Here is a 288,358-nt window from a genome sequence, read left to right as displayed (position 1 = left end):
CTTGCAAGGAATAGAGCTCACATTAGTCCCTTTAAATACAGCAGTTCTTAGGTACACTTCTGGTATTTCCTGCAAACCTTCCCAGCAAAGGAGACTCTTTGCCATAACAGAAAACTGTGATAAACTAGACCATTTCCCTTTCTGCTTTCCTTGTCCTCAAATAGCAGACTTTTTCATTGATAAGCAAATTTCCCCATAGGCAGGGAGAGGTATAATATCCCTGGAACAGCTGAGCTTTGGAATTACCTCGGCAGCTTTCTTTTTCAACAGGTGGCCAAGCAGGATAACTTGGCTTAATGGTGCTGTTTCAGCATTAACTTATTTGGCAGTCGTTGTAAACATTTTCAAGATAGGAAACAGGTGTTCCAACATGCTTCGTTGGGCAGAATGAAGAACAATTCCCTCCCTGGTGTCATTGTACATGATGTATTCAATGATTGCTACTTTCCGATCAAGAATACGTTCACTCATGTAGTAGAGAGCAATCCATCTGCTTTTGTAGTCCGGAATGAGTTGTTGAAATAGAAAGTCATTACGTTGGTGGGAAGGAGGGGGGTAGTGTCTGGAAATAAGGCTGGCTGAACATGTTTTGATTAACTCTAAAACCAGCTGAACACTTGAAAGGTGGTTAGAATTATTCGAGGGTTTGTTTTTTCATATAGGGGAAGCATATGTAAGTGGGAAGGAAGGAGAAGTTGAAAGATAAAAGGAGAAGAAAGTCCAACTAAAGTGAAAAAAAGAAATCTATGAATGAAATTCTTATTCAGTATAAATCATTGCTCCAGAGGCAATGAAGTTCTGCTGACTATGTCAAGTGAGGATTTAGTTGTGTGATAGAATCATAGAATCACAGAACAGTTTAGGTTGGAAGGGGCATTTAAAGGTCATCTAGTCCAACTCCCCTGCAATGAGCAGGGACATCTTCCACTATACCAGGTTGCTCAGAGCCCCGTCCAACCCCACTTCAAATGTTTCCAGGGATGGGGCATCTACCACCTCCCTGGGTAACCTGTGCCAGTGTTTCACCATGCTCATTGTAAAACATTTCTTCCTTATATCTAGCCTAAATCCACCCTCTTTTGGTTTAAAACCATTACCCCTTGTCATATCACAACAGGCCCTACTGAAAATTTTGTCCCCCTTGTTTAAGTACTGAAAGGCCACAATAAGGTGTTCCCAGAGCCTTCTCTTCTCCAGGCTGAACAACCCCAACTGTCTCAACCTGTTCTCATAGAAGAGGTGTTCTATCCCTCCGATCATTTTTGTGGCCCGCTCCAACAGGTCCATGTCTTTCCTGTACTGAGGACTCCAGAGCTAGACTCAGTTCTCTAGGTAGGGTCTCATGAGAGCAGAACTGAGGGAGATAATCACCTCCCTCAACCTGCTGGCCAAGCTTGTTTTGATGCAGCCCAGGACACGGTTGACTTTCTGGGTTGCAAGCGCATGTTGGAGGCCCACGTCCAGTTTCTCATCCACCAGTACATCCAAGTCCTTCTCAGTAAGGCTGTGTCCTGGTTTCGACCAGGATAGAGTTAAATTTCCTTGGGCTGAGAGGGAGCACAGCTAGAGGGCCAGGTCCGGATTGATCATTGTAGTATTCCATATCATGTGATGTCTTGCTCAGTATATAGGTGGATGCATGCTCTCTCGTGCACCATTATGGTTTCCGGGCTGACGTGGCAGGATTTTCTGGTGTGGTCAGGATAGCTGCTAGGGGTGGGGCGGGCTGCGTACCTGTCGCTGTGTTTGGTAAGCCACTGCTGCGTTTTACCCATTTTGGACTTACTATTGTTATTGTTGTTTTTGTTACTATTAGTAAATTGTTTTTTTTATTCAACCTACAAATTTCTCCTTTTGTCCCTCCCCTATTTCACCTGGAAGGGGGCAGGGTGGGAAGTAAACAACTGGCCACGTGGTGACTGGCTACTGGCCGAGTTCAAACCACGACAGGTTGCTCTCAATCCCTTCATTCCCCAGCCTGTATTGATACCAGGGATAGTCCCAACTCGTGCAGGATCTTGCACTCGGCCTTGTTGAACCTCATGAGGTTCACATGGGCCCACTTCTCGAGCTTGTCCAGGTCGCTCTGGATGGCATCCCATTCCTCGGGCATGTCAACTGCACCACTCAGCTTGATGTTGTCTGCAAGCTTGCTGAGGGTGCACTCGATCCCACAGCCTGTATCATTGATGAACATATTAAACAGTACTGGATATAAAGCCCATTTTAAAAATCCTGTTATCATTAATGCAGCAGTCACACTAAAAATTCTGTATTACCCATAATTGACTAGAAATACACAACTTTCCCTTCTAAATATAGAAAATCATTTCAGCATTTTAACTACTGTCTTGAGACAACTGTTGTCAAACACTGCCTTCCCTTAGGGTGGTCACAATGTACAATGTAACACCTGCATTACCTAGAAAAGCTCAAAATTGGCTTTTAATGAAGAGAAGGGAGAATGATTTTGTGATGAATAACATTTAGCACAATGCCATGGTGGCGGTCATAGGAAAGAGACTCCAGAACGGGAACTAATTTTTGTACCTAAGAAGCACAGAAAATAACTTTCCGGGATATTAATTTTTATTTTCTAGGAGCAGGCCTAACTTTAATGGTATTATGTTCTTTCTTCTAATAAATGGGTAAAAGTGATCATTTACTTATTTTTGCTCAAGAATTATACTAGAAAATCAGTACCTCACCACTGTGAATTCAACCCAGAGGGTAGTGGATCATATGTCACTATGATTCTATTATGATATATAATATATCTTCATGCATCTATGAAATGTACCTTTTTGTACAGCAAATTTGGTATCTCAGACTTAAAAACTCTTTTTGCCTTCTGTTTTTCCATAGTTTTCTTTCATGCAGATAGATAAAGGGGCAAACATACAGGAACTATCGAATACACCTTACAGATGGAGAAAAAATACAAATTAAAGCAACAATGAGTTATAGCAAACTCACTTTAATTGTCTTTTATTCACTGCAGAAGATATTGTTAAGGAAATATGAATATTCTGAGATAAGTGATTTAAAAGGACACAGAGCAGTTTCATGTATTTTCTACTTCAGGGGACTATAGCAAATACTTGAAGAATATAGTCTTAAACTTGCAGCCTGGATCAAAGTTCGAGACTTATAAAATTCAGTGCATGTATTCAAGAAAGTAAAAAGAAAGATAAAAATGGACAAGGGAGATAACATTCATTTTTTTTATCTTAACACATGGGGAAAAAACCCCACTATGCTTATTTACTATTGAAACATGACTACTAGGAATTTGAATTGTCTCATCAACACATCCATAATCTGAGTGCATCTGGGAATTACGCACTCTTACAGATTCAAGGATGATTGGAAAATTGTCAAACTACTTTTGTTGGCATTTTAGAACTACTACTCAGTAAGGGAAAACTGGCTGATGGTAAGTAAATTTGCATGAGGAGAAGGCTGGATGGGTTATCCCATGGTAAAGTTAACAGTTTGACATACCCTCAACAACAGTGAAAAAAAAAACCCAAACCCTACAAAATATGATGCATAGGCTGGCTACCCTTATACCTGTGTTTATAGAGATTACAGAAGCAAATCAGAAGCTGACTCTCTGAAATTCCCACCATAATCATGAATTTTCTGAGACAGGAGTGTGTCCCTTTTGTCTGGCATGGTCTTGAGTAATTGTGGTTTAACCTCAGTCAGCAGTAAAGCACCACACAGTTGCTCACTCACTCCCCTGCAGTAGGATGGGGAAGAGAATTGAAAGGGTAAAAGTGAGAAAACTTGTGAATTGAGTTAAGGACAGTTTAATAGGTAAAGAAAAAGCCAGGTGTGCAAGCAAAACAAAACAAGGAATTCAATCACTACTTCCCATCTGCAGGCAGGTGTTCAGCCATCTCCAGGAAAGCAGAGCTCCATCACACCTAACAGTTACTTGGGAAGTCAAACATTGTAACTCCAAACATTCGACTCTCCTCCTTCCCCCAGCTTTTATTGCTGAGCATGACGTCATATGATATGGAATGTCCCTTTGGTCAGTTGGGGTCAGCTGTCCCGTCTGTGTCCCCTCCCAACTTCTTGTGCACTCCCAGCCTCCTCACTGTGAGTACTCAGTGTGAGAAGCAGAAAAGCCCTTGACCCTGTGTCAGCACTGCTCAACAGTAACTAAAAGATCGATGTGTTATCAACATTGTTTCCCTCACAAATCCAAAACACAGCACTATTCAAACTCCTATGAAGAAAAGTAAATATCCCATCCAAAATCAGTACAATTTCCAACCCTTATTCTACACCATTTACATCATGCTCAGGTCTCACACTATCCAACACCCCCCCTTTAACCACAACTACCCTTCCCATCCTTTGATATCACACACAGATATCATTCCCAAATCAAATAAGTTCAAGGTAGCACACAAAAAAATCCATTAAAGTCAATGGGAAAACTCCCATCAATAAATCAGAATTTCCACATTAGAGAACTGTTTGTAAATTTGAAGATCTTAATATGGCATTCAACAGGCCTGATGCTATGAATGAGTCAATGATAGCACTCAGAGTGCTCCTTTGGCAAATCCATGGTTTGTTGGAGTTACCATTAGCTGGGGTCCTTATTTCTCCGTGCAGGAACAGGAACGACCCAACACCAATGTGATGATCAGATTGTCCATATTTATTTTTCCAGTCCTGGTTACATTTATATCCTACTAAGTTCTGTACACGCACTCATCTATCTTCTAATAGGCTACAGGTTATCTGCACGCGCTGTTCAAGAATTGCATTGGTTAATTGCAATTAGCATGTAAAGCCCAAAACTTGCCAAAACTCCCTTATCTCATACCCTGTTTTGCTCAGACTTGTGTGCTTTTGCTGACCACAGGTGTTTCTCACTTATCTGCTATCTTGTGTGTTTTTGCCAGCCTTATTTTGCTGGCCTTGTCTTCGTCCTTGCATTCTTCTGCCTGCACTAACTTTCCCCCAGCGCGGCCCAGACTCCTACAATGATTAATCCACAACTCAGATACAAATGTGCAGTTTCTGTTCCTTGCATTCGAAAGGTATATTACAAGGGGAAAAGAATCAGGGAAAGCAACAACATGATCAAAGACATGGAAGAGCTTTCTCATGAGAAGTGGTAGCATAACTATTCCTCGAGTAGCCTGAAATTCTTCTGTTTAAAAGTGAGATAATTTAAAGAGGAGAAGACAGAAGTCTACAAAGTCATAAGTGGCTTGGAGCACATGGACGGGGAGGAACTTCTGACTGTCTTCAGTATAAGAACTAGAGGCAATCAAGTGAAGAGACCAGTTCAAAAGGAACAAAGGAGGATTTGGTTCTTCACACAACAGGTGTGAAACTCCTTGAGAAAGGATCTCAGTGGATGCAAGACAGTTTCACTGGTTTAAAGGAAGATTGGACAAATAGAGGAAGGATTTATCAGGGATTACTGATTAGGCTAAATAGAGGCATATGATGGAAGCACCACAATTATTGCTCTGCTCATACTTTCTCCTATGCATCTATTTTCAGCTGCAGTTGAAAATAAAATGGAGGACTAAACGGACAGCTTTCTGAGCCAGTTCAGCCACTCTTTGATGATTTTTCCCACTTAGTTTGGAAGCAACAAGTCTGTTCTTTTAAACCATAATTAATTAATTAATGACTCCTCAGTACATACAGAATAAAATAATTGATGACTCCTTGGTTTTCAATTATCTCCCAGAAATATCAAAGTTTCTTTATTTTTTCCTTCCATTTTTCAGTCAGGTAAACTGCCTTTAGAGGAAGAGAAATATTTCGGTTTATTGTTTAGGATTTTATTGTAGGATTAGTTTGGTTAAGTAGAATACGTTTTGTTACACAGATAATAGGAAAAGACTTGAGATGAAAAATTTCATCAAAGTTGCAGAGAACAGAGATACTCGTGATGTCATTTGCAGCTATATAATTTCTTTCCCATCAGTTTGTCAGCCCATATTAATGCTTGATTTTGTCAGTATGGAAATTGTTAAATATGGCAGGAAATTTGGGAGGGTGATATGTGCTGCAATTTATTCTTATGCCATTGCAGTCTGCAGTCAGAGTGACTTTATCCTTAAGCATCAGATTTTGTTGGGGAAGGAAGATGTTGGGATTTTGTTTTTCCCCGTTAAGTTAATGCAGAAGAATCTAATAAGACTTGCATTGTTCCTTGCAAAACCATAAAAGCATAAATGAGACGTGTCAGACAGATCCCATTGTATATTCATGCAGACATCTACAGCTATTCTGGTGCATTGCTAAAAAAGCCACAACTGCATTGTTTACAGTATTTTTTTATTGATATAAATGAGCAATTGAAGCTAAATTACAGAGACATGTGCTTTCTTCCTATTGCAGTTTGACTCACCCATATGTTCCAAAAAGGAGGTCTTTTCTACTCAGGCCAAAAATCCCACAGAGGAATAATTGATGAGATATGAATCACTTTATTTCTCTGAAAGAAAGGGGATTGTTTTTGTACTCTTGCATCTTTTGGTCCTTCCTCACCTTTAATGACATTCACATGGTGACACCTAGAATTAGTGTCATGAGATACAGGAACAGTTTGAAAAAATCAAAGCTTCTTTTTCAGAAAAATACAGAAACTTAGAAGGAGAAAGCCTATAAACATATGGTGTTTAGACAGGTGTTCTCTAAAATACAACTTTCCTCAGGTGAAGTTACTGTCAATGCTTTTAATCAAAAGACTACAAAAAGAATATTGTTTGTCCTTTTCTCTCCTGTCTCCCTTGTGGGTTTTTTAAATTTTATCGTTATTTTATGAAAAATAAAACTTATGTCCAGCTTTTATGTTTACATGTGTGTGTTTTTCACAAAATAAAGGAAGAAAGAGGACAAGGGGGAAAAAGAAGGATAAATTATCCTAAAAACAGTCTATGAAGTGTAATAAAATTATGAGGACAATGGAGGTACAACTCCTTACCAGGGAAGGGAATACAAATGACATAGTCTTCCATTCACTGACAGCCCCCCAGAGCTCTCATCAGCTTCTCTAAATGTTACTTTTGAGGTGGCTGAGCAGCAGCATGGACTTGCTATGAGCAAACTGTAAGATCTGTTGTATATAATAAGAATGTAGGTTTTGGTTTGGGTTTGCACTTAATGTATATGATATATATATATGTATATACGCAGATCCATCTCACTACAGTGATTTAATTGTCATTACTGGGACACCATTCTCTCCTTCCTTTACTACTAAATTATTACTGATTTCTACCCAATTTATGCCCCAGAAATCCTGCAGGGTGTCTTCTTACTTTCTAAGTTGGACTCTAAGAAGTGTCCCTACAATTTCACTGTATAAATGAGATTTACAGAATGTTGGTTCTCATGAAAAAATCTCTAGGAAACAGACAAAAAGTGAGAGTGCAATTCTTTTCCGGATAGATTCAGCTGAGCTCAGGCTTCTGTATGCAATGTCTACATTTGTGCTAGATGTCCAAGCTCTCATTAGATGTCATAGCAATCTAAGTTCAAATATACATATATGGTACTATCTAAAAATCTGTAGATTATTCAAGGCATCTCCATGCAGTTGTCAACTGCGACAAATTGTGTGCAAAAGACCCAGACCTTTTTGGAAATACAGCCGGAGGTGACGAAGGATAGCTTAAAGCTTGTGAGATGTTCCTGGGCACATACCTGTGCTACTGAATCAAGCCTGTAGTCAATATAGTCAACAGAGCCCAGACTGCAATACAACTTATATAAAGTAAGTGCCAACTGCCTGGTCATCTGAAAGATGGATTCCATTTACTAGGTCTCTATTGACTTTAATGAGAGTGTGCAGTCCTAGATGGAGTATGCAGAATTGTATACATCAGTGCCAAAATTCAGTTGTCTTACTCTGGAAATAGATCCAATTCTAGAGGCACAATTTAGCTGCTGAGATATAAGTGTCTAATGCTATGTGAAACATCCTTGTGCAACCTCATTTGGTGTTAGGTATTGACCCTCCTGTAGGCCAATGTCTCCAGTGTCTATGCACAGGTGCTGGCAGGGGGGTTCTGCAGAGGTGGCCTTTGTGGGAAAAGGCCAGATGTTTTCTCATGCTGGACGTAGTTGGTTCCAGCCAGCTCCAACATCCCCACCACAGGACACAGCTCAGTCCAAAACTATGCTTTCCTTCTAACCAGGATCTAATCGATATCTGGAAACACCCCGCTCTGTTAAAATGTCCAATTTGAACAGTCAGGTTACTCAGAGACTTAAAACCCCACTTCCCCCTGCAGGTGTCTCAATCCTGCTATTTTCCTGTTAAATATGTGATTTAAGAGCTGTCCTCAAAAGAAATATACTCATCTATAGTTTTCTATAAAAATATGACTAACAGCAAGCATAAAATGCATCACAAGCTTCCAATTTATTTGGAAAAAAGGAAGAGGTGATATAGTGTCCTGTGGCAAGATGACATCCTGATGCTTAAAACATTCAGCCAATCTTTTTAGACTGCCGCCTCTCCAGGATAAGATTTGCTTTATTTTTGTTGTGTAATAGCTAACTTATTAGGGTTTCATATCCAGCTGGATCTTTAGCCACTGGTGTTATGCAAGTAATAAACAATTTATTTCTCTCCCCATCCTGATTTTATTTTCCTTTTATTTTCTTTTTACCTTTTTCATTTTTTTCACAGTAGCTGGGTTTTCATTGATATCTGAAATAATTGGCATATAGAAGTCCCGTATTGTTAATCAGTTGTTTTTAAATGTGCATCTTCCTCTGTTTCTTTTTCTTAATTGAGAATTTACCCTCTAACCGAGCTTTCAGCATTTACTCAGAATTTGTTTTGTCTGTCAGAAGCAGAGAGAAGAAAATCTCATCCAATTTTAGACTGTCTCTCAGTGTTTTGAGCAAGTAGAAGGGGGAGCACAGAGCAGTTGATGCTGGCATGCACAGCAGTGCTGGGAGGTTACCAAGCAACGAGACGGAGATGTGTCACAGGGGCAAGGAAGATGGGGAAGATGAACAAAAGTGTGGACAAAAGATTCAAGAAGATGAAGGAAGGCATCATGATTGCTTGACTTCTTCCTTATTTCTTATCTTGAGTTGCAATGGTGTCTGTAAATACAGGTTGTATAAAGCGTCTCAATTTGTTTACACGGTCCCTTCGAGGCAGAAGGGATGGAGAAAGCCTGGCATGCAACCTAATCGTCAAAGGATTATCCTGTCAGTAGTCCACTGCATCAGCAAAAGGGAACAAAGTGTGCATATGAACACAAAAAGCATGTGTTTTTCATTGGGAGAGAGGGAGTCATAGTACAAACAAATCCTGTGCAATATACATAGAGTCAAAAAAATATTAGTCAGACTTGACTTCAAAAAAGCTCACAGTCCATAGACCAGCTTAAATTTGGAAGTTAGATTTTCTTGGGTTTATGAATTGCTTAAAATATGTTCTTGCATCAATTTCCTACACCTTTGTCTCCATACAATAATTTAAATGAAATTTGCTTTCTTAAAAATGAGAGAGATAAGAAAAAGTTAGGATGTAGAATCCTTACCTGCTTACCTTAATGGTTGCAAGGGAATTTATGGCTATTGGCCTTTTTAAACGTATTTATGCATATTCTATTCACTTGTTAGGTTTCCAAGCTTGAATGAACTGGAGTAACAGTAGATGCTTAAGGAACCATACTTGCACTTTGGATAGTAATAAGGCAAGATAAAATGTCAACAGCTGTATTCACCTCTTACTATACTCTTTGAGTCAACTTCAACAATCCCTTGATAAACATAGGAACCTGATTTTACGTTTCCCTGAAAGGAAGTTTCCTTATAAGCATCATAAATATGTAAGAAATAAGGAACAAGTGTAATTCAAGAATTTATTAAAGCAGTTAAAATTCATAGGTTTTAGTCTTCTCTTCTCGGATATGAATTGTCAGTATTTACAGTGTTACTTCTAAAAATTAACCTGAAAAATCTGCTTAAGTATTTTTATTGCCCAATATTGTCGCAAGATATTTGTTCTGGAAATTACAACATATATGTAATGGCAATTGTAAAATATTCTGAAAGACCTTGAACCTTATCTTATATTTCTATCATGTTTTTTATTTCATCCTTTGTCAATAGCTTTCCAGAACACTGTGGAAAATTGAGAACTGATTTTTGAGCCTTTAACAACAATGATCCAGCAACTCATGTGAACAAGTAAATTTTTTTCTAGGTCATTATGACAGAGTGATGTTTGTAGAGCCTGGGGTTCAGGGAAAGATAGCAATTGCTTTCTTCTTGGAAAAATAAATCTGACAAAGGAGAATGAACATTTGAAGGTGCTGTTTTCCTCAGTAGTCCTCTCTTAGTGAAATATAAAAGTTTGAGCAAAGAAACAACTCTAAATGTTGCTAAGTCAGTGTGTGAAACACCACTGACATACAAAGAACAGGATTCCTTGTTATTCAGCTACCATTTCAAAGCATTTCCCCAAGGTTAGCTTGAGGGTGAGCTGCACCAGCAGGAGACCTCATCATGTTGTGGCCTCAGCACTTTTCCGCTATATCTTAGTGGCAATTCATGTCACACATAATTCATTATAGAGCTTGGGGACTCCCAGACCTGCCAATTGAGAGGTGTGTCACCTGCACTTACAAGCTACAGAAACATGGCCTTATCTCTTAGCCCTTATAAACTCAATTTCTGTGCAGTCTTTTATACCCAACAAGCTTCAATGTGATCACCCTCTGTTAAGCTTTCACAAAATTTCCTACAAAGGAGAGCACAAACATGTGTTACTATCTTTTTACATATCTCTCTCGGTGGCTGGTAGGAATTTTACTAAAGTTAAAAATGTGACATCAACCAAATAAAATACATTTTTTTACATGAGAAATTACCCATCAAGATCATTTTCTTTTGCCCTGTTTGCCATCAGAATGCCATTCAGATTGTGAGATGCCCTATTTCAGGCTGTAATGCCTATTCATTTATCAGAATGGATGTCTATACCTCGCACACGTTAGAGCCATGCATATGGCCATCAAGATAATCAGTGTAGAAAGAAAAGTTACAGATTGTATCTGCCAGTGAAACAACCTCCTACCACCCTAATTAAAAAAAAAAAAAAAAAAAATAAAGTAAATCCACGACTCAGTTACCTCTGAGTAAGTCATAGGCTGATATTTGTTCTCAAACAAGATGATCATTAAGGCAATTTATGTTACTTAAGAAAACATATATATTTCTGAGTTGAAATAACAGGAAAACAAACTGATCGAGTAAAACCTGTGGGAGTAAAGGAAAATATTGTAAATTGGGAGACCAGACTGGGCACAGAATGCAGATATCTTGAGAAACTGTGGGTACACCAGGTATTCTTGAAGCTACCTTAGGAAGAGTATTTCTAGGAGAGCAGAGATCCTGAAAGCACTCCTTGTGTTTTATAGAATGTGGATGCAAATTCAAATGCTGTAAGTCATTCAAATTGAATAATGACCCGAATTTAGGACTGGCAGTGAGGAACTACTGTATTATATCCAGAAATGCAACTTTTAGAAAGAGGACACAGCAGTGGATGGAAATGATCCCACATCAGATGATCCCACATCTGCCTGTTGTAGAGCTATTTTTGTAAATGGTGCCAGATTACAGCTCTGATTTTTGTCAGAGATGCAAAAATCTAGCAAAGACTTCTAAATGAAATTGTTCTCCTTGGAATATGCTACTCCACTTTCACAGAATCACTTCATGACAAAATGTGTCAAGAAAAATTTAATCAGAAAATATTTTTTGTGTCCAGGGTAAAACTCCCAGTGAGAAAAAAAACTACTTTATAGTATCCAATATTCTCATGATTAGGCCCTCTGTGATCTCCACATCTGAAGGAAACCTTGATTCTCTGTCCCAGTCTATTATTTTTCCTGTTACCAGTGAATATTTTAACCATGGGCTAACCACATTCTAGTTCCTTACTCCGCAGAGCCGCATATGAAGGATTTCCAAAGATGCTTTTTCCACCCTGAGGTAAAAGAGCAAACACTTCTCCCCAAAATGCTGAACTATTGCCTAGCTAGCTCTTACCACCTGCAAGTCAGCAAGAGAGACTGGGAAATTGCCATTTTCCAGTTTCTGTGTTCCCAAGTCAGCACCAGTCAGTGCCATTCTGGACAACATGTCTTTGCTTTAGCTTCACATGCATAAAATCATGAGCACACAAGGGTAAAACTACCAGATCTTTGAAAAGTGATATGGATGGTGCTTTATTCTTGTCCTCTGGGATATATTCCTTCTCAAATGGGACAGGGTCTGATTTCACAATTAATCTCCACTGATCTTATTAGCCTGCAATAACTATATAACAGCAACAGTCATAACTCCTGCCTTTATTTTGCTCCAGTAATTCAATTACAACGCATGTGGAGCAGCCATGTAACACCAGCGTTGTGTATCTAGGCCACTTGAAATATAAATGGACACTATTAAAGAGTGGAGGCATTTAGATATAAATAACCAAGGAGTGCAATCAGCTTCAGAACACCAGCTTTAAAAAAGCAAGCTTGTCATTTGTTTACAAATGCCTGTTTCCCATTTGCAACATTATTTCTGTAAGCTTGTTCTTCTGTTTTAAAAAACTTCTTTAACCCCAGTTTGAAGTGAAACTTGCTGGTGTCAGCTATTGCTGGGGGGAAGGAGGGGAATCTCATTTCAGGCAAACTGGGTCAGTTCCCTTCTTTGTCATTATGAATAATTTCATTGCTGCACTTTTAAAAAAGTTATGTAAGTTGTCTGGATCTTGGAGATACTCAATTCACATATCAGCAAATGGCTGGAAGGTGTGTGGAGTTTCACCTACTATACAAAATGAGAAAAAAACAATTATTCTTTCTCTGACAATTCAGATTTTTTTTTTTTCTTTTAGACATACTGTTTATAGTAAGTAAATTCAGTTCCACTAACATGGAAGACATTCACACCCTCATCTAAAATGAACTATTCTCACATTTATGTACAAAAAATATGCCCTTTTTCATTGATACAATACTTCATTTTTTTATCCACTGAGTTGATTTTAATTATTGTGACAGTATAATTCCCTAGATAATTCATGTTAAAACAGCATTAAAGATTGTCTAATTTAACACAAACATAAAATTCTGTATTACTTTCCCCATAAGTCTGTTGTGAATCCTGTGACTCAGCATATCACAGATTTTCATTTATATAGTCTTTGAGGGCTCATTTATTTCATTCCCAAGTTCTGGGGTTTTTGGGGGGGGCTTTTGTTCGGGTTTTTTTCCTGAAAATATATTATGTATGATCCAAAAGATGTAGAAAGAGAATGAATAGTGAGACTCAAAAATAACATGAGTTTCTTTTGAACAGTTGTTCCATAAGATTTTAAGATACCAAAACATTTATGCATTATATTTGAGTTCCTAAGTTATCCTACTAAAATCTATTTTCTGTTATGTGGATGCAAGCAAAAGCTCTCCCAAAGAATCTAAAAAATCTTATTTTGAAATACAGTCAATCATCAGAGATTTCAGTCTTATAAAAAACATTTATACTCATCAGATATAGAAAATAGATGTGAGAATTTCTACACATTGGTAAATATTTTCTTCATTAGAAAAAAAAATCATTACCTTTGACTATTGCAATGTGACAGAGGGTTCAGCTTCAGACAAAGAGGAGATAAATTTTGTGAACGTAAGGAACTACATCAGGATTCAAGTGATTCAGATTTATTCTTTGGCACTGATATAGACTTCCAAAGCACCCTTAGCTAATTACTTTCGGCTAAACTGTAGCTCCATTGCTTATATGAATAGGGCTGCACAATATGAATCCTTTCACTTATGTGAATAAGGTTATTTGTGAATTATTCATATCGAGTGTACTGAAACAATTTGTCATTTTCCAAGGAGGAAATTAATACCTTTTTTTTTTTTCTTTTTTTTTTTTTTAATAGGGGGAAACAGTGCCTCATGGTATGATTCAGTTCCTATTCTTTTATCTCTTACATTAGAACAAGGTTCTCATTTTTACTGCTTAGAAATTAAGCTAAAGACCTTACTGAACCATATTTTCTTCTCCCTCATTACTACATCTGTCCTTTTAATATATTATGGAGGGTTATCTCTAGTGTGGTTTGCAAGATGTGGGCTCAAGATGCAATGTTTTTAGCAATTCCTTCAGGAGACCCTGCTGCAGCCTAATGCACTACATTTGTTCTTAGCAACATTTCTTAAACATTGACATATTGCCATCATGCATATAATGTTATGCCAAGTTTAAAATAACACATGGTGGAGCAACCACCTTACTTCCTCTTCCTGGTAGCACATATGTATATGTCAATTTATTACCCTCTTCGTCACTGAAAAGTTTAAAGAATGACTGGCAATTTTTTTTCTTCTTCAGAATAAAGAACTTTAACACCTTCGATTCTTAGGGCAGAAACTACCTAACCTCAATCAACATTCTTATTAACAGTTTCTAGCTTGGGCTAGCTGTGTAACAAAATCTTCCAGACAAGCTTTTTAGTCCAAACCAGATATCAGTTCTTTAACTGTTCCCCTAGATGTCCTCACAGGCTATCCAAAGTCACTTGCAGACCTATGGATGCCCAGTAAACCTTAATTCTTCAGAACACTATAATTTCACTACTACTATACCCTGTCCATTCAGGCATTGTTGCTAAAGCTAACTTTTCACTAAGCCCTACAGACTCCAACCCTGTTATATAAAATGGAAACAGTGTCAAAGACAAAATTTGACCCATTGTACGTGGTCAGGTGATGTGAAAAATTTGGTATCTCACACACAGAAAGACACAGGAAGGTAGTTCAAACCTAACTAAATTAATTGGTGATTGATCTGATGAATAAAATATACATAGCAAGTAGGATCTGTGAAAGAGGAATGAGGGTTCATGTGCTTTATGCAGTGCATTATATTGTCCCAAACACTCAAATGAGCTCATGTAAAGGTAGCTCAGATGTCTCTTCTATACCATACTCTGTACAATGCAGAGTAGTGTACCTGGAATATTAAAAGGTGAGACAGACACTTGCCTCTGTGTCAATAGGAGCTAGCACCTTGAATGAAAGGGTCAAGGTGAAAGATGGGTAATTAAAAAACAGAATGGGTAATGGACTAAAAGAAAATGTTGATAAAGACATTAGGAACTTCTATTTGCAATTAGCTGGAATGAAATCTGCATAATACAAGTCTTTGAATAGGAATGCTCAAGGGGAAAAAGTGGAGGCTGCTCTGCCCCTTCAGAGGATACTCATCAAGAAAAGAAGAGAAATGAGTCCTTGATTATTGTTGGGATCCCTCGGCAATAACAGTCTCTGATGGTATTTCTTAAGTAATAATTTGCCCTTCTGACTTTGAAGTCCCTTTCCACTATGGTGAAGTCCTGTTCTTTTTCAAGTCATAGACCGACTACTTTCTAGAGGAGAAATATTGCACACGTCTTAGGATAATGACTTGAGCTGAAAATATTTTGTTTGTCCGAGTAAGTGTCTCATAAGAAACTGAACCCAGTCCTTTTGATGACCAAATGTCACTAAGTTATATTCTAACATTAAAGTGCACTAAGAAACTTACAGAGAAGTCATAAAGAACTTGCAGCCCACCTTATACTTTGCTACATTTGCATCAACGAAGCATTATAAATAGGTGTCACCAGGACTGACACCCACTGCCCAAACCCTCTATTACTGTACTATCCTACTAGGATCTTTTTATTCATTATCTACAGTTTCATTAGCACACTTGCTGTCCATGGAAACCATTACATCAGGCTGCATCTGAGGATGATCTGCTGGATATATTAAAAGCTGCTTCTGAAATTCTACAGCATTTAACAGTTTTCTCAAAACTAGTACATGGATGATTCATGTTCTATCCCTTGCCTTTAAGGATGATGGACCTAATCCAATTTGGGGGTGGGAAGGAATGAAGCAGACAGCATCATGATGTACAAAAACTCAGGGTTCCTAGACTTATCTAGGGATGTAACTGTCTGAGTTTGGGAAACAGAAAAACAGGAGTAATGAAGTATTATCTCATAGGTAATGCTGTGAGGCTGCAACCACACTAAACTCAGCCTAAGGAATGCATTTTCCATTTTCTAAATCGTCATGTTCCCAAATGGGCTCTTAAAGATGCTTTGCAATCTTTAAAAAAAAAAGATTCATAGGGCTTCAAAGGTCAATTACATTAAAAAATGCTGAATCCTTTTACATTAATGCCCTAATTGTTTTTATTCTAAGAGTTTTCACTCAGATGTCAAATTCAATCTCTCGTTCTCTTCTCCTGGGTCACGGATTCTTAATATTCCTTACTGATGCATAATAAACCCTTCTATTTCTCTTGAATATGTTGCTTCTTTAAAATTAGTCTCTTTAAATTATTAGCTTAATCCATTGTTCAGTGGCTGGATGTCAAGGGGATTTTGTGGGTTTGGGTTTTGGTCTTTTTTATGTTTCCTATTAGGTCTCTGTTATTACCAGTTATTCTTAGGAAGAAATTAGATTGGGCAATAGCACTCAGAGGTCAGCAAGCATCACCAACACAAAAATGTTGGGAAAATGAAATGTCAAAATCACTGATGTGTAGAATTTTTCCCGTCTCTTCTTTTGAGAATCAATTTTCCTTTCTCTAATACAAAATAAGAATCACCAATGCCTATTGAGTGTTTATCTGGAAAAAATATTTTCTTCTTAGTTTTGAGCTGTGGACTACCATATATATTAAACTATCAGAGTGGAAACTGAAGCGTCTAGAGACAGAAGAGATATTCCCAAGTGTTTCGAAGAAGGACTGCGATTCCTGCACTGGTATAGTTTTCTAGCAGTCTCAAGGGGAAAGGCAGCTGTGGTAAATGCAAAAGTGAAAGCATCTGGATAGCTTCAGATCTGAATTCTTTTTCCCTCCCAGATATTTTCTAGTGCTCAGCATTAGCTATTCTCAACCCTCCTCCTTTTTTTTTGCAATCATACACATATCAAAAGATGAAAGCAGCAGGAAAAGAGGACGGAGGAGAGAACTGCAGAGAGAAATGCAATGCTCTGAAAATAATTCCAAAGTCAATGAAATTAGGATAGCTGTATTCACCAATAATGATCACCGTGGACACTTATCCTCTTAGCACCTTTTAATGTCAGTTTTCTCTTTATGTTACGTGGGTCAAGACATCCTCCAGACTCATTTTCAATTAAGCTTTCTCTGCTTTGTACTGGATCCTTAGATCTCATTGCATTCTCCACATTCACCTGGGATGTAAGCAGCTCACCATGTTATTGTACATTTGTTTTTAATGTGAAAACAGAACAGGCTGCTATTCCAAAACCCCCAATTGTTGGAACAGGCAGGTACTATTGATTAAGAGAAAACATCTTGAAAAGCATCAGGCTAGAGTGTCTTAAAATGCCACCTCAAGAGACTCAAAGCGCATCTGTTACCAGCCGAGGGTTGTTTACTGAGCTATGTGGAATAAGCTGCTGGATGTGGTACATGTGGACTCTGTCTGGCTACTCCCAACTGAGTCTTTCATGTCAGATTCAGTAATAGCTTGATTGCCCTGTGAGTGGGAGTTACTGCAGTGCTTTGCCTTTACTTAGCCCAGCTCCCACTGAAATCAGTAGCAAACCTGCTCAAATAGCTGCAGAAATTTGGTCAACATTGATGCACTCTGCAAAATTCTTACCTAAGTCAGAGAAATCCTGTTGCTGGTTTCTCTAGTTCTTATCTTGTTAGCTGTCTCAGTACTGACACTAAGAAAGACGTGAGGTAACCAAAACCCAATAAATTTTGCTCACCTCTTAAACATTATTTCAGTGTTCAAGAAAACTTGTCACTGGGGTAAACAATGAGAATATCTTCAGTAAATAAAGAAGGAATCACTCATAATTTTCAGAGACAGCATTTTCTGTGAATATTGAAGGATTTAAACAGTAAGGAAGAGAAAAAAAAACCCCAAAACAACAACAAACAAACACACACAAATTTGGAAACAAAGAAAATGCTTCCAAATCAGTAAGTTAATACTTTTAGAAAAGATTGTGCATTGTTTTGAAGGTTTGTTGGGCTCATCCAAGTGTGTAGCTTGCTGCAAGTGAGTGAGCACTTGCTACACTGATCACTGGCAATGGTCAATTGTAGAACAATTAGTCTAAGAGAAAACCATGCCACTCATAACCCTATTCTCTACTCCTGTCTCTTGGACTGGATAACATAACCATGGCATGCTGAAAATGGAAGGGGGACCCAGTTTTTGTAGATACAAATGAACAAATTTGCCCTCCAGCAGATTCTTGCTGCATATTCAGCATGTCACATTTTTCAAGAAAATCTCAAGATTGGTGACTATTTGTAGTTAATTCCCATAAAACTTAAGAAATTATTTGCTTGCTCCTTCAGAAAGAAAATATATTTGCTGCAGTGACTTGAAGTTTCTTTGCTCTTCTTTCCTTCATTTACAGTGTGCTTAAGAAGACTATGCATAAAATATTTGAGGGCAAGAAAGCTGGGTATCTTGATATTGGCTGTTTGCAAGATTAACAAAAACATGACACATGATTGAAGAGTGACAGAATTATCTGGAGCCAAGTCTTGTGTGTGCAAGCAGATCCTACCCAGGGTTGGATGTACACATCAGCTAATACACTTGACTGGCCATGCTCCTTCCTTCTCTCTCACAGCCGTCAGCGCAGTAAACTGAGAAAACTGGAGACACTCTACAGACAATGCAATGTTCCACTTTGCAGGTAATGTGAATATTTAGTGTCTTATTTACATAAATTCCCTGCTATTAAATCCTTCATTTCATCACTCTTCCTCCTACCAAATCCGTAACTCTTCTTCTGTAAGTTTACACTCCCTTCAATCTTCTGTCATCTTTAGGAAACATCAAGTCAGTCAGAAGCGTCATGGGGTCAAAAACCTCTACATGGCCCCGGCTGGGCTTGAAATACAGGCACAAGCACAGCTAGCAGGATTGCTCTTCCTCCTTACAGAGTGGCAGGGATCTATCTTAGTGTAAAGACAGAGAACAAGATCCTGCAAAAGCATCAGTACACGGAGCTAGCCATTGTGTTATACTGATTTGTGCAGTAAGATCTGAAGGCAGTACTGTCTATATGACACCTTTAAAAATATTTCAGTAAAAATATTTCAGTATTAAATAGTAAGCTCTACAGATCAGATCCAAAGCCACTAAATAGCACATAGACAGAGAACAAAAAGGCCTTTTAAATGTCTTAGTCCATCACTTTTTCGATACAGAATTTTTCCTTGGATTTTGTCCAGTCTCATCTTAATTGTCCCAGCACTTTCTTTCAGAGGCTGTTCTCCTGCCAAAGACATTCAGGCAGATGGTATTAGCAAGTCAGGAAAAAAGGGAGATTTCCTGTTTTGCGTACCTCCAAAGATACACTGGGGCGCTTTCTTGATATTTAGCCATGATATTTGATTTTTCTGCTGCTAAAATTTAACAAAATTTAGTAAAAACATTCTCAGCTCTCACCCTACACTCCCACCAACTCCTGATCATACATTCACTCGATGGCAATAAGAAAGAGGTATTTTGAAATTATGAAGTCTGCCACAGGATTGTGTTACATGTGTTCCAATATAAATTGTGATATATTATAATCTTTTATAGCTATTATATCATAGAATCATAGAATGGTTTGGTTGGAAGGGACCTTAAAGATCATCTAGCTTTGACTACCCTGCCACAGTCAGGGACACCTTCCACCAGAGCAGGTTGCTCAAAGCCCCGTCCAACCTGGCCTTGAACACTGCCAGGGAGGGGGCATCCACAGCTTCTCTGGGAAACCCATTCCAGTGCCTCACCACCCTCACAGTAAAGAATTTCTTCCTTATTTCTAATCTAAATCTACCCTCTTTCACTTTACAACTGTTACCCCTCCTCATATCCCTACACTCCCTGGGCTGCATCAAGAGAAGTGTGACTAACAGGTCAAGGGAAGTGATTCTCCCCCTCTGCTCTGCTCTCATGAGACCCCACCTGCAGTGCTGGGTTCACCTCTGGGGTCCCCAACATAAGAAGGACATGGACCTGCTTGAGCGGGTCCAGAGGAGGCCACAAAGATGATCATGGGGCTGGAGCACCTCCCCTGTGAGGACAGGATGAGAGAGTTGGGGTTGTTCAGCCTGGAGAAGAGAAGGCTCCAGGGAGACCTTATAGCAGCCTTCCAGTACTTAAAGGGGGCTACAGGAGAGATGGGGAGGGACTCTGCATCAGGGATGTAGGGATAGGGCAAGGGGTAACAGTTGTAAAGTGAAAGAAGGTAGATTTAGATTAGATATAAGGAAGAAATTCTTTACTGTGAGGGTGATGAGACACTGGAATGGGTTGTCCAGAGAGGTTGCAGATGCCCCTTCCCTGGCAGTGTTCAAGGGCAGATTGGACGGGGCTTTGAGCAACCTGGTCTAGTGAAAGGTGCCCCTGCCCATGACAGGGGGGTTGGAAACAGATGATCTTTGAAGTCCCTTCCAACTGAAACAGTTCCATGATTCTTTGTGGTTTTTTTATACACATTGTGAAGTCCATAAAAACCTGTATTCTGAATAGAGAGATAATATTACGATTACTTACATATTTCCCAACTGCACTGTATAGGTATTAGCCCACATGATTTCCCTTATTTTTAAAGACTCATTTCAGTTCCTTTCTAATACGAGCTATTCTTTGTTGTTTTGATTCCTTGATTGTCTTTTGTTAGAGGACAAACTAATTAGTGAAAAAGAAATGGAAGTGTTCATTCTCAAATTCATTGTGTCTGATATATTTAAGATTCCTAATGCACTGATTTTTTCCATGCCCAGCAATAAAATCTAAGCCACAAGACATAAGTTTTCTTTAGGGAAAATTAAAAAAAAACCAAACCAAAACCAGGGAAAGCCTTTTACATGAACAACAAGCTCAAATCTTAATTACCTGTAGACATCCAGAGATAGTTTCAGACATTCATGCAGGTGAAGAGGGGTTGTTCATGTCACCTTCCTGTAATTATATGAAGACAGGAGTGGAAACCATCGACACATTGTGAATGAAACCAAATTGAAGAGGGCACTGTTATAAAGAATCAGTGAAGTATGCACCACTAGGCTTTGACCTTCATGCAGCAGGAGGCAATGAAACAAAATTCTTTGATTTAAGAGAGAGTTAAAAAGAGAATTAGATAGTTTATGAATCACAGAGGGCCAGGATTGCAGCTAGCATTGCATGGGTGCACAAGAAGATAAGAGAAGGTTGTAAGGAGCCCTCCCTCTCCTTGCCTCACTCTTGGTCCTTGGACTTTGTGGATGTGAAGGCTTGAGTACAAATAAAGGACTGGAAACCCCAAGGAGTGTAGAAAAGGGTAATAGTTGTTTCATTTTCTGGGCTAGCTGGAAGAGCAAGGTCAGTGGGGAGACAGCACAGTGGATGGGCAAGAAGAGCATATCACCTTTACTTTAAATGCTGTAACAGAGTATTCTCAGTCCCCATGGAATCCCTAAATTCCTACCCCACCTTAACCCAACCCTAGAATGTCTCCAATGGCATATGTTCAATACTATATCTTAAACTGGACTGCAGCCTTCTGGTGGTCTGTGAACTACAAAAAACAGCTAAGAAAACTAAACCTGCTTTCAATAAGCTTAAATTTTCATGATAGAGTTCAGATAATTTAAAGACTGATGAATCAGGAAAGATTGACAACTAAAATCCTGCCCTAATATTCAGCAGTTCAAAATCTGTAAGATATCTTTTTCTTTTATTCCCTAGCACTTATTCAGTCCTGACTATGTCTCTTGAGCACAATGTTAAGCTGTATTTCAGATTCTCTTTTAGTTCTCTGCTGGCAGTCATCCCACAGAACACCGGTCTCTCCTTCCAAGGTTGTCCCACTACTTGTGAGCAATAGCAAAGCAAGGATAGACTGGAAGTTTCTGACTATAAGTCAGGAACAGAGATTTTCAAGACTGTTGCGGTAGAGTTCTCCATGATTCAAATGTTTATTTGTGGAGAGTTGCAGATCCACAGCAGAGTGGTACTGAGCTTGGATCTGAGCAGAGAGTGAGAGTTGAGTTGGGCAAACAGCCAACCAGGTGAATTACATCAAAGATCATCAGCAGAAATGGTCTTCAGTCTTCTTCTGATTATCAGTCTGGTCTTTAATCTAGAATACACACTTGTTTACATGTCATGACACTGTTCTTAAAACCTTTACTAAACCTGCACTTTGTAGGAGAGAAAGAAGTCTTTGCTAGTCCCAATACAAACAAAGAGTGAATAACAATCAACCCTTATTAACTCATGCCTGATGTGATCATAACAGTGGAAATGCCACACCAAGCCTCACTGTGCTTATCATCAGCTACTGATTTTTGTGCATTGTAAATTTACAGCTAGAAAGGAACATGCCAGGGTGAAACCCTGGGAAGATAACGTGTCACCACGTCACATTTGTATTAACGAAGGATGACCATCTCATTAGCAGTGTCCGTATTTCAGGTAGCATCCCTCTCCCTGGAAGCTGTGTGCCAATCTGTGGCTTTCCTTCCTCTCTTGGCCAATCTAGGTTGATTTACACCCCCATAAAATAACAAACCTCATTCTTTTAGCTGGCATTACATACCATTTTAATGACCTTATATTTGCCTTGCCTTTCAGACATTAGGAACAGTGTTTGACTCTGCGACTTCTCTTACAAATGTTCCACCAATTGACAAATTATTAAATCTTTTACCTCTATGGTACAGGTCAGGCCCTTAGCACCATGTGTAGTTATGTTTGCTTTGGTTATACCCATTTTACTTTCACACTTGACATGGACATCCAGCTACTGAATGTTCCAGCACTTCTTTCCCCACCAGTTCTTAACTACAACAATAAACAACCCAGCACATTCAAAATGCTGCAGTCAGAGAGGAACATATAAATATTTCATCATGTACTGGCTCTTAGAAAAATGTGAACAAATTAAGGCTCTCATGTCTTGCTTGTGAGATCAGTATTTTATCTTCTCTCTATTAAAAAAGTAATAATCAGAGAAATGCTGTAAACTAACATGAGGTCTCCTGAGCAACATGCAGCATGTCATTAGTCTGCTATTTATATCACACACAGAGCCCCAGAAGTCATGGTATAAGGAAAGGGTATGCAATAATTAGTGCCGGAAGAGTACTGAGTTCAACGTGCAAATGAAACAAGTACTAATCATCCAGATGGTGTCATCTCTCTGGAGTTTACTCTGACTGAGGATTATTAATCTTTCTTTTTTTAATATTTTTGTTCTTTTTAATGCAACCCACAGAAAAATAAATGCAGAGGGTTAAGAGGCAATACAATATCATTTATTACTGCTGTTAATTAGTTGTGTGATGATGATGCCTGAAGATATAAGAGAACAGAGAGCAGGTCCCTATAGTGCTGAAGTCTGTACAAATACAGAGAGTTGGTCCCAGCTAAGCATCATGAATAGTATCCCAGGCAAAGTGGCTCAGACATAAAGCGAGGGATATCTGAAGTCCCTGCCACATGATTAACATTTTGTGGCATCCTTTTTAATTTCACCATCATTTTAACTCCTCCTCTGCCTGTCACCACTTCTCACCCTTCTAACTTTTCTTTCTCTTCTGATTTCCTTCTCCAAAGTTCTGCTCCCAGCCTGTGACCTTGGATTTCTCCAAGAATCCTGATTATGTTCCCTTCTCTTTCAAAAGCTCTTTTGAAAACTGCACTTTCCCAACTAATTCCTTCCTGCTTCACAGAATCCACAAGCCCATTAGCAATTTATAGCACTGTATAAGTATATGATCAGAGTCATTTGTGAGGCTAAAATCTGCTTTTAGAAACCAATATTCTGCTTTTGCTGATGTCAGAGAAGTAACATGGTTTTTAATGAGGGCAGAATTCTGATGCACATTCTTTTCTATGTTTTCAGACACTTTAAAGCCAGACTTAGCACCTCCTACAGTGATATACTACCATCAACAAAATGTGGGGTAGAATTTCATTTGCCCTAAATTCTGTGTCAGCTTGAGGCTTATTTGTACCTTACTAAAAGCGAAGATGCTATTAATATTGTTGTTGTTGTTATTATTATTGTTAATATTACTATTAACCATATTCTCCCTGTATTCTACGTTTTGTTAGCAATAGTACTGATTTCTTCAATAGGAGTTACCTGACGCCATGTAAGACCCCAAACTGAATTCTTCAAACAGAACTTCTAATGGGTGTTACTTCTACTGAGACAACATAAAAAAAAAAAAAAAGGTGGTTTTATTGTAGGTGCTGTTCTTGTTCATCCATTTAGAAGATGTAAAAAACTGTGGGCCTGACTTCAGTCACTTGTGACCACATTACCCACTGCCATCAAGATAAACACTTACAGTGATGCAACCAAGTGGATAATCAGCTGCATAAGAGTCATATGCTGGTCAATGAGACCAGAACTTAACTTTCTGCCATGCAGAAGATTTCCTCATGTTTAACAGAAGGGGCCAATGCCCTGGGCTATTAAGATGGGATGCCACAGGGAGCAGGGAAAAGCGGAACTGTCAGATGGATATTTTCTTTCACCAGATGCTTTTGCTGGACTGCTAGACTCCTCAGTCTTCGGAGACTCTGTTTGTCAATTCTTTATCTGCAAAATAAGAATACTTTATTTCAGGACGTGTCGTAGACATAAATAATCAAAGATCATCTGTTGCTGTGACCCTAAAATAGGGAGAGGCTGTAAAAGACTTTCAGAGGAATGCAAGAAGGGCAGCTTCTCAACATTTAAGCCTTAGTAGGCTCTCAGCCAAATTGCCACCCTGAATTAAGCACCTGAACTTCCTGTACAATGACTGGGGAGAAATTAAAAACTGATTTCACAAAGATACCCTCCAAGCTGAGGTAGCAGTAGGAATTTCTGAGGAGACGTCTGTTAAACTCTCTCTTCCCTGGACCTTAAGTGCTTTCAGGTGTCAATCATCCTTAGGTTTCATCAGGCAATTACCTCCTATTGGGGACACAACTGGAGGTGGGCTGGCTGTGAAGCCACAACCATGAGGCTGCAGCTGGTTATGTTCATGTGTCAGTTTTTTCTCAGGAAAGAGAAGAAGAGGTGTTAATTTTTTAAACTCAAAACTTTCAGAAGAGTACCGTGCCTTAATTTGAATACCACTCTTAGTTTGGATGCTTTTCTAATGTGAGAAGGAATTATTACATGGGGGTGTCGGCATATGCCTCTCCCCATTAACTAGGCACTAACCAGGCACTCTACATAATTCTAAAACACCACTTTCCTATGGATATGATGTATGTCATTAGCTACGGGTCTAGGGAATGAATCACAAAATCAGAGAATCACAGAATTGTCTAGGTTGGAAAAGACCTTGAAGATCATCTAGTCCAACCATTCACCTAACACTGACAGTTCCCAACTACGCCATATCCCTCAGCGCTAAGTCGCCTCTACTCTTAAACACCTCCAGGGATGGGGACACCACCACCTCCCTGGGCAGCCCATTCCAACACCTAACTACCCATTCTGTAAAGAAATGCTTTCTAATATCTAGTCTAAACCTTCCCTGGCACAACTTGAGGCCATTACCTTGTGTTCTATCGCTTATTACTTGGTTAAAGAGGCTCATCCCCAGCTCTCTGCAACCTCCTTTCAGGGAGCTGTAGAGGGCGATGAGGTCTCCCCTGAGCCTCTTCTTCTCCAGACTAAACACCCCCAGTTCCCTCAGCCGCTCCTCGTACGACATGTGCTCCAGACCCTGCACCAGCTTCGTTGCCCTTCTCTGGACACACTCAAGTGATTCAATGTCCTTTTTGTAGTGAGGGGCCCAAAACTGAACACAGTAATTGAGGTGTGGCCTCACCAGTGCCGAGTACAGGGGTAAGATTGTTTCCCTGTCCCTGCTGGCCACGTTATTTCTGTATGCCTGATGCTCCTGATTAGAAGTGCAGTGAACTGTTCATCTTGTCAGCAAGCACAGGAGTACAAAAGGCTGGTGAGTTTATTACCATTCACCTGGAGAGATTGGTCTTCTGTGCCAAGCCTCATTGCATCCATTAGGTACATTGCCTTCAGTCATGTGAGGGACGGTACAACCTCTGTTCATCAATGGGGCTGTGGAAGTTGAAGGTTATTTGGAGGTGGGATTTGGAAAGGATGACTTTTCATGGGAATGTGCTGCTTTTACCACCACTTGCATAAAGAAAAGTCTCTCTTAGTTCTCCAGAAATAGATCTGCTTTTCTTTTTCTGCAAAAGAAAGAATGAGAAATTCAATGAGTGATAGCCTGCAATGTGTGGGTCTGAGATGCCTGTCTCTGCTCCAGATAGTGTGGCAGAGGGCCCACCTACATGGGTATGGATCCAAATGCTGGGCTATGGAGCACTTTTTTTTCTTCTTTTGTGAAAAACATACCAGTGTTTCATCACAATGTCTAATGGTGCCAGTACAGCAGGTTGGGGAAATCAGGCTTTACCTCAATCTTGCCAGAACCTCAGAAAACAAGTGCTTCAGAGTGCAAGGGGAACATCAGTATCTACATCTTTATAATAGCTTGTCTTCAGCAAGAGCAGGGGTCAATGGAGTCAGTGAGATGACTTTCGGTAGTGGTAGCAAGAATAAGACAGGGCTACTCCTCACACTTGTTGTAATGCATAGTTTTCTTCCATTGCAGTTCTTCTTAGTAATTTATGACTAGTTCATTCAGGTCCACAAATATCAGTTGTCTGTCTTTCCCTTTCTCACTCCAAGCTGGTATGCTCAGCTTGCATGTTCACAAGAAGCACAATGCTGGCTTTCCTCACCCTGACATCTTAGATCCACTACTTGTAAAATGGGTGTGTTGCTTTTGTTCATCAATGTAGGGTTCTGGGACTGGGAAACAAAACACCCCCACCTGCTATTCCTTTCGCCTTGCAATATAGCCAGAGCAGAACATAAAACTTAAAATTCACAGCATCATGGCTTTCAGGAGAGTCACCCTCAGGTCTATTTATTATGTCATCACTGGAGGAGTCAGCAAGATGGGAGAGTTGTGCTATGCTTGGCCATTACCTCATTTCTGTCTTTTCAAGCATGTGCTGCCTTCAATCTCTTGGAGCTTCATATGTCAAGAGCAGGAAGTAAGTGGGGCGTAGGATTTTCCTTTCAGCATTGTTCAGGCAATGACAGGATGCAGCACAGATGGAATAAGCTTGTTTATACTGAATGCGCTGGAGTTACTGATAACGGACAGCTTCATCCCTCTCTGAACAACACTCTCTTGTCCTGGCATCTTGAACAGGTGCCATGAGCTCCATTCCAAGATTAGCCATAACCTGCAGGCAAACAACTTTCTGAAACATAACCAGTTTTATTCTTTAAGCTATTTTTGCCTTCCCATGTACAACTGAGATAGAAGTGCTGTATCTTGCTGCTGCAGCCATATGTAAAAAAGCTTAGTAGGAGTTTGTGTCTTAGCTATACTACATGTCTCTCAAAATTGGGGTTTTCTTAGAGATGTCCACACCTGAGGAATGTAAGATACACTGTAGAACCCCACTCAATGAGGAACCCCAGCCCTCTCAACCAAAAACCTCTTCTCATGTCCTGGAAGAAGTCTATCTAGTAAGACCTCATAACCCACCCTTCTATGTGGTTTCTGTTACCACTGTCTACTCCTACATATGCCTTTATACAAAAACCTTATGAGAGAGACCTTTTTATTCCTGCACATAGGTTACAAAAACACTGTGTTTTCATAGGATCAGGTTGAACACAGATTCTTCGTATCATGGACTCACTTCCTGAAAATGCCTTCTCAGTGCTCAAGAGCAGACAGAAAGGCAAGTGAAACAGGATCATAGAATCATAGATTCATTTAGGTTGGAAAAGACCTTTAACATCATCGAGTCTAACCGTTAACCTAACCTGCCAAGTCTACCACCAAACCATGTCGCTAAGAGCCACTTCTACATGTCTTTTAAATACCTCCAGAGTTGGTGACTCAACCACTTCCCTGGACAGCCTATTCCAATGCTTAATAACCCTTTCAGTGAAGAAATTTTTACTAATATCCAATTGAAACCTCCTCTGGTGCAACATGAGGAGATTGTTTCTTGTCCTGTTGTTTGTTACTTGGGAGAAGAGACTAACATCCATGAGGAGGAGTTACAGGAAAAGACACAGAGAACAAAGAAGAAAACATCGTCATGATAACCTATAAAATCTTAATACTCCTTTATCTTATATACTGCATGCAATTCTTATCCCTAAATCACGAAAAGGATGTATTAGAACTAGAAGAAATACAAAAAGGGGAAAAAATTACTGAAGAGATGGACCATCTTCTATATGGACAGGTATTAAACAGAAAATGTGTTTGTCTGGAAAAGAGAAGATGGGGGAGATACGATAGCAGAATATAAAAGTTTTGAAAATCCTGCAAGAAAGGAAATAGGCAATGATCATGCATTATTTCTCACAATCTAAGAATAAGGGGGAGTAGGGACACAAGTGAAATTATGAGGCAGGTATTTGGCAAATATCAAAAGGATTTATATTTTCATATAGTGCCCAAGGACATAGTGGAACTCAGTGAAACACAATTTCAGAAATGCCAAAATGTCATTTGACAGATTCTTGGAAACAAAGTCCATCAAAAGCTATTAAACATAAATACACAGATGCAGTGCTCAGATAAAAAACTACCCAAAATGTTGGTTCCTAGGATTTAGGAAGGTGTATCAGGAGAAATGTCACCCTTGCCTTTTCTTGTCTTCTTTCCTTCACCAGCTGTCAGACACAGGTTACTGCTCTAACAGGCGATAGTCTCACTAAGAAGAGTGTTTCTTTGGTGCACAGTGCACTGTAATCACATCAGTCATTACATCAGTATCACTAGATTAATAATGACATTAAAATATAATAGTTAGTGTTACTTGCTTTCAGAGAAGAAATGTTAAAGAAGCAGACATTCAAGAGAGGATCTTTTCCACCCACATCTTTCCATGATAACTGCTTAAGTTACTACATTTTGATTGGGAAATAACTGCACAGACTGAAGTCGAGGAAACACAGAGAGACAGTTATGAGACAAAGCTTTATTTCCTAGAAATGCAAGTTCACATGCTCTCAGCCTTTGCAAGACTTTTATTGTGCAGATATCTGTACTCCTGCTGACTTGTGTCAGGGTTTTGCAATATGCAGCAGTTCTTCCTTCGCTGTCGTTACTTCATCTATCACTATGTTCAGTTTGTTAATTCAGCAAAGGCATGGACAGAGAGGGTTTTTCAAAGCTGCCTGCAATCCACCCTCACTACATGAGTAATATGTAACAAGAATAGTAAAGGCTATGGTTTCACCCCGGTCCTTACCCTGAGACCAATGCATAGTTATATAGACCTAGGGTGGGTCTCCCATCATATCTGCAAAACATATGACAGGCATATGTGCTTGCTCAGAGAGGCCAATTCTAAGCTAATAAACCCTGCTGAGGAGTCCCATAATATTCTGTATCTCTCTAGCACAAATAGAAGAGCTGACTGGTTCCCATAACTAAACTGATTGTAGCCCTTTCCTTTCTGCTGCCAACATGTAAAAAGTTTCAAAAATAAGACTTGGACCATGGCAGTAAGATCAATCTGCCTTCCTCATTGGGATCCTTTCTCATAGGTAGAGAAAAGGCATATGAAAGGGAACAGAAGCTTAGAGGCCCTGGTCAGACATGCTGCTGACACCAGAGGCATGATCTAATAAACAGATAATTCTTCAATACGCTCTACCCTTTGGCCATGGGACCTTTCAGAGCTACAGACAAGTATTTAAACTTCTGTGCCTTTGTTATACTTTGCTTGGAATGTTTTCTGCTTCAGAAGAGGGGACAAAGAGGCACGGAGGTCAACTGACCCAAACAATGTTGCACTTAACAAACCAATAGCAGACTAGTGAAGGGATGAATTCCTGGCAGCACACGTGTTTCCTTCCTCCTACGCAGATCCAGAATGTGCAAAAGTCAATAATATGCTGAAGTCATAGAATCATAGAACCATAGAATCATAGAATGGTTTGGTTGGAAGGGACCTTAAAGATCATCTAGTTCCAACCCCCCTGCCATGGGCAGAGACACCTTCCACTAGATCAGGTTGCTCAAAGCCCCGTCCAACCTGGCCTTCAACACTGCCAGGGAGGGGGCAACCACAACCTCTCTGGGCAACCTCTTCCAGTGTCTCACCACCCTCATAGTAAAGAATTTCTTCCTTATATCTAATCTAAATCTACCTTCTTTCACTTTACAACTGTTACCCCTTGCCCTATCCCTACACTACCTGACAAACTGTTCTTCTCCACCTTTCCTGTAGCCCCCTTTAAGTACTGGAAGGCTGCTATAAGGTCTCCCCAGAGCCTTCTCTTCTCCAGGCTGAACAACCCCAACTCTCTCATCCTGTCCTCACAGGGGAGGTGCTCCAGCTCCATGATCATCTTTGTGGCCTCCTCTGGACCCGCTCAAGCAGGTCCATGTCCTTCTTATGTTGGGGACCCCAGAGGTGATCACAGCACTGCAGGTGGGGTCTCATAAGAGCAGAGCAGAGGGGGAGAAGAATCACCTCCCTCAAACTGCTGGTCATGCTTCTTTTAATATAGCCCAGGATATGGTTGGTTTTCTGGGCTGAAAATGTACATTTCTGCATCATGTTGAGCTTCCAACACCCCCAAGTCCTTCTCCTTAGGGCTGCTCTCAATGCACTCATCGCCCAGCCTGTATTTCTGCTTGGGATTGCCCTGACCCATGTGCAGGACCTTTGTCATGGTTTGAACTTGGCCAGTAGCCAATCACACGTGGTCAGTCATTTACTTTTCCCACCGCCCATCCTGGTAAAATAAGGGAGGGACAAAAGAAAAGAAATTTGTAGGTTGAGTAAAAAAAATTTTTAACAAAACAACTGTAACAATAGTAAGTTCAAACGCGTAATATACAATACAGTTGCTCACCAACTGGCAACCAGTACACAGCCTGCCCCCAGAAGCGATCCTGACCACACCAAAAATCCCACCGCACAGACTGGAACACGGAAATGAGAGAGCACACGTCTCCTTTATATACTGAGAATGCTGTCACATGATATGGAATACTCCAATGACTGATCTGGGCCTGGCCCTCTATCTGTGCTCCCTCTCAGCCCAAGGAAAGTTAAATCTATCCTGGCTGAAACCAGGACAACCTTACACTTGGCCTTTTGAACTTCATGAATTTCATACAGGTCCACCTCTCCAGCCTGTCCAGGTCCCTCTGGATGGCACATCCCTTCCCTCCAACATGTCAACTGCACCACACAGCTTGGTGTCCTCAGCAAACTTGTTGAGGGTGCACTCGATCCCACTGTCCATGTCACTGATAAAGATGTTAAAGAGCACTGGTCCTGATACCAACCGCTGAGGATCTTGTCACTGATTTCCATTTGGACATTGAGCAGTTAACTACAACTCTTTGAGTGTGACCATCCAGCCAATTCCTTATCCACCAAGTGGTTCATCCATCAAATCCATGTCTCTCCAATTCAGAGACAAGGAATTCATGTGGGACAGTGTCAAATGCTTTGCACAAGTCCAGATAGATGATGTCAGTTTCTCTTCCCTTATCCACCAATGCTGTGACCCAGTTGTAGAAGGCCACCAAATTTGTCAGGCACAATTTGCCCTTAGTGAAGTCGATAGAAGTCTTTCCAGTTATTGCCTGTGCTCTGAAGATTTTAATTTTAGTAATTAACATAAGACAAACGTCATTTTTTCTTCCCCATCCTCTTCTCTTGCTGAACAGATTTTTACTACTGCTCACTTTCTTCTGTTCCAACTGCTGGCATCTCTGGAGAACTTCTGCTTTGGATCATTTTTGGGCATAAACACAGGAAGTTGAATCACCTCGGTGAAATGAACATGGTATAACAAAATAACAGTAGTTAGGGGGATCATTGCAAAAGCAATGATCTTATCACATTTTCACTTCTCTCCAGAAGGACCAAGAGATATGAAAACACAATGGAATCCCTTACTAGTGTCACTTGTGCATCTCATGGGTAGTCTGCAGGCTTCAGTGAGTGCCCATTTATTCTGGGATGATTGGAACATAGGATAATTCAGGAAAGGGGACTTGTGAAGATCATCTAGTCCAATTTAAAGGACAACTATGTGGTCAGAACCCATATTCTTTAGATTTTTTTTTTCAAAATATTTGGGGTTTGAAAGGATAGTCAAAACTTTAAAGGTGTCTACATATCTTTGAGTTCTCTGAGTTTATTAAATTAGAGGTTAGATGATGAGGTTTTCAGCAATAGTAGATTTGAGAGAATGAGTCAGAAGAACTATTCCAGATCTAGTCCCTGTGACTTGCAAAAAAGAAACAAGTGACAACTAGTCTTGAAATCCTGCATCTTGAGAAAAACCCAGGGAAGAAATCTGTTGTGCCTAAATGATTATTGTCACCCGGGTCACTTTTATTCTCTTCATTTCCTTTTTTCTCCCATGACAGAGTGATAAAATAGACACCTTAATTACATGGTGCAAATTTCACCCTGAGAAAGGCCTGAGCCTGACAAGTCAGGTTCATAATTCACAGTGATTCTTCCCATGCAAACATGGGATCTAGCATATACAGTCTTTCTGAAGACTACAGCGTGGAGGTGAAGGACGCCCTAAACTGGGAAGGCTAAGAAAAATCCCAAGTCTATTGCCTTAAATACACCAAACAAATTAAATACATTTGCACGTGGGAAAAATAATACAAAACACTTACATGGCCTTAATTGTTTTAAAGAATCTCAGGGTTATAAAACCTAAAACTTGTATGTATAGAGAGGGAATAGAATTACTTTTTCTACTCCCAACCATTTCTCTAAGTTGACATACCAGAGCTCAGGTACTTGGCTAAGCACAGCATCTTACACTAATTGGATAGATACGCTTATTCCATATTTGCATACAATTTTATATAAGGTGGCTGAAAACAGATAACCAACTAACTACTTCCTACTGGAAAAAATATCTTCTTCCCCAATAAAAGACTGCGTATGCTTTATGATTTTCTAGGGCAAAGAAATTCTCCTGGTTTTTGTGAGATGTGTGGGGCCCTGGGGCCCAGTTCAGTGGGAAAGTGTTGTATTTGGTTTATAAGACTGGTACTCCAAATGGAAAAGAGAGATCATTGACAGTAAGCTGAATGTTTTCGGAACAGCTGCCTCCAAATTACTCAATGCATGTTGAATTTGTAGATGTTGAACTCCCTTTTGGATGCAGGTTTACCCTCTGCTGCGGAGACAGCTAAGCAAGAGCGAGCACATATTTAGTTCAGTAAATGGAAGACAAAGGATTCAGCAAAAGGAATGAAGAAGAAGCAAGGACAAATCTCAATCACTAGTACAGGAAATAATGGCAGTCCAATAACATGATGGCATCAAGGGATAGAATTTATATTTATACATTATAATTTTAAATATGTTCCTAAAGCAATGTACTTCTTCCATCTGTATTTGGAGGCACTTAAACTTTACAAATGTGACTATTTTCAGTCCCAAATAGCTCACAAGCCTGCAAGTTCTATCTCTGAGTAAATGAAGGAGCACTTTTTTGGCTGCATAGTTTGTTGAGCAGTTCAACATCTTATTAACAAACAAGCTTCACTGCAATTCAGAAGTTAGGCATTTCTTCCCTCATTTTTATCCTCTGGGAGCTTCTTGTGAAAAGTGTTCTCAGAATATAACCAACATATCAGATGAGAGTGACATTTAAAAAAAAAAATTACAGCTTGAGGAAATTCCACACTGTTGTGAAATCTCCTAATGGTCACATAGTTGCCTAGACCTTGGGAGACTTGTTTCAATTCTTTCATTAGGAGGAGGGGTCTCAAAGCTATAGCCTCCTGGCAAATGCCCTGTCTCCCAGGAGCATAATATGCTCGGTGGAAAGGCGATGAAATTCTGCCACTGTAGAGCAAAAACTAAAATAAAATTTTAAAGATTTTTTTGGCTAAGGAAAAAGCACTAATGGGAATAGGACTGTGCAGCCCAATAGTTAGGGAAGGGAGATAAGTGGCATTTCCCCCTCTCTCCTTCTTCTGATAAGGGAAGAAAGTTAAAATATTTAATCTATTCTGTAACAGTGAAGAAAATTGACAAAGACCTGTTGTCTGGCTACAAAACCATAGTGTAAATCCATGGAACAAGACTTCTCACTTAAGAAAAGGATAGTTCTCATATGTGTTGTCTGCTGAGAGCAGTCACTGGCTTATGCTATTCCCCATGCCATGTCCAGGCCTCATCCAAAAAACTGTTAGATGTATCCATCTTTGTTGGGTTTGTGTGTGGTGGGGTTTTGGTAATGGGGGAGAGGGTTACAGAGGTGACTCATGTGAGAAGATTCTTGAAGCTCCCCCAGCTCCAAGTTAGACCCACTTCTGGCCAAGGCTGAGCCATTTAGCAATAGTGGCCAGGTCTCTGTGATAACATATTTAAGAGGAACCAGAGAGGAGCTGAAGTTGTGAGGGAGACAGCTATGCAAACACCAAGGTCAGTGGAAGAAAGGAGGATGAGGGGGGAGATGAGCCAGAACAGAGACTCCGCTGCAGCTCGTGGTGAGAGTACAGGCTGTCCCGCTGCAGCCCGTGGAGGTCACCGGTAGAGCAGATGCCCACCTGCAGCCTGTGGAGGACCCTATACTGGAGCAGGGGGCTGCACCCAAAGAAGGCCGGGACTCTGAGAGAAGCCTGCACTGGAGCAGTCTGTCACTGGGAGGACTCCAGCTCATGGGAAGGACCCACACTGGAGCAGTTCTGGAAGAGGAAGTTCATAGAGGATCGTCTCCCATGAGAGGGACCCCAAGCTGGATCAGGGGAAGAGTGTGAGGAGTCCTCCCCCTCAAGGGGAAGAAGAGGCAGAGACAACAGGTGATGAACTGACCACAACCCCCATCTCCTGCCCCCATGCACCACTCAGGGAGGTAGAGAAATCGGGAGCAAACCTGAGCCCAGGAAGAAGGGACGGGTAGGCGTAGGTGTTTCTAACATGTGGTTGTATTTCTCACTGTTCTACTCTGATTGGCAAATTAAGTGCTGACGGTGGTCAAATTAAATGTTCTTTTGTTCTTTTTCTTCCCCAGTCGAGTCTGCCTTTTGCCTGTGACCATAATAGGTGAATCATTCCTCTCTATCCTTATCTCAATCTCTGAGCCTTTTGTTTTAATTTCTCCTTCCCATTCCTGAGGGGAAAGGAGTGGCTGCATGGTGCTGAGCTGCCCTCTGGGCTTGAATCACAACACCATCAAAGTTATTCTAGAGAACGTAATAACAGTTAAAAGTTATGGTTAAATGCATACTTGTGCTTGAAAGCATTCCTTGGCCCAGTATAGTTTACCCTTCATTGCTAAAAGAGGCTGACATTCAGGGCATCTTGTTCCCCAAGCATGAGATACCAAAATTTATAAAGCCCAAGAAAGTAAATCATCATTTTTAGGTCATAACAAAGGAAAGCTAAGCTTTCTGGAACAAGGATTTCTTTTATTGGAGGGATGGTATGGGCATGGAGGCACTGGCATTAATTCCTACTTACAATTCTAGCGGTGGCTAGGAAAGAGAACTGTGAGTCAAAAAGAAGGTTCCTCCTTAAAGTTTATTATTTTATTTAGCTCTGTAGCTTTTTCAGCATTAAATCTCATTTGGCAAGGAGAAGTGCCTTCTCGCAGATGTACATTTTATAATAAGCATTTCAAAGATGCAAGGACTAAAGGAAAGCATTTCTGTCTTAAGTACACTCATCTCTCAAATGACCAGTCAGCATATGTAGACAGAATATTCAGTTACTGTAATTTAGTACACTACAGAACATAGAGTACTGAGAAGCAGAAGTCAATAAGAATATTTAATAAACAGGAGCAGAACAGGAAGACTACACTGAATTATCGCCAGCTTGTTATCCTTGCGGGTCCTATTCTATCCAATTTACTCTCCTTAAAAACTAATTTTCCTTTATTTCAGTTAGGCACTCAACCTTCTCCACCATTCACAACAATTGCCTCTTCAGAAAATAGGCAGGGGAAATATAGAAAAACATAGTCAGGCTGAGGAGGAATAATGTAACTGAAGCAAAGACTGCAATTGCAGAAGTGGAGATAGAGCCACTCAGCTTTAGATCAGGGGCTGCTGCTGGAATCTTTCCGGGGCTTGCAGCATTCTGCATTTTGCATAATTTACTGATGGGTTCATAGCAAAGCAGACCGCCCTCCTCCCTTTCTTTTTTTTTTTTTTTTTTTTTTTGTTATAATTGGCCTTTCTCCGTGCAGTGTAATGTTAACCTCTAAGCATATTGTTACTGTGGAAATTGCTTACAGTTGGGAAGGACCAGGAAAAACATTTTTTTTAAAAAAAGGAAATAATAAATTATCCACCCCAAAATAAAGGATAACATTTTGGATCCATCCTGTTAGTTCAGTACCATAATGTCAGCCTTATTAATTTTCTCAGCTACCACATTCTCCCCAGGGAGTCCACGTTCATAACAGATAAGGACAAAGGAACTTACTAATAATTGCACTGGGGGTTTCTGATCTCAATGACAGCATGGGAGGTCATAGAACAGACCTCAGGACCCATCTGTTAAGTCTGGGTTTGCGTTAGGAAAGCAGTCAGAAGTATTGTGAATTCAACAACTCTTCATCTCTTCAATGCCTGACTTGCTTGCCCTGTGGAATTGCTCACCTCAGCCTTTGGAAGGCTGGTCAGACATCTGTGCTGAAAAAAAAAAATGGCCCTGCAAGGTTGAAACACCAGACAGAAACATCAGAGCAGCATTCCTTTGCTCACCTAAAGACCCAGCCAGTAAGGTCATTTCTTCTGTTGCTCTGGAGTGTTCAGTAGATTTAACCACTGACATGTGCTTACCCTCCACAGCACATTATATATATTCACAAAAAAATGTTCTATGCAAAAAGTAAGTCAGCCACATGATTAAAACTAGCTGCTTAAAAATGTATAAATGTAATCTCAGCCACACATTTGCACCCATATTAAGGGACTACATGGATAAATATAAATTTTTACTGACAACTGTCACTGAATTAACGTGAGTTGCTATAAAACCAGAGGCTGAACACATGTGCTAAGGTATTTTTTTGGATTTATATAGACTGGGCTCCCCCTCAAAGCTGACTTCTGGTCACCTTAGAGAGAAAAAAATATCTGGCTATGAAACAGAAGGATCATATTTGACTCCTGTGCATTGGGTAGACATTAGTAAATCCTAATTATGCGGTCCCAAGAAGTCCTCTGAGGACTGCTACCCCACTGTGACAGCACAGAAGTGGTCCCAGCAGTACATTCATGTATCTGTCAACTGTGCTGGTACCTCTGTGGAAACAAGGACCTGGATTTCTGAGTGATTTCTAATTAGAAAATGTGGCCATTAGAGTTCATCTTCTAGGTTTTCTGTCTAGTGAAAAAGTTTTGTATATTCAGGTAAGTACATAAAATGGGGCATTTTGGAAGTTGCAGTCTTTCCCTCTCTCTATCCATTTGTCCCCTGCAGTAGGGAGAAATCCCAGGACTCAGTGGTGAAGAAAGCAAAGACAACTCTCCATTCTGCATTAGTTGACATTACCTGAAACGTCCTGACCAGGGACGTGGGAGTTTCCAGGGAGTGGAAAACCAGCAACAAGGGCATTTTGCAAAGTGAGTTTGAGGACCTTATATACCCTGGACTAAATGTGACCAGAAGACTGTTCTGCATCATGAGACTTCATTTTGCATAGGAGGAGAGGATTTAATTATTCAGAAGTAGCTTTTAAAAAGATCTAGCTCCTTCTGCCTGCAGCAGATAAAGAAGTAGGTCCACAGGCTCAAGAACAGAAGTCATGAACCTCCAAAAGAGACAAATCTCAGGTTTCTAGATGAGCAGTCACTGCTCAAGAAATGTGACATCCTGTGCTATGTAGACAAAGCCTATCCATTTGCCTTTGTGTGTAGGGAGAGATGAGGACTGAGATGAAAAATGTGTGTGATAAGAAGACCCCTACCTTCCCGACTCACCTTGCGCCTCTCCATGCTGAGCTACTCTTGCACAATAAATGTGTTTTCGTATTGGTTTTTTTCTCCCACACTCTCCTTTCTGTGTCTTTCTTATTTTCTTTGCCTTTTTTATGAAACACAGCATTTCCCATTACTTTTCCCTGAGTTGTCACAGAGGTTTTTCTAACCTGTTTCTCTGACTGACCTGAGCTGGAAAGTGAGCTTTGTTATACTTCAGGACACTGACCACTAATGGAGAAGCGAGCGAACCCAGCTCATACCAAATTGCACATACACCCCAAGAGGAAACTTGTCACAGATTATTTTTTTCTTTCTCCAACCTCTGTCTTTTTATTAACTCTGGTCAAAAACCCATCCATGCACAAGTCAGTCCAAGTGCACATCTAACATCGAGGTGCACCTTCTCATATCCAAGATGATTTTGAACTGCAGTTTTGTTAGAAGTGAAACACTCATCTTTTGCGGTTCAAAGCTTTGTTTGGTACCAGTGAAGTCAGCTTCAGAAAAAAAAAGTTAGCCTTATGGATCTGAAACGCATCTTTGCACTGTGATGATCAGCAGCACTGAGAATTTTCTCAATGGTTTGTTGTGCAAATCTGCACTCTAATGATCACATGGTACGGGGAGATAACATCATTTAAATAAATCCAGATGTAATAGTATGAGACAGTTATTGGTTAAATAGCATCTGCTCTCAATACATAACCCTTATTACAGCTAATAGAAAATACACATGCACACACGATTATGGGGAAGATATATCACGCCAGGACCAACAGGTTTCATCTGCTGTTGTCAAGGCCAAAGCTTCTCAAATTTAGCTGTAATAAGACAGAGCTCTCCATGGAGTTAAAAACCAACCAAACTCTTTGTGTCCCAGGATTTTCTTGTTAGAGGATAAGCACAGGGATGCTCAGGCTGTGCCCAGTGGACTCATGGACATTTTTGGGCCAAACAGATCAATAAATGACATATTATCACCCATTCTATCAGTGGAGCAAACTGCAGCTATACTTATCTTTAAAATGAAGAAGGGTCTGTATCTTACAGAGACCTACTCTCCCGCAGCTCATCATCACTACTGTCTTACTAAGGGCAAATCTCAGCTGCTTTATACACAAAAAAAAAAAAAAAAAAAAAAAAAACCACCAAAAAAACCCCAAACAAAAAAAAAAAAAAAGAAGGAAAAAAAGCTACTCACAAGCTACTCTTTAAGGAATACTAGGGCTCCATTCACTGCCAGTGGAATTAATGGAAAAAATTCCATAGGCTTCAGCAGGATTAGGATTTGGTGTGTATTAGAATAATTTAATAAGCAAACAAGAGATTGTTTTACACGTGGGAGAATCCACTTTTAAAGGTCTGCCATGTTTCCACTTGCTGGATGACATTGACTGCACCTCCAGTCTGAGATGTCTGCTGCCACGTCATCTCTGCGGAAGAGTCACTAAGCTTGCACTCGATAGACATACTAATATGTATGGGAGGTTTCTTTTTATGTAAATATTACATTGAGAAGGAGTAAGATCTTCCACAGGTTTGAAACACAGTTCACTTGGCATATACTTTATAGGTAGCAAAGTTGAATGTCTCTGCTAGTTTAGGTTTCAATCTTTCAATTTTTTAATTTATTTTTTCTTTCTGATTAGATCTTTAGAATTTGGGTTTTGTTCTAGAAGAAAACTTATTGTAGAGGATTGTACTGTCACATTCTAGACAACAATGAAATACCTTGAGCTGCTTATGAAAAGGCAAGTTAAATAGCGCTCTGCCTCTGAGAGGAATGACTAACTTTGCTTTGAAAGGCTGACCTAAATTAAAGAACGCAAAAAAGGGAAAGAAATATAGATCAGTGAATATACAGAAACCTGAGCAGTTGTTTATATTGTGATAAAAGTGTCAAAATAATGATTTTGATAATATATACTTTTTTTCCTCATATCGTACTTTTTCATGTTGTTTAGGAGTCAGAGAAAGGCTGTAATTCTGTGGCCTTATTAAAAGCTCTCAAATTTTGTTTTAAACTGCAATGCAGGGAAACTCATTTTTATTAAAAGTCTATTACCAGAGAATGAGGATTACAGCACATTTAATCAATTCTGATATAATCAGACTAGTTTTTTAGCTCTCTTTCCTAGCCCCACAAAAGTCTATTAAAAACTTTTTCAGAGTCAACATGAGGTATACAGCACTCAGGCTATAACAAACAAGAAACTTTATCTCTTAACCTCTCAATGTCTGCATATGTCTAAAAGGAAACAGTTTAGTGGTGTAAGAGCTCTGATGCTGAGTGCCCAAATTTTCTTGGGCAGTTCCCAACACAGTGTTGGTTAATCCAAAGAACTAAAGAACTACAGAGACAGACATACACATACACACGAATGCGTTTTACTTAAAGAGCTGCTTCCAAACCATGATTTAACTATGCACAAGTGGAAATATAAATGGTGTCCTGGCGTAACAGACAATCTGACAGTTTTATATTGGATAGGAGATGAGGTTAGCTCTGCAGAAATACAGCTAGATGCAAACAAATGCTAGCCGACTGTATTGCTATATACTGATACAAATTTGCAAATTCATATACTTTATGAAGCCAAACACAGGATTATTATTACTTCCTTGCAACAGAAAATAATAAATGTCATTACATGTAGGTATATAAAGTATAAACAAATATGCTCTTTGAAGGGTTATATTCTGAATTCCTTCTTATAATCCTCTATTTTAACAATAATTAATGGAGAAAAAAGCTTTATGTTGCATCCAGTCTCTGGCTGTCTCCAGTTCTTATCCAGGTAAAGCTGTCTTGCAAAATTATAAACACCATCTGCAAAAGCATTAAAAGAATAAGTGACTTCAACGCCATTCTCAGAAGTGGTTTGGCCTCCCAGCCTTAACGGTATTAGAGCTAACACATAACCTCCAAGTTGCCAGTCACTTTGAGCTACGTGGGCCCCAGGCTCCCTCTCTGATACTTCATTCCATCAGTCCAAATACTGCCTGTCTCCCTCACATGCAGCATTTTGACACCTAGGTAATATTTGCAAGGCCCTTTGAGGACTGACCATAAATGAGTTTACAAGATCTAGTAAAAAAGCATGGCAAGCCTTTTTCATTGTTCCAAAAAGAAAGCAGTTTTATAAAACCCCCACAATTTTCACACTAGAAGTACTGTTTCTAATTTTATTCTTTTCCCACTGAGAAACTATTTAATAACCCAAATGAGAACATTTTAATTTATAAGAGAGTTCCTTCTTTCCCTTAGGACAAAGACTTTCACTTTTAAGCATTTAGTAGATCAAAAGTGTTTCACTTCTGTATGTGATGTGCTTGTCCCATAAGGAATATGTGGGTTTTAAAATGTGAGATAGCCCTGTCACCTCACTGTTATACATTTCTTCCACTGTGAAAATTGTGGGGTTTTACTCCTGCCAGGGAAAGATTTTTCTTAGAACTGGACAAATGGCAATTCCAGACATCAAAGTAACACTTTCAGATTCAAACAAGCCACACTGACTTGTAAGGTGTTTCCTATGGTGTAGTCCATGGTATAGGGATTGGATTGAAACATCATTTTAAACTCACCTGCTCCTTCCAGAGAAGCAGTGAATCTTGGTTTTCTCAGATACACCCGAAATCACTCAACACCAGACAAGTTTTGAGGTGAAAAGAAGTTTGGGGTTTGGAGTTTTTTTGGTTATGTGGTTTTTGTTCTCCTGGAAAAAGAAAGGATTATGTATTTCTAAAGAATCTTGAACACCTCCCAGGTGTTATTACCCATGTTTACCCTTGATTTCCCCACTATAATAATAATCAGAGAGCAGGTTTGGCATCTGCCTTCTCAAATCCTCACATGCCCATTGTTTTTGTCAGTTATCAGAGACTCCATTTTACCAAGAAGGAAAAGTCATCATGCAACAGTATGTTGGAAATATACCTCAATAATTTTGAAGCCCTGGCACATTAAACTCACTTAATTACACCTAAATGGCACCTCCACTCCAATAGCACTATCTGCATCATGGAGGACAGACTGCCATTATCCCCCGTGCCAAATAACTCTCATGAACCACTTGCTTTTACTGTGACATGTACTAAAAAACCCCCATTTTCTCCCAAGTTTTCATTCGGAATTAAGTGTCCTGCTACATCAAAAAGGCTGAAAGTTGTTCGACTAGATGACCGACCCGGGGGGGGGGGGGGGGGGGGGGGGGGGGGGGGGAGGTGGACTAGATGACCTTTAATGGTACCTTCCAATGCAAACTATTCTATGAATGTTAAAAGAAAAAGAAGTCTTAGGACAGTCTTTAAGTTTTTACCATGCTGTCAGTGGGTCTGTGTGACAGTAGCATGATGTGTTGCTTGGAGTATCCAACAGAATGAGGCAAAATCCATGCAGACGACTGCGCTTTCAATCCCATGCACCCTGATCCAAGCTTTTCGTAAACTCAGGGGTGAAAACCTGATTCAGAAAAGTCAGCTGGAGCTTTGCAATTGAATGCCATAGGGACAGGCTTCTACTCTGAAAATCCCACAAAATGTGTTTTGTTCTAGAGGATAGGAATTAATTTTAGTTTGTGTTATGTCAAAAAGAACAAAATACTCAAATGACCCAACTAGGGCACAAAATTTTCTTGTGGGAAGCACGTGGTGGTGTCTGTGTCCCACGCAGCCTCTCATCTCAAGTGAGAGACAATGAAGAAGAAAAGGTAAGGGTGGCTCAGTGGCCCTTTTCAGAACCTCTCCCACAGCAAGGATAAGGATTTCCCCACTCCAATTGACTGTTCCAGTCCCTTGTGCATATTCTACCTTGCTTATGAGAAGCCCCTCTGAGCAACAACTAGAATTTTAGCTTTGACATTGGAAAGTCCCCAGTCTGCACCATGCCATCTCAGACACACTTGTCTCCAGAGGGTGAGAACGAGCTCCTTGTGGATAAGTCCACAATGGATTAAATTTCACCAGCCCCCGATATAGGCCACGCAACAGTGTAGGGCAGTGATAGGGAAGTATGTAACAAGGACCCCGATGCCACAGCAAAGGATGGCTGGTCACCACGGCCAAGACACCACAACCCTACTATTAGTCAGCTGAGCTGCAGTAATTCAACAGAGGAAAATATTTCCCTGGGCTCTGCTTATCTGTTGGCTGCCTTGCTAAACTCTAAGCTTTGTGTTTAATGAATTTTCAGGTAACACTCTCGGAGAGTGAGCAAAGGTATATGAGCTCCTTCGAAAGAGTGCGCTAGAGGCACTCTTTAATTACTACCCTGTTATTGCTGCTAGCTCACCGTTTCATAAACCGTTATTCCAAGCTCTGCTTTTCCCCCTTACGCACATTTTAAATTAGAGTAAATCCAGTGAATCCAATCAGGTTAGTGCATGCAATTGAGAGAAGAATTTGGTCCTTTTTTATTGCTCTTCTTTTATTTTTTTCCTCTTAATTTTTAATTAGAGTGTAAAAAATGAAACCTGTTTTTTATTAAATCCTTATTTATGAAAATTGCTTCAAACCATGCACAGAAAAGCACTGGGTGATTGTGCATTTTACCATGGTTATAAATATTGGATTAAATTAAATATGACACAGAGAATAGTCAGAAATTTTAAAAAGTGATTTATAAAAAAGGCAGGATAAGCAATTGAGATGATAGAGGAAGCATGTCTATGGGTATGTGTGTGTGAATATATAAACAAAAAAACCCCCAAGAAGTAACACCGAAATAAAAAATTGAACACTTGAAGAACAAAGTCTAAAACTAATATAACGCTCAGAATTTATTTTCTTATACTCTTACATCATAAAACCTCAAAGCAAAACAGAGCTATAGAATCAATAGATACAACACATTGCACATATTCCAAACCAGAAATTTATGAAATGAAATTCTTGTGCAGCTTATTTTTAGGTTTAGAGAGACAGTCTCCTATGTGAAAACTGAAAATCCTTCCTAAGAACAATAAAGCAGGTGGAGGTATATGAGCCAGTGCACTGGCTGTTCCATGCACACTGCTGGCAGACATTTAAAAATCAGCTGTCAAATCTTTGAGGATTTTTCCAGTTAGCTTTTCATTTATGATTCTGCTAGTGCATAGTTTGCTTTGCACTGAAAATTAAATAATAATTGGGGGGGGGGGGGAGGGAGCAAATCTGAAGATGTATATATTAAAAAAGAACCATACTCATAATGCCTCTGTTGGTACTCATTTTGATTTTCCATTCATATGTAAGAGGCCTCCCTTTCCACTCAACACTGCTGACCAAAGCTGAAAGTGACTCATTCAAGCAATTTGCACAATAAATGCTTAATGGCTTGGTTCGTTCTTGACCCAGGTATTAATTTATAATTTTGCTGCCTCTCATGTCAGAAACAAACCCAAACCTCTCTGTTTTCAGTAATTGGACGTTAACTGTGTACTGTGCGGATAAGAGGTACTCATCACGACAGACAAAGGGTTAAGAAATAAGTAACAAAAGACATATGAAACCTTGCAGATAATTAAAGTGAATCATTCTTTGAAAGAAAATAGGAGGATGACTTCGTTTCTGGATGTCACTTGGGAACATAGGGACTGAGTTTGATCTGATATTAACCAACATAGCTAAAAAGACACAGAAAAATAGAAAACTACATGCAAAACAGGCATTCAGGCAGCTCGACTTTGTTACCCACGTTAGTGACAGACTTTATGCATGACCTTAGTAACGCACAGAAAAACACAAGTAATGCACCACTGTTGAGCAGTGTCTTAAGGAAACATTATCCACCAATTTTTGGTGTGTTAGGAAGAGGTGCTTCCCCAGACTACAGTCCTTCTGCCACAAAATTTAGATATACAGGGAAAGTCAAAGCACCTCAGGGTTGTGTCTGATCACCCAGTCCCCTTTGATATTAATGGCCTGGAAATTAAGAATTTTCCTGGTAGTCTTCCCTGTATTTCAGTTCCCTACTCTGTAAAATACAAGTGTTTTCTATCTTACTAAGAGCTGGTGATGCCTGTGAGGTGCTTAGGTGCTACAGAATGGAGATTATACAATAAAATGGCTAGATGAGCTCACTTGCACCCTGAGGCTGGCTTCAAAAGATCAGTACTTGCCACTGACTGTCACTCCAAGAGACCTCACAGTCCTTCACAGGTCCCTCATACACCTTGGTAGTTTTGGAAAAGGAATAGTTTTTCCCTAGGCATATTTAGAGATATCCATATATATAGGCTGTCTTTGCTACATTATCCCTACATCCATGTATGTCTCAGCACAGAATATACCTGTACGTGAATGCCTGTAAATCCTTAAATCCCAGTAAATTCCACAAATGCAAATTCACACTAGAGCTACTTGCAAACCTTGGGCTTGATTCTCCTTTCACTTGCCGTGGTTTCTCCACCCATTAGACTTACTTCTCCCTTACTACTGTGAGATAAAATGAGGCCTTTTTTTTCCAGATCAGATCCTCTAGGTGAGATGCCTACACAGAAATTTTTTTTCCCTGAAGATTCCTATTGCCTGGGGTCATATCAACCAGCAGGTGAGACACCAGTTCAACATAAGATGGACAGCTATAGCTGTTGATAACCAAAGAAACTGGTATGGTTTCACCTACCACAAGGTAACTGAGAAGAGAAAATCCCTGTGATTTGTTTACCAGTGTTGTCATGGTGATGTCACTGCTGCACAAACCATTAGTCATACCCCACGTGATTGTGAGATAATGGGGGAGGCAGGTGAGACACTGTCTTTGCAGCTGCAGTGGCTGCTCCATCAGAATAGCCTGAGTAAGCTGACTCCTGATCTGCTCAGTGTCCTTTCTTCAGAAACAGCACTCAGGAAAAATACCCTTTTTAGAGTCCTGCCCAGGAGATTACTTTGCCCTGGTCAGGGGGCAAACTCCCACAGACAGGCAGAACCTCCTTGTGCAGTTTGAATGTCTTGTGCTGTTATCTCATTGATCTGTTGAGAAGCAGCCAGGATGAATTCAGCTACAGTGTGGTGAGCATTAGGTAGGAAGACATGTAACAGTTTAATCCCCATATGTCAATTGTTGAAGTGTAAGTTGCATAACAAGAACAATTTCAATAAACTGGGAAAAAAAAAAAAAGAAAATTTAAATTCTATCCAGATATGTTTCTCAACTGTGAAGGTATACTGTGTGTATGCCATGAAAAACATGAAGCAAGTTGGCTAACTTTGAAACCTCAAGACTTTTTTGTAGCAATTGAATCATAAAGTGTGTTGTTCACCTGTATTTCTACATGCATGCATATATAGATACATATATATATATATATATGAAGCCTGAATCTGCCGAGTTTTTTTCTTTACTGCTCCTACAAAACATCAGCTATTGCAGAATGTCACTGGTGAAAATACGAGCATATGTATGAAATTGATTTAATGCCAGCTAAAGGAACATTAATCTAGCTGCAAATTTTCACTGCGGGGACATGGTGCAGTAAATTTCTACTAGTCTAACACTGGAGTTGATATTGCATGATATATGACACTTTCATTTGGAAAAGAAAAGAAAACTTTTCTTCAAAACCTTAATTGACTCTCGTATATTTTTGGTTACAAATTGTACTGGATAATAAAGGCAATAAGTACAGCAAGTAAGCCCATATTTTTCAAACTCTCCGAAAGATATACAATTAAGTTACCCAGCTCACTGTATTCTCTTCATTCCCTTTATAATAACTGGGAGTTAACAATCTTAATTCACATTGATTTCCTACATGGATTTTTTGGTTACTAATATACAGACAGGACAAAAAGAAAATGCCTATGATTCCAGGAAATCTTTAAAAGTGAGCCTGAGGATTTGACTGCCTCATAGGATGTTCTGTAGAGATTCCAGGTAAGGAAAGGTCCTGGGACTGCACTATCACTCCTTAGCAAAAGTCCAATCTGGAGTGGTTTTCTTTTACTATGCTTACCTGAAACTAAATAGTCAAAGGAGTAACCACAGTGACTTCATATGCTCCAGATATATACAAGGATAAATGTTTTATATAAAACAGCTCACTAAAAGGAGGTGTTGGTGCCATCCCCATTGCACTACATAAATGTCAGAGCTTTGGATCAGTGGATGGGGACACAGCGCTGCTCTTTCACAGTCAGCAAACCATCAGGCAAGCCTCAGCACGGGAAGGTGGTAGCTCACAGTAGAGATGGTTAAAAACAGCTCAGAGACCGTCTGTTAGCTCTACTCCACTGGCTAGTACATAAATGATTTGGCTGCTCACTTATACAGGGTGAGACATCAAGGGTAAATGCCTTTTTCTGCCTGATTCAGAACAAGGATCATTGATCTGAATTTGAACATTATCTTATGTCATTACGCTATCTGAATGGAAGCACAGCCCTATTTTCTTCGGCAGAGTTATTTTTCTTACTGCAGGAAAGAATCATTCTTTACTGCATAGTTTTCTTTTTCAACAAAGATAGGAAACAAGAAGCATCTGCAGGAGCAGCCACTCATGCTAGAAGGTACTTAACTTAAGAAACAGCACTGACCTTTTGGTCTTAGATTGCTTTAGATCCCAGTGGCAGGGTAGCTAATACCCCTTATACACACTACCTTCCTGATTTCTACCAGTATTTCAGCTATTCCAACATAAATTCTCCTTCTGCCTTTCTCTATGTGTCTGTACAGATACACACGCACACCAGATGCCCAAACATACAGCTTACAGACAGCTGGGCTTGCAACTGGGTTTGCTTTGTTCATCCAAGGAAGTAACACAAAACAGTAAGACAGATCCTGCAGCCTCAGCCCATGCTTCATGAAGCTTCATCAAGCTCAGATCTTCAGCTGGTGCAGCCTGAGGAAGGCAGGTCCTTCTTCCTTTTAGTGACTCGCTGGGTTCCATGAGGGAAGGCTTCTTCCCTCTTCTTTTTTTGTGAAATTCTGGTAGCAAGTCTATGTCAGGACTTGACTGGCTCTTAGGGTGAACACTTGGACTGACTCCAAAGATACCTTAAAGACTGCAAAGGCAGGAGATTTTTGTGAAGTATTCCCAGTCCAATGACCGTCTCTCAAGTCTGACATGTCCTCTACAGTCTTGATATGACTGGATTTTTTTTTGCCCTGTCCCCCCAGATGGAACATCTGGTATGGGGTTTTACAGTACTTCCAGTGGCAGCCATAAAGAGACCCTGATGTCCCTGCACAGGAAGGGAGCACGGTCATGCCAACCATACCAAAAAGAGTAGGTGCTTCGGTGTTCTGTAACAGACATTTTATTGCAAACTGTAAAAGTGATCCCATTTGTACCTACTAAAGGCAGACCTATCTGCAGTCTTTGTTCAGCCATTTCAAGGTAATCTGTCCCATGGATTAGCTGAGGTCCTGCATATGCCACCTCACGAACAAGTGATAGATATTACAAATAGTTGGGCCCAGAGGTTTTTTTAGGACTCTGCTGGGAGCAGTCCATTCTGAAATCTAAACTACCCCAATTGCCATGCAGGGATGAGAAGTATATTTCAGCAAGAACTGAAAAGGAAAAGCTCAGAGGCAGCATAAATAGAATCAGATTGTCCTTAGCTTAATGGAGAAAGGACAATAAAATGTAAACAATAAATGTCCAGTTTCAATCTAAGAGTTAGTCAATAGTCCACACATGCAGAATAAATCAAAAAGTTTGCATAAGAATAAATGATGGTAGAAAGGATGGTTAAAAGGGATACAGTGTTTTTACCTAATATGCATTTTGTACAAAAAATAGCTGAACTTGCTTTGAATGTAACCTTCTCACAGAGGATAAACCTGACAAATTTCACTCTAAGGCTGAAGATTCAGAAGATAATGAATGGCTGCAATCAATAGTGGAACAAAGAGGCAACTTCACCTTTTGGGAATAGGAAAGGGCATGGCTCTACTGGGTGAGTATACACCTCTCTCTACTGGTTCACCCAGTACAACCCTAAAAGTTTTTGGTGATGTCTGCTTCAGAGATTCCTGCAAACACTCTCTAGACAACTAATGTGTGCCAAAGAAAATTTTCTTCTACCTCATAGTATTTACACATTACTTCTGCCATAATGGTTTAGAGGCAGATGGAAAAATGGAACAGAAATAGTTTCTCTCTGAAGACTGAAAAACTGAATTCTAACTCACAGTTCACATTTTAAAATGTAAAAAGTCAAATAATCCCACTTTGATGATTTGGGAAAGAAAAGTGTTCAATTAACTTATTTCTTCATCAACACTGGCTATTTTGAGTTCCCTAAAGTCTTTTATTCTTTCAAAAGGATTAAAAACTTTGTATTTTTGCTTAAGTTTGGTAAATTTTTGTTTCCTTTTGTTGTCCATACATTTGTTAATGGCTACCACTAACTGATCAGTAGCTTTAACCATTTTTCTTTTTAACTTTTCACAAAAGCATAAAATATGTCAGTGGCCAGACTTTTTATTGGATTTCTGGAATAACAATTCTCCCGAACAGAGTCACAGGATAATCAAGGTTGGAAATGATGTCTGGAGGCCACCTGGTCCAATGTCTTGCTCAAAGAAAGGCCAGCTAAAATCATGTTGCTCAACACCTCATCCATGTGATTTTTTTAATTGACCAAGGTGAGATTTCAGAACCTCTTTGGGCCTCTGTTCTAATATTTGAACACCTTCATGGTGAAAAATTTTTTCCTAATAACCAGTCATAACGTGTCATCTGCAGGCTTTTCACTGTACATCCCCAAGAATAACCTGACTCCATATTCTCTATAGCCTCTCATTCAGTAATTTAAGAAGACAGTGAGATGTCCTCTCAACCTTCTTTTCCCAGGCTGAATGTAGCTCCTTCAGCCTTTGGTCACCAGGCAAGTGCTTCAGTCCCAGTCATCTAGGTGGCCCTTCACTGAACTCCCTGTGGTTTGCAATGTCTTTCCTGCAATGGGGAGTCCAGCACTGGACACAGCACTGCAAATGTGATCTCATAAGAAAAGTCCAGGCCTAGCCCATCTGCAGACTGACCATTTTCAACTTGCAGTTCACATAGCAGTAAGTGAAGGTATTCAGTACCTTCCAAGCTCAGCTTTTCACCCTGACTGATCAGGAGTTGTGCATGCGTTTGCTATGACAAGTGACCCTCAGATTTCTGGCAGCAGCAGTTGTCAGCTTTCCAGTACTGTAGTTTTCTAAGTTTTAGGACTATCAGGCTGTCAACACCATGGGCTGTTGACCTAACAGGATTGTCAGCAGATGTCCCCACTGAATGTCTCCCAATTGTTGTGACTTTCTAACACATTTTTCTTTGGCTTCAGGATGCTTAACTAAGCTGCAGAACACTTCCACAAATAACAAGGGTAACAACGACAGTAACAGCAGCAGAAAGAAAAAAGACTCATGCAATCAGTCAGGGAGGAAATTAGGACATTGAAGTTGGGGATTGGGGGTAGGGGTGGATGCTGCAACTGACAGGAAAGTAGATTGAGTTTGAAAAGATTTTTTAGGTGTGTATAAAAGAGGACTCAAGAATATCCCACCTGACACTATCTGTGTGCTCACCTTCCGAGATGGCTTCACCATCAGTGCAAAAGAGTCAATGCTTTTTGAAAACTAAGACAGCTCTTACACAGGAAATCTATAGTTATATGGCCAGGCAGGATCAGGCTAAAAGAAAAAGAGACATATATTTCTTAGACTATCCAAAAGAGTTAAGAAGAGATAAGTGAAGTTCCTTCAATTTAGATGTAAGCCAACACAGTATAGGTACTAAAAATGAGTAAAACTGATGTAGAACTGCACAATGCAGACACAAATAGCCTGATTGGGTAACTATAAGCCAAATTTCAGTTTCTCCAGGAGACAAACCTGTAATCTTTATGTGGCACAGGTGGAAGTATGGGGATTTCTGAAAATGTGATTTGGGGATTTTTTAAAAGTGTTTTCTTTCCAAGTCCTAGCAGCTTGGCCTCTGCCTGAACAAGGAAAGAAAGATGGTGCTGTCAGAAGCTTTTGTTTCACACTGAGATTTGATCTTCCTCTAACAGCATGCTATTGCTATGCATCAACCAGCAAGCAACATGGTCATCTGGAAACAGAAGATCAGAATTATTTTTCTTACTCTGCTATTGACTTGAGTTTAGACCTTGAATAAGTTATTTTATCCCTCTGAGCATGTTCTCTTCTGTTTTGCTGTGTGAGCAACAGACATGTGCTAGCTCCAAGGATTTACGGCAGGTCTTGATCTGAGATGTCTAGATTAGTACAACATAACTGAACCTGAGGATCTGGTTGCTCTAAGTCTGGCACTGCTGTGGTTTTCTTACATACTGTAGTGTTTCTCATGATGGAGAGGTTTCAGCTACACACAAGCACTGAACTTTCCTTCTTCACCCAATATATCTTCATCTTTCAGCAGTCTTTCCCTGTCAGTTAAGGTAAAAATTCTGCGCTAGCTGAAAATAGTTCCTAGTTTTTCACTGTCTATTTATACCCGAGGTGCCTGGTCAGTGCTCAGTAGGTTTCTTCACATTTTAGCAGGGCAGATGAAATTCGAATCATCTGACCCTGATTTGTGCTCCTAATTCCAAACCTGTCTCTTTGGCTTTGCATCCTTAAAACAGTTGTACTATGCCCCATTCTAGGAATGCTGCTGCCTAATTTTGACAGCCATAAAGGATTTCCCCATGAAGGAAAAGAACTTCTGAGCACTTACACCTGGGAGACAAAACACCCTTCAAAAATGACTTGTAATTCTTAATAGCACAACAGATGAATGACCATGGATGTACTTTCCATGGAAATTATGCTCTCAGATCCTCTAGGCATGTCTGAAAAACCCTTGATCTCTCTATGAGATCTGTTCTGTCATAAAATGGAGACTGTCACAGAAAGAACTTTAAGATCTTGAAAGGAAAGCAATATGCAAAAGCAAAATATAATTATTACTGTACAGCATTCAGATTTTTCTTTAAATTCTTGGGATTTTCATAAGAAAAGGTGGTGTGAGGCAGGATCAGCACATAACATAGTACAGAAAAGATTTGCACAGACTCTACATCCATGCTTCTACATGAAGTTTTGCTGATCTATTTACAGAAGCAAGAGAGAAGATCCTGGCCTAGAGAATCAAACTTCAACAACAAAAACCATTTACATGGGGGGAAATTTGCATTTGGTTTTTCACCATTTCTCCCAACCTTTTTCTTAATAAAACTTCAGACAATAAAAGCACAATAAATACAGATGTCACATTAAAAATACTCCCCCATCTCAGAAAATTATGTTCTTAAAGCCGTTCTGGATTCCCACCTGCTTTTATGACGATATGCTGAATGGCTGGATCGTGCCAAATCTATCATACAAACTATTAAAAAGCCCATAAATCCAAATTACATATTAAAATACACATTTAGCCCAGGAATTTAAAACAGACTAAGGGTAAAAATTTTTTTTCTTTCTCTTAAATTATCTTAAAGACTTTACTGACATGCATTTTCTTTTCTCCACTGACTTTACTGACAGCTAATTTTGATAGGTTCTTTTTTACCAGCTTTCAGTATTTCATGACAGTTGGTAAGCAAGTGTTGACATAGTGATAGGATTTGATATGACCACCAATTCTTAAAAGTAAATTTTATTTTGGAAGCAATAGCTGCTATCATTTTAAACAGATATGCAGTCCTGATATATTATACCTATCTTGTATAGGAGCAGAATATGATGATAGGTGAGCCACTGAAATCTTTGGGTTTTTTTTCCCTTGGGTAAAAGTCCCCAGGGGAGGAGATAACTTTTCTCTCCTTCCCATGTATTTATTTATGCATGTCCCCAGTGCTACCAGAGGAATACAGGCATCAGGTATTGCAGCATGGCTGAAAAATGTCACTGAGGTCACAAAGGAAGACATGGAGTGTTGCATACTAGCAGGGGCTCAGGGCAGACAAGGTAGGAGTCATCTGTGAAAAGAAGGACACAAAGATGACCCTTGATAGGATTTGGACAACACAAAAATTCATTCCAAAAATTCAGAGGCTCAGCAGAAGGAGAGGAAAGAAGGGAGAACTTTTTCAGAAATACGCAGCATACTACTACAACTATAGACCATATCTTCTGTCTAATCAAACAATGAAGATTTCTTAAAATCGTAGCATCCTAGAATATCTTGAGTTGGAATGGACCCATAAGGATCATCAAGTCCAAATCCCTGCTCCTCCTACCTAAATCTAAACCATATGACTTATAGTTGTCATTTGCGTTGTCCAGACAATCCTTGAACTCTGAAAGGCTTGGTGCCACGACAACTTCCCTGGGCAGCCTCTTCCAAAGACCAACACCCTCTCAGTGGTGGAGGAACCTTTTTCTAATGTCCCATCTGAACATTCCCTGATGCAGCTTCACTCCATTTCCTCATATGCTGTTGCTGGTCACCAGAGAGAGGAGATCAGCACCTCCTCTTCTGCTGCCCCACTTGAGGAAGTTGTAGAGTGTGATGGGGTCACTCCTCATCCTTCTCTTCTCCAAACTGAACGAACCAAGTGACCTCAGCTGCTCCTCCTAAGTCTTCCCTTGAGGCCTTTCACTATCCTGGTCACTCTCCTCTGGACTCAGTCTAATAGTTTGATGTCCTTCTTATATTGAGGTGCCCAAAACTGCACATAGTACTTGAGCTGCAGTGTATATCTTACACTATGTAACAGATTTTCTACAGGCAGACCACAGGCTGATGTATATTCCTAGGGGTAGCAGTTAGAACCATTTTAGGAGGTCTGTCTTACACTCGGACACTATAGTTCTGTACAGTCCATGGCAATGATGCCAGCAGATAAAAAACTTCTGTCAATTTGATATAAAATATATAAATATATATGTATAACAATTAAAACCAGCATCCTGATATCTAATTCTCCCCTTATGCTCACTCAGTGATATAACGACAAAATTCTTCCACATTCTTCCACTAGACAGACCTACATCAGGGTGTCTCTAAAAAGCTGTGAACAAATAGCTCCTGCCACCTTTGCAGAGGTCTTAACATAGTCTGTTCATATCCTTTAAGTTACTCTAGCACATCAGCTCCAGCAAAACAAGATTTGTAACTTGGAAAACAGGGATCTCTAGAGAAAACATTTAGGCCCATTGTCTTTTAAGAAAGCAAAAGCTGTTCCCAGCAAGCCATTATTTCCTTGTTCCTACTAAATGCAACATTAGGGAGCTGTCTGAATATTAGCCATACAGTTATTCATAATAACTGGATTCCATTTAAGATGATTACACAGCAGAGCTGACAATAATCATGCTATTACGACACATCAGCCCCATCTCTATGGCAATACCTTCTATGTGGGTATCAAAGCTCCCCCTCTTGTTTAATGCATCCTACCTCAGGTCACCTTAACAAAGTAGGGAAAATGCAGTTATGCATATTTTGTACACAGGAGGTGAACACAGAAACACTGCAATGACTTACATGTACAGTCTGTGCCACAGACATGAATTACACTTGAGAATCTAAATTACAGCACTACTGTAGTTTCCTCTCCTCTTCCATTAAACTAAATTTGTTTAGTCCAGTGTAGCAGCAGATCCTCTATACACAAGAGTAGTGTTGCATTAAAGGCTTTCCCTCTTTGCTAGTCACAGACTACTAGAGAAAGGGGAATGGCAGGCAGGCTGACATTGGTGGTGTAAGGACTCAGACAGGTAGGAATCACTTGAGCTCACTTGAGCAATCTGTGCTATAGATGTCTACTATATCTAATCATGACAGTGCCATTTGAGATATCCTGGAGTCCCCCATCTGGCTTCTAGTGGCTGGTCTTGAAGACTGTTAGTCTGTGAAAGTACTGTCTCATTTCGGACTTTCTTGTGCAGTAGTTCAGACATCTCAAGCCATTTCAGGTGGCAACAGAAACCTGTTTGTAGGCAACTGAATCAAGCTCCAGCTTGCATCCAGCCAGCCCCACGGCATTTAGTTGGTGCAGGGTGTCACACAAGAAAACAATGCCTGTCTTTCACACTTGGCTAGTCCTATCTCCTTTAAAGCAGTGTTCACTGCCCACTCTTTGCATGGTCAGCAATCTCCTACTCCAGTAATCTTTTAATGTTCCTCCTTGCATTGCTATAAAAGTGTAATCCCCAGCGAGCTGAAAAACCTCATTTCTATGATTTTATGAGATACCCATTTGAAGGAGGTCAGGAGAAGGGGTTCTGATGTTTATTATTAGTAACTGGAGATTTTATTTTTCAGCTGTTTTACCTCCTTCTGCAGTTCTTGCCTTAAGTTTAAAGCATCTGCTTTGGGAGGTCGTCAGCTGTATGAATTATAACCTGACTTTGAACAGGAGGTTTAAGTACACAATGTGAAACACTTGATTGATGGCCCATTTGATCAACTGTGCAGTCAAGGTCCTTGCTTTGCTGAAAACCTGACTGCACAGCCAATACTACAGCATCCCTGGCTGGCAGGAGGATTCAGGGTCAGTAGCTGTACTATAATAAAATCTGCATCACTCTACAGCTGGCATCTTGCTTATTTCTTCCCCTCAGCTGCCTTTCATTGTTCATGTAAGAGACGCAGGTCTGGGGTCTTTCTTCTGTCCTCCATCCTTTTGCTCAGGCCAGTCTGCCACCCTGTCAGTTGCAAGAATTCTTGTGGTCTTCTCTATCCAGTTGGTTAACCAAGAACAAGATCTCTGTTGCATTGCTCCACTTTCACAGGAGTGGATCTAACCTCAGAAAAAAGCCCTGAGCTTGAACACTGGACATACCGCGAGTGGGAGTTGGTCCACTTTTATTTATTTGGTTGGTTTTCGATGAAAGACATCTGTTTGAAAAATTTGTGTCCTTTCTGGATAGTATTTTGGGTTTTTTTGGAAAGACTAAACCAAAGGCATTTTCTTTTTTCAAATAGTAAACTTCTTGTTCAAAAAAAGTGACACACGAATCATTGGGACAATTCAACAATCAAGGAAACCACAGTGCCTCATGGGAAAGGAAACATAGATGAGGACACCAGCCTGAGGAAGAGAGGAAACCTCTGGACTACTCTTCCCATGAGCTACCACGTCAGCTTACATGGGCACCATTCAATGCCAAATATCTCTGAACTGCAATAATTTGAATCTGTTTGATAAAATTAAATATTTGGATGTGAGGTGGATGGACCTGAAAGGCAGTGTTCCATTTCTACTCTGCAATGTTCACTCAAAAGGTCTGTTCTCTGGCCTCCTAGATCCTTGATCCTACTAGCAGACTTTGTGGGAAAGCATCATTGACCTCTGCAGAGGAAGATGTGGTTAGGGAGCACTTAAGCCAACTGAACATGTTCGAATCCATGGAATCACAAGGTACACAGGGATTACAGGGATCACAGAGTGCTGATGTCATTGCCAAGATACTTATAGTCTTTGGAAGGCCATGTGTGTTGGGGGAGGTTCCAGATGACTAGAAGAATGAAGACATCAGTCCATCTTCAAGGAAAGGCAAGAAAAAGGATTCAGACTACAGTCTGGTCATCCTAACCACAGTCCCTGGAAGGTCATGAAATAAATCCTCCTGGAAGTTATTTCCAGACATATGAAGGACAAGAAAGTAATTAGAAACAGCCACCATGGATTTACCAAAGGTGAATCAGGCCTGACAAAGCAGGTTGCCTTATATGATGAGACAAGCTGTGTGGACAAGTAGAGAAAAGTGGATGTTTGTATGTGGTGTCTGTGCCCAGGCGCTGGCAGGGGGCTGCAGGGTGGCCTCTGTGGGGAGAGGCTGGGGCTGCCCCGTGCTGGACACAGCTGGTCCCAGCCAGTCCCAGCCGGCTCCAACGGCCCCAGCGCAGGACACAGCTGAGCCCCTCAGCCAAGCTGGGGGCGCCCGGGGGAAACCAGGTTTCAGCAAGGGCCAAAGGCGGCCCAGGCAGAGGAGGAGGAAGCCAAGGAGGCAGCAGCAGCAGAGGGACCCCGAGGCCGGAGGACGAGGAGGGCAGGAGGTGCTGCAGGCCCGGAGCAGGGATCCCCTGCAGTGCTGGAGAGACCCCGCGGGAGCAGAGACCCACCCTGCAGCCCGGGGAGGGCCCCACGCAGCAGTGGGGGGATATTTCCTGCAGGAGCTGAGGCCGTGGAGAGCCCAGGCGGGAGCAGGTTGTCCCTGAAGGACTGCAGCCCAGGGAAGGGCCCGGCTGGAGCAGGGAGATGGGGCAGGAGGCAGGAGAAGCCCAGAGGGCTGCGAGGGACCCACCGCAACCCCCAGCCCCAACCCCTGCACCCCTGGGGGAGAGGAGTCGGGAGTGAAGGGATGGAGGTGGGAACAGGGAAAAGGGGGTGGGAGGAAGGTGTTTGCATTTACTTTTTTTCTCACCCATGGATCTATTTTAAATGGCTATATATTAAATTAATTTTCCACAAGTTGAGTCTGTTTACTTGTGATGGTAACTGGTAAGTGATCTCCCTGTCTTTATCTCAGCCCATGAGCTTTTCCATCCTATTTTCTCCCTCTGTCCTGTTAAGGAGGATGAGTGAGTGGTGCCCAGCTGGGTGGGCATCTGGCCACAGTTCAAGATCAACCCCCAGTGATGCAGTATATCTTGAATTAAAATAAAATTATCTTGAGGTAAAGTGGGCAGAAAATTTACAGGACCTTCAGGCAAAACCAGTGATGATTACTGGTACAAAGTCCAACTGGCAGCCAGTTACTACTGGTTTGCCTCAGGGATCAATATAATTAGATTATCTCTTCAAAATCTAATCACTTCTATTCTATTCTATTCTATTCTATTCTATTCTATTCTATTCTATTCTATTCTATTCTATTCTATTCTATTCTATTCTATTCTATGCTATGCTATGCTATGCTATGCTATGCTATGCTATTCTATGCTATGCTATGCTATGCTATGCTATGCTATTTTCTATACAAAGAATTCTCCTTGAAGGTTTGGAATTTCTGTTTAGCAGCAGATCTCAAAGTAAAACTCAGACTAGACATCATAGTATTGTAAAAACCTACAAGACAACTTTAAGATGAATGTCTTGAGCAACAAGAGCTCACAACTTGATGTCCTTCCATTGCTTTCAACTTTATAGCAGCTTCAGGGCTTCTTTAGACCTCTTTTGATCTATTTGCCAGAGATATCCAATGCATTTTGGATTGTCTCTGCTTTCAGTTTCTTTTGGTTTTTTGCTTTTATCTTTATAGCATCGACAGTATTATTTCCGGGTTTATTCTTGACATATACCAAAACAATTAGAGCCATCACTCTATAACACCGTTATGTCTTACCCTAGTGTTTTCCCTGCTGCTTCTTTTTTCTCTGCAGTCTTGAAATTCTCTACATACCTTCAGCCAACTCATTTTCAAGTCAATACCTTTTATTATCAAGTTTTGCTGTTCTCCAGCATTGCTATCCACATACCAATATAACATGCTAGTTAGCCCATATATGCTCATTTCATGGTTATACTTGCAGATATGATGAAGCAGTATTCATAAAAGGAGAAAAGAAATCCCTTGACGCAGTAAATTCTGGAGTGGAAGAGGTTCAAAGTATTGTGGGAGCTTAGTTTCCAAGAACAACAACCTGGGAGCAAGAAACTACATCAGAGGATGCTTTCATATTTTATACAGCAAAAATTTACCATAAAAGAAAAATTGCAAACTAGACTACATCCCTCCCCCTCTCCATTTCCCACAAGTGATTTTTCCACCCCTTTGATGGCAAATGTGGTCTCTACTTACATGCTCCCTGTCTGGTAAAATTACTCTTGAACTCTGTATAGTTGCTCATCTTCAACAGGGGACTGGAATTTGTTACTACCATATATCCTTCTCTGCCCTTCCAACACAGACAGGACAGATCATACCTGGAGACAGAGGCTGGATACTTGAACCCCAGGCTAGGATTTGTTTCACTGATGGATCTTCCAATCACTGGGGTTTTCTTTTAAGGTTTTATATTATATAAAAGATATATTATTATATAAATATTGGGGGGGTTATACAATTACACAGTATCTTTGTTATATACAATTTGTTTTGAATGCTTCATGTATTTTGTTCTATGTATATGATGTATGTTACGTGAAATTCATGGCAATTTATATGCAGACACTACAGAAAATGCTTTTTATAGATATATATAAATGTGTTTATGAAGTTGGCTATTACATAAAACCACCAGCAACAGCTTCTTGAGGAACCCAGTTCTGTCACTCTGTGTTAGGTAAGATCTGAAACACTGTATGGAGCTCCTCAGGAGACATCAGCCTCGTGCTGCCTCATTCCTGCTTCCTGATTACATTTAGACAAGAGGTAGGGGCTCAGAGCGGGCTGTTCTGAGCCCAAGGAAATTTGAAGAGGCAGGAGAGTTCAGATGTCACCAGCCTTGAACAGTGCCTGAAAAACAGTCATGGGAATGTAATTTTGGAGCTAGACACATCAGTCTACTTAGACCTTGCGCTAGTTGTCTGCATCCACGCCCAGATCAAGCCCCCAGGCTGGGAAGCTGACTGATAGTTTTATTCCTAAATTTTTCACTGATATTCTGTTCTCAGGATCAGTCCCATGATTTCTTTCTGGGTTGCACTTTTCCAGCCACTCAAATATTACTTAACAGGCACATTTCAAGTCAAATCTCAGTTAGCAGTTGCTTGTGTAGCCTGATGATGTCACTGGATGAAGTATCTATCTCCAGAAATAAAGTACTATTGTGTTGTACCAAACGTCTTTATAATCACTGGAATCTAATCCACTTGCTAATGCAACACAGGGAGGGCTGAATAACGGGAAAATACTCATAAGAGATTATTGCTCTGTGGGGCAATGTGTCAGAAACAGTTGGGAAGGTTGTGATCCACGTTCACTCCTGCAAGATCACAGCAAGGGAGGGGACAAGAGACAGCAATTTCTGGAATGAGGAGCAGGGAAAGGGTGCAAAGAGCAGGATAAGCAATTCTCAGAAGCTCTTTGGAAAAATATAAACAATCTGGTAAGGGGGAGGAGGTGTGGGAGCTGAGCAGAAGCAAATTAGAAGGATAATTAGAAGAGAAAAAAAAAAATTGAGTAACTGAGTACATTTTAGCTGGTGAAGCCAGGGATTTCAGATGTATTCACAGCAGACAGATGGTAAAAAAAGGGGAAAAAAACAACAACCAACAGCACACCCTATAATCACTTCCTTAGCATGAATATTAGGGGGATTTAGTTAGGGATAGGGAATAAGGAGTTGGCAGCCTTAATACACAATTATTTTGTTTTGTATCTTTGCAACAGTGGAAGAGGGATCAGAACAGCTAGAGACAAAAGCCACAGCCCTGGTCTGTTGTGGGGTGTGAGCTGGAACACCATCCACCTAGACTGATATTTTAACTGAATTTTTCACATTTCACTGTGTAAGTGGTTGGGACTCCCTTTATTCTCCAACACAAATGTCTCTGGGCACCTGGAAGTTTAATTAATGAACATATGGGTTAAATAGATAAGTGATTTTGCCATATCAATAATCAATGCATCCTAAAGAAATGAGTGAAATAAAGAACAAATGAAAAAGAACTCAAACACCCCATTCCCCCATCTCTGATAACATCACATAACAGAAACTGCAATAAGAAAAACAAGAAAGAAGGGAAACCATCTCTCCAATGTGGTGAAGAAGGCACATGTCTTCCCAGTGCAACAGGGAGAAGGACAGAGATTTGCAAAGCAGCTCTGACCGCAGTGCTCCCTCATGGCATGGGGCAGAGACCAATGCAGTGAATTGCTTTGGCTCATCACCACAAATCACTAAGTTTGCAGATGACACCAAGTTGGGTGGGAGTGTTGATCTGCTTGAGGGTAGGGAGGCTCTGCAGAGAGACCTGGACAGGCTGGAGCGATGGGCTAAGGCCAACTGTATGAGGTTCAATAAGGCCAAATGCTGGCCACAACAACCCCCAGCAGCGCTACAGGCTTGGGGAGGAGTGGCTGGAGAGCTGCCAGTCAGAGAGGGACCTGGGGGTGTTGATTGACAGCCGGCTGAACATGAGACAGCAGTGTGCCCAGGTGGCCAAGAAGGCCAATGGCATCCTGGCTTGCATCAGAAATAGCGTGGCCAGCAGGGACAGGGAAGTAATCTTACCCCTGTACTCGGCACTGGTGAGGCTGCACCTCGATGACTGTGTTCAGTTTTGGGCCCCTCACTACAAAAAGGCCATTGAATGACTCGAGCGCGTCCAGAGAAGGGCAACGAAGCTGGTGAAGGGTCCGGAGCACATGTCGTATGAGGAGCGGCTGAGGGAACTGGGGTTGTTTAGTCTGGAGAAGAGGAGGCTCAGGGGAGACCTCATCGCCCTCTACAGCTACCTGAAAGGAGGGTGCAGAGAGCTGGGGATGAGTCTCTTTAACCAAGTAATAAGCAATAGGACAAGAGGTAATGGCCTCAAGTTGTGCCAGGGAAGGTTTAGACTAAATGTCAGGAAGTGTTTATTTACAGAACAGGTTGTTGGGCGTTGGAATGGGCTGCCCAGGGAGGTGGTGGAGTCCCCATCCCTGGAGGTGTTTAAGAGTAGGGTCGACATAGCGCTGAGAGATATGGTGTAGATGGGAACTGGCAGTGTTAGGTTAATGGTTGGACTGGATGATCTTCAAGGTACTTTCCAACCTAGTTGATTCTGTGATTCTGTGATTCTGTGAAATGCTGTTCTCTTGCTCTGGATGCAAAAATGGCCCATACAAACCAGCCTGGAGATCTCCTTACAGTATGCTCGAGAGCCTTGGATCTGTGTCTCAACACTTTGGGGCCAGGTGGGGTGTCCCTGTGACATACTCTTTGGCAGAAATGCTTCAGTTTGGGTTGCTTCTCTTTTTTAGTGGCTACTACTTTAGTGGATACTTATACAGTATCAGCTTTCTTGAGGGACGTACTTCAAGAGATGACTTATTTCACGTGTCTAGTCTAAAGCTGCGCTCAACCTATAGCCAAGATGAAAAGAGTCCTCCTGCAGACTTGGAGATACCCTAAAAATATCAAATATTTCATTAAAAAACCTAATTCCCACTGAAATTACTAGCAGGACTCCCATTGATTCAATTGAGAGAAGAATCACAGTGTTCATAACCCCCAAACCTGCTAATACATATGGACATCTGACTCATGAGGATAGTAACCAGAGGCAAGTTATTCACACACTTTATTATTCATGGAATCATGACGCTGGACAGCATAGATGAGACTAAATTGATTTTAAATAGAGAAGCATTTTTATGGAAGGCCAAAACTTTCAGATAATTTTGCTGATTTAAACAATATTTTAAATTTGCACTGCTTTGTTAATTGGGGAGATTTACAACAGAGGAATTACTAAAAAGGAGTAATGGTTTGGTCTTTTTGATGCTTGCTTTCAAAATGAAATGGAAATTAAATGGGAATGAAAAAATAACCCACAACATTTGTGATTCCTCTAGTGTAGCCTCTCCTATGAAGATGATTTGATTTTGAGGTGTTGCAATATGCACATTATCGGTTCATGTCCTGTTGGAAACACACTGTGTTTTGTGTGGTTTGGTTTCATTTTGTTTGTTGTTGCTGAGGTACTGCAATCTGTATTTAAAAAAAAAAAAAAAAAAAAAAAAAGGATTTTCATAAGTGTGTATGTCACTGATAGGTGAAGGAGAGTTATCCATCTTAAACACAGACCTTCCATATTTCCCCTCACTCCATGTTGTGCTGCTCATGAATTGTGAGTCTCTGGACACCATGATGGCTACAAAGACCACCAGCTCCAGGAGAGGGCTGCAGCTTCCCGGCCCTGGCCAGCTGGTCAAGTACAGACTGGGCAGCCTCTCCCCCCACAGTCTTTGCAGACAAAGTCCATGCTGTGCCACAGCTTTCCCAGACACCCTCAGAGGCAGCTCCCCAGCCTCCCCGCTCACTCCAGGCCAGCAGTACCAGTCATACAATGAGCTGCATTAAACATCATCAGGCTGGGGAATTTTCCTGCAATGGCTCTGATGCAGATCACGTTTCCTCCAAGCCTCTTCCTCTCCCAGCTGATGGAGGCCCCAAGTCCCTTTTTGTGCTGCCTGAAGTAGGGAATAATATGCCCTGGAGGACCTGACACAGAAAGAAATGTCAGAATATGGTGGATAACACTGTATCCATTGGAGGCACAACTTTCCTTTCAGAAGAATTTCTGAAGAATAAAAGCCTCCATTTCCCCCAGCACCAGGCCTGGCTTTGCAAGAGCTATTCCCACATTTCACTTGTTTCATTCTGGAGGCTGTGATTCCTTGATAGATCAGAACTTGCATCACTTCATCTCCCACTTAACTAATTTGATGAGGAAAATGGAACTGCTGTGGTGGCAATTTAAGTGTATTAAAGAAAAAGTTAATGCAAAATTTTGATTCACCAAATTTAAAGTCCATTTCCATTACATTTAATAAGTTCAGCCTCTCTTAGTTCATCTGTACTTATCTTTAAGTCTGCATGGCTGGGTGGCATTAGAAATAAGAAGATTATTCATAGTAGGGTGCTCTGCCTATGAACTTTTTCTTAGCTCTCAGTAGAGATAAAGAATCTTTGTTCAACTGTATATCATTTCATAATCACATGAGTGGTCGGCTTTTCTGTTCTTATAAAATCAAATCTCACACCATCAGCCACAGACCTTTCAAAAAATACCAAAAAGTGTATAATTAATTCAAACAGAGTAATCATTAAAGTATGAGGATAGTCTGACACATGCTTTTTTATTTCCCTCCAAGCATACATGAATTATGAGATCCAAATCACAGCTCTTGCAAGGGAGTAGATCATACATTTCTGTAAGGAGTGGGGAGGGAAATTGCTACATGAATTCTCACCCTTTCACTGTAAATCCATGCACAAACCATTTGGATCTGAAGGTCTGAATTGTGATATAGTACACCCCATCAAGGAAAAGTAGGCAAGGAAGCGAGCCCGAGGAAAAAGCTGTGTAATGATTGACATCAACGTGGTGGGGAGGAAACATGCTAAAAGGCTGCCTCTGGGGTGGCAGTGGGTGCTTAAATTCTGAAGGATTTAAGGAGTGATTGGGGAAAAAAAAAAAAACAAACCAGGCAAGAGAGAAACTTCCACACAATCTTGCAGCAGCAGCAGCTGGTGCTTCCCTGTCTGTGGAGTCAAGGAGAGGGAGCAAAGCCCTCGGAGCCAGCGTGGGAGCAGGTGGGGGAAGGCGCTGCTGTTATTTGCAGCAGACGTTCCTTAGCAACAACCTTGAGCAGATGGGAGCCCGGGTACCGCTGCGCAGAGGCTCCGTCAGCAGCCCCGCGTCCCCCTCAGCCTCTGCCCTGGGCAGAAGGAGGGAAGACAAGACAGCAAAGTCTACCAGAGAGCTTTTCTCCAGCTAAAAAGGGATAAGGAGATCACCTTTGCTTGTGCTAAGTTGAAGCCCAAAGAGACATGAACAAATTTCATTAAACAAGTTTGATAAATACCAACAACATTTCGGTAATTAGATATATAGTAGTGATAAGTAATTATAGAAGTGTTACACATACACATACATACATACAAACATATTCATCTACTATGGCTGAGTAACTTGGATTTCTAGGGATGCTGAGAAATCTTGGAAACTTAAAGAATGTATATGTGACCAAGAGTACCTTAAGGCTACCCTGAACCACGCTTGGGAAAAAAAAAAAGACAAAAAATAAGGAACATAAAAGGTCTTAATCTGCATCTGAAGTAAAATATAAGGTGATGGATGATCCACAGTTAAAAAGGTTATTTGAAAATGGACGGTTCACAGGTGCAGAGGATTTCAGAGAAAGTCTGCATTGACAGATGGATGTATTGCCAAATTAAAGAAAACGGGAACCTTCTGTGGGATAACTAATTAATCTTGCACATGGAGAATGTGGAGAATCATCAAAGTTGAACATAGCTAACAGCAGAGGTGGAGCTGCTGGTAAACAGTGTCCATAAAACTGTAACAAATACCACCAAGGTGCACAGGCACCCTTTTTTTCTTCAAAATCAGGCATGCAGAATTGAGCACTCTGATATCCTGTATTATGTTATTGTATATGTAAATATTATCTTATTACCATTAAAGGAAAAGGAATTCTACTTGCCAGCATTTGATCTGGCAACATGCCCTTGAGACTTGGCTGTAATCTGCATGCAAAAGCAAGGGGGAATAAAAGTACAAAGGCCATAAAACTTGGTCAATAAAGAGCCATAATTGTCTCTAGGGGGAAAGACAAAAGCCTTCTTTTGAGACTTTGTACATAATAAGAAGTGGTGGGATTTCCTGCACCTTCTCAGGGGCAGGATGTTGTCTGAAACATGTCTATAGCCAAATTAGGATTATATCAATCAGATTTGTGCCCTCAATGCCTCTTTTCTATTAATATCACCATTGATGAAAATCTGATAGATTAATTGATTTATCTTCGTTGATTACCTTGATTAATCAGGACCTAGGTGATCATCTTAAAGACTTAGGAAAAGCTCTGTAGCCAGCAAAAGCAGAAAAACACTTGATTATGTATTCTGGTGAGTCAAGCTCACCCATATGGGATCTCATCTCCTGTGTCTCCATTTCCCTTCTGCTAATCTAACCTCTTAGCAACATTTAGCAATTCCTGTGGGTGATACAAGCAGTGAATAGAAATTGGAAAGCTACAGATGAGTCTGAACTTACTTCCATTAAAGCTGATAGATGCTTTATTCCATTAACGTCAAGGATGCTAGTCTGAGTGGTAATGGTATTTAATATTATTTCTTTGGCAATGTCTGGACAAAAGGAGAAGAACTTCTTTTTCTTGCTTCTGCAGAGGTATAGAACAAAAAATAGTGTAACCAGATTAAGGCTGAATTTTTCTTTCATATCAGAATTTGCTGATTAGCCAGAATTGTGAAATTTTGAGATGGTTAGTTTTACAAGCTTCTCATGTGTACCCTAAAAGTTTGCCTATTTCAAACCTTTCAGTTCACTTGCTCGTCTACTAGGTTACGAAAGTTTCTGATGATTCCCCGTTTCCTGACAGCTCACCTGCCAGATACAGCAAGATCAGACCATAGAGCTGCTTCATGGATCCTCGAGAGCCAAACCCTCCTGTCTCCTAGTTAGCAGACCACCGTGCTCTCAGGGTCTCCAGGGTTTCCACAGCTCCTGTTCATCAGCTCCAGAGTCAGCCCTCAATACCTTTTCACAGATCATTTTCAATTGGTTGGGTTTTTTTTTTTTTTTCCTCTGAAAAGCAGTAAAAAAAAAAGAATCAAAATATCAGATCATATGTGAAAGACTTCCCTACCCAGACTCTTTAATCCAAAACCTGGGAGCAGGCTGAACCAATTTTGGCACACAGACAAAGTGATATCATTTTTTTAAGGGCACAGCCAGACAAGTGTCATCTCATGGTCTTAGATGTGGCCATTTCTTAATTTCCAATTACTGCCCTATCAGGTCCATTTCTATAGAATATGAAGTAGACAGGACTAAACCAAGGAGGGGGGGGGTGGTATTTATTTAGTTATTTATTTATTCTGCACTGTAACAGTCAAGGGGGTTTCACAGAATGAATTACACAGCTAAAAGAGTGGCAACCTTTAGCCAAAAGGCACCACCATCTTACACTACTCAGATGTGAGTCCATGTACAGATCTGGCAACACCTGTAAACTGATTGTTCTGAATCCATGTATACCTGCACCAGTTTCTCTACTGTACTGCAAACCAGCAGTGTTAGCATTTCACCAGATACTATTCCTAGCTGCCTTAATGTGAAATGTTTGATTTAAACTGACATAGGAGTGTTCAGGTAGGAATCTGCAATACTTCTGTTATGTTGATTGGTATCACTCCTGCACTTAAATAATAGTCCCCATCCCTGGAGGTGTTCAAGAGGAGGGTTGACATAGCGCTTAAGGATATGGTGTAGCTGGGATCTGTCAGTGTTAGGTTAATGGTTGGACTAGATGATCTTCAGGGTCCTTTCCAACCTAGATGATTCTGTGATTCTGTGCAAGTGGGCAGGTAAGAGTAAGGCAAAAAAGCAATATTATTATCATTGTTGTTGTTATTTTAGCACCAAAAAATTGCGACTGTAATCATTCTCCAATCAGTAGCAGCAATTAAAACTTACCATCTTCTTAGCCATTATCAGTCAACAGTTCTCAGAATGTAGTATGGGGAGGGACTGAGGTTAGCAGGCAATGCTCAAATACAACATCCTTGCCTCCCAGCTGCTGCCAGCATGTCCATTTTCCTTTTGTTTAATTAGGTAATTTAAAATAACTTCTCCTGCCCCTCATCACACCCTCAAAGCAAAAGCCTCTACTGACATTTCCAAGACAAGAATATGTAGTTTTGTATTCTTTATTATTTTATCCTTCATCAGGTTTGATTCTTTTAACTGGTAGGACAGCCAACTTCACGTTTCATAGAATATGCCCTTTTTTATGCAAAGCATTAGCTAGAATGACATTTCAGCACTGATCCTGAGAAAAGGACATTGCAAAGTGTCTTTATGGTGAGATAAATCCAGTGTAGCATGAATAAAAAAATTTCCAGTGCATTTCCATTCTGAGTACATATCTACTTGGAAATCTAGATAGCTTGTTTAAATCATCAATCTACTGGGTTCAATGCCACGGAAATTGCAAAGAAGTTCTGCTTTGCAGGACCTCGTGTACTGTATCTTGTTGAACAAATTTGAATGTGTCTATGTATAGAGCAGAGAAATTTGATTGTGACACTTCTCTGTATGGATTGTGTCACTTTTCATACTAAACTGACTTTTTCAGGCTTCAGTTCAGCAGGTTATGTCACTTGACTCCAGAATAATTATTTTGAGAAGGATTGGTTTTTTCTTTACTTCCATATTAAATCTATTCTGTTTGGTTTTGGTTTGGGTTTTGGGTTTTGGGTTTTTTTTTTTAAGAGTTCATAGGATCCTTTTTATAAATGATCCACATCTTGTATAATTTATTATAGTCTTATTGTGCAAGTATTTTTATTATTTCTATTTTCCACTCATAAAAGTAATAACATGGGAAACAACTCCTCACTTCATTTTGTGAAGATTCATCTTTTTCTAGAAATACCACTATTCTGGCTAATCCCTAAAGATTAAGAGGAAATTTCCCTGCCAGTGATGCATGCACCAAGTAGTAAGTGATGTGTTCCTGGTGCAATCACTGTAATTGTCACCAAGCATACAGGTGGGACAGGGAAAATCTTGGTGCAGATTTCTCCAACCAACCCTTTGGCTCAGAGGTTACTGTGTTTTCAAAGGACTTCAAATATTACACAATGTCACAGTCATTACTGGATACACAGATGCAATGCTGAGGCTGAAGTGAACAACTGAGGAACAAATGTTTACCTTTGATTTAGAGGGAGGAAGAAATATGATCTCAAAACTGCTATTTAAAAAAGGTTTTCAAAGAGAAATAAAACGCAAAATGGAAGAAGTCATTCTTGGATAGATTCTTGGACACTTTTTCTTCCTTTTTGTGGGTTTGTTGTTTGTTTTTTTTTTTTTTTTTTTTTCTGACACTGCATATTTTTTTCATTCCTTTTTGGTTTTGACACTGAAAAATCCCATTATATGAAACTCCCTGTATTTCACTTACCCCTAAGGATACTTAAAAATAGTCTTTCTATATGTCTTCATGGAATTTTTTTTAACATACCTTTTTCCTTATTTTTAAAAGCTGTCTAGTGTTAAATATTTCAGATGTTCTGGCACACTCCTATTTCAAGCCTCCTGGCACTTCTGCAGAACCACCTCCTGCAGGAGTGAGACACAGCGTTCATGCCAGACTACCTTACAACTTCACAGTGATGGCTACCCCTCTTCTTGTTTACCTTTCTGAAATAAATATAATGCCATCTTCATGGTACAGGGGCAGATTAACGGCCGTCTCCTAAATCCTTGTGTAACAGCATCATCTCTTGTGCAAGGTGGAGACAAGGACCACCATAAAGCCAACACACAGGGGGTGGAGGATAAACCACCTTAATCTTTCCAGTCAGCTTGTGGCAAGGCCTGGAAAAAGACTGCACATAAACAAGGACTTCTCAGATCTGGCTTGTCTGGGTACAACCACAGCTGTAGGTCCATTCTGAGCTCTCTTCTGACAATTTACATGTGTAAGAGGAGTCAACCCTCCATATTCTCCACCCAAATATTAGCACACCCTCACTCCCTTTCCTTAGAGCAAAAGTTCATGCCTGTGTCTAAGCCTCCCACCATCTAGGACCCAGAGCTATGTTCTCATGAACATATATGTGCAGCCATCACTTATATCCCAATACTTTCCCCATCTGCACTTGCATCACCAGTTCAATGCTTCCTGCTCCACCCTTACCAGTTGTTTCTCACCAATCCTCTCAGATGTTAATGGTCAAGCAGGTATTTAGACAGAAGTGCATGTGTTCTTACCCCTCAGTTCATATATATATATATCTTTGAAGAAACCACTGGGAGCAGCTGCCTTGTTCCTTTTGCATTTGCCTGTGCATTATCAATGGCATGCACACTGTGCTTGATAAACTCTGAAATAAACTATTCCAGACTCCTGAGCTTGCCTGTCTATCTGTCTCTTCACTAGCAATAAGGTCACTCTTAAAAATAAAGCAATAAAAATTCTTCTAAGTAGAAGGAAATGACCTTTATTTGTTGCATGTTTAAGTAAACTGCATAAAAGTAACATGAAGACTGTGACATGAGATAACCAAAGATGGTAAATTTAGGCTGACACTGTCCTTTACTTGAACTGTTCAACAAGAAAGTATACAGTAAAAACAAATATTTGGTCTTAAATCATATTCTCTTGGGATGTGTCATTGTGCTATATGCTTAATATATTTTCAGGTACTTCCTGAGCTCCCTGTTACATGAGACAGAATCACTGGAAAAGCAGGAATGCTGAAAGACGATTGATCACTGGGGATCGGAGTCCCTTAGGACCAGATGCTATAAAGTTAAATCACAACAACAGAGTCCTTGCCCAGACAACTCAAAAGCTAAATGCCAGAAGGGATACAACGGATGAGACATTCAGACAGACAGGGAGAGGGAAAAGAAGAACAGGCACTGGCTGAATGGATCTGATAACAAAAAGAATGAAGGTCAAATGAAAAAGGTTTGTGAATCTTCACATGGTGATTTCTCACACATGTGGGAGTTATGGTAGGGAAAGCATCAATAAGCTTGAAGAAGAGTTCAAGAGAAACACACGTGGGGCTATCTTCTGTTAGTCATCTAGAACAGTCTGTCTTTATAGTCTATCCAATTTAAACCTAAGTGTTCTGAGATTAAAACCATACAACAAAACACCTTAAAACATAAAATGCAAAACAATACCAAGTTAGACATGGGACACTTGAGGAAAAAATACTCACACTCTGAGAAGTCAGACTGCTTTCCAACCAGGTAGCCAATGTAGGTGTTTGGTTCATATTTGAACCCAGCTGAATCCTTGTTTCATTTCTCTTTATATTTAATGGGTACAAATAGTCTACGAAGTTCAAGTGAAAGAAAAAAAAAGCAAAAACTAAATTAATCCTTCTAAACCTGATCCCCTTCACCTAAGACAAATTTAAGGCGCTAAACTGAGATTAATTTGAGGCCATGTTTTTTATTTATAATCTATGTAAAAACATACTCAAGATACGAATCATGATGTTTTGTTAGCTACAGGGTTGTCCCTTGTAATTGATGCTCCAGTAAGGTGCAGTGCCCTCCAGAAACAGCCTCCCTAGCCCTAATAATTGCACACCTAACTGCTGGCATACTGCTAGCTCCTGGATCATTTGGTTACTGGAACTGTTGCTCTTATTTCTGGCCCTGGGAAACAAATGGAAAACTCACGGATGATTTCTCAAAAGGCAAAGTCTCACCCTGATCACCAGTGAACCAGTCACTTGTCATCTGATAGTTCCCATCCACCTTGGCAGAAGAAGAAGGGATAGAAGTGCCCCATGCAGGCTAAGCCAGCTGTCTTCTTACCTCGGGAACAAATTGTTGTGGGTTAACCCTAGTGGACAGCTCAGAACCACACAGCTGCTCGCTGTGCCGCAGCAGGACAGGGAAAAGAATCAGAAGGGAAAAAGTTAGAAAAGCCCTGGCAAACATCCTCCCCCTCCCCCAGTTTTATTTCTGAGCATGACATAATACAGCAAGGAACATCCCTTCAGTCCGTTGGGGTCAGATGTCCCAGCTGTGTCGACTCCCAGCTTCTTGTGCACCCCCAGCCTACTCGCTGGCAGGGCAGTGTGAGGAGCAGAAAAGGCCTTGATGCTGTGTAAGCACTGCTCAGCAGTAAATAAAACATGCCTGTGCTATCAACACTTTTCATCACAAATCCAAACCATAACATTGTTTGTACAATCTACTATGAAGAAAATTAACTTAATTCCAGACAAAACCAGTACACAAATCAAGACCCACACCTGTGTAGAATTTTAAATCTGCTCTTTAGTCAAGTTTTTGAAATTCAAATATTGATAGCATTACTAGGAATGGAAACTCAAGAGTGGAATGCCAGGAGATAGTATACTCACCAGAGATGGCCTTTCTCACCTAGCAGAAAAAGGCATAGCAGAAAATGTAAACTGGAAAAAAAAAGAATCTGAATTTTAATGTAAGAGGTAGTGAAATGTTAACATATTTTACCAAGTGAAAATTTTCAGTCAAAATGGGAATTTTTTGTTGAAGTTTTGCACCTCAAGATACATCACGTGGATCATGAAAGTGGTTCCTTCTGGCCTCAAAGTATATAAGAAGTCACTGATCCCAGGTGAAAACATGAATAAATTTCAAAACATCTTTTTCTACTTGTTTTCCTGTAATATCTACTTTTCTCAGATACCATCTTTTCTTCACTGCTATCTTTGTTAGTCCTTGGAAACCCTCACCAGAGTGATAGGCCAGTATCCTGTTGTTCCACATACTGCACAGATAGACAACAAAAAGGCATCCTCTACCCCAAAACTGCTCACAGTAGAGCTGAAACTGAACATCTGTGTAGAGGTGGGGAAACCAAGAAAACAAAGGCAAACAGTTAGGCTGCAGAGGGTGTTGCTGCATAATGTTGTTAAGTTTTTTGTAGGGTTCATGATGAGAATGGTCTTTAAGGGTATTTTGGGGGCATAAGGCTATGAATTTTGCCATTTGTTATTGGAAATGTATGGCAGGAAGGGAGAGGGCAACAAGTGGAAGCTGGCAGATCGTGGCTGGAGCAGAGGCAGGAGTTGACATTGTGATACTGATTGAAAGAGGCTGGGTGGATAGTTCAGTTAAGTTCAGTTAGTTCACTTAAGGCAAACAGGTGCTTTGTTTTGGTTTTCTTGTAATAAGAAAAGAGAATCCTGAAGGAAATACAAAAAGATGTCATGAGACAGGCAACATGGTCAAAGTAGCAGCCTGGGAGAGCACTCCTGACAGCAGTGACTTACACAGATATGAGGAGGGCAAGCTTGTATATGATGGGGGAACAGAGAAGTATCTATCTTGCTTATCAGAACAAGAGCTGACCAAAACCTGGTCAGGAATGTCAGAATGGCTGTAAAGCCTTTAGTTTAGGAAGGATGACTTAAATTTGAAGATAGATAAGGACCTGTAAGCCCAACAAAACAGTGGGATTATCTGTAGCAAACCATTTCAGACAATGGTTGTAGACGGTGCCTTTAATAAGAGCAGAAGAGAGACATGGGGCAGAAGTTGAAAAGGCAATTAGGGGTATTTTTCAGGTTGATTTGTCTTTTGTTTTCCTTTTTCTTTTCTTTTTGAAGATATGTGAGATAAAGGAGCAGATAGGTCAAGAAGGAAATGCTTGCAAGATGGAAGAGTCACTGGGACAAGAAGAGAGCAAGTAGAGGAGGGAAGTGGCTGAAATTCTTCTGCCTCTCCAATTGGGGGAAGGAACCTAAATTTAAACTACCAAATTTCTTCATGTTTTGTGGAAATATAAAGGAAGACCTAAGTTAGTGTCCTCCCCAAGGAATGGTGAACTCCAACCTCAACTATAACTTAAGCACCAGAGAATCCACACAGGAGGGGGATGTTATGAATTCTCCATCTAAAGAAACATGTTTATGAGAACAATTATCTTGATGTGAAGTCCACAATAGTGGAGGCTCCACCATGAGTGTTTCACTGCTCACAGCAGCACTTACTAAAACAATAGACTCAATTACTTAAAATATTCCTCAGTTCCATTTTTGTATTAGTAACTTTCTATGTTAAAGCAAAAGAGAGAGGTAACAGAAACAAACGAACAAACAGAAAACCTCTGCAGTCAATGTTTTTAATAGCAGTTCTCTGGGAGGGATGACCAGTGATCATGAGTTATTTTGAGTTTCTGTTGTGCTTCATGACTGCATTACAGTGTCGCTGCTATGTTACTAACTTAATTGTGCTCACTTCCTTCAGCAGAATGAGTCCTGCCTGAAGAGCCAAACATCTCTGGTGAGAATTCATGAAACACATCACAACTTCCTCTCAGCATCAATAAGAAAAAACTAATACTGAAAGGTCTTTTAGAATGACTGACTTTCTTTCTGATTTTATTTGGAACATGGTAGAAAATTTACTATACTGAGTAGATGGCTTATTAAAATAATTTTGGTAAGTAACTTTGTGCATTTTGACAGTGTAAAAAGCTACAATCAGTTTAAATTTATGAGTTAAAACCAAACCATGCACTAGATAAATTCCCTTATGAGTACTAACACATAAAAGCTTATTCATTTTTTATTTTTATTTATTTTTCCATTTTAACAAGAAAGTTTTAACAACATTTTTTCCATCCATTTAGGCCCAGATCCAATTTCAAGGTAAGATGTTGGGAAATATTGTGTCACTGTGTAAAAAATATCAAAACAAAGTGGTAGTTCAGCATGACAAGACAACATATCATTGCCCAGCTGGGATGCCAAGAGAAAAATCAAACCAAGCACTGGTGTTTGTAGGCTCCTGCACATGACAAATGTACATTGTGATCTCAAGAGAAAGGAAGATGAGCTCAGGAAGTGTGTAATGAACGGTGCTCTGTCTTTGAGAGTCAGCAGCACTAGGAGCAACTGTGGTTCCAGTAAAGCTCTGCTACCTAAAACACTTTTATATTGAGCTGTTGCTAATCAATAGCAAGACGAACTCATGTTCCTGTATATTCTACAGGAAAGACTCCACGCAGACCTCCTACAACAGGTTCATGGCTGATGGGGGGCCCTGAAGCCCCTTCTGAGAGCCAGCAAGGAAGGGCAGAACTCACAGGTTGGTATCCATCTTTCCTCACTTGACAAGGAGAAGCTGTATCTTCTGTAGGGTCATGATAAATGATCCCCCATTTCCAGTGTAGAGAGACAAGAGATATTTGGTGAGTGGCTAGTCCCATCCTAAGGTAATTCCTAAGGGAGTTGCTGAGCATGTTGGTGCACTGGTGGGATGTGATTTTGGTTTAAAAGGGAAGGAAGAAGGAAAGGAGAGGGGAGACGGATAGGAATAGGGATAGGGTGGCATGGTTCACTCGTACCCTTTCTCCTGGGCTATGCTGATGCCATGAGGTCCCAGCCTGTCACAGCCTCCCAGTGCAAACAGAGGTAGAGGAACTGTCATGCATTCACTACACTGCCCGGTAAAAATGTCTCTGATACACTCAGAGGAAAACATGTACCATGTTCCTCAGCTGATCACCAAAAGGGAGGGGTGCCTGAGACAGCCAGTGCTGAGATTGACTCTGGAAAGGGGCAAGGGAAGTGGGGAAGGAGGTTGTACCTGGCAGACAGCTGAGTTTCCATCCCCGTTCTGTGCAGTAGGATGACAATATCTCCTGTGATTGAATGGGGGCCTACACATAGATATAAATAAATAAATAAATAAATAAATGAAAATCCCTTGCATAAAGATGAAATCTGAGAGTGTTTAATTCAGGCCTGACTGTTACTTTCTTCTCCGTACCAGGACTGGACCACTGTGAGATATAAAGAATCATTGACTCTATTAGGTTTTAGCTATTTACCGTATTAATCATAATCCAGCTCACCTTTCAAAAAGTAAATAACATCTTTAAGATTATCAGACTCAGTTTCAAGCAACATTTGTCTTATTAAACAAGCACACAGGACTGGGAAAAATCAATAGGACAGTTAGGCTAGCCTCTACGTAGAGGGTGTTTGTTATCACCCGTAAGTCACTGTAAAAAATGACAGACCTACCACATCATGGAGAAAAGTAATTTTACAGGGCTCAGGTGGATTCAAGTTTCCGCCTTCTCCCATCCTGTAATTCAGTGCATCATGTGTTTCCACCAGCTAAATGAATCTGCTAGCCTGCCAGACACAGATGGTCACCACAGTGACAGACCTCGGTGTGCTAATTTCTATTTTATAGGCCATGTTTCCTTCTTTTTTCTCTTTAGCAGTAAAGAAAAGAATTCCAATTCTTCATGGACAGTGCAAGTTGGTGTGATTGGGCGGGTGTAACAGCCTACAGTTGCAGGTGGCTGGCTGACCACATCCATCTGTGGAAAGAAGAGGATTCTCATTTCAGCTGGCAGGAGGAAACTTGAGTGATCTCCACCACATTCATCACCTGGGTGACATGGTCCACCTCCCTCACTGTCCCAGACACCTCAAATAACTGCAAACAGAAATGTAAACTCAGTTAAATTGGTATCGTTCAGACTAAAGTTATCATCTATAAAAAATATTTTAGTTTCTGGATGGTCTGATTTTTCTGTGCAGTCTCATAAATTTGAAACTTTAAAAGTCAATTACTGATGCTAAGTTTTGTGGGGAAGGGTTGTTTTTGTTGTTTGTTTATTTGTTTGTTGTTAAGGCAGAATGTTGTTTTTTACCAGACTGGAAGTTCATCTTAAATTCTTTCTTGGTGTGTAAGAGCTATTACTCATTTGAATTATAATAAGGCATTAGACCTTGCAGCTGTAGTGGAAAGATCAGTTGGAACAAAATGAGGTAAGTAGCCATTCCAGATAAATGTTTCTAATGCAAAGGTAATGTTATAAAAGGAAAAACAGAAGCAGAGAAGGATTAATCAAATTGTCTGTGTTTTTAGACCATCTTTGTGTCAGAGAGAGAATCCTTATATTTGCGCATTGTACATCAATGAAAATAAATATATATGTGTTAGACGTTAAGCATGCTGAGAAAATAATAGCATTAAAAAGAAAATATGTGGATTTGCAGTAGTACCTGTTGCAGTACCAATCTCAGACATGTAAGAAAAATACTACTTTTCTTTCTCCTCCACTCTGTAGCTACTACATGGGTAGAATAAAACTCTGTTCTACTAGTGGCTTTCAAATGGGCGCTAAGCTTCGCAGTTCACTTCTGTTACCTAGATTAATGGGCTATTATTTTCTGTGTTTGTCTTACTACCTTTGTTAATTCTGATTTGAAATGTAGCTACCGATGATCAATAGGGCCTCTAATATGCACATATTTACATTATTAGAAGCAATAAGTCATGCACAGAACACATAGCTGAGAGTTTACTTTGTTAGCTGTGCTCTCCAGACAGTTTCATAACCTTCACTTGTCCTCTGCATATATTTTGATAACTAGTATCGAGTGACTGTCTAAAGTGAATACTGTAACCTGTATCACGAAATTAATCAATAATACTTGCTATCCTTGATATTACATTCTGGGGACATTTAACTGTACACCTCTGGAGCACAAGGTTGTTTTAACAATGATTTAATATTAATAGCTGGTTGAAATGAAAAACAAAAAAATTGTTCCATTTTTAATGATATAAAAATTGGTCCTCATTTGATGTAATAGAACTTTTAATCTAGAAAGAACTACACCTTCCATGAAAACTGAATTATTTGCAGTATCTTCCTAATTTTGAACTGAAATTCTAGGTATTGCTGCAAATTTCCTGCCAGTGCACTGAAACCAGGATAGTTTTCAATCAGATTAAGATCAAGATCATTTTAAGCCAACATCTGCATCTGGTGTCAAGGCCACAATGTCTCTATGAAAGTACAGTTGATGCACACTACAGGCGGGTGGCTTTCACTACCAGCAATCACTATTCAAGGGTGACTCTGTGGTCACGTAGAAAGGAAATATGTGGAGCTGTCAGCATGGGAAGGGGACTGCCTCTCTAGATATTCTGAGAGAAGGAAAGGTGTCTGCATGAAAACATCTGCCATCTGATTAAACAGAAATTCCCACAGGATATCATCTACTTGAATACCCAGAAAATCAATCTAGATAAAGCTATATATGATTCTTTCACAAAGGCATATTTTCTCTCTTTCTCCTTCATATCCTTTCATTAAAGAAGAAAATGAGTCAAGGTTGTCTCTTTGTAGACCAGCCTGAATTTGCCTACAACCTGCAGATACAAGACAACAGGCACTTTTCTGAGGTGTCATAATAACTTAGTAAAAGTTTCCACCTTAGGCTAACCTACTGTCTCTGAGCCTTTTGTGGAGTATCTCCTGGGAGCTCTGCACTGGGTGGAGGGGTAGTATCCAGTTCTTCAGTTCGGTATTCAACCATGATAGGCAAGAAATCCTCCCTTCCCTCTCCCTATTCTCTTTCTTATTCATCATATACCTCCTAACTGCTGCAAGAAGCACATTGTCTATGCAGTGGAGCACTTTCACTACACAGTCCTGATTCATCTGTGGAGCAGGTCCAACATATACATGCAATATGTGCATGTATTTGCATAATCAATAGTTGGAAGGCAATATATATTTATGAACAGCCCCAATTCTGCTGTCGCAAAAATGATAGTTCTAGTGACTCCCAAGCTAATGTGTTACACATGTTAAAAAACAGGTAAGTTTTTTAAGAGCTACACAGTAATGCGGGTTCTTTTTAGGTAAAGAGGAAAAGTGAAACACTGCTTTTGGGTTACAATATGGTTAGCTAGTTATGCTACATGTGTCTGGGATCACTCTTTGGCACAGATTTGCCTATATCTGCACTGTTAAACTCTTCCCAGCCTGTGAAACAGGGTGGGCACATCCAAACTGCTAACTGGGAATTGTCCCTGATCTGTGTTGATTCCCGAACTGTGTCCAGGATGCATCTGGGAGACTGCCAGCTGGCTGGGGCCAAAATCATAACAGAAACCATTTAACAGGACAGGCGAACAAGTTCCCATCCCTGGGAACATTCCCTGGTGCCATTCAATTAGCTAGGATAGATGTAGTCCAAAAGTCTAAACTAATTACCATGAAAAGAGGCAGTAATTCAGTGGTGGTGTTTTATTGCCATATGCTGGCATCTTTGGGGTCTGGGGAGAAAATAAAACCATCTTAAGGAAATCTTTGCCAAAGGAAAGCTGTAAAAGACAATTGCATTAGGGAAGAGATTTCAGGCATCACTTGCAACACTGCAAGCAGAGTGAAGTTGAGCAAGGGAAGAAAAGACGAGCCCATAGGAATTGGGCATGATAAAACAGCACTTCCCTTGCTTTCTTCCAGACTATTTCAATAGAAGGGAAATATGATGAAAAGTTGAAGAAGCTAAATACTCAATTACTTACAAAGATGTGCCGTTTCATTTCAAAAATATCCTTTGAATGCTGTGTTTGCATTACTGGACTACGGAGTTAACCACAGCCTGTTCCATAGGGAGAGCTCAAATCAGATTTCATTTAAACCAGATTTCAAGATCTGGTATTCTGACCCTGCGTCCTGGACACAGTTATTGTGAGGAACATTTATAAGAAACAGAAACACTTTGTCAAGAAATTTTACCAGGAAAAGCAAGTGTGCCATATAGGTGCTAGGGCCTTGTAAAATTCAAACTTTCCCAGTGAAATGGCAACTGTAAATGATAAATCCGCCTTCAGGTTGAACTGAAGATATTGAACAAATATAAATGTACGTGTTTTAGAAAGAAATATCAACTAGTCCTCCCCCTGGCATAAATTTACTGATGGGGTAAACGAGATGAAGTAATCTACTCGCCACTACTATTTGGGGTAGCACATGCACTGGACCATGGGAGAAGGAAAAGATTGTACCGTGACACTTAACTTTACTTAGATCCGTATCTGCCAGACCTCTAGGGCCAGCAAATGTCTGGATCATGGGAAGCCACTGCATCAGGAAGGAGGTAAACAACAGTGCAAAGGCCATTTCTTGAACTATGGCTCTGCACAGTATCAACTACTGGATGTCCCTTGAATAAAGACTGATCTCCAAAGGTGGAGAAGGAGGGTAAATTCCCTCCATGTTTACTGGGACACCAGCTGGGGTATGACAAATGTCTCATCCCACTATTGTTAAATGGAAAATATTTATCTACAGCCTGACAGTGAAAGAGGACTAGTTATAAACACTGTCTCGCTGAATGGAAAATGTACATGTAGGACATGAGGGACACAATAGTAACTTGGTTGCATCTCAACAAGTTTTCCTTTATATGGACAAATACAAAATGTGCTTGAAATGACCACATCTCAGATGTGCCTCACAGCCCACTTGTATCTTGTTTTAAGGAGAAGTTGTCACAATATGATGTATATACCCTGTTAGCTTTTACCAACTTCCATTCACTAAATTGCGGGAGATGGATAAAGGTCAATTGGTGGTTGAGAAAATTGAGTTTAATCACAAGCCACCTAAGTGAGGAAAGACATAGCCATCTGCCATTATATAGTACATTAAACTGATTCTTCTATGATTCTCTGGCCTCTAAAGGTCATTTTACATTGTATGGCAAAGGTTGCACTGTGGAAATGCTAATTGATTTTTAATATTGGCAGCAGGTTTTCCAGTAGAGGGTGTCAAGTGCCTCTTAGGAGTACTTACTGACACTTATTCCCAATTGAGTCATAATTTCCACCCATTACCACCAAAATCAGGTGGATCTTTGAGGTCCAGCCCAGCAAAGCTGGAAAAGGACTAAGGATCCTGGTAATAATCATGACTCTGCCACTGAATCGCTAGACCAAGTTGGGTAATATGATTGCATCTCTCATCTAGAAAGGAAGATAATCCCGTCCTCTTGCCCATGGGATTCAGAGAGGGAAAGGGCAAGTTATTATCTTTCACAGAACTGGTCTGAGCACTTGGTGCTAGGTCCACAGGGTTTTAAGTGGTTAGCTCATATTATATTTCAGCTGGCTTAAATGTGAGTTAAATAGCTCAATACAGAAAATACATCAACTAGAATAAATTCAGTGGAAGCCACTGAGATGATCAGGACTGGAACACCCTGAGGAAAGGCTGGGGGATGAGCATTGTTCAACATGGAGAAGAGGTGGCTTTGGGGGGACTTTACAGCAGCCTCCAGTACCCATGAAAAGGTCATCAAGAAAATGGAGCCAGGCTTTTCACAGTGGTGTATGGTGGGAGGATGAGAGACAACACGCTCAGAGAGTCTCAGGCTGAATATGAGGAAAAGCTTTTTTCCCCCATGAGGACAGCCAGGCAGTAGAGAAGGTTGCCCGCGTACATTGTGCCTTCTTTATCCTTGGAGGTTTTCAAGACCCAAATGGATAAAGCCCTGAGCAATATTATAGGATCCCACAGCTTTGAGAAGGAGGTTGGAATAGAGATCTCCTGAGGTCCCATTTGACCTGAATACCTGAAGACCCTATGAAATGGGTATGTTGGTGCAGCATAGTCCCTTTGTGTGAGCCATCTGGGAGGTTGGACAGATGGGAAGATCTGTCATTCTCCACATCCAGCACACACAGAAATCATGGAGTTAGCTGTATTTCCAGCAGCTTCCTCAAACACCTCTGAAGGGGGATACTAGATGGTGATGCTTTCCTTTCCCTTCTGAAAAGAAGCCAGCTGATAATTTTGTTTGGCATTTGCTTACATGTCCAATAGCCCGCTTCTGATTGTCATCTTCAATGGCATGAAATGCATTTGGATCATATACAGTTACAAAATGTATGCAAAGTCCAAATATTCCCAGTGCCTGTTAGGTAGAGTCAGGTGCATTTCTAGGAAATCCTGAAAGAAAGAAAAGTGTAAGATTTGGAAGGATGTGGTTGAGAGGGCTCTGGTGAGACAGACTGCCTGGCTCACAGATATGGGCTGTAATGACAGAGGAAATCCCTGGCATGGCATTAGCAATTTCTGTGTTCATAATTCCCTCGCCCCAAAATGAATTCTGGAAGACTAATCATCATTTCTATTAGATCACTGGTATGTAGGAATAGCTGCAGTCTGTGACAGTAGGTAGACAGAAGTTAATGACAAAGGCACTTTTTGTTTAAAACAAAACAAAAAAACAACCAAACAAAAAAAACCTCAACGAAAACCCACAACAAAAACCAAACCTTCACTATTTGAGAACTGTGTATTTCTAGAAAAAGACTCTTAGACTTCTTTAAATGGCACTTCCAGTAGTTTAGACAACATTACTATTTATGTTCAACTTGTCACAGCTTTGCACAAATACTCAAAATGAGAAGAAAAAAAAAAAAAAAAAAAAAAAAAAAACCAAAAAGGAGATGAAAAAGCACTACCAGGGCTTAAAAGGAACAGAGGAGAACAAAAGACAACTCATTCCCAGTGTAATCCAAGCTCCTTTTTGTCAGATTTAAAGAATTTAATCCAATTTCCCCATTAATCAGCTGATAAAGTGGACCCACATTCTGACATGAAGCTTAAGATAATGTCAACATTATTTGCAAACTGCTACCTTACAGTGACAGCCTAATGTTTATTACTGTCAAATTACTGTCATTTTATTAAAAGGACCAAAAGAGCTGGCTTTGCTAAGCACAGCTCTCAGTCCCACTAGACTAGTGAAGCTGCTCCCTCTTCCCTGTGCCGTTCTCTGTGATGGTGCACAGTACATCCATTTGTCTGCACAGACAGCTCTGTGAACATGTTAGCTAATGAACAATGCAGGGAATTTTAAGTACCAGGACACCTTTTTATCTGAATCACCCTTTGGTTTTTGATAGGTTTTTTGGTTGATTTTCTTTGTTTGCTTTTTTTTTTTACCCCAAAGCCTTCATATTTATTATCACTACAGTTTGTTCTCCTAACAGCTATTCTCCCTGTAGCATTTGTGCTGTTAGGGTCAGATTCTGCTAGCCTTACTCTGTTTGAAGAAAGCTTTCTTTGCTGTGACAGTTCTGGCACTTGTGGAGTTACATGCTACAGTTTTAAAAAAGATATCGCTGTGACACCTTCTAGATTTGCATCTACTAGTCAAACAGAAAGCAATATTGGCATCACCTATGCTTTTCTAGTGCAAAATGAAAAAACTTGGTAACAGATCTGGGCTAATTTATTTCATAGGCTTGCAGGCAAATCCCCTAAACTTTATTTTGACATTGTTAACAAGGGCATAACAAGAGCTGAAAGTTGGAGACTGCAAAATTCAACCTCAAAATCAGGAACAAATTCCTAGAAATAGTACTGCTAAGAGCTGACACAATGCTTACACAAAGAAAGGGAGGGCAGGCACAGTCTCCTGTGGCCTTTTAAACAAGGTTTGAGATGCCTTTATCCATCTTTGGAAAGAATTGTTGGATTTGCATTTTTTTGAGGGGGAAAGGACATAAGAACCTCCCCTGCTGAATGGCTATGGGCACTAGTAGCAGAAATGGGATTTCTTTTGCTGCCCTCAATGCATTCATAACACTAGTTTAGCTATGGTTTAATTTCTTGCAGTAGAATTTAACATGTCAGATTAACACCTATAAAGGTCAGAATGACTCTTTTTTCCTCAACTACATACATAAAAAATGAAGGAAAAAAGCATCAGAGGTAGATCTACTGTGCTGCACTGGTGTCCACAGAACCACTCTGCTTTGTGTGACCCTTGCCTCCAGTGTTTGCTTTTACAGTTAGTAATGAGCAAACTACAATTAGAGTTGGTCCAAATGAGAGTTAGAATGATCATTTAAACTTTTCAGAAAAAAGAAAATAAACTCAGGAGATGCCTCTCTACACATAGGTGAATACACTGCAGAAATACACACTAAATAGCAAGTCTCACAGCAACACACTTTATATGACAGGTGGGAAATAGAAGTGAGCTGAGGGTTAAAAGCAATTGGCTTTAGTTGTCACTGGGAGATCTATTAAGTATTCCTAGCTAAAATACTCTCACCCCCAGTCCAGCTTAGTGTTCAAACCAGGCACCATTCACCTCATTGTGTTTTAGTAGCCAATTTCCAGATATCAAACTGAGGTTTGTGGAATCAACCATTGCAAACCAGAACCAAAAGAAACTTTGATAGACACCTGCACGTGAGAAACTCATGCCTCCTTTCACCACTTCTTATGGCCTGTTCAACTCTGAATCAGAGGATCTCATATAAAATTTCATGATTTTTAATTAACCTATTTAAATTTATGTCTTTGCTTCATTTGGATTCATTGTTTGATGTCCACCATTTAGGGAAGTACTCCACCTCATCCTCCAAGCCAGTGATGACCTGTTTGTGAGACAACACTTCTCTCAGGTCAGATAACTATTCCACATTGTGGAGATACTTCCAACCCCTGCTTGCAGCAGTTCTTACTTTAAAAAAGTAAAAAAGGCTGAGATGAAGGAGGTTATGGAGATTACAGAGCAGGAAAGAGAATCTCCCATGCACAGAGAACTTTTGTGTGAAGAGCTTTCTTTTAGGTGAGCTGCATGTACACAAAGACCAGTTCTGAGGGTCTGGGAAATTAGCATCCTTGGGGTTTGGAGGAGAATTTTCTAAATTAGCTTGGTCAATACTGAAAACCAGAGACAGCTCATGACTGGATTTTTCTCTGTGACAGGAAGGAGCAACATTGCATACCACACATGGCTAATCCAGAATGAACTATCAGCATCGAGATCACTTCTTCATTGTCCTCATTCTGTGTTATGTGAAAATGCCAAGATGGTGCATCTTCCTTCTTGAAAAAATAGTTATTTCTTGTATGGTTGTGTTTTGTGTTTTGTTTGTTTGTTTTTTAACATCTCATTTGCAATATAGATTGTTTACTCATTATCTAATTTTACCAAAAAACTTAGGTCAGACCTTCTGATATAAACTGTGGAAGTCAGCTGAAAAATTACAGTAGGAATAAAGACAAACTCAAATTAAATATGTCATCCCAAGAACAGGCAAAAGCAGCACATCTGGTAGAATCTTAAGGCTAATTTTTTTTTTTTAATTTCAAATACAAATGACCTCCAGTACACTGAAATTTAATTGCAAACATTTAGTCTGATTTAGTAAGCCTGAAAGTCTGTCTCTTCTAGAAGAGATTATTAAATTATTTTTCTGGGTGGGGGAAGGTGAAAAGAACTAGTCCTCTGCAGGGATATAATAATTTAAGCATGCATCCCTACCAATATCCAAACCATGGCTCTTAAATCTGCAGATGTTTGAAAAAGATTTTAAAGTCAAATAAGGTAGAAGATTAGGAGCTCTTTACTCCCAGAGAATTGCACATGCTTGAAGAACAGCAATTGCTTTGTCTTCTGTTGAAATGCAGCTATCTCTGGGGTAAAAAGAAGCAGCTGTGTAACACCACATAGTGATGCCACACAGGAACTTGACAGGAAAGGAAAAATCACATGTGAAAGCACAGCAGCATCAGGAACTTTGCTAGACAAACTGTGCAGTCATTACCCTTTCAGATTATTGGGACAGAGATGGGAATTAGGCTTCCTGTTCCACAGGGCCTTTAAACACCCCTATGTGGCAAAGCTTGAATTTTGATATCTTATTTGGAGCCTGGCAACCACCACCTCATAGGGCCCTTTGCTCTGATACTGCTGCTGCGAGTGCTGTTCTAGTGTCATAACAGCAGATACATTTTCATTCAGGAGCAACATTTGGTTACAGGCTGAGCTTGCTGGTACTAATAACTTGGGCGGTTTCCAAAAAGGGTGAAAAAAAAAAAGGAAAAAAAAAAAGAAGGAAACCAAAAAAAAAAAAAAAAAAAGGCAGCAACCCAAATATGAATCAAAAACTGCAACCCACAGAGTCAATGGGGACCTGAACTGAGATAATAAATACCCGGCTCTGGATGAAGGTTAGAAGGCTTAGCAATATGGTTCACTTGCTTCTCCAAGGGGGAAGTGCAGGGTGAAAAATTAATGCAGTTGCTGGAAATCTAAGAGATAAATAACCTGCTTTGCCACAGGCTTAGGAGGTGGTGATGGGTTTGCCCGTAAAGGAATTTTGCTGCACCTAATTAAAGCATTAGTGAATGTAAAAAGCATCCAGAGAAGGAATATTGAAGCAGTTCTTATGAGGCTCACAAACTACGGCTATAAACAAGAGGCTGGTGAACTGTTACTACCTTCCATAGGTTTTATGTCAACCAAGAGATGCCTGTTTTGCAGAGCTAGTCTTTGCATGACCTGCTTGGATGGTAGGAGTATCCCACCCTGTCACTAACCCATGGGCCTCTTCAGAAGAGTAAGAGGTGGCCTTCATATGCAAAATTTAGGCTTAAGTGAGGGATTTAAACACAGGTAAAGAGACATTTTTGAGTCCCACAGGAGCCCTGATTTATACCAATAAAAAACCCACCATCTGCAACATCAGACCTGCTTCTCTCATCCACTCTATATGGACCATACAGCGTATATTAGGTCTCGCAGCCCTAAGCACTGAGGCGTTCAAATTAGCCATCTCAAGCTTTGCATGGCAAGTAATGCTTATATATCTTAACCAGACATCAGTACCCGAGATAGGAGCAGGGGACTTATCCAAACAAACCTTGTCTAGAGGTCAATAACCCTTACTTTTTTTTCCAGTTAATTTAATCCCAAAGATATTATCGCACCATAACATTATGCGTTACCATAGCAGTACCGTAACAATACAGTATTGATCCTGAAGCACAGCATGCCGGTAAGTAAAAAGAACTCGTGATCAGAAATAATTTCAGAGAGTTATTGCAGAGGACTGAGAAGTAATACATGGCCCCTGGGGCAGGGCACATGTAGGGCTGGCGGGAGACAGTTACACCACAGGCAGCGGGACTTCTGCTGCTGATTCTTTCTGTCATGTTGGAAACGGACAGATCTTAGCTACCGTAGGTTACAAAATGGAAATCACTGAAAAAGTGTTAATGAAAGATTGAGACGACTATAAATATGTTTAAGATGATGTACAGGGTTTCAATGCCCAGGCGCTGGCAGGGGGCTGCAGGGCAGCCTCTGCGGGGAGAGGCCGGGGCTGCCCCGTGCCGGACACAGCCAGTCCCAGCCGGCTCCAACGGCCCCAGCGCAGGACACAGCTGAGCCCCTCAGCCAAGCTGGGGGTGCCCGGGGGAAACCAGGTTTCAGCAAGGGCCAAAGGCGGCCGAGGCAGAGGAGAAGGAAGCCAAGGAGGGAGCAGCAGCAGAGGGACCCCGAAGCCAGAGGACGAGGAGGGCAGGAGGTGCTGCAGGCCCGTAACAGGGATCCCCTGCAGCCCTGGAGAGACCCCGCGGGAGCAGAGACCCACCCTGCAGCCCGGGGAGGGTCCCACGCCGCAGCGGGGGGATATTTCCTGCAGGAGCTGCGGCCGTGGAGAGCCCAGGGGGGAGCAGGTTGTCCCTGAAGGACTGCAGCCCGGGGAAGGGCCTGGCTGGAGCAGGGAGACGGGGCAGGAGGGAGGAGCGACCCAGAGGGCTGCGAGGGACCCACCGCAACCCCCAGCCCTAAACCCTGCGCCCCTTGGAGGGGAGTCGGGAGTGAAGGGGTGAAACTGGAAACAGGGAAAAGGGGGTGGGAGGAAGGTGTTTGCATTTGTTTTTTTTCTCACCCATAGATCTATTTTAATTGGCTATATATTAAACTTATTTTCTCCAAGTCAAGTCTGGTGTGCCTGTGACAATAATTGGTGAGTGATTGTATTGGGTTTGCATGACAAGGTTTTGGTAGCATGGGTGATGCAGGGGTGGCTTCTGTGAGAAGCTGCTAGAAGCTTCCCCCATGTCTGACAGAGCCAATTCCAGCTGGCTCCAGGATGGACCCATGGCTGACCAAATCTGAATCCATCAGCAACAGTGGTAGCGCCTCTGGGATAATGTAGTTAAGAAGGGGGAAAAACAAAAACTTGTGCAATAGAAACTTAGAAGAGAGGAGTGAGAAGCATGAGAGCAACAACCCTGCAGACACCAAGGTCAGTGAAGGAGGGGGAGGAGGTGCTCCAGGCACCAGAGCAGAGATTCCCCTGCAGCCTGTGGTGCAGCCCATGGTGAGGCAGCTGTGCCCTGCACCCATGGAGGTCCATGGTGGAGCAGATCTCCACCTGCAGCCTGTGGAGGACCCCACCCCAGAGCAGGGGGATGTTCATGGGGTCACAGCTTCCTGCAGAGAAGGACTGTCTCCTGCAGGAGGGAGCCCACGCTGGAGCAGGGGAAGAGTGTGAGGAGTCCTCCCCCTAAGGAGGAAGGAGCAACAAAGATAACATGTGATGAACTGACCACAACCCCCTTTCCCCAAACCCTCGCGCCCCTCAGGGGGAGGATGTAGAGAAATCAGGAGTGAAGTTGAGCCCAGAAAGAAGATGGGGTGAGGGGAAGGTGTTTTTAGATTTATTCTTTTTTCTCATTATCCTACACTGATTTTGATTGGCAATAAATTAAATTAATTTCTTTAGGTAGAGCCTGTTTTGCCCGTGATGGTAATTGCTGAGTCATCTCCCTGTCCTTATCTCGATCCACAAGTCTTTCACCATATTTTCTCCCCTTGTCCAGTTGAAGAGGGGAATGATGGTGCAGTTTGGTGGGCACCTGGTGGCCGCAGTCATCTCCCAGTCTTTATCTCAACCCATAAACTTAAAAGATCTGCTTTTTATTGATAAACATAGCAGGCTTGATTTGCAAATATGACCCTAATGGCAAAAATTTTAACTCTATTTGCTTCAAGACTGGCAACTTGTACTTGGGCGAGTATCTGTCTAAAAGCTATAAATCTTTTAAGGTTTGCTCTGTCCTAATCTAACTATAATATATTATGGCCAGGTACTTAAAATTCTGACTATTGTTCTTTTGAAAGATACAGATGGATCAGAAGGCCTGTCCTAAAATACAGCAGAGGCTTTTTAAATTTTAAAGCCTCTTACATGGAGCTAGTAGGAACAATACATTCACAGATACATGAACTAATACAGTGATGTGTTCTGGCCACTTGATGTGAAATGCTACAGGTGCTCAATAGAAAGTAAATAAATTGCAGTTTGCTAGTTTTTTGTGGAGCTTTTTTTTTAATACCAAGAAATTATTTGAAAAATAAAAGCCTGCATATAATTGAAAATGTTGCCTGCTCTCTAGATGTAGCTGTAGTAGAACAAAAGATCTGCAGGGATGATTAATAAGTAGCACTGTTTCTCAAGCACTATCTGATTAACAGCATTCCTATTTACACAGTCCTCCACTTGAATTAGCAGAACAGGGTGTCATCAGTGAATGACAATAATGGGTCTGGTGGTAGCATAAGGAAGTCAAGTCTTTCCTGCTAACATATGCTGATCATCGGGAACTTATTTATAATCAGCTCACTTACAGTCTGTGTTTGCACAAGAGAGAAGACAGAGGAGGGAGCACAGACTTCATCTTTAGTGTGTTTATTCATTACTAAATTGATTCTATTACTATATTAACAACTGCAATTATTTCAAAAGCCATTCATGTGGGTCAGTAAGAAGGTGTCAGCTAACCTCAGGCAACCAAATGAGGCTTCTAGCATAGGAGAAGAGTGCTCTCATGTTCCTCAGGCTAGCCAGATCATACCTGGCAGTCCTGTCTCTCTTCAGTGGCTATCACAGCTATCTAGAAAGGAACCTAGAACAGCTACAGTCCAGACTTAAGATCACATTATGTGGGTTCAATATACCTGAAATGCGTAAGCCTCAATATACACTGGAGGGATTTACACTTCCTGATGCTGTAAATACCTATGAAAAGCCTGCAGATGCTTACTGCATCCATCAAGACTGCACTGAACAAAACTGTTGTAATGGTCCCAAGGCCATGTGTAAACATCATTCTTTTACCATGATTGACTTGAGAAGAAAAAGTAACAACAAGAAAGCATGTAGTATATTTTTAACCTCCTTTCCATGCATTTTTACAGAAGGGAAAGGAAGAAAGACTTCTATAGGTTTAGGTTCCTCTTAATTACCATCAGTTATGTAAATGTTAACTAACTAGTTGTGGTTTGAGCTCAGAGGGCAACTGAACACTACACAGCCGCTCACTACCCCCTTCCCCCTACAAATGCTAGGAAGGAGAAAATAAAGCAAAAGACTCAAGAATCAAGATAAGGACAGGGAGGGATAATTCATCCATTATAGTCACAGGCAAAAGACAGACTTGTTAGGGGAAAGAAAAAAGAACATAAATTTAATACAGACACCATCAACACCACCACTTAACAGACAGTGTAGGGCTGTGAGAAGCATTACATCTTGAAAACATCTTCCCCCCACCCCTCCCTTCTTCCCAGGCTCAGCTTTGCTCCCAATATCATTACCTCCTACCCCAGGAATGGGGGGTGCGGTCAGTCCTGCTGCTCCTTCCATCTCGGTGACACACACATGACTTCTGGCATTCCTTGCCTGCTCCAGCGCAGTCCCCTCTCACAGGAGACAGTCCTCCACAAACCAACTCCAACATGAGTCACTCCCACAGGTGTGTGGGTCACCCTGCGTATTGCAATCCTCACAGCACCAAACTACAACAGCGGGGCCTTCTTCCCACAGGGTCCCGGCCTTCTTCAGGTGCAGTCACCTGTCCTGGCGTGGGGCCCCCCACAGGCCGCAAATCGGCATCTGCTCCGCCATAGACCCCCATGGATGGTGGGGTGTGGCCCTGCCGTCTCACCATGGGATACACGGGAGTCTCTGCTCTGGTGCACCTCCCCCCCTTCTCCTCCTTTCTTCCATTGACCTCGGTGTTCTCACAGATGTTCTCATTGCAACTTCTCCTCACAACTCCCACAACTCCTTCCAGGTTGTCCTTCTTAAATACATTATCACAGAAGCACAGCTAATTGGCCTGGCCTTGGTGCAAAGGCGGGTCCAACTTGGAGCTGGGGGAGCTTCAAGAAGCTTCTCACAGGGAGTCACTGCTATAGCTCCCTCCCCTGCTACCAAAAACCCCACCACTCACTCAAACCAGGACACTGGTCTAGTGTAGTAGGTAACAAAGAATACAGGAAGATTCATCCCATTTTAATTCTATATATGTCACTGGGGAAAAAAAATACAAAGCAAAAAAATTATGTTCTTGATGCCTGGATGTCATGTGCATCATTGAAAATGATCTGGGGAACTACAGGCTGGCTGGCCTATCCTTTTTCTCTGAGAAGGTTATGTAACAAATCCACCCAGATGCAAACTTCCATGCCCATGAAGGACAAGAAGGTAACTATGAACAGCCAAGATAAATTTACTAAGGGCAAATCATGTTTGACCAACCTGGTTGCCTTCTGTGGTGACTGCCATGGTAGACCCAAAGGAAGTAGTCAATGTCATGTGCTTTGACAAGCATGGCAACCTTGCTGTCAATCTGGAGATACAAACAGTGGTTGGATGGTCTCCATGATGACTAGAAAACTAGGCTGTATTGAAAAAATAGCTGGACAGCTGGACTCCAAGGGTAGTAGTCTCTGTTTTGAAGATTGGGCAGCAGTCAGTTCATCACAGGGATCTATACTGGAGCCAATACAGGATAATGGAACAGAGTGCACCGTATGTACACCTGTAGAGACAGGGGGCAGCAGGAAAGGGGAATGGGGACACAGTTAATACATTGCAGGACAGGGCTTCTATTCTGGTAGACCTCCATCACAGTGGTATCACTATGTTACAGAATCACAGAATGGTTGAGGTTGGAAGGGACATCTTGAGGTCATTTTATCCACTCCCCCTGCTCAAGCAGGGCCACCCAGAGCAGGTTCCCCAGGACTATGCTAACACAGAGAACTACAGTTCTGCATCAGTGTCCTGCTATTCTTGTTTCTACTTTTTTTTTGTTGTTATTTTTTCTCCCAGTTGATTTTCCCATGTCTTTTGAGTGGTCCAGCAATACTAGGCATGTCCTGAAAGTCATGCTTTAAAAATATCTTTTTTTTTAAAAAGTTTTGAAATAATTTATTTTAAAATGAAATAGTAACTCTGTTCCAAATACATTTTCCTGCAAACCAATGTTCTTCTGGGAAAATTTGAGTTCCTGAGGAATATTGCACCGATGATAAATTTCAGGCTTGTTTTAGCTCTTCTTCTGTACAGTGTAAAATGATCTACCTGCATGACCTCTTCCTTAACACAACAGCATTTGAAAGTTAGTGCATTCCTTAAATGTTAAGAACCACAGAAGTATGAAGTCTTAGATTTCCATTAGCAGAAGCACTGCATATTTTCAGGTTCCTAGTTAAAGATTTCCTGCAGATATTCCAAAGGAGAGATAATCTTATTTATAAATCTCTGGATAACTGGATAAGTACACTGTGTAGAATCTAATTATTAGTAGTGGTGGGATACTAGTATTTTAGACACTAGACTGAAAGAGGAAATCTTTTACTTCCTATTGTTCTAAGTATTTATGCATAGAAATTCAACTGCTTTTTCTAGTCTCTAGACTTACCTTCAGCCAATCCCATTTAAAACCTTCCTTTAAGCAGCGACTAACATTTATACTATAACCATAAATTCCCTGTTGTACAAGTCCTCTCAGCCAATATTCAAGCTAATCCTTAGATATAAGATGCTTACAAACAAAAACATACAGCCATGTTTAACAGAAGGCTCTAGAAACAAACACTGAGCATGAAAATGTCCTGATAAATACATATGCTAAGAAGGCTATGTCACAGAAATGTTTGGAGTAGAAGCCATCAAAAGATAGCCTGCTTTTCCCTTCTGCTTACAACAAACAGCGTAAGACTTTTACTGAAGGAAGGATGGATGGAGAGGACAGAGAGCAGGTAACAAACATGGTTATATACATATCCTCTCACCTACTCCTACCTATTTGGAATAGTCCCCTCTATACTGTGTAGCAAACCACATCATCTACCCACATTGCTAGGAGAGCTATCTTCAGTGATTTTCTCTATTTCCAGACCCCATCAATTGCTGCTGTTTTCAAGGTATCAACAAAGCTGGATTTGGAACAGAAATAGGAGTGGGATTCATCAAGCTTTGCTTCAGACATCTAAAGTTTAAACATCCAAATAAGTTTAACCACCCACATGAATCAAGCCAGGTGCTTTCAGAGGTTGAGTGACCTGATCTCAATGTACTTCTGTCTCAAAAAGATGAGTTATCCCTTGAGCCTGTTTCTCTTGGTTGACTATAAGGGGAGCCTGAGCAATTGGTCAAGAGTCTGTCATCCAAGTTGGAGGTACACAAATCACAACTGAAAAATTCAGTCTGTTTCTTTAACAATATTTAGAGACTTCTGCTAACTTAAATAGATGCTGTTTTTCAAAAAGCATAATTTGCCAGTTAACCACAGTAATATACAAGACTTCTAACTGTTGCTTGCATGAGGAACAAGAATTGTGTTGGTATGTTAGCATCAGTATCAACTTACCACTGCTTTCATTGTTTGTAAAGGCAATAAGACATTCATTTTATATATTTAATATATATACAGAAATGGAGAATTCATCCTTGTTAATAGAAGGTATTTTGATCATCTTAACTCTCACAGATTACTCTATTAGCCTGCAAATCGGAAAAAAGCGCTTTCTTGTGATGGGTAGAATTATTATACAAGAATCATTGATCCATGACTTTCAAGTTTAGACGCAGTTATTAGATCATTCAGTCTAGTCTGCTATGTAGGAAAACCAACAGAAGTCCATTCTTCTGTATGTAGTTTGCTGCTGTGGTTAATCACTGTCATTTGAGCCTAATTTCTCATTTAAAACTGCAGGGCTTTTACACTCAGCATTACTTCTTACTTTTTTTCACTACTAGATTAGAGTCATGTAGTACTTGTTATTTTCTCCCTGTGCAAGCAATTATAAACCATAATCAAGCTTTTTAAGTCTCTCACAGTAAGATATCATCTTCCGTCCTTTGAATTATTCTTCTGAAGAGCCCTTACCAAATACGTTAAATTACGTACATGTGCATCTAAATATTACTCAGGAGTACACAAATTGACCTTTCAAAGGGGTATTGATTATGGCATTTACAAAAGTATATGCTTATACCTTTCAAGGGTATCACCAAAAGTTAATGAAGTTATTCCTACTATGTGAGGGACTCCAGTGGCAGACTAGCTAGACACAAGTAGAAAAACAAATGTTAGTTATCACAGACCATGGCTGTGACCTATGTTTCTCTTGCCCCTCTGAACTAGGATGCATCACTTCAACTTCCTAACATCAAATATGTATAAATCAAGAGTGATCTCCAGGAAATAATTGTTGGAATATTCTATGAAAAAAACAAACACCAAAACAGCAAAAAAGACATTTTAAAAATTAGCAGCTATTACACGGTTTCCCAAGCTAGTTTAGGAAGATACGCTCTGGAGTACGGGGGCTTTCCTCTTCCATTCCAGAATCTGAAATCCAAAATGGGTTTTAGTATTTAGATCGCTTTTTAACAGCCTATCTTCCCCATCTCTCATCCAGTTTCCTGTTGTACAATATGCTTATTTTTCCCATTTTCATTTCCTCCAATCTGTAATGAGTGTAAAGAAGTAAATGCAACTCATGATCACCACTGTAAAACATACCACAAAACTTTACCACAATACCTTATACATTTATTCTGCAGATCTTTCAAGAGGACTAAATGCCTGAGGATCATCTCTGATTTCTTGAACTACACTTCCTTAATTCTCTCAGTCTTAAGAGAAACTTTATTTCTGACGTAACATAGTTTTCAAGTGAATAATGAAAAAGACACACACACTTCTCTAATATGCTGTAAGAGAAAATAATCACTGGAATATTTTAAATATCTAAGGAAAATTTCTATGTAAACTATTTCAAGTTAGAGCCTCAAGTGCTGGAAAAAAAGTGAAACTTATACTAAACAGAATAAGGTTAATTTTCACATGTGGATGATTCTGATCATCATTAGTTAGATTATTTCCAATATGCACATAGGCAGCATTCACTATAGTTTATACTTAGTCTTCTCATTTGCTTTCAAGCCTGTAATTAACTATCCTGAAAGGTTTACTGAATTTTTAAAAAAGTATTATTGATATGAGCAATGCAAAATGATTTAGTAAAAGCCCAAAGTCTGTAAATGTATGTTTAGCAGTACAATTCTGTAGCAGTCTTAGTCTCTGAAGCAAAAGCATCTTGATCCATGGATTTCTTTTGCCTTATCAGAAGAATGAACTTAGAGACAAATGTATTTTCCTTTTTTTTTTTTTGATATATGCTTAATAAGAGTAGTGAACACTGTGAGATGGAGTCTGCATATTTCCTCTCAGTAAAAACACACAAGAAACAGCTATCTCCACATTAAGAAACCCCAACTCTCCATAAAAGAGTGAAGAAACAGGGCAATTTATCAAATGAATAAAAAGTGTTTCATCTTTGAGACGTTTAGGGCATCAGGATATTTTACAAACAGATCAACAGCAATAGCACAAGTTACCACTTACTCTTTTGCTGTAGAAGACAATGAACTATTGAGTTCATAGGTTGCTGCTTGAGTAAGCATTTGGTACAATTCACTGTATTTTGCATAAGGACAAAAAAAAATCAGTCTATGGAGATCAGTAAAAAACCCCTTCCCTTTTTCTTCACAAAGGGGCAAGCACTTCAGGTGAAAGCTTTCTTGATTCTAAGTTTCAGTAAGAACATAAAGAAAAGATCATTTAAGATATTTTATGCCAAATGGTTCTAGGCATAAAGAACTGGTTAAGTGTTAACTTTGCAAAAGCAGAAACTCAACTCCAAGGACTGATTTACATTTGATTTCTCTCAGGGTAATAAGATCAGAACCTTGTGTAGTCAGGCATTCTAGCTCAGTAGCTTTCCATCTTGAAAGAGCATGAGTTATTCTGATTACTTGCTAAAGATTCATGAGAAAATTTGTCATAAACCTTTATTAAATCTAAATTATTTTAATTTAATAATTTTCAAGTACATCTTTAACGGAAAAGTGGAAGCTTCCATTAAGTCTGTTTCCTAATTTGCTATTTTTAGGAATGTCGACATTTCATACTTTTTTAATACTTTCCCAATGAGGAACCTAAAAAAGAACTACACAGCAAAGCAGCTTTATTTCTGCCCTTGGCTACAGTTTCTAAGCATTTTTAAAATCCAAGTTTGCTAGAGATGTTCTCTTGACTTGCAATTGTAGAGAAAACCTGCCTGAAGACAAAGGTCAATGCGCTGCAAACTCATTGAAGTATCTGAGGCTGCACAAACATTTATCATCTTCATAATATGTGATTTAACACTAAATACCTTCAATAATTTCCATTACCAAAGGGGTTTTTCTCCCATTAACCAAATGCAGCTGTCTTAGACAATATTGCTGAGATTGTGAAAATAATTCTCATCCCCTTCATCCAATTAATCTTTTTCATCAAGTTAAAGATATTCTGATTCTTATGCATTTATACTCAACTGCAAGAGTGCTGAGGTTCTTGGACATAGGTGACCTGGAAATTCTACTGCCAGTTGGGCGTTTTAGCACACAATTGCAAACCTGCTACAAAATCTAACTATAATACTAAAATAGTAAAAAAAGACTGCAAAGTTCTGTGCGGAGAAATGGAAGCAGAAGCATTGAAGGGCAGATCTGATCCTAGTTATCACCAATCATTATTTATATATTTTAACTTTGCATTTTGTTCTTTAAATTTTCAGTTCCTTTACCCAGAAGGCTGAAGTTCCAACTTTAAAAGTATGCTCTGCAATATCATTTAGAAAAACGCATGACCTCAAGGTTTGTTCTAATACATAGTGATAGAATATTATTTCATACATTATGTACCTAAATGTGATGACACCCCCATATCAGGATAAACACTATTGGAAAGACTGTGATGCAGACTGGATAATTCATCTGAAGCAGCAGGCTCATGTACTTGCTCAAAACCTTTAAGTAAGGCAATGTTCACGTAGAACTTGTATCACAGAAGAGAGCATCAGGACTGTCTCACAGTTTAGGTTAAAGTCAACAACAGCACAGGCAGGATGCATGTATATACGTGGTCTCTTGAAGTGAACAACAGAACTATTTCACTCAAAACACAACCACAATACACAGATCTTAGTGATAATAAAAACCAGCAGAAATGAAATGCAGACTTCAAAGCACAAAACCAGCCAATCCTTAAGTTTTTAGTGAAATCAAGCAAAGTACTTGCAAGACAAACAACTGGTTACTCTGCAAACAACCCCCTTTGGACCCTAACTGTGCCTGTGTTAGGTCACTCAGGACAAGATCTCAGAATAACTACAGGATTTGCTAGATAGCTTTGATAGTCATATTAAAATAAGTCACACTAGCAAAGTATTTTAGTAAGCAATTCTGTTGTTCATAACTCCAGAGTGGAAGGCTTGATACTTCACTCCTGTAATAGTTCATAGCACTCCTCAAATGAGATTGTATTGGTAATCCTGGTGTCCGGTCCAAATTACAGCAAGTGAAATTGCACTCTGCTTATCTGAATTCCCCCCACAGTATCTATATACAATTTTTATACTTGGCTAGCATTTAAAATGTTAGGTGCTGTTCCACACCAGAGGTTCCTGCCTGTCAGTCTGAAGGGAATCATTATGATACATCTCTTGTGCTTATTCAAATGTTTTTGAATTTTTCTTTTACTTAATTACTATTGCTTGCTGTGGAAAACACAGTTGTAGTACAGTGAGAGACAATGGCAGGGAAAATCTTTCCAGATTGTGATATTAACTGATAAAATCTTAAACATTTGAAGGTTAAAAATACAGACTTTTTTACACTGTCAGGGTTTTTTCATCTATTAAAAATGGTATCTTGTTCAAGACACTTTGCCAGGGTTAACAGGAAAATGTAATTTTCTCCACATCCCCATGTATTTCAAAGTCATTCTTCTAATACCATATACTGACTATTGAAGTTATGAATATATGGTGAAGAGGAGGCATTTGGTGTGAAGCTATTAAGTGATATTGCTTATTTTCAAAATAAAACAACGACAGACCCAAATTATGCTTTTCTTGGGATGAATTTGAGATTCAATGAAGAAAAATGCATCTGATGGAATCAGCTGAGGAATGGGACGCTCATACTTTGCAAGCAGTATTTAAGAAAAAACTCAAGAAATTAAATTATCAGAATTTTATTTCTGTTACAAATTACCACAGCCACAATTAATATAAAACAAAGCACTGAGGAAACATGACTGTTAGATACAAGATTTATCAAGGTGTAAAAGCCTCATCCAAGACTACTACTAGAAAACCTGTGACTGTATATTAAGCATTTCTATGCATCAAACACCAAGTGAAAGAGAACAAGTAGCATAGTATAATTGACAGGGATTAAAACACCTTCATGTTATACAAGTTTCGGAAGGAAATGGAAGTTGGAGTATCATTTCTACCCAAGAGTCTTGTTTTGAGTAGACCTGTTTACAATTAGCTATTAAGTAAAGCTTCAGCATAAAACACCAATCTTCTTTTTAACTTATCCATGTTGTTCATACATTAGACAAGCTATTTCCAAAGTCATGAGAATTCACACGCTCTCTTACACTTGCTGAGTAAGGCTAAAAAGAGTCACTACAAACATGAGGTTGCATTATTGCTTTGTAACAGGAACTTAGATGAAAATTCTTTATTGAGATTCAAATAAAACATTGTCGCATCACTAAACAAGAGTTTAAATATACAATTATTTTAAAAAGTGTATACTGTTATACACTTTAAGGCTTTAATACAAGAAATACTGAAAAGGGTTTTCATACTCCGTAGCCTGTCCCGTTGTCTAGGCACACGGATAAGTACAATGCTCTAAGCAGTCCGTAATTAACATGGCAGAAGTTCCTGAAAAAGAGCAAAATATAATTTATTTGTATGCATCCTGAGACTAGTAACTATGAATTCTCTGAAGACTGTCAGATTATAAACAGTGGGACCAGGTAATTATGTATATAATAATGTATGTAGATTAATGGAAACCATTGCAGAAACTGCTATCATTGAAATTCAGTGCTAATGTGATAAAAAGGTTCAATAAAGGCAAATTAATCATATAATTAATTATAACTAACATTACTTATTTGACCAGTAACATACAGCAATTGATCAGCGTCAGAATACAAAACCCTACTAGTTGTGGATAAGCACTTCTAGGTTAGTTTGTCACAATAAAAGAAAGGCTGCCTTCTACATTATTTTTAAAAAAAATTTAGAGACCTTTTTAGATTATTTTTCCCTCTGTTCAAAATCCAATGGAATTCATTTCAGAGATTACTCAAAAAAACAAAAACCCAGAAATGCAATAGCAGAGCACAATGCTAGTGCATGTTATTTCAGGAACTGTCAAGAGAAGTTCTGTACTGCAATTATGTAATTTCTAAGAATATCTAATACCAGCTGTTTGAACTGATGTAGTTTGTTGTACACACATGTATAGGACATAAGATCTGATATAACTTTTTTTTGAAGGGCATGAAAACACATTTTCTTAGGAGAAATAAAATGTATCCATGTGGAACACTGGAAGAACGGAGACAATGGATTTGGGATTCATACCACTATTATGCTCAGTATATACAGACTGTCTTAGATGTTTCAAATTTAGATCTTGCAACTCATTAAAAGAACAAATAAAATTGGACTCAAATGGTTAACTTCTCCATCAAGGTGGGCCACAGCTACTTAATGGGAGCACCATAAGGCCACAGACTACTCCATCTGGTCAGAGGCACATTTGGCACATGACCAGAACAATCACTTCTGACCATAGGATGGCTGTGCTCTCAGTCAGGAGGGGAATTCTCTTTTAATTTACTCATGTGACCAGCAACATCCAGTCCTATGACACCCTGTCACACGATGGCACATCCAAACAGCCTCTGCATGGTTTGACAGGGACACACTTCCCCCCCCCCCCCCACCAAAGTAAGGATGAAACATTTTAAAGTTCCATAGGACTTCAGGGCAGAGTAGCAGAGAAGTGGCACGAATGTATGCCGATACATTCATCCTCCATATAGAAGGCACTAAGAATGGCATGAGGAGTTGGATATTACAGAAGGTTGAATTCACTTCCACTAGCCACCCCTGCTAGTAGATATTTTAGTTTCAACCCATGAAGTTTCATCGTATATGAACATAGAACTTTGTATTTGCTAATGAAAACTTATGACTTACATAACTCATCATATCATGTGATTTAAAATGTCAATAAAAATAGAGCTTTGGCCAATTCTATTATAAATGTTTTTAAAAGATATTTATATACTTCATTTTGCCATAGCAGTTCTAACAGCTGGTATCAAATTTTTGCCCTTTGAGCCCCAGAGGGCAGAAATCTTCCCCAAGCTAACCTTAAAAGGGTCCCTTGCTTTAAGTCTTTAAAATACTCTCAAAAATGCTCTAAAGACATTTTGTATGTAGAAAAAGTGCCTTTAGCTTGTGACAGCAGTCTCTTAAATTCACTGTGATACTCTGAGGCAGTGCAATGCATGCAATATTTTGAAGTATAGAGCTCTAAGTCATGTCAAACTAAAGGCATCGAGATCATGAGGTTAGCAGGAAGAATTATAATTCCAAGTAGGAAATAAAGAAAAAATCTGTTCTATTTAAAATATACACAATCTGAGCACAAATACAGTTAAGTTATTTCTTATTTTATATATTGAGTTCACCAGAAACAGGTGAGTTAGCTATTCTTCAGCTAATGCTTCTCAATGGACTTGTTCTCCTTTGTGTCAAAAACCAGTCTGCTCCTTGTGCTGAAATGCTTGACTTAGAAAATCATTCTACAAAATGCTTTCTTCAGCTTTGCAAAACCATTTTAGGCACATTTGCTGACCAGATTAGTTTTAAATTCCCATTTGAACACTACTAGCATAAAACTACATTCATTTTCTTTCACCTTCCTCTGCCCAGTGAAATACTTAATTGACTGAAATGTTGTCAAAACTATGCATAACCTTCAATAAACAAATAGCCAGAGGACAGTGTCCACACACTGGGACATTTTAATGTTCCATTTAATGATAGTTTAACACTATACCTTTTCCCACCACAACTGAAGAAAGCCAATGACTTTAGCTGGCCTCAACTCAGTAGCAGTAATAATGACATAAATTAAGGCCTTGTGTACAAAGAATTAAGGATCAAAAACTCCATTATTTATCTAATAATTTCACAGATGAGTGAAGATACCTACCAAAGCATCAGATGATTAAGGTTTTTGTTCTCTTGGCTGTCCAAGGAGGTGGGTTTCCTGACAAGAGAAAAAAAATATATTTACTACATTTCAAAGACTTTCAAATAAAAACTAAAGAAAACAATGTAAATCAAGCTATAATTAATAGAAACAATTATTAACAAAAAGCTTTAGATAACATTTGTAATGTTTAAGTTACTAGAATTTATGGAAAAATAATATATTACAAACTATTGGTTATGAGGTTTTACAGTTTTTTAATAGGGAATAGTTTGTCCAAATTTAACTAGCTAAGCTAAGACTTTTTAGATTACTAATACAAATTAAACGTTTTAAAATGAGAATTTAGGTGTCCTCAAAGTCTTTCCTACATTCTAAAATGAAACTTTCTAAGTTGTAGCCTCCCTGGTTTTATTGGTTATATTAAGATAAATTAAGTGAGATTAAAATCTTATTTGATTTATTTACCTTTGCAAATGAAGACCGTTTTAAGGGTTACACATCCTCTGCCTCTGAAGAAAGCGACCTCAATTAGTCAAGTCAGAAAGTCTTTAAAAGCTTTGTGTTTATTGCTTCCAGCACGGAGCGAGGTGGTCATTAACGTACCAAAATTCTCATAAAAATTCCAAAGTTGCACTAGTGAAAAAACGCTCAACAAGATGAAAACTAGTCACATCTTTTTCAGAAAATTCATTAGCTATTTTAAACCATTTTTAACAAAAATATTTTGATTTAATGTGGCACTCAAGCAGATCCATACCATTTGGATACTTTAAACAGCATTTATATCTATTGTGAGTATATATATACATTTAGGTTTATACCATTTTTTTAAAGAAGTTGCGCAATGTTTAATATGAGCCTTTTATGCTGATCATTGTTAAACATTTCTCCCTGTTTACTACTATTTATGAAGTTTTAGTATAAGATAAAGCATAAAATTAATCTCACACACACTGATTTTCTTTCAAAAGTTTATTTAGTATCAAGCAAGGGTAAAACTTTGCTTAACACTACAGAACATTTCAAGACTTGAGTTACAAAATACCACATTATTTGCATTTGTAATTTGCTTCCCTTTTTACGCATGTTTGCAAAGAGAAAAATCTAGCAAATGGCTGAAAATAAAAACTAAAAACTAAATTGTTGAAAACCTTTAAAATAAAAGGTTACGCTTATGTTAAAAGAACGGACTAACATATTTAGTAAACCTATTTTTTGTTTAACACTAGTTAATCAAAGGTTATTTTTTTGATCACCTATTTTTTCAAATACAGTTTGGAAATAACAAAGTTCCTTGTTTTACATATCTTTCTGTCCAGGTTGTTCTTTCAACAAAATATTTTAAGTTCAGTCCATCCGTTCAGATTTTTATGCGCTTTGATTTAATAAAAAGGGATTGTTCATAGAAAAAATTACTTTGAACAGTATACAGGACTGGTGGAGATTGGATATTTCACAACATCAGACAGTACAATCAGTATCTGGCATATGGCTGGTCTCTGTAGACTCCTTTTGTCGTCCTTGCAGAAGGTGCCTTGTGTCGTGAGTTGGTCCATTCTTCTTGCCCTACAAGAAAAGAAAATATAGTTAGATACCTTTCTGTTCTTAGATGCTGTACTTATTTTTTCCTTAAACTGTGAATTAGAGAGTGACATTTTATTTAATGAAACCAAGGTATACAAAGTGAAATCTAACACTTGTACCAAAAAATCTGGGTACAACACATTTATATGAGCTATCCCATAATACTTTTTCAGCACATAACAGCATGGAGTGTTACAGGCTAGTGGCAAAAATATTTAGGGCTCTGACATTCAGCTGGACCTGCCTGTTACAAATACACAGAAGTGTCAGCTATAGTAGCAGACCTACAAATAATTATGCTAGGATGAAATGAATGCAGGATATCAATTACATATAAGCAAATAAGCTACCTTCAGAAATAAATTTCTTTGCATCAGTACCAATTTAGGCTTAATTCAAATATGCAATCCAATAGCAAAAAGCCTCAAGTACCACTAGAAACACCTGTGGGTTCTAAAAAGCTAGGGGCAATACTCAACTTCACTGTAAACACATACTTCCTCTAAAACGCAAGAAACAGAAAGGCAGATTATAAAAAAAAGGGCAAGGGAAATTGTTTTAATTTTTCCAGCAAAAGAAGTTTGTGCAATATTTAATGCTTCATAATCCTACCACATCTTGGTGGTAAGAAATATTATCAAAAAGTAGCAAAGAAGTGTCTTAAATGACCTACTGTGCCAGGTATTTACAAGAAGAGGGAAAACACAGGACCAAATACAGAGTATAATGTAACAATACTCAGGTACACTTTAATCAAGTCAACACAAATCAGAGTACTGTCTCACCTCTGAGAGGAAAAAAACAACAGAAAACAGAAAGCAGACACACCTAAAAACAGTGCATGTGCTCTGTATCTACTTTTGGAGAACTGCCCTGCTCTAAGCAGTCAGGCATCCAAGTGAACCCAATGCAATCCAGAAATTAAGGACAGAATCCAATGTATGGTAACCTAAAATGTAGACATCACTTTGTCTTTCTAGTCCATTAAAAAAAATAAATCAAAGTCAACAGTCAAAGAACCCCATACTTTGAAAGGGAAGGTAACTTGCTCAGACAGTAGATATCTGAAATTAGGTGACAAGAGTCCCCCAAGTCATGGGTCCAATTTCACAATCTCTTCATAGAAGTCTTCTCCTAGCTACTTTATTTTTAAAAATTTAGGTGGTTGCCTGCAGAGCCTAGGTTATATCTAATACCTAGGTGGTCAGAACACTTGCCTAGGAGGTAAGCAGAACAAGTTCAAATTTGGTGTAAGGCTGAAAGAATTAAACTTGTACCTCAGGCAAGTCCTATAGGAATCTGATAACAGAGTAACCTACATGAGAAGCAACCTCTTGTGCTTCTTCATCACACAAAAAGCAAGGCTTATATTAAGCAAGGAAAAGAACCCTAGCCTAACAGTAAAGGCAGCTGGCTGAGGGGTAAGAGTTAAAAATACCTTAGCTTTTAAGCACCATTGCAAGGAACTGTTTAAAAGTAAAAAGCTGTCTTGGTTACAGTTTAAGGGGAATACTTGTTCCTTCTCAAGCAATTGGTCAAATCAGTAGCGTAAAGAGTCACCTTTTTATCAACTTTTCATTTTGGTGCCATTCAGGGCTCCAAATCCTAAAAATACTGATATTCTTCCTACATCCTCTGGATTGGCATCTGAGCTTCTCAGAGGAGGAAAAGTTCAGGTACTTCCTGGGAATCTACGTTTCCTCCTGGCCAGCACTAAGCAAGTATCTGCTCACTATCCAGTCTTACTAATTGTACTTCCAGGCACCCAATGTTCTTTACATATTGTAAGGATGTTTATTATTATCTAACTATGCATTTAAGGATGTCCTTGAGGGACAGCTAGTTAAGGAATAAAGTGTACGACTATTTATTTGTATGTGCAAAAACTGCAGTGGCTGTAACAATCATTCTTCAAGGTATTTATAGTCGTCTTAACTTGAGTAAATACATCCCTTAATATTCTGAGTGGCTGTGCTTTGATAAATAGAAAACCAATTTTAAATGTAAAAGCAATGAAAACCCCATATTTTCAACCTTAAATACTAAAATCGACATTTTTCACCATCAGTCAACTCTATCTACATTAAGCAGTTTCACATTTTTCCTCATCAACTTTGCATTCATGAAATAGTCTTAGAAATATCAGGCTTAAAGGCAAACAGTTTATTTTAACGCTGAAATAAAGATTTAAGCTATATATCTACCAACACCAACTGAAACTGCTGGAGGACAGGGGAATTTCAAGTGACCTCTTCTTTTGATGAACTGACTTTCCCCTTAAGCAAAATAATTAGCTTAAGCAGACAACATTGAACAAACTTCTGTATTAGGTGCATTTATCACAACTTCGTTGAGGTCATTTTAGTTTTCAACAGGAAGCACTTCCAAATGGAGTTCAAGAAATACACCATGGAAAATTTTAAGTAGAGCTCTAAAAAAATCACTGAAGCATCCACTACCAAAAATCACAACTCTTATATTAGTCACTAACAACCCTCAAATGTTTGAGATTTGAGTGATATAGATTATATTTCTCTGAACTCTAGCCAGAGATTTAACATTTATCCCTTAAGTAGAGGTGTCTTAACATGCTTTATGCTTCTAATCCGTAACAGATTTCTTTAATTAAACCTGTCACTACCACACTTCTAGCTTAAAAAAATGTGATCTTTACCACTGGCATATGTTTTTTGCTTCATTACGCATTGTTTTGTCTCCATATGAGAAACCCACTGCCCTCATGTCTATTAGCTACCTAAAGTACTTTCACAACCTTTACATAATGACTCCCTGCTTGATTTCATAAGTCTGATGCATGGAAATGAATACCAAAAGAGCATAAAAATCTAAAATGCACTCCATTAGGCCCCGATTCAGTTGAGAACTGCAGCATATTCTTATTGTTTTACCAAGTTTCAACTCCAGTTGTGCCACACTAGAAGCATTTGCTTTCAGCTGCAAACAGCTCCTGAAAAGAGATCCTACACCCTAATTTGTCTTAAATCTCATTGAATGCAACAAAAAGAGTACTTGCAGCATGATTTAGATTTTATTTTTTTCTTTGATTTCAGTTTCACATGACTATGTTGCTAACAGACCACAGAGACCTCCTTCAGTATTTTTCTCAATAACCAAGAGGAGCTCTGTGATGGTGCAGGAATCCCTGAACAGCTGTTACCCACTGCAGAACTGAAGCTTGCCTTATGGAAGCTGTTCTTTGATTGTATTTTTTCAGGAGTCTAATGCTGTAGTCATTCAGCTCAAAGCTACTCACCATAAGAGTCGTATGTTTCTTCACTTAGTCCGTGGCCATAGTCATAGTAATCTGCTCCACTGTATGGGAGGAGGGAAGTAGAAAGAACAAGAACAAGGAATAAAGAAGTTACATTTTAAGAAGAAATGCTTATCGTTACACATTCTACCTTTTAAAATCACAGAATCACAGAATCATCTAGGTTGGAAAAGACCTTGAAGATCATCCAGTCCAACCATTAACCTAACATTGACAGTTCCTAACTATACCATATCCCTAAGCACTAAGTCGACTCTACTCTTAAGTAGCTTGAAAGAAAAGAGAAAGCTTGAAAGATATAGACATGCCCTGAGGTAAGAAAGGTAATCATTCATGTGACAATGACAACTTAGATCCTGCTTCTTCATTAATTAGAACAGAAAAGAAACCACATTAACTTTCATTTAAGATTTTTTGTCATCAGTGAGCCCCTGGTCTACAGTGTAAATGTGGATGTGGGAATATTATATTTGAAATTATAGTTAGGAAGGTTGAAGATCTTACAAGTGCCAATGAAGAAAAAGTAGGAGGCATAGGTACTGAACCAACTCATCTGTCATACAAACTTCTCATTACCTACTGTTGTCTAGTATTTTGCCTTTGCATCCTTGAATTCACTGATGAAAATGCAAAAAAAGGACAAGCAACTTGCTGATCAGATGGTTATATAGCTGCTATACATGTAAAAGTTTCAATGTCTTCAAAACAAGACAAATGTGCACATATGTAAGTGCTATCATTTTAATAGGCAGACAAGAGGTAACAGTAAGAACTAAGTTAAAGCAGAAATCTGCAGTCATTAGGATTCAGAAGTATGGATGAATAACCATAACCATGGCCTAAAACAGTCTTCCATTTCATAATGGCATTTCTATTTGTATTAAGACCAGTGAGTGGAAACTGAAGAACAAGCTTTATTACATACTACTTTTCCACCACGCTTTCATATTTCATGCAAGTATAGCTATGTATAGTCTTTTACATAGTTGACAGAGCAAAAGTTTATTAGACATGTTTGTAGGACATCAAAAGCAAGTCTCTTAACTGTTTCTTTCCTTTTCTTTCTAACCACAGCCAGAATTTGACAATATATGGAAAATACTCTACAAACTGATGCTACCAGGTCACTACCTTCTGAGTTGAGAAGGAAATCACTAATATATGATCACTAGCAAGTGATTACTAATATTGACAAACTGTTTCTAACATTAGATTGATTGCTAACAAAATAAAAACCAGACAGAAAAAGTAATTATAGCCTTAACATGAATTAGCAGATAAAGCATTTATATAAAACACCACATCACAATCACTTCTAAACTGACACAAGACAAAGGTCATTTGTTGTGCTTGGGTAGCTTGTGGTTTAGTTTGGTGGGTTTTGGTTTTTTTTTTTTAAAGTTTTGGGGTTTTTTGGTCATTGTTGGGTTGTTCTTTTTTTTAAACTAAGAAGTTTTAAATCCCACAAAATAATCCAGGCCAAAAATAATACAGTTCTGGTGTATGCAAATGCGTATCTAAAAAGTGTGGATGAGTACTTATTGCTACTATAAGGCTTCCTAAACAAAAACTTAACCAGAATGCACTATGAAGACCCACAAAAAAGTATCTGTATACAACCTAGATGTTATGTATTTGTCAGTCCTTGCAATGAGGACCCCAGAATAACAAGGGCAAAGTTTGAAGCATAACAAATAACATAATTTTGCCCTGCAGCAGCCAGTGACAAAAGTCTTTTTTCTGACAACCAACTTAAACTGACATTCACTATCCTTCCACACAGTACTCGATTATTTAAAGGCTGTCATCAAGGTTAGTGCCTATAGCAGCTGAGCCCTGTCCCCATATCTGTCAATCCTGTCCAAATGACTTGTGCAGGGTTTCATTTCATAGATCTAAAATATCTATTAAAAAAATGACTAATTTTACAGCATGTAATATAAATGTAATACAGCATGTAATACAAATACAGCATGCAATACAAATAATCATCAGAAAGGAAAAAATCTTCTTGTAAAGATGGGTCATGATACACTTTCAGTATCAGATAAAACCCTTCAAAATTCATAATCTGTCCCAAAAGTACAAGTTATAACAGGAATTCAATACTGTCTACTGACTGCTTTAATTTGTGGTCTATGAACAATGCCAACACTCTCTCAATTTAACTGTATGTTGAACAAATGCAAAACTTTGAATAAGACAACTTAAAGATTATGACCCAAAGAAAAGGGTACAGACATTGTTGTAAGGAATTCTGGGTAAAAAGGAGAACCTTAAAAATATTATTTTTGTTTCATCTGTAACAATTCGAATATCCCATGGAGTTCAGAACTAAGACCAAAGATAACTGAAGTTTTTTTAGAGGAATTACAGAAAAATCTAGTACTGTATATGAAGTTACAGCTTACAGACCTGTATTTTTCTTTTAAAGCAATCACCAGTTAAAAGGAAACCTAGTCAAAAGGAACCCGCAATACCAAACCTCTTCCTAAATTGTACATCTGAACTCATTAACTGAGGTAGTTGAGGTCTATCCTGTTTTGAGAAATTAAGTAGTTATATTAAATAAATTCCTCTGGACAGAAGGTATGACATCTTTTTTGTTTTAAAAGAGCATCCTTGACATTTATACTTTATGTAGGTTCTCTGGCATCTTTGCATCCTGACTGAAGACTATTCAAAAATCTGTATTTCCCTTTAATGGATTTACTCTGCAAGGGAAGCCCTTTTCTTCCCATTTCATTCATTTTTGTCTCACAGAAAGGACCACAAAAACCACAAAACGGGTTCATTTTCTTCTTTACCTCACGTGCCTCCTTCCTTCCAGAAGGAGAAAAGAACATGACATGGATACTTTTTTTTTTAACCCAGCAAGACTAAACTTGGAGACTGCTTTGAGTTCCTATGTTTTCACATGTAAAATGTCTTCTTGAGGCCATTTCTTCAATTTCATTTTCTTAATTTTTCCTTACTTCTCCAGGTGTCTACTTTGTAGATGGATAATTGCATTACATGGTATAGCCAGCTGAGTTTAAGCATCTTCCTAACCATCAAGTAACAGTACAAATGCAAGTACACTCAACATTGGAGTATCAGCTGTGATTCAGATCTTTTACAGATATAGAACCCTTGTGTATATCTCCTCATATTTAACTTTTGTATTCCCATACCAGCACAGTGTCTTTAGGCTGACAAGAGAAAAGACAGAGATGGCAAAGAAAAAAATGCTTTGGTTTTCCATGTCAACAAAAACTTGGAACCACCTAATGGTATGGAAGAATTAACAAACAATAAACTTAGGTATGTCACTTAACTGCTGAGGGCTGGGCATTAAACCTACAATGGTTAGGGAACTGTGAAGTGCAGCTTAACTACTTTAAATAAGGTCAGGGGAAGTGCCTGTTCAAGAAACAGCCTGAGATGGAGAAGAGCACCCTCAGATTTTAGCACTGCATCACTGATGGAAGTAAAGCCTTAGAGGAGCTTTTTATCTAGTAAAACAGAGGACTGGGAAGCTTCCTGACATTTTTCTAGAACCACTGTGCTGTGAAAAGGGTCTTAAAATACTTTAATTTAGAGGTATTCAATGTAAGCCTTCAAAGGTCTTGTGGAATATGACCTGAATTTCTCAGGCTTTTCTGCTAAGCTGATTGTTTCTGAAAATATCTTGATGTAATAGAAGAACAAATCTTTATGAAACAAATAGCAGTAACTGATCTTGACATTGTTTGTCTTAAGGAACTCTTACCTTTTATACTATATCAACTATTAGCTTATATTGTCTAGAGATGTTGGAATATTCTCTTGGGACAGTTAACAGAATGGTAGAGTTTCAACCTAACACTCATGAAGATATCACAATAGGTCATTAGACTATTTTTGGGACAATCCTAGAACAGGCATGTCAACCATACAGTGCAAGTGTTCTGTAGTATTTCCAGAAAATGCATAAAGGTAGTCAAAATATATTGTGATTAATCAATGTGATTGCCATGGCTCTTTAAATTTGATACAGGCATCTTTCGGAATCAGCATTATGCCATTTCTGTGTGTGAAACAAAAGTAGTGTGGCAAGGAGCCTGACTGGTAATGGGAGAGTAAGAGGTCTCTGACCGAAAGCTGCTAGTTTACTGGAAAAGCCCAGACAAGCACTGACAAGCCTGGTTACCTGGTTTAAGCACTGAATAAACAGAAGCTTTCTTCATCTTCAGTGATGAAAAAACAGCCTTCACCACCAGTTCAACTTCTTTTAATGCTTACTAGGGAAAAATTGAAAAAATTTGTTTTCTTTTGCACATTAGTATCACTGAAGGGATTGATTGCTTTAGTCTGAAGCCAAGGCAGTTTCAAAAAGTGACGAAAACCCCCTTCCAAACAAAGTTTCCTTTTGTGCTAAGAGTGGCTCCACAAGCATCACCTTTGTCCTTCTACCTAGAGATCGCACAGAACAGCAAAGTAGGATGAGGATCTCTATCCTGGCTTGTATCAGCAATAGCGTGGCCAGCAGGGACAGGGAAGGGATCTTACCCCTGTACTCGGCACTGGTGAGGCCGCACCTCAATTACTGTGTTCAGTTTTGGGCCCCTCACTACAAAAAGGACATTGAATGACTCGAGCGTGTCCAGGGAAGAGCAACGAAGCTGGTGAAGGGTCTGGAGCACATGTCGTATGAGGAGCGGCTGAGGGAACTGGGGGTGTTTAGTCTGGAGAAGAGGAGGCTGAGGGGAGACCTCATCGCCCTCTACAGCTACCTGAAAGGAGGGTGCAGAGAGGGGGGGATGAGTCTTTTCAACCAAGTAATAAGCAATAAGACAAGAGGTAATGGCCTCAAGTTGCGCCAGGGAAGGTTTAGACTAGATATTAGGAAGCATTTCTTTACAGAACTGGTTGTTGGGTGTTGGAATGGGCTGCCCAGGGAGGTGGTGGAGTCCCCATCCCCGGAGGTGTTTAAGGGTAGGGTCGACATAGCGCTTAGAGATACGGTGTAGTTGGGATCTGTCAGTGCTAGGTTAACGGTTGGACTAGATGATCTTCAAGGTCCTTTCCGACCTAGATGATTCTGTGATTCTGTCTTATGATAAATGCTGACTGATAAGATCACATCTGGACAGAACTCTTACACAAGGACAAGCCTCTTTCTATCATTCCTATCAGGTCTTCATGCTCATCTGCTTCTGACATTAAAAATCATCCATCAACAGTAAGCAGGAAGAAGTGCCCCAAATGTTATTGTCAAGACAACAACCACTTCTCATAACTCCCTAATTGTCATGAGCATTGAGTTGAGTATCTGTTCTTAATGCTTCCGTGGATCACTGAACACCATATTCTGTAATCTAGTTTACAGCAGAATAGCATAAAACTAGGATATCAAGATGAGATCCACATCTTTTCTGGCATCTTGCAGATAGATTTTTATTTAATGCCCAGTTCTGCCACTTCTTAGCAGAAGTTTTAGTACATACTCTCATCCCTACATATCAGTTTGTAAAACAGATAATGATCTCAGAAAGCAACTGAGACCTATATGTGAAAGCATTGTAAAATACAGAAAAATGATGCAATCTTCCTTAAATGATATCCCATTGGACTCTCATATGGATAATACAAATAGCAAAACTATTACCTATAATCCTAAAAGATGACCAGAGTGCCCTCTCAAGGATTCCCTTAGCTATCACTATTTAGAAATTACTTTTTATGGCAGAAATTGTAATAAATTTCACTTCTCAATAGTGAAATGCCCTCAGAGGCATCTGCATTCTGGTGCTACCTACCAGGCACAGAACTATGTCTATCCACATATTTCTGGCAGAACTCTGTGCAGTTCCCTAAAGCTAACAGTTTTGTCATCTGAAATGTCCCTTTACTGCTATCTATGAACTCAGTCTTTCCCACCCCCCGCCCTCCACTCATGACCCATCTCTCAAAACAGGAAAGGTAAATGGCAAGTAGCAGAGGTGACTGTAGCACAGCACAAATAAGGCTTCTCAGGAACAGCAGCAGCAGGGAGCTATAGCTTTACCTTGAAACTATGAATAGAATACAGCAAAAATCCATTACTAAACATGAGGAATGCTAAATAAAATATCAAAAATTCACTAAAAACAAGAAAGCACCAGCAGACAAATTAAAAATTCAGGCTGCGTAATCATCAGTATTTTGGTTTGGCCTTTGAATTAGGACCGAAGCCCAGCCACCCCACGTCACATTTGTATGGTTGGCAGAGCAGTTTGGGGGAAGTGAACTAGACTGCTATCAGAGGAAACTCAAGTGCAAGCCTTAAACTATCCAGGTGTGTAACAAATGTCTTCCAACTGCTAAATGGAGAACAGGGATGCGAACATTAACACTGGCAAAGGATGTGTTTTTTTCCCTTTCCCTCCAAACAGATAAGGCTACTCAGGAGAGTGGAAGCAACAGAAAACAATGAAGCTCTGACATGTATCAGTCAAAATCTTTAGACTATCCATTGCAATATTGGAAAGAGCTGTGGGTATTATTCCATCGAATTCTTTGTTATCCCTCTTGAGTCCTGCATAAGATGTTGCTAGAGATCCAAGATATTACTTGTCATAGATTGGAGTACAAGACCACACTGCCTCTAACATCATCCACAAAAACTGCACGGACTGTGTGCCGCCACTCTGTCTTTAGATATACTACTAAGATACACATCATACCTTCTTGTCTTTCTAACTTACTGAAGGAACTGTACAACTTTAATCAGTTTCCTATAAATGATATCCTTACTCATCAGTTGACATTGAAGAGCATTTGAGGGAAGAAGTATCATTCCATCACAATTTTTACAGGATTGTAATTAAAAAAAAATAAAGTGCCATCAAGGAATGTATTTGGTTAGAGAGAGTATAAAACTGTTTTCAGGGCTGCATAATCATCTGACAGATCTTAAAAGCAGTGTGTTACCATGTTTGTGATCTTCTCAGTGCTTCTCTAATGCCCCTTACACAGGCAGGGTTCAAGCCTTGCCTCTCCAAGCACACTAAGACAGACCTCCTCCTATTGTGTTAAAGATAATTAAATCCACTTGCTAAGACTTGTTTGCTGGGCTTGTGGGTTCTACCACTTTTATCAACACATATGTTTCAAGCACATCGCACCTGACAATTACACCACAATAAACCTTAAATTCTCATGGCTACTAAGCTGCATTTTTCATCATCTGTCAACTGAATGATGCCAAAATTGTGCTTAAAAGTGCAATTCACAGCTCCTAGTATTTTTGCAAAAATAAAATACAAGCAGGAGACAAGTCAGACCGTTTTGAAGCTTTCCTGCAACCATCTCCCTTTTCTCAAGTTGCCCAATTAAATAGATATTTCCTTACCATCAGAAAGAGGTGAGATTTTTCTTCCCTTGAAATCAAACCAACCAATACGGGATACTCTAAGATAAAAACTGCAATTTTCTATTACTGCTAGTAAGCGGAAATGGTATGTTGACTGTCAACCAGCAAAATAATGTCAAATCTTTATCTACAAAAAGGTATTCTGTGACAAAAACATGTTCTGAACTGATGAAGCCTGATTTATCATACCATTCTCATTCAACTAATAGACATTGGCTTCCAAGTGTGAGTTTCCAGTGAAGTTCCTTCTTCACCCTACACCAGGGGAAATAAATCTTCCCTTTATATATTCTTCACTACCTACTGCAAGCATGAATTTATGATGCTGTCTTTTCTCTAGTCATAGAGAGACTATGTTGTTTCTCTTCCTTATCTTGATATCTCTTAATGAAACTGCTAGAAAGTTTATTATGTAAGACATTTGAAAAGTTATTTCTAAATGAATAACAACTTTAATTTGTAAGATTTGGAAGCCTCATTATCCAAGTTCAGTCTCCAAAGACCATATATCTACTGGCACTGCGGTAGCATCCTGCTGAGGCCTGGCAAATGCATACTCTCCTTCTTCTGTTACCTCCATCATCCAAGCTTAAAATACTCTTTTTTTTTTGAAAAATATACTGTAATTAAATTGAAGCAGTCATTTAATTAACATATTTTTAAAGTATGACTAATTCCACAAGCTACCATTAATAACAATACAGCATTTAATATTTAAAAAATATTCACTGTTAATGAGTTTTTCTTCCTAGTAAGGACTTCTTAAGAGATCCTATTTGACCTATCCTTTTCTCATGTTTTCACCTGTGTAATCAGTCAAGGAAAAAAATACTAAATCCTACCAAATACACACCCTCTTTAATTATATTGCGGTAATTCAACCACCCAGTTTAAGATGCCGTAAAATCACCCAAGTAAAATTAAACCAATCACACAAAATGAATAATCTAGTTTTATGAAGTAATTTGTTTCCTCAAATATTTAAAATTTCATGTTACTATTTGTACCACTATAGCACCTTTTTTTTTCCAACAGGTCTCTAAACTTACTTTTAAATGCAGTTTTACTTGTTTTCTATGCATTGAGGCATGTTCATAGTTAAGTTTAATAGCAAAGCCATGAAGAAAACCAAGATTTTTTTGTAACTAAAAAGCATTTTACCAAGCAGAATTAGTACAAATTAAAACTATTCCTAACATTTCTCAAATAGTGAAGTAATCCAATTTCAACATGACAAGGATTCTAAAAACCTTTTCCAATTTTATGAGTGCAGCATGTGATATACTTATGTTAAGATTAATTTTTCCTTTAAGGGTAAGTTTTTTTCCATCATTACACTTAAATTGCCTTAGTCTTATTCATGTTTACTGTTTCAGGCGAGATTTCTGTAAAACAATTTAAAAAATCATGTATGCTAGATTCCAGTTAAAGCTATCTGTGCTATTGACGTATTTCTGAATATTTCATCTTGTCACATTTTAACAGGTAACAAAAAGGAAAGCATCTATCTAAACCTGAAGAACTAGATCTGAAAAACTGCGGAAAATAAATCTCTTCCAGTAATATGAGCATAAAAATTAAGCAGGAAACCACATGGCAGGGATTTTCAGTTAAAAGATACATTAGCTTGTTTATGCTAATGCTTTTGAGGCTTTATTTGTGCAAAATTATAACCTCATACATACCAGGTGTTGATAAGCAACAATTGCAAAATACTTGCCATTTGCGTTATCCCCAGAAATCAAATTGCTGTGGATTGATTAAATTTATAAATCAGAGCATGAAATACAAAAATCTACTAGCATTAAAATCCAAAGAATTACATCTTGAAAAGGTACAGTAGCAGGCACTATTTTGCATATAATACATATTTATACACCCTGGAAATGCATGATTGCTGACAAACTTAACAATGTAAATTTAAAACACTGAGCATCAAACAAAATGTTAGCAATTAACTTTCAAATACCAACAGCAACACCTCCATAAGCTAATTTTCAAATCCATACACTCAGCTCTGAAAATCCTCCTCTTAAACAGCAATGTCATCATCTTTTGTATGACTACTACACATGGTTTCAGAATACACCTGAAAATTTGAGTTCCTAATGGAAAATGGGGAAGACTCTGGGTCTCATCAATAACTATATACTAGCAAACAGCTTCTCTCAAAACTAAGGTGCCTCTGGAGTGGCACAAAATCTGAGATTTAGAGATCTGAAGGATTCAAATCTCTAAATTTGGTTGTATTATTCGGGCATCAGTTGAACAATGGCCTTTGCCCAATTTCAAGGTGGATTTTTTTTCAGTCTTCTTTTTGATCTGACATCCAGATACATTTTTCCCAAGTAACTACCACAAGCTATGAAACACAAACTTCCTCAAATCTTTCAAACCACAGGGTCATTGTAAACAGTTTAACCTACTGTAAAGAAATTTTATGTTTTGAACCAGTCACTGTTGAAACAAGCAGTAAAGAATAAGTCCTCACCACATGGCATTCACAACACTGGACTTTTAACATGCTTAAAAATTACCACATGGGCAGTTATCTTTTTATGCTTTTACATAAATAATTTAAAATAAAGTTGCAGCATGTACTTCTCACTTCCCAACACATTAACCAATAAACAGAGTGAACTAGAGACACTGAAGAGACACACAGGTATACTAAAGAGAATTTGCCAATTCCCTCAATTCAGATTGGCTTGACTAGATGGCTCTAAGGTTTACAGACAACTTACAGCTAGTTGAATGTACCACATTTTGGGTGTGGTAGCAATTACTGTTAGATATGCAAGAGCAGCAACTGAGCAATACTATGTTTAAGCTGATGGTACAATGGATGGTTGTTGCCAAGAGAAATCTATAGCATAGGCAAATAGGAAACCAGAAACCATTGCAGGAAACTGTAGACAAAGCCAGTAATTGCCCTAAGTCCTATCTTTCCCCTTTTATGTCAGTGATTAGATTAAATTCTGCAATGGAGTGAAGGTGAGATCACCTTGACTGGAGATCTAAACCAGCTTTAAATTTATAAGTTATAATTAAACACAAAATGACATTACTACATGAACGACTTATTCTTGCCCCTGAACTGACACAGGCATAAAGTTACACAAATTGTTCATTTTATAGTTGAGACTGCTGATCTCTGTTGTAGGTAAAAACCAAAGCAGCTAGACAAAAGCATATTTTTTTCTAGGAAAAGTATCTAATTTTAAATGCTAGCAGACAAAAAGCCTAAAGAAGTTACTTGAAACTTCTGAGTGCCATGAAGCAGACAGATGGGGTTCTCCACATTTTTTTGTACTACAGTAACTGTGTTAGCCATTCTCTCTTGATAGTAAACTTAAAAGCACACAGTAAACCTTTAATGCTGTTGGAGAGGTAACAAACCCAGCCCCCTTCCTCAGCAACCTTGTCACATAATCTGAATTTTAGCAACAAACCTCATTCTCTGGGATGTTAACTCTCTGCAGCATCTGTCACTGCTATGAATGGTTGATCGTAAGTACCTCTGTAGTCATCTCAATGCTATTAAGCAGATGGCAGCGCTAAATCCGAATGATGTAGTACATCTCCCTGGTGGACTTTGTTTCCATACACTACCATTATTCTACAATTCCTCAGCGATAAATCTTATGTATTCTGGAGAACATTAAACAGTGAACTGACAGTGACAATTGATTTATTAGCATCCATTTCCCTTTGCCCTATTATTGTCTTCGCAAACACTTGTGCAGATCATGTATGGAGCCACTAAGGGACAAAAGCACTTTTGCTCAACTTGAAACATATTTTAGACATTTAAAATATTTTCTTCATGCTAAAAAGGTTTAAACTGATCTACAAATTTAAACGAAGACCCAACTAAATGGTCCCGATTCCTCCACAATATTCTTCTCTGAATTTTCATAGTAAAATTGGTCTAGCATTAACATCAGGTTATTAAAACACCCACTACTTTCTGCAATAAATCCAAGAATTACAGTTCTAGACAGATTTGGGGAAGCCCTTTATGAATTGGCTAGGTTGTGTAAGGATGCATACATGCTGGTGAGGGAAGCTGACAATCTACAGGCATCTGACAAAGGCAAATATCAGCACCAGGAGTCACAAGTATGGTTTTTCACACTTGGAATTCCATTCTAGCACAAGATCCCAAAAAGGTTTTTGGCATACAACCGCACATGTTAAATTACTACGTATGTGTATGGAAGAAATTTTATGAAGGAATTACTAACCGCATAATGTGAAATCTGCCCTGCATGACAGTAACATTTAGCCTAGTCTTGCTGTTCTCCTTAGACAGGCATTGAGGATCAACCGTAACTGATCACAGATTTTGACAGTATGCATTATGCTTTAAGGTAAAACTGTCTCAGCTGCTTCAAGTGTTTACTAGCCTTTGACTGTTAGAAATGGAGAAATATTCTGTTAATTTGAGATTTTTTTTATTTTTTATAACAATACTGAACAGCCCTATTGATTAGCTATCCCAGTTTATACTGGTAAAAATATTATCTAATCATCCTGTGCAAGAAATATACATATAATTTAGTCACACCTCTTCTAAAAATCAGTTAAGATATTTAGTAAAACTCAGTACAGCTCCAAGGGATTTTTTTTATGTCTTTTTGCCCATAAGAAATAATTCAGTTAAACACATCCTGAAGCACTATTTGAGGCTTTGTTGCATGAACAAACAACTTTGTATAAGAAAGTATCTTAAAGGAAAACAATTTTTTATAGCATTACAGCACATTAAGATAGATGAGAACTCTGAGAAAAGTCTGATGTTTCTCTACCTAATAGTGCTGTGACAGGTTTTAACTAAAGCTTCAGATTGCCAAGCACAGCAAGGACACAGTTTCACACAATGTCAAATAAAATGCCATTAAACTTTTAAACACACATGATTTAGTACAAGCAAGCATTTCGGTTATAGAAAGGAATTGTTTGCAGAGGCATGCAAAGTCTCAGCTACCTTAATGCATACAGAAATACACAGTGTGCTATTCTTCACATCTGAACATATCACCCATCCTAGTCAATCTCAGATTTGGCCATTTCTGGGAAATACACTAGAAACATCAAAATTAAAAACAATAAACTGGACTCATACTGTTGTGTAGTGAATGGTCAAATTTTGAGAATGTACTCCCTGCACACATATCAATAATGTGTCATTATGCAACATCTTATACATCTACAACATTTCTAGAGATATTTCTAATTCTATTGCAAGTTTCTATCTCTAACAGAAATCACTAAAAGAAGCAAAAACTTTAAAACAAAACCAACTATTTCAACTGTCTCCACTGGATCACACAGTGTACACTTGACCATTAACTAAGTTTGGCAAGGTACAGGAAAAGAGTTCATATACTAACTACTGCAAATAGTTTATGAGCAAACCCATCTTTTCAGTTTAGTAGCTGTTTCTCAAATTTGCTCTTTAATACATAATATCATTAGTATCACAATCTCCTGAAGAAATTAACATCAGAAGACATACTTGAAATACTATTACTTTAAGATTACTTTTGCAATTTGAAAGAGGAAAAGTTTAGACATGCTAGTCACTAAATGATACAGTTGCACATAGAGGGCATTCACGTATTTAAAATGCATTTTTGTTCCATGCTTTATGAGGCCAAAATATTAAGAATGATATAAGGCTAAGCTATGAAAACAATAGACTTTTCCCTAATTTCCTTCATAGTAAAGGCATTACAATGCACCCAAATACAATAAGTATCTCTTAATAGTTACAAAGTGACATCTTGCAATATGGACCACTATGTGATATTCACATTAAAGATAGGAATGCTGTTCTAGGTAGCTCAGATGGCTGTTTACAGTTATTACTTTTTGCCTGCCAATACAACCCTAAAAATCTTTTTGCCAAGTCAGAAAATATGCCAGAAAATGAGTGTCGATACCCCGTGAGAAACAAAGTGAATCATTTCTTGTTTTCTTTTACCATGCAACACTTAAAATTAGGAGAAAAAAGTGAAACAATCATTCAGAAGATAATGAACTCAAAATGTAGCAGTATATGTATTGTGAAACTACAGTTAAAATATCAAGTAGAGCAATCATTTTATGAAGTATCACCTTCCAGACATGTGTACATATTGTATCTATAAATATTATACATATTCTTATGTGTAAGTCCTATACAAGAGCAATTTCATTTCTTGGGAGATTTGCTTTTTGCTAATTTTAGTTCAAAGGAAAAAAATTTAGTGAAAACTTCATTAACATGGAAAAAAATAAAATCCAAGTAATGTTTAGTTTTGGCTCAGGCAAATGACTTTGTAATGAAGTCCAAATGTTTGTGTGCAATAAACCCATTTACCAGCACTAGAAGCAGTAAAACAGAACAGAATTACCAACATAAAAGTTGAGGACTATTTTGGTAATTTTCTGTTTGGAAAAAAATTCCATTACCAGCAGCTGCTCTCTAAGTGTAACATTCTATAGAGCTTCATAATCTGGAGGTCCTATGCTGCTGATTTCATAAATCATATTTTGTTTTAATCAATTTTCAGTAGCTTACAAGACTCTCTAGGAGTGAAGTATCAGATAAAAGGCAATTTCATTCTGTTAGTTCTCAACAATAATGATGAACTTTCCATTAGGTTTTTTCACATTGACTAAATTGTTGGGCATAGGAAAGCATTCATTTGTACAACAAAATTTAAGCTGGGTGTGTCAACACTACAGCAAAGCGGATGTCAGGTGTAAACAGCTTTGTTTTCAACTTCACTGTGAACAGTTCTTTACTATTTCAGATAAGGCTACAGTGTAAAAAAGTCTTAAATATTTAGCGGAAGGTAAAATAGTCTAAGCAGTATTTTATTTATCAGCGTCACAGTATCCACCAATATCTCCCTTTCCTACTGTCATCTTCCCAGTAGGCAAGGTTTGAAGCTCACATCACCCCAGATAACCAAAGCAGTAATGTAGACCTATAGCATTTTATTTTATTATTTTCTCAACATTCTTGTTTCAACCATTTGAAGTTTATTGCCATAAAAGTTTAACGAAATTGTCAATGTCATTACAAAATCTACTACTGATCAAACCATGAACGCTTGGTCTAAGAAAGAGTGACAATACATGACAACTCAGTGAAAGGTGCACAGAAGTTCCCTTTCCAGACATGCACATTAGAAGTACCTAATAATGGGGACAATCAGCCAAGCTGCTAAGTAATGTGTCAACATGATATTTGCCATTAAGTTCAAACTACCACCTAATACAAGTAGTTTGTACTTCACAGCATTTTTTTCCATCACTGGGACATATTAGTACTCTTTGTAATTCACGGAGTTTCCAAATAGTGAGTCCTCTGAAAAAAGCAAAATTTTATGAAAATACATCAGAAGTGCTTAAAAATACTGCTGAGAATGAAGTGGGGGGAGGAAGATGAGTGGCAAAGATTCAAATTTGTCACAAAGACAATTCCACAAAGAAATAAAACAAACTAAAGAATCTACTTTTTTTTACAGCCAAGTAAAGGTAAAATACTGGCATATAACCATGTTAAAGTAGTAAGAAAATACAATCAGCTCTGTCTCAGATGATTTAATACCTTTTATAAAGTTATTTCTACTCTTCTCCCTTCTCTGCCTCCCTCCCCAAATGAATCTGAATTAAGTTTTCCTGAACTTTTGAAAACTTTGATTTATGATTTGGCATCACTAAAACCCTTTGTTTCAAGCTCCCATTACTGTTTCCTTTCACTTGACTTCTATACTTCTGAGTGTTATTTCTAATAAGACTTGTATAACATTTTTGTTGTTTAAGATGAAATTGAAAAAATCTTTAAGTAAAACTATCTTTCCAACTGTAGAATATTTCAAATATAGTTACAGCAGATTTGGAGACTGACCTTTGTGCTTGAGTGCTATAGCTGTTATCATAGGAATCATAGCTTTGTTCATCATAAGCAGTTCCATAACCATCATCATACTCCTGAAATGACAAAAAAGGTAGGTAACATTAACCGTAAGCACACTCCAGAAACAAAGCAGTAACCTAGTTCTAAATACAAAAGACAATACTCTGTTGAAATGCATATATGACATATGTACACCACAAAATGGCAGAATCTTAATGATATTGGAGACTACATTCATTTAGGAGACTACACATATCTAAGACTAAAATTACTTTAAAGGTATTTTGAACTATTTTGTTTTGAAAAGATTTTTTTAGCTAATACTGGTTTATGCAGAGACAGTACAAAAGCTTCATGTCTCCATGTACTCAAATTTCAGATGAGTGAGCTACTGATCTTCAAGAAAGCGCTGGGAAGCATCTCTGGAATCAAAACATCTGAGTAAGTGTTGTGCAACTGACTTAGGTAGCTTACTTATTTCTGGACAAGAAGTTTAATATTCTACACAGAATATAGATAGGAAAAAAGTCCCTAAAGGAGACTAGTAAGAATGATGATTTTACTTCTTTGAATGCCCTCTGTATACTCTTCAACTTGTGGAAGTTTAGCAGCCATTAAGCTAAAAGTAAGGTTTTCTTACTCCTTCCACATTATCCACATTACTTAAGTATACACTGTAGTAACACTCTTCCCAAAAAATTACTGTATTTAAATACCAAATTGAACAACACACTAACTCCAGCTACAAGCCATACAGAAGTTTAAGATAAAAATCAAGTGACAATGATGCTGTGTTTTCCCAGAGAAGGATGAGAAATCTAAAAGAACTGTAAGCAATTTGTTTTTTCCAGTAATAAACCTAAGCTAAACACATGAAAAGTAGAAATGGCACTTCCTTTGTACTGTTCCTTAGGAAATCCTAATATCCAAATGATATCTAAATATGCTAAAGACCTTGATGGATATTTAGGGTTAACTTCTCCAGTTTTGTCAGATGCAAATGACCTAATGAGAAGACACTTTGAAGATATAGGGATCCAGAAAAATTAAAATCTGGTATTGTCTTATATATGGTATTGTATAAGTGTGTATCAAACCCTGGCAACATAATGATGAAGTCTCATGAAAGAACAAACTCTTTCCCAGGAAAAGGAACCTTTAAGAATCCTTCACCAATAACAAAACAAAACCAACTAGCAGTATCAATCAGGTAGGTATGGCAGATGGATTGTCCAACTCTAGTAGAAAACACCTTCAGTGACAGGAATCTGACAGCTTTCTAGACACTGTAAGGAAAGCTTTCTATAGCAGAATCCAGTGCCATCCTCAAAAACCGATAGGAAACTGAATTTGCTGAGAGTTTTTAGCATTTTTTCCAGTCATTTGAAATTGCTTATATGGAAAACCAGGCAATCTGCCCATCAGTACTGCTTAATCACCACTAGAAGACTGAACATGATTAGTAGAAGGGTGTCTATGAACATTTGCCAGCACAAATGAGTGACAGCCTATGTCTGGAAGAAGAAACAAGGATTCTGTTGCAAAGAGATCCATGGATAAAGAGTCCCAATTGAAAAGGAAATGCATTGTTTTCTCTTTCAGTAATTCACTGTCCTGAAACTAAAAATTAAAAGAGTCTCAGCATTTCTTTGCCCATCTGATATGGATTTTTCTTGATAAACCACACACTAAACCCACAAAACCATTGCCTCCTGGCAGTTATTATGAACAAGCACTTTATTACTTATTGATGCAATACACAGACATCTGTTAACAATACAGACATTGATCAACAGCAGAAGCTGAGACAACTTATTTGCTCTGTTCCAGAACATTTACATGACATTTGGTCTCCTCTTTTAGAATCTCCCAACTGTGAATCAGCCACCCCTAAGAGGGGCTCCTGAACTTCAATCCATGCACACCCAGCAGAGACACCAAATGAAAGCAGAGGACTGAAATTAACCTTTTAGCATGTTAAAGCTTTGCCACTAAGGAATCATTGGAGAATTCTTAAGCAATCAGTCCTATTCTTCACATTTATGTTAACTGCTAAAAAACTGATCATGAAAGAAAAGGGGAAAACAGACTACTCTGAAGTTATGGTGTATCTATGACTTCTTGAATACAAAGAAACAAAGTAAATTTGAAATAGGAGGACCCTTAACAAGATGGCCAGCAGAACAAAAGGAAAATTTTGTGGAGGTCCATGCTGTATCAGACTTAAGTGTTTCTAGTATTAGCAGTTCCCTTCCAGAGAAATTTTACCCAGAACTCATTACTGTTCACCATTTTGTGTGTTAATAAATTGACTACTGCAGAAATTAAGCACTGCATTATTAGATTGTTGAAGGTGGCTCTTATAAGCTTTGAATGGAAAGATATCTGGTTTGTAGTTTGTGGGACTCCTGTCACTTAGCATTAAAAAGATCAACCTGTGCTGTTGCAATTACTATAATCTGCTTAAATAGATCAATTTTTCCTTTTTATTACTGTATTTACATTTATAAAACCAAAAATTTACATTAAAAGCAAGATAAACTTCACATGCAACATGCTGCAAAAATAGAGTATGTTTATAAAGCTGCTCAATGGCTTGTTCTGTTAAGAGATAAGAGATTCAAATTCCAAAACATTTGTTTACTGTGCACTAGTCCCTTGAAGTAGCAATTAGGCTGGGGCAGCTGAAGTATGTTTCAGAGCTTTCCTTGAATTAGGTCTGACAGTATTTTCTTAGCCATGCAGTATTTGAAAACCTTCTTTCAGGAGGTTACAAAGAAGGTTGGCCACGGCAGAATGTTTTACGTTTTAGACTAAATCCACACTACTTGAGTATTTTGACACAGACCTCTTGTGGCTTCAATAAATATTTTCTTTAACTTAATTTAGTATTTAGGTGAAATATCCTTGGCCATCTGGCATGCTTCAGTACAATAATATATCATGCTAAATGAAATAAAAGTGATATTTTCACACATATAATGGAAATGGACAGAGCAGAACTTAAATATGCACAGATATCTTGTAATAAAGTATATCACAGATTCACTGACAGTCATTGCTATACCGATTTATTTCCACATAGTACAGCAAGAATTACACCTTCATAAGAATATTTTAATTGCATTTTTCCTGCTGATTTTTCAGCATGTTTCAGGTATTTATAAAAGCATTCATTTCTGTATGTAAAGCCATTATTCTTCATGTGGATGACAGCATTGGCGTTCCTACTACCCACCAATGCAATGCACTTCCCTCTCAATTCCAGTTAGTAAGTCTATAAATAGCTCTTCCCATAGGTACTCAGTAATCAAGGAGTTTCCAGGTGAAGTCCTATTTCCTCTCCCACTACTAAAAACCAAAAGCCTGAACAAGATCATATTTTCATCCCATGAATGGGAACACTGTTTCTGTTATTATTCTACTTTTCAGGATAACCTAGAAAACTCTCAGATTTACTCTGACCAAAAGGCAAGTATGCTGTACAGTTTGTGCTTATAAGAAAGGTGCTAAAGTCCCCTTAAACCACAGGTATTTTCCACACAACATTTAAAATATCAACTAGGAAGGTATCAAGAGCAATTGTCCTGACTTCTGTTAATTTCAGTCTTAAGAACCTTCCTCCAAAGTAACAGAACTGCTAGAATTATAAGACAGATCTGAAAATAATATGAAATTATTCTGCAAAATCTCAAACCTTATTACTAACTCCTTTATTAAGCCAGCCTATAAACCAGAATCACATTATATTTCCTCTTCAAGAGAGCTTCTGCCTGTAGTTGTCTCAATGACAGCACCTGCAGTTCATATAAATCCAAAGAGCAGCACTGGCAACAGTAATTGTTCAGCGTGAAGTGCAGAAATTTTTCATGAACAGAACCAAAAGCAGTATGTAAAAATACACCTTCGAGTACATTAAATAATAAGTTAGTATCGCAGATCAAAAGATGATAAAAGCAACGAAAGCAATCCTAGCCAAAACCTCTGCACTACCCAAAACATTATAAATCATGCTAAGCCTTGCTCATCAGTGTTTCTTTCTAATAATGAAGTACTCTATAACATACCCTTGTTCATGGGGAATAGGAAATGGTGGCTTTAAATTACAATCTGCTGGCAGTGACAATGACAGACTAGCGTTTGGGTCATCTTCAGGGGAAATTAACAATGTTTCAAAGAGAACAAAACAGAACTAGGAAGAAAAAGAGGGTAAGAAGTTCATTTTAAGAAAAGCCATTTGCAGTGCTGGAAAAAATAATCAAATCAATAAGAGAAAATCATCAAATCAATAAGAAATCAATTTTCCAGCTCTCCCCAAAGGAAATCCATCCAAGGGGAAAAAAAAATTAAAGCTGTTATCACTACAACTAAAGGTTGTTGTTTCTTTTCCTCATCATTCTCTGAAATTAATACTTACATCAGTACTTTATCACAGAATATTGGAGGAATGTCTTAGATAAAAAGTATCATATTAAAAAAAATTGTTTGCGCAGAGATTAACTTGAAGGAGAAAGAACATGAGGCAACTTCAGTGCAGTGCAATAAAGAATTTTTTTGGCAAATTAGAATTGGAAAGGAAAGGAACAGAGACACTGTTACATGGAAATAACATCTCCCCATCATTTAATCAACAGGGAATATGGGGCAATCAAAACAAGTATGTGTAGCTACTACCATCTCAAGACTGAGTGATAACATTAAGGACATTAGCAGCAAACATGCACAGACTGCAAGCTCCTATTTAGTAGATTTTCATCTGTTTTCATCTAGAAGCAGCCTAGTGCATATTCAACCAGAACAAATAAGGTATTCCTGGAATGAAAGATGTACTAGTGGATTGTCTTTCACACACCTCAAAACAAAAAAAGATTTGTTAATGAATATTGGCAGTAAAATTTAAACCAAGTTACTATCAGGCCAAAACAATTCTGTCTTTCAATATATAACAGCAGGGAGCAGTGTCAGAATCAGGAGGACAACTCATACTCATTCAATAATAGCAAATCAAAAAACGGTCAACTTAGATGAGCAGCTTAAAATAAAATACTTTGCAAATAAAATATTTTGCATGCACATTATAGGTGAATTTTCAACTTCAAGACAGGCAGGTGGAAAAGCTTTTCAGCCTCCCCTCTAAAAAATTTCACTGTTTCCATAGCCAAAGTCACCTGAGTTCCTGAGAAAAAGATTTTCTATTCTCTCTCTACCTTATCCTGAAAACCCCAAAGGTAAATGTAAGATTCAAAACCAGAACAGTTGAGGGACATAAATTTCAAATATTTTTTCACTTATTTCTTCTTGCTTGTCCTATCATGAAAGAGAATACTATAATTGGAAAAAAAAAGCCAAGAAATAACAGTCTGATGTTATGAACTTGCTTTCCAGAACTCTTACCTGAATTTACCCTAATAATAGTCTTAGCACTTCTGAAAAACCTGAACTCAGTAAATACATTGCTTAAAAAAGGCATAATACTAAAGTGGAAACTACAACATTATCCAGAGCGGAACAGAGCAGAATGGACAAAAGATCATTTCTCTAGTACTCAGAGAATGAAGCTACCTCAAGTCCTTTTCCAGGTATCCAAACAATAAGCTTCAAACTCAAAATAACTAAACAAATAAAAACATTTGAAATATTGCATGTTATTAGGAAACTGTCAACATTCAGAAGACCAAGGTAAAGTAAAACATGGTTTGACCCTTGCAGTTATATTAAAGTTGTACTTGAACTCTATTCTGGCAGAATTTTAATTCTTTTCAAAGTCTTATGTTATCTGGACTAGCCCTTACTTTGCCTAATATTTTGCCACCTCAACTCCAAGAAGCATTTATTTGTAAATAAAAAGCTTAGGGCTTTTTTAATATGGTATACAAAGTTTTTCCTCTTTTCCTAGAAATCTTTCCTTCAACTATGAACAGCAAGCGAGCAAATGAATGTTAATGAGAAAAAGTCTAAAAACAGTTCACCGTGCAAAATCAGCACTGTTAGTAGCTCCAAGAAACTGCTTCCACATTAATCCTAATTTTCAGTTTTTCAAACTGTAAACTAAATTTGATCTCAGTGAAGAGACAGGGAAATCAAGCTCAATGCTGGATATCAAAACAGAATTTGCACTATCTTTCTAGGGAGGTGCACTAAATAATACTGTAGGTTATTCAGCTGAATTGGCTCTCACCTGTAAATAGTAAGACTTTGCATTCACTCTTTCCAGTAATTGATACATACTTGCATATTTCATAGCAATCACTGGATCAAGAAATGGATTTTATTCTCAGCCATCCAGCCAAATGTTATTTGTGAACAAGTTTCCCTTGAGTCTTCCCACAAATTTGTAAGGATTTCTTGAAAAAAATCAAACAGCCAGAAACCACTCTCCTGACACTGTGTACGCTACAACAGCCAGTATCCTGGTGGTCAGCGCACCATCTCCGCAGAGAACCAAGGGAATACAAATACCTGCAACAGGAATTTGAAGCAAGGGCCTTCCACTACTGGAGGAATACTGAGCTCTCAATTACAAAAAGACATACAGCACCGTATCACCTGCTCATTGTTTTGGATGAGATCTTGTTAGACAGTAGGTTATGGTAATATCTTTTCAGTCTTCCCCATTTCTCATGCGAAACAGTAGGAGCAGCCTCATACTGTTGCAACTTCTATAATATCTATGTACGTTACAGTATATCTAGTGTTAGTTTCATAATACAGATGCAGTGTGAAAATTACAAGCTTAAATCTGAATTAAGTCAAGCACTGCTTTGTCCCATCAGTAAATGCAATGTATTTCTGGAAATATCCAGGAATGTATGCTTTGGGAACTATGAAACTTAAAAACCCAGCCATCCCTAAGCTTTAGGATCTTCTAGAATCAGGCAATAACTAAATGTAGATTTCAAAGTGTAGATTTCTGAAGTTTGTTATCAGTATCTTTTTTGCATCCAAGTGTTCTGTACACACTTCTAAGTACCCTGTATCTGTGTATCTGTATCCTTAAGTTAAAAAATCTTGGCATGTAACTGAAAATAGTTCACAATGTTCTTTTTCAAGTTGCAATTTACTTAACATTAGAAAGGCTCCCTAGGTCTCTTACTGGTAGACATTCTATCTTAATTCAATTTCTTACTACACAAAGCAATCTCATTGAAGCATTTTAATTGAAGCATTAACTGCTAGAAATTATACATGTAGTCACTGCATTAGAAAAATCTGCTGCTGAGATAATCCTTGTCTGAACACAAGAAAACATCAATAAAATTGCCAGAAACAAAACTGAAGCTCTGCCACAACTTTCCCACATGCACACTAGGGAGGAACATGTAGATCTGCTTGCTTTCCAATGTAGTGTTGAAGCAGGTCTTAGCCATAACTTGCTAGACTGACAAGTCTTATTTTTCAGTGCAGACATTCCACACGGCCACAGAAATGGGTTTTAAAAACATGTTTAAAGTCCAGTTCTTAATGCCTACAAATCTGATAAATCTCAGTTTGCATTTAACCCATTTAAGCAGCCAAAACAGGACTTGACATGGCATCATCACAAATACATTCATACAAAGTACATAATTGAAATATTTACACGGTATTTGCAAAATATTTACCTTTGTAAAATGAAAATAGCAGCAAATAAAAACCTAATCTTAAAGCTTCAGTCACATTGCTGTGTTACTAATTCGAAAAAAGCCTCAAGGGTTTGAAGCTGGTAAGAAGAGGACAACAGGAAGAGGCAGAGAGCAGCAACTGTTACTAGACACTGAGACTGAACATCCCTATGTTCTACCCTATGTTGACTGAACATCCACTAAGGAATTGACACTATTAAAGAGCAGTGAATTGCTAGCATACTGTTACTAATTTCCTGGTTATTGAAAAACATGGAAAAGCTTAATGTTTCCAGCTAGTAGTTAAACACAATTTCTATTTCTTAGCTTCATGGAATAAATTGTCCACTTAAAAATACATGTAAATATTTATCTTTTACAGTTTGCTTCAATAAGTAGAGAAAAATTCTCGTGTAATTAAGAGAACGATGACCCTGAAACCATCCATAAGAGCTTCAATGTATCTAGCAATCACCTAGTATGATTTCCCTTATCCAAGGATTATAAAAATAATCCTGGCCATGCTTCACATGTCATACTAGGCTCTCTCCTGATCTGAGCAGTTGAGGACATCAAAAGGGGAGGCATGTTAGCCTTCAGAAGAAGTTTATCACACCAGACAGAGCAGTGAGGTTAGAACAGTAATTATAAAGCTGACTGGCTGTAGAAGCATGAATTTTTCCTATCATGAGCTGATGCTACAGCTATTAAAAAGACAATGTTCACAGAAAATGATAAGCAGCTGTCATTTAATGGCTTCAAAAACTTCATCATGGTACTAACAATACGGTAAGATCCCAGGAGGAATGGGTCCTGGGACAGAGAGATACATAAGTGAGACTGGCAACAGCAGCGTGGGAAAACTAGTTATATTGAACTGGAAAAACATGCAGATACTGCTGCTAGTCTGATACATTGCATGACTTCTCTAGAGAAGGCCAAATCAAGCAGCCCAAATCAGCATTACAAACAGCCCAAAAAGCTGACAGAGATAGTCTACCTCTGTGTAGAGCTTTCCAACAGGTAAGTTTGGGACAACTTCCCTATGGGCTCCAAGCACAGGACAGCAACAGTCACCTAGTTTTGTTTATCTTGAGCCCACATTAAAATGAATCTAAATTCAAATTAATGATTTTTTTGCCTGTGGTATGATTTTCCCCACATGAGATACTGCCTCCAGAATTAACCCTTCCAATTTTTCAGAAAGAAATACATAATCCCCTAGCCATTTTGATAATTGTCTTTTAGAAAAGAACTTCTTAAACAATCAAGAAGAGGAAGGAGAGAGATTAGGCTAGACAGAAGGCAGAACTGAATAAGGTCTTCATGATGTTAAAGACTCATTGGTCTTAAGGACTATGGAAAAAAGTTAACAAAGGGAGTGAAGGAAAAGGGAAGATGTTTGTGACTCAATGATGGCCTCATTTTCTGTCTTTATTATATATGTCTATATTAAGGTATACTTAATAGTATTCTACAGAGGAAATGGGCAACGATTTTATGTACTGAAAGCCCTGCTCATCTTCGAGACATCATCTTTGAGATATATAGTTACACAAGTAAATCGTTGAAGGCTTCCATCCAGAAGATAGTTTGCTTCCTTCTGAACTTGCAGTTTCAGATTAATGAGTAGAAAGCAAAGGCTTGTAAGTGTAAAGAAATGAAAAGATTCATGAATCTTCGCAGACTTTCCAATCTTCAATGGAAAGCCTCTTGTGGTGGGTTGACCCTGGCTAGATGTCAAGTGCCCACCAAACCATATAATTGCCCTCCTCAATGGGACAGGGGAAGAGAAAATATAACAAAAGGCTCATGAGTCAAGATAAGGACAGGGAGAGATCACTCATCAGTTATTGTCACAGGCAAAACAAGACTCAACTTAGGGAAAAATTAACTTATTACCAATCAAATCTGAGTAGGATAATAGAAATAAGAACAAATATTAAAACACCCTTCCCCATCCCTCCCTTCTTCCAGGGCTCAACTTTACTCCTGATTTCTCTACCTCCTGCCCTCCAGCAGCACAGGGGGACAGGGAATGGGGGTTGTGGTCAGTTCATCACACATTGTCTCTGCCACTCCTTCCTCCTCAGGGGGAGGACTCCTCACACTCTTCCCCTGCTCCAGCATGGGGTCCCTCGCACAGGAGACAGTCCTCCATGAACTTCTCCAACATAAGTCCTTCCCTTGGGCTGCAGTTCTTCACAATCTGCTTCAGTGTGGGCCCCTCCCACAGGGTGCAGTCCTTCAGGCACAGACTGTTCCAGTGTGGGTCCCCCACAGGGTCACAAGTCCTGCCAGAAAACCTGCTCCAGTGTGGGCTCCTCTCTCCCCAGGGCCACAGGTCCTGCCAGGAGCCTGCTCCAGCATGGGCTTCCTGGGGCATCACAGCCTCCTCTGGGAATCCACCTGCTCCAGCTTGGGGTCCTCCACGGGCTGCAGGTGGAGATCTGCTCCACCATGGACCTCCATGGGTGCAGGGCACAGCTGCCTCACCATGGGCTGCACCATGGGCTGCAGGGGAGTCTCTGCTCCAGCACCTGGAGCATCTCCTGCCCCTCCTCCTTCACTGACCTTGGTGTCTGCAGAGTTGCAGCTCTTATGCTCTCACTCCTCTCTCCCAGCTGTTGCACAGCAGCTTTTTTCCCCTTCTTAAATATGTTATCCCAGAGGCACTACCACCATTGCTGATGGGCTCAGCCTTAACCAGCAGCAGGTCCATCTTGGAGCTGGTGGGCATTGGCTCTTGGATATGGGGGAAAGCTATCAGCTTCTCACAGAGGCCACCCTGATACCAAAACCTGGCCACACAAACCCAATATACTTCCAAAGGCTCCTCTAACATCTCTGGATATCCCCATCTCCGAAGCTCTGAAACTATATGCTGCTTAAAATAACTTCTTATGACACCCACAATCTTACTGAAGTTCTCATTCTACAGACACTTCTCAGGAAACAGTGACACCTACTCAGATATTCAGCTTGGAAAACCAGTGCTTAATACTAGATATGGCTGAACAGCAACTAGTAAGGAAAGGATAAAAATTCTACTAATGATTTCTACCATGTTACCTTAATATGTAAATGATACAATTAAGGTACTTTGATAATGTACTACAAATGGGCAGGTATAAAAATATAATGCATTAAATTTAACAAAATATTCTAGTGGTTTATGTCCTAGCAGCAAAACTTTTATTCTAATGAATCTCCACTTAAACAAAAGGAGACACAGAAAATATGTTAATTTTAAAATGGACCCATTAGCATTGCTTTATCAATTACAGCTTTAAATATATCTATCCCAGTTAAGATCTCTTGTTTGGAAGACAAGTGATCCAGTTCTAGAGAACATTCTTTTTAGAAATTTAGCACAGCACTACTTTACTTTATAGTGCTGTTTTCTAATTACTCAGAAGTAAAATATACATCACGATACTGATTCAAACAGCTGTTATTTCCATGCCACTTCTATAACACATGCTATAAACAGCAGATACACATGAATATCAAGTTACTTAAAGAGGTTTATTTTTTACCACATCACCATGCATTCTACAGTGTATGCCCTGGAAACGGGGTGTTTAATGAGGACTAATTCCTTTGAAAGCATTGTGAAATAACCACTTATTTGCAGTACTCCCCTTGACTCTTCAAGTCAGTTATAGCCAGGGGACACTTACATATGCTGTTCAAGTACTAGTTCTCAAAATTAATAAACTACATTAAATTCTTCTGAATTGTTCAGGTACATGCATAAATGTTTGTACTGACATTAAACTTTCTGCAAGAAGCTATAAGTGTTATAAGGAAAATTAGGTTTCTGATCAAAAGGACAAAGGTTGAGATTTCATTTAGAGGGTTTTCACAGGGGTGATGAGGAAAGAGGGAGAATATTTATAAAAGTGTTAAGAAAAAAAAATGTTTAAATAGCAAAAGCATTTCCTGGAATTCAGGAACTCCTTTCCTGATAGTCTGAATAATAAAGTCCAGACAGACCTGGCTGTAAAGAAGGCACGCTAAAAGCTTTAAGATATATAAAACATTAAAAGTGTTGTCCTTGAAAATGTTATTTTTCTATAAGACTAAATCCATTTTATGACATTTTTGATTTAATAAGGTTTTTTCTTTATCGCACTGGTCTAAGTTCAATAGAAGTTAAATTTATCCTAAGAATTCATAACTGCCTATAATTATCAGTCATGTACAATATAAAGTATCTTGATATGGTTTTTAATTTTTAATACAATAAAATCAAGACAAATATGTATGGCTTATAGACATACACTGTATATTGTTAACATCTTAGGATTAATTCTGAGGCTTTCATAGAAATACTTTAATTTCTAATCGCTGAACAGTTATATGACCACAAATATAGGTTTAGGAAGAAGAGTAGAGTACTATTCTCAGTTTTAGTTAAGAATTAAAAAATCTACTGACAATAGGATTTTACAGATTTTTGTAAAGCAGAACCCTAATATAATACATTTAAGAGGTACATAACTATTTTGCCAAATGCACAGTAAATGTCTTTATGGTAGTACATATAACCTGAAATTTTATTAATATGAAACAGTTCCAAGTCAGAAAAGGTGACACGAGATGACCACATTTGCCATAGATACTGGGTAAAAGTCTTATTTGGGTACTAATTAAAGAGATTCTTTTGAGTTCTAAAATGATAGTTCAGATCATCCCTCCAAAATTACACACTTTGTGCACGGTATGTCAACAGCTCAACTTACATATTCACCATAGGTCTCCTGTGCTGGAGGTGGTGGAAGGGGGCGGTAGCCTGAAGGTGGAGGTACTCCTCTCGCTCTGGGTGCTAAAAGTCCACGGCTACGACTGACTGGTCCTCTACTGGGAGGCACTCCTCTGGGTGCTGGTGCCCCTCTTGGTACTCCTGCTGGTGGTGGAGGCACTCCTCCACGGCCCCTGTGAATATAGGGATCACTTACCATTAAATACTATACCCTTGGCCTCCCTTTCAACAGCTCCCTCCCTCACATCATGACAATTTTGCTTTGCTACAGCCATAAAAGGTCTAAAAGAGGTTTATAGTCATCATTTTTAGGTACGCTTTAATCCAATTACACACATTATGCAAAAAATGCTGAAAGATACAAACTAGATACGTGGTTCAGTGATGAACTTCTCACTAGCTTGAGACATTCTCACATAGACAGACACCCAAATCAATTTGCTGGAATCAGTCAACTTCACTAGAAATTTGCCTTATAGTATGTGAAAACACAATCATAGAGTAACAGGTTAATTTGAAGCTGTCAGCCTATATCATACTCAAACCCAGCACAGAAATCAGTTGCAACTCCCTTCTGATCCCGTGTAAGCTTCTAAATGCAATCCAAAGATCACACTGCATGTAAGAGATTGAGTTACATTTTCTTCTGGTTCTAAAGAAGACATTTCCAGCTGTTGCAGGAAACATTCAAACATGTAATAAATGTGCAGGGTGATTATGGGATATAACCTGATGTGCTATATATATTTAAGAACAGTAACAGTTTATTTTTAGAGTTCTGAAACAATGATAAGCATTAACTTGCATTCCATTACTTCAACTCTTAACATATAGATGAAAAATCTGAGACCTAAACCAGAACAATTTTCAAACACATTTGATCCATTTAAAGGTGGTGCCCCCCCACCTCCCTATAGTAAAGGGAGAGATTTAGAGGTACAACCTGTGGGAAATTTGCATCATTTATCCTCTTTTAAACAGGATGTCTAAGACATTGCTAATAGACATCTCCTTTTTAAAGGAGATCACCCCATGGACTATAGTTAAGTTTAAACTACTGCTCTGTAGGCGTATAGACTTGTTCCAAGAAAGTCACACCCTTATTGTGTACTGTAACAGATATACAGAAGAAAACAAACACACACAAGCTCTACACTATCTTCCTATCAAGCCATCATCTGATTAATCTCGAGTAGTAATTGAGTGAAAATACTCTGTCCTGATTTCCATAAAAATTTCCAACTTAAACATTATAAAATAAAATCGAGATTTGGCCTATCCCATTTCACATAAATCATATAATTTCTCATTGGTAAGCTTATCAGAAAATATAATCATTTTAGCACAAAATATTTGAAAAACTGCATCACAAAATGAAGAATTCAAAAGCTTAAATAGTTGATACAATCAGGTTAGATTTTATTAATTCTAATTACTGATTAAAACACAGTCACAAAGTATTTTAAACAAGCCTAGAGAGTAAGTGATTTAAAACTGTGCTTATTACTTGGTTTTGGCTAATCTGTAGAATGCCTCCTCAGGACAGGGTACCAGCTGCTTATTTGACTTCATTGTAGTGGGGGCAGGGGTGAGCAGTGAAGTTCCCAGACACAGCCTGCTGAAGTAATATAAAGAAATAGCAAATGTGATACTTTCCAAGTGAAGCCAAAGAAAGGGAAATGAACCTATTGGCATAGACAAAAGTCAATACCAAGTAAAAACGTCAGTAAAAAGACTCAAGAATCACTACACCTAATCTTCATGGCGTCCTTTTAGACAGGGTGCAAGTGAGAGCAGCAGGAAATGGGACATGCTAAAGACATGGAAAAACATTTGAGGGAGGGGGGGAAGAAGTACAGTATTTAGAGCCAGTATAGATTTATTCCTGTAGAGTAATTAGAACACCAGATCCACGTGATGAGAAGGTCTTTTCTGCATTTTAAAAACAGTTAATAAGATTGCAGTGGTGATAGGTGGGAAGTCATATTTCTCTTATATTAGGAGACCATTTACATGCTTTTTAAAAAAGTTACTGTAGGAAGAATAAACAATCTGAGATGTATAGTTCTGTATTACACCACTCAGATGGTTACTGCACCAGGCTGGAGGAGATTAGAAAGGTGCAGGGATGGGAAACCAGTAACAGGAGAGTTCCATTACCACCATGCAGATTTGAGTCATACCAGGGTATTTTTAGAAACTGTAAATTGTTATTTCAGTAAGTTATCAGGGAACTCAAGAAGTTTGATTGACATGAACAATAAACAGAAATTAACTGAAAATATTGAGGAACCACTTTGAATAGGAACCTTTGCCTACCTTTGCCAAAACAGATGAGTTCTGGTATTGCTCAATTTGAAAAAGGGTAGCTATATAAATTGTGTTTAAAAATATTTAAAAGTAATAATGTATATACATAAAATGGGAAGACATTTAGAGAAATCCCAGAGGAAGTCAGAGCACATACACAACAATTGTCAAAAAAGAAAAACTTGAGAAAAGGCAAAAGGAGCTCAGTAAGGCTAGAACAGCAGGGTAAGGAGAGGTATTAAAAGAGGTCACTTGATTCACTTGAAAAACTGAACCCATCTCTGGCATCAGAAGACAAATGCTAGTAAAACAAATACAAAATACTCAGAAAAGCAGGTGAGAACTTAAAGAATTTATAGAAAGCCTAAAAAAAAGTCTTTCAAACATTCTGGAATTCTGAAACCTGCCAGAGTCTGAGGCCAAGTGACCAATGAAGAACAGTAAGGAGATATATATATGTATACATACATTCATTTTGCTACATAATCAAGACTGACCAACAAGGTTCTCATGCTAGTCCTTCCTTATGAGGAATGCACTGGATGGTCATGCCAACTGACTTTAGACAAATTACAGAACAAATAGAGCAATTAAGAGTAATTGCACTATCTTTCTATAAACTACAACAGGAGTTCAGATGTCTATCTCTTTGATATTTAGCTGAATCTCAAACTGAATGGTTAAAGAGCAAAAAGAATTTCAAAGTAGCAAACTACAGGAGGGAACACTCAGGACTTTATATATATACACACAAATTTTTATATCCTAATATTATACAAAGCAATAGGTTCTGAGCTATCACTACCCAAAGAACATTCATAATTAAGATTGGCCCAGTGGTCAGGTCAGCACAGTGAAAAAACAAATCGTGTTTTAGAAAAATAAGAGAATACAGAAAACTTTGTTACCCTACTGCGTGTACTTACAGTCCTGTTGCCTAATTTCAAAAGAACATAGAAGAACTGTATTTGCATTAGAAACTATGTCAAAGATGATCAACAGTATAGAACAGCTTACATATAAGCAACAATTAAGTAGATTAAGGCACTTCATACTAGAAAGAACAATTGAGACTTATACAATAGAACCCAATAGCAACATCAAGGGAACGGAGAAGGCACATCAAGAGTCGTTCTCAGTCTAACAATCAAGGGACATCAACTGGGAGAGATAGAGTATTAAACCAGATTGCCTTAACATCTGAGCCACTATGACTGCTCCTATGAAATGCAATCACTGAAATGACAACGTGGTTGAGGTTGGAAGAGACCACTGGAGGTCATCCAGTCCAACCCCCTGCTGAAGCAGGGACACCTTGAGCCAGTTGCCCAGGACCATGCCCACAATCTCCCTGAGCAACCTGTGCCAGTGCTCAGTCACCCTGAGCAGTCATCCTGATATTCCAAGGGAACCTCCCATGTTTCAGTTTGGGCTCACTGCCTCTGGTCCTGTCACTGGACACTGCTGAGAAGAGCCTTCTCTGCTGTAGGCTGAACTGTCCCAGCTCTGTCAGCCTTTCCTCATTGCAGAGATGCTCCAGACCTCATCTTTGTGGCCCTTTGCCAAACTCTACCTAGTACATCCATGTCCCTCTTGTACCTGGGAGCCCAGAAGTGGACACAGCACTCCAGGTGGAGCCTCACCAGCACTAAATAAATGGAAGGATCACCTCCTTTGTCTTGCAAGCAACACTAATACAGCCCAGGATACCATTAGCCTTCTTTGCATTGCTGGCTCACATTCAACTTGGTGTCCACCCAGGTCCTTTTCAGCGAAGCTGTTTTCCAGGTGGGTGACCTCCAGCATATATTTGTGCATGGGGTTGTTCTTCCCTAGATGCAGGACTCTGCACTTCCTCTAGCGGAGCTTCATGGGGTTCCTGTGAGATCATTTCTCCAGTCTGTCAAGGTCCCTCTGGATGACAGCATAACCCTCTGGATTGAGGTGAGGCTGATGAGTTCACCAGGTCCTTCTTGACATTTTTGAAGGTAGGAGTGACATTTACTTTCCTCCAGTCCTCAGGCACCTCTCCTAATCTCCACAATTGTTCAGAGATTGAGAGTGGCTTCACAACGACATCTGCCAGCTCCCTCAGCACTTGTGGGTGCATCCCATCAGAGCCCATGGACTTGTGTTCAGCTTGCTTAGCTATTCTCTAACCTGACCCTCTTCCACCAAGGGTATGCTTTTCCCCTCATCTTTGGGGCCTTGGATTTCAGGAGACCCCTCTTACTAGTAAAGACTGAGCTGAAGAAGTCATTAGGTACCTTAGTCTTTTTCATGCCCTGTGTCACCAGGGCCCCTGCTCCATTCAGTAGTAGGCCCACATTTTCCCTAGTCTTCCTATTGCTATCTATGTACTCACAGAAGCAATTGTTGACTTTGCCATCCGTTACCAAATTGCTGATGACTCCTGCAAGTCATCTCTACTTGTGTCTACATAGCAGGCATGTCTACCCATTAGGGGCAGAACTGATGGCTCTAGCACAGTTTAGTCTCCACACATCTCTTCTAATTCTCATCTTCCATCTATGCTTTAGCTAATCCTTCCACAGCTCAATTCTGATCCATTTTGCCTACTCTTGTTTTCCATTTAACTCCTTTATAATTTACATGTTACTCCAGGTGTTTAAGGATGAAGTGGTCTTATTTTACTTTTTAAGTAAAAGCTTCACTCACTTGAATGTAACCCACTACTACAATTAAGTTTAGTGAATGTTCAGTAGTGCACAAATATACACAGCATATCAGAAATCACTCCCAGTGGGTATCCAACAACTTTTCAGATCTCCTACAGAGTTTCTCCACATATTCCATGTTGTATTTAGCACTTCTGATCCAATAACATTTTTCCTTTTGGAATCTTGTTCTTTCACTTTCCTGGGCTTTCCTTCCCTCTCCCAGTCAACTGCTTCTGAGGGGGTATCCATTTGCTTCTCAGGTCTCTGAAGAAACTGCACAGAGGGTATTTTCTCTACACTTCTATGACCACCTCACCCATAAATTCAAAAGCCTTGGTGCATCTGCTAACATTTAGATTAAGTCTTCTACTTATTTCATCCAAACCAAAACATCTCAGCTCTGTTTAGCACATTCACAGAGATATCTCACCATCAAATCAAATTCATCATGGCTTCTAGTCTCTCCAAGTCTGTCACTGCTTGCTTCTTTGACCAAGGACATAATTCTGCAGGCCAAATTTCAGCTGCTATCACCAACTCTTGTCTTCGCATACAGCCTACAGATTTTTCTTTTTCTTTATAAAAACTAAAATAGCCTTTCATTTCATACAGCCTACAGATTTTTCTTTTTCTTTATAAAAACTAAAATAGCCTTTCATTTCAAATTACATTAAAAATTATTTGGCATGGAGATTTCAGGTGACAAAACTTTAAGACAATAAAAAGCTCCTCTCAAAATCAGATATTCTTTCATGTTAATTCAGGGTTTCAAAAAGTATATTTAGAAACTGTCTGGAGCATCAGTGATTAGATACCAAATTCCCATTTATTTTAACTAAAATTATGGCATATTTCTTCAAATAACTATGAAGCAGTCATGATCCACAACTTTGGTTCAAGCACATAATTATTTCACTACAAGTAGCACAACTACTGGAAATAACTTTTTCTTTTGATAGAGAAACCTGATGTATTAACCCTCAATCAGAATGCTTCCAAATCTGAAATTTGATCAGTCTTTCAATACATTTCCTTGCCTGATAGCCCTCTTAATCCTTCCACTATTTCTTTGTTACAGAAGATCTTTGTTTCCACTTCTATAGGCCACAAAGCACTATGTCCAAACCTTGAAAGTTTTATGTTATCAAAACTCATTTGTCAGCCCATGTCAGCATGGACTACCTGCTCATATTCTGAAATATGGAAGGGGTCTTTTTGCCTTCATTTTTCCTCCTCACTACCATGCTGCCATCTCATTCCCTTTTAGAAGTTTTTGAAGGTGCTCTTTACCCCAGTGCCCATAAGAACATCTATTACAGTATTGACACTGCCAATATATCCAGACTAATGGTGTATGCAAATGGGCACTGAATCCCCCACATATTCATCTTCAAATTTTTGTATACTTTGCTTGTGTAAGTACTTTGAAACAGAGTTAGGGTGCCTTATTTTCAAGACACCTGAAATAAAAAGGTCCTTGCCTATGATCCCTCAGATTTATGACACTGCATATACACAAGTACTGAAGCATCACAGGAGATGCTAGTGTTTCTTTTTGCTACATTTTTAAGAAGAAAACTCTGCTCTTCTGAATCTTACATCAGGATGCTATCCAGCAGCTCAGATTTCTTTGGACGAGGAAAACTCTACTCCTTAAGTACCTATTAACTGTATTTTATACTAAACACAGACTGTACTAGTTAGACAGTACTTAAACATACTCAGTAAATCCTAGCTTCTGGCCAGATGTTGTTATTACCTCCAGACACGCTTTAACAAAGTGATCGTCTATGTACTCAAGATCATTGAGTCACACTCAGAAAGAAACATTTTGCTGGCCTTAAACAGATTAGTACTGCTATGTGAGAAAATCTGAAACTTCTGTTTTGTCTTTATCAGTCTGGCTGTGATTTTTCTGAATTTATTAATCCAGCAGTGGTGAACCTAGTGAAGGAAGTTAACCCTTTCCCATTAAACACACAAATAAGTGGTTAAATAAAGAATAATTTTACTCAAAACTATGTAATTAACTTACAGGCTCTACAGTGAAAAGGTCTTCTTCAATCTGGGTACCATGCACTAAACAAGATAAAGCAAATCCCAGTAATTCATTTAAGATCTTTTGTTTTCACTACACACTGAACAGTGTGCCAGAATAGCAGGGGGAAATAATCTAATTCAACTCATGTCACAGCATCCCTTGAAGACAACATAATGAAAACTGTTTTAGTTGGAACCTGAAACTTCCCGCATAGCGTTATTTCATTATTTATACTTGCAATTTAGCATGAGAGGAAAAAATAAAAAGTGAAGCACTACATTTCTACAAAGCTATCAAATACACTAAATAATGGGAGAACCAGCCTTTCACAAAAGTGTTAGAATGTGCTAGTGTGATTTCTAAATCCAGTATAGTAATTATAGAATATAATTGTAAGAAAAATCTGAAAAGTGTGCCTCACTGTACAGTTAAAATATTACTGAAGAACTGCATTTTGTAACTGATTCATCCCTGTTTGAACAAAGAGTTTAATATGTGGAAAAACATTCTAAAACTAGTTCTACTCAGCCACATTATACTATGCTAGACTCAGATAATTTATGAAAGTTTAGAAGTAATACACAGGTACTAATGTTTAATTGTCACTAAAATAGTATTTTGCCAACTCATACAACTTGAATACTTCTTCTTCAGCCTTTATTAGCAATCATTTGACATGTCTACTTTACAGTAGTCCCATAGTGTTTTTAGGATTTCTTTCCAGCAAACTAAGTTATTACCCTTGACCACAGCACACAGTGTCAAGCCAAAACTCCCAGATTCCCTCAGCAATAGCTCTACTTTATCTTTTCATTTATCACTTCCTTCTCTAGTATTACACTGATTTTTATATCAAGTTTCTTTTTACTGGATGACTTAGTAAAATTACTTATGAAATCACAGCTAGAGTCAGTTCACAGCTTTCTTTCACTTTGTTTTTTGTGAAAGAAAAATTAAATGGGTTTATGAAGTATGAAGCTCCTTTTCAGTTATCTCCTCTCCAGAAAGGGAAGTAAATTTAAGAATAGCTTCAAAAGAAAAATAATTGAAATTTAGGATCAGTTCCCTACACTGTATTATTCAATGAAGAAACACTTGGAATTCTTTAATTTTAGCATTCATAGTTCCACACATCTGTAAGGATTTAAACTGTTTAGAAGGATGTAACAAATTCTGTTACCAGATGTTAGTATTTCTGCTTCCTTTGAGCAGAGCCAACTACAGTTCATGTTCCTCAAACTAAGTTTTTTTGTTCAGGTTTTATATTAGACATGTGAAAAATAACAGACCTGTTATTTTAAAGTGTCAGCACCAAAACACTGAACACTGATATCCAGATACCACTCAGCTAGGGTTCCTGTCTTAATTTTTTTTATGATGAGTCACCATTGACGTTAACACTCTTACTCAAGTTTCATTTCACATTTTTTATTTGAAAACAGTAATATGTATGTTCATGTTTTAATTTTGTGAAAAATGGGAGATTTATCAGAAGACTAAAGAAACAAAACACACTAAATGTAATACCTGCCTTTGTCCTGGATCCTGAACCGGCTTTGCAAAATATTTTTATGTTACAGAACTTTTTGCAGTCCCACATGTTCTCAACAAGAAGTTATTCTTAAAAAAAGAAACCAGTTGATTCCAGATATATGAAAGGAATGATTTAAGTTTTATCTGGTGACTAACAAAGAACAATTGGAAGTTGTGAACACATTACAGCAGTGATCCACATTGCCTCATATTACCTCTGACACACAAGACAGCAAATTCTAACCTACAACTTCTGTAACAGTTGTATTTGTCCCCAGATAGAGTGACAGTCATTCAACCATTAGGATCCCAGCCATGCATAGAAAGAAATATGAGTGAAATGAATAAATGGGAACAGTAAAAAACCCAACAATATGATGCAACCATAAATCAGAATTTTGCTATTTCTTTAATTAGACTATTCCTACACTTCAGCTCTGTGAGAAATTACTTTTTCCTCCATTCATCTTAGTGAAATCAAAGTATCTGCTTTCAAATACAATTCCTCTCAGTCTGGAGAGTAAACCCAACCACCCTCCCTTACTGTTGCCTTTCAATACTTAAGGGGGGCTGCTTATAAAAAGATGGAGAGAGACTTTTCACAAGGGCCTGTAGTCACAGGACAAGGGGCAATGGTTTTCAACAATTTTAGATTGGACATGAAGAAATTCTTTACAATGAGGGTAGCGAGACACTGGAAAAGGTTTTCCAGAGAAGCTGTGGATGCTCCATTACTGGAAGTGTTCAAGGGCAGGCTGTATGGGGCTTTGAGAAAGCTGATCTAGGGGAATATGTCCCTTCCCATGGTAGGGGGGTTGAACTAGATGATCTCTAAAGATCCCTTCCAACCCAAACCATTCTATGATTCTAACTGATTTCTAGCTCTAAGTGGCATGAACTATGAATTGGTTCCCCCACCCCCAGGTGGCAAAGAAGATTTACCCATATTCTTAGACTTTTATCATCTTATCCTCTAGAATATAACTTTTCTAAAATATCTTAGAAAGAAATGAGTGATCCTTACATTTTTTTTTCTTAGTCTTAAAATAGCAATGTGAAGTTTTACAGAGGAAATGCTACTTTATTTGCAAAATATCCTCAGGGCTATACATAACATGTATGTTACATGTTTATTTTCAGTCTTTAGTTAATCAGAAATCTCAATTTACATTTCAGTAGTAGTATTTGTTCCACTGATTCAAGATAGAAATTCAAATGCATTAAAGACAGTGATTCCAAAGAGATACATCCTCTAGCTACTCATTATAACAGCATCACAGTAATCATTATGGATCCTCAAAGCCTACTAGCACATTAAAAAGTAACCAGTATGATCCTTAATTTTGTATAGTCACCTCCAAAAAAACTGTTTAAGAACAATGTCAGTCTACAATAAAAACGAAAGGAATGAAAACCAGGACTTTCACAAGGGAAAGATTCTCATGTCCCTTCTCTTGTTCCACAGATGAGTCAGGTACTAAAGAGGTTAAATGCTGAGCATAAACACCACAGAAAACAGAAGTACTGTGAATACATCTGAAGGTAACCTTTAACAGTATTAGGATGAAGAAAAAAAATGGGGGCAAGAGGGCAGAAGGAAGCAGCTATGTGCCCAAGATCAGTGATGAGAAGGAAAGCATATTCCTAAAGGGAAAGCTCAAAACACAACACAACTCTTCTACAGCAAATTCCATCCATTCCCAAAATCTTATGTGGCTCGAGTCATAAGAAAATCAGTCAAGAAAATATGGAACAAGCCAGAAATAGAGGAATAAAAGAGTTACCAAACCACAGCCGTTAGGAAATTACTTACCATATATGGAAATACCTGTGCACAGACTACAATTTTGTATGCAAGCACAGACATACTGTTTTCTACAAAGTAAAATTTTGGTATGGAGCTAAACATACATGTAACAAGTCTTCTTAAAAGAAGGCACTTGATAAGATTCATTATCTCCAGTCTCAACATGTCTGATAAGGAGCAAAGAAAGGCATAAATTAGTACACTTTGGTCCTTTTAAGTGAAACTATTCAGGAATAAAGCTTAAAAAAAATAGGAAGTTAAACACACTCAGCTGCTGCATCCTCAACAGGATGTTTCACATATCAAGGCTGGTATCTTAAAAATATTATCTGGATTATAAAGAGAGGTTAGGATCAAGGTTTTAGACTTCATTTTACAAATCTTCAAGCTTTGCTTCAACCTCTCCTGGGTATCTCAAGGATGCTTACTATTAAAACTGTTTTATTTAACACTAAGACAAAGCCTTTAACAAAGCCTTCCTTCAACGGAAGTATTACTCACTGAAATCTATCTGGGCTAAAAAAGACTCAGAGCATTACAACTGAGTTTAAGATCTTTAACTCAATAGCTGTAGTATCTCAGTTGCAATGGCATTACATTTCACTTAAGGAATCTTTTATGCTAACAGCTCTTCAATTTGCAGGGAAAGAGTCTTGGAGTTTGTGAGACAAACGTTAAAGTAAGGACAAGTCAAAGCAATAACCTTTCAGTTCCCCTTAGAACATAAAAAATGAGATAACAAATACAGTTTTCAGCTGTCATCTCCAGATCAAATGCTACTAACATTTACGTTTATACCCTGAAGACACTTCAATAGTTGTAGGCCAATAGTATGAACTACAAAGAATTTTGTGAGCGACGTAACAGCATGTATGTCTTACATAAAATGCATGTTTGAAAAAATAATTTACCAGAGTCCAGAGGATGGAACTAGAGATGTTAGAAATTCAGTACTATGAAAAGTTGATTATGTATGCATGTGCTAGACACTAGTAGTGGAAATTAGGTATGAAACTTTAGTGGTAAGAGCAGACTAAACAGTAACTTCTGCATCAAACTCTAGCTTAAGGACATATGAAAAATGAAGAACACATGAAATAGAACTGAGTGTCTCTGTACTGACAATGTGTAGCAGAGTTGTTACAGGCATCTATGGGAAAGTTAAAAACAAATATTTAAGAACTGAAGAAAAGTTAGCAAAAAACCCATCTCGAAAATAAAACATGATTCTAATTTGCAAGCACTTTTGTATGGCTGATTACAGTGCTAAAGAAGTGAACCTTGGTATATAATTACCACTACTCTGAACGTTAAAATCAAGAAAAGCAGCAGACTAGATATATTACACAATATTACTTAAGAATATAAGAACAAAAATTTCTTTATTTAGAGAAAATTATATACTTACAGGATACAAACAGTATGTGTAAATTCTCTAAATTAAAATTCATTCTGCATTGCATTTGCAATTATTACAGGGTAGACATAACTAAACAGATCTGTATAAATGGAATAATTCCACAGTGCTTTTTCTTCTAACATGCTTAAACTGAGTCAAAACACTTCAGAAAATTTTGAAATTATTTTGAAATCTGAAATTAAGTGTCAAGCTTGCATTAATAAGCACCATAGCCACAACTGAGAGAAAAATAGTTCACTGTAGAAAACTGTTACACTTAACTGCTGCAGCCACAGTCTCTCTACTGTAATAGAAACAGTTATGGACTTTATTTAGTTTTTGTTTTCACACTTTGGGACTCAAAGGAGTTGAAGCTGTCATCTCAGTACTGCAATCAAGATAGGGGATGCTAGAGTAAAAATAGAACACCTCCCATGTCAAAGAAAAATAAAGCAAAAGAAGCAGCAGATTTCCCTATTCCTGAAACAAACAAAAGCCACTTTATGAAAAAAGCACAGGGTAGAGACTAAATCCAAATTCTACCACCAAAACACTTCTGTAACATTATTTTATCAGGACTATAAACTTAGTAATACAGTAAATGGAATGTGTATACCATAAGTTAGAGAAACTGATCTGAAATTCATGTCAATCAAGGCAAGATTTACCAGTTTTTCAAAGCTGTGAGCTCCACAGGACTAACAGACCCTGCACACAGATAAGGAGTAACTGAAAGTTAGAAGTCAAGCAGCACTGAACATCTTTATGATGCACATTGTTTCTCCATTTAGGTACCATTCAAGTTCCATAAGAAATTTCACCACTTAATTCAGTCTAAGTTATTTAGACTATGTTCCACAAATCAAGATTTGTTTCCCCTATCTTTTGCTCTTATTTTGGGGGTCCTTAACATGTTTCACTATTGTACTCTTTTTTTTATTTGAAGGAAGAAGCTTAAATTATAGACATTCAAATTAAATTCCACTGCAGCTGAGATACTTACCTGGACAAAGCAGGAACTGGTACTCCTCTTGCTCGAATAGACGGTTTTCCACGAACTACTGGAACTTCTGCATTTTCTGAACCACCATTTAAATATGTTAATTCTTGAAGCTGTGCCTGTCTGATTTCATCATTGTAGTCCTAAAACAGAGGGCGGAGTGAGAAAAAACACTGTTCAACCACCATACTAAGTTAGTATCAGCAAACACCACTCCTGAAAGTTTTCTCTTAAGAAGTTGAACATTCCATTGGAAAAGTTTAATGTGCAGAACATTATAGGCATATTAAGTCAAAAACTTCTAGAAAAAATCTACGTATTAACTGCAATTTTTGCTTGGCCATGTTTTTCTTTCCCACTGCGTGTTACCTCCACTTAGTTTTACCAACTAAAATGCCACTGTTAAAATGCTGTAGATAAGGGGAAGCAACAAAAGAAATCAAGGTCCCATTCCTGAGCTGAGATCTTGTTTGTAGTTCCAGCTGGAGAACAATAGTCTGAAAAGCAGGAAAAATTGCATTGCCTGGTGTTGCAAAGCAATACAGAATACACTGTAGAGAACAGCCCCTGACAAGTAAGGCATTTATTAGACACGTACACTTTTAAAATCAGGAGTTAAAGTATAAACAATGAAACTAATTCAATATAAACGTTCACTATTATCTAGTAAGAGCTTCAAAAATTTCCATTCTAGAACATGCATGGATAAACAATTTGAAGACACATGGCTTGTTTCTTCTGCACAAATCTTATCTCAAGGTCAATTGAAAAGAAAGCTCGAGTTATTTACATGGAATTAACAGGGTACTTCAAATACGTAAGAGTCTTTTCAGGGACCTTGAGCCAACCTCCAAAACTAGCACATGGCACAGGAATAAAATAGATACAGCAATGAACTCTTGAGCTGTACATATTTTTCTGCCATTTTTCCTCCACTTAAAGTCAACCAAAGAATGCATGTGTAAAGGTGAATCAGAAAGTGATACATACACACTAAGTATCAAAATATTAACAGGTCCTCTAAGAAGAATGAAGTGATACTTCTGATGTAACAGCTCTTATCTCTGCAAATCCTATTTAAAAGAAGGCAGGTTTGTCCAAATACAGTCTGTTTTTACATTTCAGTTGCAAAACAAAGGATCTGTATCTCTTATTGGAAATCTGATTTTAATATATTTATGCACTAGACAGGTACCAGAAGACTGTCAGGCAGCCTTGCATCAGTCAACTCACTGAAACATAACTCCACATTGAAAGGAGATTAAAACATCTATGAACTCAAAGGTCTCCATTATCCTTGAAACATTCCACTTCCCTTATCTTCCACTAACAGGAGTAAGAGTCTTCCTTTATACACCATTGCGGAAGATAGTTACTAGTGTTAAAAAGAGTGGCACTACAAAGGCATTTTTCCAAACTCTTAAATAGACTCTGAAATTTAACTCAGCTGTCCATCTGAGATCATCCTCTATTTAGCAGCAGAAACCAACCAAGCAGGATGAAGAAAAGAGTCTAGAAGACTGAATCAACTGTTTCAAACTGTGTAACTAAAGCTTTTGAGAAACAGATTCTACTCTAAAACAACCTGGAACCAATACACAGACAAACCATCACAGGGAGTAGAATCGAAATGGGCAATTGAACACTGTTCTGGTCACCTAATGTACAGAAACCCACTTTATATTTGTACTTTGCTGCTGGACCAGAACTGGCCAGAACTTCAATCTTGAAACAAAATGCTAAGAAATTGTTAAAACTGTACCACAAACAAGACTTAGGTCTCAAAGTTCTGACATAGCATATAACAGAGATGCCCTTTATAAATTCTCCACAAGACATCCTCCTCAGAATTGGGCTCCTGGAAAAATACCTTTGATTTTATATTCATTTCATTTAATTTCTTAAAGATGTGCTTAGGATCTTTCTTTTCTCCCTGGTGTTTTCTCTTTTCTGTAGCATACTACTAAACATATCAGCAGCCTTAGTCACAGACAAAGGCTCCACTGTGCGAAGGCACAGAACAGAAAAAATGGTCCTTATCACATATCCCAGAGGCAGCAGGAAGGATACAGAGTGAAGGGACATAGAAGGAAGCCATGATAAGCAGCAGTGTTAATCCATTAGACTCCGAAATGGATTCTTCAATTAAAAGTAACAGATGGTCAATTTATGACTACCCACTGCTGGAAAGCAGCACACTTGAAGTCAAATTGAGGAGACAACGATCTCCTCACCTAGAACACAAGACATACACAGAAACCCTTTAGACTGTGCTCTTCCCCTGTACAGTTTAGGCAGAAGCAACACTTGAATTTCAGTCAAATGATGCTGATTAATTTCAAGTGAACAGATGTACTCTCATTTTATGAATATTGCCCATCCTGACTACAGCCTTCTCTGAAGATGGTGAATGTTTTCTTCTGTAGGAATGACTACGTCATCAAGATACACGCGAGAGATTTTCTCCCTACACAGAATTACTTACATGATCCAACTAAGCAACATTGAGATTTTATCTGTGATTTCCACCCAGCCCTGATCAACACACTGGCAGCAGCTCTCCTTAGGATCATCTGTAACTTAAGATCTTATTCAAATTTATCATTCAAACTATTAATGAAAACATTTTTGATTTCATGTTTGGACAGATCCCTGCAAAACCTTACACATTTCTGTAAAACACCCAAGCAGATTCTTATCCTGGCAGTGAGCAATAAATAGTTACCAGGTTTCAAGCCACCTTTCTACACACACCTTAGTTATTCGCCAGCTTGCTTAAAGCTTGTTAGAGTTTCCAAAGCCCACCAAGCTCTTCCAAATGCCATTAAATGCTATTTCATCACCACACCTTAGAAACTGCACATGCAGGAGGCAAGACAGACTACAGGAAAAAAATCGTAAATTCTGCTCACTTTGTAAATTGACTGCAACAGACTGTTCTCTCAAAGATGTTTCTAAACTTTTCTTAAAAGACAAGGAAAACAAGAAACTCGGGTAACCAAGAGCAAAGCATAATTAATGCTGTAGCTGTCAAAAGAAAAATACCTGCCACCACTCAAAAATTAAACTAGACTAAGAGTTCTATTGGCCAAAACTGCAGTAATCACAGTATAATACAGAACCCGGGGAGGAGGTGAGGGTGGAAGTACCTAGCTTTTTGTCCTGACAGAAGTAATTCTGGGATAATTAATATCAAACACAACACCCACCAATCTAACAGTCGAACAGACTGCTGACCAGAGGGTCTGGCCAGAACAGAGGGATTGGCTAATTTAGAGGAGGACAAAAGAAGTCAGAAGCCACAATTCTACCTGCAGAAGATAGGTGAGAGTCAAGTCAACATAAGCACAGCCAAAAAAACCCTCGAGTCAAGGTTTTGTGTCTTGGTTTGAGTTATACCAATAGTTTAAAGGAAGCGTAGTGGCCACTGCAGCTGCTTGAGTCTGACCTTCAATGCAAAGGTGCTTGTTCATGGGTCTAGAGATCCAAGAGAGGCTAAAGCATTTTTGCTATAGTCAGTTGCTACAAGTACTACAAGAATATTTTGTATCCTACCTACATTCTACAATCAATTGTGACTGTATATTCAGGCCCGATCTGCAAGCTGAACAATGATCACATTCATAAATTAGTTTCAGCACCTAAAGTTGTTGGAAAGCATGGTTAACTTACATTATAAGGAGAACACAAATTAAGATCATAGTCATATATACTGATAGCAGGACTTTTCTTGAAATAAAACTGCTAATTTGCAAAGTAAGCCACAACAGACCTTATAGAAAATAAAAATCAAGTTGTATTTGGCAGCAGTTAACCAAAATGGCAGTTCTAGAGAGGACAATGTCACTCCTTATTGCTTCCTGGAGTGCCTGCTGCAAGGGGGGCGAGGCAGAAGAGATTAAGGCATTTAGAACCATTCGGATAAGATTACATTGGAAAAGACAAAGAGAAATTAAGACAGTGTTGGTTTGATCCCATAGTTCAGATAAGATTATGTAGCATCAGTTCAGCTCAGTAAAATAAAGATGCAATGATCAAAAACTGAGATGGAAATGTGTACAATCCATGAATGGAATTGCTTATTATCAGTCTGTAATTCTACTGGCTTAACAGCAGTGAAGTAATGGCTAGGTTTTTATAAACTTACTTTATTATGACACTAGGTGAATCAAGCTTAATGAAGAAAACTGTCTTTAGTGAAGGGGGCAGGGGGACCAGATACATCCTTACTTCCAGTGCATGCAAAAAGCAGTTATCAAAATGAGCATATTTTCATCTAAAAAGCAGATGTTTGCTCACTAGAACACCCAAGAAATTAATTCTGCCTTATCTCTTCACACAATCAAATCATTAATCATGTAAATACAGTAACCTTCAATATTGACATCCCAGCATTCTTACAAATACTCTTTTGAGCACCACCTACCTGATCAATTAGAATGTTTGAACAGTGGTATGTATTTACCTTTTCATATAAATCAAGACTAAAGCCATTTGGAACTTGCAAAGTTATAATGTGGTGCTTGCTTCTTTATAACTTGAGAACATAACGCTCAGACCATTTCTTTGGCTTTACACTGTCTTAAGGTGCATCTACATTGGTGTGTTATTTCAAATCAGGATGTATTCCTAAATGACAATCATCAGGAGATTCACTTATGCTTTGGTTCATGTCATGAAGTAGTATTGGGGCATATGAACTAACTTCCATTCAGACTAAAACATGCCAGAAGAAACATTCCAGGAGCACATAATCAACTCCAGTTACTTGGGAAGGTAGTTTCATGGAACTAGACTAGGATTAGAACAACCCAAAAACTCCCAAATGCATACGGTAGCACTGTCAGGTCATCAGCACCAACTGCTTCACCACAGAGTACAGCTGGCAGTTCTACCCCCAACAGGCTGTAGTGGCCACACAACAGGCATCCCCAACTGGTCCTGAATACAGCTATGCTATACTCACACATTCATGTGCTGCTGTCACTTAGATACACACCTTAGTAAAGTTTCCTGAGCTATGTCTCCCACATTTTCAAGATCTGACATGAATCAAAACTGAACACTTGGGTAACATTTTCAACAGTAAAAGTAAACAGAAGTCGATGCACCTTGAGGATGCTTTGCTTTCTCTATTTATTTAAGAACCAGTTAAAATAGAACGTTCACTAAAGAGCAAATACAGTTAGGAACTTCACATATAGTGCTACCACCTCAAATGCCTCAGCTTCTTGAGAGTTTGGATTGTTCCAAGCACTTTAATATCAAAGCAAATCAAGGTTGGTCCTTACATGAGAAGCAAATACAGGAATCTTCTGTAGAAAGACACTGGAAACCCTACAACACCCTTGTCTATACACATATCCGAAACCTGGAGTGCAAACTTATACTGGAAATCACATTTCATTTTATACATCTGTACATCACAAGTTGAAGTATACACCAGAAGACAAGTACAACCCATGTATCACTAGCTTTGTGAAAAAGTAAAGATACAAGATAAAATTGTATTGTTTCTCATCACTGAACACTAAACCAGGATTATGGGTGGGAGCAATACTGCAATTTTAAATTTATTTATTCTTAGTAGAACAGAACCTTATGCTGATGCTTCAGGTGTACCAAGAACACAGAAAAACCCTACCTTAAGCAAAGAAAGTTATTTTCCCGTTTTTTACAGATTTGTACAATTATTTGTAAACTTAAATACTTTGCATATGACCAGTTAAGCGAGAGTAAGTTGTTCTTACTATAGGTCATATCATAAGACGAAACTGTAGTTGGACAGTTATGCATTCACCCAATAACTGTCTATATCAAAATGAAAAATATTTGTAAATATCACCATTTCTTTCACAGGTGAAGGAAATTAAGCAACATGACCTGACTAATACTGTACAGGAAGTTGGGTTTAGAGACACAATTTCTCACTCAAGACCACCAGAATTCTTATGAAAAAATTCAAATACTAACAGGGATGAGGAACTTCTTGATTTCTTCCAACGCATGTCCCATTCTGGCATATGCTTCCGCCGGTGGAGCAAATACTTCAATTAAAACATGCAGATCATCATTTAGGTGGAAGTACTTTGCCTCTCCACTTTTTCTCAACTCTTCCTCCTAGGAGATAAAAAAGTTGGTTTTTTTCCACCTTCTTATTTTAAACATAATGTAAGTGTGAAAGTTGCTTCAGAGGCATTTGCACATATTGTTTACTCATACTCAGATGTCAACTAAAAAAGTGTAACATCATACCCTTTCCTGATACACTTCAGATCACATTGCTACAGTATCAAAACAGTATCAGTTTCCTTAACAGTAAGTCACTAGTAACACACAAAGTAGGACCCATCTCACCCTTCTGCTCACATACAGAAACTGCAGCACAAGAAAGAATGTTCCCAGGAGTTCTCAAGTGCCCAAGTTTCATGCAGAGGACAGAAACAAAAGTGAACTTGAAGCCTCTTTTCTCAAAAGTAGTCTTTAGAAACAGGTTTGATCTAATATTCCACAAGAGCAAGACTCTTACCAACATTATTTCAATCTTAGTACTATTGCACTGCTCAGATCTTATTTTCTGTTTTCACAGATTTCTACCCCATGAGTACATCCTTCACAGAACCATGCTACTTGGACATGAAACTAACAGCATATGAGATAAGGGAGAAGGACATCTGTTTCAGAAAAGAGTTTCTTTTATTCTGCTTCACTCAACCCACTTCAATAGGACTGAGAAACTACAATTTCAATGTAGTGGAGCAGTGCTCAGTTCTTAAATACTTGCATTCACATGCAAAGTGGCCACAGACCTAAAAGACATCATTTGTTAGACTCAGATAGGCTCCCCTCCTCCCATGTGTATCTGACAGGTGCATTCCAAAAGACTAAACCACCATTAAAAACAATTTCATTGTATTACCAGATATTATATCAATTTCTTAGCAGTTCTGCTATCTAAAAACAAAGCTCCAAGAACTCACCCCTGTTGCTTATTGTATTTAGCAAGAACCAGGTAAGTACTTCACCCTTTAGATTACTAAAATTATAGCTTCAATGATGGTTGAAAGCTCACACACACACCCCTTAATTATGGGATGAGGTTTGTAAGTGACAATCCATTTTTGCTTCTTAAATAACGTTCCTATCATACTTAATGTTTGACTATGAGGATGTTTAAAAAAAATCAGCAGAATCTAGTTAGCCATCAGAGCATCCACAACAAGAATATTAAGAGGCTAGAGACAGCAGGATTAGACTTTGTCAGCAAAACCATTATCAATAACTGATCTTAAAAACAGGAAGTAAAACAATATAAACATTACACTCTTAAACATTTAGTTTTAATAGGAACCGTTTCTTACTTAAATACTTTAAGCACAGTTATTCAAGACATGAACTGTCATCTAGTACTGGAAGCTAGATATTTTCATCAGTGGAGTTCCCCATATATGTATTCTAGTATAGATATGCTATCAAGCATTCCCTGTCTTTTTTTAAAGGGGAAAAGAAAAATCACTGTGCAGTTAGATGCACAGAGAATTGAGAATTAAAAAAATTCATTTCTGTGATTATTAATCAACTTGCCTGGTAATAGCAACAAGCAATAAAAAAGTCAATTTTACATACAATGCCTGGTGAAAGATGATTTAAATCAGTAATTTTAACAAAAGCTAAGAAATTTCAGTGCCAGTTGTTCTAAAACCATTCCATAAGCAAACTTTTAAAGTAATTTTATCCTTTTTTCTTGCTTCACTTGAGAAGTTCACTTTGATTACAACTTTTTTTTTTCCAATTCTGTTACATGAATTGGCAACACACTACTCTCCACAGCTCTTAACACCACCCAAATGAGAATGAGCTCACTGGCGTACATCTCCCAAACCTGGGCACACATTAAGCATTTCAGTTTTTTATTCCCCATGATGACCAACACAAAAGCCACAGCTTGATCCCATTCTAGTATCCCTGCCTGACAGTATTTTTAGCTCCCACAAAATCCTCTGCCTTCCATTACTTGACAGTACATACATTGGTTAGGCTTGCCTAGTGCATGTGGATGATGCTTGGCTGGCCAAAACAGAGAACTTTCCCCCCCTCTACTCTCAAATGGAGATTTGAGAGCTTCTGAAAGGATGAAGCCACACCAGATGTGGAACAAGGGAGCTAAGACAGCAAGGTCACCACTTTTTAAAAAAATCTGTCCTTTGAATCTCCATCTTCTCACACAAATTGTACCACACCAAATGGCTCATGGCTGGGACAATCTGATTAAACTTCATGGTTTCAGTACAGTTTTCAGTGCAGTAATGCACTGCAAGAGCCTTGTGAGAAAGCTTATCCTATTTGCTTTGTACCTTGTGCTCTTGTATTTCATTCCTTTGTGGTCCAGAACAAGGCAGAGTACTAGCACAGCTTATGATGCATGGCAGCACAAGGCATCTGGCAATATGCCTACAAGACAGTTAATCTACTCTGCCCTGTATTCTACCATACTTAGAATTTTTTTGCTTCTCACTGTCCTTGTCAAGCTATCAAGAACCAGATACCAGCCCTACAAGTCTACTGCTTTAAATCAGAAGTTGAGTAGCAGTATTTATCAGAACATGCTCATAGTACTGTCTGTTTTCATCTTCACTACATCACCTTTGATTTAGGTTCTAAATTTCTTCAGGTACTACCTGATATCTATTTTTAATATTAGCTTAAATTTGGCTTCTGTCAGATTTTATAAACCATTCAGAACACTCAAGTTCTTGAAAGGCCTGTACCAGTCTCAAACTATTGGTAACACATGAATAACTAATTGGGGTGGAAAGCTTTAAGGTATTTCTTCAGATTTACAATACAAAATCAATCTTGTCATGGAATAAAGAAATTCTGAAATGGGTCCTTTTTTTCACTCTCCTGTAGACACATGAAAGCCTGAGTAGTCTAGCAAAAGGTATCTCAGCACTGACTAGTGAAAAGTCAGTGATGAAGTGACAGCACAGTTTGAAAAAAACATGTTAATTGAAGAGGAGAATTACTGAATTTAGATATTGTATATCACAAGTAGATAGATGAAATGGTCCTCTGGATGTTGACAAAAGATGGAAGCCTAGACTGATTCTAGAGCTCAGTTTAACAAGGAACAAAAATATGAAAAATAAGACTTCAGAATGTGCTCTTAAACCCAAATCTCTTATTACAAAGCAGATTGGACATTCTAAAAGGGCAATTACAAGTCAGAGCTAGAGAAATACTGTTGCCCAAAATGAATTTCAATTCAGACTGGTTTATCTGTATCTATTACCCTGGTTTATCTAAATGTTTCTCTAGGGAACTTGCAAAAGGTAATGGTGATCTTTGCTACATTTTCTCAACCTTCCACATCAATTAGTTTTCTTCCATGAGCCTTTGAAGCTCTCAAAGTTAAAAAAATAGTGTTTAGAAGTTAAAGTTAGCAAAGTCTATGAAGCTTACTGCCACTTTTCCTCACTTCAGCAAAGTAGTAATAATCATTATTCATTTAAAACTGGTAATACAGCAGGTATGCTAACATGCAAGTGTTTAGAAATACCTAACAATCTGATCCAGAGCTTCCAGCAACTAGTTCATCCCAGAATCTGTGGTCACCATCATTAAGTAGCCATGAGTATAAGCTGTCTCACTTCTAATGACAGCAAAGATGCTGCAGTGAACTTAGTAGAGACAATAGATTAGATCCTCAGCTGTTGTGGTGCAAATTTGGCTTCAGTGTAAGGATTCTAATTTACGTCAGCTGAAGGTTTTTTTGACTTCTGGTAATCCCAAAGATTTTGCTACCTGTAGCAAATTCTAAACACATTAGAGCTTCAAAACTGAAATTAGGGGATTTCCCAGGCATTTTTAAAACTTTAAATTACAGTTCATGCCATTGAACATATTATCACACATATGCACTTTTGACAAGGTTTGCTCCAATTTCCTGTTTACCAGAATATAGCATTGTTCAGATTTCACTTTCATCTGACCCTTAGATAGAATATCAATGAGAACTGGAAGATCCTACATAATGGCAATCATACTTTTTAAATGATTCCTCCTGTCCTACAAGATGCAAAATAGCAGGCTAGAAGCTTGTGGATTTTCTGTTTGGTCAGGTAGACCATTAGAAAACAGGGAGAAGCAAGTATGCTGGAGAAACTATGTGGTAGATAAGTCATGTTTGGAGTCACAGGTGCAATGAATAGTCTCTCCCCTATGTGTCTCTCTAAGCTGGCTCATCACCTTGGTTCACCATTCATCTTCTCTAGACTAGTGCTCTGAGCATTGCCAAGGCAGCAATGAAACTGCTTGGTTTTGTCACCTGGATTACTTGTGAGTAGAAGAGTAATGTAAACTATTGAACTATTGTTCTCCTATAGGAGCATCTCAGACTTCTCTCTGTATTTGAAATATAACCAACAGGGCAAGAGTAGGGCCTGTAGCAATAGTTTTAAACTAAGAGGGTAGACTCAGACTAGATATAAGGAAGAAGTTTTTTACAATGAGCATGGTGAAACACTTGCATAGGTTGCCCAGAGAGGTGGTAGATGTCCCATCCCTGGAAACACTCAGGGTCAGGTTGGATGGGGTTTTGAGCAACTTGATCTAGTTGGACATGTCCCTGCTCATTGCAGGTCTCTTCCAACCCATGATACTAAGAGCAATGTACTTCATTATTTGTCAATACCACACTGACGACTCCACCAGATTTTCCAAGTAATAGAAAAACTGGCTACATGCAAGAATGACAGCTTTTCTGAGCAGCAACGTGTTGACACCGAGTAATTCAATCCTTCAGCAAAGACTACTCCTTTCTCATACAGAAAAAAATTGTATAATTAAGGTTCCCTTATTCAAGAGTTCTCTGGCCAATACAGTAGTTCCAGAAATGCTAAATGGATGTATGAAGATCAAAGCAAAAAGTTACTTGTTAAAGAGATATGGTTGAAACAATTAGTACATAGATAACCTACATGAAACTAGAGAAAATTTCTTATGTTCTCTTGTTTGGTTAAGTTCTCCACATACAGAGCCTCCAGCTTGCTGAGTCGCATCCCCAAAGAACTAGGGATGAGTACAACCTGGTTTAGGTTATTAGCTGATAAGATGCCTTTGTAGCACCAGTACTTTCTTGCACATATCCTCTAGGTTCAGTTAAGTACTGAAAACAGTGTCATTAGTCCGCTTTAATTCTGAAGGATACTTTCTAAGGACTACTCTAAATAGGTACATACAAGTCGTTCTAGCTGTATCATTCCAAAGTATCCAACTGGCTCCTCTCTATTGTACCTTTTAAAAACAGCCAGACCTACAATGACAGAAATCTTACTGTTTCTGAACTCAAAGATTAAATGTATTGAAGTTTTCTCCAAACAATAGCTCAAACAACTTTATTAAACAGTTTTTAAAAAGTTACCTAAGCAGTTTTGGCTAGCATCTCGGTCAAGGAAAAGTCTAATAACAATTTGAACAATTACTTCATTACCAAAGGAAACGAGAACTTCATATTATTTCAATAGAAACCTTTAAAATTTCCCCAAGATTGAGACTCAAGTTAGGATCTGAACTTTTCAGTGTGATCTGCTTTTAATAAAACAAACTTTTTTATACTGCAAAGCCATCAGAAAAACCCAGGGGCCTTACTACTCCATGACACATCACATTTTGATAGAGAAACATGTAATGCAGCAACAGAAGAATGCCAGTTTGACACATTCCACAAGTACTCGGAAAGTTCACCAAGCATCATTTAAAACAATTTGGAGACTTACTTTGTCATCCTGGCTTAGAGCAAGTTTAGTTTATATTCTTCTTTTTTCTGGTTGAATCATCATATTTCCTCTTAAAGTTACTAGCAATGTAGTTTTTCATAACTAGTTGCGAAACACTTAAATCTTAAAGTTGTATTACATAACAGTTCCCATTCAAAAAAAATCCCTCATCTTCAAGCCAATAAAACAATGTGTTTGTACAAACTTGTTATATTTAATAAAAATATCCCCAAGAAGGAATTAAAGGAAGAGTTACCTCTTAAATTGCACAGAACAAAGTAATTATGGGCTCTGATCAAGTTCTTAATACTCTATAAATCACATAACATTTATATTTTGCTGAAGAAATGTGCTAAAACATACAGTTTAGGAAATTCAGTAGCCAGCCCTCCAATTCACTCTTCCATATGCATCTCATTACCAGTCTTTACAGCACACAGTTTTTAAATTTCAGATTACATAAGCACAGAAAGATTTCACTAGAGGACTATAAAACATGGTATGCTACAGGCAAGAAATATGTTCAGTGTTTTAATTTGTATCATTAGGAATGCTCCAATTAAAAAAGTGTAGCTTACCAGACAGCTGACATACCTCCTCACTGATATACACTTAGCCACTACAGATTTAGACAGAGATTTATTTCGGTGAGGAGTGAAACTGATTAGTACAAACACCTAGCAAGCTAAAGGTCTCGTCTGCTGTCTCCTTTGGCTCTTGTAATGGATACATCCAGTATAACCAAATACTTCCCAAAGAAACAACTGCAATTTGTCACCTGCTCAAGCTGCATAAGTCATCCTCAGAGCTGTGTCATTTTTATGGTTGTATTTTATCTCCTTTCATCAGCTGTTTTTCCTCTTTGTCTAGAAGTGTTATTAAATGTTATTAAATTTAAATGTTAAATGTTCTTTTACGTGAAAATGTTTGGATCTATCTAGAAAATCAGGTTCCTTCAAAAGCAAGAACACTGTCATGTTCACTTGGGCATTGCTCATTATAAACTGTAGAAGACCGACCTAGAACATGCCACTGGTAATGCCCTACTCACATCCCCAAGGACCACAGTTTGGGGGGCCCCACTTACAACTCACAATAGCTTCAAAATACTCGGAGAACACACTGCCTGGAAAACAGACGCCATCTGAATCTAACCAATATGAGGATATCCTATGCTATTAGCTCCAATTTTTGTCACAGGGTTCATTCACCTCCCCTGAAATTTTAGGTAACAAAATACAGGTATCAAACACTTCATTAACAGTAACACTCAGTAACACTCACTAACAGTAACACTTACCTTTGTCTTGTCCCTCATAGAACCTTTTCCCAAAATAGACATTTTTGTCAGTGTTTCTTCCTGTAAACGCTTTAGAGAATTGCCACGTGGACCCAAAAGTTTTCCCACAAAATTGAACTGTAAGAAAACAAAAAACATTAAGCTCATTAGATTTTTAAGCATAAACAAACATGCAAAATGGAATATTTTGCTGAAACATTTTTGTTCTAGGTGCAAAAAAGTATTAGATCATGTTACAGTCATTAAGTACAACTGTGTAGAACAGTTAATAGCATGTCCACCAGGTGTCAATAGAAACAGAAGTATCTGAACTCTAGTATAAAAAGAACTTTGTTTATCCCATTCAACACTGCAAACAGATGTACTCAAACTGCAATTCAGTTTTTCAACAATTGTTACCAGGTACATAACCATAAAAACAAAGCTGGCAGCAATCTCCAGATACAATACCAAAGCTCTAAAGAAAAATATCTTATTTGCTTTATCCTCCCTTGAAGATTTATGAAGTAACCCATACAATGTACCCTACACTAACACAGAAACGAGGAACTAAATCCAGAGAACATAAGCACATAAACGCACTCCCAAACCAGAATCTACACTTAAGATCTTCTCAAATGTCACTCAACTCCCATTATCACTGAAGTTTACCAAAGCCAGGTGGAGTTCATAACCATGGCATTACACCACTAGGATGACCAGGGAGAAGTGGTGAGCCACAACTGGGAAGAAAAGGAAAATCCAACTATTTCCATTCACAGAAAATACCCAAACATACAGCTGGTGTTTTCAGCCCAAAGGGTACTTCAGAGGGAAAGCAGGCTAAAGAAAACTGGTCTCAAAAACCCATTCATAAAGGAAAAAAACAAGGGAGAATCTGCCTGTTGTCATTTTAGTGACACAAAAACTGGGCTTCGTAGAGCCAGGAGGTATGAAAGGTCTCATGAGCATTGTCCCATAGGGCATATATTCCCAGTCACACCTACCAGGAGGAAAGCTGTATACATTCAGCAGCCCGCTTTCATATATCGCTGCACTGTGTTTTGGAAGGTATATAAAATTTGAAGGATAGTTACAGAGAAGACTTGAGGATTCACTTAAAGTATGCATACAACTATTTTAGTTGGGGAAAAAAACACCCAAAAAGAGCTGACAAAAACTACACTTGGAAGTTGGTATGGAATGCTGCAAACACTCCCCAAAAGTAATAATTTATTCCTGTATTGGATTTACATGGCAAGGTTTTGGTAGCAGGAGGCTGCAAGGGTGAATTCTGTGAAAAGATGCCAGAAGCTGCTCCCATGTTGGATAGAGCCAGCTCCAAGACAGACCCACCACTGCCCAAAGCTTAGCCCATCAGCCACACAGCACTTATGTGATAAGATATTTAAGAAAGGGTAAAACCACTATAAAGTTGAGACAAGTGAGACAATGTGAGAGAAAACTCTGCAAACATCAAGGTCAATGAAAGAGGGGGATGAGGCGCTCCAGGCACCAGAGCAGAGATTCCCCTGCAGCCTGTGGTGCAGCCCATGGTGAGGCAGCTGTGCCCTGCACCCATGGAGGTCCATGGTGGAGCAGATCTCCACCCGCAGCCTGTGGAGGATCCTACACTGGAGCAGGTGGATGCCTGAAGGAGGCTGTGACCCTGTGGGAAGCCCATGCTGGAGCAGGCTCCTGGCAGGACCTGTGGTCCCATGGAGAGAGGAATCCACGCTGGAGCTGCTTTTCTGGCAGGACTTGTGACCCCGTGGGGGACCCACACTGGAGCAGTCTGTTCCACAGGGTGCAGTCCTTCAGGAAGGGAACTGCACTGGAACAGTTCTTGAACTACAGCCCATGGGAAGGACCCACACTGGAGCAGTTCATGAGCTACTATCCTGGGGGAGGAACCCCAGGCTGGAACAGGAGAAGAGCAGAAAGAAGAAGCAGCAGCAGAGACAGTGTTATGAGCTGACCACAAACCCCGTTCTCCATCCCCCTGTGCCACTCGGGGGAAGAAGGTAGAAGAGTCAGGAGTGAAGTTGAGCCCAGAAAGAGGGGCAGTTGTAGGAAAGGCGGTTTTAAGTTTTAGTTCTCACTATCCTCTTGTTACAATTAATTGGCAATAAATTAATCAGCCAAGTCTGTTTTGTCCATGACTAATTGGTGAGTGATCTCCCTGTCCTTATCTCAACCCACAAGCTTTCCATCTTTCTCCCCTCATCCTGTTGAGGAAGAGGAGTGCTAGAACAGCTTGGTGGGCACCTGGCAGCCAGCAAAGGTCAACCCACCACAAATCCTGACAATACTGCAATAGAGATTTTTTTATAAGGCTACTGTTCAGGAATATTTACTATCCCCTGTAAAACCAGGATGCTCATTGTTGGAACCCAGAGTGACATAATCATGTTAACAAAAAGATAGTTTTAAGCACAAATAAAATACAGTGATGCTAAAAAGTAAACAGGCTTAAATTACTTCGTTTGTAGCCTCAAATTTAACAGCTTTTAAGTTTTCTGATTATTCCCCTACTACTGTGTCACTAAAGGTCCAAGATTGGCTTCTTTCACCTCTGCTCCTCTGGAGAAGTTTGAAAACACTTGACAATGAGGTAGTAGCAGCTCAAAATCCTTTACTGCTACACTGGAAGTGCTGACAGAAAAGAGGCCAGCTGCAGTCAACCTACAGTGCAGAAAGTCTACAGCTCTAGTTCACCCACTTCAGCTTTAGACAAGAAATGCAAGCATTAAAAGCCTATTAAATATGAAAATATTATTTCATTCCCCTTAGTAATTGCAAGATCAACTCCCAATGTAGACCTGAGTTAGAACCAAGATACAATGGAACAAATGGCATATGGATGACTACAGTCCACAGAAGCTATTAAATTTAAGGCCTTGCATGAACTAGTCCTCTGAAATTATCAGGCCAAATCTCAAGAAATCCTCAGGCAATTTGTTTTTTCTTATATTCTAAGATACAGCCAAGGAAGATATTCATGGGAAAGAAACTGCCCAGAAAAACAGTAATCTCCCTTGCTGAGAATATTCAGGACTCAAGGTCACTGACAGGACCCTGTATAATCTGGTTTAGTCATGATTTCAACAGAAGGTTGGACCAAATGTTCTCTAGATATCCCTTCCAACTTGGACTTCTGATTTTATTATTTCTGGAGGTGTAACTGTAAGAAAATCAAACAAATTGAAACAATTCATAACAAGTCTGAACTTCCAAAAGTCAGTAACTCCTTGTGAACAGTTTCCTTAAATAAAGGATCATTACTTATGAACAGGGAGTTCATAGTTAAGCTCAAATGAAAGCTTTCATATAGTGGAATACTACATCAATTTTTCAAGCATTACTTAAGATTACTTATGGTTACTTTAAAATAGCCTTGTAAGTTATTAGGAACAAAAATAAACACTGCATACACTTAAAATGAGAGATTTCCCATTTACAGTAAAGTATGCTGAAATTATTTCAGATTGAGTACCTGCAGTCTGATACAGCCTAAATATCCAGCAGTAATCTTAGTTAAAATATTCAGGTGAAGTTTTGCTCAATTTTTGAATGCAATTTAGGAGTAGGCAAGTATGTATTCAACAACACAATGCATAGCTCTGAACATCTCTTCCTAACTGGAACAAACAACTATCTGACAATTAAAATACAAACTACAAATCATAACAAATGGAAGCTCATATCTGCAACAAAATCAAAATCCACTTTGCATGTAATCAAAATAGCTAAAAGGCTTCGGTGCTCAGAGAATACTGGGGTGTTCCAAAGCATTTTATTTACTGCAGCTGTATTATTTTAATTGAAGCCAAATAGTTTAATATGTTGTGTATATCTAAAAGTTGACCTACAAAACTGTAGCACCACCAGAAGCTGTCACCTTCTCAAAACCAAAAAAACTCTAGCATTGAAGCTGGACATTATGGTAGCTCTACAAGTAGCTGCACAGATGACATGTTCTAGACAACACAGTTAATGAACATGAAAATGTATCAGCTGTATTCTGAGGTCCAATGAACTATTCTTTCCTGTTCATCGAGGCTCTAAATATTAGATTTGACAAGTCTGAAGCATAAGAAACCTGTGCTGCAAGTCTGAAATTCTGCTGATTTGAAAGCACAATACCTCTAGATGTAGCTTAAAAACACAATGAACATTGAAGGTTGCTAAAAAATGGCTTACAACACAGTCCCAAAGCCTTTTTGCTCCCATATAACAAAGTGAAAAAGCTTTTGAACATTTCAGTTAATTATTCCATAAATAAAACCCATTTATGATATTGAATAAATTCTTTCAGTAGAAAACAAATTATTTACTTTGAACAGGTACTGGATTTTGTTCAAACCACTGGTTTATCTCTCTTTTACATCAAATGGGAAACATCTGAGCAGTAAATGTTTATTTTGAAGTATTTCAGAGATACAGAAACACTCAAAAAGATATCAGCCACAAAATTACTATGGTTATTTATACCCTTTATCCCCAGCAATCAAGAAGTAGGAGGACTCAGACCTATAGGTACAAAACCACTACAGTAATACAAGTTTGTTACAAAATTAACAAATCCAGCCTATCTGCTAGTGAAACAGAAATCAGTAAGTCTGGCATATCCAAGTCAGCTCTTACACAAGATAGCTCATGTATAAGTTTCATGGGCCCTTCCCATGTCTCACATTTAGAGTTTATTTGCCCAAGAGCACAAAAATAAAAAAAATCAGGTCTAGTATTGAATTCAAGCTTATAAACTATCTCTGAACTAGAGGCACTGGATAGCAACAAGACATCTAAGCAGCTCTGTACAAGTCGGATCAGTCACATTCACTAGTTCTGGCTCAGAATCAGACATGTCAGACTCCCCTCTTCTCACCCTTCTCTCTAGTACAGCATGGTCACATCCAAACTGCTGTAAATACTCAAAACTGTCCTCTAGTTCACTAGCTTCAGCTTAACTGTATTAAGGCAGTCACACTGCTTTCCAGTACAAGCTGATGTGGAAGCTATTGCCCAATACACAGTTCTACAGGATAACTGAACTCTGAGGAGCCAGCCATGAATGTTATTGAACACCAGATGAATCACTTGTGTTAAATCAAGGATTGTCTCTACATTTAGACAGCTTCTGATGTCTTAGGTAAGACCCAGGATATTATGGATGATGGTACATAAAACAGAAGATAAAGTCCCCAACTCAAAGTTGCTTCTAGACCAGCTCTGAAGGATATGCCACATATGGCACCTCGAACAAAATTACAGCAAAACATTTAAGGCATATTTACAAAAACAGTATCAGGATTCAGATTAACAGACCTGGGAGGACACAGTTTGAAAGAGATGGGAAAAATTGTTACCTCAGCTACAGTTCAAGCCAAATAACATTCCAGTAGTGATAAATAGTACCCTCTGTAGTCTTACATCATTACAAAGTATCACCAGATATACATTAGTTTGAGCAAAAGGATGCAAGATTTAAGGGGTGTTCTTATTCCCTAAAACTTATCACTGAAAGCACATCCTCCTATACCTACACCTCTGGTTTACTCTGTGGGTAAAGATACACCATCAAGTGCTACAGCTCCTTCTCAAATTCCTCAGATATGGGATTCTACCCCCTGGCCATGGTGTCCACTAGCCCAGAAATACTGGTTAACTACACCAATACTGAAAGCATATATGTTTCCCTTTAACAGATTACCTTAAAGTACTGTATAACCAAAAAATCTCCAATTTAAAATACATTTTTAATATAGAAAATTTATTCCAATAGAAACAGAAAAAAATCAATAATCGTGGTTTTGCTTGAAAATTGTTTCCTCTAGACATTCATAAATCTTCATTTTAAGAAGCATTTCTGCAGATAAAATATAATGGAGATTAGAGACATCACTGCTTAACACCCATTTCTTCAGAATCCCCAAATCAAAATATGACTAACAGTCATCTAGAGATTGATTTCCTTATCAGATCACTGCTTGAAACTACTATTCCCTGAAAACAGTTCTGGAAAAAACACAGCTACAAACGGTATACCAGTGAGACATTCTCTCCATAAGCATTTGACCTACTATATGAATTTCAGTAGAAGACAAATTGATGCCAGTGCTACAGCATTTTTAAATGTATATATTACAGAAGGGGGATACAATAGAAAAAGTAATCCTTGTTTATCTCCACCAAGACAAGTGTGCTGAGAATGGTTCATCCAGCTTAAAATACTTAGTGGAAGTATAAATGCTTGACCAAATGCTTTCCTGTAAAGCCCTAAGCAAGCCATTGTCATTAAAGCCATAGAAAGCTTTCTTGGCATATTAGTTTTCTGCAACGGTTCCTCTGTGATAGGGTCACTAGAAAAAAAATCATTAAATTAAGATTCAGAGCACTTTCCCTTACAATGACTTGAAACCAGGAAGACTGCAAAACCACTTCCCCCCCCCCCCCCTCAAGAAAATAAGGTTTCTATAGAAAGGTAAATACTTCAAGCATCTATATTGTACCACAAACTACTCTCTCCTTCACACAACACAGTAATAGGTCTTTAAACATTTATTCACTGAAAGCTTGGTCAATTACTATAAAGTTGCTCAAAAGTTATGATATGACATTTGATGCTTGTTCCCCCATGTCACTTATGGTTATACAACCACATTTTCTCATTTCTAAGAAATCCTTAGAACTAAGCTATTATGAAAAATTGTTTTCTAACTAGTCATGTGATAAAAACATTAAACTCTCCATAACTTTATGGAACAACTGCAGATATATATGACAATGACATTTTAAAATAGATATTTTCACTTTAATGTTGAGCTAAAAAGCTTAAACTGACACCAGTTTCATAAGCCAGTAACTTTTGAGAATATATTTAAAGTACCACTTCATGGAACACAACACAGACCATTTCTTACTGACTTCTGAGATTTACCCAGTATTTAAGTGTAGATCTATGAGCAATTTTTGAAGTGGTAGCCTGTCACAAAAAATAATTGTTCCCATAGTTTTGAATCATTTCATGGAAAACCATCATCATTCCATTTATCATCCATGGAAGCTATTTTTATCTCTGAATTCAGAACACCTGAGTTCAGTAACTGTCAAAGCAAAATCAGATTTCTGAGACTAAACTACCTCACAATGTATATTCATTAAATGTATGGGAGGGGGGATAACACCCTCCTGCCTGATTTGTATGTATCTAAGCTATGAAACACCTCTCATATGCTGGCATTTCATAGCACCGTTAGGGCTGATCCAGAAAGTCCCCTCACCAAGACAACAACATCATGACCTTCCATGGCCAGCTCACTTCTGCCTTGAAGTCTGTGCAAGTTTTAATATTATTTTCAAGCCTGAAATGCAGAAGTACAGGTTTAAGGGTCACATTTTCACACCTGACCTAGAATCAGTTGAGGTACTCGGCTGATCAAATAGTAAGGCATATTAAATCACCCTGAACTCCATTGCCTAAGTTGACAAGATCTTATTCCACTAATGGCAGTTTAGACATCCTGCATCCACATGGACTCGACCTGTAGTAACTTGATTTACAACTGAATCCTACCTCAAAGAGTTGGTCCTTTCCCAATAAGGTCGCATAAGAGCCCTGACCTCTCTAATCCTTGCTTGTAGCACGTCCCAGTTACAACAGGATTGCAGACAGCATGACCAAAGCATATTCATTCCTCACTTAAGTACCTCTGAGTAATTTCCATTTCACAGCAATTCAGACTTCTCAGAAGAATCTGTAGAGCTGCACCAACCTGAAAAATTCATAATATTGTATACAAACAGGTTTTGAGAAGGCTTGACTGGACCTGCAATCTATAGAAGAGTTTCCACAAGTTTTTGTCTTGCTAAGTAAGGCTATCTGTCACCATATCAAGAGATACTAATTCAATTTTTTTTTTTGATGTGTAGAGGAGTCTGAAGAACACAACCGAAGAAATTAATTCAAATGCACAACCAGCCTCAAGCAAAAACTGAATGTAACTTCTGGGACTATCTTACATTATTTCATAAAGCAGACAAAATTGGTTAGTCTATCACCTTCTATCAAGGTCCAGACATGAAAAAACATTTAGGCCAGCTAGCTCTAGCATTAGATATCAAGCCTGTTAACACTGCCAAGCTTCAAGCAAGACAGAAGGTCCCAGCTAAAGGATATACATATATAGCACTGCAGAAGCAACCAAGAGCTGTTAGGTAGGAGGCACGTTAAGCACATCACCACAGACTCAACTGCGCACTAAGCAGAAGACCAACAACTCATACAGTTTTTGCAGGAAGACCGAGACGCCCAAAAAAGTAGAATACCTACTTTTGAATCTGAGGTCTACCAGATTCTTTTCCAATAGGAACCCAGCTGCTCTGAAATTCAGTTGAATAGCTTTCTGCTGCAGTTAACCTGTCACCTTCCAGGGCTGTCAGAGGTAATGAGGCTAAATTTGCACAGGACCTAGCTATGAGCCCGTGAATATATCTGACAGGAAAGGTAATGTGAGCAGGCATTACAATGCCAGGCTGATCAGATCAGAGCTAGGACTGCCTGACCTGTGTTGAGGTTATTATGATTTATTCAAAGAGTCAGAGAAGTTTTAAAGAGGGAAAGGGCAATGAAATACTTAAAGGAAACTTAGTTAACCCTGTGTCAGGTCCAGTAAGCTGTCTGAATGGGGGTAGTGCACTGGTGTGCTGTTTAGGTCCAGAGACCTCATTTATCACAAAACATTGATATTTCATTAATCCTATCTATGCTTGCTAGAGAATCACTGGCAAATATAAACAAAGCAATAGTTCCTGCTAGCAAAACCACTTATATTTGTAGATAGTTTTATTTTCAGACATTAAACCCTGTTAAGGATTTAATAACTTTAATAACTTGCTTTTTTTGATCTTGTTTAAAAGCATGATCATTTATTTGGGGAAGCACTACTTTATTCATAAAGTTGAAACAACCTTAGGTTTTCCTCAACACTTTCTGGATACTCAAGTTTGCCATATTCAAGCCCAACTGGTACACCCCAGTGCTAGTTTGACAGATTGATCAATTATTGTAGTGACTTCATCAGCTTCAAACAGCAGATTCCCAGTTCACTAACACCAAAAACACTACATCTCGTGAAAGACTGGAGGTATTTTTTTATTCAGGATCTGCCACAATAGCTAATAGCATTAGTGTGAACTGCAGGCATACAGAAACAGATGTCAGCTTACTAGGAGAACTGCTAAACTCAATACTCACATGCAGAAGAGCTTTTTGCACAGATTTCATCCATATTTAAGTCTTAAACTCCTTCTGAAGCCATTTGTCACCAATCCTGATCAGTAGGAAGGAAAAAATTGCTCACAAAACAGAAGGAGATCTTTTAACCATTTTTTCTGGGGAACTATCACTTGGCACCTTCTACAAATGACACCGTTGCACTAATACTAACATCTCTTGTAGGCAAAATGGTCTAGGAAACTGTACAAATGCACAGAAAAGAGCAGAGAGGCATAAAGCATTTGCATGAAGCATCGTTTCAGATTTTATAATCGTGTAATACTTTCTGCTTAAGTTCTGCAGAATCTGAATATGTAATGCATGCCCTCTAAACACAGCTCAGTGAAACCAAGATGACTGGAATAATTCCATACCTACCCCAAAAGACTTGACAAAGCATCCCTAATTTATGAGCCCTCCTCTGAACACACCTAACAGGAAGAGGATTAGCATTTAGAGAAAACATTAGGATGTAAAAAGACTTTATACCCCTGTGTACAAGCATTCAAAACTCATATCACTCACTGTAGACTACAGTATGCCAGAATAAGGCTCTCAGTTTGCCATGTCAAAGCTACGTCACTCCATGCAATGCATTTATTAGATCTCAAAAAAACCACAAGCTTGGTTCTAGTAAACAAGTGATACTAAACTGTAGCGACTGCTTGTGGTTTAGGATGGGTGTTTTTCAGGGAAGATCAAGAGTACCTGTTGTAAGTCTGATTTTATACTTACCTCCCAGACTACTCCTATACAGTGAGAATTTTATTTCCTTCTGACTATATGGAATCCTTAACAAGTAAACTTTAATATATTACATATAAATGTATACTTAAAGTGGAAATTTTAAGAAAAATTGAGCCCCCCTATATTGGGGTTAAAATATTCTTAAACAGAAGATACCTAGGATTTTATTGACTCTGACAGAACAGAGATTGGTGTGAGTGGAGGCACCAGTATTCTGCTTTCTGTGGAGCCACAGGAACTGCCATGGTATGTCTATTCTGCACAGCAGTTGTACTCTATACCCCTGCATCCTAGTAGTCTAAAGACAGACATACAGGATTACAAAGCTCTATCTGGATATAAATTCAGGTTTCTTTCCATAGCACATACCAGGCTTTATTCCAGCTCAAAGGCCATCTCCATGATCCAGAGCTACTGAGCACACAGCAGAGCATACCTGACCATTCAAAAGATGGCAAGGGCTTTCCTACTAGCTATCCTAAATAAGAATTTCAGTGTTTAGTCTTTTAAAAGAAAGTTGATGCCACATAAAGAAGCAGAAGCACCTTTCAGAAGGCACTGCTTCCCTTTAATATGCGTTTTGCCTTTCTTTCCCTTGAGCTCAAGTATCTACATCTCAGCATCTAAGAAAAACATCTTGATTGCAAACATGAACCATGTAAGGTTCCCCTATCTATTACCTTCCCATCTTTATGTTTCTGTATGCTTGTATATATCTCTTCAGTCATAAAAGATTACTTTAAGTCAGAGTTCAAGGAGGTTCCCACATATAAATGGTATGTAGTCTTGAATTCACTGAAGCAGTATTTCAAGAAACTTTGAACATCAGTGAAGCAATTCCCACAAGTTACCCAGCATAGTCTGAGAAAAACACTGATAGTATGGAAAAATATTTATAAAGTCTTCCTAAAGAAATGAAGGAATTCCTTTCCTCCATGAGCAGAGTCTTGAAATCGCTAGTAGAAAGAAGCCATTTCAAACAAGAAAAAAATGCTAATCTGATTTTCGTAGCGTTAACCTTAAAATTCAAAAAGGGACCAAACGAATGAAGTTCCACAGCCTATTCAGTGTTGAATAAATGCTTCCAGGTAGCAACATTTCAGTGCAGAATAATACCTGGCAGTAGTATTAAGAATTCATGGTGGTCAAAGATATTAACAAAACAGACCCTACCCCTCCAGTACAGGATACATAATTTAGTAGCATAGATATAACTAACTCAAGACTAATAGTGGCTGAAACTTAGGAGGATGAGAAGAAAAAGTTTACACAGCAAGTTCCTTACTGGTGCATTTTAAGCTGCACTTCTACTTACAATAGGAAAGTTTCAAAGCCTGGCATCAGAGTCAACTTAAATATACTTCATTCCTTTTGATATTTTGAAGATTCTGCTATCCTGAAAATGATTCATTTATCATTTGTTGTCAACGTACTGTTTTGGGTCACCAGCACCCCTTTCCTGCACATTTATTCCAAGAACCAGTCCTACCTTAGAACTTCTATACAACAAACTGCAGAACAGTAACAGTAGAGATTGTTAATAACTTTAAATGTAACAGTTAAAAAAATAGTTAAGGTTAGTGGAGTATCTTTTATAAGCACTTAGATTTATTTATCAGTATGAAACTTGGGCTTACCTTAGGGAATTGTTTTACTGGAATCAAAACTTTTTGTCCCAACTTCATATTTTTATTGATGACCACATCAATATACTTTTCTTCTTCCTTTCCTTCCCCCTTCTGGAATTTTTCAATTTCTGTTAAAGGAAAAAAGTTAGTTATTTTCTCAGTTTAATACAACAATCTAAGAGCTGAGAATCTTCAAAATTACTATAAATTAAAGACTTTAGAACTAATACTGTATGGCATAATACATAAGGCATATTGTGTAACATACATATAACAGGTTATATAGGTCAAGGGAGTAAACCATGTTCTGCTTTTTCAGACTTTAATATTCATGTTCATATCAGCACATTGAATTAGCACTGCAAGCATTTTAAATGTTAACTTTTAACACTTATGATACTGCTTGATCCATATGAAATGTAAATGTAAAAATCTATTCTTACATTATGTTGTAAGCTTTTGAATTTAAAAATGAATAAAGGTATCTAATACTTGACTATTTTATTCCTCTATACTATAAAGTAAACAGTTTTAATGGTGGTTGTCTACAGTGCACTTATGAGCAAGTGTCAAAATAATCTTTCAAAATTTCAGGAATACAGTTGAGGCACATAGATCATACCCAAAAGTCTGAGGTTAGTGTTATACCAATGACAACAATTAGGAAAGATTTAGAAATTCAAACCCAGGCTGCATGACTCTGCTTATTCCGGAGATACATACAAAACTGATTCTTGATTATAATTCTCTCCAAATATTGACTCTCCAGTGTGATAATGAAAAATTGCAGATTTTATTTCATTGATGGGGAAACATGAGTAGCATACAAGGAGACTAAAAATGAAGCATTACTTGAAGTCTTTGCTGGATTGGGTCCAGCATGCTATGGGTTGCAGTGTTAAACATGTTAGCACAGGACATACCAAAATACAACCAATTTCAGAAGTGCAACACATTCTTCTGTGGACATCTAACATTTATCCTCCACAATCCCCTTCAAATATCTTGTTAAGTTTTTCGCAACAAGAAACACCCCTCTACTCTACTTAACAGGTACAAGTTAAAGACATTCATCAAAACTTTGACGTTTTAGTGGGAATACGATCTTATGCCAACAAGTGACAGTAACAAAAACTTTTGAGTGCAAAGAAACCAATCAAAACTAAAGAAAGTATCCTTTAGGTATACTTTAAAAGACAATTTAGTTTCAAATTACTTCCAGTGAAAAACAGAAATAGTACACCCACACATTACTTACTACTGAAAAAACCTATGCATCAACAGCTTTTTAATGAATACCAGTCCATTCCCATTTACCACCAGAAATGAAAACACCAACATCTTTCCCAATAACAAACTCCAGTCTTCTATGCAGGTTTTCACCTCACTAGTGCAGAACAGAAAATTAAGTACAATTGCATTTACTTGAGTTAGTGTTCAGTGACTGAAGAACTAAGAAAGCCAAACTAGCCTCAGACTACCTGAAGGTTTCTTCAAAGAAAGGCCTGCTCCATCTATACTTTCAAGTCTTCTTGGCAAGTCCCTAGGAAGTTTGAGTCATATGGATTATATTAACGTAAACATTCTGGAGGAGCCCTATCAAAGCAACCTTCCTCTGAAGTGTCCTTTATGTTGCAGCATGCTCAGAGAAAACTCCAAAGCCCTCAGCCCACAGGCTGACAACAACTACTGAGGAACATATTTTAACAGCTGAATCCAGATAAAAATGGAATTTGCATGTTCTTTGTATGTGCCACTTTATGGACTAGAGAATTATGGGCAATTAAATAGATGTAAAGTTACACTGAAACTCCTTTCCAGATGAAATTAGGACTGAAATTTTATAGGCATGATATTCACACTCAAAGCAGGTGACTGGTATTGTTCAGAAGTCAAAGTTCCTGAATGTGATACTCAGACGAAAGTGCAGTACTATCACAGCAATCAAATACAAATAAACTACTTTTAACACCCCTACTTCCTGATATAACAAGGGCACTTATGATAAAGCTCTTTGATTTCTCTTGGAAAACAAGACTAGACACTTTGAGGTTTGTATGTTTTACAAGTGGAAAACAGAAATACAAAACATTTCTAATGCTGTTGGCATATACTATTAACAGTATAATTACACAAAGCAAAACAGATTTGATGTGTGGTGTTCTCTAGCAACATTTTACACCAAGGAATAGCAACTATTAAAGTTGTAATACACCCATTTTGTTATGACTGAAGCAAATGCAGTTACAACAGTTTAGTATGACTCCATTTAGTATTGACTTTAAATGTTAGGTCTAGAATTTGTTCCAAAAAAATCAGCAAAGCACAGGTCAACTTCATTCAAGATTAAAAATTAATGCACAGTGCTGTAGTATTTTGGAACACATCAGTGCATTGAAGACTCCTGGTAGTTAGATTGATACAAGATCTTTAAAAGTTTTTAGTAGCTATAATTACTGTTACAGTTATGGACTTTTTCCTGAAATACTCTAAAGGTACCTTATTTTGTAAGTTTAACAAAGCCCACCAAGTTTTTGTGAACTGGTAAAGCTAAAAATTTGTTTTCTCCTGTTAAGTCATATACTATTGTATACAACTGCATAGTATGGCATACAGTGCAATCCCCCTGCCCACCTGAAAATCTAGTGTTCTAAAAATTGTATTTCTAGAAGTAGTAAGAAATTTTAAATTAGAACTACAAGCTTATGAACAAACAGTGGTTTAAGGACCTAAGAGTGAGTTTCATTTCAGGAACATTCAGATGTCTCAGACTTGTCAAGGTTAAAACTTATTTGAAGAGTTAAGAGCAGAATTCTAACAATATCTCCATTACATTCCTCAGATGAGCCAGCTGCATAAGTTACATAAGAGATCACTACACTGTTACTTGTATTTCCTAAGTATTTTAGCTTAAGTTATTTGAATTCAGTACTTGAAGGACTGCAACTCAATGGTAGATACACTCATAATTTCATAGTATTGTGATTTAGTTAATACAAAAAAGTTAAGGTCATTGAAAGAACATTCCCTTCTTCCTTTAGTAATCAGTGAATTTGAAGTAGCCAAAGTAAACATTAAAAGAAACCCATTCATTATTCTGAAGATCAGTCTTCCTACTCCAAATAGCTACATACTTTATTGACCATTTTAAGAACAACCATTTCTTTATTCTTTAACTTTCACTGTTTAATCAACTTTCCATTTCCTTTAAGGAGCTACTGAAACTTATAAAAGGCTGCAAATAACTCAGCAAAATGGATCACAATCTTCCCCATTTGTTTTAAAGTTAAATGACTTGTTTTTCTTCTAATAGCCATAGCACTACAATACAAGGTAAGAAATTATTCCTATTATGGTCCAAAGTTAATCAAACTGACTTTAGACTTGATACATATTCACTGCTATTGTAAGACTTTCATTTTGGATTAACAAAGTCCAGGCCACTGAATTACTGAAAATTTATCTTACATTGAGACCACATTTTATCTCAGATTTTTCTAGTTTTTGTGATTTCTTTACTCAAATCTAAGTTGTATATGAAAAAGTATTAGAATTTTATCCATACCTTAACAGCTCATTCAGTATCCATCAATCACATATATCAAGCTTTAGATAATTAGGGAAAAATCATGCCAGATCACACAGGAAATCCAATCAGATTTTCAAGGTCAAATAGATAGGAAGATTTGCTTTTTCCTAATCCTTAGATTACATTCTGTACTGCTTAGCTGTATGAAGCAATGACATTTCCTAGATCACAAATAGTAAGTAAACATGTCATTAAAGCTTCCCATAATGCTAGAGATTAAAATCCCATGTTCTCAGACCAAGCATGCAGCTAATGCAGCAGTCCAGGAACTTAACTGGATGAAGCAGTAACTGCATGGATTTTTTTCTTTACATTTAATCATAGCAGAGACATCTATCTAAGCAACGATTACTCCTCAGTTAATTCACTGAATAATGTTGCTAGATACATCAGATAATGACAAAGTAGAATTGTTTCACGTTAATCTTTAGGTAGAATTAATCTTCCTGCGGCAGAACTAGAAACCAGGATTCCAGCTCTCCCTGCTAAGCCAATATAAATACTTGTGTTTAACACAAAACAAAGTGATGCTCTGTATTTGTCCGTACTAAAGCATTACAATCAATGTAAGATCAAACATCAGAGTACACAGAAAAGTTTACTGCATTTGTCCTTAGTACTACGTTTCCAAAACAAGAACCAGGTATTCTACATTCTACTATTTTTCCTTAGATTCAGAAGGCTTATCAGACATCTTATAAAATCCAAATCATTTCATACTAATTTTTTCTACTTCAGATGGAAGAACAAGTGAAGAATCCAAGGCTCAAATTCTAGGACATCCAAAATGATCATGGCTTCAGAAAACAGGGGATTGACAGAACTGCACTGCAATTTCACTAGAAATAGTTCCCACATTAATTCTGAAAATGAAAATATTGTAATAACAACATTGTCCTTCAGAAATACTCCTGAATAAGGTCTGACTGAAATACACTGAAGTAGTTTTGCAAATTACTAAGACTATAAAGCAAAATATATTGCTGCTGTTGTATTTGGACAATTCCAATTTTATTGGCTTGTAGCTAAGAAGCATCAAAATTTAGACCAAGTTGATCAAACAAGTTTGTTACACAACTACTGAAGCATGCCCCAATAACAGTACTGCTCAATAAATTCTCAAGATTTCATAGCTGACTTAAACACACCATCTTCAATTCAGAAAGCTCTTCAGTCAAATTGAAGGCTGTGGAAGTATCTTCATATACTTTCCCTGTCCTTCTACTTCCTGGAAAAAGTCACTGCAATTGACCACTGCTGGAGATACAACACTGAGCTAGATGGATATCTGGTCTGACAGTATGATTACCTATGGTTTCACATTAGAAAAAATGAAAATGGCTTACTACTTTACATTTTATAAATATCTCCTTTAAGGAACACACCCAAGCTTTAATAAGAGACAAGCTTGTAGAGAAGGAGGGGGACTCCAAGTCACTGTAGCAGAAATTCAGAACAAAAATAGTTTTTCTTTAATGGAGAAAAAGCCATGGATATTATTGAGTTTCTTCAAACTTTCTACAATCCTTACAGTTCAGAGTATCAGTAAGTACTGCTGAAACAGCCTTTGTGATTACTCATGATATAAAAGTAATGTTTTGAAGTTTTGAGCATTCTACACTGTTTCTTGTTTGAAAATTTTCATTGTGGCAAGATCCATACTTTATCTCAGAAGGCACATTTGAAGCACACCTGTTCTGAAAATATTGGCAGTTAGAACTTTTGCAATGAAGCCAAATCATAGAAAGTCTGCTATGGTGAATGTTGATTTAATGCTCACAGTCCTTCCATGACTCGTTCTGGCAAATCCAAAGTGCAGTAACATACAATGACAAACCCAACAATACTTCTAATTTTGAAGATATTGAGAGCTTAATCTCATCATCATAGTAAAATGGTCTCAACTGTGTTTCAGATTATGTATCTCTTACATTGGACTCCTTTATTCTCTGCCCCCACTAATGGGATGATTAGAAGTTATCTGAAACAGTAGCTCTCCAACAAATGTTTCTTGTTTTTTTCAGCTGAAAATAGTACTGCACGATATAAACTTGAACTAGAATCACACTAAGGCTTTAATACATTTCAAAAGACTTTCTAAAACCACAGATTTCCTGAAAGCAGGCTCTAAGACCTACTTACTGCTCACTCTCCCTGTCCTCTTGATCAGTAGGAAGCTGGACAACCTTCCTAATTTTTGCACTAAACAGAAGAGGTAAACTTACCCTCCTGCTTCTGAGTACTTAAAACATGTCTAGACTAGTCAAGTTAGCTTTAAAGCAGTTTCTCTGTGTATACCTCCACAAAAGATGCAGATTTTCTCAGTTTGAATTGTATGTAGCATCTCAATCCCTGAGAAAAAACACAATTAAGAGCAGCAATGAAACATTTTTTCTGACGTAAGTAAATGCTTGGACAAATACCCCTTTTTTCACCCACAAGGTATTTCCAAAGCAAAATTAGTGTATCTTCATGAAAAAGGCAAATTAGAGCATCAAAGTAATCAAGTAAACAATAGCCTGAAAAATTATTTTAAAATAAGGGAGTGGAATATGTGGAATGGTTACATCTAGATCCATTCTGCATGGGCCTAAAAGACTCAAATCAAAAATGCAATAAATTTTTCAAATTTTAATGCAGCTGCTCTATTACTGCATCCGTCCCCATTCCTCTATGAGCTTCAGAAAACTCCACCTATCCTCTTCAGCCATCATTTTGATACTTTAAAAAAGCCTTTTTAGAACACAAATTTAGCCTCCACAGTAGGTCCTAATTCTGATCTGGCATAAGTAGTAATACATTAGAGCATGAACTGTGCATAAGAAACATAGGAATTTGTTTCAACAAACACACATTATTACAATAGTTGAATTCCAAATAACTCTTTCATATGCCACCTTAATATTGTAGAAGCAACTGACAATGAATCTAATTTGAATTTACAACAGAATGAGTGGTTCATGCTAGAATGATGTCTACAGCATTCAGAATACTCAAATTAATAATATCCCTCTTGCAGGACTCAAACCAATCTTTATTTAAATTGCATTCACAGGCATTGTAAGTTCTATTTTACAGTTTAAGTACTACTGTCTGCACTGATCTGAAAATACATTTCAGTCACCAATATGACAAATATTTTGAATAGGCCTTTTTATTTAAGCAATTCAAAACTAATTGAACACCTATTACCGTCACATCAAAAGTGACTCCACTAAAATCTGTTTAGACTGATTAATATTAGCAATAGAGTAGAAAGTACCACAGTAGAAACTGTCAAAAATAATGTAAGATAGTAACAGATGTTGTCAGTCTTGCTCCAGAAAAAAACAAGATGTAAACACAGGCTTCTGTCCCATATACCCACCCTACTCCACAGAAAATTACTATTTATCTCAGTGAAGAGTTTCTGAACTCATAACAAAGTGCTAAAATTTCTTATATGATTTACCTACTGTTGACAGCTTGCTTTAAACATGAGTGTTTTACATTAGCAAGGGTCAGGAATCCACTGACTGCAAAAAAGTTAACTCATTTGTTCCATAATTTAAAAATAAAAGAATTCCAAAGGCAACTTCAACATACATGTGGAAAAACAGTACCCGATGTCCTACACACAAATACTTCAAACTTGAATGCTACATCCTATCAGGACAAATATACTGGACTAACGTGTTCCTCCCTGCTTCCACAACACCTAATCTTGCTGCCTGAATATTGGCAAGAGCATTGGCTTTTGTCCTTTGAGCAGAAGGCTGGACCTACAGACGTTTCTTAAAGGCTCAGGCACCTTATGATCCTTCCTAGAAGTAGCATGTGTCTGAAAAAGGACCCTTACTGTCTCCTTTTCACCACCTGTATCTACTGCACAATAGCTTGTAGCTAATAAGATTCCCTTTCTGCAAGTACTTTTTTGTGCTTCCATATGACAGTACATGTAGCCCACAAGCCCCAGAGTCAAAGCTCTGGAAGCCCTCTAAACTATTTAGACAGTATGGTAGGAACAAAAAATGGAGGAGTTAGTATTAAGTGATCTTTATCTTTAGAAGACATTGCTTACAGAGTTTTAAACATGAGCCTCAGGGAGTTCCCTCAAAGCAGCATGTGCAAACATGACAATTGGCAGTATAGATATAAAGCTACCTTGGATGCAGATTTCAAATGGAAAGCCATTATGTATTTCAGAAGGGGATTCAACACACAGATCATCTTACACTACTCAGGGCACAGGGCTTAGACAAAATGAGATTAATATTCTGTATCAAGAGCCCTTACAAAAAGCTGTTCCACCTTTTTCATTTATATATATGAACACAATCAGGTTGTCCTTACACAAGATTTAACTTGTCATCTTGGTGCATCATCAAGAAGGGTCTATATCCTTTCTTCCTTATTATGTACATAGCAATACTCAAACCTTCTGCAATTTGTTGGACAACTTACAAAAGAAGGAAAATCATAATTCAGATCTCATTTGAAAAATGGACCTCCAGCTCTTAATATGCGTATAAGATTTTAAACTATTGCCAAGTTGAAACACTAGCCATAGCGCATCCAGTTATTGAACCCTAAAGCAGACAGGCTTGAGCACTATTAAACATCACACTTAAAGCTTCAGGGCACTGACAAAGACAGCATAGTCTAAAAATCTGACAATAGATTCAAACAAACCACATTTAATCTCGAAGATACCTACATTACCAAAACACATCTTAGTAGGGTATATTCCATCCCCCTATTTTATATAATTGATGGTTATACAAATAAGTGTACACTGTTTACCTAGCATTACACAAGATTTATGTAGCCATCAGCAAGACAAAGTGTTATCTTCCCCTACTTCTCTAAATATCATTTTTAACAACTCCAGAGCTTCGCCAGCACCCTTCATCTCAACTGACAGAAGGCCAGGGTACAGCATCACACACTGGCAACTCTTAATTCAGGAATGTGTCATATCCTATTGATAAACACAATTAAAACACAATTCACATCTTCTGTAAGTCACAATTTCCCCAAAATCATCACTAAACCAGAAATTTCAGGAAACATCCACAAGTGCTGACGGAGCTGGCTGATGTCATTGACAGGCCACTCTTTTTGAAAGGTCATGGTCATCAGGAAACATTCTTGATAACTGAAGCAAAGCAAGTATCAGTCCTATCTCTAAGAGCAAGGAGGAGGATCTGGGTAACACCATAATGGTAAGACTCACTTTGATCCCAGTGATGCTGTAAACAGCCCTGGAAAACCATTTCCAAGTATATGAAGTACAAGGTGATTGTGAGTATCTCCATGGATTCATAGCAGGGAAGCCACATCTTACAAAACTGAGAGGCTTCAACAATATGAGCACCTCCACAGATGAGACAAAAGTAGCTGATGTTGTTCATCTCGTCTGTAGTAGGGCTTTTGATACCATCTCCCATACCATCCTCATGTAAACAGATGAGGTAAAGTCTAGAGAAATGGACAGTGAGGTCAACTGAAGACTGACCCGCCTGGCTCAAAGGGTTGTGATTAGTGGCATCACCACCAGTCCAGCTGAGGGCTAGACACTAGTGGTGTGCTCCAAGGGTCAATGCTGTTTAACATCTTCATCAGTGACCTGGATGATGCACAGAGTTCAGCTTCAGCAAGTTTACAGATAATAGAAAATTGAGCAAAGTGATTCTAACACCTGAGGGTTACAATGACACTCAGAAGTACCTTGAAGAGCTGGAGAAATGGGTAGAGCAGTCTTACGAAGTTCAAAGGGAAGTACAAAGTCCTGTACCTGTGGTGGAATAAACCCACGCACGAGAACAGAGTGGCAACCAAACAGCTAGAAAGCAGCTTTGCAGACAAGGACCTGAGCTGAACACTACCCAGAAACATATGCTTGCAAAGGCCACCATCATCCTGAGCCACACTAGAACAGCACTGCCAGCACAGTGAAAGTGGTGATCCTTCCTCTTTTGTCAGCACTGATGCAAGTTTTAACAAGCTGCTTGTTTGATTTCTATTGTTTTGCAGAAGAGTTTTTAAAGGATTTTTTGAAGGAAAGATTTGTTCAATCTTTGGTATTTTTTAAAAAAATACTAGTTCTAGTGAACTCTGCCCCCACTTCAAGACTTCTCATAAAATACTGCAGCCCAGAAAGCCATAATTTATTACCTGAAAGCATGCTAGAAATTAATGTTGCATCATAGGATTATATATGCTCAATAGTCCAGAGGAATAGATTTGGACAGATCCAGCATACAGCAGTCCATTGTTTCCCCTCTCCACCACCCCACCATGACTCTGCTCTGCATGGCTGAAAGCTTACACATTCTTCCAAAGTCACACATCTCTTCCCACTGCTTCCCAGAACACCATGCTGTCTAAAATACATTTTTCTGTCCAATAAAAACTTGTTCTTATTCATATTTCAGTGTTAGGGAAAGGAACAGAGATGAGGCTACCACAAGTACCTGTAATGTGTCTAAATTCTTATGCTGAACTTAGTGAAACTCAGAGTTAGCACCAGACACTGTTGGGGCTTAGAGAACTCATACCCACTGGATCCAACATAACCACGACCAACAAGCATAATCTCACTGCTACTACAAAAACTGAGAAGACCTACACATTCTGTGATACTGTGTTGGTCAAGTGAACTAGGAAAGTGAAAGCTACCACTGCTTTGGAGCCTGGAAAAGATTAACTATTGAAAACAGTATATGCTGGAGTAACCTTCATGAGTATCTGTGGTGATTCAACCTACTGTTCACAATTTTCTCAGCTTGCTGATTCTAACACAAGCTTCCTGGTCCTTTGATGTAAATTGCCCAGATTCCTTTAGTTCTACTAAAGCACAAACTACTGATGTGCAAGCTGTGTGAAAAGGTAAACTTGTACAGAAAGAACATGAAACCACAGGTGAATGTGAAGGGACATAGCATTGTGGATAGGCTGTATTTTAATCCATAAAACAAAACTAGAGCTCAAGAATTTGAAAAATGCTTTCTGAATACTTATGAAAAAGGTAGCAACCCAGAGATCCTGAAGCATCCATGTATTCTGGTCCACAGATGTATAAAACAAACCTATGGAGGTTAGTTAGTGCGTGTAGAAGAAAGGGGACTAATTCCAGCACACCATTCTGGATGACTAACACCTCAACTCCTTCAGAAGGCCATTACTCCCACTGTCAGCAGATAAAAGAGGCAAAACCACTACTTTTGATACAATTATTGTAGGCAGTACTTTATTTTATTATTTATCATCCATTACAGTCCTTGGCTGCAGTAACATAGCTTGGCAGGAAAAAACATACAAAGGCAGCTTGTACTTTTATGCCCTATGGGAAAGTGCAGCTTAAAAAAATTTATGTGGAAATTTTATGTATGAGCTTCAACATAAATTGAGTGTTCAAAACTCTCAGCATCCAAGTTAATTTTTAACTAGCAGAGTGATAACATTAATTACTCTCCCTTCCACATGCTCAATAGCAGGTGGATGCAAATATCTTTTCTGTGTATGAAGATAGATATTACCCAGAACTAAGCATATTGCTATCACATTCAGTTGTTTCCAATTATTATTCTATTCAACTCATTCTCATAACATCAGCTGAATCACTTCATGGAATGTTAGACTAAGATCACACTTCCCTAGAAGTGTGATAAACCTTTGAAGTCCAGCTTATGGACTCATTCCAGTGCAACTCATGAGGGAAGGAACTAACATCTCTGCCAACAAACCAGTTTCTCCAGGAAAGTAGTGAGATCTAAGTCTGCAACAAGCCTGTTCTCTGTAGGATCATGTGCTTATCCACATAGCACCTTCACTGAAGAAAGCATCTTCCAACTTCTGTGGCATCTGTCAGAGAAAGGGATTTTTTAACTAGTGTTTCTAGCATTCACCTAATAGCACATGGCTCATAATTTTGCAGATTTAAAAAATGAAACAGACCTTCATGATTAATACCTGCATAAGTATCTGAAGTAACTACCAACTTACACCAGTGAGCTTTTGCTGAAATATACCTTGTCAAAGAAGTTAAAATACACTACTGTTTTAGGAGCATTTATGGTATGGTTTTCCCTGCTATAGGAAACAGCTCTGAATTATAATTTTTTATGTAAAGACAGTGTCTTTGGCTTAAGTAAAACCATACAGTTCCTTTTACATCATATATTTCAGCTTAGTAAGTTTCTTTATAGAAAAACTTCTTCAGTAAAAAGTATTTTTAAAAGCTCAAGGTCAAGTTTCTTTCCAATAGACATGGTTATGTTACAGCTACAAGAAACAGAATACTGCATGATGTTCAGTGTGACTACTCAGCAGTCAAGATACTGCAAATTCATTTGTCTTACAAATTTGTTTTGAAGACCATTTAAAATTGAGTGCTTATATGGAAGTGGAAAATGTAATACCTCAGTTTTACTGCAGTTTCAGAAATCACATTATCTTGTAGTTGGGATAAATTTTAGGAATGTTACTGTTTTAGTTTTAATCCAGCTAATTTCAAAATCCCAGCTTTCACTGAATACAACTGTTTTCCCAGTGATGACTGTGTGTGCTATGAATTTTCTTATGGGAGGAATTCCTGTACTTAATGGTTTAAATAGCAGATTTCAGTACATTTCTACAGATTTTACACAGAATAACTACTAGGTGTCACATGCACAAGGCAGCTGACATCTTTAAGTGCAGTGGAACAATTCACAGCCAGGGAAGTACAGCTACAGTCCAGGTGAGACAGCAAAACCAAAACTGTACTGTCATATTGATATTAGTAGTGCTGGGAAAATGCAGAAGCTGCTACTAGCCACAGACACCTGCACTGCCTGTCCCCCACTTGCCTTCATAATGCCATATATTCAAGTTACTGCTCCTTCATCACTTCTGTCTGCCAAGAAACAATAAGAGAAGTGTCAACACCAAGAACCTGAGGTGCCATTACTGCTTGGTTCAGTGATGTCAGAATTGCTTCTATATGGGAAAGGAAGTTTCTATGTTTCACTTTCCAGAAGTATAGAAGCAAGTTACTTTCTAGATGTAGCAGAGGGGGATGCATTTAAAAGAGGTAACAAAGGGGATTCATTTAAAAAATGCAGCTGCCTAAGAAATTCAGGGTCTAGGTGCCCAAAGGATGAAGGACATCTGAGACAGCAATAACCACTTAATATGGTCAATTGTTCTATCACTCTTTGCTAATAGAGAGAAGCAAAGCATAGAAGTGCACTTGGGAAGAACAAAAGACCAAAGCAGTCATAATGGGTACTTATTGTCCCATGCATAAGTCCTTCTAAAAAATGGTTCATGTGTATATTAACTTTCAAATCCACTTCCCCTTCTTGATTCATTGATTTTAGAGCAAGTGCAGGAATGATTTACTAGTTACAAACAGAATAACCACCTGAAATGCTGTAATGTGCTACTTTGCATAACCGAAGAAATAAAGGTGCTTAACTGAACTGGAAGATCTGACTGTCCACTAATAATAAATCTGGAAAGAACATTTAACAAGGGAGAAGTTAAACTCTTCCTCAAGCCATCAGGAGAAATACACCTCCACGAAATTTGACATGAGGGTTTAAAGGCTCAACCATCAGTGTTTCAGAACAAGAAAATACCAGAAATGCTAGGATGAATCTTTGTTGAATATAAATTCAACTCCATTCCCAGGATTGCTCTTTTTTGTAGTATCGCTTTCTGAAGCAACACACAACTAATTTAACAGGTTATTACTCCAGTTTACTATATATAGCTGTATCTTAAAAATATGAACACTAAATTATCAGAAAGAGCTGGGAATGAGGAAAAGCTTTTTTCCACTGAATTCATACAGCTTTTATTTTACCCTTGCATAATAACTATTGGCAGTACCTCTTGACAAGAAGCAAGGGATTAACTATGTAGCTGGCCAGGAGCATCTATTCTCTTTAATCTATTTTTCTGAAGGGGCCATCTGCTCTTATTTCTTCATTTCATGGCCTAGCTTGAAATTGCATTTACATGTAACTAATTGAAGTCCTAACAGAATAGTAAAAATTTCTCCCATGTCAGGATATCTGTCTTGAGAATGAACTACTGTCAGGTAAAGGAGAAGGGGTTATTACTAAAAGCTGATTGACTATAATTGATACAGCTCAAATAGCTAATTAGTCATCAGTAAAATAAAGATAAAATAATGCTCTGACATTTGCTTTACTACAACACAGCTTGACATCCATTACTGACAAGCATGCACAGCCATGTTTAAAGGTGCTGAATCTGAATAAAGCAACTATGTTTGCTTTCTGTATTCTCTGCACTCAGCTCTTTTCAGATGACACTGCAGAAAAGCTTCAAATTCCAGCTTTGATAACAGCACCAAAACCTTTCAAATGAGGTGCCCAAAAATACCTCATTCAAATACTGACAAGACGTACCTACATTATTAGCATAATTCACAGATTTACAAATAATGAGTAGTCACTTCTGAAAAATTCACTCACTATAAGATATAGGTTTGAGCTCTAGTCAGGTATTACCCCAACACAATAATATTAAGCAAAGGATTTTGAAAGGACTGTACAGAATGAAACCCATAGTTTTATGTCCTATTTCATCCAAATGTGAAAAAAGTACTTCTGACTCAATTTTTTCTATCCGTTTCACTGTCTTCCCCATCAGAAAGACCAAGCAGGAGGCTATCCAGCAAGCTGAGTATTTTAGTGCCTGGAGTAGCTAATTTCTCAGCATCATCTTCATGCAAGCCACCATAACAGGTAGCCTTCTAGCCTAGACAAGCAGTCATTGAAAGCTTTGGTCATTGCTTTGAGCACATTGACAAAAATAAAGGATCAGTGCCTTGAGGACCTATAAGCTACTCAGAGGTAGAAAATACGTTATGTTAGCACAATGCTCAGCATACACTGAAGTCTAAAGAAACTGATCTACTGGTTAAGAAAGCAAATCACATCCATGTTCCTCTATCAGGGCATTAATTTAGAAAGGATAACTTGTCTAGAGCTTTTCATAGAGCTGATCTCACAGGCAGCTACTTGCCACTTATGTGATAATGAAATATACATCAGCACTTTTAATTAACCTTATATCGAGCTATGTGAACTATTACTTGGTGTTCCAAACAAGGCCTATTATTTCAGGAGATCTGTAAATTCTGTAAGTGCATCTACGAACAAATTATTTATAAATAACATTATGGTAGTTTCCCCACACTCTCCATTTAATCAGCTGATAATAATGTGATATTCTAAAAGAGAAGTTCAGAAGTCTGGCAAAGTATTTCTTTTAAAACTTCATTCAACACTTATGAAATTGGACTGACTGACAGCAGTCTTAATAAAGTATATATCAAGAGAACCACACAGGCCAAAGCTATTTCAGGTCCCATCCATATCTCAATTGTATTTGGAAACCCTGCGTCCAAAGATAAGGCAGTTCCATCACAGCAGCAGCACTCAGTTTGTATTTGAGCCTAAGCTTGTGACCAAGGTATGAGCAGTAAAGACAAACAGCTCCGAGATGGCTGAGCAGAAAGATGCAACCAGTGCTAATTTCAAACAGGTCAGTTACCAATTAAAGTCTTTATACCTTGAGCACCAACTTTTTATATTCACATAGTGAATCTACATAGGAAGTAACATTGACAAAATGAGTTTAAGGGCTGCAGTCTCAGTTAACCAAGTACCAGCTTTCAGGAGGGACCTGTGGTTTTGATGCAGACAGAATCACAGAATCATCTAGGTTGGAAAGGACCTTGAAGATCATCTAGTCCAACTGTTAACCTAGCACTGACAGATCCCAACTACACCATATCCCTTAGCGCTATGTCAACCCTACCCTTAAACACCTCCAGGGATGGGGACTCCACCACCTCCCTGAGCAGCCCATTCTAATGCTTAACAACCAGTTCTGTAAAGAACTACTTCCTAATATCCAGTCTAAACCTTCCCTGGCGCAACTTGAGGCCATTACCTCTTGTTCTATCACTTGTCACTTGGTTAAAGAGACTCATCCCCAGCTCTCTACACCCTCCTTTCAGGTAGCTGTAGAGGGCGATGAGGTCTCCCCTGAGCCTCCTCTTCTCCAGACTAAACAACCCCAGTTCCCTCAGCCGCTCCCCATCAGACCTGTGCTCCAGACCCTTCACCAGTTTTGTTGCCTTTCTTTGGACGCGCTCGAGTCATTCAATGTCCTTTTTGTAGTGAGGGGCCCAAAACTGAACACAGTAATCGAGGTGCGGCCTCACCAGTGCCGAGTACAGGGGCAAGATCCCTTCCCTGTCCCTGCTGGCCACGCTATTGCTGATACAAGCCAGGATGCCATTGGCCTTCTTGGCCACCTGGGCACACTGCTGGCTCATGTTCAGTCGGCTGTCAATCAACACCCCCAGGTCACACGTGGCTGCCTGAGCTCCTGGGCCAAGCCAACACCGAGGGCAGCAGCGCTCATGTGCAGCCCCCGCCGTTCCTTGGGCGGGGGGGGGGGGGGGGCAGCCCTCCCGCCAGCCCCCGCCGTTCCTTGGGGAGCGGGCCGGCAGCCCTGCCGCCAGCCCGTCTGCCCGCGGAGCCCCGGCGGGGCTGGCTGGGGCGCGCCCGCTCCCCCTGGTGACGCCGCGCCCGCACTGCAGGGACGGCGCGGTGCCGTCAGCCTGAAGAGACAGGCTGCGCTCTATCGGAAATAATCCCCCCAAACGGTCTACAAAGCCCTTCAGAAAAAGCTCCACGCAAAAATAAAAGCTGCGTGATGATTTCTAATACTTTGTGATCTGCTGCTAATGCAACAGAGTTTCCCGATACAGAGATAGCATCCAAAAACCTTCCCAGGTGAATTTTATCTTCAAGATTTCAGCATCACTATATTTAAGACGCTCTATGGGTATCCTACAGGAAAGCTCTTTGTGGAACACTTCTGCTCTTTCCATTCTGCTCATATTAATACTTCATAATTATCCCCAAATTCACAGGAAAATATAAGGCTGGAAGAAATCTTAAGCCATTAATTCCCTCACAAGCATTTTGTATGACTACACATATATCATTCCCAACATTTGTTTCACATGGTATTAACAGGCTTCTGTGAAGACTTCAAGTGTCTGCAGAAAAATGTCTGAACAGATACATTAAGCTTTAAAACATAAATCTTCTGTTGTATGCTTTTATACAGTAGGCCAATAAAAACCTAATCATTTTTCCAGACCATGGATGCATGGTATAATAAAAAGGTCAAGGGTATATGATAAGTGAAAAGTATCTTTAAGGCCACTCTGTGTTACACAAGACAAATTGGACCACTGTAGTCCAAGTCTTAAAATCGAGTACTAAAGTGCCACATTTCACCTGGCAGACTAGTCAGCCTAGGATACCATTAGGATATCTCTAGAAGAGCAGTAAGTGTTAACTAAAACTAAAGGTATCACTGCAGCCTATCTGCTGTGAAGCAGACAGTGAAGCAGATTAGCCCTTCCACACACATCAGGATTTAAATGGAGAAACTGAGTCAAATCATGAGTAAGAAACTGATTCACTTTGAGAAACTCCACCTCCCACAGAAGTTTTGGGGAAGCCCTGTAAGGAAGGCAGAACACTCAGCTGTGGCACTACTTTCTTCCTTAAAATTAGGACTTCTTTATACTAAAAAAAGCTGGCTGGAAGTGGTCATGAAACAGATAATTAGTAAAGAAAAATCAACACTAGGTTTCTGAACTTTTATGACTGCACAAATGAACCAAGAACACTATACTCAAACTGTGTGAAGGCAAGTCTAGAAGAGAAAAAATACTGGAAGGGATATATGCTGTATAACAAAAAGCCATAAAAGAACCAGACATGATGGACCACAGTCTTTTTCACTTCTGCAAAAGTGGAATTTATCACATAACATTGGAGGTGGGCAGAAAAGGGTGATTTTTTTACTTTACAGGTTTACCCCATAGAGCTGTATTGCTCAAGTCTGCATACAACAGCGTACATCATTTCTGCTTGGTTGCAGAAAACAACAAAAAGAGGAGATCCTCAGTATCTGAGGGTTAAGAAGCCCAGGGAGCAGAAACTGGGCTGCTGACCAGAGACATATCAGGACTGGTGCTTCACCACCACCTCTAGTTGATTAAGACACAGATCAAAATGAACCAGTAACAAAAACTTTTGTCCATTATCAGTAACTGGAAACACATGAAAGGAGGAATGACTTCATTAAAAGCAGTCCTTCCATTTCTACAGCTTTTAAAAACATCATTATCCCAATGTAGCAGGAAAAACTGGATGAAAATATCTAAAACTTCTTGCTTTCAAACACATCTCTTTTCCAGAGTACTGTTACTGGATAGAGGCTGTAAGAGACTACAAATGCATTTATTCTTCAAGCATTCAGTATCAGAGCAACAGCAACAATTCTGGCTTCCTAGATTTTTCTGTCTGGTCCATGAAAAGGCATCTTCCCCTACTGACTATTCCTTTTGTATAACCCAAACAGATTAAAGTTGATGAAAACCAGTAAATCCTCAAAGGATTTGCAAATTCACATGTTGACTGTCACTACATTATACCAAGATCAGCACAGCAGCATTTGTTTTTACAAATTTTCTTTTGGATTAAGTGCAAGAACAATAGGTCTACTGAAATGATTTCTAATCTTTTAGGTTTCCAATTATTTTGTCAAGAAATTCTTCCTAGAAAATAAAGACCTATAAAAGAACACCTATATAGGCCAAAAAAAGTGAAAGATTTACCAACTACAATTAAACTGACATTTGTTTGCCACCTTGCAACTTTGTTCCTGTTTGAGCTGCTAGCTGAAGCCAGAAGTCTGATAAACACATCAAAATAAGAAATGGAAGGCAGCCAGCAAAAAAGCAACTGGAAATGGAGAATAGGAAGGAAGGAAATCCATTTAACTTTCCAGTTTCTTATTAATTTCACCTTGACAATAAGGCAAAATGATGAAAAATGACAACACAAAAGAACATTAAGTGATAAATATGACAAAGTTGAGTTCAAGCAAAGGAATATTTTAAGATAGGATAAACAGAAAGGATAACACATGCATTGCTCAGCTGTTGAGACACTCAAAAATACAGCTTCTTCAGCTTAAAAATGTTTCTTTATTCCACCTCTCCAGCTGCTGCTCTTTAATTTGCTCCTTGTCATAAGCAGCCAGCCTACATCCACTGTATATACCAAGTCATTGACAGTTCAGTAAAGAGCCTAACAATTTAGTCAAGATCCAGTGTCCAGACATGCATCTAATTTTGAATCAAAGATGTTAAGAGATGCAAAAATCTACCAGTTTTACCATATTTGATTTAGGAGTTAATCATCCATTGCTAAAGCACTGTGCTTTTTTTCATTTGCACTTTTTTGGCCAGGCATTTCATCATCAGTTTAAAGGGCCTCTTAGCACCTTTATTTACCTCTGTGAAGGTAGTAAAGCACTCAAACCACAGGTTAAGGATCACTTTCACAAAGCAATTAGACCAGCAAGAGGCCTACAGACCTTCTCAAGCTTGCAAAGCATTGTGGTTTTTTCCATGATCTTCTCAAAGATTAAGACACATGGACTTCTGCACCTAGAATGTCACAAGAAAATGAAATTCCCTACTCCATATGTCCTTACGGTCTTAGCTTAAGGCCATGAAGATATTAATTTTCTAGCTAGTGTTGTACTTGGGAGTCACAGTCAGCTAGCAATGTGTGGCTCTAAAGTAATTCCCAGAACTACCACCCCCTGCCACGCAGCTCCCACTGTGCAGGTGAGACTTGCCTTCACAGCTCTCAGGGGTAAATAATCCCACTTCATCAAGATACTCCACTTGCCCAGTATAAGCACCCTGTCCTTTATCATTTTCTATTTGAAAAACTGTATTAGTAATGTAAACATTAAGCTTGCAAGATTCCTGCAGAGCTCAGCTAAGAACAGTCAGTTAATTCACCATAAAATATTAGGTGTGTCAGTTACCAGTTAATCCGTTTAAACATGCTTTTTACTGAAACTGCTAAATACTAATTAAAAAGTCATGCAATACCACACTGAATGCTTTACAGAGGCTACTCAACTCTGAACTTTGATACCCAATTCTTTCAAATCAAAGCTCATCCTAAATTCTTAATTATACTTGAAGTCAGAGGGGGTGGAAAAAAAACTCAGAGGGCAGAAAGGTTACATACATAGATTTTTTTAAGTACATGCAAGTTAAAGTCAAACAAGCCACAGGCCAGAAGAGCAGCCATTCAGTGCTGTGACCTTCTTTCTGATTTCTCCAGTAAATAAGTACTCAGAAGGTTACAGTTTTAATTTGCATGGCTGGTGTCGAAAAGGATTGAAAGTGACAAACCATGTCAGTCTAAATTTGAAACCTTTAAATTCGATCTCTCTCATTGACTGCCAAAGTAAGTGTGCAAGTGAATTAGAAGTCAGCTTTAGACTAAATGTGATCATTGGTGGGTGGCTGCAGGCTAGAGTCATGCTTCAGAGCAGATGAGCCTAGGGTGAAGTATGTATGATTATCTTTAGCGGCATTTCACAGCAGCCCTGTTAACATGACTGGAATACCTGATAAATTGCTTCCCCAGCCATTTAAGAGACCAAGACTAGAATCTGATTGTTAATAAATCCTGTGACTTTCCCAATACAGTTTCACTGCAGTAAAAGCAAGGAGCCAACCATTATAAAAACGTGAAATTTTGAAGTGTTACTGAGCAAGGGAGGCTGAGACATGAGGGACGATCTTCTGAAATATGCCTTCTTCACTCCAAGTCTTATTACTTTTCATGCTGTTTTAAGAAAACAGAAATAGAACCAAAGTCAGCCTTCCCTGGTTTTACGGTGCTGCCATCACACCATATCCATTCCTATTACTGTCACTTAAATTTCTCATCACACTGAGCCTGCCAAATAACCAATTCCCGCCGTGCATTTTCATAGACTGTTGTTTTGAAGTCTGATTACTAGAAGACAGAAGAGTTTCTTCCTTCTAGTTAACCTCTAAGACAACTTAGCGACTCGCCATCTAAAAAAATATGTCTGAAGGGCAAATTACAGAACTATTTTATTCAAATTAATAGGATGCCCTGAGTAATCTTAAAACCCAATCAGATTTCAGCTATAATTTGCTTTACAAAACACCTATGCCCTTCATAAAGTGTTTTGCCAGCCTCCAAGAGTAGGACACTTGAAACAAGTGCTGCTCATATGATTGAGACTGCAAGAAATGAAGGAGAGTTTGAGGTTACACAGCAACAGAGTACAGGTAACACCATTAGGCACTGGAAACAAGCAGCACCGTGCATGTCTGTTCCATGCCATGAAATGCCTGTTCTCAGAGGAAAGTGGATGATTCAGTAGCAAACTGATTATTTATATCACAGCATATGTATGTGATACTTACTACATATCATCAAGTATATCTTTTAGGATTGTGAAAAAATAAAATTCTATTTCTGAAAAATTAAAGAAAATCCTTGCTAAGCACCCTGGAGCCCTTGCATATCAAGATAGATTTATTCATAAATCAATAACATCTACAGAACATTAATTTATTAAGTTCCTACTTCAATCATTTTTACAAAGCTACCCCTTAGCTGCTAAATATTAAGACAGTTATCCTCCACAATGCAGAAAGTCAGTATACTTTTCCTCACACTCCATGCTCTCTGCTATTTAGGGAGGTGCTGGTCTATTTTATTATTGAACTCCTACACAAAATTTGACACAAGAACCAGCAAGTCTCTACTGTTCACAACTAGACACACGGCTCAGTAACATCATTTAATATACAGCTAGCACATACAGCCATCTACTGATAGGAAGGCTTGTTATTCCTGTACATCTTGTTGACAGTTTAAAGGAAGCCTTACCAATTTAAGCTATTACCTCACATCTCAAAGCTAAAATGAGCTTGTAAGGAAGAATTCCACTGGTACAACATACAGAGCCGTAAAAGTTCTCTCAGCAATGGCACCGGGACTCATAAGGATTTCAGCTGCCCTAACTTTGATTACAGAGTCCTCTCCACCTACACATTTAACAGTACACAAATCAAACAACTGCCAGGCAACCGTTTTAATGTCTGCCCTGTTACAAAACATGTCTGGTATCAACATGTTTTATTTACAGTCAGCTTCTTCCATCTGCAATTTCACATACTTCACCCAACATTCACAAATACTTTCATAAATCAATACTATGCATAGATGTAAAGAAGACAATGAAGATAAAGCAACTCTTCTCTATACAGATCTTTCAATATTTTTACAGCATCACTCATGAACTTTAATTATGACAATCAACATTACACCTGTACATTTGCCAACATTTACATACAACCTCAAACACAAATAAGGTCAGTCTTCAAAATAAAGGTCTCAAAAAGGTTAAAAAATAAAGCTACTCAGTGCCTTGCAATGATGAACAAGAATCAAGCATCACTTTCACATACGTTTTTCAAATTTTGCATGAAAATTAGCACCTGAGTTGTAAATGGGAAAAATACAAATCCATATGTACTAAACTCTTGCTTCTTCACAGAATGTCATTCTTCCCAAGGTTCTTCAATTACATAAGTTACAATAAGATAATAATTGGACATAATGTTCTAGTTACCATTGTCTGGTACCAGCTGGAAATTAACACTATTAGCATGGTCACCTTACTACCCATGTAAAATAAGTTTAATTCCAATCTATGTAACATATTTAAAGGTTTACAGGAAAAAATATCCTCTTTTTAGGAAAGCTTAATATTCAAATCTTAGAGCAAAGGACACAGTCTAGTCTCCTGCAAGTTTCCTACTGTTCTAAAATTTAAGCAGCAGCTGAATGTTTCAATGACTGTTTAAAGCAAAATTTAAGTAATAGCTCATATTTGTATCCCAAATAGACAAGTCAAATACCTGAGCAGAGTTTTCAGCAAGAAAACTCAGCACTACCATGCAGACACAATAGAGGATACTGACCTTGGATTTTAATGTTTTCAAAATGCTTAAAACAAGGTTCTATTCAGTCAAGAGAAGATGCTGTCACCTCTTAATTCTGAAATATAGATTAATAATACTGCCCACAGAAGTATTCTTGCAGCATCTTAGTTATCTCCACATTGTTTTTTTTAAACTGAAAGGCTACCCTGGAACTCAAAGCATGTCAAGCTCCACTTTTTCCCTGTATCATTTAAAATTATGTAATTTGTACATACCCAAATTACAATTTGTAATTATAAGCATAATATGCAAATGTGTCCACTTCCATTTGAGAACTATAATTAACAGATTTTGCAAGTCTAGACACAGGACTTTTCCCTAGAAACCAAATTTCAACATGGTTAGAAATTTGTTAGCAATTTGGCTCTCGTCTAAGCAGTACACACACTTCAACTCCTTCAGCATCTCAGAAGGATTTACCAATTCAACTACACAATTCTTATAAATCAGCCTTGAGTTTCCAAAGAAAGTTGGCTGATCTACAGTATCTCAGTTTCAGGAAACACAGACAGTAAATATAATAGTATTAAGACATCAAAATGCTATTACATAATTAAGCTGGTTATTTTAAGCCCTTAAACCTCTGCTAAGACATTCTCACACATACCTGGAAAAAGCCAAACTTAGAAACTTGTTTTATTCTAAATTTAAAAACTAAACAAACCCACTTAAAATTAGACAAGCCATTTCATTTACCTGCTCACTGAACTATCATAGAAAGAATTCAGTGCACCTGAGATATGAAGTACAAAGTCAGAACTATTACATATATTTCCACTAATATTCTGCTTCATTTAACTGCACAGAATTATTACAATTGAAATGGAAAAAACAGTCACTGATAGTTACCGTCATGACAGGATGGGTTTGTAAAACATCTGACATTTCCTACTTGTATTACACAGTCACTTCACCTTATGTGGTTCTTTGGTTCTACAGCTGCCTAAAATATCTGTTTTACATAGATATTATACAATTTTGCATTTTACACTGTTAACCAGTTGATAGTTACCCTGCTTAATCTTCTTTCACCTGCCTCTAACATAAGCAATACTTCAGATTTAACACAAGACTTCATTTTCAAAGTAAAAAAAATCTGGAGATATACTAGAATAAAAAGGTTGGATACATGTTCACCTACATTCATTTTTTTCACTGACAACAATTTATTTTTGGAATTGAAAGTACAAATGTAGATACCAAGTATTACATGATGAAAGCAGGCAGAAGTTTGTCCTCTAATTTCTCATTTCAGTGAGAACCTCAAAAAACTATCATAGTCCCAAAAGTCAAAATTTTGATCTGTTATACAGTCATATCTACTTCCATAAATGTTGTAAAATAGATCACATACTACAGTAACTTCCTAAAATAATTTACATATGCAAAAAAAGATTCTTCCTTCACTATCTGGAGAACTTCACTAATTTGCAGCCTTAAATTCTCAGCCATCAAGCTAAATTTTAATTTTTTTTATTTATAGCAAACAATACAAATATCTATTTATTAACATAGCTCTCTTTCTCTCACTGTCAACCGTGACATTATTACAAATTCAGTTAGGGAAAAAAACACAAAACACCAATCGTCCAAGGGCACACAGCTACAAATCACATGGCATACACATTCCACAGCTGAAACTGAGACAGCTACTCCTAACTCCAGAATATTTCTGACAATAGTTGATTCTCCTCCTGATTTAGAGATGGGCATTCGCAGACCATTACACATCAAAAACTACAACCATGCATTAAAAGCAGCCACATTGATTTAGACCTATTCCTGTTATAGGAAGTAGAGTACACTAGCACAGCTTTGTAATCACTTCAGTTGAAGCCAAAATCATTTCAGCTGTCATTAAGTTATATTAGAAGATCAGCTCATAACTTATTTCCCTTGACCATCGCAAGTGTTTGTCTCTCCACAGCTGTACCTGAAAGTCACCTGCCAATTATACAATATTTCCAAGTTTCCAGTAAATCATATTGTAGATCACAGAATTACTTTTCTATTCAGTACAGCATCAAAACAGAGCTAGCACTGTAAAGCCTATATGACATGTCAGATGCAGAAGGGGTAGGAATCGCTTATTATTTAGACTTACATAATTGCAAAAGTAAATATACTTTTGGGTTTTTAAGAGATTCACCAAAACGTATTGTTGGTTCTGTAATATTTAGTTGCAGAGCCAAAAGTTCCTAGGAAAGGACACAGGTTGTAGGCTCCTTTTCAAAAAGGCTCACCCATACATAAACAATAAGCTATTTATTGTTCAGAAACACATTAGCAGGGTAAAACAGAAACACCTTTCAGGGTTTTAATCGACTCGAAGCCCAAGCAGAGTGCAAAAGACCCAAGCTGTTCTACACAACAATTCAACTTAGAATAACTCAAGCACTGAGCGATCGTGCCTTTGCTTTTGTAAGAGAAACCTATGAAAGAGGAGCGATTTGGGAAGGCAGCCCAGCCTTTGCTGTTGCTCGGGGGAGATGCTCCGTCTGCTAAAGGAGCAGCCCAGGAAGCGCCGCTGAGCTCCAGCGGGCAGAGCCCTGCCCGGGCAGCGGCCGCCGGTGCTGGGGAGAACCCCCGACTCCTCCGCGCAGCCCTGCCAGGGGAAGGAGGTAGGAGCCAGTGAACACCAGCAGCCTGAACACAAGAAAAACCCACCAACTGTTTTTCTCTTCAGTAAACCCCTCCCCGAGCACCCTCGGCGGCCGCCACGAACTCCAGCCCGTCCGTACCGCTCGTCCCCGCGGCGGGACGAGGCGGCCCCGCTCGGCCCCCGCCGGCCCTCACCTTGGTTGACCAGCCGCAGGGCGTGGGTGAAGGACGGGTCCAGCGAGTCCTTCTCCGCCATCAGCTCGGGCAGGTACTTCTCGTCCATGGCGGCGGCGGCCTGGAGCGGCAGCGGAGCCGGGGCGCCGGGTGCCCCCGCGGGGAAGGGAGCGGCGGAGGCGCGGGTCCGAGTCCCAGGCGGCGGTAAATCCTCGGCGGCAGCGCTTCCCCCTGGCCGCCTCCCGCCCGGGGCTGCGGGGACGCATCCAGAGGGAAGCGCCGCAAACCCCCGACCGGGAGCGGGGAGGGAAGGGGCGCGGGCCGGGGGGACGCCCCCCCCACACCGGACAAGGGGCTCGGAGAAATCCCTCTGCGGAGGCGCAGGGGGCTGGGAGGGACGGAGGAAGAGACGCACCCCAGGAGACGCTGACCAAGGCGGGACAGCTCCCCCCCACCCCCTCCTTCTCCTGCACACACGCGCGTAGAAGCGAAGGGAGCCCGTGAGCCGACTGGCGCAGACCCACACCCCAGCGGCGCTGCGCCGACTGACCGGCCGAGCCCCACCGCGCCAGGTTTAAATACCCCCGATTAGGCCACGCCCCCAAGCGGCCGTAATCCCCGCCCCCTGCCCGCCGAGCCACGCCCGGGGCCGGGGCCCCGCTCCCCGGCTCCTCCCAATGGGCGGGGAGAGCAGAGCTCCCGCCACTGTCGTCCCGCCTACTCAAGTGACGGCTTCTATTGGGTGGTGCGGCCTGTCAGTCAGGAGCCACCCGCAGCTTCTGGTTGGTTGTTGTTCTTGTCCTTCCCCGCCTCGGTACCGGGGTAGGGGGTGGCGCTGGCGCCGGGCGGGGGCGGCGCTGAGGTAACGCGCCCACACGGACTCCTGGCGGGGAGCGGCCGCGGGGTGCGGCGGGGCCGGGGGGCTGCGGGGAGTCGAGGAGCGCGGCCTCCCCTTAAAAGCCCCGGCGGACCCTCTCCTGAGAGGAGAGCCGGCGCTGTTTCCCCCCCGGGAGCTCGCGGGCGCGTCGAAACGCGAGAACCCCATCGGCGCCGGCGGATCTGCGGGCGCTCGGCCTGCGGGAGCGCCCTGAGCGCCGGGCTGGAGTGGGGCGAGGGGAGAAGGGAGCCGCCCGCCCGGTCCCGCCGCTGCCCGCCGCGCTTCGCTGCGCGGATCCCGCTCCCCGAGGCAACGGGGGGTGTGAGGGGGGCTCGGGGGAGCCAGGGCAGCGTCCTGACCCTCCCTGTCAAATACCTAGGGGAGGGGGAAGGAAAAAAAGGCAAGATTCGTTTTTAAAGGGGTAAACCCGCGATTTCCTCCCTCGGACAGCGATACTCTTTTATTTATCCAACATTTTGTACTTAACGCCCTTAGTAATACAAAGCACTTCATAAATACTAGCCAGAAAATCTTATTTCCGATGAATTACACTGATGGGCCGTTGTAAGTGGGTTTGTGATTCAGGAGTAGCCTGTTTTACAGGAAGGAGAAGCAAAGTTTAAAAGACCTTGCTCAAGCCTATTTTCCTATTTTTTCAGTTGATACACTTGGTATATTAGATCATTATTCACTCTGATCTTTAGCTTTGAGGCTCTTCCTTATTAGACCTTAGGTGCTTCATCAATGAATCTTTGGTGACAAAAGCCCAAAGGAAGCAAGACCGACTGTTCTCTGTAACAGAGCACAAAGGCAAAACAGGAAAATTACTAAATCACTGAAGCCAAAACCATAATGGTAAACTAGCGTTTTAAACCAGCATTTACTAGAAAAGCCAGTAAGAAACTTTAAGTGATAAGCTACAGTTAAAAGACTGCTGAAAAATGTTCTTATCTCTGTAAATTGAATAATCACACATTTACTCTTTTATTTCATGAAAAAAAAAAAAAAAAAAAAAAGGTTTGCCATGTATCTTAGTCATATCCGTGCAAGATGGGGAGAAAAAAGCTCTGAAAAAAAAAGGCTAACATGAGAAATCACTTACTCAAAGCTTGGAAGCAGAGGTTAAGGCTCCCTTCTCAGAATTACATGTGCTCTTTCACCCTTAAAACTGAAGGACCATATATTAAGACATCTTATTTCTTGTTGTATTTTACACACTGGAATATCTCATAAAACAATGTCTGATAAGTTACAATATGAAATATACTTGATTTACATTCTCTCTACAACCGTTCCAAATAAATCTTGATGCAGGATGAACAGAATCAAATTTACAAAGTTATATTTTAAAAATTCTCCTGCATGACATCAAGCTTGATGGATACAACTAAAACATACAAGCAACTGGAAGAACTTGGATTACAATGAATGTTTTATTCCAACCTTCAATACACATCTATATAAAGCTACTGAAATGTAGCCATCTGTTGTGAAACAGGCAGACACATACAACTTTGACACAGAACAATATGTAGGAGTATAATCTTTATTGAATGACCTGGAGCAAAATAATCCCTATCTTTGCCAGTAAAGCCAAAAATGCATTTAAAGTCCCTCTATAGCATGCAGCACCTCAGACAGAAAGGTAGCTATATTATTACGAATGGTGTAAGACACAATGTACCTTTCTAGGAAAGAGTCACATTCTCCCTGGTAACTGATTAAATAAACATTTGGTGTTTCAAGAGACCACAGTATTTCTTCCCAAATTACACCAATTCCCTCTGGTTTACAATAGAGAAAGACTTACTGAAAGTCTGAAGATTTGTTTCTCACGAGGTCTATAATAATAGAGGAATTATAAAATTATCCACATTTTACCCTATTGTTCAAACTCAAGCCTGCACATAACAAGTGCAGGATATTGTTTTCTTCAATGAAATTCACTAGGATGTAATAAAACAAGAGGAGAACAGAAAGGATGGGAAATTATGAGCCTCAGGCCGTAGAAAGCAGGCTAGGATGTGGTTAGCTGGGAAAAGCCTGCTGAGCATAGTTCTTACTGTCCAGGAAAGGCCGGAAACACCAACTTCTTAAAGACTGGTTTCTTTCTTGCCACTGAAATCTATACAAAGCTTGAAAAGCAGCTTGGTAAAGGAACTGCCCAGCATTAGCTTTAGTACACACAAATGTTTAAAAGTCATGAGTCCAAACTTTTAAAATTCATGATTTACATGCGTTTATCGCTACTCTCCAATAGTAAACTAACCAGGGATTTTTACACATCCATCCTGCTGTCTATATGCATGTGGTAGTCTCAGGAAGTTAGTTTGGTAGGTGTACATCAGTCAGGAATCGGTGTCAGACTAACGTCCAATACTTCTCTTAAAGCACCGGTTGTCTGACCTGACAGTGTGCCTGCTTAATTATACGCAAAAATTGTAGATGCCAAAATTAATATTCATACATAACAGAAGCATTGGAACGTGTTAGTACCTTTGCTCTCAGGGGTGAGATTCGCTTTCTTACTTCTTGTACCTCTTGATGCAGCCAATGGGACATCTGGGGACTATGTGTGAAGAGGCCGAAACTGAGCTTCATCCTCTCTCTGGTATGTAGGTTCTGTACAACTTAGTGCAGTCACATATTCCTTACTTGCTGGATCAACATAACAAACAGTATTTTCACCATTAAGTATTTGTTCCTAATACGGTAAGTCCACTTAAATATGTGTAATTTTGCCTAAATTACCATCCACTCATATTTATTTTTTTTGTGTGACTACTGTTATTCCATTTATTCAATGATCATATCAAGCTGCCACTGACCATGGTAGATTTTACATGACTCTAATATCGTTCTTGCCTCTGATTTACCTCTGGGTTCATGATTTAAAGCTCAGACCACAACAGACTGTTATGGAATCATTATTTATTTGAGACTTCAGCTCATTAAAATGCACACAGCTGAAGACCTATAGAAGCAGGGTCTATTTTGGGAAATAGTTTGTCACAAATACCACATCTACTGAATATGTCCTTGATGTGACTCACCACAGTTCTGATTAGCATGTTGCTAAGTAGGTGCTGGCTTCCTCAGTGTTCCAATACATCACTTGCCAATTTCTGTTAGGCACATTGAAATTACCATTGCACTCCTTTCTCCAATATTCCTGTGCCCATTTCTTTTTTTTTTTTTTTTTTTAAACTTGCATATGGGTTACAGTATGAAAAAATAGGTGAGAGTATACTGTCATATCAAGACATCCATCATGAACCATTTTCAAAAGCTCTGGATGCTTTCTTCTAAGAATTCATGGCTTTCTCTTTCATACCTTTTGCCCCATAGTTCAAAGGTTAGGCTATTTTTGTCCCTAATGAAACTTATTTAATTATCAGCTATGTTAAGGTTTTTTCTCTTCAAAGATTTGTTATATCGTTTTCATATATTATTTACTCTTTCTCTTCTTTCTAAGAGAAACAAGGTTTGCAGGAAGAAAGTGTCTTGTGTTAGGAAAAAAAAAGGCTTTCAGGCATGTAAGTTCTTTGCCACCATATTTGTAGTCACTATAGCATGCCATAGTGTCACGTGCATCTGTTCATCCAAGTCTTCTATTTGTTCTGCACCTTGCTTCATGGTATTAAATATCAGAAATGGGCTGACAGGAACATCATGAAGTTCAATAAAGGGAAGTGGAAAGTCCTGCACCTGGGGAAGAATAACACCAGGCAGCAGTACATGCTGGGGGCCACCCAGATGAAAAGCAGGTTGTCAGAAAAGGACCTGGTGGTGTTGGTGAACACCAAGTTGAACATGAGCCAGCAATGAACCCTTGCTGCAAAGAGGGCAAATGGTATCCTGGGCTTCATTAGGAGTGTTGCTTGCAGGTAGTCCTTATCCTCTGCTTCATACTGGTGAGGCCACACCCAGAGAGCTGTATCCAGTTTGGGGGTCCCCAGTACAAGACAGACATGGACATACTGGATAGAGTTCAACAAAAGGCCATGAAGATGAAGAAGTGTCTGGTGCATCTCTCCTATGAGGAAAGGCTGAGAGAGCTGGCACTGTTCAGCCAGGAGAAGAGAAGGCTCAGGGGAGATCTTACTAATGTATATAAATATCTGAAGGGAAGGTACAGAGAAGATGGAGCCAGGCTCGTTTCAGTGGTGTCCAGTGGCAGGACAAGAGTCAGTGGGCAAAAACTGAAACACGGAGATTTCCTCAGAACATCAGGAAACACTTTTTTCACTGTGAGGGTGGCTGAGAATTGGCACAGGTTGCCCAGGGAGGTTGTGAAGTCTCCAATCCCTGAAGATATTCAAAAGCCACCTGGACATGGTCCTGGGCAATTGGTTCTAGGTGGCCCTGCCTGAGCAGGGGGATTGGACCAGAACACCTCCACAGATCCCTTCCAGCATCAAAGATCCTGTATTGTACAAAAGATAGGCAAAAAATATTTTTTTTTAAGGATTATGTGCCTCATTCAGGTTGTACATTTGTATTTTTTGTATTGTGTCACAGGGTCAGCACTGAGAGAGCTGAAGTTTTATCAAGATTTTTGTTGAATCTGAACTGATTATGTTGAGTTTCTACTGTTCCTGTGTGCCCATATCTGTGAAGAAAAAAAAAAAAAAAAAAGTATAGTATCCACAAGTAACTACTATTCTGATAAGCATAACTTTACATTAATGAAGGGCTACTCTTCTCCTTGTTATGTATTGGCCTACAGTGTGTTTCCTTGAATGAGTTAAGATTCCCTGTCTCAATACTACAGTAGAACAAGTAAATGACTAAATCTTTCATGTTATGGAAAACATCATCTGTGAAATCATTCAGACTGTGTTCCCATTACCATTTTCATCCTTCCCTCCCCAATTGCTCTAGATTTCTGCCAGTCTTAGTCATCATCTTCATTATGTTCTTTAGCTCTTGTAAAAAGAAAATATTTTTACTTGCTTTAAGCACTAACTCTGGAGAGTTAGATACATCTCTATTCCTAGACATAACCAAAGTGATTAACACCAGTTTTCCATCAAGTGTAATTGAATTTTAGATTGCATCGCCTTCTATCTTTTGCCTGTGACATTAGGATTTTGCCATCATCTTTTGTTGTTGTTTTGGTATAGTGTCAATAATGGCTAATTCCAAACAGTCCTTCTAGTATATCACTGCAGCTTTCTTAAAAATCTCAGGTGCAATAGTCATGGTAAAAAGCATTTTCTTGAACTGCCATCTTCCAAAGAGCTGAAAAGTGGGTTGCTAGAGTCTGCCTGGCCTGAACTCCTGGTATCCAGGTAGAACACATAGTATGTAGACTGTGTGAGATCCGCAGAGCAAAAAGATTACATCATCTGTAGCAGGTAAATTTTAGCATTCCACGTTATTGTTCTTTTTAGGTCTTAAAAGCTAATGCACTGTATCAGAACAGTCTCTCCAGTTTCTAGTGCAGTAATTGAGGCAATACATTGCAGAGAGTTCACCACCTTTTTCATTATATTCATGTATGCCATGATCTAAAAGGCTTTTTTCTTTCCTTTAGGCATTTTGCTAATGGCAGTTGTAACAGTGCACGTAGTCCTGGAGCTGCATGCCCATATACCTTAATAAATGATATGCCTGTAGGCATCATGACGAACTTTATTTTCTCTGCTCTGAAGTATTTTGCGAGACAAAAAGAGTCTTTTCTAATTTTGTTTTAAATAAGGTGCAATGATTTTACGGCTCTCTGTCCTGGTATTGGCTTTGTACATGTATTTATTAAAAATCTAGATTTTTACATTTTTCTTTATATACTTGGTAATACTCACTTCATGTAATTCTAATGATGCAAAATATATCAATATTATCATGGTAAAAAGACCTTCTTGATCCTGTACTGTAGCTATAAAAGGAATGTTGTACTATTGATAAATTCCTCTGCTAGAAGCTTTTGCAAAATTGTATGCTCTTTACTTTCCTATTTTCCTGTGTAGTATGCATGTAAAAGTGGTTTGCTTTGTGCTCTTTGTGACTGTCTTCTCTAGTGCTGGACAATCAACATGACTTACAAACCTTGATGCATCTGGTCCTCCCACATACCTCTTTTATTGCTCTGAATGTGGGTGATGCCAAATCCAGTACACCCTTATCTTTGTTTTACCTGTCTCCTTCCTGGTTGCACCTCTTTTAGCACATTGAGTTGTGTGCTAATGAATGTTCTCTTTTGTTCTTAGACAGTTTTCTCCAGTGTGAAATTGTTTGTTACTAATTTTTTCTCTTATATTCAGTGCCATTAAAAGCCTGACTTTCAGACTGTCTTTCCTAACTACCAAGGCTTCATCAACCATTACTTATCAATTGTCCTAGTAAGACTTTGATGTGTCTCACAACATTTATCTTTGTATAGTGATGTTTTCTTTTAAAAGAAACAGAACTCAATTCAGAATGATAATCTGTGTTTTCCTGTCTGCTTGTATGAGTTTACTGGACACCTGAGCTTTGAAAATACCCCTGCCTTTTTCCTTGTTACCTAGTGGAACGAATGGCTATTCAGGGTGAAGAATACTATCTACTCTGACCCTGAAAGAAACCTGCTGCATTAATATCTTCTACATACCGCTATTTTCTGTAAGACTTCTTTTCTGATCTACCCATGGCCCATTTCTTTCATTATTCTGAATGAAAATTGTAGATAGTTTCTTTTCTTCTGATAATATATCAGAAAATATCGTTGTTCAGACTGCTCAGATCCTCAGAGAGCTAGGGTAAACTAAAGTTATTATATAATAGAGGCCATTTGGCGATGGTAGTTTATCGCATTTGCTTTTAAACAGAGTTAACTCAGACACAATAATCAGGAAGCAGTCTTATAAAAAGCATTTCTCAAGCTTCTCTTAAGGGAGAGAAGGGATAACAGTAAAATGCCCATTTTTCTTTTGGGAAAAAATTCTTTTTTAAAATGCTGTAAGATGCGGGGTTTTAGTCCAGGTGCTCACCTGCACCAGCTACTTCTATGAGAATGAGCCAGCACATACTTCTTGAAAACGTTGCACGCTGTGATGAGACCAAAGTACACACAAAAATAATGATGCTCCTAAGTGACCTTCAAGAGTCTGCATATCTGAAAGTGAGATTATGAAGCAAAGCAGCAGCTGTAGGAGAGCCTCAAAGGAACTGTTGGGAAAAAAAAAAAAAAAGAAAAAAAAGTGTAAAACATTCTAACTCCATCTTCTGTTTAGGAATGGGAGCATGCTCCTTCTGCACCTTCTACAGGCAACAGATGAAAGAGGATGAACTTGCCATGAAGGACAGCAAGACTCAGCTGTTGCTCAAGGTATACAGGCAAATCAGTATGTGAAACATTGATTTTGTAAGTGCCAGGCATGTGTCCTACAATGGAAGGATCAAGCAATACAAAATGTTCTCAGCATCCGATGTATTTGGTAATACAGACAGTTAAGGGACAGAAACGGAATCATCAAACAGTTGCCATCAGAGATTTGCTCAGCTCACTAGCAATTGCTGAAAAGGCTAGTGTGTTTTTATGCCTACCTCCAAATAATGTCATCTGCACTTTTAACACAAAGTAGTTCTGTCTTGTAAGGCCCAATGCTTTCAAGCCACCTATCAATACCAGCTCCACGCTGAAATGTTGATGTGAATGTTACATATGTATCTCATTGCTTAATTTTGTAATATCATGAAGCAGGTAGACTGTATATGCAAAACAGTTGTTTTGAAAAATATTTCAGCTGTGTATATATTGATAATTCTTAGTAATAGAAAAAACGAGTACCTATGGTGCCAAGGCAGCGTTGTGTCAGCTTCTATATTTATGAATTTTGTTGCACAAGTAAACCCCTCTTTAAATCTGTCACTTGATAAGTTTAAATTGAGTTCTAATAGAACTTCTAATCATTGTGTTTTGAATGATCTTATATTTTGAAATAAAATGTTTCCTTAAACTTAACTTTCTCTAAATTTTTCCCATAAGCAAACTAAATATTATACCTTTAAGTTTAACATTTCTTGCATTGGAGGGTAAATAGACTAGGTAATTTCTAATTCAGTAACAGTCTGATTTCATTTTTAGGTTTTCTTTTATATCAGACATTAAGTGAAATTTAAAGTGCCTGCTCTGCAATATGATACTGCTTTAGAACAGTAATCTTGAGCTCTTGGTAATAATTATATGTGTTATACTAATTATATGAATTCTATAGCCATATATTTATGTCTCTATTTGAGATAAAGTAGTCTGGATGGAAGTATCAATTAAAATTGTTTATCAAGAATAATCCTCCTTTTAAAGAGGAAAACACTATTAGTATCAGTCACTGTTTAAATGCTGAGTGGTCACAACATCAGGTAGCATTACATGGGGGTAAGGGGACAGAGAGTTATTACAACAGTTGTCACAACCCCTCATGTTAGTTTTACAGTTATAAGGTGGTATCGTGTTAGCTGTCTTACAGCCTCCTTTACTGCATGCAGTTTTAGGAGTATTTAAAGATGTTAGCTATTTTCAAAATTTCAGCTTAAGAGATGAAAGTCAGTTTTGCCTGCCTTGTTAAAAAAAAAAAAAAATCCAGGACAGGTTATAACTGCAAAGAGTGTATTGGAATTTTTATGGTGTAACAAGAAAAAAAATCTACAAACATATCAAATCTAGTTACATTTAAAAAAAATATCTGAACACTAATAAATCTCAGGGGAAGGTGCTCTAGGAATACGGTCTGGACATTGTACATTAGGAGATTGGCTTTTGAGGCTTAAAGAGCAATTCCAGAGGTTGTCTCAGATTTGTGAGTCCTCAATGTGTTGTGGAAACAAGACAGAACACATAGAATAGAGCAATACAAGAAGAGTTGAGAGAGCTGTTTGTTTGGGGGATGGTAAAAGGAAATGTGGCTGTGAGAAAAGAAAGATAAGTCACTGGGGGAAAAAAATAACCTGTTTCTACAAAGTATGCTTGAGAATTCAGTGGGTAAGAATGACCTGATTTCAGATTTTTAATTTAGAACTCAATTGGGAAACAATAGTCCTGACCATATGTTCACAAATATCACAGCACTTCTGTCCACGTATTAAGTTTTAGCAAAATGAGGGAAAGTAAGAAGGACTGTTTCATTATAGACCAGTCTATAAAGTGAAATGTTTAGACAGAATATGTCTTTACTTTCCTGCTAAAAGATTTTACTTAAATGTAGTTTCCCTCACCCAATCATTTTCTTCAATAATTTGGGATATTGACTTAATGCAGTTCTGTGACTTAAATGGAGAAATATATTTTTGTCAAAAATAAGTTGCTAAAAATAAATAGTTTGAATATTATTGATGCACTCTTATTTTGGCAGTGAACAGCCATGAAGGTAAGCTTGGGTAAGAAATGCTTAGTAAGGCTTAAAATGTATCCAAGCAGACATTTCCTTAAAAGTAATATATCAATGGGCTAATACTTCAATTCTGGGTCTTATTCACAGGCCTCTAGATAGATTTTTTTTTTTTTTTAAGTTAGTGGAGAATTAAAACATAATACTTCCCAAGGAAACCACTTCTGTTTTCTTAAGGAAACTGTTAAGTTTTATTGACTTTTAAAGAGTTTACCTCTTATACAGTTCAAGTAAAAGTGCAATGCTTGAAAAGCAGGGTATGAATGGGTCTTTTAAATTACCTTGAGAAGCTAAGGATAACTTTATAGCATTAGTAGTTAGTAATTGATGCATACATCCTAAATCTTAACTTTGCTGCTGCAGCAACTCCCAAAAATTAGCATAACAATCCTAAAGAACAAATGGGTCCCTAGCTGTAAGTTTCTCAGCTACTGATTTTTTCATTCATTACAGTGATATTTTTTTTTTCTGGTGTTTTGCCACAGATCTTTTGTTCCCATGATACAATATGCAGTTAAAATTATCTCATTTTGTATTTGTTTTTCAATAAACAGAATGTGTTACACAAATGTGCCATATTCTTGGTTGTATTATAAAACAAATACAATGTTCTAAATGACACAAATTATTAGATTTTTAATATTCATTATTGTATCCTTTTTTTTCATTCATGATGGCCTATATTATAGCTATAAGGCTAATAATGTGATCTCTTATGTTCTATATTGCATTAGATTTCCACAGCAAGATTAGGAAGCAATCCTAAAAATATCCAATTGTAAGTATACCCAGATACATTTCTATTTCATTTTTTTATATCACATAAATAGAACCACTATAATTTTATGCTAGTAACAGATCTAATTTGAGTAAAAACACTTTCAGGTAGGCTGGGACAAATTAAAGCATAAAAGTGGGAATGTGTGAAAGAAACATATGCTTTCATTTCAAGATTTATGGTATTTAACTATGGCAGTGTTAAAGACTTGCTGTTTTTTCATGTGGAAGAAAATACAAATATTCAAATTTCCTTAAACATAACGGGCCAGTGGTCAACTGCAACTTTATAAAAGATGGCTTTGGCAGATGCTGTTGTCCTTTACATGCAGGAAAAAATCAACAGGAATTTATTTTTCTTGACAACACAGTCTTACAGTGAGCTGCATGATACAGAACCGAAGAAAAAACAGAGTGGAACAGACCCCACGAGGTCATCTAATCCAACAGTTTGCCCAGGGAAAGAGTCCAGGGGACACTAATATCTGCTGAACTGCCTTACCAGAAAATTGGATACAATGCCCCTGGTAATGGCCTTTTCCTCTACAGGATGCAAGTGCACCAGGACAGAGCTCACTGTAGGATTTGAGCTTTTGCCCCAAAGTTATAAGACAACATATATGTTTATCCCACTTGTTCAGGTTATGCAGGTTGCTCTTATGCATTCTGCATCTTGTTTGTTAATATTCACCCACCCTAAAGATATGAATAATTATGCTTTTAGACTCGAAGTCTCTATACAAGTACCTAGTTACCCCTTCTTATATTAAACGTAAGATAAAAACCTAACTTTCCCCCCACTATACTATTTTCCATGGTATGAATTCTTTTTCAAGTTAATTCAGAGCTCACAGATGATGCTGAATTGGCATCACCGTATCTACATGTGGAATGAGTAAATCGCACGTGAGAGTCCACGTGTTTTCCACACTTCTCTTCTAACATGTTTCAGTCTTCAACAATTATGAAAATTATACTAGCAATACTATCTCCCAATTAACCCCTTTTTAGCTGAAAAGGTTAATGGTTAGTCTATTTTTCATTTAAAACCTACTGCAATAAAATTGCTGCAGACTAATGGTCTTCTGTGTCTCACTAAATGTAAAGGCCAGAGGAAGGCACTTGTGAAAGGTTAACATAAAAGTTATGGGCTTTTGAAGAATAAATTCTGAATAAAATCTTCATAATTAAAATGTTAATGCTTCAGTCATTTTAGTTAGATTGCTATGCACTGCAATATGTGATTGGTGAAGTTCAGAAAAAAATACTCAATCTCAAAATTGCTCCAAATGGAAAGGACTCAGAAAAAAGATGTGGAGAGTATTATTACTACAGTAGTGGTAAGACAAAAGATCTTAATTCAATAAAAAATATGAAAGAAAGTCAAAAGAGGTGTGTTTGTCTAATTTTTCTTTTCTATTGTAAACTTATAAAAACTTAAAGGAATTTGATATCAGATGAAAAAAGCAAACACTGTAATTTGAGAAACAAGTAAGTTGTTTTGTTCTGAAAGAATGAAAGCAAAGTCTGTTGACTATTTGTGGCCCGAATCTTACAAGATGGTTCATACATATCAAGGAGCTTAAAAGAGCTGGATTTATGACATTTCATTGCTATGACTGTCCTGAGATTGAAAGGACTAATATTTATGTCCTTCAGGAGAAGAAAAATATTCAATTATATAAGTAATTGTTAATTAAAACAAAAAAATGTAGTCCACACATTTATTTCAGACATAAAATTACATTGAGTATGTAATTTCAAATGTGTAAGAGGCACAGGAAGAAAAAGGAATAAATTATAAGCTAATTTAGTGTTCATAGAATCACAGAATCACAGAACAGTTTGGGTTGGAAGGGGCTTTTAATATCATCTAGTTCCAAGCCCCCTGCCATGGGCAGGGACACCTTCCACTAGCCCAGGTTGCTCAAAGCCCCGTCCAACCTGGCCTTGAACACTGCCAGGGAGGGGGCAGCCACAACCTCTCTGGACAACCTGTGCCAGTGTCTCACCACCCTCACAGTGAAGAATTTCTTCCTTATATCTCATCTAAATCTACCCTCTTTCAGTTTAAAACTGTTACCCCTTGTCCTGTCACTAAAGACTTTAGTGAAAAGTCTCTCTCTGTCTTTCTTTTAACAAATTAAAAATTTGCCTTCAAATTAAGGCCACAATAAGGTCTCCCCGGAGCCTTTCTCTTCTCCAGGCTGAACATCCCCAACTCTCTCAGCCTGTCCTTATAAGGGAGGTGCTCCAGCCCCTGATCATCTTTGTGGCCTCCTCTGGACTCACTCCAACAAGTCCATGCCCTTCTGATGTTGTGGACTCCAGAGCTGGACATGGCACTGCAGGGGGGGGTCTCACAAGAGTGGGGTAGAGGGGGAGAATCCCCTTCCTCAACCTGCTGGCCACACTGCTCTTGATGCAGCCCAGGACACGGTTGGCTCGCTGGGCTGTAAGCGCGCACTACTGGCTCATAGTCAGTTTTCCGTCCCCAAGTCCTTCTCTGCAGGGCTGCTCTCAATCCACTCATTGCCCTCCCTGTATTTGTGCTTGGGATTGCCCTGATTCATGTGCAGGACCTTGCACTTGGCCTTGTTGAACTTCATGAGGTTCACACAGGCCCACCTCTCCAGCCTGTCCAGGTCCCTCTGGATGGCACATCCCTTCCCTCCAGCGTGTGACCGCACCACACAGCTTGGTGTCATTGGCAAACTTGCTGAGGGTGCACTCGATCCCACTGTCCATGTCACCAACAAAGATGTTAAACAGCGCCGGTCCCAACGCCACTCGTCACTGCTCTCAGACACTGAACCGTTGACCGCAACTCTTTGAGAGAGACCATCCGGCCAATTCCTCATCCACCAAGTGCTCCATCCATCAAATCCATGTCTGTCCCATTATAGACAAGGATGTCATGTGGGATAGTGTCAAATGCTTTGCACAAGTCCATATGTTCATAAAATCTTTATCACAGCTAGCTTTTTCTAACTTACACTGAGCTCTCAACTTTTGTTTTCTTTTGGGTTTGTTTTTGTTTTGTTTTGTTTTGTGTTTTTTATTAAAGAAAAGAAGCCCATACATCATTTTATACTGATTGCTTTCATCCAGATCTGCTGATCCAGCAGGAGTCTTTGCTCAGGTAATTTCTAGTCTTTTTTTAAAAAAGCTGTCAACCTCCACCCTTAAAAAACACAAAACCCTAAAGCCTCACACACAGCTAGTGATGTCTGTAACACGTTTCTTTACCCGAATTGGAAAGCAGCAGCCCTGGAATTCTGAATCCATTTTTGATCCCTCAGAGCCTTAGAACCAAACTACCAAAAAGGGGATTAGCTCTAATATTAGAAATTTTGAAACAAATAAAAGTTAACAACCATTAAAAATGTGAAAAATCGTATTATCTCATATTAACAAATCCTTTGTGGGTTTTAAGATTTTTAAAGCCCTCAAAATTGAAGCTCTCAATATAGCCCTAGATGTCTCCCATGGTACATGTCATTTAATACTTCCTGTGGTGAGGAAATCCTCAGAAAATTTTGTTCTCCCTTCAATTTTTGTTATAAGGAAACATTGTACAGATGCTGCAGTAGAGTAAGCTGAGATGAGATAAGGTCCCTATAAAAAATTAATCTTTTGTCTTTGTTTACAAATATCTGCAAACCCTGAGTTGAGAACAACTCTGCTATACGTTGTGGCTGATTTGACTGGGTCTTAAAATCCAGTCCCTGACAAAGGTTTAAGAAGAAGGTTTCCTGTTATTGGGTCTTGAGAGCTATTGAAAAAATAACTGCTTTGCAAAACAGTCTGGGAAATGTAGTTCTACTGCAAGTGATTATTTTGATAATTAAACCTTATTAACACACTGGGAAAAGGAGATGAAAAGCTGGTAGTGTTTGATTAAACTGTCTCTTATAGTTAAAGACAACATGGCACTAGCAGGAGAATGTTACGGTGTAATAAGGGTCCATAACCTTGTTTGTACTACATTTGGTCTAAGTTATCTGGTGGTTTTAGAGCCTGTGGTTTGATTTCTTTCAGTAAAGAAGCCAGATGCTTTTTATGAGCATAATGTAAGATAGCTTGGTTTGGGTTTCATTATTTGCTTCATAATAGGGTCTGTGAGCCACACGCAATAAATCATCTGTTGAAATCTGTTACGATAGTTTTTTTGTAGTAGTAGTGGTTGAAATCCTGAGTGCTATTATATTATTTCAATATTCAGACAAAGGGGTGATATAGCTTTTGCTTAGTTTTTCTTTTTTTTCTCTAGGAATTGAAGTTCTTCACCAAGCTTTTTGTGTCCTGACAATATTTAATGAAATTATGGTGATTTGGTAGCCTCTTTAAAATATAGAAAACAAGCTAGCATGAGAGGAGATGAAAATAACTACCAATATAACTGGTAATGGCTATGACCCCATTGTACCAAAGGTTGTGCAGGTGTTTAACTTCAAGCATATATGCAGACCTTTTATGATGGCCTCTAACGAGCACATTTATAATGGGAACAGGGAGCCACAGAAACCTGAGCCAAAATGAGCCTTCTGCATCTTCTTACTTCTTCAAGATTGTGTAAGTGTGTGGAGTACTGTAATCTGCTTCAGTGAGCAAAGATATCCTCCAAGAACAGCTTCTCTGCCTAGCTGTTTTCAATGGCAATACTTCAGTGAAGTAGGGCTCCTTCAGTACTAGCAACTTAGAGTAAAATTGTCTCACACCACCACTAAAGACAGATGGATAAAGAACTGCAGTGATTTTTTGCAGTGGTTATTTTTTAGGTGGCTGGTCCCAAGAAATGGAAGCCAAAACCGACTATGTGCTCTCTCTGAAATGCTGTGGAGAGGAATAGTTCCCTTGGGGAGACAATCCAAAGACTCTCAGATTCATTAGGGAATTTCTAGTACCTCAGCAGTTAGCAGTGGAAAATTCTGAGCATGGGAGAAGTCCAGATTTTGTGTCCTCACTGCAATTTAGGCACCACAGTCAGTTCTGCAAGGGAGATGCTACACAGCCTCCTCAGAGTCCAGAGTCAAAACTGGTTCATAGGGGAAGATGCCTAATCTGAAAGAATGGAAAAAATCTTGTGCTAAAAACATTGTAAATCTCTCCTTCTACAAAATAACTGTTTTGCTGATTAAGGATACCAATTAAACTCGGACACCAGAGTGAAAAGAGTAGGCGTATTTTACTAGGGATAACCAAATAATGTAACAGAGTAATACAGAAAATATGCAGTAAGAAAAGGCAGAATAGTGCACTTAAAGCAACAAATAGGAAAATACAGGGTAATGCATCAAATCATTACTACATGAGAGAAAGAATAGTGATTAAGAAAGATCCATCACCACTTGCATACGTTACCATCATCCAGATCCGCAGTCGCTGGAGAGCCCCAGTTACAGCGAGGATTTGGAGAGCCTGTCCCGGCAAGTGGGAAATCCTACGTGGTGCGTCCACCCATAGGTGAGGCTTCCAAAGTCGCTGCAAACGGGCCCAGCCTTATATGCTAAAAATCAGCAAGCCAGAATAGCTGGCACTTTTGTTTTGAGTGGAAAATTTCTGGTTTCATTCTCCTGTTGGATTCCACCCAAAGCCTGGCCAGGGCTTGGGGGGGGAGACCAAAGGAGTTTCTAACAAGGCCAAATCGTGGGTTCTCAGCCTTGAACAGGGCTAAACAAGGGAAGTTGGATACATTCTCTCAGCATTTCGTCCTCGCTACTGATTATATTCTAAGCTGCATCTTTCACTAGCGAGCTTACCTACTTTGTTAATGATTACATACTAAGTTAGCAGCTTCAGCTTGGGGCCTGTTGTTCAGGCTTCAGTATTTCAATGCTTTAGCACTCTTTACATCAGCATAAGTGGGTTGTTATAACTTAGTACAATACCTACTAGCACAATGGTTATCAGTTATAAAATATACAGGATTCATCTATAGGTCAACTCTGGCTTGGGCCTGTTGTCCAAGCCTTAGCACTTCAATAACCTACTGGTTTTAACACTTAATCAGAAATGCATTTACACTAGTGCCTAATACCTTGACTTAAGAGTGTGGAGTCCTGGAGTCTCAACTTGCTTAAAATAATCAACTTGATTATTTCTTTTTTAAATTCATTGCTGAATGCAGAACATAGTAGCCTGTAGGTATATTCAAAGTGTTCCCCTGTGTTGAAAAGGAGGAAAGTTTTATATGACAGGAGGAGAAAGGATGTGAAAGAGTGAACTGCTAACTGACCAGAGCAGCTTTCTGAGAGGGGAGAATCTTCCCAAAGCATACAAGTTAGTTCTCAACAGTTTCTGGGTAAATTGTGCAACTACTGGGCTATTATAATGATAGATACTGCTGCAGATGAGTTTTTATAAAGAAAGAAGCTACAAGTGCATTTTGGCAGCATTTGTCTTTTTGGGTGTGTGTCCCCACCATTCTCAGAAGACATCTTCCAAACCGGGTGTCTTGACTGCTAGGCATTGCTCTACATATTTTCTGGATCCTGACAGATCTCATGCTTTGAGCTATTGGGGGTAAGAAGGCAGAACTGCATCTGCTTGAAAAAAAATTGCCATATTTGTGTACAGAATGGAGTTACCATAAAAATATCCTCAGGTTATTTTTTTATATGCACTCTTTTTTTTTTAGTTGTGAATGACTATTCCTAAATCCTACAGCAAATTGAGTTACAAAATTAACTTAAACACCTCGCAAATCTGTTTTCTAAGTATATAAGAAATGCAAAAGATCTGACAATCGATCCTGCAGGAACGTAAACTTTCCTATTCCATTTGCTTTGCCAGATGGAAAGATGCAGAGAGACAGCAACTTACAAGGTATCTCACCATCTCGAAGTTAATAATGTTTTGGGTTTTTTTTAAGGGGGGGGGATAAAATGTTGGGGTTGAGATAAGCATTTGTATTGATAAAAACATAAATAAACAGGAAAAGCATTTAAAGAGAAGTCCTCAGAGCCTTGTTTATTACAACAGGAATTCCACAGCATGCAAACTGACAATAAACAATCTGTGTGCATAATTCATTTTATTTGAGGGAAGACGTGAGGAAAAAGCAATGTACAGAAAAGTACTTTTCTTTTTGTTAAACTAAGGGAACCCCTTGGGATACCTTCACACATTCATCAATTCCCTTTGAGAAGTAAGCAAAGCTCTATAAACCTCTGTGTATATGTGCATTTCTAGTGTCTCTAGAACAGCAGAATATCATCACATTAGGGTTTAGAAACACCTACATTTCTTCATTGTTCTTGTGTTGCCTTTCCCCAGTTAAAAATACTCATCTGCATGATTTATAGTACCTAACTAGGTACATGGTCTATTTATGCATTCTATTTTCATCATCATTTTTGTTTTGCCCTTTTCCATAAAAAAGCACATAAATCCAGTAACTCTCCAAAGACTAAATTTTAAAACAAGTGTCCTCTGAGCTGATTTTTTAGCTCTGCAGCTGCTGCATTATCAACATGGAAGAAATGAACAGCAACTTCCAGATAGTAGAGGTAAGTAAATGCATATTTTTTCATCTTGTTTTTATAAGGAAAAAATTCTATTTCTGTGCCTTGGTAAAAGGAAGCAAAGCTTTAGTTAGTTTTAAGGTAATTTTCAGGAATTATGCATCTGATTTTGTTTTCATTGATGCAAATCAGAAACAAAATTTCATGGTGAATGAAATTAGACTAATGTTAGCAGTTAAATAGATCAGGACAAATACTGTCATTCCTATTTCTAAAAAAATATCTATCCAAAATGAGGAGTATAATTAATTATAGATGAAAGACTTTCTACCAGGTCATTACATTGTACAGAATATTACTGTTATTAATTATGATTATTACTCTGTACAATTGCAAGCGGATTGTAATTCACAACCAATCAACAGTTGTTTATAGGTTTCCACTCCCACCAACTTGTAGAAACAATACTGTTCTTTAAGGAAAAAAAAAAAAAAAGAAACAAGAATACTCGGTCCTGTACAAATTCATGGTCCTAATAATGCAGGTAGGTGAGTTTCATTTGGTCAAATTCCAGATTTCTCTGGAACTGTCTTCCCTGGATGGCTTAATTTGTAGCAACAACATTGGAAATATAATTTCCTATATGCTCTCTGATGAGCTACTGGGTTCAAATGGTTCAAGAAACCTGTTCGGGTTGCCTGTAACCCCAGAAGTCTGAGGCTAAGTCAACAACTAAGTTGTTTAATAACATCAGTGAAACTATTTCCTACCTGCAGGTTACCTCTGACATCACGGTTGGAAATGGCAACTTTTAAAAAAAGAACTTTCTTTGTAATATCACTAACTCTCATTAATACAGGAATGAAAATACACCGCCATGTCATCACAGGTTCCTGAGTGGACTCTTTGGGACTCTCAGCACTACTTCTCTTCCAGACAGTAAGCAGTGTGGGGGCAGAGCTGCTTTGTAACCACTGACTGTGTGACTCATAAATCGGTCTGAATCCCACATTTAACTTGACTTTATAATTTCACAGGTTGGTTTTAATAAAGGCAAACAGCCAGAACATTGGTTAAACTTTGCTTTTTTTTTTCTCTCTCTGGAGCAGAACTAAATGACTGCTTTTTGTTCCCTTTGTCCAGCAAGAAAAAATAAATAAATACATCAAACGAACAGATTTTTTTCCTCTTCCTGAAGCTGGTGGGTACCTCATGCCTGAGGCATGTAAACTCTTCTTGTCCAGTTTACTGCACTTTTGTAGAAGATAGCTCTAAGGACCTCTCTGAAGTATTTTATATGAACCTCATTACAACAGTATCAAAGTGCATGACAGTCATAAATTGATTTATTTCTACAATACCATGATAATTAATTAATCTTTTGTAGATGAAGATCCAAAGCACAGAAAATTGTCCAAAGATAAACTATGACAGAGCAGTGGATTAGATTTCAGCTAGCACCCCATACAGCAAACCATCTTTCTCTGGTGCCCTGATGCTATCTTCATGTTCTGACTGGGCTAACTCTGCCTACTCTGGAGCACGGCAGAGTGCAAGCCAGGTGTAAAAGCAGAACTGTTTAATGTCATTGGCTCAGGTTTCTGCTCGTATCCATCATCTCAGGTGACACACTCTTGCAGGAGCACAGCTATCAAACCTGGAGCTCATTTGCATTTTGCTGGCTTTGAGTGGAAGCAAAATTAAAACCAGATGTTTCCACCTGCCTAAGCACATGCTTTTGGCACAGGCAACATCTGATATTCCCATGGATTAACCTACTAGATTCACTTTAACATTAAAACCTCTGGACTAAAGAGGAGTTTCAATTGAGATGTGTATTGTGTTTCTCTCAATGTATTCTGTGTAGTGAGCTAAATAATTCAAAGCATGATGTTTCTCAAAATTGTTCACTTTGGCTTCTTTACATTATAAGGGTTTCTATACTTCATGCTATCAGCAGATCTTTCTGGGTTAATTGTTGTTGGGCAGTCAAGGGACATGATATCACATTTATCAATAATTAGAAGTATGTGTGTTTCTATCTTCGGGTAAAAAAGGGCAAATATCCTACATATGAAATATTGTGGGTAACAGCAGAAAAGGAAAATGTTATAGCACGATCAGCTTCAGGAATTAAACTCTTGTACATATGGACCAATAGAGACCATAAAGCATTATTTGAAACAGCATTTTTCATATGTTATTTTAATTATAAAATATCAAAAAACCTAATTAATTCTGTATTTTTCCAAGTTTATGGCAGCTTTTAAAAATATAATAAATGTATAAGACAAAAATATTAAGTAAAGCCTTCTCTGACGGTGATACTATGTAAGCAAGAGTTGAATGTTTTTAGGAAATTCCTTCAGAATCATGGAATGCAGGGGTGAAAAAGACCTACAACATTCTTCAAGCTGCAAAGGAATTGTTAATTACATGGAAAAAAAATTACTTAGGTGTATCTGGAAGAAAAACAAATAAGGTTGGATTTTGTGGGCTTTTATTCTGGTGAGGGACAGTATAAGAACGAGATGTCTCTTAGGCTTCTGTGGTTTCTGATTTTCATCTCTGCCACACATAGCTTTGTTTCTTCTTGTGAGGTTATAATCAAGGGGGATGATACAGTGGAAAATTAATAAACCACAAATGTAAGGGGTGTTGTCAACTGAGAGCCATATTGAATCACCACTTTCAGTTTCTTCTTTTGCATAGCATTGTGCAGTTTTGAAAGATAAGTATTCATTCTGTAGACATTCCTTAATATCTAATTTACAAAGAAGCTCTTTCATAAGCACATCACATTTTGGTTTGTTCATTATAGCCCTCTTTATTTGTTATACCATGGTTGTTCAGGATAAAGATAGAGGATGCTATTTAAAAAAAAAAAAAAAAAAGAAAAGAAAAAAAAAAAGGAAAAAAAAAAAGAACCCGAACCACTTTAGTCTTGGGCAACTAGCAAAACTCGCACATCACTTTTATTGCATATATTTTCAACGCTGTTCGAGGTGTTCTCAAACGCACCAGCCCCTCAAGCCGGGCTTGGACCCCGCGCCGGCCGAGGGGCAATGCTGCCTCCCGGTGGCTCCCGCCGGCCTTCCTGCTCGATGCCTGCAAATTTCAAAGATGCTTTGTGGCTGAAAGAAATCATGTTGTTTCTTTTGTATTTTGAATGGTAAGTGCACACAGGTAAGCACACTCTCTCTTTTTATTTTTTTTTTTTTTTTTTTTTTTTGTATACAATAAGACATAGCTACACCCATATGTGCAGTTGCAGGATGTTTTTTCTGACTTTTTCATATGATTATTCTACTACAGTAGCAGTAATTGAGACTCAGATTGAAAACCCCAATGTGCTGTTTTCTTATTCTGGCTTGGTGTGATTATTTAGGAAGATGCACAAAGTGTTATATTCCCTGAGTCAAATTTAGGTCCAGAGCAATTTCTTCTGCAGCATACTGAGCAATCTAATTGCTAGCAACTTCTCATCATTTTGCAGAAATGATTTAATGAGTCTGTATCCTTCAACTTAATTATATGCATTAGCTTTTTTGTGTTGCTTATGACTTTTCAAGAACACCCAGGTCCACCTGACCTGTCTGCACAAAGACTAGAGGATCGCTCAGACCTCGGAGATGACTGCCTTTTCAAAAGCTGAAAGTCACTGTTAAAAGAAGGGTCAGCCTTTGTAAAGTTTTGGGCACTGACTCTGGCAGCTCCCACTGTCACATTCATAGCCAGCTTCTTTTTTAACACTTCATGTACTAAGTAGCTGAAAATCTTAAAGCGTGATCAAAGTACAGGCATATGTGCCTTATATATGTGTATATAATGAGGTAAGACGTGGCTACAAATAGGCACAGGACGCCATTAGTGTGTAGGGGAACTTTGTTTGTAACCCCTAGAGAGTGAGATCTTGAAGTTTAATACCAACACTGCTATTTTAGATCATTTCCAAAAGCTTGTCTCAGAGGCTGTCAGCTTTACCTGGCACATGCTGGATGAGAAATGTAATGCTTTACAAAGGGTGATACAAGAAGTCTCTGCTAGCCATGTCCCATACTAAATGTGGGAAGGAGGAGGAAAGGAGCTTAAATGAGTGAATATGCAACAATTTGCAAATGTCCTTGGTTTTAATGTTTCATTTAAAAACAATACACTTCTATTTTGTCAGGCTACAGCCAACGTTTATGAAGGCATGCTATATTAATTCAAACAATGGTGTAAAATTAGTTGAGATGGATATGCGCTTTTTCATGCATTTTATTCAATTATATGTGAATTACAAAGCCTAATTAAATGTTTGTTTTGCTGAATGTAAAACAATTCCCCTTTTTTTAAAGGTGAAATACACAAGAAATCTAAACTGTGAAATTAATATGTCTGTATTTTTGAATTTGGATTTTTATATTAATATTTTGGTTTCTGTTGAAATCACAATGTATTTCAGTTTGGGGGTGTAGTTTTGGGGGTGGCTTTGCAGGTTTTTTTCTTCCTCACCTTAGAACTGTGCTTAGTATTTCATCTGGTCATGTGAGAGCAGCTGCACTGGATGCTCCAAGCCCTGTAAAAGTTACAGCCTACAGTTTTAAAATAGCTACTGATAGGAAGCCCAAGACTCAAAGTTGCCATGCACCCATATATTCTTGGCTGCATCTTCTTTTTCTGGGTGGAATTCTGTCCAAACTAAAAAAAAAAAAAGAAGAATACGACCAGGCCCATGTGTCCTCCAATTATTAAGAGGAAAGTAGAGATGTTGTAGGTTCGTTGGTGTGTCTCGTGTTGGGTTTCAGAAACTGAAGAGTGCAGAAGTGCTGGTAATTTTTGTGTATGACTCATGGCTGTACATCAACTTGTAATTATGGATTTAGACATAGCATTAAAGACAGGAAACAAGTGTGAGCTAGAATGACTCTATATCAGCAGCAGTCTCAGTAGAAGATGAGAGTTACCAGCATAGAAATGTAGGAGTCCTGAACTGTTTGCACTGCTTTTGTCTCCACAGACAGTGCAAGTGTCTCTACGTTGAAGCTGTGGGATAGTAAAGCTGAATATAGGCTCATTCTGACCTCTCTGTGTGAGTATGTATGCATGCATCTATCCCGTGCAATAAAGATGTGTTAATATTGCCATGGAAGGACTGTTTGTTGCGTTTTCTTTCACTGGAGCAATACCCAATGACAGCTTTCCCACAGTGTTAAATACCCATAGATATATAATGATATTTGTTTCGTGTTCTTAAGCACATGAGTGCCTGCCACAAGGCCTGATTCTCAGCTACTTCCTGTACTCAGCTTGCTGTGCCATGTTTGTGCAGTGGTGGTGTAAAACATGACAGCGAGAGTTGGTTTTTCCAACTCCATTTTGCAGAAAAATGGGAGAGATGGGTTCATCATGAGCCAGCTGATCAAAGCAATTTGGGCCCAAGTTTTCATTTATTATCGAAGAAATATTTACAATAAAAGTTACAAATTTCATGTCACCCAGTCTCTTTCTACATCTTTATTTGTGTGATTTCCTATTGCCTCATTTGCTGTCGTAGGATTGCTTTGTTTTGTACTCCACAAGGAGGTTTCCTTGCTAGTCGAGTTCCTTGGGAGAGGAGAAGCAATCCTTGTCATGCAGCAACTTTTTCTTTGTTAGACATTTGTCTCTCTTGCACATTCAATTCACTAGTGCCCTGCAGAAAATAACATATTGCCTGACAATATAGCACTGTTTAATAAGTGGTTAAATCTTTCTATGTTCCTGATAACTTGGCTTTGAGGGAGATGGAAGGAGGATATTAAAAGCTTTCAGTTACAGACGTGCTGGAAGGACAATCTTGACACTGTACTTTGGTAGCACGTAAAGGTTAAGTGTAAGAGGGGTGTTGTACATTAGTGATTACACAATTCTGTTTGTGCAGGAAAGCATTCTGTATCTGCTAATAATCTTTCTCAGGCATGCCTGCCTAACTTTTCATTTTTGGCAAGCTCTTAGTTTAGAGCAAATTACTTTTTTTTGCAAGAATGATCAGACCCGGTAAATTATGAGTTTTCCCCCTTTTTGTTTTAGAACATCTGAGCCTCCAAGGCAGTATTTGGTTGCAATCCTTTTCTTCTCCTGGCTCAAAAGCTTTGTAGAATTGTTGTTATCAGTTTTCTGTCCTGTGCCAGTATATTTGAACAGCAGGGATGCTGCAGCCCAGAATTCAGGAGCTATAATGGCTCTGCAGGTTCATGATGGTTATGACATATTGTCTGGAGCACAGCAGAATTCTGGTAAGCATCCTGGGTTAAGAAGGATACATGCTGTAACTAAAGCAATGTTCTGCTGAAGAGACTGCTGTAAGTAAGAATCTCAAGTGCTAAAAGTTTTCCTTTCTGAGCAGCTCCAAATTAATTTATGACACTGAGATGGTCTGTGAGTGCTTGCTATGGCTTTCAGGGAGCTGGTTGCTCACATGATTTACTCTAGATTTTTTTTCTTCATCTGCTGCTCCATGTGTCTCTATTCTTTTTGCAAATGACAGCTCTGAGATGTGTAAAAGTGCCTGAATGGCAAGAAGAGAATCTAGCTGCTGATGGCAAAAACAGACGCTATATCGGAGCAAGGAAGAACTACTCTCAAGGTGCTGCTCCCAGAGCTGTCTTTTTCCAGAGAAAAATGATGTCCCATGCAGGCAGGCAGGAGACAGGCAGGCAGTGTATGCAGAGGAAGATGGTGAAGAGGGATTCAGGGGAATGGGCAGTATTTCTAGTGAGAAAGGAATCATCTAATATGGCAACCTGTCTTAAACAAGACACGTAGACAACAAGAAAGCACAAGAGCAGAAAAAGAGACAAGGATCAGGGTGTGAAGAAGGCATATTCAGAGCAGCAGAGAAAGAGGGATGAACAGATGGGTGCAGTATCATTTTTTTATACAAAAAAGGGAAGCAAAACATAGTATTACATTGAAGATGTATCTATGAATGCATACATATGTGTAAATATTTACTTATGCATACATATATATAAAATGCCCACATTTCTTAATACTGTCTATATGAACAACTGCTGCTGGTATAAAATGATTCTTAAGGTCTTAGTGCATAGTTTGAAAAAGCTTATGAACCCCTTTGCTATGAGAGATGAGAACTGTACTTCTCAGCAGAGGGAATATTCCATAGCGTTTTGATACCATTACCTTATTCAAGTTCCTCTGTAATTCTGTGAAGTGGATGTACAGGCTTGGATAATTCAAGTGTATGAGTTAATAAATTACAGTTAGAGTATATCCAGTTACCATAATGGCTCTTAAATAATTAAACAAAGCAATCTTAAATAGGATACTGCTACACCGCACTAACTAGAAAGGTGTCATCAGAGCTACTAAAAACCTATCCCTTAAGGTCCCATTCCACTGTGTACATAGAGTACAATTAGTGGCTGCTTTGTGGGTCTAAAGGAATTGAGTATAAATCAAAGACACAGAGTACTGGTAGGGAATCAAGTGGAATTTAATGACGAGAATTGTGTGGGTTATGGAAAATGTGGCTCAGTTGCTGATGATGATGTGTTGGATGAACCACCTTGCTGTGACTCAGTTGACCTGCTGGTAGGATGGGTGTAGCCCCCTTCCAGGTCACTGGAGGAATTAATGCTTATAAAGTTCTTTCACACTCTTCAAAGAGGACACTACTTTTTAAATCAACATCTGGAATAAAGATGTTATTGGAAGACGATGCTGTATATTGACCATGCTTCAATCAGGCCTTGAAGTCCTGATGAAAGCAGAAAGCAATGCTCTTGTAATTAGTTCCACTAACATCTGACAATTTACTTACATAAGTGAAGGATACAAGATTAGTCCTTTGTTAGGACTCTTGCAGGAGCTAAATTTGTACTTGCTAGAAATGAGGTAATAATGGGCTGATTGATCCTTTGTGCAGACCTAAATGAAAATTTTAAAAAAACAAAAGCCTAAAACAAAAGGAAAAAGAACATTTTTTAAAAAACATACTCTCATCAAATTCTGATGCACATAAAAAAAAATGAACAGTGATATAAGCATAGTTCTTTTCCATGGAAAACTAGAGATATTGTCTGAAAATTGAGTATATCAACAAAAGACTCTCTGGAAGAACTTTACTCAAAGGCTTTTTACTGTCTGTGGTATTTCAGATGTTCTCACAGCAGGTGGGCCATATATTGTGTTACTTTCTTTGAGAAAGTGCAGGAAAGCAGCTGGTGAAATACAAGGTGTCATCCAACACTTGTTTCATATACAGTAAAGCAGACCAGTAATGCAGGTTTCTATGATTTATCAATAAAGAGCCAAACCACATACTGGAGTTGCCTCTAGACAACTCACTCAGTGTTCTTTTAATAGTAATAACTGAGATTTATATAGTGCCTTTCATCCCCCAAAGATCCCAAAGTATTTTATGAACTCCTTTAAACACCCTTTTTGAGAGGAAATACAAGGCTCATGAAGAAAGTGTGACCACTGCTTGGGCAAGAAACAATTTTCTGGCAGAATATGCAATACCATTATACAACAGTTTGGGATAGGAGGAGGACAGAGGTGTCAAAACTGAATGGCACATAGTATACAATTATATAGACTGTAAATAAATTCAATTTATTGAAGTACCCTGGTACTGGAATCTAGACATTATACTGTAGGACTTCCCTTAGGAGGGACATTTGTATTTTTTTAACCTGTAATGTGAAATCAATCCAACAATGAGTGTTGAAATACTTTCCTATGCGTGCAGCTGCAGTGAGAATGTATTTCTGTCACTGGTAGTTACACTGTCATAGTATCCAAAATATATCAGGTGCTGTTCAGTCGCTGTAGATAGAGTTCTGGTACTAAAAAAAAAAAAAAAAAAAAAATCACAGGACAGGAAAAAAAGAGAGTGATGTACAGGAAATCACAAGAGGTGATATTGCAGCTTGTTCTACTCCTTCTTTCACACGTTGGATTTTTCTTGATCATCAAGCCTGATTTGCCATTCTCATTTTCAAAACCACCAGATCTTCTGCTTCATATCAACTGGGAGGTTGCTTTCACCTTTACCTCGATCAATGGGAGTATGAGGCATGTATTCCTACAGTCAGATTGGGTCCAAATCTGATTTAACTTGCATACCATGTAAATCAGTGAGGCAGGACAGCCTTTGATGTGCTGTTTTGTTTGTTTGGGTTTTTTTAATAAATACTATGAATGTGTCGGAGCAGACTGTGGTATTTTTTAATTCCTTTCCATGCCCTTTTGCGTTTTCAGAAGCCCTGGAGGGGATGCCTCTGGGAATAATTTATTTACAGGCAAGGGAAGAGAGGTTTATTGAGTAGTGAAAATATCATCTTGTTTTGTTGCTGTATTTTCCACTTTTATTCTGAGAGATTAACCTGTACATGAAAAGCACTTTAATGGAATATAACTGGTCTATGAAGAGGACCTGAAGAGATATCTATGCAGTATTTATATGCTGTCTCAATTACCACTGCAAAATAGTTTGATGATTCAGCAAGGGGCCCTAACAGTATCTTCAATAATTCTTTCCCATTTAGATCTCTGAAGAAGAACCAAATCTATACTATTGCTTGGTCTTTTATTCCCTTTAGGTCACACAGTTCAGTACAGAAAGTACATATGCAATCTTCTGTGAGCTGGAAGTGCAGATGAACCAGGCAGCAAGGCTGAGCTGAATGGAAAGCCAAGAGTTTGTAACAATGCAAGCTGCTCTCCACAAGATACTTTGAGGTAAACATGCCTGGTTTCCAGTTACATTAAAAAAAAAAAAAAGGTGTTGAGGATATACCCCTTACTAGAACACACACAGCACTCTCAACAGAAATGTGATGCAGCAGAGGAAATGTTTTACTTCAAATTGTTTGTGTAGTTACTGTGCAAAGCAGATGTATAAATTTTCATTGTCTCCAAAGGCAAAAGCCCAGGAGTTAAGACAAGAGTGAAGAAACCAAGAGCAGAAGCTGGAAAGAACTGGTGCACAGCACTGTGTGGGAGATGCTGTAAAGAAGAATATTTTTTAACAGTATCAGAAGGAATACCAGGGGAGTTCGTAGCAAGCGTCAGTCGCTCAGGAATACGCGACGAGCTGTTGTTAAGAATATTGTGACAAGTTATATGGAGCACCAAGGGATACTCCAGACTTTATCAAGAGTGAGGCAATCATTCCCACCACCATAAAAGTATCTTGGCAGGCAAAGACTATAAATGTAATAAAAGAGGGGGATGGGGAGAAATGTTGTCTGTGCCCATAAAAGAGGACAGTGATTGTGTAGTTATAGTGCTTCATAAAATCCTTCAAGTTAGCAGTAAGGGAAGAAATTGGGTGAAAAGATGAGTACAAAGCAACCCATTATATTTTTGCTGAAAGCTGGTAGGGTGGATGAGGGAAAATATAATTGGGTCCTTAGTCTGTTTTTATATCTTCCTATAAACAGCAGCTACTGGCCACTGTCACAGATAGGACTCAGCAAGATGGACCTTTTCTCTAGTTCAGTACAGATATGTTTTACATTTTTAGCTAAAATAAAGGATAATAGTAAGACTGAGAGAAGCAAAATTATTTCATTAATTAAGTACATACAGTATTTTTACACAGTCTTAGACAAAGAACCATATAAAGGAAAGGGTGGAAACTGAAGTAGGTGACAACTCATTTCTGGATTTATTTTTTTTTTCCTCTGGAAAACTGGCAAACAAGAACAAGCAACACAGCTGCTTTTCTTGATAGGATTCAATAATTGTCCAAACTGGTTTTGCAGAAAAACCTTCTTATTACAGGTTTCTTTACTGACCTAAATGATTACATTTATAGCTGCAAATTAATGATATAAATTAGATCACCAACAATTGGTGGAAAAAACCCAGTTCTGTCAGTTCAGAAGAAATATTTTGTGACAGTCCTTTACTTTCTTCTCATTTTCTTGAAGAAGTCTTTGAGACTGAACTATTAAGTTCAATATATCTTATATACATCCTAAACACTGAAGCAGTGTTGAAAGATTTGTGGTTTACCCTAATTTATTCAGGCTTTATTCTGCTTCTGTAAGACAGGACATGGTAATGGGTAGGGACTCAGACTTGAAAATACAGGAGATTTCAGTTGTTTAGATACAGCGGTTAATGAGAGCTGTGATAGCTCTCTGGAGATACATAAAAGACTACTAATGACTGGTTCATTTATAAGTGATGAAGATCTCTCAAGATCAAAATCCTTCAAAAACTATGATAAATAGAGCTGTGAACTTGTGGAGATCTTGACAGTGGTGCACAGTCATTGTCACCCCACTGGTGAGATTTCTTTAATACTCAACTCTTAATGGAATTATTTTTCATTTGTAACATCTTGCAAAACATTTAATTTACCTTTCTTCTTCTGCTTCGCATCTCTGCTTTGCAGAACCCATGGTTTATGGCTACCATATGTCGACATTTTCTCAGTCACATCTTTTTTTTGGCCTGAAACTTTAGTTTGAGTGGAGTTAGAAGATTTTGTGCAGTTCTGTGAACTGTAACGTGTCCAGTGTCCCTTCAGATGCAGAAGGACTCAAAGTCTCCACTCCTTGGATGGTCAGCCCATTTGGGAAATTTCAGAATTGTGCAAACGCAGATCAGCTGGCCAACACATGTGCAGACCCTTGCTGAAACATCAGTATAACTCTGCATTTCTGCCTAGAAAATACTTATCAGAAATGCTATAGACACCAGAGGTGAATATGTGAAATACATATGATCATCTTCAAAACACCATCTAATCTCTAGGCACAGAAATACATGGCTATATGTAAACATCAGAGTAATATCTTTATGTATTTATCTCTTTAGATTTTTATCTTATTTATATGCCAATACTTACTGAAATTTTTGTCACTTAAGTATAAAATATAAAACCCAAACTTGATATTTTTATGGCTAGTTTTACTGGCTAGATAAACTAAATAATTATTTCCAGCAGTGTTTTCTTCTGGTTTGTTGATAAACAAATACTTTGTTGATTACCTGGAGCTTTGAACTTGGAGCAAAGGCTAACCAAATGTTACCACAAGAGTTAATCCGAATGCTGAGAGAGTTGGACATGAAGCATAGGCCTTTGCTATTTGTAAAGTACTTTTATGACTTGTATATAAAATCTGTTCTATAAATACAGCTTTACTATTACTTAGTTCCCTCACAGAATACTCAATGCAATCATGAGAAATAAATCTCTATTTTTCTGTGCATGTAGCTCTCTCTGGCCCATGTGGGATGAATGACAAGACTGCCATTAACTCCAGCAATTGACAATCAAATCCATGATTTGAAAGTGAGCTCAAATTACAGTGGACAGCATCGGTGTTTCAGTAGCTAGAGAAGCAGACGTTGGTTCATGACCTGAAAAGTATCAAGCATCTGTAACTTTCACTGAAGTCAAATTATAAATGCTTGACACCTCCCAGCACTTGTCCTGCTATTCTGAAATGTAAATTGTGTCTAGAGGAGAGAAAATGGCATTTTAGCAGGCATATTTCTTCAGGGTTAAGTAATCAGAAAATTCATCAGCAGCTGAACTGCGCTAAGATGGATGGAGCAGATCTCTTTCTACCAAAACTAAAATTTTAATATGCCACACATGGATGAAAAGGATTTTGACCATTATGTCACTATAAAAATTAATATAGCTGTGAATAATAATGGTAATCCATTCCAATAACATGAATATTTATATAATATTGCCATCTGATAATGGTTAGGTCAGTAAGGAGTTGTAATTGCCACTATTGATTAACTCTAAATTATGCATATTGATGACTAATGCTGAAATAATATGTTGTTTTCAAAATCTCTTCTTCCACTTTTACTTACTGCTTCTTTATATCATTCAGCTCTCCAAGCTTTTCCATTAGTCGGTGTATTTGTGAGGGCACAGACACTCACCTCGTGTCTTGTCCATTAGGAATTACCTTCATGAGAGCAACAACTACCATTTAATATATATTTTTAAAAATGGAATTCCAGTGTGACTTAATCCTAATGATACAAAAGTAGATAAGAAACTGGATGAATTACGTTGCAAATATTATTAATAACAGGAATAAAAATGGTAAATAACTGAATTACTGAAGTGTTAAATTATCCATTGTAATATCTATTTTCACGAGGTCAGGCACCAAATTGTTTATTGCAGATTTACACAAGGGCCTATTTTTAAAATGATGGTGCAAATACTTTTCACTTATACAACAAAATACCCATTTCTTGGGGGATTCCTGAATTGTTTTGCCCATTCCAAGACATATAATTTTCTCCATATTACTCATTGTCTTTGAGCAATGAAGAAGAAGAAAATTTAACTCAGCCAGAGGGTCTTTAGAAAAGTGCAACAGAGCTCCAATCTTTTGATGGTGGTTTGACCTGTGGTTACTGGGCCTTGAGATTTTTTGAACAGTAGCGTATTGACTCTTGTTGAATTAATTCAATGTAAGACTTAAGTACCTACAAGTGGAGTTCCCTGATGCCTAGGGTTGCATCCAGATCTCAGAGGTTTGACTTTTTATCCAGTGTACAGGAAGATTTAGGCAGAGAAAGAAAATTAAGAATGTGCACCTATGAGGGTGAAGTTTCATGAAAAAGGCTAAACTCAACCAGAGGTATAGTTTTCTTTCCCCTCCTCTCTCTTTGTTCCCTCCCTTATGCAAGAAAACTGCCCTAAGAATGAGTGAACAGTTTTCTCTGGATTAGTAAGGTGCAAGGTCTCTCATGAATGTAAGATGCAATGAGAGCATATAAACATAAGTAAACCACTCCTCTGATTATCAAGAGGTATTCGATCAACTCAGCCATTTCAGATCTCAGGTTGACCTCTCTCCATGTGATCTGGTGAATCTGTTAAGCAAGTGGATGAATTTTCAACCCTGTCTCCCAGAGATGAGAAGTCTCAACAAAGTCTTTCAGAAAGATTTACCTAGCTATTTGGAAGCTAGAACCCAAAGTCCTCTCTTTAGGAGAAGCCCCTACAATTACTCTCTCAAAGAGCTCATACGATGATGATTTACTCTTGTCTTTTTAAAGAGAATCAGTGGTAGTGTCACTCCTTTACCTTCAAGACAAGTGGTTAGAAGCTCTTACTCACAAAGTGAGACCGTGGTCCAAGGCTTTTGTCAGCCACAGTGGTTTTGAAGAAGCTACACCTACCTGTTCAAACATCATCCTAGTGACCAACAGGGACAGAAATCCTCTTTTCCAGCTACTGTAGTCTGCTACCAGGGAGAAATATACAAAGTGATACAAGGTATAGAAAATGTTGGTAGTGCCATCAAGTATCACTGAGAATATACACATAATCTGCAGCTTCCAGGCAGCTGTTGATATGCTGATTATGACTAGATGGGATTGTCAAGGCACTGTGGACCTACTTTGCTTACTCTTTTTACCCTGTCATGGCCCAGGTAGAAAGCATGAGGTAGGGACCTATCTGATTGACCAGGGCAATTCTGGGCATGAGCAATGAGTTCAAGGCCAGGAGGAGAAACCTGCTTTGCCTGAGGTGTTTCACTGGTAGGTATCAGCTGAGCTGAGCCCCATGTTGGAATTACTCCTTCCACTTCTGTTTTACTTGGCAACACCCTTTCCTACCTCTCCACCCTGATCTGACTCTAATTCCTCTTACACCAGTCATTTAATGAGCAGTGATCTCTGTGAAGCCATGGCCCATTTTCAGTGGTAAGAACTGTTGCTCTCCCTAGTACCATCAATTGCTCCAGTGTCCAAGGGCAATTTAAAAAAAATCCATGAATACAGATTTCTTAAAAGTGATTAAATATATATTTTACTAATAGAGTCAAAATATTTCTACTTAGTTATCAAGAAACATTTGATAACTCCAATCCAGAATGTCAGTTATTTAGACAGAATAACATGTGGTGCAGTTGATATGAGAGGGACGTGGTATAGACATGCCTTTCAAACTCTCAACCCTCTGAGAAGTGAGAGGTAAGGGAGCAATAACCCTCTTCAAGCTGTGAAATATTAAAGACACATCTGAGATGTTTCCTTTGCAGATTTTACGTAAAAGTTGATTTATTGGTGCTTTAACCACTCGAGCATACTCAGTAAATAGGACCACAGATGTGGCCATATATCTGGCTCAATAAGCCTGATGAATTATGGGATATGGGACCTTTTATCCTGCAACCTGTGGACAAAAGTGAGTGCAGTGATCTTAGCCCTGTTTCTAGTGGTCAGATGTCCACCCTACTTGTTGTCCTTTGCAGTTCTTTCAGATGACAGGATGACAGCTTACTTCTTCTGGAGGCATATTTGCAGAATAAATAGCCTTAATAACATGCTTGTCAATTCATGACAAAGAAGTTTTCTTTTTCATACCCTGTGCTTTTCCTGTTCTGTGCAGAAACTGGACAATTCATCACCTTTTGTGAGAAATACATTCTGCCTTTAAAGGAAAAAGTTGCATTCCAGCTTGAGTTAGTCTGTACTAGGGTTTGATGTTTTATCACTACAAAGGAAAGGTGGCAAAGATATTTTTTTGTCTTTGTTCAAATCTCTTAGATCACCCGTTCACCAGTCTCCTTCCCACTTTCCTGTGCACTATAGTGTAGAAACATATCCAGGAGCAGAGTATTTTCATGGGTCAAGCTCTCTGCTGCCTATGCCTTATGCAGTCACACTAAGACAATCAATTCTGTTACAAAACAGTCCAGAAGGAGGGACATTTTCCTTCATCTTCATTGTGGCCTTTGACACAATTAAACCAGAAGAATTTAAAATTATTTTTCTTCATTAACATCACAGAAACACAGATTGGTTGAGATCGGAAAGGACATCTGAAATTCAAGCAGGGCCACCTAGACCCAGTTGCACAGGACCATGTCCAGCCAGCTTTTGCATATTTCCAAGGATGGAAACTGCACAACCCACTGAACAACCTGTTCCAGTGCTCGGTCACCCTCACAGTACATTGTATCTGTTGGATCCATCTTGTCTGGAATTATCTTCATCTCCTATATCCACTATTTTCATAAACTGCCTCAATAACATGCATGGCTGGCTGATACAATGGAAATGTGATTTTTATGATCTATGACGGCTATAAATTTCATCCTTTTGTAAGCATCTCTTTCTTGACATGTACATTTTCATACAACAAAATCATAGACTGCTATTATTCTAACAAGTCAAAAGTAACCAAGACCATCGTCTGCCCCTGAAACTAATGGCTAATGTCCATACTACTGAAGATTTGTAGCTCCCAAAATAGGGTGGCTACATCCAAACTTCCTCTTAGGAGTGATCCCTGGCCTGTGCTAACTCCCAGACTGTTCTTGGACATTGTTTGGGGGACTGCTGGTTAGCATGGGCCAAAACAGCACCAGGGACCAGCTGAATGATTTAACAGTGCATACAGAGAATTGAATACCTGTGGCTGAGGCTATTTCCTGGCACTGTTTAATGTACTGTATAGACATAGCCGTAAATTCTGTGTGAAAGCAACATTAATGTGGCTGTTGGGTAAACAGGAAGAAACCTTTGACCTTAGAAAACACTTTCTGTGCTACTCTGTCATTAAAGTGTGGATCTTTTAAGTAGTTGTGAGAAATCAGTACTTGGGTAGCCAACCTGCTGCTGCATTTCACAGAATCCCAGAATCATCTAGGTTGGAAAGGACCTTGAAGATCATCTAGTCCAACCATTAACCTAACATTGACAGTTCCCAACTACACCATATCCCTCAGTGCTAAGTCAACCCTACTCTTAAACACTTCCAGGGATGGGGACTTCACCACCTCCCTGGGCAGCCCATTCCAACGCCTAACAACCCGTTCTGTAAAGAAATGCTTCCTAACATCTAGTCATTTCCTGTGAGTATTACTGGGGCATTATAGGGAAGGGGGAGAAGTGCCGATGTAAACCTTCTACCTAAATTTAACCTCACAGCTGAATTAACTCGATTGATATCCAAGCAAGGTGGAATTTCAGACAAATTTACTGCAGAACCATAGCGCAGAGGAGTACTTCTCCCATTTCATGTTGTCTTGTTATTTCCCTTACAGGGCTTCAAAAGGGCATTCCTGCACACTGGGCTCTAGAACTGAGCTGCTTTGTGAAAACTCCCTGCAGTGCTGTGTTGATGAAACCAACAGTTTGAAAATGTAAGCTGTGCTTTGTTACAACCTATCTTTTAAGTGGCTGTAGAGGCTAAACACAAATCGAACAGTTTCTTGAGCTATATCTGAAAACAAAAAACAAAACACAACAAACAAAAAAGCTCAGCAGCTTGGATTCTGTTTCCCAGCTCCTGTACTCACATTCAGGCCCTGCTCACATTTGACTTCATGTCCTGATGAGACCCAGACACTATCTCTTTCTTCCCTTTATCCATGAACTGGGAAGGTGAACAAGCCCCCATCAGAGCCCAGTAAGGTTCCCAGCCTGGAAGATCAAGGGCTGGAAGAAACTGGATGAGGCCTTGGAGGTTGGACAGTGATGCCTAAGGATGAACATAACAGCCCTGCTAGGAATAGATGGAGAGAACTCTTGTCTTTCATTGCTTATACCACTTGGCCATGTTTCAGTCCTTCTGTCCAACAATGACATCAGACTATGTTTAATGCTTACAGAAAAATATAAATAGATGTTTTGTTGTGTGGGCTGATGATTTTGCACGTTTTGCTCATATGGTGTATCAGTACAGGACTGATGTCACAGACAGCATGCAAAGCAGTTGCATTTTCGATGTAAGGCCCTGTGCAACAGCACTTGTTGTATGTGTTAGTAATACAATTATTAACTTCATGTGAGAAAAAACTCTTTTGCTGACTTACAGGAATTATGTAAAAATTATTTAGTATAAATTGTTTCATAGTATTCCTTGTACTGTCTCAACTGACCAATATTAAAACTAGCTACTATTTATCTTCATTTCCTTTTGAAAATTACTGTGAACTCATAAAGGTTTATCCAATGTCCATTGAAGTCAATGGGATATAAAAGGTCTTTTAACAGCAAATTAATTTTTCTGGTGGATTAAATGGCTTTAGGTAAACGGCAAATTAAGTAATGAAAATTATCATTAGCCTAAAGTGTTATTCTAATATTATTAGTTTTACTACAGTTTCCAGGCCAGGGTCTGATCTCAAGTACACCAGCATGAATGCAAATAATTGTTGGCTTAAAGCTACTAAACTTTTTCTGAACTTTTGCTAATGTAATAGATCAAAATCTGGACCCCTTGTCCTTCTTGGTGGGACTTAAAATGCAGGTTTCATTTGCTGGTTTTCCAGCTGGTATTTCTGGTGCACTCTACAATAATCAAACAACCTATTCTTTGTTAGAGTCAGTCCTGTTGCAAGATATATTTTTTTTTCCCTTTTAACATTCTGTGTTCTTTCTTTGGAGAAGAAAAGGCGATGCAGCTGAACAGTTAATAGCTTTTTACCTTACTACTGATTTAAGTCCTCACTTTCTTTAAGAAGTATAAAAAAAAAAACCAACTGAAACCTGAGCTTTTTCTCTAGCTTCTATTGAAAAGGGACAAGAAAAATGCAATTTCTGCCACTATGGAATGACAATACTTTAATATCTGTCTCCCTAATAAAATCTAGGGGAAGTTTATTTTCCCTAGGTAGCCTTGTATGTGCATAAATAACAGGGTTTATAAACAAGTGTCCCTATCCATATGGTCACCCATCTGGTGGTGAAGAATCCCAAGAGAGATACCAATTAGTGAGAGCACAAACATAAAGTTAGGAAAAGCTACTAAGACTGTTATCTGTACAGTTTGCAAATGATAAATCCCAATATCACGATGATAACTAATGTTTTGTTGAAGTGTCTTTCATCTTGAATAACCCTGTTGGTACTTTCCAAGGAGAAATTATTATAAACGTAATTATACAATGAATCTTTGATATGCAGGGGAATTAAAATAACTTTCTGGGAGAACGCGCAGAGATTAAGGGATGAGCACCCACATGACCCTGTTGTTAAAGACCTGCCCCTCTCTGCTTAAATTCAGAGCTTTCCCTTGGACACGTATGTTTCCAATGCAATAGAAAGGAGAAACTAAACTTGTAGGAATAGCAACCACAGGAACTTTGAGGCCCTGTGAGAGAGGGTGTGTCATGTTAGAGCAGCAAATCCCAGAGCCCCCTTTTTGGTTATTTCTTATCCAATTACCTTTCTACTTTCCATCGGACAACAGATGAAGGAGCAGGGATTTGAGATTAGCATGGACACTGTCTGCAAACACACATACACCTTCATCACATATTCTTGGGTATGGCAAGGCTTGAATTTGGCAAGTTGTTTGGAGTGTGTCTGTGCTAATTGCCAGCATGCTTTGGGAGAGTTGGTGGATGTGGCTTGACAGCCCTTTCTTAAACCTGTCTGCTCTTATATTTGGATTATCTTTAGATTCTCACTATTCCTGAAAAGAAACTAGATTGTGTAAGGAGACAGAGCAGAGGTGGTTTTAAACTCTTTTAAAGCTGTGTCCAAAGTTATCCCAACAGTGCTTTTTATTGACACCACCTAAATGCCTGCACTCCGAGCATAAATACTCTTGTCAGCTTTCTGCTCAGCACAGTATCTTCCCCGAGTCTCATTTTGTGGTATGTTATTCTCTATGTCTCATACCCAGAGTCCAGACACTCAGAAAAGAGTTCTGGGTTCTGCCTGGGGGGAATCAGACCTCTAAATGTCATATATTAGCTTCCAGGCATAGGAGTCTCTTACTGGGTCTAGCTTAGGAAGCAAAAAGTACACTTTGGGGAATTAATATCTTTGGAAGTATTCGTGTCCTTTTCAATGGCAAATGTAGGATATTGCCACTAATCATTTCTGCCAGTTTTTATTACTTAGACACTATTCGAGTGTGATTTGAGGAAATTAACTAACTAAAAGACTCTCAACTGAATATTTTGGAATACAGAATGATTAATCTTCCAGCAAGATCTGAAAGAATTTCTGATGTATAGAGTGTTTTGATTGGTAGTCATGGGGAAGATTTTCAAAGGTCAAGACGGAAGAGGAATGCAGAATTTATCCAGGGAAAGACTGAAGTTTGCTATATAAGCAAGTTAAATTTACATCAAACCTAAAGAGAGGTTAACATTATTTAAATTTTCAGTGCTGAAAAACAAATGACTGTAATGTATACTATTCTACCACAGCGGTGCACCACACATGCTATAAAACTTAGGGAGCTCAAGCTATTATTGTAGGTATGTATGGTTATTGCAAAACTTTGGGTGAGAATTTCAGTTTTTGTAGGATTTTTTGGGTGCAGTTAGCTTATATCATCCAGATGTCTGCATTAGAAGAAGTTGTAGCAAATCATGTTTCGCCTCTGATTAGTGACTATAAAAATTGTAACCTATCATTCCAAATGCACAGTGTTTCAGGGACTTTGAGTCAAATGTGATCACTTTACCAGTGAAAAGATATGTACTCATTTCATTTCCTTGGCTGTCAGAGCTGGTAACTGAGTTTGGGATATGGCAGTCAAACTGTGCTTTTCTCTGCTGGCACTTTATTGCCAGCAGTAACAATTCAATAACACCTCCATAACCCTATTGCCATTTGCTTTTCCCCGAAGTTACACCAAGAGAAAACTGTTCTGTAGAAAATATCCTTGTAAGGATGGAAATTAGCATCATGTGGAGACAGTGGAACATAACCTGAAGACAGCATGGATAAAAATGTGACACCACCTTTATTGCCAGGAGTGATACAGAAGGAAAAAACACCTGAGCCATGTGTATTCAGTGGGTCTAGATACCAGAGCTGGGTCTTGGGGAGATGACTGTGGGAGTTAGAAACTCTGGATGTGTAAGTACATGCTGGAGCAAACATGGCCCTGAAACACAGCCTCCAGACTCTTGGTGGGTATGTCCATGTGGCACTTGCTGTGGAAAACCCCAGTTCTGGTTATCACAGTGTGGGCGCGGGCTTGACTTTGTAGGGATGGAAGCAGTGAAGAAAAAAACCTTCAAATTTTAAACTGAACTCATTTGATATGAAAAGCACTGACATGCAATACTTGTGGAGCTCCATGGTCACTTTGAAGAGCAGAAGCACTATGTAAATAGCCATCAAGAGAACTTATAGTACTAAAATTATCTACAGCAAAATAGGTAGACACTGAACAAAAAAGAAATCTGTGCTTGCATTGTTAGAATAGATGAAGGGTATGGATCTGCGTCTCTGAATAGCATGTTATTACTTACCAACCTGAAAGACATCTTGAGATAGCTCAGCTGTTATGATACCCATATTTCATATTGCACTTAATATGAATTCTCATCTAAGTGTGTAACTGATTGTGATAATGCAGCTTCATTTGAATTTTTAATTCTGTTGACATAAGGATGATTATTTCATATTTGTTTGTAATATTTACACACGCAGGCTGTGCTATGCATATTTCATTCTCCCTCAGAATTTACCTGAAGATGTGAGGTGAGAATTGTGGAATTTAAATCTTCAGAGAATGAAGGGGTAGTTGTTAGATAAATGCTTACGAGAAATCCAGATAGACCAGTGACTCAAGTATGAAGAAATCTTTGTGGGGCAAGAGAAACTTACTGAGCTGGATGCTGTTTGCCTGTTATGTGTGATGTGTGTCGATTTTTGAGATGTTTGTGTTTAATAATAAAGAAGCTGTTATTGCAGTCTACTACGGAAATGGCAAAAGAATCATGTCAGATCTGGGGAGAAGGTGAGTAACCTTGAACGGCAGCCTGTACTGCTGGAATAAAAGACTTTTCTCCATAATAGCTATCAACAAACATTTTTCTGTTCAAAGGGCTTATTTGTGGGCAAGACATCAATGTGATACTTTATAATATTGATTTTTCTCTGGGAAGCTGAGACAGTGAGGAGGATATTAGCTGATGCAGTGGTAAGGACCTCAGATTACTTGAGTGTTGACACTAGCAGCCTAATTGAAGGAGTCCAATGTAGGGCCCATTTATGACCAGAGATGAGAGACATAGAGAGCACTTGAATTGCAATTTCCTGAAGAGAAACAGAGAGGTATGTCCAAAATGCAGTCTCCAAGGCTGAACAGCCAACTGTGTGAAGGTATATAACTGGGAGCAGTGGTCAGTTAACTCATAAACTCATCACAGCTGTAAGAGTCATGATAATTCCAAATCATAGAATCATAGAATGGTTTGGGTTGGAAGGGACCTTAAAGATCATCTAGTCCCACCCCCCTGCCATGGGCAGGACACCATCCACTAGACCAGGTTGCTCAAAGCCCCGTCCAACCTGGCCTTGAACACTGCCAGGGAGGGGGCAGCCACAGCTTCTCTGCGCAACCTGTGCCAGTGTCTCACCACCCTCACTGTGAAGAATTTCTTCCTTATGTCTAATCTAAATCTACTATCTTTGAGTTTAAAACCATTACCCCTCGTCCTATTCCTATATTCCCTGATATAGGGTCCCTCCTCATCTTTCCTGTAAGCCCCCTTAAAAGCCTGGGAAGGAAACAGGGAAATGTCTTCTAAATTACTGGAGTATTAATGTACTTTCACAAGTTTAGAGGGTATACTCACTGTCTCATTCTGTCCTATTTTCCTCCAAAATGTTCTGCTTAAGAATTTCTGCCTTAAGGATCCAATGGACCCCCGACTGCAACCTCCTGAAAAGTGTGACTTCCTATAAGTTCACCAACTTCATTTCAAAAACTTGGCTTAGCAATCTCTTGGCAACTTGGTTTCTCTAACAGTGTTATGGAATCTTATTAAAAGCCTTTTTAAAAATCAAAATGTGTAACGTACATCTCCATTAGCCACATGCTTACTGAATCCCCATAAAACTGTGACTGGATTCGTAAGACAGGATTTCCCTTGAGATAAGCCCTGACAACTTTTATTCAACACATTGTATTTATCACTGAGCAAAGTGATCTTACTCTTTTTTACAGCTTCAATCATCTTATGAGTGAGGGAAACCGGATTTACTGGTGGGTATTTCCCAGGACAAAGGATCTAGAGGGTCTGTCACTGCTTCTACACTTGCTTTTCTACAGTTGCATCACATGAATGGGTGTCACAGTCTCCCTATCTGGAGAGAAAAATGTCAAGAGGTGCACTATGGAGTGTCATCAACTATTGTTTGTCATCCTTATGTGGAGAATGCTGTGGGTATACAGTAGATTGTTGATACGAACAGATCTTCCACTTCCAGAATAAACAAAGGGTATGTTCACATTCTGCTGGAAAACTAATGAAAATATGAATGGTGTGTGCTCCAAACTTCACAAGTGGTAAGCCGTACAGCTTCTAGAACAAAGCAGGCTGCCTCAGGATTCGTAAGGCTGAAATTACATATTCTGGGTGCAAAAACTCTCTGCCAGGTTAGAGAATGGACTGAGTAGAAGTCTGTTTCACCTTCCTGTGGGGCCCTGGCTCTCTCATCTGAGGATTCCTAATTGTGATGGAGAACAGAAGGAAATTAATACCTTAGTTTATGTACATTTGACTTTAGAGCTCAAATGTACTTGACTAGGTTTTTGACAAAACTCAACTTAAGCATCCTTAAAGAGAAGTAGTTGGTTGACACTGTCCTGAGGTCTGAGTGCCAGAGCTGGGGGCCAGCTCAACACCAGCACAACCAAGGGTGGCCCCTTCCCTTGGGTGACCGGGGGCAGAAACTGCTAGAGAGCATTGTGGCGAGGCCATGTCTGAGGCTGACTTCTGACCCAAGGGAGCTACTTGACATTGTGACTCTGGTCCTCAGTCACCACCCACGCTATAGCTCTGCTGGATTGCAGCCCTGCATGTGCTTGTCCATGGGTGCTGCTGACACAGGTCCCACCCCTGAACCACAGTCTAACATCCCAGCCTGGCGTTTTCCATCCCCATCCCCACAGAGACGCCTGATATTCTTACCTGGGAAAGTACCTGACTGTCCACTGTTCTGCCCTGCTTCCTGCCGGAGATGGTGGGACAGTCTCTGGATGGTGAGGCACTGCCCTGCCCACCCCCAGGGAAGCCCATGCTGCTACTGGCTGCCAGCTCTCAGGGAGCTGATTACCCTCACAGCACCCTGACAGTGAAGAAAAAAAAAGCAATATTCAGCTTTTAAAAGTAAAGAAACAGACATCTGGGAAAAAATGAGAACAGCGCATCCAGTTCTTGGTCCTCCAGTGCAAGGAAGGCATCAACAAACTGAAAAGAATTCAGTGGAGGGCCACTGAGATGGTCAGGCTGGAGCACTTGCCCAGTCAGCAAGCTTGTGCCATCTCCATCCTTGGAGATTTTCAAGACACAACTGGAGAAAACCCTGAGCAACCTGGACTAACTCCATAGCTAACACTGCTGGAGGCAGAGCTGGAGACGGCCTGAGGCCCTTGCCCACCCAAGTTATTCCAGGTTTCTACGATTCTAAGTTGTTATTAGTCATAAATTTTCATAATAGGACCAACCAAGAATGCGTCTGTGCTAAACAGAGCACAGCACAAATTCAGCATTGTAGACATTTGCTCTGATTGTCTTCTTTATTTCTAGATGCTTATTTGTCTTCTCTTGCACTTTGATGGACTATTACATGTTCCAGTTGTAACAACATGTGACAATAATGGCATATACCCCTCACAAAATTAAGGAAAAATGTCATTTTTTTAATTGATAATTTAAAAATTAACTTTGCTTGCTCAACACCTTCCATTATGGACCTTGTCATAGATTATTCTTCAAAGACTCTTGCTTTTATACTGTCTGATGTAGTATTTCAGTTGTCTGAAAAGTGATATTTATTTAACAGACAAAAAATATAGTTTTTATATATATAATATATCAACTGAAACAAGTCTCTAGCAGCATAAATCAATGTGACTTCTTTGAAATCCATGGAGGTATATTAGCATGTCAGAAACTGATGTGACCATTACATATCATCTTTGCATATCTAAGGCCTATCTTGGTCACATACAAAATCTCATTTAAGGCCTCATTTCACTTAGGTATTTTAATAGTTGCCAAAATTAAGCATGTCATTCAGTTGATTGCAAAAGTATTCATGGTGTATTTAAGCACCCTGCTGAATCATGCTAAGGAAAATAAGTGAGGGATATAAAGGATAATTTTAAATACTGGAGTATACCTACCAGCATACTAGAATACTCTTTAATATATATATGCTCCTTTTTCCCCGAAAAACAAAGAGAAAAGCAAAGAAGTGTAACTTCTCTGCAGGGTTCCCAGTGAAGGATTTGTAAAGTCAGCAAATTCCTTTACTGTTTGCTTTGCAGTGCAGTACCTTCACTTTTCAGTTGCCTTCCCTGTAACATAGACCTGTTCTTTGTCGCTTGACCTCCTCTGTTTCTCCCTTTACAAACTGCTCTTTTTTAAAAACCCCTTCTGCTCAAAAGATTGTCAAGTGCTGTGGTTTCTATTTTCAGCTTGCAGTTAAAAGCTCTTTGTTATTTTCACAATCCTCCCTTCTTGTGACTTTTACACTACACAAAGGCTATCTAATTCCTATCACAAGAATCCTGGCAAAAACACTCATCAAATTAGGCCAATTGAACATAAGAACAAATCCTATCATGTCTTAGACTGCACTTGAAGTAATATACTTGAGGAAATGAAAAGGAAAAATATATGAGATGCTCAAATATAAACACAGGGAAAGGTTTTTTATGGCAGTACAATACTGTCCTTCCACAGTTGTTGTGGCACAGTCCAATTTAGTAATTAAAAAACACCCAAAGAAGATTTCAGTGTGATCCAGCAATACTGTCAGTAACTAAATGTGAAGCCACTTTGAGAAAGACAGCTGTAACAGACCAAGAAACTTGTGTAAACGTGGACAGGGCCCAAAGAGTTGTGGTAAACGGAGTTAAATCCGGTTGGCGGCTGGTCACAAGTGGTGTCCCCCAGGGCTCGGTTTTGGGGCCACTCCTGTTTAACATCTTTATTGATGATCTAGACGAGGGGATCGAGTGCACCCTCAGTAAGTTTGCAGACGACACCAAGTTGGGTGGGAGTGTTGATCTGCTGGAGGGTAGGGAGGCTCTGCAGAGAGACCTGGACAGGCTGGAGCGATGGGCTAAGGCCAACTGGAGGAGTTTCAATAAGGCCAAATGCCGGGTGCTGCACTTCAGCCACAACAACCCCCAGCAGCGCTACAGGCTTGGGGAGGAGTGGCTGGAGAGCTGCCAGTCAGAGAGGGACCTGGGGGTGTTGATTGACAGCCGGCTGAACATGAGCCAGCAGTGTGCCCAGGTGGCCAAGAAGGCCAATGGCATCCTGGCTCGCATCAGAAATAGCATGGCCAGCAGGGACAAGGAAGGGATCTTACCCCTGTACTCAGCACTGGTGAGGCCGCACCTCGATGACTGTGTTCAGTTTTGGGCCCCTCACTACAAAAAGGACATTGAATGACTCGAGCGCGTCCAGAGAAGGGCAACGAAGCTGGTGAAGGGTCTGGAGCACATGTCGTATGAGGAGCGGCTGAGGGAACTGGGGGTGTTTAGTCTGGAGAAGAGGAGGCTGAGGGGAGACCTCATCGCCCTCTACAGCTACCTGAAAGGAGTGTGCAGAGAGCTGGGTATGGGTCTCTTTAACAAAATAATAAGCAATAGGACAAGAGGTAATGGCCTCAAGTTGCGCCGGGGAAGGTTTAGACTAGATATTAGGAAGCATTTCTTTACAGAACGGGTTGTTAGGCGTTGGAATGGGCTGCCCAGGGCAGTGGTGGAGTCCCCATCCCTGGAGGTGTTTAAGAGTAAAGTTGACTTAGCGCTGAGGGATCTGGTGTAGTTGGGAACTGTCAGTGTTAGGTCAATGGTTGGACTAGATGATCTTCAAGGTCTTTTCCAACCTAGACAATTCTGTGATTCTGTGAATTAAATATATGGTAACATATGACTATGTGGTAAATATTGGTAAATATACCAAATTAACATTTGCCAAATATATGGTAAAAATATGACTTTATAAGAGCAGGTGCACATACACAAACAGATGAACCAAGCCCTGAATGCATGACGTTACCCTGTAGGATTTTGGTTTTGTTTGCAATGACTGACAGATTATTAATAGTGTTTGCATCCAAGAAAATGAACCAGTTATGCTGGACTTCTTTGTCCAGAAGCTTCACCAGTGCCCAGTGAGTCTTGCTCAGTCACTCATTTGGCTTTAACTCAATATCTGGGTTTAACTCAATGGAGAGAATGGCTGTTGTCCAAAAAACAGGCTTTGTCAAAACTTTAATCTCCGGATGGTTTACAGTTTCAGTTATTAAAGGACTATACTAATTTTACAGCTCATCCAACTTATATTTCTTGTATTTTCTCTTTCCAACTATGCAGATCAATAAACAGGAGACAAAGTTGCCAACTGATTGCCTATGATTCGTCTTCCTTTCAAGGTGCTCTTTAGAGTATATATCCACAAACAAACATAGGTTTGTTACGTATTATAAAAGATGGTGTGAGCCAGTAACTGCAACTTGAATAGGAATTTGGAAGCTCTAAATGCAGTTCTTGGTTCTTCACTAGAATCTATCAAAAACCTTTAAGGCCTTTAATTTCTCTACACCTAAATGCCACCTCAGGGCTGCACAATAATTAACCCTTTCTTCTCCTATTATGTTTTTTGCTGTTATTGCTCTATTTTTCAGTAAATCAATACAACAGCTGAAACAATGAGCTCCAGTCTCTATTGCCTCACTCATCATTGGTCAGATCACACACCAAATGATGCCAATATTGGGTTATTACTTGCTTTTTGTAGAATGAGAAAAATATGTGGGAAAAATTAGCACTAATTTATCCCTTGAATCTAGACCACACTTTTAAGACTATTCTTTCAGCAGATCTGCTTTTTATATTATTCTCTCCCCTCTTGACTACCATTTTTATCTTCTGACATTTATGTGATGTCAGCACTTCAGCCACAAAGTGCAGAAAAATATTTACTCTGTTTGCTATATCATTTTGCTTCCAGTTGCAGCAGATGTCTTTGCATTGCTTTTCAATTCAGAGGTGTGTGAGATCAGATTCAAGCTAGGCTAAAGGCTAGACTCAGCTCTCTGCTGAACAAATTGCTCTGCTTGCTGACAATGGTAGCTGCTTGTGAATGCATGTAAGAATAAAATTGACATTAAGATTACAAGATTTATGGGGCAGTGAAGATGTCTTTTTCTTCTGCTAGAACATGTGTCTGAATCAAATGGTTCTATTCATTCACAGGGCTGTAATAAGACCAGTGAGGAAGCTCAATGAGTACTTAGTTACAGGGTATGGTGATTGGGAAGCTTCAATTTCTTTTTTCCTTGTTGTTGTTGCAAAGTAGGTTGAAGCAGTTTTTCTGAAATAGTATCAATCACAAAAAAAAAATCTTGCTGGAAAAATATTTTGGAAATATTTGGGATATGGATTTTTTGGAAAAGTTACTTTGAAAATTGGGTTTGGAATGTTCTTTTTTATTAGTTTTTGGGCTTTGTGTCATTATTTTGGTGTTATTTTAAATAAATGAGAGGAAAAAAAAAAAATACGACAGTGGCATTGCTGCAGCTGACTTTGCTATTTCCCTGGAGTGGTGGTGGGGAGTGTTTACAATCTTCAGTGGTCCCATGACTTCAGATTTACTAAAATATATTGACCAGACCATATGTCTCCTGGTACAATGAAACCAACTGATGCTTTGTAAGTTGACATTACTGCGATTCGTGATGTAAACCTACTTGAAAATGTAGACATTTCTATGAAGCAAACATTGGATTTTTGACTTGAACCAAAACTCATAGAGAAAACTTCAGTCCATAAATGTGGTCATGGACTAAATTTTCCTGTTTCAATCTACTGGAGGTGGGACACTTGAACTCAGTAGGTATTTTGAAATCCAGTGACCTGTCTTACGTGGGGCTTCATAATTAGAGGTGATGCTTCTGGAGGATATTCGTGTCTGCTGGAGAAAGATTATTCCCTGGTTTAGAAAGAATTATAAATTTACCAAAATATGATAACTGGCCACTCACCTTCTCGGCAAAAGCCTCTGGAAATGACTGATGGCTTATAGCCCAGCACAAACACCAGGGTCTGCCCATGCTGTAAATTCCTCTGTTGTCTGTACATCCAGATTAAAACCTCAGTGCTGTTCCTACAGTCCATGAACTAATAGCAGACTCAGTACATTGGCAGGTACAGCAAACGAACTGATACAACCTAGACTTGCTTAACTAAATTAAATTCATGGCAATGCTAAGAGAACTGAGTTAAGGGCCCTCAGAAAATCTAAAGAAGGGAAAAAAGTATAGGCTTGTTTCCCAGGGGGGAAAAAAGACAAGATTTAAAGGGAGACATCAGGAAAGAAAAATATTTTAAATATAATGTGCGTATGCACTGAATGCTTCATGTTTTTAACACATAATCTGGATTTGCTGTTGCTTGGAGGGTAGGCAGGGATAAGTCTGAGAAGGATCTGTGCTAGATGAAAATAGAAAGCTTTCAAAGATTTAGCCATGCAGTAGAGGGGAGAAAATGCCCTTCAGTTTTTTCCTTTCAATAATACAAGTCTCAGAAACACAAAGTGGCAGAGAAGCACCTGGAAGGAAAATGCAGAGTAATTACCTAGGCTTTGAGGTTCTACTGAGATTTTTTGCAGGGCAAGTCCTCCAGTTTCACTGTTGTGACTCAAAGTGAAATTTATCCCTAAATATTCGTGATCCCGGTGTGGCAGCCACTGTTGTCTCTGATTCCTTAATTATGCTTCCTTTAACCAAAGAGAGAAAATACCCTTGATACTGCCTCGGCTTAGACCGATCCTGCAGAAATTCCTCAGGAAGGGAAATCCAAGGGGATCATAATTTTTTCCACTGATCATACTTCTGACATCTTCTTCAACAGTTTTTTTTCTTTTCAGCAAGCAGGTCTGCCCTGTAGAGTGAAAGGAGAAGTGGTCCATACCTCTGCCTCAGCTCCCTCAGCATCTCTGCAAGAGAAGAATCGTTCACAGTCAGGTTTGTCTCTGGACTCCAGGGTTTCTCACTTCTCCACCTGCTCTCTGGCAGTCCTGCAGCTGGAATTGCGCTGCCTCCAACAGGACTTTTTCCAGCCAGAGAAAGTCACTGTAGCAAAGCAATAGAAAATCTGGTTGCACTAATAATATCCCCCATTTTCCCCAGGGCTGACAGCTGATGGCTCCTTTACATAAATTATCCAATCTCTTCCTCTCTGCTCAGATTTCCTTTTTCATTCCATCAGCCTTGCCTTGAACTGAGAGCAGATTTAGCCATAGACTTGAACCATAGACAAGCAGAAAGATTGGCAATAGAAACCTAGAAATCTGTTCTTCCACCTGATTGTGAAAGTTGTGAGCTCTTCCAGGCTGTTATCTCTGGAGGTTGGCCAATTTTCAACCTGGAGGTATGAAATGTATTTATGAAATCATTCACATGTAACTTGTTTGGAAGAGTATTCTGACATGTAGCTCTTCTCCCAGTTCCACAAGTGGTGAAATGGAAAAGGATTAAATCTATATTTAATGAATTAAAATTTCACCCCGTGTAAGCAATTCCATGTCTAATGCAGCCAGCTCTTGCCAAGTTTTCAATAAAACAGTCGCTTTCACCTGACATTTCTTTCTTGAATAAAGCCATACTTGAGATCAGTATGTTTTCACGCTGAGATATTTAGCAAACTGAAAATAGACAGAAAAGTTTGGCCTTTCCAGCAGGACAGCAACACAGAATTTGTTAACAAGAACAAAGCAGGACAAAACGAAATTGTACGTGCATTCCTTTAAATTAAGGGGATTACTGTAATGGGACATCTGGTACTTTAAAGTGCAGATTGCAAAATCACTATGCTGTATGATTTTAATCCCCATAAGTAAACGCTCCCTTCCAGCATCCTTTCCCATATTAGTTACTCTCCTGCTTGCTGTCCTTGTATATGGGAAGAACAAATCCAAGGACAAAATGTTGAGAAGCAATTTGATTTTGTAGACACTTTGTCAAGCCCTATACCCAGAACTTCTGTGGATGTGGGAGAGGAGTGAGGCTATGCTGCATGGCTAAATCACATGCTTTAGCATCTCAGCTTCAGTTCAACACGACATGACTTCAGGCAGACCCAGAATTTCATATGGGAACACTTAAATAACTGAGAACATCTAAAGCAGAGCAGAACAAAATCAGGCAGTGAGGGGTAAACGGCTACAGGCAGACCAAATCTACAGAAGAAAGAAAATTGCAAAGCTGTATGTTCTGCATAACAAAAGAAATGTACTTGTGATGAAGGTTGGCTAAACTTATACCAGTTTTGAATAGGAGATAACAATTATTGCCATTGTAATCCTGGATAATACCTCAGTATAATTATCAGTGTGTTTATTACACGTGGTGGCTGGAGATTTGAGAAGTCTGGATAGTTGATAGCCTCTGGATCAGGATTGCATTCCATTTTTTTTTTGTTTTGTTTTAATCTGTTATTTCAAAAAGAAGATTATTTTGTATTTTAATTTTAAAGAGGACTCTTCAGAACAGATAAATAATCTTACTCTGGGCCAATAGTCTATATATATGTTTGAAAAAAATGCTTTGAGTTTTATTGCAAAAAAGACAGATTTATAATACTGATTAGTATGTTTATTTCTAAACATTGTTTCTGCTAAACATGCATTTGTTGTATAAGAGAACAACCATCTGTGAATTTCTGAATTTCATTAAACAGATGATAAGTGTTTAGTGATAATGATTTCATTAAACAAATGCTACTATTTTGTCTTCCACAGGATTAATACATTTCATACAAAAGAATTATCATAAACTAGTACAGACTTAAATAATTTGCAAACTGGAAATAGTCCCAAAACTATATCATTTGTTTAGTCAATTTAGATTAATTAAGAAAAACATGTTACACATCTTAATTTTTATTAAAATTTCTTCTGAAATTAAACAAGAAAAAACCATTTTTTTGTAACTTTTGCAATTTATTCTGGAAATGGCTAGCACTGCTTTTAACATCACTTTGTGTGACTGAATTTTTTGTAAACAACTGTTCTCGCTCAAGTATTTAAATGAAAGATTTATGTCTTTCAGAAAAAGATTTCTGCAGAAAGGCTTTCAAACAGTCTAAAAGTAATTTTGATGCACAGTTGAAAAATGAACAAATATTTTGCCTTTGCTTATCATAGCTGTTCAGGTGGCAGAGAGGGTCTAACTGAGACACCAAATCAGAGATACTCACTAAGTGAGCAAAACCAAAGGTGGGCACTAGCACCTTGAAGTGCTGTAGTGGACTCCCAGTGCAGAGCAAAGGCTGACAAAGAGCATCACCCAACACAGGGAAGAGGGAAGCTTGAAGGCTTGAATAGTTTTCTACTGGTTTCTGTTGCCCACATTTGCAGAATCCATTTCTCTTATCTGTCATGATGTAGATGCTGGCAGCAGCAATGACAGTTTGAGATGACCTTTGTTCCCTTCCTTTGACCTCCTGCTCTTCTCTCATTTGAAAAAACCTGAGTAGGAAATACCTACATGCTTTCCTACTCCTCCTTGCACTATCCCCCTGAAGCACTCCTCTAAGAGGAACTGATGAGTAAAATAGCTGAAAATGTTTTTCCATTTACATCTCCATAGGGTTTCTGGCTGATTCTGTCTTTATTCCCAGTTTACAGCAAAAATTTTGGTTATGAGTCAGTAGGACATGTGCATTCAGTACAAGTGAGTATCACCTCATATCTAGTGTGTCAGGACTCGGACAAACCACCACTCTTATGGAGCCATGCAGTCCCGATCACAGTTGTGCTTATCACAACTTTAGGGCAATGGAAAATTTCAGTAGCCTTTTTATGGTGGGTTCGGTAGTTAAAATATTAATGGTAAGTTTGGAGGAACGCTGGAGAACTTCCCTAATAGCTTCTCTTCAGCATGACACCTTCCTGCTGGAGTGCAGTTGGGTATCAGCTTGCCTTAGCTAAATCTCTTCCCACTTTACAGATTCTCCACTTTTCACTGGTTCTCCATTTTTCTACCTCTCTAGTGTTTTCCCACGTAGCACCATGTCTAATGCTGCAGTTAAATTCAGACAGATTTCATCTACTGCATTTTCTTTGTCTGGGTAATCAGTTATGCTATCAAAGGGAGATATCTGATTATTCGAGCATTATCTACTACCCTTGCTAAACTATTTAGCATTTTATCTCATTTTCTATTTACCTCATGTATCTGACATTCCTCAATTTTTTTTTTTCAAAACCTGTTGTAATATTGAAGCCGAAGCTTTGGACTGTAGCTTATTCCAGTCATTTCCCTTTTCCCTCACTTGAAGATGAACTGTTCGCCAGGTATACCGACGTAAACCCTGTCTTGTCATTTAGAGCATCTTCATCTGACAGACCTGCTGGAGTGTGGAGGAGGGGGCGGTCCAGCCTGTCCACTTGAATTCTTTCCACCTCAGAGAAGCGGCTTTCCTTTTCCAGAACCTCTCATCATCCCTTTGCCTTATGCCTAGTGCTATCTTCCCAATAGAAAATGAAGACACTGTATTCCCAGGGGGCCACAAACAGCTCAGAGAAATGCTTTGTCTAGTGCTCACTGGGAGAAAGAGTTCTTCTTTACAGCTCTTTCTGTAGCTGTAGAGGAACCCTGTGCTATTTTTCTTTATGCAAACAGGCCATTCTTTACATCTAGTCAAAGTAATCGCAAACAGGATTTTGACTGTGAAAGCACAGAGGACTTCCCAGACTTAGATGAAAGTAGTTAGTTGAGGTTTATATAATTCTTGTTTGAATTCATTATACATCCATGGATACATGAATCTTGCAAGAACTTTTCTAACTATGTATTTTGGTGCCTAAGGAATACCATTCTGCAGAGATAAAAGCCCAAATCCAGCAGCCCTTGTATCAGAAATTCTTATCTGATTTTTAGCATTTATAGAAGGATAATTACCTTCCTCCTCTTACCCCCCACTGTTTTAACAAGGAGTTGGATAAACTTTTTCTTGCAGACAATGTACCAAAAGTTTGAGATCCAGTTAAACCTGACTGGTAATCCCAGTTCCCTCACTGGCTCATACTGGGATTCTGAGGTCATTTACCTCAGCATTTTCAGGGATCTTTGACAGGCTGTTTGCCTTCACTTCTTATTTCTGTCTAATGTGAGAAACCAAAAACTCAGTTTTGATGGTCCAAAGCCTTGTTACTGTGAGGCCAAAGAGATGGAGTCAAGAGGATGCCAGGCTCCTGGCTGCCAGCTGTGGGATGTCCTGTTCAGAAACCCTTAGTGTACTCATGCGCTAAATAATTGTAGTAATAGAAGTGATATGATACAACTGTTGTCTGGAGCACTACAATTTACCATACTTACATTGTATTGTTCATCAGATGAATGAAGGAAAGATAGGAAATGATTACTTTGCAGGAGTCTGAATCAATCCCTCCCCATTCTCCACTAGACCTGGAAACATCTGGCTCTTGCAAATAATCTTTAATCAGATAGGTTATGCTACTAAAGTCAATGACTCCTTCAGTGACTAAGGACTACTCAGCAGGCTAGACATTTGCTGGACTGTTTTCTAAGTCTTAAAATGCTCAGAGAAAACGGAAAATGTTTTTTATAAATTCTTGTAGCTGTACTTCATTTTTTACTACAGAGTGAAATTTTATTGTTAGTTGTCATTTATTAGAGGAAAAAAAAGAGAGAAATATGAGCAGGACCCAGATGGCATGGTGCTTTTTACATAATTGAAAAATACTTATGTTACAGGCAATTTTCATTATGTACTAATCAAACTTGTATAATCCTGTCACTGCACTGTCAGTACGATTATCACATCTGTTTAACAAGAAGTTGAATAACAATCATAAAGAATAATAGATAAATTAATAATTGTCTCGACAGACACACTAAAGTGAAAAAGGTTCTTCCACAGATGTAGTTCTCAGCATGCAAGAAATCAGGATGAATTGTAGGATCAGTGTGAAATGCTCTGGAGAAAAGAAAGTGGTATCACAACAATCAGACAAGATCACAGGAGCAGTTAAACCAGCTAGCAAAGATTTTACCATGTCCCTTGTGAACATCTGCAACTAGCACTCAGAACCTGTTGTGTTCCCTTTCTTTGGCATGCAGAGAACAATAATACCTGAGAGCATCGTTGTTATACGTGGTTTAGTTGTGAAGAATTTCTGGGACATGAAGAAAGAATCAAAATATAACAGGAACAGTAAGAGACAGGCAGAGTGTTCTTGCAGGATCCCAGAAAAAGACATCACAAATTTAGCGTCATGGGCTGTGCAGGAAGGAAAGGAGACTCACAATTCAAACCTTGCAATGGCTGCACAAACAGGCATTGAAACTGCAAAGTGCTGCTCTAGGATTAGTGTGCCACAGGACAGAGACAGTGTCGATGGCTACAGAATTAATAGTTACGAACACCACACAGAACTGCTACAGTAACCCTCAAAACAAGAAAAACAGTTATGGCTACACCCTGTAAAAGCCTGTATGAAGATCTTGCCTTGAATCTTGTTGACAGACTGTCTGCAAACTATAGTGATCATTGTTGAAATCTGACATCTGGTAAGGATGATGCTTGTGAGGACGAATGATGACTGTCCCTTTACTTACACTGTGGGGCTTTGTAACAACTGATCAGCACAGTCTCCAGCTTCAAACTTTCAGTTTTTAGCCAATCTGCTACAAAGTCCTGAACTGACCACCCTGGGGAGGGAGATCCTCTATGTTCCTATGATTTTGTGTCCCCTGGTAGCTGGGTAAGAGCAGGTCCTTGGAGTTCTCTGTGCAGCTAGCGTGATGGCAGGCAGCTCTGATGCCGTGACACAATTGCAGAATAAAAGCAGCAGCTTCTCTCCAGTTTCAGCCTGCCACTGCCTCTGAGTTACTGCCTCCTCCAGGGTTGCAATTTTGGCTGGAACCAATGTTAATCTCATCACTCCTTTACATACTGCTGGCTTTCAAATCCAGTCTACCTAAACCGTGCTAGCCTTATAAACCTCTGAAGCCTAGGTGGCCTTAAAACACCAGCCTACATTTTTAAGTATTCAGGACCACATTCATCTCTTGTATAATTCCCAAGGCATCTAATTTCTGCCTGTTGACATTCACATATTGCTCTGGTCCTTAGCTATAGAGGAAGACCTGATGTAGGATTTTCAAAGGCTTTTTCTTCTGAGCATAGCTGAGTTCTCACAGAAGAAACACCTGGAGCCCAGCCAGAGTCTACTTTCTAGTGTGGTCACGGCACCGATTTATGATGTGGGAGGCGTAGATTTGTTTTACTCTACAGAGATCTTTGAATCCACACTCCAGCCAAGGAGCAGACAAGGCTACTAGATACTTTGGTGCTAATTTCTTATCTTTTGTTTTGGTGTCATTCCAAACTTTTAGGAATGAGTATTTTTATAGTGCAGCTAAGTGGTCTAATTAATTGTGTACAGATCTGGGCTTTCTTTTTTTCTGGGTCATGAAAGTTTTGTTATTTTTTGTAAGTAAAAAAACCTGTAGGAAAGTACATGACTATTATCTGGAAAGCTTTAGTAACTTCCTGTTGAGGATTCCAATAAGCTCTTTCACTGTTTTTTTGGGAGAGTTTGAACAGGCCTACGCTCCATTGTTCATATTCTTTTAAAAGACATAGTGCAACAGCATGAAGATCTGTGCTGAAGACAATGATTTTTTATAAAATCTGAGGTGTTACCTACTATAGATAGTTCTGAAAATCTCCAACGTGAGTATTCTCAATTATGTCTGAACTTGAAAACTGAGTACAGGAGGAGACTTTGGCAATACAGAGAGTTAAAAAAAAAAAATCACAACCTCAGAAAAATCTACAGACTATGAATTCTACATAAAGCACTTATAAAGTCACAAAAGAATACCATGGCAACAAAGAAAGAAAAGAGATCAAACTATTCATTATAAAAGACAAATCATATGCTATCTTTGTTGCAAGTTTTATAATCTCTCTTTCTGCTCTCTCTTTCAGCATCATAATACACAATCTTGGTTAAAGCACTGTGGAATTGTTATTTTCCCTCCGACATAAAAGCCATTGACTTGCAGGTAAATTTCAGAGAAAATGTATCCTATATGCAAGCTAAAGAAAATACTGCATTTTGAAGCAGGGGATGTGGCATAAAAACAAGCACGTAAAAAGCATTTAATCCATAACCAACCATAAAATGAATACTTGAAGCTAGGCAAGGAAGTCTCAAAGCAAAGAAAAATCACCAGAGGTTAATAGCATGCAAAAACATTTGAAGAATTGCTGCAAAATATTGGCACCTTCCTCTAATCTTTCTGTTTCTACTTTCTCACCTCTCTCTTGTGTTACAGCCATGTGCTAGCCCTTATGTATAGGGCATGTCTAGTTTATTGCCTTTTCGCTCAGAGCAACCTGCAGTCTTAGAAGTCTTTAAGCTCCTTCACACATGTAAAAGTGACTATTGCTAAAATCTTCTTTTGCTTTACCCTTTTGCTCTCTACACTTCCTAGAAGTGCTGTCTCTCCTCACATAGTCAGTTCTATTGAGTTTCCAATATTAGGTTACAAAATATGGTCCATAAGTTGGTTTGACTCCAGTTAATAAAAGTTTTCCAGATACAATGCCCTAGGATATCCTATCTGAACTCTGTCTGAAAATCTGTAAGTATCTGGGTCTCCCCAGAGTCCTGTTCCATACCTGTTACCCAAGTGAGATGTCTGGGATGGTCTGGGAAGGTGCTATCAGCACCTTTGTTTCAGCAACAGAATCCCATTCCTATGGTGGAATTTACCTCACCTAAGTTCAGCTGTCAATGATGTCGACATCCACGTTGAAGCTTGTTGCTTATTCAAGTGGAGATCCAGTTGATTGATAGTCAATGTAATTTAGAGCACAATTCACGAGACCAAAAGGCAACCTCAATTTTATGAAGCAGTCAACCATGTTCTAAGCTTCTTTGATTAGTATGGGAGCCCATGGCAACTTGCGCATAGGGACATATCTAGGTAAATTATGTGAATCCCACCCTGTCTCTGAATGAGGTAATCTATTGCTATATGGCTTAAAGGTAAGACTTTCCAGGACTCTGTATTAGATGATATAATCAGTGGGACCATGCATACCTAATCTGTAAAAGATGTGTATGTGGCAAAACTGATCAGCTCAGGCCATATCTTACAATGAATATACCCCCTAGCACACTCCTCAGTGCAGGAAAACATGGCTGAAGAGATGGTCACCCACCTCTTTGGGAGCATGGATGAGCCATCTTTGTGCTTAACAAACTGCAGATCTTCATTATTTGTGAACTGGATGAGTGTGTCTGGTAGGAAAGATGGGGTCACAATCAACATGTTCTGCCCACTGATATGTAACTGTTCTTCAAAACTTAAAACTTGCTGTTGACTACCCAATATAAAGAAAATAATCATGACAAAATGACCAGGCTATTTTCACATGCTCCGATTATTACGTTTACAAGTTAGAAGAGAGGCACATTGATAGGAAGCTTCATATTATAGTTAAGAAACATAATTTTCTCTTTATTGTTTCTCCTATTTTTCTTTTTTGTTTTTCCAATTATTTTGATTAAATTTACCCCCATGATATTATTTTTTTCTTGGACATCTAATAGCAGGTTTAAAAAAAATCGCAGCTGATGATAGGGCAAAGAATTGCTGTGGGTTTTATTGTTTTTTTTTCTCTAGAAGTTACAGCTGTAGAACTTTAAACACTACATAAAACACCAAAATTACTCTGAAATGGTGTAATAATATAGCATAAAAAAATGCTGCCCTAAATTAAAATTTACATCTATTCTTTCCTCTGTGTGCTGATCCATTTTTAAAGCACTTGCAAGATATTTTGTTATTCTGAGGATAGAAAATAGACTCCAGTACTCTTGTGGAGAGACATATTGTATTCCTACTGGTTGATAAAAGCAAGAGAAAAATAATTCAGTTCTGTCACATAAATGAATAATAAAAATAATATCTTTTTGGGGAAACTACAAGGTCAGTTCATTTCCTTACATTGATCAAAGGGGTCACTTCCTCCCTCTTTTTGACTCATTGAAATATTTTTTGGCCTAATCCTGCTGTTATGAGATAGTTCTACTAGATCCTAAGTTGTCTATGTAATGTCTATGTAATGTCTATGTGATCAGCTTTTCACATGGTTCACGTCTATAGGGATGTGTCCAAAAGCCAGATTTTTTAAAAAAAGCACATTTAATTCATAGTCCATTTATTATGTGTTTTCCACTGTTTATGGTGCAAGAGAGCTGAGACCCTACAGTCAGGGTCATTCCTCAGTGCAAGGTACAGTACATTTTCCTCATTAGCTATGTCTTATTTCTGAAAAATGCAACAAGTACGTGTCACAGTCAATAGAAAGGCACAGGTGAGAGAGAACAATGGAGCAGGAGGAAGGCTGTATATTCAGATGATCATCTGTACACTTATTTACTTGGAATTTAGTAAATTAATGTCAGATGTATAGAATGAGAGAGATATAAGTAGCCAAAGATCCTTAATATCTGGACAGTCCTGGTAATTTGTTATAGGAAGCACAGGTGGAGGGCATCTTGAAGAGACTTTAAAGAGCGCCTTGAAAGAGGGATGGACTTTTTTGAGATTATTTCTGAGTTGTAGGTTAGACATAAAGAGTCTTGTTGAAAAGACTATAAGGGGTTCTGTAGAAAGTGGTGTGAACAGGAGAGACCTGGGAAGAGGGAGATCATGAAAATGTACAAAGTCAAGTGCAACTATATTTGTAAAGATAAAGATGCAGAGGTAACCTCCATTTGATGTCAGTGACTCACAGAGTAATTGTGAAGGGACTTGAGAAAATAGGTGTAGTGCTTATAAAAAGCTAATAGCATATCAGAGGTCAGATTTAAGAGTAGAGTAGCCATCAGGATGTCGGGGGTGAAATCTAAACTAACATTCTTTCTGCAGTGCACATGGAAAGGATGGCTTGGGTAAGAGGCCAAAGCAACCCATTTTGCTTCAGCTACATTTAGTTGCTGGGGGAGAAGTACCACAAAGAATGGTGGAAGGGTCATGCCAAGGACTGAGAAACATGTTTGCTGGCACTAGTCAAAATTGGTTGAATAAAATCATGGCCAGTAGAGAGGTTTTGCTCCTGATGACTCCATAGAAGTGAGAAGGTAGAAAAGTAGAATAGTAAAATCTAAAAAAATGGGAAGAGTAAAAGCAAGAGCAGAAAAGAGGAAGGAGGAACCTGGAGTTACAGGGTACCTACTTACAGAGAGACAGAAAAAGTCTGATTTTAAGAAAGAATGTGTCTGACTGCATGAAGTGTCTGAGGGGTCAAGGCAGATGAGAAGAAAATAGACACTTGAGTTTTATTATGACTAAGATCTCTCTGAAGACCTTGAACAGCAGAGCAGAAAGAGGAAGCCATAGACAACCAGAAATTGTCCAGAATCCAAGAACTCAACACCTCCTGTAAATACAAATAGATCTGCCTACCACAAATTTTATTTAGCCTGTGGAGTCTTATAGTACAAGAACAGTATTTCAAAAATAGTATGTCATGACTGAGAAAAGCATCAGAGTGGGTTCTTGCCTGAGAATAGAGCCAGACTTCCTGACGTTTACAGGAGATATCTCAAGGTCATTTATAGCGCTCAGAGACTGGGCACTTTCAGTCTCTGCCTTTTGACTTCAGCTCTTGTTTCAGTGACATCCTCTGTTGGTTTGGGTAATGGTAAGTGGCAGACTGGCCAGGAGCTCCCACCTCCTCCTACTCAGGGGACTCCATGTGCTTCGTCTAATTACACATTGGGGGCTGCTATACCGTCCCTTGAAGTGAGCATAAATCAGAAGTCAATTGTCCATTCTAATCAGATTTAGTCAGAATATATGCTGCATAAAGTTTCAAGTGACTAGAATTAGTTTACACACAGTAAACATTTCAGGTCTAATCTGATCATTTTAAGTGAAAACTAGTGAGCTTTAACTGTAGGGAAGAAAAAGCCACGCTATAATCGATAAACAAGGAATGATCTGAGAGAGGGGACCAGCATGTCCAATTAATCATCCTACCAGCTGATCAGATTTATGATATAAAGCAAATTAATCACATGCTTCCAAAAAATGGGTTTATACTATACAAAACTTAACCACAGCTTTTGCTGTGGTAATTTGATTTGAGAAGATTTCCTCTGAGATAGCAATGGGATACGTTTACAGCTGAAACATATACAAATATTCATCATTCTTTTCTAACAGCTATTGTATTGTCTTCCTGGGCACTTTTGCTTGAGTGACTCTCTCTTGTGACTTGGCTGTACATTCTCTTTCTCAATGCTTACACATGAATGAGAAGATGTAACGTTGACTCCTCGTTGGAATTTAATTTCTCAACATAAATCATGTTCTCATCACAATAATAAAAACAAGTTTTGTTTCCAGATTGATTTAATTTTGTTCTTTCCTTTGTTACTACACTGTCTCCTTGTATGCAGTTTTTAGAAGCACTTTTACAGAGATAGTGATTTATTTGTTACATGAAGCATCAGTTTTCATGGTACAAACTTGTCCTCTCTTCCCTCATTTTAATGGCGCTTTCAGGGAAGGGAAAAAGAAGGAAGGGAATGCCCTTTTCAATATGATTTTTTTAAAACGCTGAAGCATGGACACCCTATTAAAAGTCTTCTAGGTCTGCTGTTGTTGTTGTTGTTTAACACATTGTATTTCTATATGGACTGAGCTCAATATTTCACTTCTCAAAGAAAGGCCAGAGCTGTACTCTGCTGAAGGGTACAGGCTAGAAATTTAAATCAAATCTGCCTAGATACTACGCATTTTGCAAAGGGAGTGTTTCAACAAACCCAAATACAACTTTTCTATAAACCTAAATACAATCCTTAATAAGAATCAAGTAGCAAAAACTCTGTGATCTGCTGGAGTCAGAGTGGATCTTTGTGTTCAAGTTCAGATAAGCAGAAACTGTTTTCTTCTTAACTAAACAATGTAAGTTAATGAGCCAGAGAGTAGAAAGAGGTCAAGAAACTGAATAATTTTTTCCTTATCTATAAACATGTCCGGTTCTCTGAATTTTCCCACACCAGCCCTTTTGGCTTGCAATTAGTATACATTTCTCTATATTATCCAGCCAAGACGAAGTCAACAAACCTTTTCCTTCTGAATGCCCTGTAACAAACCAAAACATAAACTGATAAATTAACAAAACAGTTGGGCAGCCTCTCAGTCATTGCAGCATTCATGGCAGACAACATCCACTCGGGTGTCTGTGCTTCACTGCTGGGACACCCATGTTATGAATAAAGGGATACATCAGCCTGACGTGGTCCCAGTACTACATTTGTGCCCGTGGCTTCCTTACAGAGATCATGCAAAACTTGGCAATAAAGTTCAGTTCTCAAAGTGGCTCCTTCCTGTTTTCTACGCTTGATGTCTTCTGCTTTTTCACAAACTGCTTTAGATTTGTCAATATCTCTTCAAAGGTATTATCATTTAGTGCTGCAGTTTAAGTCCCAATTTGTTAAAAGGTCAAACTCATACTAAATGAAGAATAAACCAAGGTCCAAACATTCTCTGCCAAAAGGAATATCTCCTAACAACAACTACAAATGTTATTATCCATCTCTTACAGGGAAGGAGCTGAGGTACAGGCAGATTAAGTGGTCTACCCAAGACTGCACAAGACTCCTCTATGGCAGCCAGAACTGAACCAAAGAGATATCATGGCCCAGGAGCTACCCATTTTTCCTTTCTCTGTTGCCTGGAACAAGCTCATCCATGCTTTAGTCCCCTTACACTTACCCATTTTAGTCATGTCTATATTCTTATCTATTCACATTCTCCTATACCAATTCAAAATACTGCTGTAAAAATTATCTTGTTGTGGCATTTTTAACCATGCCATTTTCATCCCTGGTTCTCTTTTTGAGTTTCCTCCTCTCCATTGCATCAAGCATATATCTTCCTTCTTCATTTTCAAGGTCCTTCATAGCCCAGATCTTGCCTGTGGATGGCAGGATCCCTCCTACCCATGCCAGACAGCTGTCCAGGCCCCCTGTTCACTCGGGACTGTCTCCCTCTCAAAAGTCATTTCATTTCCCTCCTTCAAATCCCACCTTAAAATTCCTCTGGTGCCTATGACAAGCTTGGCAATGTTGGGCGGCAGTTGTGCTGAGACCAGGACCGACCGCAGAGGCCGGTATCAATGCATTGGCTCCTTTTGCTCTCCCATCTGTCTGGATCTCTTGTTTTCCACTGGAAGCTCTTTGGGCACAGACCATACTTCTGTCCCATGGTGGTAAAGCACCTAGAACAAAAGGGTCACGGTTCATGAGAGTGTCACCCATTTCTAAAGCAGTACCAATACTAAATCAGTGTCATGACACCAGCAATTAATTTGGTCAGTAACACCAGAACCAAAAGCAGTAAATCACTGCCACTGAGACCTAACCCAAGCCAAGCACAGTGAAATACCTACTGAACACTTTTAATATATCACACTTCCATGAATTCAACCTAGTGCAGGTTTTGCTTTTTTGTGACAGCATTGCAGTATTGGCTTGTGTTCAATATCACATCCTTTCTAACCTCCAAATACTTCTGTGTGGTACTGCTGGTGCAATCACTTATGTGAGGGATGATCTATTTGACTGCTGAATATTCTAACAATAAGATATCTTGTGGAAATAGAAGCCTGGCCAAAAGATTTCTCTCCTGAAGACATCCTTTGCCAATAAGCTTCAGCAAAAGCTGTTCTGACAGGGCAGATACCTGCATGTTGCTCTCTGACTCCAATACATCTGAAATTAAGTTGCCAACTGCACCACTGGGGTTCAAACTGTGTATAGGGGTCAGTTCAATGGCAGTGTTGTCACAGCACTATAGCACATAGGACCTGTCATTCCCCCATGAGTTTTTTCCCCAAGTCAGGCATATAAAATCACTGACATTAATTTAATGAGTTAGTTTTCAGGAGATTAGTCTCACCATGAGTTTGATTATTCTGAACATATGGAGACCCAGTCTGGCTATGAAGTATGTAAAAGGATGGCAGAGATTTGGGAATGCAGACTTTTTGGGTTGAAGGACTTGTGTTAAATAGTTTAACTCTTCATACCACTGTTGGGACTAGTTTGTTGTTTGGTTTTGTGGGGTTTTTTTTAACTTATGGCAATGCCAGTCACTGTAGTTAACTCCAGTTTAGGTCTGTAACAAGGCACAATCGAGGCCAGGGTGCGTATGAGAAATAGGATCTATATGGAAAACAATAAAACATGGGAGCAGCCAGATCTTGGAACAAATGTAGGCTATTGCTGAAGTTTAGTCATTTCTTTTAGCAATGCAGAAACCCTTAGGCACAAAAGATATTTGGGATCTCTGTGTGTATGATTATCTGAGATCAGGGCCCACTGAACTCAAATTTCAGGGATAAAAATCTCAGAGGCATCCAAGTGTGTGAGAAGCCTAAATAAAGGGGTTTCTTTTAAATTATTTTTTTATTATTTTAGAGCTCAATCCATAGAAGGAGTTAGGTGTTTAAGTGCTGCATAACTGCCATCACAGAATTCAGGCTAAGCAGCTCCTCAGTTGCTAACACAATTCTGAAGGACCTGGAAAATCTTGGGTTTTGGTAGTAACACTGCCCAGGATCAGACATCATTTGTCCATTGTGAATAATCAGTGTCTATCTCATCATTGTTCTTTGTTTAAATTCTCAATCAAGACATTATTATACCACCAACTTTGCTACCTGTGAGACCCATCTTCAAAGTAATTTTAGGGAGTGAGCAGGCTTGGTGTACAGAACATTTTACCCTACGGTCTATAGATTAGAACAAATACCAGACTTGGGAGATTCAGCAACATCTCAGCCTATGAGATCTCTAACTCTTAGGAAAGAACCTGAACCACAACTGGAATAAAGTGTATTTGGAGGAAGCTTTTACAATCTCTGTCTCTCCTGTTAGAGCTCATTCCTTTTTTAAGGAGTAGTGGAGTAATAGTTGAGGAGGAGTAGTAGTAGTAGTTACTATTAACTGCAACAAGCATTAATGTTCAGTTTCTTTCTCTTCCTAACTCAGCCTCTGCATTTACGGAATCATTTTCATGAGCTTTATCTCTTGATGGTCCAATAAATACTTAGGGAATCTGATCAAAGTGAAACAGCTTAAATGGAACAACTTTAGAGCCTCTTTGTCCAGGCTCCAGAGCTCCCCTTCAGGTCCTTTCTCGCTTACTAGGCCATGGAGTCTTATGGCAAAGGTGGGACTGAATATCCACAGGTGGAAGAGGATATGACACTGGATCATCTGTAAGACTGGTGATTGTTTAACCATGGGGAAGAAGGAAGCGATATCAGAGTTTCTCAGGACAATCTGGTTTAAGTGTCCAGTTCCCTAAAGCCTGGATTTAATTATATGCTCAGTCTTGGTGGGCATGGCTCACCCCAACCCTTAGGATTTTTGGTTGACTATAGAGGGCACAAGAGGGGACAGGTCAATCCAAGATTTTTAGGATCTTCTGAAACAACTGGGTCCCTGCCTGGCAAAAGCAATTTCAGCACCAGATGCTGTGTTAAAGCTGTCTCACTTTGGACATATTTTCTGAAGCCTCACATTGTACAAGTTTTGGATTAGTTCTACCTCTGTGTCAGGTGTTTCACAGTCACTGAAATCATACAGTAATGTATGCTTTAAAGCTAGAGGTCATAAAACATCACGTTTTTCAGTCTTGCAAACAGATGTAGGGCCATGTAATTCAATGGGCCTCACTTATTTTTTTGACAAAGAATTTGTCCCTTCAATGTTAAAAAGTGTTCAGGTATCAGGTAGAAGTGATACAAGACATACAGCTGGCACCACTGATTTTTCATCTTCCAGTTTACTTGATGCCTTTAAAATAAAACTTAAGTGATTATACAATATGCTTTCAACCAGCAGAAAGCTAGGGGATTGGTGCAAGAGCTCAGGTGGGACAAGATAAAAAGCTTACAATGATTTCCTCTAAGTTCTTATTCTCTGAATCTACAGAAAACTGATATAACTTGAAGTCTTACTCACAACCATAATGTAAAATCAAAAGGGCCATTTAGTATCTTTTATTAAACACAAGGAAAGCCATTTCAAAAGAGAGGAGAGGAGATGTCTTCTGCAAGCTCACCAGAGGCTCCTATTACAAGGTAGTTAACCAATTATTTTTATTTCGGCACAGATGATAATTAATCAGAGTTATTGTTCAGGTGTGCTAAAACCTGGCCATTTTCAGTGGTTTTGCAAGACTTGAAAAAGGTTGTCTTCACAACCTGCTATCTTTTCAGTGCGTAGCAGTGAAAGTATCTGTTACCTCAATGAGGAAGCTGTTAGACTTGTCTCTGCTGTTTGTCGGGATAATTCAATTGATGTTCTACCTAGAACACTGCAGGACCACAGCTGCTGCAGTGGATAGACCTTCGTTAAGCCTTAAGTTACTGATTTAACAAGCTGTGCTAATGAAACAGGGCTTTAATGAGGTGCTTTTAGCTAGGCTCAATGTATTTTCCTCTTCATCTCAGCCCTACATTTCCTGAACTTTTTTACAGTATAGCTTAGCAAATGCCTTCATTTTTCAAGTAGAATGACCCTTGATATCTCATTTAATAGATGAACATATAATATTCAGCTATCCCAATCAACTTCAACAGTTGCTGTGGCCTTTCTCTAAGCAGCAGCTACTCACCAGGCTAAGAAACATGATACTGGACTGGAGGGCCTTTAGCCTAACTCACTGATAGTTCACATGTCCTCTGCTCACAAATTAGATTTAAAATGATACCTCTGATAAGTGATATGTCTCATCTTCCACAGTGCCGTGTTGTAGCATTTAGGAAGCTGTGTCACTTTTTCAATGACAAGTATTAAAAACATGTTCTTTGATAGTAGTTTGCCTGAAATCAACGTGTTTATTTATCAGCTACTCAGTTTGATCCAGATTCACATATTCATTAGCAGAGATAATGACAAATTGCCCCATGTGACTGGGATGTGAGCTGAAATAATAGTGAAGTAGTACACAGATCACCCAGCATAACTACCTTACTTGAAAGCTACTCTGATTTTGTAAAGCAAGTTGTCAAATCGATGTCTCTGTTGTCAAACAAAAATATATTTTTAAAGGAATGCCTCAAAAATCCATAGAGGAAACATAAGTGCAACACGACATTTGTTTGATTTCATTCCTCAGGCGATGCCATAAAAATTGATCAGACCACATTTAATGGAGAAATCATTAGAAGTCTAATTCAACCAACTCCAGAAATATTTATGAAGAGCAGTTAAAAACCACTGATATGATACAGGAGGATACTTGTTGTAGTATTATTAATAGCTAGGAAGACACAGCTTCAACATATGATTTCTACAGGAACTCTGTGATGCATTTCCAGCAGCTTTTGTACAATGAGTTGCTATTAAAACAGTGCAATCTTCCAAACTGCTGTTAGCTACAGATGGGCTTTGTATGACTTGATATTTATCCATTTTGACCTTTAATGCCTTTTACAGTAATTGCTGATCCAGTAAAAATCTACTTTATCTGTCTTGCCCTGGTAGAAATATGACTGCAAGCTTTCACTAGTCAGCCCTATGGCAGTCTGTTACTTAATGTCATGTTTTTATTTAACTCATTCTTCCCCATATGTTGGTCCTCCCTGGTCTGTAATGAACTGCAGTGAATGATTTGCATGTAAATGTCCAGCGGTAATTAAACTTGCTGATAAACAGTGATTGCCATTCTCTAATACTACAGATCTGTGTGAAATCTTCTCAACTGGAAAGCAAGCACTTTCTAGTCAGTACAGGGGTTTCTGATAAAAGCAATAGTATTTTTAGCTCTTTGAAAGGCTTTCTTGATGCTCCTCATGTGTGTTTCAATTCCTTTTTTCCTCTCCTCCCTTCATTAAAAATTTTACATGTCCTTGCAAAAAAAACCCAGTTAAAAATGATTTTTTCTCTAAAGGACTGTCACCCTAGAGAGCTTCTGTCAGGACTGTGGTTCAGCAGAGCATCTCTTGGAGGTGCAATATCTACTGTTAGAATTCTCTGCTATTTGATGTAGGCTGCATCTTCTGCAGTATAAACTGGACCAACACAACACACTCTTTTCCTTCACAGCTGTGCTAGCCTGTGGGGCTGAACAGGAAGGCTCTGTGGAGTGGAGTTGTGATTATTTCATGCTTTTCCTTACCTAGCCAGCAGATGCTCATAGTAGAGATAAAGCCACGGACCACAGCTAAAAGATGGTTATGTACAATAAAACCTATATTCATACACACACAAACATACATACAAAATAAAGAACTGAAAGGCCAGATTCCCAGATTCTTTCATGTGTCTTCATGCTCTTCTTAGAAGACTCAGCACAGCAGCTTGTCTGGAAGATGAGTAATATGACATTGTTGTGCTTTAACCCCAGCTGGCAACTAAGCTCCACACAGCCACTTTATACTTTGATCTCTTGTTCCTAGCTCTATACAATCAGGCAGATCCCTTGGGATTGGGAGAAAAAAAATAGGCAGGAATTTTATGTACATGGGGATTTTCCATTTTGATTTTCCAAAAGCCCAAAGTACTTCCACAGACATTTCTGTCAGTGACCCGGGGATCCCATGCATCCAAGTGTGCAACTGGCTTTGGACTGCACATAACAGCCGTTATTGCTTTGTTCAGAGAAATCTCAGCTGTGACAGAGCTTCACAGTCCTCCTTAGGAACTGCAGCCATGTTCTGTAGTGCTGCATGCTGGGATATTCCAGATATCCCTATCTTATATCCCTAATGCTAAGAGAAAAAATCAGGAAGAAGGCACCAAACCTAAGTTTGCAGACTGGTGACTGAAGGGTGGTCTATCAGATCATCTTATTGGATTCTGTCCTGGTTTTGGACAGAATAGAGTTAACTTTCCTTGCATTGAGAGGGAGCACATCTGGAGGGCTGGGCCTGGATTGGTCATTGGAGTATTCCATATCATGTGATGTCATGCTCAGTGTATAAGGGGACATATGTGCTCCCTCATTTCCATTTTCCAGTTGGCTGTTGGGGTCGCCGCTGGGGGCAGGCTGTGTACCAGTCACCACTCGGTGAGCAACTGCTGTATATTACCTGTTTGGACTTACTATTGTTACTGTTGTTTTGTTACTATCACCAAATTCTTTTTTATTCAACCTACGAATTTCTCTTTTTTGTCCCCCCCCTATTTCATGGAGGGGGGGGGGGGGGGGGAAGGAGAGGGAGTAAACGACTGACCACGTGGTGATTGGCTACCGCCCGAGTTCAAACCATGACAGAGTCATTGCGATGCAAGGTCTTGGAGCTGGCCAGATGCAGCACACTGAGATGAAGACTGAGCAGATACATGGACATCATCACATAGCGTGGTCCGGATTTTGAATGCTTCATAAGGTGGTGAAAATAGGACATGGCTCTCTTCCTTCTCTCACCCCATAAATCCCTTAGTCCTTAATTTAATCCTAGGGCTGGCAGATCAGTGATTAATGAGCTCCTTCTAGTATTTCTTGACAGTCCTGAAGGAAAGACAGAATGGATGGTTTCCCTTACCAGAATAACACTGGTGATTTTGACACAAATATTTACTAAAAATAAATACAGCACGGGAAAAGCTTCCTCAAATGCAGTTGAAAACTTGCCTTTCATTCTCTCCTCCTTTCATGATCCCATATCAAGTGAAGGCCATCATTTATGTCCACTATTTTCACAGAGCAACAGGTATTTACCCTCATCAGCTGAGCTTGGCTTTGCATGCAGAGGACAAGCAGCCACCCCACATTGAGCGCTACTGGAAAACTCTGCAGTCCAGATAGAAATGCAACTCCTCAGAGGCCAACAGTTGCCTACAGGGCAACTGAATAGTCACAGAGTGTTTTCAGAGTGATGACAAACTGGGGACAAGTAGCTGCCATATGTGACATTGCAGGGAGAAATATTTTTCTTAGCCTTTCTATGCACATGCTGTTATTTGACCTTAGTTGTTCATCCCCAAAATCACTCTCTGCTGTCCTCACTCTCTAAAAATAAAAATTCTCCTTGTCTTAGTGGGAAATGTACCCATGGGAAGGGAATCAGGAATCAGGAAATGTGGGGTGGGGTTTTTTGGCCATGTGTCATGGTGAGGGCTCCAAGCAATGATCTGTGAAGTTTACAGCAAACCCTCATATATCTCAGTGTGGCCCTTTCTGCCACCAAGATCTCTCATGTGTATATGAAATATGCATATAAAACACATTTACTTGATTGTACTAATTTGAAGGAGATCTCTAGTCCACAGAGGTAGGTCATGCAGGATTTACCCACTGTGTGGTGACTGCCTGTTTTTAGTGTAACTGGATAATTTTTGAGTCTTTGTCAAGAATTTCTCAGAATCTCTTTAATACTGAAAATCATATTAATGTTTGAAGGGCTGAGCAGACAGATACACCTGTTGCTTGCACAGGAACATGTGAGAATGAGACTCTCTCTGCACCTCTCTAAATTGAAGGGTTTTGAGAAGAAACTTCTGGGAATCTGAGGTAGCCACCTCCTAACTGATCATGCTGTAAATATTAGAGACATCTGTGGGCTTTTCTGCAGAACTGAGAAACAGTTAGGGGTGGATTAATGGACTGAATTAAATGTTGTCATCACTTGTAAAGTCAGTTTACTTAGGCTGTAATTATAATCTGCCTGAAATGGTAAGAACTGCAATGTGGTTTCATGCACCCTAGCTGGAAAAGCAGCTAGGACAGGAGAGAGTGGGAGGGGAGCTTGGATTCTGACAGTGCCCATCGCCATGGTGTGCTTTTGCACAAAAGGGAAATTCTTCCTGAGCACAGCCAGAAGCATATCTCTCTGAAGCATGAAGATTTGCAGCTCGTCAGATTTCAGTGCTGATGAATACTTAGAATAGAACCAGCAATGTGCTGACATAGACTAGAAAACTGATTTTTTGGTGAGGGGGAGATAAAATAATTCACAAATGCTTGTTGAATTTTGTACTTTTTTTTTCCTAAAAAGTGTATGTTACATTGTAAAATGCAAAGTTATATTTTCCATCCATACTTTTTCTAGCAATAATGATTTAAGGAGATACAGGCAGTAAAATTTCATAAGGTATAAATCTTTTGTTATACGAACTAGTACATCTAGAAAAAACATGTGGAGCATATAAGAAGTGGTATATATTTAAAAAGTTTTAGATTAAAATAAAATCATTTTAGATATCACTTTTGTTTTGCCAAGAACCAAGATGATCACATTTCTTTTTCATTTTGACTCAAATTACTTTTTACAATTATTAAATTCAATGTCAAACCAGAAATAAATGTACTTCATCTATCTCCATACCTACTGTTTAAGCTCCATGTTATTAATTCATAAATCACTGAAAAAAATATTTTAAAAATACTTATTTGTAAACTTGCAGTGCATTTTGTTAAGAGTTGAGGCCAAATAAAAGACAGAGAATTAAAGAAGCTAAACAGATACTTTATAATAGCTTTTTAATTTTTTTTTTTTTAAATGGCATATAAGGATAAGTCAAAATATTTATTTTATGTATATTTCATTAAGTAAACTTAAAAAATTATATTTCTTCCACAACTGGCAATTCTCCCCTACACCCAATTTTTCCAAACCAGATGAGTAAGAAATTATTTTGTTCACTGAAGACTAATACTACTGGTTTTCTCATTAGTATCTGATCTAAAGTCATTTAGATCTGTGCAGTTGCACGTTGAGCATGTTGTGTTGTTTCATGCCATGTTTCAGCAGAATTTTTCAGTATCACTGTTTATTTTTCTTAATTCACTGAGGCAAAGTTTTCAAAAATATCTTAAGGTACTTTTGCCAGTGTAACCCTGGATGAATCCATTACCTTTGGAATTCTTCCCGAGTTTTTTTGTTACTCATGTTATTTTTGAGAGGAAATGAAACTAGGAGGTTTTGTTCCAGCAGCCCAAATTCATTGTTTCCTTCCATACAGATAAGCTCAATCATCTCCACTTTGTTTGTGAACTGAGAAAATTGTTTGATGATAAGGCTAAGTCAAATAAGAAAATATTTAATCAAGTGTATGTTGATTATACAGTCTGGAATGAGTTTATTTAAAGTTACAAGCTTCATAATTTAGAAATTTATCAATGCTACTAAAATTAGGATGTCTGTGTTACAACATTTCTCACTAACTGTAACATTCCTCTCTCCCTTCCTGCAGTCCTGTACGTTTGTTTGGAACATTGTGCTCTGGGCAACACTGGAAAATGAGAGCTACACCTGCTTCAGAGAAAGAGTGAAGTGACAACTGAAGTCAAGGCACTGAAGTCTGAATGCCAAACCTTTGGCAAAGCAAAGGAAAACCAGTTAAGACATAAGCATCTGGTTCCAGATCAGTGCAAATGTACTAATGATATTGAATAATAATATATTTCATTTTAATTTTACCAAAATGGAGACTAGTTATGAACTAAGGCCATGTAATCAGACACCAGCTTTATGGATCAGTTGGTGGTAGGGACAGTAACTCAACCCGTGACAGCTGGTACAGCTTTTCTTACCTACAAGTCAAGAGTTCAGCCTCTGATCATTTTTACGCTTATAGTATTCTGGAGCCTTGCACCTGGACCTACACAAACTCTTTATTGTTCAGTGCAGGGGTACTGAGACCTGGAAGCAATAATCTGTCATACAAACATTCTCTAAACGTTTGTCTAAAAGAACATTTCAATAATTCTTCAGACCCTAAGCAATGTAGACACAAAGTGTAATGGAGAGAAGAACACGCTGGCCTGCTGCTCTATGTTCGCTGTTACAGCCTCCAACCCTTATATTTCCTTGTTTCCTTAGTTTTCTAAGATGAGTACATTCATGATTCTTGTTTAGCCTAGATAACATATTGTTAATCACTGATGAACTGTTGTTAACTAGGAATAAGAGAAAGGTTGCTGTTGGTGGGAGCAATAGATTGCTGTCCTTGTCTTCCTTTCTCATGAAGGGAAAGAGAATGACAAGAAAGTAGGAGGATTTGGTGAAAGGGCTGAAAAAATGTGCTGCTGAGTCAATTAAGGAGAGATCATGGATTAAAAAATATATTGGGAAGTTGCTCCCCTCCTTGAGATTGACCTGAACAAGTATTACATTGACCCCAGCCTTGGAGAGGCAAAGAAATAGTCCTTGTGCCTTCAGTTTCCAAATAATACAGAATCACAGAATCATCTAGGTTGGAAAAGACCTTGAAGATCATCCAGTCCAACCATTAACCTCACACTGACCGTTCCCAACTACATCATATCCCTCAGTGCTGTGTCAACCTGACTCTTAAACACCTCCAGGGATGGGGACTCCACCATTTCCCTGGGCAGCCCATTCCAATGCCTAACAAAATACTTACCTGACATTGAAGAACTTGAAACCTGGATTGCAGTACAAGGCACGTCTCTGTCTGGAGGCATTGGAAGTGGTTTAGTGAGGTAACAGACTGCACCTGAACTCTTGCAATATCTAGACTCAGTCTGCAAGTCTGAAGGAACCCCAGACTTTAGTTGCTCCAGGGTTAGGTCAGCAGTTGACTAGCTGAGGGGGTGACCCAAGGAAGTGTGGTAAGCTGTTGAACTACAAGAAGGAAATCCTCTACGACTCCCTGAATCTGTGGCAGAATATCATTTGGAGATACAAAGTGGAGGGAGGGAGAATATCAAGAATGGTTGGTAACACACATGGAGAGTCTGGACTTTAATAAATTTTGCCAATAATTTGTAATTTTTAAAATTTTGTCCAGGATTGCTACTCCTGTGCTTTTGCATTTCCATGTGGCTTAAACACTTATCATGTGCTCACGCTATGAAGGCATTTTACATTGGAAATAATTAATGCCCTTAAAAAATAAAGGAGAATTTCAGGTAACAAGACACAAGATCTCCAAAAGGTGACTTCTGTAGAACAGCTATTCCAGACACATCTCTGCAGGCACCCGTTCGTTCCATACTTATCAACCTGTAAAACAGCAATCTCAGCCCAATACCTGCAGTCAGGACCACTGGTAGACCATGACGTACTATACAAACTCTTCTTCTGAATGACGGTGACTGCACCATGCCATTATTTTTGTTTACAGACACCTCAAGGCTGCCATGAATATTGTTTGTTGTGTGTTTACAGCTGAGGTTTAATATGTGGCTAAATATAGCCTAATAGTTCCTTCACCCCCACTCTGCATCATGACATGGCAAGGCTTTTGAAGAATAAGTAGGCCATCCAAAACAAAAGCAGAAAATTAAATTCAGCATCCTTAATGCGTGGTGTTTTCCGAAGCTTCTGTTACTTTCATGACATCTCACCAGAGCTATTTATGTGCATGGGGAGTTAGGAAAAAGATCACATATTGTACAGAGAGCACAGTGTTATATTTATGCAAAGTGATGAAAAGTGTTATCTCAAAAAATATTTATCTCATAGTTTTTGCCTTGGGGATTGTGCTTTGTTATATCTTTAAGGAGACCAGTGCTATATTAGCTTCAGGTTTAAAATTCTTATAAATATTAAGAACAGGTTTAATCTGCAACATTTATATAAAGCAGTACATCAAGCTTGCCATATTGTGTAGAAAGAAAGGAAACACCTTTACTGCACCACTGCCTATTCTTCAGGGAGACTTAAGAATTGGAAACAAAAGAGAGCTAAAAGAAAAAAAAGATGTTGAAGCAGAAAGATGCTGCACTAGCTTCTTCAGTATTTTCTTTGCTTTCACATGAAATTTAATTCCTTTGTAAGGGGCTTGAATAGTTACAGCAAAATTGTGGTAGTTCAGAGTGCAGAGGAAAGATGTCTGCATCTGCAGCAACAATAGGTTGTTGGCGTGTGAACAGTTACTGTCTTTGGATGGATCCCTCCACTTACATTTAAAATAATCCCTTGCAAAGAACCTTTTGCAGAAACGTTCAAGGACATCAAACAAAGGATTTACATGTTAAAAAATTACATGTTAAAAACCATCTTGTCTCCAAGGATATGTAATTACAATGCATGTATCTTTTTAACATTGGAATAGTTTAGTCTTAAGTATCAACTCGCTTTGCTTTTCAGGAAAGTGTTTTAAAGGGAAATCAGAGCAATAGGTTGACCTGAAGTGAAGTACTCTCTCCCAGTCCTCCCCGCAACCGTATGGATGCCAATATCCTGAACTGATTACTAACAGTGGGAATGTTGGTGGGTGTCAGAGCAGAACAATTTTATTTTTATAGCCCAGATTATCTACATGTAGGCATAATTTAACAAGAAGCAGCCAATACAATTTCAAAAATATTAGTTGTCTAAACCTTTTTTTTTTTTTTTTGTGGATTTGCGTTTGTTTTGTTTTGTTTTGTTTTGTTTATTTTCAGGCATTTTCATTCCCTTATATATCCCTTTGTAAAGCTTCCATTAATGTCAGATGGATGCTTCATGCATAATTCCTCTCGTTTTCTAAATGGAAGTAAAATTCTGTGTTGAGACAAGTTTTCCCAATGACTTTCTCATTATGAGTCACTGAAGGTCAGACACTGCCTCTTTAGGGGTCACTCACAAGAAGCCATCTTCACAGAAAAAGATGCCAGGATGTAACCTTTACCCATAGAGGATGTCTCAAAATATTAAGTACGAATGAACTCAGATTTCTGCTTGACCCAGGCCTGCTCTAGTCCTTCTTCTAATATTCACTTTTCTCTCAAAAGAAATTATCATATTCTAGCAGGAAAAAGGCTCTTCCTCCTGCTTCTCACTCTCTTAATGGAATAAAAATCATAGTCCCTACCCGTATCTTTTCCAACAGAGGATTCTTTATATTTTGTTCTTCAAAACTGGGAGGGAGCTGCCACATCTTCCTTGGCAGTCTTTGCAGGTGCCTTGCTGAAAAATAACCACCAACACAAACTCCAAGACTTTTCTTATGATTCAGTCTTCTCAGAAACTCCCCAAGTTTTCAAGCCCAACCTCTAAACCAGTTGTCACTCCAGCTTTATGCATGTACAAAGACTCTCAAATGCCCAGCTGTCACACAATAATGCTAGGATTTAGTTTGTTGGACTGTGTTCTCTTCTTTTTTTGATTGGTAAAACCTGAGACATGGAGGAGGGGGGGATCTTAGACTGTGTTAAGTTTATTTTGTGTACTATGAAAGAAGGATGTAATTCATTTTTTCTCCTTGTCCCTAGGCTAAGGATGTAACATGGCAGCTGACCTTGAGTACATTAGCTGACAATCAGCTGAGGAATTGTATCCTTTCTGGTTATTCTTTGGCCCTGTAACTTTCCTATCCTGACATTGCTCAGCCCTAGAGAGCAGAATAATGTTCCACTTTTTACAGCTCATAGTGTTTGCCGAGTTTAAGCATGGAACTATATTTTCCTGAGTGTACATAGAAGGCATGAGAAATTTCACTCCAATCTAGTGTGTTTTGAGTGTTGTTCCTTCTGTTCATTCTGAGACCTAGTCACCTCTTGGACTTGAAAGCATTTCAGCTCCTCTCTATTAATTTTTTTAAGTAATACACATTCCTTCTCTCAATTATTTTGTTTTTCTGCATACACATTTAGAATCTCTATTGTTATTTTTTTAATGTTTCCTCTCTCAGGAGAAGAAATAATCCCTTTTAGGCTTTGTTTTAAGAGTTTCAGAAACTCAGAAATGTGATAATGTGTCCTCTCTGTGTTTCACTGTGATACCTTTTTAAATGCTAAACCTTTAAGGGGAAAGATCAGCAGCACTCCTAATGCAGATGCAGACCTTTAGGAAGCATATCAATGCAAGCTAGTGCTCTCAGGGCTTGCAGATTTGAACCCTGTCATAGTTTATCTGCTGCCAGCTTCAAACTGTGGTTTGACATTTCTGGTCAAGAGGGGTGCCCTTGTGAGTCCCGAGAGGGGATGAATTTGAAAAGACAGAGAGGAGCATATTGTCTCCCTACAGCAGTACACTGCCAGCTTCCACTGCAGAGATACCTGTTACCAGCAAGACATTGCTTTGAGGAAGCTCATCACAGCATGATCTTACTTGTGCCTGCAGTAGCAAGCCGTCAAAGCACAGCAAGAAAGAGAGAGATGGCAGGAAGCATCAAAGGGGAACTGCTAAAGACTGAATAGGAATGAAAATAAAAGCTGCAGCCAGTGTAACTCCCTTCCCAAAGGGAGGGAGCAGAAGTGCAATGTAAGAAGGAGTGGTCACAGGAGACCTCAGGGCCAATTCATTCCTCCTGTAACCCAGCTGTTACAATAGGCTGGGAACTCAAGTGAAAAAAATCATGAGAAAATTGCTACGGTGCACAAAAGATGCTTGTAAAACACTGCAGTGCCACGTCTCAAAGCTGCCGGGGGGCTGAGATATTACATTGCATTTTTTCCTGCTTTAACAGATGAGCTGTGGAGCTCAAACTCTTTAGCACTGCAAAATCCACATCTGCTTCCATACATAATAGGATGATGAGTGTGTATGAAGCCAAGCCTATCAGGCCAGGCACGTGGGTGTGAAAGGGGCAAGGACACTGTTTGTCACCACCAAGTTAGGTTGCCCTCATGTCTGGAAATAGAATATGAGAACCATTTCTCACTGGTATACAAATGCAACTGTTTGTCTTCCCATGGTTTAGATATCCATGAGAAAGCCATTCACAGAAGTATGTTCCTTACTATTTTCAGTCCATCCTAGGTGCAAGCTTGGATACTTAGATCTAACTCTAAAGTCAGTCAAGGACTCCACCCCACTTACATCAGCCTTCAAGTCACACATGCCTGTGACAGGGATTGAGCTTCGTTGGGATCATGCAGATGATCAAGGCCCAAGACCAAGGCTTGGTACAGTGGGACTAAATATACTCAGATTTAGAAACTGAGAGACAGTCGCTGGTCAGGTGTACCCAAAGAATGAGTCTCAGAAAGTTTTTCATATTGTAAGTGCCATACCATAGATAAACACCCCTTCACATTCATGAGCCTACCAGGAACATGAAAAAAGATCAAAAAATATGTCTCCATATGACCCTCAGCTAGAGCTTTGATTCCAGAAGTCTCCACAAAATCCCAAAGAGACTTTGCTATTGATATTGGTTATATGTGAGAAGCTGTCAAAATTTGCGATGGCAATTCTGCTAGACAGACTGAAGAGACTGCCTGCACGGTTATAAACCATAATATAGGTATAAATAACTTACAGAAAAATAGAGAAAAAGAGAGATCTCAGTATGAGCACTTCAGAAGCAGAGGGAAACAAAGAACCATTGAGATGCCAAGGGAAAAATGAGGAGCAAATATTGGAAAATTTAGGGTACTGCTGAAAGTCCATGGCTTTGTCAGAAAATGGACCCAAATATATTCAGACAAGAAACTGGGGGTCTCCTAAGGAGGAAGAAAGAGAAGTACATAGCCATGCTATTTTCACTTTTGCAGCTCTAACAAATAGAAAAAAGAAGGTATTTTGTGTTGCTGTCATAACAATATGCTTGAGGTTTCCTGCTGAAAACATTTGTGCACTAGTTCTGCAAGATTCTACATATTTATTGAATGTATTTCAAAAATGAGTCACTTGGGCTAGTGCTTGAGGTTTTAGGACTGTTCTTTGCCCTGAAGTTACAGAGTGTTAAACAGGACCTTGATGGATTGGACACTGATTGAAAACATGACTGTGAACATGGCTGTTGCATTACTGTGGACCCACACAGACTTTGGTCCTAGACTGAACTAGCGGTTGCCATGTGTTATGGTTCAACCTCTCTTTGTCAAGATCTACTGCAACTTTGCCATCACGATGATGATCATGGGATCAGTGAGATCATATTCAAACTCAGAGTAACTTTCTAATTAAGTAAAATTTTTAAGTGCTTGCCTGATTTCAAGAGGATTGTGTTATCCAGATTGTATACAGAGGATGTGTTATATTAGACTTCTGCTCTTCCCACATCAAGAGATTTGTATTCCATAGCAGGAATAAGCTATTGGGATAGCTTATGGTGCATTTACAACATACAAATTTGGTCCTCTTAATCAGTAAGAATAAAAATGTATTCTTGACTTCAATGAAGCTGTAGTCAGGATGAGCTGGCTGTCTTAATTACCTTAGACTCTTATTCAAAACTACATGCCTTCTGTGAAGTCCCATACACATATGCTTATATTTAAATGTACATTTAAACTCTACTATAATCAATGGAGTTTAAACACATGCCTACTGTAAACACACATTTAGATGCTTCCTTGAATAAGGACGAATTTCCCTCCTCTGTTTCTGGAGGGAATACAGCTTAACTTGGGACAATAATGATATTTCCTGGCCCCAGTTATCATTCTGACCCGTTTCTTAAAGAAAATCTGCAGGAATGGTTCACTTGTTCTTGCAACAGCTGCAGAATCCCTGTAATTTATAAAATAATGTTTTAAGGTAAATCAAGGACAATTTTAGCCTGTGAACTCTGGCAATTAAGCAACTGGGGCAGCCTATTGAGCTGTACTCCAAGAAGGCAACTACCTCAGGAATAAATATTAAGTGTGGAAGGTGGTGTGTAGGCTGACCAGAGCCATCCCTGGCTGTACAATCCCTGTCTGACTCCTTACAGTATAATTTTCCTGGGCTCTATCTTGAATCAGAACCGTGAATTTTACACTTTTGCATCTAATAAGCCTGAATATTAAATCAAAATGCACAGTCACTTGTAAAAGAAAACTCTGGTCCTGTTAGCTCTCATCAATCTTTTCAAACTGTCCTTCTATTGAGATCTCTCTGCTCTGATGTGCAAAAGTCAGACGTAGAAAAAGGTGGATGAAAAACTGCCTCCCAAGTGCTTTTATGACTTTGAAATTATAGTTTATTTTTCCACCTTATTCTTCCACTTTGTGATAATCATTATTATCTCTTTTTCCTACATCTTTCTAACAGAATGATACCATTAATAGCCAAGCAAGTTTTCTGCTACCTATTATTCCTCTGCACTTTTTAAGGAACAACGTTCATTTAAAAATTCAAAGTGGCAACCTCCATCTGTGGCTCTGTGGGGCTTAGGGCTATAAACATGGAGGCTCTACTTTGCTTTTCATTTTTAAGCATGATAAAATACAGCTTATTTAGGTCATTGCACACTCTTTTATTTTTAGTTTTCCTTTCTTGTGAGGGATACAGATTCAAAACAAAACTGTTTGCCACTGACTTCAATCTTTCATGCCGTATTGCACATGAATTACAAGCTATGTATCAAGGTTTTTCTAAGGTTAGCTATCACCCTGGTATTTGAACATTTTCTGTGTGATCCAAAAACCTGGTAAGGGTTAATCTAGGTCAATCTACCCAGCATGAGAAAAGCTATGGTCTTATCGCAGGTTAAAATAGCAGTGAAAAACAAAAAGAAACAAACTGCAATATAGGCTTTTGTTTGGTTTGGCAGGATACTCTGTAAGGGTTTTGTCATGACCTGCGACTGCTAGTTAAAAAAGCAAGTGTCCTTGCCTATACAGCTTTTCAACTGGACTAAATAAACTGTAATGAGAAGCCCATCTTTATTTATTAATTTACATATAACAATGTAGATGTATGCCACCTATGCCAGCTTTGTCATCAGGAACAAAGATGAAGGTTATTGAGGAGAATTTCTTTGTTTACTTTGTTTCACAAGCGAGTAATAAGCACAACTCAGCTTGTGCATTTGGGGGAGTTGCCATGAGAGCAAAGTCAAACACATAGGTTTGCATTTTGCTTGGAAAGAGACTCAGATGATATTGGTCCTCTGCATAGCATCCCGCAGCCTCAGTGCAACTCTTGGAACCTAAAAACCTCCCTCCTGCTCAGTCAATAGACCATCCTGCCCAGGCTTCATTACAAAACCCCCATATGTACACAATGAAAGCAGGAACATTCAGCAGAGGACAAATCCCAGCCCATGGAGTGTCATGTCAAATGAAGAAGACACAGGAAGAAGCAACTCTCCAAGTCAGGTAAGTATGGCCATTAGGAGGCAAGGCCCTGAAGACCTGTACAATGATTTATTTAAAGAAGGGGGGATGATGTGGCCACCCTAGACTGTTCAGGTGGCAACCCAGTTTCACTGCTCACCAGCCTTTGAGCCTGCAGGGCACAGAGCTTTATTCCAAGGCGTTCAAGTTGGAAGGCTTCATAGCAAGACCTGTTTTCCTGTGCTCCTTCCCCTTCTTGTCTTCATTGAGATATTATTTTTCAGAAAAAAAATGCTGTATTTCTGCATTATCTTTATACTGCCAATGAGTTTTGCACCAATATATGTTGGAGCTGGTCTTTAAAGTAATAATAGCAAGACTTGGCAAGAGTAAGTGTTTCAAAAGCAACTGGATCTGCCTTGGCACACCTCTAGTTTAAAAGATACCTCACTGCAATTAATTAGCTGGAATCTGAGAGCTTCCAGAAGGAAAGTTTTATGAGTTACCTCTTTCCTCTGGGAAGGTATCATTCAAGCCAAATCACTGTTAACTGACATATTCACTCTTGAATTCTTTCAACTCAGCATCCACCCAGACTGTTTTCTCTCTTCAGAGGAGAAGTGCCTGTGGAAAGTTATGCACTTTTATCCACGTCTTTCTGATTCTTTTCATTTATTTATTTTTTTTCTGAAAAAGAGAGAAAAAAGTACATTTAATGTTGATGTCACTGCTCTTGACACCAAAGTTTTCACTCTGCCTGCAGAACAGATGGAGAGTTATAATGCCAGCAGGGCAAACTTCCCTCACCGCACAGTGCATCTTCTTTTCTTCATTAAAGCCATCGGAAAGAGTCTCTTGAATACCAGATGATAAATGGATGTGCTGGCATCAAAAGCATTTCCTCACTGCCCCTCCTCAGTGGGAAACAGTGCCCACTCTATTAACCACACACAAGAGTCCTCTTCTCAGTAATATCAGCAGTAGAGGAGTCTCCAGTCATCAGGACTGATGCTGACTTCCATCTAGCACCTCCGTCAGGAAGGTTGTCTCAGCCAGCACCTCTTCTGTAGTCCTCCTCCTTTGATTCTCCTAATTTGTAGGAAACTAGGAGAGATCCTGAGAAGATGGGTTAGGCTTCAAGCTCATTAATCCATCTCCTTGCCCACCTGGAAAGAGGTGAAGTGCCTGGGAGCTCTCCTCTGCCCTATAACAGCTCTGCGAGGGCCCGCTGTGAATGCAGGTGAAGAACACCACTGTTGCAAGGGCTGCAACCAGGTCCTCTTCTCCAGGAAGAGTCGTTGTGGTGTCTGCTCCTCTGGACACTGATGTTTAGAGATGTGGGGGGGAAGCTGGGAGAAACCTTTCTGATTTCTTCTCCTGTTGCTCCTCCCCTGATTTACTGCAACAGGCACAAACCTAACCATTATGGCCTTAATGGTAGTTCCATATTTTTCTCATGACCCAGGAAAGGAAAGCCTCATGTGCCTTTTGTGAAAATTTAACATTTCCTTTATCCTTCAAGGATCATTCAGGGCTCTTTAAGTTCAAGTCATGTAAGCCATAGTTGCTGGGAGATTCATCGCTTGATAAATAGCCATTCTCAACAGAATGATTAATAATAGGATTGATATTGTCAGTGGTTCTGTTTCATGCTGTACACTTGCAATTGTGTTACCGTTTTGCTTTGGGTATAGGATGCCTCTTTATCAAACCACGCTTTTTCCTCTAAACCTAGGGAATATAAGATATCGTTGCATCATAAATTTTTAAATATACCCTGTTTGAAAGCAGACTGATTTCCTGTCTGACTTGCTCATCTATTACCTAGAGAGGATGAAAGTGAAGTTCGTTCTTGTTATGTAACCTTACCCTGACCTGATTATCATGCATGGAACCACACTGCAAGCACTTCAGTGTGAAAAAAACTTGGGAAACTGTTATGGTAAACAAGAAGAAACTAAATGCATGGAATGGATTCCATCAGGAAATCTTAACTCTAAAATCCACAACACGTGGTCCGAAATGTCACACAATTAATTATCATTTCATTTATGCAGGAACTCATTATGGCTGTGCGCAGGGAATGAGCAAACTGAACAGAATTAAGCAATTCCCTTGGTCATAGACTGTATTATCAAAGAACTTTGGACATGAACCACAGCCCCAGAATTAAGCTGACGTTTAAATTTCCTGGTGCAGCAGAGAAATGACATTTTTTATTTTTGTTTTTACTGTTTTGCCTTGAGTAACTGGAAAATTAGGAAGGGTCAGCGGGGAGAGAAAACACTTTCAAGCCAAAAGTAATGATTTAATATGCTAAACATCAAGAAAGACCTCATTTTTCCATGCCCTAGTCAGCATGCAGCCATTTACTTACCCCAGGGCTAATGAGTAAAAGCATTGCTAGTGTTCTCTTTGCACCATGTCAGAGGACCAGAGAAGAAAGGATGAACATATCCCATGTTCTGCAAAAGCTGTTGTTCAAATCTTCTCAGGTTGGCTCTGCTTCCTCAACATTAGTCCCTAACAACAACAACAACAAGGCAGAAAAGGGACTAACTCACTTTTCTCAGGGCAGTGTATGTATGTCCTGGACACCACTACTTTGTAGGAGTGATGTCTCAAATTAGGACACACTCCATATTTGATTTTATAGTACATAAATGTAATCAAATGTAAACAACCCACTCTCTATGTTATAGGTCTGTAAATGCACACAGAAGATGTGTTGAAAGAGAAGGGTCTGTGCATAGACCAAAATAGACCCAAAAAGGGTCTATAAACAGAACTGGAGACATGATTCAGCTTCCTTTAAAGTCAAGAGGAAACCTTTCACTCACTAAAATGAGGGCTGCCTTTGGAGTACACATTGCTCAAACCAGGTTAAAATATCTTCCAGCTGATTTCATACTAAAGGTATTGATTACATTTTCATTTTCTTGATGCCTGCAGCTTAGTCACCCACTACAGATAACTACATGCAGATGCCTTAAATTTGAGTTAAGGCCTGCCTGTGTCTTGATAACAGTTGTTATCCATGCTTAATGGGATAAACTAAAGCATTTTAGCCATAAACCAACTACTAACTGATAACAGAAGCACCTGCACCTGTAACGAATAAAAACAGTAGTTAGGGCATGGAACAATTATCAAACATTTCCAGCAAGATGCCTATTCCTTCATCATGTGCTACCAGTTTTGAGGGTTTTTACATTGTTCAGGTATATGATACTGAAATTGCAACATCAACTGATTGACTTTAGATACTGTATTTTTATTATTTTTCAGATGGTATATTTCCAATTGAATGATTGTCTCCTGGTAAAAAAAATAATTAAATTGTGCATTTTGATTGTGGATTTTGAGAGGGAAACCTCCCTCTCTCTGCACCTGTCTTTAAAGATATTTGTACCAGATTTAAAGATATTATTATAGGGATTTCACAAACATCACCGAAATTAGTGTGCCAAATCTGGGCAATTTAAAACTAAGATAAAATTGAAAAGAAAGTCAAGTGAGGCAAAAAAGAAGGATGAAAATGGCAGCACAGTTATAATGAGAGCATAATAGTATCTCTAGTTCTTGTTTGCATTAAACTGATTCTTGAACATACTCTGTAGTTTTCACTACTAGGTAGATTTAGTATAATAAAATTGATAAGATACCTTAGTTATGGCTGTTCATATTTAAACATATTAGCTTATTTTAAAAGTTAAACAAAACTTAATTATGAGCAACAATGTGGTGGGTTGACCTTGGCTAGATGCCAGGTGCCCACCAAGCTGCTCTATCACTCCCCCTCCTCAGCTGGACAGGGGGAGAAAAATAAAAATGAAAAGCTCATGGGTCAAGATAAGGACAGGGAGTTCACTCACCAATTACCATCATGGGCAAACCAGACTCAACTTGGAGAAAAATTAACTTATTACCAATCAAATCAGAGTAGGGTAATGAGAAATAAAAATAAATTAAACCACTTTTCCCTCACCCTTCCCTTCTTCCTGGGCTCAGCTTTACTCATGATTTCTCTACCTCTTTACCCCAGCTGGTGCAGGGGGATGGGGGTTGTTGTCAGTTCATCTCACGTTATGTCTGCCACTCCTTCCTCCTCACTTTTCTCCTGCTCGAGGGTGGGGTCCCTCCCATGGGAGAGAGGCCTTCAACGTGAGTCCTTCCCACAGGCTTCCCAGCAGTTCTTCATGAACTGCTCCAGTGTGGGTCCCTCCCATGGGGTGCAGTCCTTCAGGCACAGACTGCTCCAGCGTGGGTCCCCCATGGGGTCACAAGTCCTGCCAGCAAACCTGCTCCAGCGTGGGCTCCTCTCTCCACGGGACCACAGGTCCTGCCAGGAGCCTGCTCCAGCATGGGCTTCCCATGGGGTCACAGCCTCCTTCAGGCATCCCCCTGCTCTGGTGTGGGGTCCTCCCCGGGCTGCAGGTGGAGATCTGCTCCACCATGGACCTGCATGGGTGCAGGGCACAGCTGCCTCACCATGGGCTGCACCACGGGCTGCAGGGGAATCTCTGCTCCAGTGCCTGGAGCATCTCCTGCCCCTCCTTCTTCACTGACCTTGGTGTCTGCAGAGCTGTTTCTCCGACATATTCTCACTCCTCTCTCCCAGCTGCCATTGCGCAGCAGTATTTTTGCCTCTTAAATACGTTATCCCAGAGGCACTACCTCTGTTGCTGATGGGCTTGGTCTTGGCCAGCAGCAGGTCTGTCTCGGAGCCAGCTGGCATTGGCTCTGTCTGACTTGGGGGAAGCTTCTAGCAGCTTGTCACAGAAGCCACCCCTGTAGACCCCCTTGCTACCAAAACCTTGCCACGCAAACCCAATACAAACAATAAGAAAATTTTCAGATAAATCAACTTCAAATTTAGAAAGACCTACAGTTCAGGGATCATTGAAATTAAAATTTTCTATTCCTTTTGCAATAGTTCTTCAACAAGAAAATGATTTTTTAATGAAGAAATGGGGACTTTGCAGGCTTAGCCAAATCAGTTTACTCTGCTTGCATTGGCTTTGCCAACATGTATTCAGGAATAATCACTTAGCAGCAAAGCAATATTGTTCCATCACACGCTTTTTTAATGTGCTAATATCAACAGAACAAAAATGCAGATTAACATCAACACTTGAATTTCACATGGAGTTCATATCAAATCATTAACAGGATAGAAATCTCTGAAAAAGATCGTCTGGTAGACTGTGTAGATCGCAACACAATTATTAACGCTGACCTCTCAGGCAGTTGGGTTTACCACTGGAAGTTCACCTTCTTATCCACACCTTTGGTATTGTTATGACCTGAATGTAAGGACAAATTAACAGATGATTATGCTGTACAATTTACATTAAGAGTTACTGCTTGTGCTCTTTAGGGAAGAGAGAAGGTAAGAGACTGAGGATCATTTATTCTGCATTTTAGAAGAGGTTTGAAAGGGTTTAAGCCTGGATTTCTTTGTGGGCAGAGCATGATGGCTGCTGCTACTCATTTGGCCATGATCAAGGTCGAGTGAGTGCAGAAGAGATCACAGCCAGCAGATAAGGGCTAAGTAAGAATCACTGACACGACAAAGCATAACTTAGCATTTATTTATTGGTTTATCTTCACTAGTCTTTGAAGCTGCCCTCTAGATTATGTCTGCTGTCCCCTTTGACAGTAAGCCTGAAAGTTAGGACTGGAAGGTGCCTCTGGAAAGGATAAAACCCTATGCATGTGAGCAGGCTTTCAGACAGAAGCTTGCCCTCAGACAGACTGTTGACTTCACAGCCAGTGAAGTGAAGATGAGGAGATTGTGTTATGCACATGACAGCCAAATAGCTGTCTGTGAAGTGCTGTGTAGACATCGTTGCATATAGCAGCATGGTCACAGCAATACAACAAAGTCATCAGTGACTGAGGAATGTGACAACATGCCAGTACTAATTTAATTTAGACACATGTGGGTAAAACAGAGTGAAAATGTGTCTGTCTTTCTTTTCTCTGACATTTTCTGCTCTGTGTTCTTTAACTAGAGCTGTCTGAGACCTTCTCACTGGAGCATAAACTGGTACAAAAGTACACCTAAGTGAGCTCTGCACTGCTCTGGGAACAAGGTGAAGGATTTGGCTGTGAGTGGAAGCTTTGAAGACCCTTTTGGACTCTGAAAGAATAAGAAAATCATGGTAATCCTTAAGAGAAGCTGAAGAGTGTTCTGGGAAGAGCACTGATTTAATCTTTTCACTTGGTACCCTTATATGTGGTGAAGGTTCCAAATGTGAATTTTGGGATTTTTTTGATGTGTCTGAATCACTAGGTTGAGACTTGAGGGAGAAAGGTCCAATTCTCAATCTGTCATAAAATTCCTGCCTGATTTATGATTAGCCATTCAGCCTCTGTCGCCCAGACCCTTAGCCATAAAACAGAAATAATACTATTTTTTGTTATTGTGTAATTTCCTTGCCAGTGTCATGAGATAGGGACTAGCTCTTACTAACCTTTGTACAGCTCATTGCAGACCAAATACACAGTACATTCATTTCCACATAACCTTGATCTTTCCTGTGATGTATATAAATAGCTGATAAACATAGAGAGGAAGAAGGTTTGACATCTCTTGTAAACTGAAATTCAGGATTCAGCTGTTCAGCTGAGCCCCTGGAGCTGAAGCCTTAAGCATGCTTTCAGGTCTACTCTACACTCCTTTTTCTTTTTAATACAAACTCTTTAATCCAAGCACTGACTGATGCAAGGATATGTAGAATATAAGGACACCTGGTTAACAGCTATCAGCATAGAGACAAAGGTAACAGACAAAGATAAGAGGCAGGAAAAATAATAAATTAAACACCTAGATATACAAGCCCTAAGGAAAACAAGAGATAATAGACAACAGCAAAGATCTGAGCTCTCAGGTCACTAGCTGAGGGGCCACTGAACGAATGACTCAAGCCTTTACAGGGTTCAACCAGAATTTTGTAACTGATAAGAAGGGAGGAAACAAGTTTCTCATGTGTCTCACAGGAAATCACAAAATGATTATGGGATATTTGAGGGGGCTTGTGGGTTTGCATAAAGCTGCTCATAGAATGCTTTGAGGGAATTTGGGGAAAATCATTATGGGACATTTAGGGGAAGAGCCAAATGTGAGAAAGGGAAGGATCAAGATGGATTGGGGTTGAACAAGCATGGGGAAATGAAGAACTGCAGTCTGTGATGTCTTCTTATTAAATCCTATTCCCATTTTCATAGAATCATAGAATGGTTTGGGTTCGAAGGCACCTTTAAAGGTCATCTAGTCCAAACACCCCCTGCAATGAGCAGGAACATCTTCAACTAGACCAGGCTTCTCAGACCCCCATCCAGCCTGACCTTGAATGTCTCCAGGGATGGGGCATCTAACACTCCTTTGGACAACCTGTTCCAGTGTTTCACCACCCTCATCATAAAAAATTTCTTCCTTATATCTAGTCTAAACCTTTTAGTTTAAAATCATTACCCCTTGTCCTACTGAAAAATCTGTCCACATCTTTCTTATAACCCCCCTTTAAGTACTGAAATGCCACAATAAGGTGACCCCAGAACCTTCTCTCCTCCAGGCTGAAAACGCCAGCTCTCTCAACCTTTCTTTTTAGAAGCGGTATTTTCCATCCCTCTGATCATATTTGTGGCCTCCTCTGGATGCACTCCAACAGGTCCATGTCTTTCCTGTGCTGAGGACTCCAGAGCTGAACACAGCACTGCAGGTAGGGTCTCACCAGAGTGGAGTAGAGGGGAAGAATCACTTCCCTTGACCTGCTGGCCACACTTCTCTTGATGCAGCCCAGGATATGGTTGACTTTCTGGGCTACGAGTGCACATTGTGGCTCATATTCAGCTTTTCATCCACCAGTACCCCCAAGTCTTTCTCTGCAGAGCTGCTTTCTATCCCTTCATCCCCCAGCCTGTATTGATACTGGGGGTTGCCCTGACCCATGTGCAGGACCTTGCACTTGGTCCTGTTGAACCTCATGAGGTTCACATAGGCTTCTTGAGCTTGTCCAGGTCCCTCTCAATGGCATCTTGTCCCTCAGGCATGTCAACCACACAACACACCTTGGTGTCATCTGCAAATTTGCTGAGGGTGTGATCTTGCTTTCTGTGTGATTCATATATCAACTTCAAGCTGGATTAGCCAGCCAGCACCTGGAAAGACCCAAGCTTACAGCTGATGGTTGAATAAAGACCCCAGGCTTTGTATTTAGTTACTATAGAGTTAAAAGTGTGTATGACGATTAGTGAACCTCAATCCTGGTCATCTAGAAAGAAGGAACAAGATTAAGGTATCAGTGGTTTTCATGCCTATGTCAGTGCTGTTGGTTTCTATGTGGGTACAGGTTGTGTGCTCTGTGTTGATTGCCACACCTGGCCACGTATCTGCTCTGTGTGGGTTTTCATCTTTTATACCTGCTCATCCTTGCTAACTGCTAGACCTACAGTGTTTGAAGTTCTGCTGCTGAAAATGGCTGTATAAAAATAAGATACTAATAATATTAGTATTTTAACATTGTTGAGTTTGGTTCTAGCTCAGATCAGAATGATGCAGATACATGAATAAATGAAGAGGTGTTGTTTTGAACCTTCACAGAATCACAGAATCGTCTAGGTTGGAAAAGACCTTGAAGATCATCCAGTCCAACCATTAACCCAACATTAACAGTTCCCAACTACACCATATCCCTCAGCGCTATGTCGACTCTACTCTTAAACACCTCCAGGGATGGGGACTCCACCACTGCCCTGGGCAGCCCATTCCAACGCCTAACAACCCGTTCTGTAAAGAAATGCTTCCGAATATCCAGTCTAAACCTTCCCTGGCGCAACTTGAGGCCATTCCCTCTCGTCTTATTGCTTATTATTTTGTTAAAGAGACTCATTCCCAGCTCTCTGCAACCTCCTTTCAGGTAGTTGTAGAGGGTGATGAGGTCTCTCCTCAGCCTCCTCTTCTCCAGACTAAACAACCCCAGTTACCTCAGCTGCTCCTCGTATGACATGTGCTCCAGACCCTGCACCAGCTTCATTTCCCTTCTCTGGACACGCTCGAGTAATTCAATGTCCTTTTTGTAGTGAGGGGCCCAATTTTCACATTTCTGTGTGCCAAATTCAGGCCTTTGTTTAGATCGGGGCCTGTTTTATAGGAATGTCACATGCTCTTGTCCAATGAAATGAGTTAAACCCAACAGAACTAATTGTGCATGAGCAATTATGCCTCAGTAGGACTCAAGGTCATACATCCTGACATGAGTGACGCGTGAATAGCCAGTAAATTGGGAGTCAACTTGAGGTCATCCTCTTGCTAGTTTAGAGGGAGTGCATGATTAGTGACAGTATTTGAGTACATATACTGTATATTTCTTCATAAAGAGAGCTGAAAGGATGGCATTCTTTCAGGAGAAAGAGACCTGAAATGTCTTCTTTTAATAAAAGAGAAGAAAAGTAGAAAGCATATTTTCCTAACACCAGGTGTTATAGAAAGTTTGGCACAAAAATCATCTTCCTTGGCACTGCTTAACTTTACAGAACTGGAATTACAAGTTTTGTTAATGGCCCAGACATCATACTGATCATTTCCAGATTGTTATATTAATCAGCTGAAAGCATTAAAAAAATTGTTTGTGCCTTTTTATTTCTTTTTATTACTTTTCCCCCCTCAAGCTAATTGCAGTCTCTTCATTGTCTACACATACTTTCAGCTCCAGCTCCTTGCTAACAATTCTGGTTTTTAGTCTAGATGTAACATTCTTTTCTGCACACAGGACTCTTTTTTCATTTCAGATGACCTTGTTTCTGTTTCCATTAGTTTCATGTATGAAATTAGAAGAGTTGGATGAACCAATGGTCAGGTGTAATGCAATAAATCTCATAGACCTTTTCTAGCTCTAATTTGACTTTTGGAAGCACATACATCCTCCCATAGTATACAGAAAAGTCAAATGACTTATTCTGCTGCAAACATTTTTTGTCACCTTGAACTTGTTGCATTTCACTCTTCCTGCTTTTTTCAGACAGTAAAATGGTGACAGCACTTATAGTGTCTACCTTGTAGAAACGGCATGAACAAGATTCTTTGAGATAATTTAAATACAGTAGGATTACGCAGTCATTGTTATATAAATAGTCTGAACACTTTCTGCACAGAAAAGTTGTTAAGTCTATAGGTGTAATCAAACAAGACCCTGGATCTGACAGTATAGACTGTAGACAGCACACATGTTAATGACAGGAAATGGTGGATCTAAACATTTTGCTTTCATAGGTTTCATACTTCTAAAATCCATTTTCCTCTTGATCTCCTGAAATTCCCATTACTAGAGTTAACATTTGTGTGTTTCCTCAACCAGCTTCATCTTATCATAGTGAGACCAGGTGCTGGAGCATGCTCCCCTCTCATCAGTTGCTTCAGAGCAGCAGTGAGTGGTCTGTGGCTTCTTTGCAGGGCTCAGCTCCCCAGACTCCGATTTACAGAGAAACCCCTTCCAGGTATGAAGCAACTGACAAAAAAATAGAAAACAAAGGGAGAAATTCCAAGTAAAGAACAATTAATGACAGTCTGTTTCCTTTGTCTTTGTGTTTCTTAGGTAGATTATCCTATGTCTAATAACCCAGAAGTTGTGTTTAAAGCTTTCCCTGCAACTTAATGAAAACGGCAAAACTGGATTCTCAGAGCTTTCAGGTTTTTTTTCCCCCAAGAGGGCCACTATCATTCTTTCTAATTCAAGTGAAAATAGCCAACAAGTTCAGGAGTGGAGTGCAGAGGACTGGCAGACATCACCAATAGGAAGACAAATTAGAAGTGTCCACATAGACCATAAGAAAGTAACCCCAGAAAGGAGCAGGAACATCTGCTCTGGGGTTCTTGGAGAACTTCTCATGCCATGTCCTCTTTGCTGCATGTCCTCTTTGTCTGCAGCCCAAGACATGGCTTTTCTAAAATCCCATCTGGAAGATAGGCAGGCAGGCAGACAGGCAATCTTTCACCTTCATATCAGCTTAGAGCATTGAAAGTCACAGGCATTCCAGTGAAAGCCTCTTAACCAGGCCCTAATTTGGCCCATTAAAAAAACAACAGAGCAACAAACTCCAGGAATAAAGACATCAACAAAGCTTAAGTGCCTCTCAGGCTAGAAAACACCAGTCTAAAAGGTGGCCTTCTCCACTGAGGGATACTAGTCACTATATTTTTTTCCTCTTTTTTCCTGAGGTAGTAGACCCTTCATCCAGGAAACAGCAGGCATCTAAATACTTGGTTCTGTCAAGTAGGCTGATTAACTACTTAACTGAAGGTAGTCAGACTTTAACTTTCTTTTATTACAGAGACAAGGGCTTTGGGAGGTAACTTCTTCACATACCAGAAAAAACACTTTGTCCTGAGTTAGGGGTAGGAGAGATAACTTCCACGGAATCACTGAGGTTGGAAGGGACTTGTGAAGATCGTGTATTCCAACCTTACCATTCTCAAAACAGGGCCTTGGGTCTATGTCCAGTTGTGTTTCAAATATCTCCAGGAGTGTAGACTCCACAGCCTCTCTGGGCAATCTGTTCCAGTGTTTGATCACCATCACAGTGAAAAAGATTTTTTTTTTCCTTATGCTTAAATGGGATTTCTTGTATTTCATTTCAGTTTGTGCCCGTTGCCCCTTGCCTTGTCATTGGGCACTACTGAAAAGAATCTGGTTTGATCTCTTCTCCCTGCTCTCACATATTTATACACATGGATAAGATCCCCCCTGAGCCTTCTGTCTGTCTCTCCTCATATGTCACATGCTCCAGTCCCTTAACCATCTTCATGGATGCTCACTGGACTTGCTCCAGTAATTCCATGTCTCTCCTCTACTGGGCAGCCCAGCTCTGGACACAGCCAGGTGTGTCTCACCAGGGCTGAGTAGAGGGGAAGGATCACCTGCCTTGACTTGCTGGCAATGCTCTGCCTAATGCAGTCTGCTGAATTATAAAGAATTGTGCGCAACTTGGTGTCCAGCAGCATGCTTTGCTCTGCAAAGCTACTTTTCAGCTGGTCAGCCCCCAGTGTGTACTGGTGCATGGCATTATTCCTCCGCAGGTGCAGGATTTCACATTTCCCCTTGTTGAACATAATGAGGTTCCTGGCTGCCCATATCTCCAACCTGACTGGATCCCTCTCATGGCTGATACACTCTGGAGTATCAGTCACTCTTCCCAGTTTTTTATCATCTCCAAGTTTGCTGAGAGTGCACTCCGTCCCATCATTCACATAATTAATGAAGATGTTAACCTGTACTGGCTTCCGTATCAACCACCAGGGTGCTTCACTAGTGACTGGCGCACACTTCACTTTGTGCCACTGGTCACAGTGTTTTGCACCCAGCAGTTTGGACAGTTTTCAATCCACCTTGCTGTCTGTTTATCTAGTCCTTACTTCATCAGGTTGTGTATAAGGACATTACAAGAGACAGCATCAAAATCTTTGCTAAAGTCAAGGTAAATGACATCCACTGTTCTCCTCTCATCCACTGAACTAGTCATCTCATTATAGAAGGTTATCAGATTAATTAAACATGATTTCCCCTTCAAAAATCCATGCTGACTACTCACAATCACATTTGTCCTTCTTGTGTTTGGATATGGTTACAGGGAGGATTTGCTCCATCACCTTCCCAAGGATTGACTTAGTAGAACCTGTAGCGATAGGACAGGGGATAATGGTTTTAGAAAGAAAGAGGGTAGATTCAGAGTAGATATAAGGAAGAAATTTTTTACAATGAGGGTGGTGAAACACTGGGACAGGCCCAGAGATGTTGTGGATGCCCCATCCCTGGAAACATTCAAGGTCAGGCTGAACGGGGTTCTGAACAACCTGATCTAGTTGAAGATGTCCCTGCTCATTGCAGGGGGGTTGCACTAGATTACTTTTAAAGGTCATTTCCAACCCAAACCATTCTATGGTTCTATGATTGAGGTGAGGCTTCCCAGCATGTAGTGCCCTGGGTCATCCTTGAAGACAGGAGTGATATTTGCTTTCTTCTGGTCCTCAGAAACAATCCCTGATCACCACGACCTTTCAAAGATGATTGAAAGTGGACTCTCAGTGTTGTCAGTCAGCTCCCTCAGCACTCATGGGTGCATCCTATCAGGTCCCAGGGACTCATGTAGGTCGTCTACTTAGGGTAGGTCTTCCTTTCTCCAGACATTCCCTCTGGTCTCAGAGGCCTGGGATTCTTTAAGGACTGTCTTACCAGTACAAACCTAAATGAAGAAGGTAATGAGTACCTCAGCCTTTTCTGTGTCCTTTTGCACTGGGTCTTGCTCCAATTCAGCAGCGGTTCCATATTTCCATACTACTGCTGCTGATACATCTGCAGAAGTCTTTCT

General features: G+C 39.0%; 1 protein-coding gene across 4 annotated transcripts; it reads right to left on the bottom strand.

Annotated features, from left to right (window-relative positions):
• Positions 1-97,188: 97,188 nt before the first annotated feature.
• Positions 97,189-196,139, bottom strand: KHDRBS3 (KH RNA binding domain containing, signal transduction associated 3). 4 transcript variants are annotated; one of them, XR_012631461.1, is made up of 12 exons: positions 195,621-196,139; positions 170,293-170,411; positions 158,653-158,769; positions 151,549-151,695; positions 145,579-145,718; positions 134,312-134,422; positions 132,785-132,977; positions 120,427-120,509; positions 105,128-105,186; positions 101,686-101,835; positions 100,267-100,323; positions 97,189-97,910 (listed from the first exon to the last, which is right to left on the bottom strand). XR_012631461.1 is itself a non-coding variant. In XM_074888573.1 (10 exons), the coding sequence occupies exons 1-10, from the start codon at positions 195,706-195,708 to the stop codon at positions 101,744-101,746; spliced, it is 1,149 nt and encodes a 382-aa protein (XP_074744674.1). In that variant the 5' UTR covers positions 195,709-196,139; the 3' UTR covers positions 101,227-101,743. The 4 variants fall into 4 exon arrangements, 3 of the variants coding, with proteins under 3 accessions (XP_074744674.1, XP_074744689.1, XP_074744698.1); XM_074888573.1 differs by lacking the exons at positions 97,189-97,910; positions 100,267-100,323 and having other exon boundaries at positions 101,227-101,835; XM_074888588.1 differs by lacking the exons at positions 97,189-97,910; positions 100,267-100,323 and having other exon boundaries at positions 101,227-101,835; positions 134,312-134,419.
• Positions 196,140-288,358: the final 92,219 nt, after the last annotated feature.

The sequence above is a fragment of the Strix uralensis genome, chromosome 1, assembly GCF_047716275.1.
Source record: "Strix uralensis isolate ZFMK-TIS-50842 chromosome 1, bStrUra1, whole genome shotgun sequence".
Classification (NCBI taxonomy): domain Eukaryota; kingdom Metazoa; phylum Chordata; class Aves; order Strigiformes; family Strigidae; genus Strix; species Strix uralensis.
This window is presented reverse-complemented; position numbering and strand designations above follow the sequence as displayed.

What these genes read in the sequence shown, in the direction of transcription:
- KHDRBS3 (XM_074888573.1), bottom strand. Translation starts at nt 195,708, where the DNA reads ATGGACGAGAAGTACCTGCCCGAGCTGATGGCGGAGAAGGACTCGCTG. An exon ending in TCAAGAAGTTCCTCATCCCT is followed by an intron (nt 145,719 to 151,548) that starts GTTAGTATTTGA and finishes CCTCTGTTTTAG; the next exon opens with GACTACAATGATGAAATCAG. An exon ending in CCAGTTCCTGCTTTGTCCAG is followed by an intron (nt 134,423 to 145,578) that starts GTAAGTATCTCA and finishes ATATTACTTCAG; the next exon opens with CAGGCTGTGTCTGGGAACTT.